Raw genomic sequence first — 224436 nt, forward strand, 5'->3', positions numbered from 1 at the left:
GCATTCATTCTTCAGTTCAAAACGCTGAATGCAGTGTCAACAACTGAATTGCTCATAGCATCAGAGCTGTTTCAACCAGCTGCTCAGCAGTGCGGTAGCGTATCAGTTCATTAGTGTTGGTTATTCGCACAGCTTGGCTTAAACAGTTGTCCAACATTCTTAACCTGCTTTATTTTCTTTCAACGTAAAAACTCCTAAAAACATCCAATGCATTCTCAATAAAATGTCCTCTGCGTTGCAGTGACCTGGGGGGCAAATCTATGGCCATATTTCAGTGTTGTGCTGTAACAAAAAAAAAGAAAAAGCTATTGTGCCAAAATGTTTCCAGGGGTATTTCCCTAGAACACCACACTGATTTAAACCACCTGTTGCCTATATACAACGTCATTTACTTTCCTAACTAGCCTTCGAAGATATTAACCATTATGATATGACTTACTAACACACACATAACACACATAGTAGGTAATTCATACTTGAAGAAATACCTGATAGAAATTCATTGCCTGAGACAGGCCTTCCTCGATTATGTTTTACAAAAAAAAAAAAAAAAAAAAAAAAAAGGTGAGGAAATATTTTCCATTTAGCTTTGTGAATTAATTGCAATTCTTCAGTTAGTTGCTATGTCGTTATTACTCTTAACTGCTCTTCCACTTAAAGATCTTCTGTGAAGGAAAAAAATGCTTGTATGCCCTTACTATATTGTAGCTGTTCCCTGTGTAGTAGCTGTACATCACCTACATTATCAAATCAATGAAAATATTAATTCTCTGCATGCACTTCACTATGAAGTGCAAAGTCATTAGCTCGTCACAGCAAGATTACAATGTTGATACAGTAACATTTTTTTTCTTTCCTTGTAATACACTTATTACAGCAATGTAGCAGGAATTTGGATGTAATCATCATTTTAGGCAGCTTCTCTGACATGGTGAAATGAGAGATGTGATAACTACTGAATGCTGTTATCTTTAAGAGAGAGCTCATTTCCTGAGCTGATGGAGTAGCGCCTAATAAATAAATACACTAGAGCTTAAAAACAAAAGATACAAACTGTATCAGTTGGCAAGAGGAATGTTTTATAAATGTTACAATGTTTGCTCTGTGTGGGAGCATCAGTTTCAATTGTATAGATCTAAAGGAAAGTTTAGCCTAAAGCAGTACTTAATTACAGTGGTCACGTGTGATTTCTTTGATCTTCAGTCTGCCACTCCTGACTGTTTCCACTGCTAAAGAAGTTGTTATAGAGATAAGCACTAATTAGTATTACGACAAGGTTGATCTCTCTATAGTTTGTTTGTACTGATGAGACCCCACCTGGAGTACTGCATCCAGCTGTGTAGACTTTAGCACAGGAAAGACGTGGACCTGTTGGACTGAGTCCAGAGGAGGCCACAAAGATGATCCGAGGGCTGGAGCACCTCTCCTATGAAGTCAGGCTGAGAGAGTTGGGGTTGTTCAGCCTGGAGAAGGCTCCGGGGAGACCTTATTGCAGCTTTTCAATATGTAAAGGGGGCTTGTAAGAAAAATGTGACAAACTTTTTAGTAGGGCCTGTTGTGCTAGGACAAGGGGTAATGGTTTAAAAATAAAAGAGGTAGATTTAGAGTAGATATAAGGAAGCAAATTTTATGATGAGGGCGTGAAACACTAGAACAGGTTGCCCAGAGATGTGGTACTTGCCTCATCCCTGAAAACATTCAAGGTCAGGTTGGACGAGGCTCTGATCTAGTTGAAGATGTCCCTGCTTATTCCAGAAAGGGGCTGGATTTAAAGGTCCCTTCCAACTCAAGCTATTCTATGTTTGTTCCTGGATAACAATGCAGATGTTACTACATCTTGCAATGCTACAGGCTTGGGGAAGAATGGCTGGAGAGCTACCCAGCAAAAAAGGACTTGGGGGTGTTAGTTGACAGCCAGCTGAATATGAGCCAGCAGTGTGCCCAGGTGTCCAAGAAGGCCAACAGCATCCTGACCTGTATCAGGAATAGTGTGGCCAGCAGGACTAGGGAAGTGATCACCCCCATGTACTCGTCACTGGTGAGGCTGCACCTTGAATACTGTGTTCAGTTTCGGGCCCCTCACTACAAAAAAGACACTGAGGTGCTGGAGCGGGTCCGGAGAAGGGCAACGAGGCTGGTGGAGAGTCCAGAGCACAAGTCTTATGAGGAGCGGCCAAAGGAGCTGGCGTTGTTTAGCCTGGAGAAAAGGAGGCTGAGGGGAGACCTTATCGCTCTCTACAACTACCTGAAAGGAGGTTGTAGTAAGGTGGGGGTCGGTCTCTTCTCCCAAGTAACAGGCGATAGGACAAGAGGAAATGGCCTCAAACTGCACCAGGGGAAGTTTAGACTGGATATTAGGAAAATTTTTTTCATGTAAAGGGTTGTCAAGCATTGGAATAGGCTGCCCAGGGAAGTGGTTGAGTCACCATCCCTGGAGGTATTGAAAAGATGTGTAGATGTGGCACTTAGGGACACGGTTTAGTGGTGGACTTGGCAACGTTAGGTTTATGGTTGGACTCAATGATCTTAAAGGTCTTTTCCAACCTAAATGATTCTATGATTCTTCATTACACACCACAGTGGTGTGTAAGACTTGTCAAAAGACTTGACAGATTCAGAGAACATGGCAGTCTCTTTTTAGGAAACAGTTACCATTACAGATGTGTAGTTATTTTTCTCCAGTTTCACCATGTGCCTTTCTTTTTTAAATATATACTACCTCAGTAAGTATAGGTGGAATGTCTGGAGAGAGCCCATATACCATCAGGGCAGAGTCCACTGAACAGGAGAGTCCTCAGAGAACAGGAAACAGAGATTAGCAACATCTTCCTGCTTGGGAATTGCTTTGTGTTAAATATAGTCATTTAACCAGAAAAAAGTTCTGCGCCGATTCGAGAACGTACTGTGGCAAGTCAGAAAGCTCCATCTGGTTTTTAATATTACCAGAAATGGAAGGAAGGCATATTTAAGTTATCGTTCAGACAACGCCTTTCTGTTAAAGTGGACATAAAAAGAAAAAAAGAAAGGTAGAGCAGAGATTTGCTGAAAAAAAACCTAACACAAAGCAATTTTTCAGCATGATAGTGGTGTCTGGTTGTGCTGCTCTCTGAAGGCTGAGCTATCTAAAGAGAAGAGAGCTCTGCTTACACAGCATGTCTATTTGGAAGAAGTTTTCACTATGTAATTTCAAGTTGACACAGACCAGACAAGGGAAATCGTAAAAGGTAATTACCTAAATTCTTTGTGGCCTTTTACTTCCCGGACTCCAAGCAGTTTTGAAGAGATTGATGGTGCCCAAATCTACCCAGCCCCTATTAGTTTAGCACCACAGTCATCTACCCCTCAATTCTGCTCATTTGACCATCTTTCTTGTCATCCCCTGTGCTACAGGGAGGGTGCCATTTACAAACATTAATACACAAAAATTATTGGAAACGAAGAAAAATTAACGAAAACTTACTGAAAATGTAGAATTATGCTTTGTCCAAGAAACACTCCAGACCATCAAGTGCTCCATGAACTGTCCAGGATCAGTCTGGCTGGAGAAGAAATGCAACAAGCAGATGATTTACAGGCCTTGATGCACGTTTTTGCCTTTAGGTGGCAATCTTCGCCTATATTGTGCGTTTTTCTTGCTAAAGGGAGCTGCGTCTGTACAGCTCCGCAATACCATATTCTGAGGAGTAAGATGAGTGCAATATTAACCTGAGATGAGGGATCTGATCTAACGCAGAGCAGAAGGCAGAATAATCATGGTTGCCTTCCTCCATCAGCTTAAAAAAAACCCTCTTTGCACCGCACACTCTCATTTTTAATTATTTTTTTTTCCTCCCCAGTTACTGGATGGTCCTGAGAACTGGTTGCAACACAGTGCAGACTTGGTATGGAATCACAGTCCCTCTGGATTCGGTGTTACATAACAGTGGCAGTGATTTTTTTGCAGTACATGTGAGTGTTTAATTTTGTCTCTGTGCTAACTGCTTAAAAAAACAATGCTGAAACCAACGGATAGCTTGGTTATCCTGTCAGTTTGCCCATGCTAGCAATTATGGCCAAAAAGGGAAATTAAAACTTCCTTCATATATTTTAGAAATCACAGGACACTATTGGCAAATGAATTATTTTAGCAATACATGCTGTAATTTTATTGCCATCTCCACTAACCCTATCTTGTGCTTGTGATAAAGTCAGAAAGTTAAAACTGATGAGTACAACTGTGCTGAAACCTGGCCAGCATTTTCCCACTGACTCACCTGCAGTTGCAGTGTTGTTCAAGGAGATATTACTTTTCTCCTTCTGGTGAATAAAAGATGAGAGGTCTGCACCAAAAATTAGTATTTTCCTTTATGCAGAGGATCACATTTCAGAAAGACATACATAAAAAATCTCAGAGGACGCCTGCTCTGAGAACACAGCTATGTATTCTGATCTGTTACATTGCATTAGCATTTTGAAGAAGAATTTGGACAACGTTCTGGCTCCTTGGTATTCTGAAATTCAGTGGTATTCAAACATGAGGTTTGATTCCTGGACTATTTCATATAATATTCATTGATTTTAAAACCAGAACTTCATCCTTCAGTCCACTCAGTTACGTGCTGGTCCATAGAGTTCTTCAAATTTTCCTGAAGAGAGCTTTTGTACATACTCTGAATTTATCTGTGTTCAAACCCTGTTAATTCTGGATGGCGGCTGACATTAAGAAAGAGTCTCCATTCCTCTGGGAACACCTACATCCACAAATCTTTCCCTGAAAGGCAGACTGCCCTCTGGAAAACAGGTGTGGAGGGGTCACACATTTAACAGCACCCTGTACTGACAAACCTCCAGGACTTTTATTTTTGCTATTAAATTACTTAGGGTAATTATTCATACAAAAAGGAAGAAAATCAAAATGTGAACACTTATTCTAGCTGTGATTTAGCATGCTGATGAGAACACTTAAAATATATCTTTTGCCACCTAAGACGATGCAACTGAACTGGAAAGGTAAGACTACTCCAAGAGCAGGAATATCATGTAGAGAATGCTGAGGACAAATCCAGCAAAGCATGGGCATAAATGTATCTCCCAAGACAAAAAAATCCAGAAGTAATCTTTTTGAACAGTTGTTGATCAAAAATCAAGACTTAAAAACGTTTTCATAGCATCTGCCATCAATTTCTTAATCACTAACAGCTTAATCTTGTAACATCAGACATGTCTTTACCTAGGCTAGGGTTAACAGCAGGAAGGGGACATTGTACAGCTTTTTACCTCATCCACACAATGAACCATTAATTGTTCTGGAAATTGGAAGGGTTATTTTGTTGCAGCAGCTACTGTGTAATTTCTGCCTCATGAGCTTTTAAGAATCAAAGATAACTCCCCTTACTCTCCAATGTTAAATGTGGAGTAGAGGTGGGAAGAATTTCACACATTTCAAACGTAGCCTAGAGAAACGTTAAATGCCCCCATTGTTAATTCCAGGCTTATGATGCAAGAAAGGCTAACATCTTCCAGACAGCACAGTCAGCCACTGCCTGTAATGGGACTTACTTAACAAAAGCGCCAGTCTATCCATTAAATAGACATATTCAGAAAGAGAGCTATTTTCTCGAGCACCCTAATTACTATTCCATATATAAGTGCTCCTGGAATGTGGGCAGAATATCATACAGAAATATCAGGAGACAAACAACGCTTACTCCTTCCCAGCAGTCAATTTCAAAATAAGACAAATACATTAGAAAATCAGTATTAATTTAACCAGCTAAACTTCCTCCCTGGCTCCTTACGCTATACTGATAATCGTGTTGGAGACACAGCAGATTTGCAATTCAGCTTCCAAGCTATGCCATCAGCAGAGGGTTTGGAAGAGCACGTTGAAAAGCAAGATAATCTCAGTCTGTATCTGTATGTACTTGAAGAGAGTCACAGCCACAGGGCAGTGCATGGAATTGTTGCTTTCTAAGCATTAGCACACACATAGAAACAGAGCCAAAACGGAACAGCCTCCAGCAGAGAGTTCCACAGGAGAAGTGAAACTTCAACTCTGACATCAAACGAGAAAGTGACTACCGCATGCAGATCACAACAGCCGTACATACTGCAAGGGGACTGTGAACTGGTCCCAGTGCATTTAAACGGGCCTCACAACACCATAGTGAATGTTCATCAGTTTGAGCACAAAGGTTGTTCACTAACCTTCATCCCATTCGTTTGCCTCAAGTGGCAAAGGAGGGGGAGTTTTGCAGAGGCGCGCCGATCTCCTTCCTTCAACTCTGCTTCAACAAAGATGACTCCATCGATTTGCTACAGCTCATCAGCATGCAACACGTGCTCCCCCTTCCCAAACAAGAGATGTTTAGGCCATCATGCAAGCTGACGGAAGAATTCCAAGGCTGGTCTGTTGCTACAAAAGTACTTCCATTGAGTACTAAGGAGCATTGTAGGAGATAGGCCCGTCCTGTTTAAATAGAACTTCAGATTTTCTGGAATTTAGGACTCTGGGTTATTTGAAGCTAAATCACAGGTACAGCTGGATTCAATGACGCGTAAATCCCTGAAATATGGTCATAAAAATTCTGAGTCCTGAAAAGGACAAACCTCTCAACAAAAAGATAAATCTTCAATTGTCTCAAAAGGTAAAACGTACCCAGTAAAAAAAAAAGCTGGTCCCTGTCCTTCCCATTTTGCAGTAAGAATCGCAAAGCCAAAATTCCCTAGCCATTGCAAATCAGAGGTTTTTATTATATATTGTAGCTTAGCCAATCTCTGCATATACAAACTAGGAGAAGACTAGACCTTGAAAAATCATCCTGATTTAGCAAGTCAGAGCAAGAGTACCAGCTCTGCACAGTAAGTTTGAAATGGCATTTAAGTACCAACAACTGTAAGATTTTCTTCCTTTACAGTGCTTACAAGGTGCTTTAATTAAATGTTTTCTATAGCTCCCCCCTTCAAATTGTTTGGACAGAAGGCTGAGATTTTTATTTTCATCTCTACGTATGATAAATTGAAACATAAAAATGTCCTTTGTGCATTCTCATTTGACTTGCTTGGAAATATAATGGGCACAGATAGCTTGTGCAAGAACTGAGGAAAACAGCAATGTTTTCCAAAAGGCAGCATCTCTCTCCTTTTTGTTCTTTTTTCACTTGGAGTGAAGTGCGTTCAACTTGGTGAAAAATCAGTCCCCAAATAGTAACTGCAGTTTCTATGGTGGTTGTGGGCTTGTTTGGTTTGGTTTTTTTATTGTTGGCTTGATTTTGTTTTACATTTTTAATGGGGGAAGAGATATGAGAGGGACTAGCTATTACTTGGCAGTTTTTCTTCATTCTGTCCAGTCATGTGGTCATTTTTTTCCTAATATTCTTAGGCAGTCAGCCAGAGGAATAAACTCTTAAGCTAATTAAAGACAAAAAGTCTAAGTCTCATATGCACTAAGATCCTGTAGCGCTGTAAATATTTCTTAAATGAATGGTGGTATAGAGGATTAAGCCTGTAAAGCACATCAGATATAGCACTAACCGGATTTTGTAATCCTGGCAACATCCACATGGTTACAGCTTTCTCTGCGTCCCCTAGCGAGGGCTGAAGGAAAAGAAACAAGAAGCCAGGAGAGCTGTACGACCATATTTCGTATCTTCTTCATTGATACCCTTCACACCATTCAAATAGGACTCCGGAATACACTATTTTAATTAGCAAAGCTTGTTTTAAAGTAAACAACACAAACACTCCTTATAGAACAGTCACAGTCTCCCCTGCTAGACATACAGACTTTTTGGCAAGATCACATTCAAACAGCATGAAATTCACCCCTGTGCATGGCCCCCCGGAAGGTCCTCGCACCGCTTTAACGTCCGCTTAGCTGCTCTGGATAAGCGCAAGTGGTTTGTGGGATAAGGACCGAGGTTCACTACAACTTTCCTCCAAAAAAAAGATGGTCCAAATCCACATCTGTAAAGATAATCAGTTTTACCACTATAAGGTCATAAAGGTGTAATATAGGCGTCATGCATAGAGTACATACCATATTTCAGTTGAGTCCTGTCCCTGCATGACTTTGAGCCCCTGTGAAAGTACAGATGCACAACACACATGTAATGAAGCCCTCAATCAATATGGTTTGCTGTGTTGTGCTGTTTATTGGGAACAGTGCAAAGTCATTCAAGCGACAGGAGTCAAGACAGCAGTGAGAAAAGTATCCTCATGAGGAAGCTCTGACAGGATTCCTTTTGACATATGGGAGAACACGAGATTCCCATCTTAGTTCAGTAATTGCTAAATGAACAGAAATGAGAAATCATTGATGCAACATTGACCCACAAAACACTGATGACTGAGGGCCTGTTCTGCCCTGTACTACGCACAGGGAACAAATGGTCAAAGGAAAACAGGGTAAGAACAAAACAATATGGAAATAAGGTTGGTTCCTTAACAAATGTCACTACTGCAGTCCATTTACGCTGACTGACACTGGTTGTTCTTTTCAGCTATAAGTGCGCAACAAAATCAGACATGTCTCATCTTCCAGTCTTGATACTGAACTGTTGCTGTTGTTGATTTTCTTTTGTTGGTCAAGTTTTTTCTTTTTTTCTTTCTTTTTTTTTTCTTTTTTTTTTTTTACATCTACATTTATCAGCACTGATACATTACAGGTCTTGTTAGTTATACTTTGAAGTCTGATCATGCAGAACTACAGGTAGGTGCAACTTAGATCTTATTACAAATGATGGACATGGCAAGGTGAACAGTTGTTTTTGCTAGTTAAAATCTGGAGCTTTGTTACTGTTGTGGCTTAACGTATACTGGCCCTAAGTCCCACTTACTCAATTTACTAAATATACATGATTCTGTATGTACACTGAAACCTTCAGCACCCTCCTTTTCAGCATATAACTGACTTAGGAAAAGGTCAGAGGTCAACCATATTTAGGCATACAGCGGCCTTATTGTGAAAGATTTAACAGAATTAGTGTGCTTGATTATTACATATTAGTTACAGAGGAAGGAAAAAAAATCAATACAACTATTTACATTATAAATATCTTGCTTCCCAGAAGACAAGCATGGCCCTGTTCAGTGAAAATTAGCAAAAGAGACAGGCTTACCTGTCTGAAATTATAAGCATGGTAGACATACATTTATTTCCCAAATTGACTGTGTCTTCCTTCAATACGTGCTTTTCAGCTTTTCGCTCTCAGGTAAAAAGGCACTAGTAGCCTCAGTTGAAGTTTTTCAACATTCTTTTGTCAAATCAAACCCTCTTTAAAACTCAAACTTGCCATGGGTCAATGAGCCTGAATACAAATGATTGAAACAGCTCACCTCTTGCAATCAATAGTGGGAAGGGAAGGAAAGGGGAAGGGGAAGAGGAAGGGAAAGGGGAAGGCCACACTGGCAAGTTCCTAATACACAAAGCAGATTCCACAAAATTCCACTGGACAGGTCTGTTTTCCAGCTCATTGGTGAAGATGACACATTCACCATTCCCCCACCTCCCTCAAGCATCTTACTAATTAAGACATTACATATTTGAGGAATAGTCAAACCTACGGCACAATGATTTTCTTTTTGTGTGTGTGTGAAAAAGATCACCTTGAGCTTGCAATTAGTTAACTGTGTCCTTTGTAAAGTGGTGGAAGTTCAAATAAGCACAGCCATCAGATTCTTGAAGATGTGTAATTATGTTACAATTACGCTTGTTATCCGCACTGGGAACTTGGATCAAATATGAATAGAACAGGCTCTAAAAATCACATCCATATGCAACTCCCTCTCTTTCCTACACATACATATGGAAGCAAAGAAAATAAAAGCCTAAACTCGAACCACTAACTCAGACTTTTTTTGCCAGGCTATTAAAAGAAAAGTCTAATTCTTCCCTGCAGGTTTTCTTTCATATTGCTGTCCCTGGAAGCACACAGAGTTTGTTGCAAAATGTCTTTCTTGTTTGTTTTTGCATGTTTGAATTCACACAAAATTTTAAAATCTCAATAAGCAAGAAGAAATAAATATAGATAGATCTGAAACTAAAATAATTTTTGATCCTTTGGAATACTGCAAAGCTTGTAATATAAATAAGCTAACATTGGCTATTAAAAATTATTTTGAATTGAAATGTTTCAATTATATTTTACAGTGATTTCAGGATACTCAAACCATATTTTTCCTTTTTTTTTAAATAAAAAATTTGTGATATTTGCTGAATTTGACTCAGGCAGTTCTAAAATTTACTATTAGCATATTTTTCATCAGAAAATATATTGGTGGAAAAGAAATCACCGGTGCTCACTGACAAACATTATAATACAATACTAATCAGTTAAGTAGAACTAATGTGGAAACCTTCCTAAAGGCACTGTGACAAGTCTAATTTCTTCAGTATTGTTATCCCAAAGCTTGAAGGTAAAGCAATATGTATGAAGATAAAACCATATATATGAATCTATTCTTAGTTAAGAATAGAAGATAAATTTAGAAGAGTGATACAGTGGCACAATCGTCTTTCTTGTGTAATCTTTGGAGGCCAATATCATGCAGGAACTGTTAACTTCCAGAGGAAAACTATCAGTGCCTTAGGGAAGTACCAGATCAGGCTTTCTGTCGCTTTTTCTTTTTTTTTTTTTTTTTTGACATTACCATACTTGCACTCCAATTTAAGCTCCACTTTATTTAATGCAAGCTTGCTAAGATTCCTGAATCTATCTGTGCCATGGAATTCTACATGGTATGGGAGGATTATCAACAACAATGCAATTCGCATAAATCAGCATGTGACCAACTCAAATATCTGAACTCTCTAAAGATCTATTACATTTTAATGGAAGATACTATTTCAGCTACCAAGTCAGTATCTGAAGATTGATTTCAAAAATTACAGAAAATTTTGGATTGAAAACATGCATAGCCTTGCATCAACTTGAAGTAAATCAATCTCTCATCCTCATTTAAACTCGATCAGTGAGAAGGAAAATGGAGGAAGGGTCTTTTAAGAGCAATTCTAACTTTTTTGTTATTTTTTAGTTTCTCATACTATCCAGAAGTATCAGTCATTATCAAACTGAACAGAACGTAGGAATAAAGCATCTGTCATTATCAAACTGAACAGAATTGTAGGAATAAAGGGGAACAGGCTCGAAGAGAAGGGGATCAAAACTTCTAGAATATGAAAGAAAAATTTTGTTTACCTTAAGACAGCTACAGAATGTCATCACTGCAACCTTTTATTCAAGAGTCCATGCATTCTTGTAAGGTATCAGCTGATAGCACCTACTTCCTGACACAAAGCAAAACAGAGGATACTATTCCTGTTTGATGGTTGCTACTTCAGTTTGGACATACAAGGACCAAAATTGTAACAAACTATTGCTTTTCTTCATTGATGGCTTTTTTCTAGTGTTCAATGTGGACAGCCCCAAGTTTCCTCCCCCAGACAGAGCTTCACATAAAGGAGACTAACTAATCTGAGGACAAAAAGAGATGCAGTAATTCTTTTAGGCCCCATTTCAGCAAGGCACTTAAGCACATGCTGATGTTGATCGCTGCTAAGCAAAAGACAAAAGCACACACTAGTTAAAATTATGTACGCATCCCTGTAGTCTCCGTTAAATGTTTGTAGGAGCACTGGTGCTTAGCAGAATCAGGGCTTCTGGGAATAAAGTTATGTAACTTCTATGTTGTGGGTTCATTTAGCGGCGATCGCTAGGACATCTTCTATGGCGACTGGTTCTCCAGCCCGCACTCATGAACCCAAGCAAGACTGAATTATACAATGGGACTAAGAGCATGTTTTTTGGCTTCGATGGACGAAACATGGGAGATCTGTAAGCATCTGTCTACTAGAAATGATTTCTCTGCTATTGCCGATGCCACATCTCCATAATATCACTGGCAATGAAGTATGATTATTTCCAGTTTCTATGGTTTACATTTGTGGTATTTTTGCAGTTTCTCTTACATACAGCATTGCCTCTTTGAGACACTTTTGTTTTGTTTTGTTTAAATAACACACCCAAATGGTGCACACTAAGGAATGTAAAGCAGATACTAGTTACCTGAATATTATTAATATATATCTATGGTGAATTAAATCTGGAGGTGATACATTTCATTATTGCTAAGAAGTCACCCTTGGTGTTATTGCCTTTGTACCTACAGAGCATTGCTGTTTACCTTTCAATACTTTTATGATCATTGGCTTTGAAGTGAGTTACATCACTCGACAATGACATGATGTTTCATGGCTTAAGAGAGAATATTGCTAAATATTTTTAGCAGAAGTAAATTATTGCTTCCACAATTACTGCTCTGAGTTTTTAGAACATTATCGACCTAATTTTATTCTCAAAAAAAAATCTATAAAAATCTACCAAAAATATACCTGGGGAAAAAAAATTCCTACAACAATTATAAGACAGCTCAGACCTACCAAGTGTGAAATTATTTCATACCCACTTAATTAACTGTGGAGAGTTTTTTTTCTTTACTTTCTTCCCTTTGAACAAAATCTGACTTGATACTTAATTATTTTTCCTACCACAGAATGGCAGGCTTGTAAGCCACCTAATGGAACATTCCTATTTTGGTAGAATTTTGAAAACATAAGAATTAGTGAATTTAAAATATCCAGTAATATATTCTAAACAGTTTCTCTCTTTGACATTTAGAAAAGCATTAGAGTATGATTTATCTCGTTTCAGTTTACGTGGCACACTTTGGTAAGAGGAGAGATGACTCAGATTTTAGTTAATTTCCAACCCAGGTAGTGATGACCTTGCAGTGGAAAATGCTAGTTGCTGTTTTGGCTGCAAAAATATTCAGTTGTTCTGAAATTCTGTGTGGAGTTTTGCCATTCTCTGGTAAAACCACTTACCACTGGGAATTCTACTTATTATCTGGTAAAATCAATGTGATATTCAGTCACTGTTGGGTTCTTTGGAACTTGTCAAAACTGCCTAAGATGCCTGATTGAGAGCCTAAGACCCCTGACTGGGATGGTTTCCGCCCAGCGCACTAGCTGACTGGTATCTTCTGCTATTACTTAGAATATAGGAATACTAGACCCATGCACTCGGTGGTTCTTTTCCATGTAACACAGCTGATAAAACTTCCTGGGGAGTCAGATGATTTGTCACGAGCAAATGAACAGCCAAAAGCACCTGGAGAAGGCCTGTTCTTTTAGTAGTGGAGAACCCTGCAAGGGAATGATTTAAAGGGAAAACGACCTCTAAGCCACATACATACACTGAGAGGGAGTGAGCTGCAAATATCCTTTCTCTATTTAACTTAATAAAGATCTAGACGTAAAATAAAACCAAGTTGTTGTATGTCCTATTGACCATAATCTGCCCATTCCTCAACCCTGTCATACTCCCTAACACACAAGCGTACATGTAACTCATTCATAGTGAGTCTGTCTATGAACTAAGATGATAACTAAATTAACATTGACAGGAAAAGTTGCCTACTGAGACAAATCTTTCTGGGCTTAGACATGCATAAAAACCCCTTCATTCTTGTTCCCTGTAGCTTGCAAATATATATGTGCTTCCATCTAACCTGGTCATAGCTTGGCATATCTGCTCTAAAAATTAGAACAACAAGTCTCAACATTCACGAATAAACATTTTTCTATGAAACTCTGTGGCATCTTCTTTCAATACAAATTTGCTTCTTATTTCAAAATATGTATACGACTCTCAGCAGAAATGTTGGTGCTACATCTTCAAGTGTCTGAGGGAGCCACAGTTCAATGTGGTTATTTACACTTCCACAAATCCTCATACAAGATATGCACCTCATCAATGAACAAACAAATAGGATATACACTAGTCATATCACACATGTAGTTATGCCGTTCACCTGAAATGGGCCATTTATAGTTGTGGAGTGCACACTAAGTACATATGCAGATGTGCATGTTCCTACAGGCACACGGCTGCATACACTGCCAGAATTCTACTGGCACGCGTGTATATGTGCTATTTGTATATGAAGAAAAATGCATGTATATCCCTATCTGCCTCACTGGGCAGAAGATGACAGAACAGAGGGTGAAGGCAGATACACACTTGTATGTTTGAGAGTGGCTACTGCACACCTTGTCATGCCAGTGTGAAAAGGACAGTTGCAGGTTGCTGGTTTTGCAGCCATTAATTTTACATCTTATGGGGAAGGGTTAAAAAAAAGGATTTTTCAGTTCCTTTTTTTTTTCCCCACTAAGCATCATTGGAAGAAGACCAAAGCAGAGCAACTATAAGTTAAATATACATTTGAGCTTAGCTGCATTACATAATTCTGTAGGAGAAGCAGGCTGAAAACATTTTTTGTTTGTTTTGTTTAAATCTTTGTATTTTATTTCTCTCCCTTTTCATCTCTTAACTCCTCTTAATTTTTACTCCTAAATTACATCATCCTCTGAAGAACGCTGGGTTTCGCAGGCAGGCGGCTAGTCACCTGCAACAACCGAGGGGTCCTGCAGAAGCTTCCAGGCTGCTGTCCGTGTCAGACGCCAGTGTTTGATCCGTGGACATGGATGAGATGTCATTGACAGATGAGGATGGAGGGAGGCTTTCACTGCTGTTCACTGCTGCACCTGTGCTACGAAAACGAACACCAACGTGATTAAACCTGAAACCCTCAAACTGCTCACATTTTAAAAAGCAAAGGATTCTTACCATGTGGCAACAGACATGTAAGTACACAGACCATTTTAAGCAGTGGCAAACCTTAGCAGAAAATGGGCCATGCAACTTTAGGCATTGGATAATATTTAATATTTTACCAGGAAATTCTCTCCCTCAATAGTCCGTTTTGAAGAGGTAGAGCTCATGTTGTGTCTATCACTCCACTTCTTTCTAACCTTCTTAGAGTTAGAAAACACCCAAAGATCAGACGTCTGCTAGGATCGCACAGGCACCAAAAAGATGATTAAAAAACCCAAGCCAATCCTCCATACTCTGTCATAAAATCCTAGTTTCCTTGTAGATAGTTTAGTAGAATGGGTGGCATCAAATCACTCAGTGGCAATGTAGAGAAGATGGCTGTGTGGGAGGCAAGGCTGGTTTCTTCCTCTTAGTTAAGGACTAGGTGGACTAAGCCCAGGATTTCGGTTCTGCCAGTATTTTTGTGCATCCTAGTTTACCTGCCCTCTGTAAAATGATGATAGTACAAGTATTATCCAAAAAAATCACTTTGACTTCGTGAAATGAAGAAGGTACCTTCATGAGATTGTCATTAACATGACTGAACATTTATCACATCCCTGAATATTATCAGGTATCATCTGTCACATAAATGCAGATAACTGTGATATATAATGTGACAGATAAATAGAGCCACATGAAGAATGTATTTACCATGCACCTGTGACTGCTGAACTGTCACTCTGCCCATTAACCTCAACTCATACTTAAGTTCTCAAAGTAGCAAACCACAGTTTGATTGGTATTTTTTTCCACTGAACTTTGAGGCAATGTTTTGTTGTCTTCTTTCCACCAAAATTAACACTGCCTGCAGTTTGGGAGGGATATGTTAATTTTCATTAAATATTCATGACAATAAAATATGTGTTTTTTATGATATTGCACATCTGGAAATTGTAGGTAATCACTCCGACACACAGATAGATGCCGTTTCATTCTATGGCCAAAACGTTTTCTCATCTGACTTTTACAGATTTTCATTTCCTCAAAATGAACAGAAATTAACATCCTATTGCCTAGGAAGAGAACGTACCTAAAAAACCACACCTAGTAAAATTACAAAATTAGTATATTCTTAATACAGAAATTAACAGCCATCTATACAGCCTAGGCAAAATATATGATGCTATGGACAAAAGGAGAGTATTTCTGTCACTTTCCAGTTTGCAATAAAACCAGTACTCTGAGAAAACAAGCCACCATACCATACACCTCCAACTCTCTTCTATTTTCCTCAACTTTTTCATCCCTTTATACACATCTACTATAAATATGCACATAACAGAGACAGATATGCTTATGTTCAGAGCTCTAGATGGGAACTGCTTTTTGCTGTTGTAGTAGCACAAAGATACTTTGTCATCAGAAGAACCCTTGAATTAGTTTACTCTCCTGATAACATTTGGAAAATAAAATAGTTAATTTTGTAAAGGCTGCAAAAAGACAGAGCAATCTCAGTGTCTCACTGGTGACTGCAGACAGCAATCATCCATCCATCCGTCCATCCATCCATCAACTTTTGATCAAACTGTTGCTGTGCAGCCTTCTTTGATAAACGTGCGATCAACTTAGCTAGGCAAAATAACTGAAGAAATGGCTGCAGAAATTGTATAGGTGAAGATTTTGTTACACTTTGTCTGATTCAGCACCACTGAATTCAATAAACCCTGCTATGTTCATTTCAGCAAGTATCAACTCGGCCCCTAAGTTTCTGGAAACTGCATTTTTATGGTTACTCCTAACTTTCAGCACAATTCCATGTGACATAACACAGACCTGATAGTTACTGTTGCAGCCCCAAAGCACCCAGACTCACAAAATACTCACAAAACCAAATGAAACTACACCAAATATAAATGAGAGAATTAAAGAATTCAGCAGCGCAAAGCAGCTCCTATGTAGCAACACTCAGAAGCCCAGGCAAAAGCTGTCCTGGTCAGTAAGTAATGCTTCATTTGCTATGCTCAGCACCTCTCTGGTGCTACAACAGCTTGTTCCTGGCGAGATGGGTGCCAGGTGAAACAGTGCAGAAATGACAGAGGTGCTTGTTGGTAGGAATATGCTTGTTGGTAAGAAGCTTCTCACTGGATGGAGGGTTGAGGAAAAGGGCAAAAGTTTAGAGCAGGTGAGAGACAGCTCCTGGGATCTGTTCTGGCTCTGCCGTTGACTTGACAGCTACTCTTCTAAGCCACGAATCAGCTTCCATGCTGTAAAGCAAGGATTCCTTCCTCAGAGGGCTCCTGTTGAAGCCCTATTTAATTAGCACCTATGGAAGTGCCTTTAGGAATACAGCTGCAACGTGGTACAGATGGGGGGGGGGAAGGAGTACTGCATCTGTTTCCAAAAAAAGCCTTGTTTCTGTCTTGGGGATTTGCTCAGCTGCTTATTTTTGGTTCTGCATGTGACAGAAGAGGGCTACTAAAGGTATCCAGTAGTTCTTGGGTGACAGCAACAAAATTGACCAAATCAGACAGCAATTAAAAGGCAGGAAGGGAATAATAAAAGAGCAATTTTCAGCAAGAAACGGGACTGCTAAGAATAATCTCCATGGAGAGCGGCTCTATTTACTATATTCAGTATCCAGAAATGACAAGATAGTTGGAAATGTTAGGTATGAAACTACAGCTGAGCAGTGAAGACTAGGAGAGTGTGAGAGGTGATTAGACAGTACGCAGTGTCAGAGCAGAGGAAATCTGCAAATAGCAGCAAGGTTATTTAATTTGGACAGAACTTAAGTTCCCGCTGACTGGAAAAGGGGAAACATAACGCCCATTTTTAAAAAGGGAAAAAAGGAAGACCCAGGGAACTAAAGGTCAGTCTCACCTCTGTGCCTGCCAAGGTCATGGAGCAGATCCTACTGAAAACTACACTAAGGCACATGGAAAATGACTGATTGGTGACAGCCGACATGGCTTCACCAAGGGCAAATCATGCCTGACAAATTTGGCGGCCTTCTATGACGGCGTTAGAGCGTTGGTGGATAAGGGAAGAGCAACTGACATCATCTGCCTGGAGCGTGCAAAGCATATGACACTGTCCCGCATGACATCCTTGTCTTTAAATTGGAGAGACATGGATTGGACAGATGGACCACTTGCTGGATAAGGAATTGGCTGGATGGCCGCACTCAAAGAGTTGCGGTCAATAGCCTGATGTCCAAGTGGCAACCAGTGACGAGTGGTGTTCCTCAGGGGTTGGTACTGGGACCAGTAGGTACTATTTAACGTGTTTGTTGGCGACATGGACAGTGGGATTGAGTGCACCCTCAGAAAGTTTGCCAGCATCACCAAGCTGTGTGGTGTGGTCAACATGCTGAAAGGAAGGGATGCCATCCAGAGGGACCTGGACAGGCTTGAGAGGTCACCCATGCAAATGTCATGAAGTTCAATGAGGCCAAGTACAAGATCCTACACTTGGGTCAGGACAACCCCAAGCACAAATACAGGCTGGGTGGAGAATGGATTGAGAGCAGCCCTGAGGAGAAGGACTTAGTGATGTTGGTTGATGAGAAGCTCAACACGAGCCAGCAATGTGTGCCTGCAGCCCAGAAAGCCAACCGCATCCTGGGCTGCATCAAAAGCAGCATGGCCAGCAGGTCAAGGGAGGTGATTCTGACCCCGTACTCTGCTTTTGCAAGACCCCACCTGGAGTACTACGTCCAGCTCTGGAGCCCCCAACATAAGAAGGACATGGACCTGTTAGAGCGAGTCCAGAGTAGGGCCACGAAGATGATGAGAGGGCTGGAGCTCCTCTCCTATGAAGACAGGCTGAGAGAGTTGGGGTTGTTCAGCTTGGAAAAAGAGAAGGCTGCAGAGAGACCTTACAGCAGCTTTCCAGTACTTAAAGGGGGCCTACAAGAAAGATGGGGAGGGATGTTTTATCCGGGAATGTAGCAATAGGATGAGGGGTAATGGTTTTAAACTGAAAGAGAGGGGATTTAGATTAGATATTAGGAAGGAATTCTTTCCTGTGAGGTGGTGAGGCACTGGAACATGACAAAAATCAACTAGATAAAGTGTAGAGAAAAGCTGTAAGTTTGAAAGATTGAAAGATGCAGGTAGTGAAGTCCAAAGGAAGGAAAACTAATTAGGGATGCGATAACGGAATTTACATGAGCTAAAAGCTGCCAGAAAGAAAAATGGAAAAATGGTTTTTGTTCATTGGACATGAGCACGAGGGGGACTTGAGGTTGCCCCCAGGCTGCACATTTCAAGCTTGTGTGTTGCTGTATTAACTAATTCTTCACAGGACTGACATGGTAATACACAGGCACTCTAAGTAGTCTGCACTGTCTGTGGGCAGCTATTACCCTTGATGCTGTCAATTGCAGCTGTCTTCCCAAAAGCTCTGATCGACAGATCACGGAAACTCATCTCCAGCTTGCTTGCTATGATTACAGGTAGAGCATCGAATCTGAGCCTTCTGAAACCTTGCCAAGAACACTGACCAATGAGCAATGTATGTGCAGAGTCTCCCTCATTTCCCTTATGCTCAGAACTGGTGACTTGTTTTACCTCATTCTTTCAGTATTTCATTCAGTTGAAAGAAACTAAGTCAGGTACATAAAGTGATGAAAACCAGGAAATGTACTGTTTTATGAAACAGCCTCATCTCAGAGCAATTTTTAAATAGTTGTTATACTTGTTGGTGCCTAAAATTCCAAAAACAGTCAAATGGGAACATCAAAAGAAAGACAGGTAAGAAATGGCAATTTTGTATGTTTGCAAGTGCTTTTACATAAACAATAAAAACCTTCCACATGGGAAAAACAGAACATGGAATACATGAAGAAATCCCTGGGTAGTTAATTCCCGAGACCAGCAACTACAATGTTTCTTGATCATAAACCAGTTGTCAGGGCCCCAGATTTCTTTTCAGTGGTACAGTAGTTTGGTAAATTAAATCTGCAAGTCTTATACTTTGTTTGCAACTCGGCAAGAACACAATGGATAGTTTTCAATATCTTACTTCAATACCAAAATTGAGATGCAGTGCTACTGCTCTAATTATTACCATCCAGCACTCTATTAACTTCCTCCGTTGTTGCCATGTTTCCTGTTGTCCTGTCAGTTACTAATGATGCATTCTTGTTCTAACCTTAAGTTAGCTCAGAAGCAAGTGAAAAATGAGAATGCAAAATAAAAAAACTCTCTGAAAATATGCAGGGAACACTGAATTAAATTATTTTACTTTAAGAAAAGGCTCTGCAAAAGGTAGGTGTTTTTACCCATAAATGCTACTGGAACACTGTGCTCAAAATCTGGGCTCTTCAAGTCTGCCAGTGAAAGCACACCTTCACAAATATATATTTCTGTGTACTCACAGTCCCACTTTGCATTTCTATGAGAAGACTGCTGATGTGAATTTTCCTCAGATAAAATTTAGTTGTGATTTTTTTGTGACAGGACTTTAAGAATCTGTGTTTGAAGACAACTTTCCCTTCTCATCAAAGTGTCAACCAAGCTTGTCAGCAAGCTGTTCTAATGTTATCAGACTTCTGAAAGGATAAACTACCAGAGTAGGTACCAGATGCTTACATGGGGGGTGTGTGTGTGTGCGTGCAGTGTCATGTGTCCGACAGATGGATAAATGCTGACATCACCAATTTTGCTTATATCAGCTGGCAGGGTATTAGTTCAGTTATCCATCCATAAGCAATATAATAATAATAGTGTGAGATAAACCTCCCCACTCACAGGAATATAATCTGTAACCACAGATCTTTCCACAGAAAAGACAAGGGCAACTATATCTCAAATAGCAAGCAGACCAATTTTTATGTATTAACATGACAGTGGAGGGCAATTAATCAAGGTCAACCCATTAGAAGCACTGGAGCCAACAATAAGCACACATGAGCCAACAATGTGCCCTTGTTGCCAAAAAGGCCAATGGAATCCTGGGCTGCACAGGGAAGACTGTGGCCAGTAGGTCGAAGGAGGTCATTCTCCCCCTCTGCTCTGCACTGGTGAGGCCACAACTGGAATACTGCATCCAGTTTTGGGCTCCCCAGTTCAAGAGGGACAGGGAACTGCTGGAGAGAGTCCAGCGTAGGGCAACTAAGATGATTGAGGGACTGGAGCATCTCCCTTATGAGGAAAGGCTGAGAGAGCTGGGACTCTCTAGCCTGGAGAAGAGAAGGCTGAGGGGAGACCTTATTATGGCATACAAGTATCTAAAGGGTGGGTTGAAGGAGGATGGAGCCAGACTCTTTTCATTGGTTCCCAGTGACAGGACGAGGGGCAATGGGCACAAGTTGGAACACAGGAAGTTCCGATCAAATATGAGAAAAAACTTCTTTACGGTGAGGGTGACAGAGCACTGGAACAGGCTGCCCAGGGAGGTTGTGGGGTCCCCTTCTCTGGAGACTTTCAAGACCCGCCTGGATGCAGTCCTGAGTGATGTGCTCTAGGCAATCCTGCTCTAGCAGGGGAGTTGGACTAGATGATCTCTAGAGGTCCCTTCCAACTCTGAAGATTCTGTGATTTCATAAAAACTTAACTTGGTCTACATAACTGCAAGCGTAGCCTAAGTGCTTCAGCTATCTCCATTCTCTTTTTGTCAGTACAGAAACCACATCAAAGTTATTCAATGGGTCTGAGTACCTGAAGGAGAAGGCTGTCCTTTTACTACGCCATTTTTAGTCTTTTCTTCAGAATTCATTACTTCTTTGTAGATGAGTTCTGGAAGAGAGAATTGCAACAGTTACAAAAAGGAACCAGTTGGTGTGATCAGGAACGAAACAACTATGAAAACACCATGTCATAGCCCTCCCATGGGCTTCCTTAGTCTGCCCTACCTTGTTTTCACAAGTCTGACAGCTCTACTCCCCTAAGACCTCTCTTACATTCCCCTCCTTTCCTATCATCTCTTTTTGTAGCTGAGTTGAGACAAAAAGGGCTAAACTAGAACATGTGAATTGTTTAATGCTGCACTATCTAGAAAGGAGGCAGCACACTAACACAATGCTTTTCACTGTGGGTAAAATTCTGATGCATCATCCTGCTGAACAGTATCATCTATCCACGATATCCTTAGATTTCAATGAAGCACTGGAACCCGCACCTCCTGTGTTAACATTAACCTGTGTACATAATGATAGTCCTCAGGACATTTCTTATATTTTCACTACGAAATCAGCAGTTTGTATGGCTAACGTCAATTCTTCAGGTCAAAGGAATTCTTTTGGTTTTACACAGGCGCAATTGGTGGTGGGACATGGCCGTTATGCCACTAAAATATCCCATCCCACATAATTCTAAAGTGCCATTACCTTTCCATTCCTCGATTGTATGTTCCCTTTCATCCAGCTGTTTATCATATATTTGAGGAGGAGGCTGCAGGAGAGAAACAAAGCTATTTAGTCGATTGTCTGTTATATTGTAAATAATAAGGAGTAATTATTTAAGTAAAGATAAATTCTCTTCTCCCTCTTTGTTATCTATCCCGTACACGCAGAACCACATGAAACACATTTGAATATTAAAGAGCTTAACACTTCTGGAATTCAACAATGTAAAAGAAATCAATATATTTCTCCCTTTTCCTCTTTTAAACAAGAAGCTTAGTTGCAGTTGAAATAGAACCCAGGTCAGCAATGCCACTGTGGTCAGAAACTCCACAGACAGGTTGTTTGTACTGGCAGAGAAGGTACTGTCAGAGTACCAGACAAATACCAATCCTGATTAATAATTAGTAATATTACTACAATCAGTTTTAAATTGCCCTTTAGACATCGTACTTGCTGCTATACAAACTTCTCAGAGTAACTGTAATTTTAAAGTAAATCTCCCTGCCAGAATTTCTGACCCTTGTTCCAAATTCTCAAGCTTTCCAGTATACATATTTTTAAGTAACTGCTTTTTGGGATTTTTTTGTTTTGCCTTTTTTTTTTTTTTAAACTGTATCTTTTAGTTGATGGGAACTCCACAGAAGCAGTAGATCCTGGAATTTACTGAGACAAAGGCAACTAGAGTTTCCAAGAGGCTGAATACCTGCTTTCATTAGGCAACTAAGCCGTGTGTTCATTGTCTGTCCTGATGTTAGCCGCCAAATACAGCAGCCAAGTAAGCAGAGGACGCTCTCCTCCTTCCTTCTACCAAGAAACTTCAGCATCTGAGGTAAAAGTGTCTAATGAAGATGGAAACAAGATCTATGAGACTTTTCTCACTCCTAAGTATTTCTTCTAACTTTCACGTTGGGTACTCAGCCATTGCATCCCTTTCAAAATACCTTACTATTAAATGCACATTTACTGAGCTGTTTTCTGATTCACTAAGAAGTTTAGAATTTGTTCTCGGGACTCTAAACGTGATCAGCCCATTAAGCTATTTGCATGCTACAGATATAACTGAGAAAGTAATACCTCAGTGAGGTAATATGGACCAGGACAATTGTATGATAGCTGAACTAGACAAGTCCACTGAAAACAAAGAGACGTTCCTGCAGAATGACACTTGTATCAGGGCTAAAGACAAGGGAATTAGGTGAAGTCCTGGACTGCCAAGTCTCATACCTGAGAAAGTGCCAAGACAGCACCTGAGACATGTGCCGTGAGTTAAAGTGAACGCCAGCCCTCAGCAGGGGTACCTGAGGTTTTGCTATGTCAGCAAGGTAAGACACAACCACATAAGAAGTCTGAGTCCCAAACCAATGCAGCTGTACTCTTATTCAGTATAACAGCCCTTATCAGTCCCTTCCGGTCAGTCCTGAAGCTTAAGATAGATTCAACCACAATCAGTGCAGTCTCCACGGGCACTCCATGTTTCTTCTGATCGTGATATCAGGGAGCTGAATGCTCCAGAAAAGCACTGGTGAACCTCACCATAGACCAGCAGGATGCAGTAAGCTGGCTCCACTACTCCAGCTGCACCTGCTGAACTACTGCTCAGCCACTCAGCCAGCCCTGCAGCATGCATTTCCTACCAGGGAAAAGCAGAGAAAGCTGGCAAAGACAAGGAAATCCTGGGGGTCTAAGAATTTACGGGAGACTTACAGGGGCTGTCAGCTCTGCTACGTAGCTGGCTCTTGGCTTTTATGGTAGCAGCAGAGGAGGCGTTTGGCTGAGCTGTAGTATGAATCACAGCAACAGACCCACCGCTTCTCTGTCAGATGGAAGGAAAGCAGCTAAACCAAGTTGGACAAGAATATCCTGCAAGAACCTTTCTTTCTAAAAGCTTCAGGGAGGGGCTTACAAAAAGCACAGGCTGTGGGTAAAATTGCTCCTACCAAGTGTAAACACTATTTTTACATTTTCCATAGAAAAACATGGGTATTTCTCCCCCAGCCAGAAATAAGAAGATAGATTCCTTCACTACTTCAATTCCCAAGCACAAATTACAGAATCAAAAGGAACGAGTGATCAGTTCATACAACCACAAAATCTTTGGCTTATGTCTCTTCTAATTTATTTCAGCTATGTCTTAAGCAGACATAATTGGCTAATAGGCAACAAGAGAAGCAGCAGTAATTACTTCCTAGATTAACACATTCTGGAAAGGAAGACATTTTCCAGGGAGAGAGCCCAGAGTAATCTCATTTGTTACCAAACTGCTATTTTGCTATGAAGACAAGACAACCAAACTGTACTTCACACACTGCAGGATGCCCGAAACTGCACCTGCACAGTGTTCTACTGCTATAGCAGAGTTTACACTGCAGACTTTTATTTGTGAGCTAGCAGAACCCAGAGCTATAAAACATGGCTGTCGGCAGGAACACAAGAGCCAATGGTAACAAATACTCAGTGTGATAATGACATGAATAAATCCCTCCTCTTCACACAGGCGGGAAGTATAACCTCTAAAATCTGTGCAGAACATAGGTGAGTGGCGCTCCACTGAGAGAGAAGGCCAGCGCTGTCGTGCTGAGATAAGCGAAGCTTTCCTATCTAAATTCCCTGATATAAGGAAATGAGCCCTTATGACATATTTTCATTGATTTGAGGCACAAAGCTGAGCTGAGAATACCACAACAGTTTCAGGAATGATTGTATTTTCCCACAATCCTCATTAATCTTAATGAGAGCCACAAAGTTTAACAATACATTGTTATCAATTTAGATAATCCCTTCCAGGCTGACTGCCCATTTTCTGCTAACTTGTTTGGTTTGGGTTTTTTTAAACAGTTTCTAAAATTAAGAGAGAGGAAGAGAGGTTTTTAACACAAGTATTGTCACAGCAATGGAGCAGACAGAGCAGCTGCCAAACCTGGGTCCTCCTGGGCACCCGATTTCAGTCTTGGTGCAAAGGTTTGCCTAAAAATGACTTCGCTGCCTAACTCAAACGCCTTAAAAAATGACTGAGTTTAACATTATTAATTTTCTATGTGGATGCGGCTGCAGTATCATATACATTCTTATAAATCCCTCATACAGCACATTCCAACTGAAAGTTATATGGTTTAGTTTGTACAAGTTTCAGAAGAAGAATAGTGAAACTAGCATTCAATCAAAGCAGGGTGTGAATCAAGCCGATGGGTGGCAGCATCTAGCTTCAGTTTAAGGTAGCCATTTTCTCCCCAAATTGCATTGATTTGTAAGCAATTGCATTGGCAGCAATAACAAAGAATAGAATCTATTTTTGGATGTGGAAGAAAATAAATGAACTGTATTTTTCTTGTATATATTAAAGTAAGTCCTTGTTGTTTCAGTGGTTCTTGGCTTTTAAATCTCACAAATGGATTTTTAAATATTTTTGCGTTTAATTTAACATTCATTGACTACAATAAAAATTACAACACACACACCCCACACCACCCCGAAAATATCCACACAGACCTTTTGCTAAAAAACGCAAACAAAACAAAACAAATCCAACAAAACTAACACTCAAAAAAGACAGGTTTTTTCATTTGTCAGATAAGCATCATGAGGCTACTAGATTTGTTAAATACCTTTCTAGTACACAGAGAGGAAAAGCTTTTCACTAGGGAAAAAGGGAAGACATGTTGAGGGTGATGTATTCTCACTTTCCCAAAGCAACATGGATTGGTTTGTGTGCTACTGCTAGAAAGGGAAGGAAGGCTGGAGCTCACACTTGGATAAATCCATCTCTGTCCCTGCCTCTGCAGAGCTAGCGCAGACCTTGGGATGAGCTGTTTTTAGAAAGCTTGGCAGAATCACAGGGTCTGGTGCAGTAGTTGTGGTGCAGCATATAAGGCAATAATAGAATTAGTGATATACAAATGCCAGAGGCAATGGAGGCTGTGAGAATTAATGGTGTGAGGTTAAACAATTTGCTAAATGGCTTAGATCCTCATAGTAAGTGAATATGAAAATTCCTTTGTGTTTTACTACAACCTGGATTGTGTTACTGATACAATTTATAAATTTATTTTTGCAGTGCAAGCCAAAGTACACCAGTGTGCTGTCACCAGAGGCCTGAAGTCTCTTCGTCTAGAGAGGAAAGTGTCAATGGCCTTGGATTTCACCCTGTATTGCCCAGGAACTCCACAGCAGGCTGGGCATGATCTCAACTATGGATATGGAAGAAGAGATCCTTCTGTGCCCATTCATTCCTTGCACTCTTTGCAGAGCCTTTTGGAAAACTCCATGCATAGCGTGCATCAAAGAAACTGAGGTCTGAGCTGTTTCTGAACAGCTGGACTGGTAAGGCTACCGTGCAGCAGGAGTCAAGATTACTTGGCTACACACAGAGGACTGAGTAGCTTGGAGATACGTACAACAGCAAACTGGAAAAAGCTTTAATTTGGTTTGGAAAAGAAAAAGAGAAGAAATGCCTCTTCTCTAACCACTACTTCTCAATGGCATTAACAAAGATTGCTGCAGAAGCATGTTCAGCTTCCATAATTAATCAGCTATAAATGGATAGATGTCGCTGACTAGAGGAAATATCTGTGCTTGTGTACAAAGCAGAGCTGCAAACTTCTTTTGTGAGACAACAGATGTGCACCATCGACCTCTAAGCAGAAAACCAAACCCTATAACTGATTGCTAAAAAAAATCCCTGTGGCAGATCACCAAAGAGTTTAGATACAACATCTATACACACAGGGCTGAGCAAGAGATAAGAACACCAGAACAGACGCACAATCTGACAGCCTTGATTTTGCCATGAAGTGTCACACGTAGTGAAGGTGACACCTTTGAAGAGTTGTTTGCCAAGGTCACAGAGCTCTCCAGAAGTGCTTGTCCAACATCATGGATGCTCAGCACTCACAGGTAAAATAAGACATAGGTGATTTTTTTTTTCTCATGACAAACTATGAAACTTGAAATTCATTCGAACAGATTGTATTTAACAGCTGTTCATAGATAGCTTATACAGGGCTAAGACGATACAGCAACAGTTTCTATCTTGGACAAGACCTCGGACTGAGAACTGCAAACCAACCTCTCTTCATAAGCATTGCAGGAAATAGCATCACATTAATAAAAGGTAACACATGGGTTGGCACACACACAAAAATGAATAATAAATCCCAACTCAGCCCCTTGTAGGTGGGTCCTAGATGCAGAGATAGCCCAGTGAAATGTAAATCCTATGAAAATAAAACCAATAACAAAAGCAGTGTGAGTTACAGTGAATAAAACCCCACAAAATCTATCACTATTATAAAATTCTGTCACTATAGAGAAATGCTTAAAAGGAACATTTTTAACATCTGATCTTTCAGTTTTCTAAGAAATCTCTCTTCTAATGGATGGCATATGTCAGATAACAAGCAATAACTACAGATACAGTAAAATCTAAGATGAATTTTGAAATCAGTTACCAGAAACAGAAAACATCAGATAATAATCTATGGCAAATCTACTAGATTTGTTCCCATGGAATGGAACAATACTGTTCCCAAGTAGTAACCAATACGAGATCCCGCAGATACTCAAAACGTTCCAAAACAAAGTGATTCCTAAGTCGTTTATAGGCAAAGAAAAAATGTGCAAAATTAAGTCCTAAACAATTGCCCCTAAACAGCAAAAATTCTTCTAAGCTAGCATCTTCCATAAATGTGCAAGCAAATCTTTTTGACCAAAAAATAATTGGTTAATTTTTTATGAAATAACTTAATCATTGAAAAATTAAGGAGAGGAATATACAGCAGCCACAGTCTTGCGTAAGAACGTGACTTTGATACTGATAAGTAGGTATTTCTTCCATTCAAAATAATTTCTAATGCAAACAGTACGGAAGGAATTAGACTGGAGACCAGGCAGCTCAAGCCAAAGCAGTCCTAGAGAACAGCCAGCACAAGTGTTCTGAAATTTTACTTCAGAGCCACCCAGGTGGCAATGCTAAAGGTATTCTAAAGCACATGTCTAGGAATCCATCTGTTCACAAACAATTTAAACATTTTGGGATAAAAACAGTGGCACGCGTATAGGCAGCATCGCACAAACATATGGGGAGCTACGAAAAATTAAATATCAGATTTCAGATGTATTCACAGATCATCTCAATGAAGGATAAGAATGTATAGCAACTTCAAAATAAGGCAGCTGTGTAAATGAAAACAAAGTCTGAAGAACAGACACAAAACCAGAGAAGCTAATTTGTCATCAGGGACATACTGAGATTATCTACAATAAAGAGGATAGTCTACCTATGGAGGCACGAGATGTTGGAAATGTCTTCTTTCCTACAAAAAGAACAAGAGGACTCTGAGGGAGAAAAGGTACCGTGTGTCTCATTTACTCATGCTAATAGCCCAAATGCTGTTATGTAGGAAAAGTAACTACCGTAACAGGAGGCTAATAAACGTAATATTTGTTTAAAAGTGGAACTGAGACAGTTTCTGCATATAACATACAGGAAGAAGGAACCTTTAACTGAAATATAAACCACAGAACTCAGGTGTCCTGGTCTGGGGTAGAGCGGGGCCGACCTGCTGTTCCGTGAGAGGCTCCGGCTCCCGCCTGTTGCCGTGGCAACCGGGGTCAGCTGACTTGGTTGGTTACCCCATGGAGGGGTGGCACCCGCGGGGAGGCGTGGACAGGTCAGGTGACCCAAACTGACCAATCGGGTGTTCCATCCCATCTGCCACGCGCGGGAGAAACGCTGAGGGGCCAAAGGGGTCGGGGTGGCTCTTCCTCAATGGCTGATGGCTGAGGGGGGCCCTGTCGGCTCCTCTGCCTTTTGATCCCGGTCACTGTGTTCCAGTTGTCACGGGGTCCGGTCTGGAACTTCCCCAGTGCCTGCCAGTGACATCCCCCTGGGAGCTTGATATGGTTTTGTGTATATTTATTTATATTGTATCTATTTCATTATTTCCTTTTTTATTTTATTGTTAATATTTCATTGAAGTGGTTTAGTTTTTTTCCAAACTCATAAATCTCCTTGTCTGTCCTCCTCCTTTCCTTGGAGCGAGAGGTGGGGGAGAGCATCCGTTGTCTTGTCATGGGCCAACCCGGCCTGAACCACAACAGAAGGTCTATAGGTTCCTATTCTGATTTTACAGTAGATTTCCTGTGTAATATTAGTAAATAATAATTTTCCCGTCTGAACTCTGGTTTCCCTACATATAAATTAGGTGATAGGTGATAACAGATTTCAACAGCTCCTAAAATCTCGGGAATTGCACACAATCATAAACACACATTATCTGGATGTTTTCGTATTTTTTAAAAGCACGTATTTTAGTTGTAATTGGTTGAATACAGAAATTATCTTAACTGTGAGTAATGCTATTCAAATTAATTTTAGAGCAATGATGGAGAACTGGAGAATTTAACTGTGATTTTATTATCAAGGATTCTGCAGCAAGCTGAGTGGGCACAAAAGAAGCTGGCTAACTAGGTTAGTATGTTAGATTTAAGAATTTCCTCTAATTCCAAAATGTAGCTTACCCCCTCACTCCACAGATAAGCTTAAAAACAGCAAGGCCTGTTTCTACGTGTAAATATGATGACTGCTTCAGAGCTACTGAGGGCTTTGGATGTGGTTTGTTATAATACAGAAGTCTGTGGAAGAGTCACAGCACTGCTGTGTAACCTCTTGCTGTTAGTGAATAGCAAATACTACACCTAGTAACGTATCCTCTTCCTCTCTGGATCAGGGAATCACAACATGGCATTTAAAGCCAACCAGAAGAGTTTAATGCTGTTACACACTGCGGGGGGTGGGGGAAGGGTACTGCATTCCTACCACTTCCTATTTGTGTTATAGGCTTTGCCCATTAGAATGGACATAACAGTTTTATTGCCCCCATACAGCCTCTGAAAGACTATAAACTTTTAATACACTTATAAAACGGGACTGTTAACTGTCTCACTAGTCTGCTTTTTAACTGGACAGGGCTATTTTTCTGTTCCCCTCATAAAGCTGTAAATCAGATGTAGAGGGTCATTACTTCCAGGTTAATCTTTGATACCAAATTCTCTACTTATTCCCTGAACTGTCTTTAGCGTTCTTCATGGTCTACTCCAGCACACACTGACACTTCACGACACTGTAACAGCTCACTTCAAAATTCCTGTCACATTAAATGCTTTCAGTTACCTGTCCTCCTAGGCCTCTGAACCAAACGAATACTGTACAACAGATGCCTCCCTGTCCCAGCTGCTTTTGATGAAGACATTTACTGGGGAGAAGGAGTAATCTAACTAGACAGCTAAGTTAACTAAATTCCCTACAATGCTATCCTGGTTGAAAATGCCATCTTGTTTAATACCTCTGTATCCTAATTTCTGTATTGTCCTTACTGTACAGGGTTATTGATAGTGAAAGGAATCCTGCCTCAAGTTATGCACTACGGGAGGAGGACTCAAAAAAGAAAAAAAAAAAACAACACCCCACTACCAAATCTTTAGTCACATGATGAAAGACCTCATCCTATAGAAAAGCGCTTACCAAGTGCTACAAAAGAGACAGTGCAGTGAACGTGGGCAGATGCATCACAGTGCAGGCTTCTAAGTCCCAGTAGAGCAATCAGGAAAAACAGTGGTAAATTAAGCACAACGCAAGTGACCAAAAGCATCTCCATCACTCATTTTCCTATTGTTCTCTTTTCAGGTTCCCTGGCCTGCACATTTGCAGGGTAGTCTGAAAAAGCAGGTTTGCTTCATAGAGCCTTGCCATGCTGTAAATTCTAAAGGAGAATTCATTAAGGTGCCAGCTGGTTCTCTACAAACTTTCCCTAAGGAAGTGGCAGAATATTCGTCTTTGCTAGTCCATCCTTTCTCTCACTCCTCCTTCCACCCCATCCTTGCCTGCCCACTTTGCAGTCAATAGCTAAGGCTCCTATTGTACCCTCTGGCATCTAGCCCATGAAATAGGTGCAAATCTCTGAACCTGTGAGCGAGTGCTCATCTAGGAAGACACAAGGCCTGCTTGCGGAAGGCAAAGCAAAAACTGCGGTTAGTGCCTGTTGTCTGTGATATAGAAAGACAGAACGTAAAGTCTGGCTCACAGCTTTTCTTCTCCCTTCACCAGGAATCAACAGAGCTATTACTTGAAATCTAATAGACAGGTACATCCCCAAATACAACGTACTTCCTTGTGTAAAGGAAGAGAGGAAAAGATGAAGAACGCTGCAGTACCTAGTAAGCTTCTGTAAAGTGCTCTTGATCCTTCTGCCTGACAGAGAAGTTCTGATCTGGCTGTTCATAACACCCAGAGCGATGTAATTCAGCTCATGTCAGAACCCAGACAACAAAGAATTGAAGTTTTGAGCTTTTATTGAGTCAAAGACAACTAGGCTTTTCTAAAATTTCTGTCTCTAAAGCTTTGTTCTCAGACAGGAAAAAGAAAGCTACGCACCTTGGATAGGACCAGTTGCAGAAGCCAGGTTCTGACACAAGAGAAGACTCATTGAATGCAATAGTAAAAACAAAACTAATAGGCTCCAAAACAGTATGTTTGTAAAATGCACAGGCAAGCAGTTGCAAACTAGTAAGGCTCATGATTACCTCAAGAAAAAATACACAAAAAGAGGGTGGTAAAAAAAGGACCAAATCTGATGCTGACTAACTGTGGCATTTCTAGTGAAATACAAAACACAGATGCCCACCTAAAACCCATTTTAACAAAAGAACATCCTGGGGTAAAGATACCAGGGGAAAAATGCTTCAAAATGGCCAACACAGTAAAAATAGCACTTCTGAATTTCAACATGAAATAAGCAAAAAAGGTAGAAAACAAGAGTAAAACTGAATACTCAGAGACCACAAATGCAAAACCCATTAGCAGGTTTATCAGTTAACTGAAGCAGTAAAGAGTTAGAATAGCCCCATCTCCTGATATGCAAAATATGAGATAATACATTTAAGAAACAGAGAAGTGTTGCAAAGGATATTGCTTTGAATGACTGTTGTGCTCCACATCGGCTCAGTCTCTTTCCATTGATTTATTATTACGTAAGTTTGCAATACTGTCATAGAAAGAGAAAATATCACCACCTCTTCCTTGGGTTGAAAATCTTCCAGGCAGGGAACACAAACAATTTCATGCAACTTATTACACACTAAGAATAGAAACTTTATAGTAGCAGACTTGCCTTAGGCTGATACATGTTTGCATAAACCTTTTGTCAGCCTGTTCCAATCATGAACACAGATGCTAAATCCGTACATGAATAATCATAAGGAAAAAGGGGGTTAAATGGTTTGAAAAAACTATTTAGACTGTAGTCTTTCATTTGCTTTTGTCCTTCATTTATAAAAGCTGGCTCCCAAACGCAGCTAAGATAGGTAGGCACAAAAAGTTGAGACCACACTGGGACAAACTCTTAAATGCATTCAGTGAAACAGTTAATGATCGGTACACATTTCTCTACCTTTTCCATGAGAAATTTTTATAAGCTTCACAAACTACAGCATAGGTTGTGGACAAAAAGACCTGGACTGAGCATGAGGATTTCAGCACATTTCAACAGTGCTGTGATCTATAATCTTCTTCTGGCTGACATCTAGAAACAGGTTCAGCTGCAGAACTGAGGTCCGGTGGCAGACGTAAATTCCATTTCCACCTTCCAAAATTCAGTGGGCTGGATCCAGAGATCCCTTAGAAAATTCACTGATGAAACATGCTAGTACTGTTGTTTCATAGCACACGTTAATGAAATAGCTTACCAAGACAGGGAAAAATGACTTGTTCCATCTAAAATGAAATGCGAAATTTAAGATGTACAGAACCTGGAAGAATAAGACTCAAATCTGTTCTTTGTACCGATATCCCTGAAGTTTGTTTTGGCAAAAACTAACGTTGATGAGCCAGAAAACCATTTTAGGTTTTAGGTCATTCAAATACTACTATCCATGCAATTGTACCCTATTATAACTTTTGTGGGTTAATTCAGTATAGACAAATTCAGTCAGATTATTAAATGAATCAGCAAAAGTACCTATCTTTCAAAGAGCTCATTTGTTGGACATTTTTAGATGAGTACCAACTCCTACCCCTGCTACGAAGTTGGCAAGATCTAACAAAAATACATAACACGATAGTCGTGTCACCATTTCCCATGACATGCTTAATGCATGGCGTTAGGAAATGTATATGCGATTTGATCCTAACTCTTCTGCAACTGTAACAAGGTGGATATTTCAGTGAAGTATGTATTTGAGAGGCACAAAAAACTCTTGTAATTCAATTCTTTATCCAGAACCCTTAATAATATAAAATTGCAACAAGTAACACAGAAGTAGAACAAGGGAGTTAACACAATGCAGAGCCTGGGGCTTACAGCATAAGCACAAAACTGAAATCATTCAAGACATCGGATGTCAGTGCAGTGTTACAAGATATGCCAAACAGTATTCTGGATTTTACAGGAGGTTCCCCTGGTTCATGCCTGAGGTCACAAACACATGGACGCAGCCTGTTGTGCACACCAACACAGCTTTTCCCAAGAGGAAACAAGTTACTTCATTCTTGAAGCACTAAATCAGTCAATCACTTGTGTTACCAACAAACAAGTTTATCACATACAGCTACCTTCACCTAATAGCCAATCAGACATCAAGCGTTCAGCCAGAAGTGGCTGGACACTGACACACAAGTAAAACTTTCTCTCCAGTGTTGCAATAACTACTCTTCGAAGAGGCACTGCCAGTTACTATCAGTCCCAGAACCTCAGGACACTCTTTTGAGAAAGAGCAGAAAGCCATGAATCTCCCATGAATCTGTTTGAGAAATTTATTCCATGCACTTCAACAGCTGAATCAAGAGACAAAGAAAATCCAACTGAGTTAAGTTTTCTCCAGAAAATAATTGGTAAATGATTCACAGCTAGCCACTGAAGGTGTGTCAGCATGAACAGATGGAAATTTAGAATTTAATAAGCAGTTAATTGCAAAAAGAAAGTCTTCCAGTTTAACTTTCCCTTTGAAAATGAGATTGGAAAAAATAATGAGTGTTAAGTGAAGCCAGTCTCTTTCTAGAATTCCTAGCACTCTGAAATAATACAATGAATATTTATTAATCCCATGCTCTTCTATTCAGGTTACACTGCACACAACCTGACTCTTCCCGGTTTTTAACCTGCTGCGATCCCAAGAGAAGAAGGGTCTCTGTGCCATAGACTGATTGATGTCAAACCAATTCAATAAAACTTCACGGTCACAGTACTCATGACAAAAGTATTAGTATGATTCTGTAGTATATTATTGACAAGATACAGCATGTTTTGAAGAGAAAACTCTGAAGCTAAGAGAGAGAGAAAGCTGGGGATGCTGATGTTCATCTCATGTTAACTAGACAATAACTGTGCAAAGTACAAGGTGGGTGAAGAGTAGAGAGGGTTATGGAGTACAGAGGGTTATGTAAAAATACGCAATTTACACAAAGATGAAAACTACAAATAACTGGGGCAACATTGAGCACTTGAAGTTGAACATTTAAAGGCACTGTTCCTTCCTCACAGGACATCCTCTGTTCTTTGAGCTACTATGGGAGCAATGACAGTTTGGTTTTCCACTGCCTTACACCTTCTGTAGTCATTTACTGAGCAATGAAATGCAGTCAACAGTGAAAATGCAAGGAATGTGATTTTATACCATGTGGCACAACATTTGTACAGGTATCTATGGTGATAGGAAGCACAAGTAAGAGACAAATGCCTCAATGAACTAGAATGTAATTACTACAGGCTTTGGAGAGCTAGTGGGCTCATTAGATTCCAGTCAATTCACCTGGCAGGCAAAACAAATAATTATTATTACTGTTTTACAGTCACAATCCAGAGAAAGGATGTGGTTTGTTCTAGATCATGTGAGGACTCTGTGGTACAATCAGAAATTAAACCATTGTCTCTTCTGCCATTGATGTACCCCGATGTAACTCTGGCTGCATAAGAGGACAGTAATACGATGTTCAAGATCAGCTGTAATTCTAGACGTGTGTGGCAAATTTTTCTTTCTAAAAGGGCAACCTCCGCTTCAATCTGAAATACAACTAAGAGCATACATTTGGAAATTGGGCAAATCATTACATCAAAATATGCACTGTACCAAATTCCTTTCCTGTTCTGCATCAGAAGTGGCTCTCCATGGTTAAATTCATGGGCAATGACATATAAAGAGGGACTCAAATCTGAGTTCTAAAATCAGAGCAGTTCCGTAAAATAGAGTTAAGAAATGCATGGAAATACAACAAAAGTATCTGACGATGGAATGAGATCTTCAAGAGGGAAGGCACTAAAATGTACATGCCAGGGGGTAAAATACTGTGAGGTATTAAATGTTTACGCTTCAGACTGATAAATATTTTTCTTGAAGAAAACTAAACAGGACACAAAACCTGAAGGCTCTCTAGATAGCAGAACCATCCCCATAAAGCACTCCTAAATAACATACTCTGCAAAAATCCCACGTGGGTGACATTTGATGGAGTTTTGTGCATTCTGGTTACTTTTGAAGTTTACTGCATTTTCAAGAATATCCACTGAATTGCAGCATACCGCCAAACAGCAGTGATTTAATTTTGCAAGGTTCATGGTCTTAGTTTCCTACTATGGTTAAGTAAGATTTCTAAATGTGTTGAAATACTGAGCTTTGTTCTCGTACATGGTTAGTATTACAGAAAACATCTCTGAATTTATACCTATACATATTATACCACGTCGCTGAAGTGCCTACAGATTGCACTTATTCCTGTTAACACCAGCCTCATCAAGGTATACATATACGAAAAGTTCCATTTCTGTTTGCACACAGTGTGCATGATACCGAACATTTAACTATGGCCCAGGAAAACACATGAGCCCGTGGTTCATTTTAATGAATAATTTATGTCCCACTAAGATTTTTCCGAATCCTGACTTCAGCATTTTGTATTGTTTTGTTTAATTCTCCTCCTCTCCACATATATCCTGAACACAAACATAGGAAGCAATGGAACATAGGAACAAACATAGGAAAGGTTTTAGAGAGTAAGTATCTTTTGCCAGACTGACTTATATAGGTAGAAAAACACGGTGAGCTACTGGGTTCAAAATCCTTTCTTCATGTTGTCTAGAAGAAAGCAAAAAATGATTTCATATATTTGAAGTGTTTATGCTTCTTCTATCTATTGTCAGTTAATCTAACAAAGAGATATATCCTGTCCCTACAGGTCTCATTTCACATAAACCCAAAGACCACCACAGTCTCAACAACTTGTTTCTTTAAAGCATGCTCGTTATGAAGCCGCTGTAAAGCAGTAGGAATCTATAAACGATATCTACATTTAGCTGTCTGAAGTAAGGAGTCACGCCTCACTTACCGCCTCCACTTCTGCTGGGTCATACCAGACGTTAATGTATGGATGCTGTAAGGCTTCATCTACTGATATTCGCTTGGCCGGATCAATGACTAGCATCTTTGATAAAAGGTCCCTGGCTTGGCTGGCTAGAACAAGGAAATCAGATAAACATAGTATTAGTACAAAACAATCACTGCCTCCAGAGGAGGGTTAATTGGGTTAGGAAAGTAACAATGAAACAACCCTTTTAGAGATTGTTTGTGTGTACTTCTGCCCCTTGCTTTGTTATAGCAAGAGTTCTTCAGTAATCATTTTAGGTCAGATTCATTAGGAAGGTGCCAACATCAGGGCTGCATACCTTAAATCCCCTAACAAGCTTTAATGAGATTTTACATGTTGTATGCAGATTCCATGTAGGGGGATGAATAATATACCCACGAAAAAAGTGCTTGAGGTATCTGCACTATTGCCAGGATCAGAAAACAAAAGCTCGCATACTGAAGTCTAAAATCACGGCACTACTAAATCAAAGCCTGGAACTTACAGGTACTCTTACGATGCACATACTTCCTGTATCCAAAAGATAACAGCACTGTCTGACAGTCATTTCTATTCATTAGCTCCAAATCCAAGAAAATTCTGTTATTCAATTTTATTGTAGTAGGAGTATACAATGTTGTGTATCCAAAAGCATCTACTCAGACCTTTCACTTTGATCCCAGAGCTGAGGAAGCAGCCTTGCTATGAAAGAGTTGTTAATTGGAAGAGTATTCTGTATAATGTAATGACATGCAAATCGCAAGCAACTGAAAACCATTACATGCCACTGTAGTAAGCAGGCCCAAGTACTCAAGTGGTGCAGAACTGATACACAGTACAAATTTGCAGGGTTTCCAGACCTGTGTCGAGAAATCCTTTCTAAACTAAACACACATTAATCACTTTCCAATTGAAGGTCAATGCCCTGTGTTCAAGTAAAACAAGACTTCAGTATATGATTAAAATCATTGCAATATATACTTTACAGGGGTACATCTAGGCACACTGTAATTGTTAGTGCTCTACTTCACATATCCAAATCAACTTGCAACATTTTTCAAAAGAAGAAATCCACCCATAGCAGATATTAAACCTCAGCTACATTGAGACCATTTTGGCTAACATTGCTAATATCTTTCTGTTGTCTACTAAAGGTAGAGCATCTGGCTGAACTGGTATTTTTCACCTAAAACAAAACAGTGCAAGTGCTGAGATTTCTGATGGAATTTCTACTGCTCCTTTGCGTTACAAGTTTAAGAATGAGAGTAAAGGAACACTGTAGCTCCTCATGGTACAGAAACATCACACAGAAAACCATGGGGATATGCTCAACACATCAGCTCAACACATATGTTCCCTTGGCTTCCCAAGCACCAGGGTCTCCAAAAATTATTTCCAACAGCTGCCTCTCAGCTGAATAAAACCCATGCAGTTATTCATCTCTGCAACTAACTGCATTAAAAGGGAGTGCAACTAGAGAGAAGAAAAATGGAAAACCCCTTCATTGCATTGTAGCTGTTGACACGCGAACCGTGTCGCTTTGTCAGACGTACCTTTGAGTTTGTTGTGTTCCGAGTCAGCTGGGAAGAGAGAGTCTGGAAAAAGTTTGGGGAAAGTGAGGCCAGCGTACTTGGGTCTGTTTTCAACATAGTTCCGTACCGTCGGCTGCAGCTTCTTCATGAATTCCGGACAGGGTGTTCCCAGCTGCTCAATAACTTTATTCCACTGATCAATATCTGAACATCAGTAGTTAAGGAAAATGAAATGCAAACACGTGTAGTCTCCTGACATTTCTGTTTGAGCGTTCTCTGAGAATCCTCAGAAGTGTTTCACTCCCTTCATAACATCTTTGCAGTCACTGTCTTTTTTTCATCATTATACCTCCAGGTCCTACAGCCTGCAAAGGGCAAAACTCTCTCAACTATACTTACTTGAGGGCACTGTGCCACCCTAAAACCACCAGCACCACAGGAAAATACACAGCTTCCTCTCTTTGGGTCAAGACTTTTTACCATCTTTATTTTTAACTTGCAATCCAGTGACTTGCACTCCCTTTTTTTACATGCAGGTAGTTTCCTCCATGACACCTTGGCTACACAGGTGCAGGAGAGAACGACGACACCTTCACCTGCCTTCTTTATTCAGTCTGTGGAGAGTGATCCAGCTGGCTAAAAGCAGTTCTGCGTGGGACAGAAGTCACTGTCAACTCATCTGCTTCACACTTGGAGGTTTACTCACTCCAATAACTTTATTGGTGCTAATTTTGCTAAAACCACCCAACCAGCAACCCCTCAAAAGTAATTTGTTTGATTTCATAAGAATGCACTGGGGCTCATTTTCTATAGACAAATGATGCCTCAGGTATAGACAGATGTTTCTCTTTAACTGCAAATGTGATGGCTACATTGCTAAACTGTTACTGACTAATAAGAAACAGGGCCTCCTGGTTAAAAAGAAATTGTGTTACAGGCAATTTGTACTGAGCTTTTTTTTTTTCCTTTTGGTGTTGATTTTTTTAGTTTTCTTGAGATAACAATTAGGCATCTGATAGGTGTTATGGAGCTCTTCCAGCCATCTTCAGAACAAGCCTTACTGTGCCAAAAAAAATATAATTATTAAGCAAATGTCTATAAAATCAGCACCATCTTTACATCACACTGTCTAATTCACAGAGAATATTCCCATAAGGATATGATGACAACATTAAAAAAAAAAAAAAGGAAGAGTACATGCAGCCATGGGTACCTTGATGCTAAGAAATGCGATGGAGTTTTGTTAAGAACACACTGGAAATAAAAAGCTTTTAGAAGACAAACATTCAAAGCATTTCAGCACAGATTTGTTGGGTTTTTTTTAATTATTCTTCTAAGCTATTATTGTCATGAGTGTCATAAGTGTGGAGGAGTTTCCCAAATACTAAAGACAGTTCCTCACAATCTAGGAGAGAAATCAAGTCAACAGAATAAAGATAAGGAAAAAAAAAAAAAAAGGTCAGGCAAAAAGCAGCTCTTTGGTGCAGTAGAAATTTCAGATTTTCAAAAAAATGTTTCAGTTTCAGGAGATAGAAACAGTATTTTCAGATACCTTGAAAATTCAAGACAGACTTAATTTGGGTTCACTTGAACTGTCTTATTTTCACAAAAATCAAATAATTCCTTTAAAAATTGCAGTTTTACTAATCAGAAGTGTTTAAAGGAATGAAAACAATTTAAACATGATTTAAGAATGCTGAAACAGGGTTTTGAATGGTTTTAATTTCAACTGAAAATGTTGCTAGAAATAGCAGTGGTCTGTAAACTTCTGAACAACTTTCATTTTTTAAACCAAATCAAAGATTTATGTAGAACAACACCTCACACACAAACACTCCACAGCCTGTATGGATCTTGTGCTGTCCATGAAAAATACCTTTTTCTTAAAAGAAAACTAAAGAATTGCAACAACAATTAAGTTATCCAAGACTATAGCTGCTCAAAGAGTAGCTTGAATATTTCATTAAACAATTTATTAGAAAATAAAGTGTTTTGACATTTTAAACTTGAATTCAAGTTAACACACCTCACTGTTTGCCGGCTGGACTATTTCAGAAGCAGGTCTTTCGGAGTAGCTTGAAAATACAGAGTATGTAAATGCTTTGCAGAGAACAGAGAACACAGAAATGAAGGTGCTGTTAGTTGTGGCAAGAGAAGCCAAGTGGGTGAGAAAGCCAAGGTATAAAAGCATCACTGGAAGCATTACCTGTGCAGATTGAGTGAAGGCCATTTGATAAAGAGGGAGGGCCAGATACAGGACTTGCTTCAAAGCAGACATCAGAAGCTTATGCTCTACTGTACAGAGCAGGTTAACCATCTCTCAAGGCATTTAATGAAGGCCAAAAAGAGACAGATCTTTGGGATTACAGAATGTTGCAGGACTTGGACATGTTGAGAGGGAAGATGTAGTAAGATGCTCTGGGTGTGTGTGATAAGGGGAAAGAGTAAAAAAATATCCCAAAATAGGGCCCACATGGCAGGAACCATTGTCAATGGTCATGGGAAGGGGAGAAGGAGAATCCTGACCTCCTCCAATGGTCAGTGCCCACTGCACACCCTTCTAAGCTGACAGAAACGCTCTCACTAAGAGACAACAGACAAGCAGGCTACCGCCCACAACTGGAAGATTTTTAAGAGATGGAAGAAGATTCATGAGTCATCAGTGCAAAGACAACAGCCAAAGCCAAGAAAGCTGGCAGAGCCACCATGTTCCACTCCCCAATTAGCCTTGATTTACAGGAGGACAGCACTGTAGCTTTTGCAGCCCTGGCTTGCACCAAGGTCCAAAAATGTCAGGCTTTACACCACCACAACTTCAGGGACTGGTTTTGAGTAACTGAATGATCCGAATGGGTAATTGTGCTTCTTTACTGTATTAGTTCTGACTTACGTTGCTCAAATACTGACAAAACCCTTTAATAAAATATATTGATTTGCTCTTTTTATGTATCTATACACACACACACAAATTGACACGATGGTGCACTCAGGACCTGTTTTTGTCCTAATAATAGCAATAGCAAAACTGTGCCCAGTGAGAGCAGGTGGAGACTGAACTTTTTTCAGTGAGATGGACACACACATTTTCTCTCTGGTATTGTTTCTCCACTTACCTAGGCCTTACTAGCACTGGATTATATTCTGAAGTCCAACACATGAAAACGTGCAAGAATGTAATAATGTTCTTGCTGAATACTGGTCCAGCTCCATTTCATTGTTATCTTTCATACAGTCACTGGTTGTAATGCATCTGTGGTGCCCCTGACAATAAGGTTGTACCCGTCATGGTACAAGATTAAAAAAAAACAAAATTTGCGAAAATTCTGAGGTCTACATGTCGAAGCAAAGAGAAGAAGCTTTCTGTAGCTGGCAGTCAGGATTAACTTTAGCAATTCTGGAGAAAACAAATGTTACTATAGAACAGTCCTAATGTAAATCAAAACCTACTGTAGGTTACGTTCACCAATGAGTGGTTGTGACTATAGATGTTATTTGCACACCAACTGAAAAAGTGTTAATGATTATGTATCTCTGACAGAAACTTCCCAGGCCAAAAAAGATTAACCTGTATCTGAGTGAAAAAAAAAAACTTAAAAGAAAAACTTCTGCTAACAGAAGACCCTCTTTTTCCCCTTGAAATTAAGCAAATGTTGGACAGACTGGAAGCTGGAAAGAATTACTACCCAAAGCTCTGGAAAGTGATGAAATGTCTGCTTTAAAGCTATTTGAATCATCTCAGCTGTCCCTTGCCCCAAACGGGAATAAGGAAACCTGTCAGCTATACACAATAGCTGTATGCCTTAAGACAGAAGAAAGGATCTAACCTGGATTTATTAGTTTGTCTCTGGCACTAACACTGCAGCATTTTTACTAACATTAAGATAGCCAAAGTTACAGCAAGTAAATTTATTTAAGAAAACAATTCTAAAATATGTATCTTCTGAATGAAGATTTATCTTTGAGTGAGGCTTCAGGTTGCCTCAAGTCCCAACCACTTTTTCTCTTTGCAGTCTAATACCATCTCCTCCTTTGCCTTCTAAATACTTGGTTATTTACTTGGAAAATAACTAGAATCTGAACTTCAGATTAAGAGGTGTATTTTTCTAAAGCAAATGCACAAAATTTCTAATGGGAAAGCATCTATTTAGAGATAGAGACTGAAAGTTTACCATTGCTTTTGTTTCTGTTCCCATTGATGCAATGTGTGTTTAGTATTTCAGAAGTGTGAATTAAGGACCACCGTTCTGTTCCTTCAGCTGGCCTGCAGACTTCAGTTGAATTACATTTCTGCAAACATTCAAACAATCCGGAAAATGGAGCTGGCTACAAGGGAAAACTTAGAATTCTTCTCTCTCAATCAGAAAATATTAAAAGCATTTCTACAGATGCACAAATAGCTTGTGATTAAGAAATGAAATTTAGACAACAAATTGTTGTCTTTATACTTAAGCTAGCTAGCCTCAAAATGGCAATAATTTTTCTTTTTCATTCTCACATAATGTCTGTGTAAATCATACTTCTTTTTCTGAGTGAAAGATTATATTTTCTTATGATCCAACGCAAGGTTTTGCAGGAGATACTGTTTGCAGTAGTATGCTCTACTGCAATACAAATAACAATACACTATGACGCACGTATAGTTAAGCCTATTCATTCTTCCCTAGTAGTCAGAAACTTGTCAGTGCTCAGCTGTTTAACCTTTATCAATAACTTACTGTAATCTTACTTTTTTCTTACTGTAATGTTTCTTTTCCTGAAAAAAGGGGGAGGAAAAAATCTCCTGTTGTAAATCTAACAGCCAACCAATCACCAGAGACCAATCATCCCTTTTCCATGCTGGTCTGAAGTGTGGCTGTGCTAGAAAAGCCTCTTCCCAAAATCCTCCTCAAGCAATATCTGTGGACTGTGATGTGAAAACCACAATTAGTTCTGACAAAAACCAGAACTTTTGGAACTGTGGAGGACAGTGGTGGTGATGGTGGGCAACGATGCTTCCCTGCCCAGCATACAGGACTCCACTTTCTTCACCTATGAAGCAGCACATCTACACCAGCTTTACTGCACCGGAGCAAGATTTGCTCTTTCTGGCTAAATGTGCTGCTTCTGGAGATGGTTAGGACTAGGGCACGTCAAATCTTGCTCTTATTAAGACAGGCACAATGAAAACAAAATGGACACGGACTTCTTCCTTCACAGCAGACAGACAGGGTAGCTTTGTCTCTTTTCAATCTCAAAATCTTAAAGGAACCAACTTGCTGAAAGTTTTATCCTTAAATACACGTTTCCACTGATGAAAACTGACTGCATTGCTTTGGGTACAAATTCTTGATGCTCCTAAATTGTCAAAATTAGAATAATTATTATGAGGAGCTCTGTATTGCCCTCCCCAACATCAAGTTGTCACACCAACAGTAAAGTTGATAGCTCAACCCATTTTCATTTTATTAAATTGGACCTTTTTTAAAAAAATAATCTGTTAATAAAAACCAAACTAACCAGCTTCACCGTGGGAGACATCAGCATCAGATACCTATTTTTTCCACAGTCAATTTACATACTGATGTCAACACAGTTTACAAAAAACACACAAAATAAATTGAAAACATTAGCATCTGACAAAACAGCAAGCGCAGAGCATTTTCTTTGCCGAGGTGAATGCTTTGAGAAGAATGTGTCACTTGCAAAAATTTGACTGTAACAGAAAATATTTTGCAACTTTAAGAATAGTAGTTGCTATTTATATGCCATAATAGAACATGTGGTGATAATAAAAATAACATGTAGCACATAAATAAAATTACTTCAAAAGATTACCATTGATCATTTGGAAGTTAGAAGACAGCAGTGTTGGTTGTGTAGCTGTCATTAACCCTTTGGAAGCATATCTATGATGACACCTCCACTAAAATTTTCAACTGCTATTTTCTTTTAGCCGGCACTTCATTCAGTTACTGAGCATCTTTGCTTACACAGCAGCAAGCAAATCAGTGCTTAGTGGATAGTCCAGATATTGCAGCAGAGGTTTGCAATCTTGCCCTCAGGTAAGCATTACCGTTTTCCTCACAGATGTCTCCTCACCATTGCAGTATCTACTCATACTCCTCCAGGCTGTTTCTAGCCTTCTAGAACCTTCTGTTGTGGTACACTTGTGCCTTTGTAACGTGCACAGCTGGATGCACAACCATCGTGTACCTTGCCTAGGAGGCAACCTATGAACATTAGCATTATTAAATACCTTTTAAATGAACTGTAAAACTGTGCGTAAAAGCCCGATATCCCAGTCGCTGTGACATGCATAACATGATTGCAGTTGTAGATAGCTTGTATGGCCATCTATGATTTATACTAAGAGAAACTGACATCATTCTAACCTAACATTTCTCTACTTGTCTCCTTGTAAGCAGTCCCAAATACAGAATTTAAAGGCACATTCTTCCTTGTGTGCCCAAAATGCATTCTGCAGTTGAAAAAAAACCCATAAAAAAATCCACGTATATCTACCACTTTCACAGCTCACCAGAGGACTAAGGTACCTTCTTAACTCCTTCAGATCATTTATGCAGTGGCGAGAAAAGAGTGACAGTCTCCCTCAAAATTTTGAGAACGCCACATGGAACAAGAGTCAACTCACAGGTACAGTCAGCTTTCCAAATAGCTCCTGAGGCAACACAACAAATCATGTTGTCATTTTCTCCTTCCTCGAGGCAAAAGTATATCCAAGCTTCATGATAATAGTTTCTCTGTAAGCAGAACTACTGCTGTCAACCTTGAAAAGAAGTTTCATGTAACATTAAAAAAAAGAAAAAAGCTTTAGAGCTTTAGCTAATATTAAAAAAAAGAAAAAAAGCTTTAGAGCTTTAGCTCACAATTAACTGCGTCACATGCACACACCAAAAATGGTAGAGAAATAGTAAAATTTGAAAGATAAGTAAAAAGACAGGGGATACTGGACACTGCAAAGCATTCACTCACAAAAAAAAGAATAGAGGTGGATTCTGTACTCGGCTCCACCCAAGCGATTTCAGTGAATTCAAATGGATTACAGGAGTGGAACAGAGCTGCAGCCTAGCTAAGCACTCTACTCTGCACTTACTCAAAGGCATTTCCTATTTTTCTGCTTGTGATTTTTCCATGACCATGTCAGATGGCTCTATTTTGTTACTGAAGTCGTTTCAGTTAGCTGAACAGACTGTTTAGTTCTGAAAAACAGGACAATATCAAATGACCTATACTGCTTAACTGCTGGAAAATGGCAAATAGTAAATTTTGCAGTCAAATATATGACTGACAATGCATTTCTCATGAATATTCCATCTTCCCATTTCAAAACTGCTTTTCACAGTTATTTATGCATAAAAATGGACACAAATTAGCATTGAACACTCTTCAAGTCACAGTGTGGTTGTGAAATGAAGTGCTGCCTGTGAAGAAAAAATTGCTGAAAACCAGTTCTGGTACGCTGCCAGTCTTAACCCATTTTACATCCATTTTATGTTGAAGAGGAAGCTTTTTTTTTTTTTTTTTTAAGAAATAGATTTCTGATTACTGTTGCTCCTTCTACACTTAAATACATCCTCAAGTATGCTGCCCTCAAGCTCTTAGAGCTCATTGCCCCTGCTGATGGAATTATACAGCTCCCCAACTCCATTACATGTCTGAAGAAATAATATTTTTTCCAGAAATGCTAAGCGTTTTCTATGCAGATTTAAGGAGTGTCACGAGGTCATCAATCTCAGCAGGCTTGGTCTGCTTTTTCAACGTTCTGACTGGTTTTCAGCTGTACAGACAGGCATAGGAATGAGAAGTGCCAAACCCCTGCCAGTGGCTGCTCAGCAACAGGGGAGAGGTGGGGGAGGACAGATTTGGAGACGAGGTGGCTTTAAGGAAGGGTGCTCAGCACCCTGAAAGAAACCAATGACATCGTCCTCTGTTCACAGAATAGACACTCATGGAACAGCAGAAGAAAAGCAGAGTAGTACATAAAACACAGTGCAAATTTAGCAACGTATTATAAATACAAATGAAGAACGTGAACTCAGTTACAGAACAATCCCAAACAAATCAGCGTCAAGTAATGCCAATTTCTGTGGGGTTATTGCAACAATAAAGAACACATAATGGTTTAATTATAGAGGCTTTCCTTGATTTCTTTTTAACAAGTATGAAGCTGTGTCAAAGAAACTAGTTTTTAAAGTGCTATATAGGACTTGTTCAGTTCTTTTTGTACTTACTTGTAGATTACACCTTGCAAAATGTAAGTCCATTAACATAAAAGCAGTACTGACTATAACACTGAACTAATCTAACCCCCACACTTAAATTTCTCACTCCACATTCACAGAAAACACAAGCCAGCCTGGGAGCACAAATAGGTGCTAATGAGTTCCATCAATACATAGAAGGGAAAGGTTTATTTTCACATATGCAGGTGAGATGCGCTCCAAATCCCATGAAAACTCATGGGAGTTTTAGCGTTCATTTCAGCATGCATATGATCATTCAATGTTTTGGACAAAAACAAATCCGAATCTTACTAGACAAAGCTGTGAGAATATTAATGATACTTGGTCTGTTTGGACGTCTTGTCTACTGATTTAATGCATTTATTATCTACAAATCACTTCTGCTGATGTCAAAAATACATTCTGCTTTCACATAATAGTTACACGTACTTAAATAAAGGATGACAGACTGAAGTCCACTACAACAGTTTCCAAGGAAATTCCCAGCCTTTTGAGTCATCAAATTGCTACAAAGTGATAATTTTAGTCTTGGGAAGCAGAAGTCATCCCCAAACTGAAGCCATTTCCAACTTTCCTATTTCAATACCACTTGCAGAGCAAACAAGCAAAGAAACAAGCATTTCTAAAAGTCATGTCCAAGTTAATTGTAGCTTCTTCCTAAAATGCAGAATCTCTCACACACCATCCTGAGGAAAACTGACTTGAGCCTACCATGCTACAACCTGAACTTAAAAAACCCTGTCATTTATGAAACACCACCCCCAATTAATGCCATTAATAAAGAGACGTTTTTAACAACAAAACTAAAAGCAAGTGGTCACTGGCTGCAGAAATGGATTCCGATGAACCACGTAGGATGCTGTTTTCCATCTCCTTACACTATACTCACTGTGGTTTCCACCTAAGACTTCTTTTACTGAGAGGCAGTAACGGTTTCTTGATATTTTGGCTTGCAAGGATTTTGCCATGGGACTTAACCCAGCTCTTTAGATACAGTACAAAGGTATGTCAGCACTAGTCTAGCAGGAAGGGGCTGGAGGGGAAAGGGTTGGAGGTACCTACTGAGGCTAAAACAGCTGCTAGGAAGGATACGATCAGTGCCAGGAAACAACACAGCACCTTTAATCATTTCTCCCATGATGCACCCTACTGACCACATGTCAACTGAAAATAAAAATGAAATGAAAGTAAACAAGAAAACAGGAACAGAGAAACAAATAAATGAGAAGACTTATCCAATCATGCCATAGCACAGAGCCTGCAGCCCACACCGCAGACACAGACCTGCCCGTCACTCTCTGCTGATGATTTTCTGCTTGAGCATGCAAGTTCCAGGACAACACAGCAGGTCTGAGAAAAAACAACTCCAACAGTTTTCTATAGCCCAATGTGGGTGAAAAACAACGCTATTAAAGAAAACCAAGTGAGACCCACGGCTGGCTCCTGTGTCATAATACAACTTTAAAATTTACTGATTAATTTTGTCTTTTTTAAGTTTTCATTTGCATTCATTACACAGGTTGATACTGCTTTGTATTGTAAATGAATGCTGATCTCTGTATTCAATGAGGATATGCAAATTGCTTTTCCTTTATCCTTTCAGTTACCAGAGATCCATGCGTATTTTCACAAGCTGAACTGCCAGAAGCCACAAAAGGAACTTGGGTCCTCGTGAAGACATATCCACCTCTTATTTAGTGGTATGAATAGAATTTGTTGAGATCATTTGACTCCAATAATGCTTGCTTTAGAGCCTGTTGGCTCACTTCCACTGAACCTCAGTGGTGCCAGCAGTCCATAATAAGAGTCTTGAGAATCTCATAGGATTTCCATTTGCTATGATAGGAAACTGTGATTTCTAAATAGGACGGTTGAGACACAGAAGCACTACGCTGTACCTTCTGCATTGAAATTCAGAGCAAACCTTCTGCATTGAAATTCAGGGACTATTTACCTTGTACAAAGAAGAACAGTTCAGCTGGGTCAAACAAAGCTAACCACAATCTACACTGGAACAGAGATGAAAATCAGACTCCCTGTATCCAGAGTAAGGGATTAAGGTGGCGTTTGCCCCCATATCAATAGCATGAAACCACATTACCTCTGCTGTCCTTGCTCTATGATAAGTCACAGGGCATGGAAGCAAGAAAAGGGAAAGACTGGTTTCTCAGGGCCAGAAACTGGGGAAAAAAATTAAAGTGTCATACTGCTTGGTTAAATTTATTCTTCTAATTTCATATTGAGCAACAGTTTAAAGTGGATTTGACTTCGAAGGCAAATGTCCTATCTGTGGAAATCTTTACATGCCTGGGTCTAAGGTTCCCTGTTGCTTTATTTGGCATATGAAAAGCTTCATCACTACACAATAAATAAATCAATAAACAAATGAAGATATAAATAAAAAGCTACTTGTTTGGAAGCAAGAAGCAAACCTAGAGATGCAAATTATTGCTGCTTTCATGACAAGCTAAATGGCATGCAAAAGATCAGGAAAGATAGAGCAAGTAGTTGTTTGTTCATCTGTTATTAATTCCTTTTTATTTTCAGAGGCTGTCTTCTGACATTACTGCTCTATGCTGTGCTCAAGAGCAAAACCACAAAAGCTGAAGTCATGACTTACTAAACTGCAAACTCTGTAAAGCTGAGATATTTCTCCTCTCCTGCTGAGTTTTAGGAAGGAAGCTCTTTGAAAATTTCCAAATCAGAAGAAGCAAAGATGAACATCTGAGTATAACTAATGTCCAAAGAGAAAAAAACTGTGCTTTCTTGACTGTTGCCTCTTTTTCCTCTCCTGAACCAATTAGAAATTAGACCAAATTAGAACCCAGAGTTTCACTGCATGTTTAAGAAAAGCAGTTAGTTGGAGGTTAGGAATTTCAGCATACACAGCAGCAGCTGTCAAAAGCCCCAGTTAAGGCACCCAGAGTCGTGCAAAGCTCCCTAAGGGACTGCAGAACAAAAACCTAAGCCTCAATCCTCAGTTTCATTTAGTCCAACATCAATACAGATGTACTCTGAGTAACTTCAGTCATATGAGCATCAGAAGCACCAACCAACCACAATCTCCAAACATTTGCACTCAACTCCAAAGCACCAAAAATTTACATTTTGTTAAAGATTTTTTCCAAATGCAAGATATTCACGAAGACTGGCAATGCTCCACCAACATGTGGAATATCCTGAAGCTATAATCAAATGCAGGCTAACTTATAGTCACAGAGACCTCTGAGTGACTCTAGGTAAAACTTCAGTTTAGCAACTAGGAGATTTTTAATTTGTTCAAAATCTCTACAAACCAGATTATTGCACAGAGCTGCTCTGAAATGTATTCCCGAGTGTGTACATATCCTTCAAAATATAAGTAAGTTTTACAAGGACACCAAATGCCTCCCTGGCGTAGCCACCTTGAATAAATGCCCACCACAAACTACATGCAAGTGTTTTCCTTAACAAAGGAAATATTTCACTCATACAGCAAATCTTAACCGCTGGGACACCTCCTTGTCCTGATTCCATGCCAAACAGTTAAAAAAATACCCTCTACAGTGATTGTGTCAGGGCTGTCTTGCAAAACATTTGGGGAATGAATATGTCCTCCATGGGAACCTCAAAAAATCTCCCTCGGGGCTTGAACAGAGTTTGGGAAGGCTGAGCAGAAGTTGTTCTGTTGCCACACATGCATGCCCCCTGCACCCCAAACCCTCCTGTATCCTGGGGAAGCAGTCTAGTCTGGCCACTTACGTGGCCCTTCACAGGGAAGGTGACCAGAAGAGATGGTGAGAAGAGAAGGGAGAGTTGGGATGGAAGAACATTAATAAGACATCTGTTCCTCTTTCTGCTTTAGTCTCATGTACTTCCTGATCCAAATGAGTGCTTGCTCATCCTTTCAGGTTTCAGATTCCCTTCAGCAAAGGTGCAGAAGGATCAGGAACTGCAGAACTAGCCAAAGATATTTCTATATGGAAGGGATCGAAGCTAGACTTCCATGGCTACCTCCCTTGTAACTCAGCTGTAGATGGAATTTCCTCGTCTGTTTTCCTTCTGTAGGCTGCTCCTACCATACTGGATGAATTGGAAAAAGCATGGGTGTCACTCTGACACTGAAGACACCATGGTTTCCTTCTTCATTCCTCCATAATGGCCCTGCATTCCCCTCCTGCCAAACTGCAGGTTCTCTGAGAATTGACAAAACACAATGAAAGGGAGCCTATAAGGAAAATCTGCAACTGTTCTTGTTAGAACTCCTACTGAAGTGGCTCTTCAGACCTGCACTCAGTCATCTCTGGTTTGCATTCCATGAAAGTCATGACATTCAAATTAAAATTCATGAAATGCATGCCACGGGATATTCTGGAGACCAGAGATGCGGGTGCAGCTGAATGAGCTTTGCTATCTTTCCCAACTTTGTGGGCTAGTTCACACTTCCTCTCTGCCCTGAGCATGAGAATGCCAACCATTCGCATTTGTTAATAACTCCCGTTTAAGTGATGCAGAAATCGCCCCTCTGCAAGCTGAAGAGAGATGATCATGTCCCCAAAATTGACTTGGGAAGACTATGTTAGACATATTTATGAAGCAAATCATGATACCTGATTTTATTTGTGTAACTGCAGTCCAAAATATTTAGCACACAATGCTGTTTCCCAATGGCTGAGGTACAAACTCTAGTAAAACTTCAAGGCGCCAGCATTCCTGTCACAACACAGTGAGCTTCTCTCTCCAAATCCTCCTAAAATGGAAAGACACCTTGCTGGGTAGGACCTCCCTTTACCTCCATCTCTGTTGTTGAGTGGTCCTGCAGATCTGCACTGAGGTCTGCTCTGAAGAACCAGAGGCCCTTAATTAGGCCCTTAATTACTTGAATTTTTAGGAATAAAAAATAGATCAATCTGTATTGGACACTGCAGCTTGTTTTTACAGGTTTTTCTGTTGTTTCCATGCAATAAAAAAAAGGACATGGTTTATAAAAATACTTGATAATTCTGGGTAATACATAGGCAAAGCTGCTTTTTTTCATGAGCTCCAGATAGCACAGCTACAAAGGCTTCAGACTGCTGATGTCAAGGGAAGTTTGTGATGTGCAGTACTCCTGGCAATTGTGAAGATAGCACAAACACTTGACAAAGATTAAAAGCCTCCCAAACCCACCAAACCCTTCCCTCTCTCAATTCTGTCTAAATCATGGCAACCTCCCAGTTTTGTGACATTCCAATCTCAGGACCTCACTGTGATACTAAAAGCCTTCCCTTGTATTTATTGTATGCATGGATTTCAACATGTTTTAACAAGTGCTCAGCACAGTATCAGCTCAATCCATTAAGATTTCTGGAGAAAGTCTTTCCTTTCTAATTTGAAACACCACTTTCCACATGATGTTATTAAAACCTTAATATTTCTCAATAACAATAATAAGGTTCCAAAGTGTTTGAACATTGCATTATTGACTTCTAATTTACTACCTGCAACTGAAGCTGCAAAACACTGTAGAGTACAGCTGCTCTCCTGAGAGATTCTACATGGACCGAAAGGGAGTTGCCACAATTTCATGTGTCAGACTTCAAACCAAAGTATGACTTTATCTTTTTTTCTTTTTTTTTTTTTTTTTTTTTTTTTTTTTTTTAACTCTGTTGAGTTCCAAACTGATATGCATCATGCCTTCTTATGACATAGCTGAGCTGTCACTCTCTGGGATTCAGACTAGCACATGCTCACCTTCATTTGTCACAGACAGAATTGATCTGCAGTAGACAGGCAGGTGCCAGAGCCTGGCCCACCTGGAAAAATGCAGAGGGAGGTTTGAATCACATGCAGATCTGTGCTCTCCCTCAGAGGCTGGCCCTTAGGCTGCAGTGCCAAACAAGTGCTGAAAAACTATTGTTTTTCCTTGGGAACTCATGCTTCACTGCCCCTTTCAGAACAGCAGAGCTTGCAGAGGGATTGGAAGTGATATCACAGGATATTAAGAGGCATGTGTATATTAAGAAAAGGCCGTGGGAATCCTGAAGATGCAAGCTCAAGAATGAGTGGAGGCATGAAGAATGACTCACGCCCTTCCCCGTCACCCATTTTCTTTTGAATATAACTATATAAAAAAATCATCACAGTAAGAGAGACCCATGGAGAATCTTGCCAAGGAATGTTGAACACATTACTCTGTATCTAACAGACAGTAACATTTAAAACATGTTGCAGATCCTGCAGTTGATAACTTCAGATCCTCTTTTTAGTTTAATTTAAATGTTGAAGTATCTCTTCCCAGGTCTCAAAGAGTATTCAAGTACACTCATTTTACCTCTTCCAGCAGGAATCCCACAGATTCCTGCTACAATACAAACAGATTAGCATATCATATAAGTATACCTATATTTTTTCATGTCTGATAAATGATATGTAATTTTGAGTGTGTTCTAGACCTCTACTTTGATCCCGACCAAATACCTACATGCTCTTGACAAAAGACACTTTAGTACTGTTTTGTCTACAAGTTCTAAATTCTCTGCTCAACTGTACCAGTGAAACTCAGCTAAAATTAGTACAGTTGCCATCAAGCAAAAGCTGATTAATGGCATAGAAAGAAGGAAGAAAAACCCAACATTTGAGACAATCCAATTTTCATAAGCGTCTGAAAAGGCAATTAACTTGCCTTGGCTGAAATTTATATGAGGCAGCAGTAGGTGTAGCACGTATCTACACCTCAACACTTGGCCACTTTTGAAACTGCATGTTCAGCCCCATGCTTTAAGGTGAATGTTGGTAAATGAAAAATCTTCCTTGTAGAAGCTGTGATCCACTCCAAACACCACACAGATAGCATGGAGCTCTTATACTAAGTGCAAATTGCACTAGAAACTGTTATTTTTTTATATATATATACACACACACAGACACACTAGAGTATACATATCTGAATTTAAAAGAAAGAGAAGAATGGCAACAGCCAAATCATTTTCACAGCTACACTGTAGTCTCTTTGAGACAGACCTTATGTCATATGAGCAAACTTCCCCCAATAACATCACCATAATTCAAACTCTTTCTATATTCTCAGAAAAGTCCCGAGTCCAAAACCAAATACCATATACCCAGGGAGGAATCATCCATCTGAACAAAATCCAAACTTAGCCATCGATGCCATCCTAGCTAACAGACAATTAAGGAGCAGGCTAACGCGTACCAGCTGATCCAACCTGGAGAGCCAGGACAGCCATTCTTAATAGTTTCTTTTAAATAAACCTGATGCTAATTGTTGGTTTTGATTTTTTTAAAAGACAAAACAAGCCTTAAGAAAATAATACTGGGAATACAAAAGACAACAGACTGCACTAAACAGAAGTGCAGATGTTTTATTATAGCAAAGTTTAAGAAAACCCCCAGCATGCTGTGAAAATAAAATAGAATACTCTCTGTCAGTTGTCAGAGAGCATCTCTTAATTCCACCATTCTCAAAGACAGCTGGTGGACAAAGGAATTTTTGAAAACTGGACACAGAAAACATTAACTTCATCTGTTAATGCTGACTTCTCACAATCCATTTTGGATGTTCACAGTTACATAAAATAAGTTCGTATTTTTTTCTCTCTTGCTATCTTAATGGTATTTTCTTTTTTGACTGTCTTAGACTCTAAACTATTTGCAGTAGGAATTCTGTTTTCCATATTCACCACTGTAATCCAGACCTAACCAAATTTAAGACACTTGGCTGTTATCACAATATATTTCTATGACTAAATCACTGTTTCCCCTTTGATCTGCTGAAAGACTCACACATGAACTTGCTAGAGTACCATCCTTATTTCTACCCAGTACTCTCCAGGAGGCTGGAAGGTGTTCCTGTTTTTCTGAAAACCAGCTGGCTCATTACAAACTGACAGCACTCGAATGGACCAATCCTCAAGCCCTGCTGTATCTCAAGTGTCCTACTAGGTCAATTAGATTAAACACCTCATCAATACTCACAGAGCCATTATTTTCAAGGACTGTTTGGCAGTTTTCTAATGAAAATAGCACTTGACTGAACACATGTTCAGAGAACATTTTAATAAAGTTAAGAAACACACACAATTTTTATAAAATGCGTAACTTAACATTTATACTAACCGGGACAGTTATCATACACTGGTACATGTAGTCTATAAAGAGTTCAGAGCTTTCTTATAGTAAATTAGAGAGAGATTCTTATTTATGTAGATGAAATGATCTGAAATTAATCTTCTCCGTGTTTTAATTTCCATGAATACTTTAAAAATGGAATTTCATTTAAAGTCAGCAGCACCTAAGTGCAATGGTAATTTAGTGCGATGGTTTAGCTAAGATTAACTTTTTTAAATTTTTCTTTCCATAAAACTTGGCAGTAGCTGTGAAATTTTTCTTAGATGTATACTGTGCTTTACATGACTCTTATTACACCCCAGGCTAGAAACGAGTAAGCTCCTTATATTGATAGCAAGTGCACACAGTAGGCGTTCTTCTGAATAATTAAAAAGAACTGAAAATTTTGGTCTCTATACAGACTTGCCTCTTTCAGCTAGAAAGTCCACTGCTGGAAGGCCTCAAGAAACCCAAGGGAAGCTTTATTGTAACGTTGTTCTGTGAAGTTTACCTGCAGCTGCATAACTGCGTCTCCAGCTATTCCTATACCTTGGAGGCAAACTAGATTGGCTCATCGACAGCCACAGAGGGAGGAGAAATAATATGGACCCATACACAAACTTGTCTTTCCAACACTGAACACTCTTATTCATGGGGCCAAAGTGGTTAACAAATGACTATTGACTTGGACATGAATGTAGAGATTCTATTTTTTTTCTTTTCTTTTAAAAAAAACAAAACCAAACAACCAACCAACTTCCAACTTGCCAGAATAAACCCACACTAAAATGTGGTAGCAGTTACGACTGGTACATATACACTGTATTTCAGGGTATGGGATTTCAAATTATTTTAAAAGTTGGACTATCCCACAATTTACACAATGTTTTCTGCATTGTTCAAAAATTCAGTTTTTGTTTTTAACAGATACTGAAATGTTAAAAGGTATTTTAAAAATATTCTGTCCCTGAATAAGACACTGTCATAAGAGATTATTGTCACAGCCAGACAGAAACCAATTAATTCTCATGTTTGAATGATTTTTTAAGAGCAATGTTGTTTAAATTATATAGCTTTCTGGAAACGGGCAGAAGAACATGAGTCTAAAATTTCACTTGTTGAGAAAGAAGAGCAACCCACTAACCACGGTGCTACACTTTTACACTGAAATAGCTTTTTTTCTGTATTCTGGTTGCTTATCAACTAAAAACTCAATTAGACTTCTCTCCACATAGATTAAATAGAAACTTCCTCACTATTTACAGCTGAACCTCAAGTATATTATAGATCATTTTCTTTGTACATTAAAAAAAAAAAAAGAAAAAGAGCACAGTATTTGGGGGAAAAGTTATGATGGTAATTCTGAGGTGTTGTTACCACTGAAACACAGCATAACTATCACTCTGAATTACAGGTCTCATGAATGCTGGGAGCTGCTCTGTACAGTCAGTTTCGAGCAGAAGGTGGGTGAGCAGCCTGCTCCACACGTTGCAGGAAAAGCTCAGCACCTATGGGGTGACATCTCAAAACTATCCACTAATAATAAAAAACACCATTCTTATTCCACTAATAATAAAAAATCACCATTCTTACTTCATTGTTTTGTATCCAATAACTTTCCAGTCCATATTCCTGTAAGACTGGAAGCCAGTACAATGCTGCTGTTTCCTCCTCAGCAAATAGGAGGTACCTGCACTTTCCCCATCTACCTGTTAGTAAAGTATAACTGCATCTTCACCTCGCTAATGGGCAGAGCTCCGTTTTCAGAGAAAGTTGACAGAACTGTGAAAATAGGACAGCAGGACCTAACTCTGACAAATGTACAGGAATCACTCAAGAGCCAGTGAAAAAAATAATTACTTCCATGACTACATATTTGTAAAAGCTGAGTTTTCTCCGCACCAACTGCCAGTGTCTGCTGATGCCAGATTTTTATAGTGTCTTTCTGCCAACCCGCTGAAAATAATATGCCTTTTTGTTTCTGAAATTTGAAAACATGTTATGTTGCTGCATTTTATTGATGGGCAAAATACACACTATTTACACTTCCCAGCCATTGTGGGCAGGTTGTCTGGCCTACCCTGTGATAAACTGAAGGGTAAGTAAACACCTTCTGAAAATAATATCAGCCAAGACAGAAGAACAAGATGGAAGGGAAATATAGTTTAATTAATGACATAGACCTCATGCAACTAAAGGAATGTCCATTTTTAAATCAAGAAAATCTGATTTCAGGCCAATTTGGAAACTACAGCAGATAAACGGTTGCCTTAAAATGGGTGAGTGAAATTCTTCATTTTGTTTTTAAAAGAAAAAAAATGTTGTATTTACTCAACTCTGAGCCCATACAGCATTGAGATGAATCCAAATCCACGATGCATTAGCAAGCAAAAGATTATGATGTCACCACAAATGTTATGAAGTCACTACTTCCGAAACATAATAGCAGAAAAACAGATTTACAGGAATCAGATGGGCCAAGTTAGAATTCTTTTCTTTTTTTCTTATTTTTCCTTTGAAGAAAAAGTAAAGCTATCCAATTTGCAGTCATAATGCTTGTTTTCTATAGTGCTTATTAGTATGACTACATAAAGTGGAATGATTACAGGTTTTAAAATAAAGTAACTTATTTGTCTGAAATAATTCTGTGCATCTGTTTTTCATTTTCAATTTTGTTCATATCAGTAGTGCGCTATTTTAATTTACTCATACCTCTGGGATTCAACTTTTTGCTTCTATCTTTACAGTCCTGGTATAGTCATTGTATGGTAAAAGGGATGGGGTGGAGGAGAGGAACAAATAATAGGTGAAGCTGCAGCAAATGGCACAAGGATACAGTCCCTTCCTGGAAAGAGGATTTTGTGGCGAACCATTTCTCCCATAATGCATCCCACAGACCATATATCCACTAGAACAGCAGAGACGGGGAAGTGAAGAAGGAGGAAAAAAAGCAAAGTTAACTACAACATTTCACTCCTAAAGGAGGGGGAAAAGAGCAGGTTGATCAGAACAGTACAGTTTGTTTTGTGGTTTTGTTAGGGTTTTTTTCATGTCTCACCAAAAGCTAAAACTAATAAGTAAAAGCTGTGTCAGTCAGCTCAATGGTAGTTAGAAACAATGGTGGAAAAAGTTTAAAATCAACATTTTTGGGAAAAGGCCCACAGCTAGCAAGTAAAGATCAAGTAACAACTGCACAGACCCATGGTATACACTGAATTTATGGTGAAAAACAATTTTTTTTTTTTGTTAAAAAACAAAAGCAAAAAAACCCCAAACCCAGACAATGATCATCTGGAATAAAACCTACTTGGGGCCAGGCAGTTTCTAGGCTTTGTACTGCAGGACTGAGTCTCTCTGCAGCAGTACACGAGAAGTTCCAAATGGAACTGCTGACACGAGTAATGGCCATGTAGATAAATACCCCCTTAAGGGTTATTTAAAACTCATGCTTCAGGATCTGTAACTATGTCCTATCTGTAGGTACCTATATATATGTATCTGTCCGTACCTACATACTGACTGGAAACAACTAGAGGGTGTGACCTGTGTGGACTCTGCTTTTTACTGCATACATACTCAAAATAAATGCTAAAACAAATGCTTCGCAGGACAAGTACCAACAAGAATAAGAGCATTTCTTATCTTCCTGATCCTGCCTTCAGCTTTTAGATGCAATTGCATAGCTATCTCCTTCACTTGGGGGGGGGATTTTTTTACCCTTTAAGTCTTACAAGAAAAAAGCAGATAGGTAGTTGCATAGTATGCACAGAAAGAAAAGACCTGTATTCCGTGTGAAGGGGAAAAAATTGTTTTCAAATACTTTAAAAGACTATGTTGTTTCTCAGCTTTGAATTCTCATTTTGTGGTCATGTTTGACATACACGACCAGTTTCTCCTCTTTTTCTTCCCCCTTTTTGTCCTTCAAAAGCAATCCAAAACAAACCAAAGAAACAAACAAACAACTCATTTCTTGGTAAAACAAAATAAAGGTGAAATGTTCCATTTGGGAAAAGGAGGGTACAGGTATCAGGGGCATAGGATAGCAAGAGCATGCCTGAGGCAGCGGCAGAGTTTTCTTCATAGTGACAGTTTTGGGACCTTCCACAGAAGTGCAGCAAACTGGTGATAATTATGCATCTTTAGCCAACCAAGTGCAGAAAGAAAATTAAAGCAGTGAACAGTCCTTATACAGGCAGTGTACATAGTAAAAGGAAAAAAAAGTAGGGGAGCTTCAGTAATGTGGCATCATAGGCCAGAGCAGGGAAGCAAAGAACAACCCTTTCTGTTGACTTCCTTGGGAGCTGGATCAGAGCCTCCAAGCCGACTGGCTCTTCACACATTCCTTTTCAAATATTTTGTTTTCTTTCTCTATTTACTTTATTTTCATTGTACAAGTAAGATGAGATTATTCATCTTGAGCCAGATTCATTGCCCAGGGAAGTCAAAGGAAGTCTCTATGTTAACTTCAATGGGCATTTGATCAGGGACCTTTGGATGTGGCAAACATTCTTAGTACCTTCCCAGCTGTGTACTTCATCGCAAAAGTGTGTCTAACTTTTTCTTGGTGCGATTTTAATCACGTGAAAAGCGAGTGCTTTCTCTGTCCTTTCAGGGACAATAACAACAACAATGGTAATCATCTACTAAATTTCTGGAGAGAAAAAAAAATAAACGCAAAATAATTCATTTCACAGTAGAAGGACCTCTGGAGATTGATTAAGGAACTATCTAAATCGTGCTGAGCCTAGTGCAAATTTCTAGTGGCACTATCAAAAATATCGATTACAAAATGCTTTAAAGAAGATTACTCCTTTTTCAGAAATTATTCTGTATTCTTAGACTCTGCTTAATAATTTTCTACTTTTTAGACTTTAATATTAAATTGTGTGCTGTAAACTCACAAACTTTACATGTAATTCATGCAGAGACTTACCGATTTTGGAAGAGGTTGTATAAGCATGCCTTTATTCTTGCTTAAGTCATGGAACCAGCTCCCAAAATCAGTTTCACTGCCTTTTACAGGATGCAGTTGGCTGTTAGTAAAAGTTTTCCCGCAGGTTAGCTAGCCTCTTCAATGTAAATTAAGTAGGATACTTTTTAAGAAATTCCTGGTTTTGATGTTTGCTATATTCGTCATCGAAAAGTCTCCTTGTCAAACAGACAAGTAGTAGCTTTTGACAGCAGAATCTGAGTCATAGCAGATTTTTCTCCACTATACGTTGTATACCCCCTCCTTTCCTGCCTGGGCTACCTGGCACTCAGATCCAGTTCTCAGTTTTGTTACAAAATGAGAACCACTCATAAAATTTTCCCTTCATCCCCTGCAAAATGTGAATTCTTCCTTACTTGCTTCTCTATAGCAAGCACCCCCTACTTGCTTTTCACAATCTTTCCAGGGACCAAGAGGTATCCAGATCCCTCACAGACTGTTCAGAGCAAAATCTTATTTACATCTAGGGAGATTACATACAAATTAGGTGCATGCTTTTTTAGCTTCAGCTTTTCCCCTTCTCTCCAACTCTACTTTCCATTAAAAAAAAAGACTCAAACTGCAAAATTTATTTCTAGATCTTGACCACATGAAAACTGCTAGCAAAACCTGGGACTTTAGTTAAACCTTCATAAAGACAGAAACCACTCCTGAAATTCAGATCTGGCTCTGGATTTGGAGAAATTCTGGAAGGGCAAGGATTCCCTATTTTGGCTTGTACCTCCTCTTCTTCCATCAAACAATTCAGAGACCCAGACTCAAATTTAGAACACATCACTCGTTCAGCGATTCCAGTGGTTCCCACACTGTTTCAAAGCCCCAGAAGCCAAAGACATTCTGGTCAGAAAAAGCTAATTTTATTTGTTAAGTTTAACCATAACTAAGAACAAGTTTTTCAATACTCTGTAATCCCACACTGATAAGTTCGTCGGCATTGCATCCCAAATACATTCTGTAGCTGCAGTAGGCAACGGCAAGAAACAGCTCTAAATGACCTGCCTTTTAAATTCAAGATGTCATTTCCCATTACATTTTCTTTTTTATCTTTTTGGTGTCCCTTACAATTGTAGAGGCAGACCTTAAACTTCAGGTCGCACTGTGCTATGAAATTGCAGCCCTACCGTTCTCCTTGTAGCCCATTCCCAAGATGACCTCTGGTGCTCTGTAGTAACGTGTCACCACATACGGAGTCATCATGAAACTAGTGCCTGCAGTCCTGGCCAGTCCAAAATCCAAAATCTTCAACGTGCAGTCAGATTTTACCACAATATTACTTGGTTTCAAATCCTGCAAAAGACAGTGAAAAGACATATGACTGTCCATCATAAAGCCAGGCACAGCTGTGATAGGGACTGATATTTTAGGTCACCCTCCAAATATTCTTTTACTCTTCTGACACTTACAGTTACTATCAGAAATACTTGTAAATACACAGCAAAACTTTGCTACTGTTTCTCTAGCAAACTCTTCTGGAAGATGTTCCAACTTGGCATACTGTGGGGCTTTACCTGGATAGTAAGAGCCTACTGGTGTTAAATTAATTGCATTTGGCAGTTCAAGAAACTAGGATTAGTATTAGAGTGCTGTTTTGACTATATTTTTTTTTAATGTTGTGAGGCTAATAGATAAATTCTAACTGAACATGTGGAGATACCTTAATGCTTCATTTGTAACAATTCAGCTCACCCTTTGCTGTATGACTATCCGGAAGACAAATCTATCATCCTTTGCTAAACATACAACATGCCAAGAAAGGAGACGTTTGTATACTGTAAAGCAACATCCACTTTGTAATCCATTTTATGAACCCTTCTTTTCTTCCTCTCATAACAGAATGGAAACATTTTTGGATTTGTTTTTTCAGCTGGAAATCCCAAATGAGTAAAAGCACATTTCAATAAAGAAGTTAACTTGGGATATTTTCAATGCCTTCAGAATTGCCTCCTGCTCACGGTCACATGAACCATTCCCTCTGTTGTCAACAATCATACATAGCGCTACCTCTGGCATTCACAGCCAGGTACCGCGTTTGTACTAGACACAGCACTCTAACATGGAAAAGCAAAATGAGAGGATGCATTTAATTAGACTTAGCAGTCTTTTTATTTGTTTTAGCACATGTAAATGATGGCAAATGACAATTCTATATGCCTTGACCTCTGCAGATCCTCATCAAGCGATACTTGGACCACACTACAACATGAATTCAAAGTGTCTCAATGTCATGCGTGGTAGCTGTACCAGCTGCATTTTAAGAAGAAATAACATTTATCTACACATTTCATAAATCATAATTACTTTGATGATTTCCAGTACTTATTATTTGGTTATTATTTATTTTTAATAATCATATTACATTGTTGTCTGATTTAAATTCACAAATAATCTCATTCCTAATACAAGCACAGAGCTACTCTGCTAAGGGGATAGACTATGACTTGTAACTTTATAGTCATTTTAATGGGAGATAGGCCTTTGACCCACAGTACACAAGAAACTCAAGTGGTTTCTAACGTCTTTACGAAGATGTCATATGCTGCCTTAAGTTTCAAACCAAAGGCACCTTACCCTGTGAATAATTCCTGCAGAGTGAAGATGCTTGATACCACAGAGCATTTGGTACAGTAGATAAGACATTCGCTCATGGTCTAGCTCCATCTGAATGACTTGGCACAGATTGGCATCCATTAACTCCATTACCAGGTAACTGAATGAAAAAGCAAAGTCACAGGTTTATTATTTGTGAAGAGGAACCACAGCATCATCTCAAAATGCCTTTTCTTGTTTCAAAATTCACTTTATCTTTGATGACTGGGAGTAACACCGTTGGAGACCGGGCCCATTCATAATGGTACCATTGTGGTGTTTGTTTCTCACTGCAGAGACATCATTCTTTTAGTGTCCCAGGAAAACAGGTGGGTTGCCGGCCCTTTCTTGGTGCGTTCCCCATGACAGAGACTGTACCCTACATGGGCAAACAGGCAGCATGACACCGAAATGTGCAGAAAACAGAAGAGCCACAAGCACCAAATGACACGACTGCTTGGCTTTTGACCATTACAAGGAATGGCTAGCACAGCACATGTAGGAATCGGAGAGTACTAAAGATGTCTGACAGGCTAAAATATGCATCCCCCTGTGAAACGTCTCCAAAACTCCTCCTAAGATTGCAAGACTTCGCACAACTCTCATTACAACTAGTTGGTCTTTTGCTTCTGATAAATAAGCTTCACTGACAATCTCAGCAGGACATTAACCCAATCCCCTTTATGGTAAGTTAATGTGTTAAACACATCAGCTCATTTCTTAGGAAACATCTCACAAGCACAGCTGATTCACAACTACAATATTACATGAAAACACTCTCAAACTTCGAGGAAAACACTAGCTCTATTCCAATGTGAGCTGCATGCCTTGTCTTCTCTCCAGCACTAGTCACCTCCTCTGCTCTGCACAAGTCTGCAGTGACAATACTATGTGGAAATTCCATATACCAAAATCAGAAAAGTAGCTGTTTGACTTAGCCATTGCTATCTGTCTGTTATCACTACTGATATTAGAGCACAGAATGGGAATACGTTTCCATACAATGTATACAGAATATGGGAAAGACTGAAAGATAAAAGGAGTACAACTATATAAAACACTCAGTATTTAAAATTTCACTCAGTGCAGGTTCATACTACACATAGTACTGCTTGTGCAATAGGGCAACGTTCAGCGGAGATGCTGGTTGTCCTCTGCACACAGCATTAGTTCCCCAATATTTTTACGCAGCCAAAGGTTATATCAAAACAAATACGGAATGAGAAAAAGTTTCACATCGGTCTCTTTTACAGGAAGTTATTTCAGAATGAAGTGCCACAATTCACACACGTCAGGGAGTCACGTAATGACCATCATTTCCCAAGCAAACTAATAATACAAAAGCAGGCCCTTTTAAGTACTCATACCCCTTTCCTCTGCATGTGAAGGCAAGTGCAAAAACACTAGAAGAGCCACCAGCAGGCTTTGCACACTGTTACAGCACTTAGGAAACCCAGTATTTGGCACCTTTTAAGTGTCAAAAGTGCTCTCAATATGGGAATGCAGAATATCAATAAGGGAATGCAGCAATACCCACAGCATAGACTACACATGATCTTTTTTAGAGGGGCTTATAACCTTTGTATTTTGCTGAGTTATTGCATTCAAGGTACACTATAATGCCCCACACGTCTCTAAAGCTTTAGGTTAATTACTGCCTGTGTTACTTACACATCCTGGAACTCCTCCAGAGATTTCTGTGGTGTGAAGACATTTAATAAACTGATAATCTGAAAAGCAAAGTAAGACAAAAGGATAAAGAGAAGTGATAAATGTAAGCAGCTAAGCCCATTTTGAAGTGTCTGTTAAAGGATAAACTCTGTTATTTCACTGCTCAATTTATACTAACATTTCTCACTTTATGGATCAGTCAGCAACATTCAAAATAAAATACCGCAGATCTCCAAGATTTCTTCTTTCATCACTTGAAATGGTTTCTGAGAGAAGGGTTAGCGATCAGTGACAAACCAAAATACTAAGGGTGAGACAGTCCTCTGAATTTTGAAGTCACACATTCAAAGACCAAATTCAGCCTCAATCTAGCATAGCAGTCCTCGTGCCAGAAATTTCTTATATATGAAGAATTCTCATCTGAGGGAGCAAATAATAAAGGACCATTTTATTAAAAATACACAGAAGATTTTCCTTCTCTCTGACATGGCCTAAATTCCTTTGAGGGCACATACGCACACAAGGTGACACAAGTTCCATCATGAGAGGTACTGCTTTTTAATAGAAGGCACATTCTGGGGAATTTTTTACTTGTATTTTTAAAATGCGCTGGGCTGTTGAAAGACACTGATAAGAATGTGTGAAACAGCACAAAGGAAAAAAGCAACCTTAAGAATTTCCCGTGCTTTCCTTCTGTCTGGGCAAAAGAGGTAGAAGATATCAGCACAGCCGCCATGAAGACAATATCTGAATGTCTCCCTCCATCATCACTCTAGGCTTTCTAACAGGAATCATTCAATATTCTTTCTGTCTACCCCACAGATTCTGACTGATTCTTGCCTCCGCACAGGTGCCTTTGCAATCATCTTCTTCCTTTGCTGTTCTCTGTATAGACAGATTAAAACTCCGACCCAACCAACGTGGTGCTGTTATCAGCTCTTAGGCAACATTTTTAAAATTATATACTTAAAATTAATAATGCTGCTGCCGCCCTCTGCTCTTTCCAGTCCATTAAAAACATGAAGTGAGAATGTACCATTCTCTTGCCTACAGGGTTAACTACTCACTCATCCCTGCATTTCAAAGCCCCATAGATTGGTCTGACTGACAGTAGTTTCCACCCAAGTCAACAGGGAGGAGACAGGTATAGTTCTGATCAACCAGTGGAAACATAAGGACAAGTCAATGCCCAGACATGGGGCAGAGGACACTATAGGTGAAAAGTTCTGCTGCTTGCCATTTTAAGGTCAGTTCTTTTTCTTTCCATGTGAATTTGTGATTGAGAACAAGTGTCACATCTCACCTCACATCATGCTTTTCAAGCTTATTTATGCTTTGCATAAGGAGAGCCATTGCAGGATCTGAGACAAGAGTATATGTGTAGGAAACTGAAAAATTCACTCCTAATGAAAAGGAAAGGGCACACAGGCATGGCACCATGCCACAGCAGAAATCAAGGAATTGTACAAAAATTAAATCGTTGGGAGATCCCTTGACAATGCAATGGGGCAATCCTACATATCTCACGACAAAAAGCCAAGCTTATACAGCGTCAGGCAGACAGTTCTAACTAATAGATAGATGGTTACAATGAACATACAGCCCTGAAATAACTCTTTTGCTGCAGTGTAGGAATATTTTCGTTCATTATGGATACTAAATGTTATACAATACGTAGTGGGTGTAAGAAGCAAGAAAGTCTAGAACCTGCTAGTGCTGTTTATTTTAACAAGAACACTGCATAGAAGGAATGGCATAACGTCTTGAGGCTTCAGAGTCCCTGGCTCCACAACATTAACTTACACATGAATATGTGAGAATGGAAAAGTGCTTTGGTTCTTGTCTTCAGCAGTTTTGCAGCAACCTTCACCACGATGACCCCTCACCTTGTACAATCTATACAATGCATCTATATGACTAGGTTTTAGATGAAATCCTGAACAAGGAGTGATGCTTGTGCATGGGTACTCCAACTTAAGAGACACTGCTTTTGAGTCACAGATCCCAGTGACAGGAAAATGGAGCCAGGATTCCAACAACCACTTACGCATTTCTGGATAAGGAGTTCACAAGAACGTATTCTGCTCTCTCCCCTTCTATCACCCCAGCCCTTAGTAGCAGCACCCCATTTGGCATAGCCTATAAATAAGCACATGGAAGATCCTCACTCTCTCATGTGGGCATACAGTACTGGAAAGCCTGTAGCCCTTGAGCATAATTTACTTTTCATTTCTTCTATTTTAAAAATGCACCAAACAAAACCATTTTCTTTCTAACAAACCAATATGCATACCACTTCTCAGGTTACCGACTGAAAACTTACATTTTTATGATTCACACACTTCATGAGGACCAGCTCCCTGTAAGCTCGCTTGGCATGAGTTTGGTTCTGAAATGGTCTGCTGAGCTTCTTAATGGCCACGTTTCTGTCAAGGACGGCATCATATGCAGCACTGCAGTAATTACAAACACAGGGGTTATGCATCTTAGCAGATGTCCTCCATTTCTCATGGCAAATTTCTGAGCCTCACTTGTACTACCGCCTTTTTTTCCACTGAGAAAAATACTGGGGCAAAAGGAGGAGGGAGTTTCTAGTGAGAATAAGAAGACATCAAAAGGAAACATGTACCACCACATCAGCAGAAGACAGCATGCACCACTACTTCTGAACTTCAGTTCTATACGAAATTAATGCTTATTATCAAGGGGTGGAAAAAAAATAATTAAGTAACTTCAAATAAAAATACAATAAAAACTAAATGAGACAAAAAGTTGTTTCATAAAGCAACTCTCTGTGCATTGGGTACAGCGGAGAGGCTTTTGCTTTTTCTGTCGTGATTAAGGACACCTTCATGAAGTGGCTCAATGAACAATTGCCCACTTTTATCTAGAATGAAGTTTGTACTGTCCTTATGTTGCTAATGGAATCAAGTCATTTAATCATTCTTCAAGAGCATATCATCCAATTCCAATAACATACTTAGAAACAGAACCATTTCACAACGATCATTTCCTTGTCATTTGTCATTTCCTTCTGATAATGAAAAAATTTGTTACATATGCTTAGTTAAAAATTTTGAAAACGTGAAGAAATACAGGCTCTGGTTTGCAGAGTGGGCTTTTAAAGCTGGGCTCCTAAAATTCTCCTTATGGTTTGAAATGTTTTGTACAATCTTCAGTTATTTTAATAACCTTCACCTCCTATTAATTTGAACCACTTATTTTGGTGGTTCAAATCTGACTAAACAAATTTTGACTTCTACATTTCACAAAACATGCTAATTCTTGCAAACATTCCCAAACGTACAGTCCTCAGACCCTCTTCCTGATTCTCCCTTTTACCAAGAACCAGGAAAGGCATGACACAAGTTTTCTGCTACTCCAAGAACAACAACAGTACATTTCCCAAAAGATACATCAACCAAACCACTAGTTGTTCTAAAAATAATTACTTTTTTAAGCATCAAAGCAAATATTCAAAATCCTATATTTTTTTTTTCTTTTTAATTCCTGATTATTGTAGACATTCACTGACATTCACTTACAGAGCCTTACTGACCAAGTACAGAGCAGAAAGCATGCAAGCATCAGTAGCTTAGTCACAAAGCCAACAAAACCATACAACTGCTCTAAGTAAAAAAGTGTTGGCAATGTATGTCTTCGAAACCACACAGGTGGAGAAGAAGAAATAGTGTAATTACACTACTCCTGCATAAATAACACACTGAATACATACCATAAAGAATAATAATTGTTTGCTAAAAGTAACAAGGAGTTTTGTGAAAAATGCTTTAGTCTACTGTTGACATTTGGGGCAGGATTTCCCCTGAAAATATGTTCAAAGGGAAAAAAAAAAAAATCTCATGACTGCTTTTGCAGTTATTCTGAAACTATCAGGAAGTACCATTTTCACAGTTAAACTATTTCAGATCAAAATGTTAATTTACAGAAAAAAAGTAAAAATATATACTGAATCTGCCCAAATTATCAACGCTGTGAAATGCCAAGTCCTGCACCTGGGGAGGAATAGCCCCAGAAGCCATTACACGCTTGGGGGCCAACAGTCTGGAAAGCAGCTTTGCAGAGGAGGACCCAGAGGATGTGGTGGACAAGCCAGCAATGTGCCCTCATAGCAAAGAAGGACAACAGCATTCTTACCACTGTTCTTAAGTATCTGCTGGGAGGAGTAAAGATGATGAAGCCAGACTCTTCCAGTGGTCCTGAGCAACCTGCTTTAGTTGACTCTGCTTTGAACAGGTGGGTTGGATGAGATGCTCTCCAGCGTCATCCATTCTGTCACTTGGTAGCAATTCTTTTTTCTCTTATTCATTAATAAGGCATATAAATTTTATGACCCAGCTAACATCATGCTAGGCACATGCAGAAAAAAAGATGTTCACTCACTACTATGAAGCAACATATATGAAGCAGCTCAGGTGATAAGGCTATGAAAGATCCTGTCTGACTTGACTTCATTTTGGCCAGAGAATTGCACTCAACTAAACCTTAAATTAGGAGGAACATGATGTGTGATTCAGCCTAACAGTACATAGCAGAAAGCAAACCTCCTGTAGCAACCGTCCAGAATTGTGTCTTTCATTCTCATTTAATTCAGCCACAACAGGGCATCATAAAGGCCACAATTAAAATATCCCTTAATTCCATTAAGAAAATATTAAAGAAATAAAATGCAAAGCCAAAGGATTTAAAACCCATGATCCTTCAACAGTTAAATATTTTGTCTGTGCCATCATGGACATATATTGCAAATGCACTTCAGCAGACAAATCTCTCAACTAATCCATATTACTTGATAACCCTACTTCTTTTAAGAAGAAGAGCCTACATGAGACTCATCTGAGCTATGTAAGAGTACTTTGAATCATTTTAATAATCTTTTCTCACATTTTAATCTCATTAGATACATCATAAAAATCACTCACTAGGAGATAGAAAACAGTAATACCAAAAGTTTGTCTGGGCAACCATTTTCTCCAGTTTCTGATCTCCGTTTGCTCCTCTGAATTTTCTCTCTCCATCAAAGCAAGAGATAAAAAAGCATCAATCTAAAATCAGAAAACCAAAGGCTTCTTAACTCTGGCTTTTATGATCCATTCCCAGTCCTTTACATGGCATGGAGGAAAATAAAACAACTAAAGTAATCGTTTGTAAAGGGATATTTACTTTGAGATACAGGGATCTTGACTGCAGTTCTATCATTGTCTTCTATCAAACGGAAGGTGTCCAACTACTTCAAGAGGTCAATACGTAAATTCATTGCACTGAGTAAATGAATAGCACTGATGGTTTTTTTTTCTATTCACCAGAGAGAAGCTTTTGTTTACAGACAGCCAACTATGCATTTTACTACAAATAAATTACAGATACCACATGTAGGTCCTCTCTCTGGTGCTTGCTACACAAAATCCTTACCTTGGAACACCAAGGTTAGTATTGATGATATATCAGCCGCCTTAAGACAAACTTCAATCACTGCCAGAAGAGTGGCTGTATAAACAGGTGACTCAAGGGAGCAGGAATAAGAGAGAGAGAGTAATGAGTGTCTGCAAACTCGGAAAAGGCTGAGTGTGAAAGTCAATTTCAAGATCTCTAATGAGACTGGACTTGCATCTAAAAGCCTGCGATTCTTTCTCTGGAAACTCTATCATAACATCTCTTGCTCGACTATGAATTTATTTTTTAATTTATACAGTTGCCCTATTTTTTTTTAACAAAGACTATAACTCACCCCTGGTCTTGTAATAAAATGAGCTCAGAAAAATCCTCCAAGTTTACTACCATATCTCTGGCAGCTGTACAGACAGAATTTGCTATAAATTCTGTTTACAGCTAGTTTGGCAAGGTAAATGTTAGTGTTAAATATGCCTTTTTAAACTGTAAATAATTTGAAACAAATCTATTTAGCAAAAAAAATTATCCAGATGTGACTATAAATTCATGACTATCAAGAGATACATGTAATTACAGCTATTCAACAAGACTCTTTGCTGACTTCAGCAGGAAAAAAAAAAAAAAGAAATGAAACGAAACTCATTCTAGTCAGATATACACAAACCCAGATCATCATTTACCACTGATATTGTCTGTGAGTTCAGACTGTAATGCTCAATGAGCAACGCTCTGTTATCATAGACTTGAAGAACCAGCCATTCATTTTTATACCTGTTTCAAAAAGCAAAAGAAAAGCATTCTAGTTTCATGTACAAGTTTCTATTTCAATAGACACTTACCGAGTAAATACTTAAAATTATTCTTTCCATACAGGAATAACCCTTCTAATCAACAATGAAACTGAACATTTATCACTTCCATTAAATTCAACCCTAGAATAGACTACCAAACCCACAGAAAACATATTTTTTAAATCAACTTTGAGAGATGGGTTCCTAGGATAACAAATGTCAATTTTGATAGTTTCAAAATTCTTCAGATGGGGCACACACATCCTTTTCAAGATGCTTACCCTTTCTCAAGGCATTACTTCATTAAAGTACTATTATTAGCTCTCAGATGACAGAACGGAAGCCTGAAACAGGAAGGGAAGCTCCCAGACTCCAGCCTCCCAGGGCAGGCTGTGAAACGGAGACTCTCCTTAATCTCAGCAAACAGCTCTCTATATTAAGAAAGTGTCTTCACTGAATGTTGTAAAAATCCAAGGGACACTAAACATTCCTCTGACCTATCACTACATATATATAATGCAACAAATATAGTATTAAAATCTTTCTGAAAAGCTACTTAATATTACACTCACTTTCTAAAGCGACAAACTGGTCATTTTTGCCTTCCTCCAGAAAGACTCCATCTGCAGCTCTGTTTATTACGAATCACTGCTATTTATATCTGCATTACTTGATCTTTCTAAGTAAGGTAGTTTTGCCACTGACATTAGCATTTTGCCTTATTTCCTTCATCCCAGCACAGCAAGAGGGAAGAAAGCTGAAACTGAATTTGTTAAACAAAGCACTGATCTGTGTATTTGAAATACCCTGGTTATTTAGTGCTGAGATCTCCCATCAGTGGAGAGAACTGGTAACCTTGAAAATCACAGTTAACAAGAATGTTAATGATAGCTCATCCTCAACAATCAACACAGATATACTGAGTGGAACACATTCTGTATACACACACAGATACACATCTAAATATATATACACATATACATAAAAAGAAAAGCACAGATGTATGTATACATAAATCCTTTTCACAGCAATTTCTCTGACTTCAAACTCCCTGCCCTTGGTTTCAGATAACTATCACTACTGCACTTTCGGAAGACATCATTTTGAGGAACGACAAGAGCCAAGTCTCTTTTTTCTTTATCAAGAAAAATTTCTGTAAAAGTGGTTTATGAAACTGTAACCATAAAATATTTTAAGTGATTTTCCCCTGTCTACTTCAGGTCCCATTTCAGGCAAGCACTCTCTAACAAACAGTGAAAAAGTTATTTTGCTTTAAGCAAATTTTAAAGTGTATTCGGGTAGGGTTTTTTGCAGGTTTTGTTTGTTTGCTTTTTATGTTGAGCTCACTTATCAGTCCAAATTTTAGAATGAAATTAGACCTTCTCATTCTTACCTTTTTTTACCCTCTTTTGACATGTAACTTCCGAGTTTCTAGAGGCAGACATCGACACATTTCTATTTACAAACTGTGCATAATCCTCTCTTCAATAAATACTTTTAAGCAGAAAAAAAAAAAATCATTATTTTTAGAGTGAAAACTTCTCTCCAGGAAGTATCTTTAAAAACAGTGAATGTTTTCCTTGAAAATGGTGTAAAAGAAAAGAATTCCATACATGCACCAACACGCAGAAACAGCTTCTCCCTAACAGTATAAGTTAAAGGCCACTGACATGAACAAGAGTGTTTAAATGTCCTTATTAGGTTCGGAATCAAGTCTGTGTGCTGAAAACCCAGAAAATTACCAGTATGACCCTAAAGAAGAGTTGCAGACCTGTTGTCAGGAATGGCTACTCTACACTCCGGATCAGGTCTATTTCTTCTCAAAACGCAGAGAAATTCAGTGGCCTCTGAGACTATATTCAGAGCTGATGCTTAAGACCACCAATACAGTTTCATAACGGATGACTGCTGCACTTTTTCTGTTACAGTATACAGTTCCAGCTATTTGTTTTGATTTTCCATCAGCTCACAGCTTCTTGCAATCAGCTGGTAACAGCTGGACTAGGAAATACAATCAAGCTGCCTCCCCAACTGCAACACAAGTCATCATCTACTTTTTTTTACTATAGCCATGAATGTTTCACAGAATAAACAAATCGGTCTCCAAGACCTTCCGTGAGCTTCCTCATCATGGCCAAGATAACTGATTGATCTCAAAATGCTCCTTCCTGCACTGCATGGGGCAGCAAAGATTGTGCATGCTGAACTGCAGCAGAGGAGAAAAACACAGGCATCCTGCCACAGCAAATACCTTGCCAGCAAGGTGCTCCAGCTGGTGCCCTTTGGAGCCCCTTCACATGCCAAGACGACATGAAACCTAAGCAGCAAAGATAAAAAAAAAGGTCAAGCCTAGCTGTCACCTCAGTGCATTTTAAATGGTGGCAGGTCCCCTCTTTGGGCCTTTGGGAACATTGCAGCCAAAACAAGGTAACTCCCTGACAAATGTTCAACATGTGATCTCTTATCCTGTGTTAGAATGAAGTAATGTGAGAGAGGACAGAAATGCTTGAATCATTTGGGATTATCATCCTAGTCCTTGAACGGGAGTTCAATATTGGTGTCAAGATCATATAATGAATTCTGTAGCAGTTAAACTTCAAAGATGCACCATTAAACTTGGATGATTTTAAGACAAAAGTTCAAAATGTGTGGCTCTATTTTACATTTCAGTGTTTAATCAGGAAAGATAGGTTTGTTTTCAAAGAAAACTCTTAGAGAATCACGCCCGCTGTTCAGCGTGCACATGCTTTCATATATTTACTAAATTTATGGTAGGCAAAATCCAGTTAAAACCAGAAAAGACACGTCTTGTTCTCTGCTTTTACAATACTCTTCATTTAGTGTACTGCACTAGAAAATGCTTGGTCTCAAACTTTGCTTGTAAGACTTATGGTTCTGATACTGAAATAAAGCCCTCTGAAAATGAAGAACTTTATTGTCTAATTCATATTATGGATTTTACATTTAGATATTTAATATTTTAGAACAAAGAAGAGCATACGTGGCACATTTTGACTAAAAAATGTCCACATCTCCTGTATCCTTTCCCTATAGTGTCACTGAAATTATTAGGCCCTGGTTAAATGGAAATATGTTTTAGTTGAGCTACATGTTTTTTCAGAAATCAGAACGAAGCTCTCTGGTTATCCATACATTAAACAAGAAAAGGTGATTTAAAGAGCTCTACACATATTTCTGTATGAAAATGTATGGAAATGACAAAAAGAAGAAAGAAAGAACTGCTCATGTGTCCAGTCGTAACTGTGCTTATTGAAATGGGAGTCAAACAAACAAGTCTTTGCCACAGCTAGAAGAAAGTACTTCAACAGGAATCCTTCCCCAGTCAGATCTGCGGCAGTGTATGCCTAGATATTTATGATCTTAAAGAACTTGTTCAGAGGTCCAAATGCACTCAGGCCTATTCTTAAAAAAGCGAACACAAAGTCCAAGCCCACAACTCATCCAGTCCCTTTACTGTCACCCATAAAGGACTAGAACAGTATCATTTTCATATCCATGACATCTGCAGTCCAATTTTGAATTCATATTACTCATTCTGTTTAAAGTACTACAGTCGTTGCCTGATATGTCAAAGCCAAGCAGCCCTTTCCAGCAAAGATAAACTGGGAAGCACAATGAATTTGTATTTCTAAGGGCAACTAGATTTAAAAACTCTGCTGTGAAATCTATTTTACAATTCAGTCATGCTGAGACAGCTCTTATCTGCCAAACTTTCAGATGTGTGTTCTGAAGGAAGATGATCGAGCCATCATACGTAAAACAATGTAAAAGAAGTTGCACAGAAAAAAGGGCTGGAATGCTTATTTTTAGTACACATATTTACAGTAAAAGTTCATTCAACATCTCTCACTGGTGGCTCCAAATGTGCTATATTATAACTTTATCAATTATACTACCGGGTAAAACTGTAAAATAAAATATTTCACTATGTGGCAAAAGAAGCTACATACAAGAAGCTACATACTTGGAGAACTGCTGGGAAAAAGAGGAATCACAGGCTGGAATCTATTAAGAAAAAGGAGGGTCTGCAGTAAAATTTGCCCTCTATTTCTTGCTGACAAATTCTTCTGTTACTAGAGTAAACCTGCTCTGCTGATATCTTCTTTTAAAACACCAAGGCAGATTCTGTGCACCTGGCTGAAGTTGAGTACCTAGCACATTAAAACTGTCAGTCACATGAAAAATCTTTTTGGATCTACAAACTGAAATAGACAACAGCTACTATCTTCCATGGCCACCTCACAGTCATAATTTAAAAGACTTGCTGGCTTGCCTGACAAACAGAACAAAAGCTGTCAGTTTGGAGAAAAAGAAACATTATTTCACAGCATTTCTTGCTGCATTTCTCAACTGATTAAAAATCAAAATTCAACCAAGCACTAAAAACATATCGTCAGCAAATCATCATCTGAAATGTGATAATCATGGAAGGAAAACAAGTTAACGTAAAAAAAGGTTAACCCTAAAAGGCTACTCAAATTCTAGTTTCCTAAAATTAACCCTGCAATCTCTGCAAGGCTATTCTAAGCGGACAGAAACAGAAGATCGGAGACACCAAAATGTCGGTGCTATTCTGGGAAGGAAGAAAGCCAATGCTGCCACATACATCACCTTTGTGCTCCCAGCCAAAGGGCCAGTAAACAGCCTGCCCCTATGCTGACACTAACTCAATAAACCCAGGTTGCTCTAACTCATTCATCACTCTCTTGTACAACTGGGGTAATTCTGTATCTACAGTCTCTCATACTGAAGGACATCTCTGATGCTAGCAGGTAGAACTGATGATTTATAAGGACACCAAATGTTTTACCTGCTGCATAACAAGCCAAAATGCCTTTGTTAACAGCAACAACATTTAAAATTACTTAGGTTTTTGGGTTGCCCTGTTACACCAGAAACTTCAAGATGTGATGCTCTGACACAATTTTAAAGCCAGATTTTTCTTTGAATTAGAAACTCTACCCCCTTCTGTGACTCATGGTGAATTAGCGACCCCAGAGCTACTAAATTTATTTCCAGTTTGTAAATGAGCACCAATGAATTTTGGATGGAAAAGTATAACATCATGAATCCAGAAAAGAACAAAAGCAAAAAAAACAACCCAAAACCCCCTCGATGTCCTGTTTGCCACTTGCTTTCACTCCTGCCTTTGAGTCTTCCTCCTTTCTGCTTCCCTTCCTAACTGCCTCTTTCTTTATTGCAACTCTTGCCCATTTTGGTGAGTTTTCCCCACTCATGTCATGCCAGACATGTCTCACCTTGTTCACAAACTTCACCTAGGCTTCATACACAATCTCTTGTTTCATATTCTCCTTCTATTTTGCACAACACCCATTATACTAAAATTTTTTTTTTGGCTGTCTCTGTTTTTTATGATTATCTAAGGATAGCAGGTCTTGGGAAAAAGGACAACTTTTTGCTTTCTGTAAACCACTGTGAAAATCTGTAGACCATATAAATATCAGAGAATAAATATCAGCAATACATGCTGGCAAAGAAAATGTGATTATCTGAGCTGCATTTCCTCCCAGACGGGGTCTAGTTTTTCTATTTCTGGTTTCATTGCTTCTTTTATTTGGGCTCTGTCCTATAGCCCTACCTCTCAGATTCTATATGGTCACAGCTATTCTTCTATCATGGGAGAAAACCCATGTCCCTAAGAGGGAACAGAAGTGTTTAGTGCAATTGCTCTCATATTAAACAAATGATAATCAGTGATGATGATGCAACAGTCTTCATTTCAGTAGTGACAGGATTTCAAGTGAATGAAATAAAAGAATAAGTCTGAACTCAGTTAAGGAATGGCTCAATGCACTAACAGTAGTTAGTTCTAACCTGGATTTCCTCCTTGAACTGAAATTTGTCTGCGACTGAATTCCAGGCAGACAACCTGACACAACAGGAGAAGCAAGGAGAATCTTGAAAAAAAATCTGTCTGATATGTTGAAGTGTAGGAGTGAGATAGAACAAATGTGAGAAAAGGCAGATCTGGCAGTGACCAAAAGGAAGTTTTTGGTGGGGCAGGAGCAGATAGGTGCCTGAAATCCATAAAAGGAGTTATAAAATGTTACTGCCTGATAGTGAAAAGTATACATTAAATAGCAGTTTTAATCAGCCAACACAGAAAGAGCTTAAGTTACACAAACAATAGTTACCTCTCTGCAGTCACAAAATTTACGAGCACCTGATAAATTTTTTAATGGCTCTAACACGATCATAGGTGCTTATCCAGTCATGGCTATGAACAAAACTGCTCTATAATCTAAGAACGGTACTGATCCAGCTGAAAATCCTTGGTGTCAATGCTCTCGCATGAGCCTGACAGTGCCTTTATAGGACTGTACTTTATGACCAAGTAAAGTGAGTATTGCTGTCAGGGGTCACAAAAACAGGTTGTGCTGAGATAGTTTCTACATCAGCTTATTTACTTTTTATTTTCCCCCATAAATTTGCAGAGAGAAAATTTGGAACAGATTTTGCCTGCTTAACTACTGTAGTCATGGAAACTATACAGGTTCTTTAAGGAGAAAAGAAGAAAAAAAGGACAGAGTCAGAAATATAGGCAGTCTGAGTATTTTAGAGAGAGAGACCCTGATCTCTTTGCCAGCAGAGCATAGTATGGCATGTTTTCTTATATACAGTTTGCAATTACCAGAACCTAAATTACATTTTAGATTTCTGTGTACTGGTAAAGGGAAATGAAAGACGAGAAGACAAACATGAAATACGTGTTGACTTCCTATCTACCAGGAATCTCGGCAGTTAGGCAGAAAAAGGACATTACCAAAAAACATTTGATAAATACTGTTTGTAATGTAACTACATGTCAGACATCTAAAAACGACAAAAAAGATACAACAATAATCCTTGCTCAAACATTACATCTCGGGTACCCCTGGCGCATAAAAATGGGTCTTCATCCTGCCTCAGACGCCTTCATGCACTGCTACTTGATATATACCTTTTTTTTGCTTCTTTCTCACTTATATTACATATTAGTAGTTTGACACATGGGAGCTGTTCCTTGTGATGCTAATGGTGGTTTCCTCCACACCCAAGCTAAGTTCTTTGTTGGTCATTAGCAAGAGCATTGTGAGACATTGCCTCTCTTCTCACCCTGTATCCAAGCAAACTGTCTCCAAATATGTGTTACTACGTAAATTCTAACATCACCTTAAGAAACATAAATCTGACAAACTTAGATAAGCACCCTCACTCAAAATTCTGGAGCTCAAGTCCGCAGATATACTCAGTCTTTGCTGTTCCCACTGGGAGTCTCTCAGCACCTTAAAATTCATGTGACGCTGCTACAGATTGCAAATACAACTGGGAAGCTTGCTCTTCTTCTGAAGAATGAAGGCATAGATACATCAGAACCACAAATCAGAATGTGCTGTTCTAGATGTTCATCAGACAGTGATCAGTGGTTAACTGAATACCTGCAATTAAATTTTGGAGCAACGACACGCTAGAAAATCCAAAGAATACTACAAGGTGAACACAAATTGGTAGTTGGAGAAAAATCCTGCAATGCACAAAAGAATGAGTGAGGCTTGAAGACTGCTGTGAGTTTACTTACGGTATTTCAACATTTAAGAACTTACCAAAGTGGAAAAAAAAATTCTGGCAATAGTTTAAACCACCTTTTCTCAGGAGAAAAAAAAATACCTCATCAGGTGCTGCCATTGTATTAGATGACATTAGCATTGGGAAACATCAGATAATTTACTTAAATTGACATGGTTATTTCACTAACAGTACAGTTATAGTTCACAGTACAAACTGACAGCTGTTTTCTACATCACTCTCACACTCAACACTTGTAATACTCTTTAAAGGTTGTCTTGAAAAACCTCTTCAGGAGCGGAGTGCCAAAGCGCATCAGCAAAGCACACAACAGCATGAGAAAGAGTACACAAGCTGAACTAATGGACATAATTTGGAGAATCTTTAACAGAACAGGATAAATCCGCAGTGCCAGCCAACAGAATGTTAAGCACAAAAAGTCTGCTCTTTCTGAGATGTGACTGTCTAACTGAAATGCAAGTAACTGAACTCACGACATATGCTCAGTACTGATTCACAGGAGAGACTGTAACTGACAAAATTAACACTGCTATTCCCTTCAGAGCCACGGAAATTCTAGGCATATCTGGGTACATGGTTCACTTCATTGTCCCTCTGAATGACATAGAATCATAGAATTGACTAAGTTGGAAGGGACCTTTCAGATCATCTAGTGCAACCATCAACCTAACTCTGACAACAACCGTCACTAAACCATATCTCCAAGCACTATGTCTACCCGTCTTTTAAATACCTCCAGAGATGGTGCCTCAACCACTTCCCTGGGCAGTCTGTTCCAATACTTAATAACGCTTTCAGTGTAAAAAATTTTCCTAATTAATTTAGACTGGATAGTCTAAACCTCCCCTGGCGCAACTTGAGGCTGTTGCCTCTTGTCCTATTGCCTGTTACTTGGGAGAAGAGACCGATCCCCATCTCTCTACAGCCTCCTTTCAGGTAGTTGTAGACAGCAATCAGGTCTCCCCTCAGCCTCCTTTTCTCTAGGCTAAATAACCCCAGCTCCTTCAGCCGCTCCTCATAAGACTTACTCTCCAGACCCCTCACCAGTTTTGTTGCCCTTCTTTGGACACACTCCAGCACCTCAATGTCTTTTTTGTAGTGAGGGGCCCAAAACTGGACACAGTGCTTGAGGCGGGGCCTCACCAGTGCCAAGTACAGGGGGGTGATCACTTCCCTAGTCATACTCACCACACGCATTCTTTGTTCTCCTCTTCTGAGGAAAATTAGTGATCTATCCCGTGGTGAGAATACCTCTGAACTTCAATTGAACTATGCCAGTTTATACAAGTGGAAATGTTGAATTCTGTCAAGGAATACAGTATTTCAATTCAGTGGCACAAAGAAACCAAAACATTACTGGGATAGCAGAGTCACGATGGAGAAATATATTGATCTCTCAAGAACTTTAATACATGACATCCAGCTAAACAATACAAATAAGGTTCTGCAATAACTGTAAGACACTGAGATGTCCCACTATTCTCTGTCTCTTTTCCAATTCACCATAGCAAAAGCATAGACAACTTCTTTGGCCAGTGTGGACTCAGAATCGATTATGCTCAGAAGTGTCAGCTCCTCTTTTCTACGGCTTTTACCATTATTCCCATTGCAATATCACTTTAGAACCTTATACTCAGACGAGGTATCAATTGTGTTACACAAAACCAGAACTGAAGGATAACCATCACACAAAAGAGCTCAAGTGTTTTTGCAAACTCAAAGATCTGTTCCTCTTCATTTACAGGAACTTTCCATGCAGATAGTAGTAAAATTAAAATCTATTTTTAAGTGGTTCTATTGATTGATTATGTTCATATCCTCACAGACCTCCACCAGAGCTCTCTAGGATGGAACAGGTTTCCCTCTAACAATTGTCTTAGTATATATAATACATGAATATATGGAGAATTGGAGGAAGTTTTAGCCAACTCCATCTTAACAAATCTTCCATTACCAGTATCGTGACACAACAGGACACTTCCTTATGATAGTTCCAAGGGGAACAGCAACAAAAACCCCTTCATACTGGGCATCTTGTAGTGGACATATTAGTCACGTTCCTCCTCCGGCCTTTGAACACTATGGGAAGTGGCTGAGTCAACATCCCTGAAGGTATTTAAAAGACATGTAGATGTGGCACTTAAGGACATGGTTTAGTGGTGGACTTGGTAGTGTTATGTTAATGGTTGGACTCAATGATCTTAAGTGTTTTTTCCAACTTAAATGGTTCTATGGTTCTATGACTACTTTAGGAAAGAATATAAGCCACAACAAGCACCACCATCATAATATGCTGATTTTAAAGAACTCTCACTCTGGTCAGATTCAACCAGCAAATTACAATTAAATCAGCAAAAGAGAACGTACAGTAACCTTAGGCAATATTGCAAGCTGTCAGTTGACTTGCTGACTCTTACCTGTTACAGGGAACACAAAGACACTCTGCAATCTCCTTCATATTCAAGGCTCAAAGATATAATCAAATTGGTAATTCCAAGAAAAAACCCCACACAACAAATTGCCCAATTTACTACTTCAAGAATATATTTATAGTCTCCTGTATATCTGCAGATGAGATAATTTCTACACTTATAATGCATTCACTGAAGAGCTACCAGGACTCTTCAAAACTATCCTCAAACCATCATTCCTGCTCCCATACTCCCCTCCCCACCACACCCCTAACATTACTCCAAGACACAAAAACTTCTTGCATAAAGTAGATAGCATAATGCACTTCCCAGCTAGCACTCCCCTGGTCCAGCTTGACATGTCATTAGACCTCATCCCAACATCATGCAGCATGAAAGCCTGTCTTCACTCTTCAGAAAACAGCGAGATAAACATTCAGGATTTCAGCTGAAAGACATCATCAGGCTCATCTATTTGATACTCACACAGACAGCTTTGTCTTCAAAGCTAACACTTTCTCTTGATAATGCACACAGGTATAGGCACCAATGTGGTCATAAACAAGGCCAAATGTCTACATAAGCTGCTTCTAAGATTTTAATTATTTATATCCTCAAGCCTGTAAGTGATGTCTTCACTGCCTGTCATGGAAAACTAGACTTCACCTTTGCTTCCATCATAAATTCAAAAACTATTACAGCCCCTTCAAATTGCTTTTGAAATATTTCTAGACATCACAGGAAGTATAAAAAATATCACAGGCAATATAAAAAAATGATAGCTTGCAAAGCACAGCAGAAGACCTACAGATCAATTGCCTTGCTTCCAGGCAAAAAGCATTCATTTAAAACCCAAAGAAACACCCACTCCAACATCAGCATATTTCTGCTGATTTTATGTGTCCTGGTCTGGGGTAGAGCGGGGCCGACCTTCTGCTCCGTGAGAGGCTCCGGCTCCCGCCTGTTGCCGTGGCAACCGGGGTCAGCTGACTTGGTTGGTTACCCCATGGAGGGGTGGCACCCGCGGGGAGGCGTGGACAGGTCAGGTGACCCAAACTGACCAATCGGGTGTTCCATCCCATCTGCCACGCGCGGGAGAAACGCTGAGGGGCCAAAGGGGTCGGGGTGGCTCTTCCTCAATGGCTGATGGCTGAGGGGGGCCCTGTCGGCTCCTCTGCCTTTTGATCCCGGTCACTGTGTTCCAGTTGTCATGGGGTCCAGTCTGGAACTTCCCCAGTGCCTGCCAGTGACATCCCCCTGGGAGCTTGATATGGTTTTGTGTATATTTATTTATATTGTATCTATTTCATTATTTCCTTTTTAATTTATTATTAATATTTCATTGAAGTGGTTTAGTTTTTTTCCAAACTCATAAATCTCCTTGTCTGTCTTCCTCCTTTCCTTGGAGCGAGAGGTGGGGGAGAGCATCTGTTGTCTTGCCATGGGCCAACCTGTCCCAAACCATGACATTATGGAACCTGAGAATTTCTCTCCTTCCACCCTCATCTAAACCACCCATACACGCAGGTTGAAGGGACCTGGCTGTGTCTCTCTCTCCCTTGTAAAATAAGGTAGTTTTCAACTGCCTTCTAACATTGCAGAGGGGTATCAACTGCTTCTTCTCTCAGTGGTTTTAAGTGGGATATATCGAATTAAACTCAGAAAATTGTTCTCAACTCATTTTACCTTTGACATCTTCTGTTTCTATCACAGACTTAAAGATCAACTCATGTGGTTAAAAGCCTATGTAGTTATTACAACTACAGCTTGGTCTAATAAAATACAAGCTCTGTTTCAGCCATCTCCCATTGTCATCATGCCTATAACAACATGAAAATTTTATGCAAACACACCCTATATAGTCTTTCTCTCAGATGTCAGTGTGATGTACAGTGAGCAGACAGCCTACGCTTGCACTAAGAGTAGTTTTTGCAGAGTGAAGAGGAACTTCCCTGCTCAAGAAACTCCAAGCAGCTTGCATTGTTCCTGTCGGCAAAAGTCATTTTGTGAATATAGTTAATACAAATCCCATTGATTCCCAATTAATTTCCGAAGATACTGAATGCAATACATCTACAACCAATACCACTTTCTCACTGAGTTTATAATTATTTCACATGGGTCCAATGACAATTACGACTAACACTCACAGCATATGGTTTTCTCTTTTTCGCATAATTTAATAAATTATCATCCCCTGAAGACCTTAATATCTTTACTTTAATGCTTCCATAGCAAGAAAATTATTTTGTCTTTGATATAATTTTCAGAATAATCAAGTGAAATCAAGTCCCAACTTCTTTTATGACCACAGTCCCTGCTTCCCATGCCTGCTTCTGTTCCACAACATGAATTATTTTCCACTAAGATTCTCCTGGTTTTGACATCTATTTATAGAATCATATGAGAAAGATTTCAGTACTCTGTGGCTTTGCCTAGGAACAACACCAGCTTCCAGAGCAGTCTGAAAAACATCATGTCTCCTCCAACTCCCTCTGCCTCTACAGTTACCTCTTGGCCTGCAGACAGCTTGCCTGTCTAAGCATATCTAGCAAGGTGCTATGGCAGCCAGCATGCTGGGCACGTGGGGTCCCACATCCCAGAGGGAAGCTGTTGTTGGCAGGTGGAGTTCAGTCCTGAAGTTAGTGCTGAGGCTGTCCTTAGCATAGAATATCTTGCACCTGATCAGTGCTGAGAGATTTAATGTCAAATAATGAAAAATCTATTATTAAATAGGCCCCTTTTTCTCAAGATGTGGGAATTACAGTTGTGTGGCCAAGTACTAGACAAAGCAAAAAAAGTCAGCAGCAGCTCAGCTCTTCCAGCCTCGGGAAGACAGCATGGACTCCACTTGCCAAGCTGCAAAAATTTAAACTAGTCAAGAAGCAGGCCACCAGCTGCAACTACTGGCAGCAGCTCAGTCCTGAAAGGGTAGTTGCTATACACTAAAGCTGTCTCCAGTAGCTGGGTAGCCCGTCACTCCAGCCAGACAACAGGTAGTGTCCTTTTACCTACAATTATCTAGAAGGAAAATCCAGAAATAGTGCATGCTATGAGAAGTCTGAGCCTAAAACCCCCTGAGTTATATCCTACCTGTTCTGCCCTTGGTAGAGGGAATAATCAGAAATCACCCATTCAGCTCCTATGCTTCTGCTAATTCTGGCACTAAGAGACAGAGTTGCATCTCAGATCTGTTAGGCTACTTGAACAAGTCATTAAGTATAAACAGAGCCACTGGATCTAAAAGAAACTAAGACATAGGCTTTTCCTACTGTTTTCATAGAGGCACGGTTCATGCCTGTTCTTTGCAAAAGAACAAGATGAGCAGGGCAAAATACCTCTTCCACCAGAGCCAGCAGCACTACATAAATAGGCAGCTTTTCAGTATATTTTTTCCCTTAAACTAATCTGCTTTTTCTACATGTAACCCTATATGGAACAAAATACGTATAGTTTCTAAATAGTTTCTAACTTACAATACGTATAGTTTCTAAATAGTTTCTAACTTACACTATTTAAGTTTACTATGTAAACTTATTATTATTACTATTATACAAGTAGAAACTTACACAACTGAAGATGTTTTTTATCATGCATTGTCTTTCCTTAGCTAAAATATATATCTTTATCTCACATTTTTTTTTCATATCTATCACTTCACCATTGATTCTTCTTGTTTCACTCATAGCTTGCTAATGTATTTCTGGTAAATTATAGCTCAAGACAGGTAGATTACAACATAACACATACTAAGCAAAAATGTTCATTATCTTCCCCATCTATCATGTAGTACTTCTACATCTGTTATCATCAAACCATAAAAGGCCTTTTATGGCCTCTCCACAATGCTCAGCCATTTCAGGGGATTTGTGTTAACTTTCACTTGAACTTACTTGTTTTCTCATTTGATTTTCTTTCCTAAGGCATTCTTAATTTTTGCCTGTTAACTGTATGAAAGACAAATTCACAGGATGTTACTGATTTTATTTATCTTAACTTCTATGGTTTTTTGCTGCTCATAGTTGATCATGACAGCAATTCAGTTGCAGAGACAAACAAAATCTGATTTTTCTCTAAAACTAATAGAGGATAGTAAGTAGGAAGAAAAAGCATTTATTGCTATATATGGAAGTGGACAAATAGTGCAAAATGAACATTAATAGTACTCAACACAAAGTATGTTTCTTTCCCAAAGCTGATTTTAAACTAACCTTTAGCCATTTTGTGTTTAAGATATGAAATGAAGTACTTAATCATTTAGATCAGTCTTTGGACTCATGTGGCCTTAAAGTATATTAAACACTGGAAATGACAGGTTGAGACCTAAGGTTGTGTTGCTACTTGCTGTTACACTGTCAATTATAGTGCCAATGCCAACAATCCACGGAAGCCGACTTGCCCCTTGATTAAAGGAACCTGTTGCCTTACCATTCCTCCAACTGTAAGGTAACACACACTACATCAAAGTCAGAAAAGAGCAGTGATCAAGATGACAGATGGAATTAGACTTCATCTCTGATCAAGTTACAGGTAAAAGATCGTGTTAGTTACCCTACTGCCTCATAATTAAGCAGGTAACAAATGCCTGCACAGAGACATTTAAATACAAGCCACTTAAATTTAAGAGCCATCTCTAAAAATGCAGATGCAAAAGCGAATCAGTATATCAGACCTTTTGAACACAATGATTTCGAATTCCATAAGCCTTTTGTATTATGTAGGAGAGCTACTGAATTTGTGTCTTTTGTTCATATTAGTTCACATCATTGCATCGTCTCCTTTAAGAAATAAAGGAAGCATTAGCAGTTACCTCGATTCAAAAGGCTTCCATTCTGAATACTTGAGAATGTTATGGGATGTGACAAGTTTCTACTTTTACAGTACAAAGACTAAAACTACAGAGTTTACTTTGGATCTTATTTGCACTGCCTCTGGAAATAGTGCCACAGTTGTCAATCATGGTAAGATCTTTCTCCCGCTTTCTTGCTAGTTACATTTTGCTATTTGGAGAAACAAACTTAGTGCTATCATTCGCACCAGCAGGAGAATTTACTAGTGAACGACTAGGCTCCTTCTGCCTCAGGATGTCCATTGTCTGACTGTTATTTTTGCAATTTTAGACAATGTCTGTAGCTAGCAAACTGTGAAGAAATGCAAAAGGCAAATCCTATTTAAAAGCATAAGAAAAACTGCTGATACTTACCAAACTATTCCCTGAGCCCCAGAGCCAATAGGTTTCAAGTTCTGGTAGCGTTTGAGAACTGTGAAGGTCGAGTCACCTACTTCCACGCTGTAGAACTGGTTGTCAACTTTGCTTTTGCTCATGTTGTAATGTTTGGCAATATATGACACATCCACTTGTTTCCCAAATCCCTGTTGTACAGAAGGAGGTAAGGGGGGAGGGAGTGGAAAAAACACAGAAACCAAGGCTGGTAAAACATCAGAATACTGATAAAAAACAGTCAGCCTAATTTTCCAATATAAATTCTTGCCATTTTATGTTCTTTATCATAGATCTACATGAATCCTCAAATGCTCTCAAAGACTGTATCAAACCCTCTTTCACCCAGGAAGTAACCATAAAAAAAACACTGATTAAAGAAAGCTAGTGAATTCTCCAGATGATGTTTGTGACACAGTTACTCTCAACTACTGCTCTCTGCTTGCTGTTACTGCTGCTTTATGCTGCTTATGCGTTCATGTTGATTCTGCCCTCATTTATATTGCAATAAATATCTTATTTTAACATGAGATGACTTACATCAGTGTAGAAGTGCGTCAAGAGACATAGGAATTAGGCTCTTCATCATCGGTCAAATAGACCAAATAAGTCTATTCACATGAGCGCTAAGGCTTTCCCTGAACATATGATAAAGGTCTCAAGAAACTTTTAACAGGAGTTGCAAAAGAAACTCCAGTCTATGAGACTAACTGTGACCTGACATGGCTCAGTATCATGGAGAGGTATTTGGTAGCTCAGGAGATCTTCTGAAGTTCTGGGTTCCTAAGGATAGAAGAGTTGCTCTCGTGACCTGACAAATACATTAGTCCTAAGCAAAGGCGAATTTTCATGATACAAAGACAAGTTACTGTAAACATTCTATGCTTGCACTGAAGCTAGCACTGCAGAGCTGTAACCTCAACCAAATTTGTAGAATTACTATGCAGAAAGTTACGTTACAACTGTTTTACGACTACTACTGATTTCTGTTCCCTGAAGACTATGGAGCAAAGTATATAATAATTTGAGATAAAAATCAGAATGTAGTGTTTGTAATTTAGGATTCAATACTACGTGATGCTAAGTACAGGATGCAAAAGTTCAACATACTACAACAGATTGGTCCTCAAGCAATCGACAATTCACTTATGGAAGTGAATACTTTTCCAAATGCTTTCTGTAAGAAGAAGCAAAAACCAAACGTGCCCCTCTCTACCTGTGCATTTATTTTCTGTGCTCGCAAATGCAGCTTTTAAATTTTCTTATTTGCTCTTCTATACATTGCTTTCCTCAAAAACCCTGAATAATCAACTGTGTTATGTGACTATGGACTACTAAGTTGAATTTTGATGGAGCAAAGAAAAATGTGAAGTCAATTTGGAGAATGTTATTTTTTCAATTTAAAAGGACATAATTTCATTGTTCCACGAAGCTGATCATTAAAACCAGGTAACAGACCGTGCTGAGAACTTGGATTCTCAGGTTTGCCTTAGGACGATTAATATTCTTTTTCTGTTCGTTATCTCACTGGAAGGCCCACTGTCGCTGGACAACATAGGTTAATCCTAACCACCTCATTTAGAGACTTTGAAACATTTTAATAAATGTAGTTGTTGATTCAAACAGAAAACCACATTTCAGAAAAACAATTAGAAACATTACATTTACTTGTTAATCAGACACAGGGAAAGGCTTTTTTTATTCTTTTTTTTCTTTTCCTCCCCAAACGCAGAGAGGTTTATGGACACCAACACAGTGCTAAATGCAAGCTTACAGAGAGTGAAATGACTCTGAAAGAGATTTGAATTTTTCTTATCTGAAGACAGACAGACTGCATCTGATTTGCACTGTGTAGCCTTAGTCTTAAGACTCCTTCCTTTACATGAAGAGAGATGCATAAATTTGGCTAGCTCAGCTATTCATACCAGACCTGGAATTGAGAGGCTTCATTTTAATAATATGCTCCTGATAGCCAGGAAATAATCCCAGATCCCTCTGGCTAGACAAACACATTTGCAGCATGTCTTTTTCTGATGTTATTATCAGAACAATGCAGATGATATTCAGCATTAACACCCATTACTCTGAAACCAATGTTATATAAAGCGTCAGCATAAAAATCGCATTCCTTAGTGAGTCTGACTCGTAGGCTGCTCCTCTGGAAGTACAGATACAGTGACTTCTTTAAACAAGCCAGATGACTGTGTTAAGGCTTGGGTGAGCCAGGCCTGCCATAACTTGTTTGCATCCTCACTCCCAAGCTACCCGGCAGTTTGTCATGTGCTACAGAGCTACATGGGAAAAGATACTTTGTCACTCTACATTTAGAATCCTGCGCACATCAAATCTACTTGCTTTTAAGTTAGACTGACCCTGTGAACTGCTGGCCTCAGAAATCCCATGATGCCTACAGTGGGATTTCTGAACTACTGCAGTTCCAGCAGGTGGTTATTTTAAATCCAGGAATGTCTTCAAAATCAAATAAAACAGCTCAGAACCACCACTCTGTAGTACCTCAGTTATATGGATAGTTAATGTGTGCAGCCACTTCAGTCATTTCAACAGCAATTAAAGTGATGTTGATCAATGGGATGCAGAAGACACAACCAGTCAGAACACACAAGTATCCTGATGAGCAACTCTCCTCTGCATAACATAGACCGTTCTTATGACAATCTGCTCCTAACTATGTGTGAATAGGAAAGGTAAAGACCTTTCTATTTTTCATGTATTTTTTTTTCTTTTTAGATTAATATTTTTCTCAAAGTCTGTCTACTTAAACATCTGTGAGCCATAAGAAGCTTTGATAGAAAATATCGACACCGAGAATTACTTATAAAATTCCAGACAGGCTGATATAATTTGAAGTTCACTCCAAGCAAAATGCCTCCTCTGAGTGACAAACACTTCAGCTTTGTGGCCAGGCCAAACAGTCTCCAGCTGATCTACTAATTTGCCTCCTCCCTTTAAACCCACACTGCTAAAAAAAATAAATACAGAAAACCTCTACTCTTTACATTTTGCTGATTTTTACGAAAGTCTAAATAAGCAAAATTAAAACACAGTAAGTCTACTGCTTAAGCCCAATGTACTGCTTACTTTTATAAGAATCAGGAGGGGAATCATAGAATCGTCGTGGTTGGAAAGCACCTTTGAGATCATCGAGTCCAACCATACACACACACACACAAAAAAACCAACCCAACAAAAAAAAAATTCACCTATCCTTGTCATGACTGTAATTTAAATCAAATCCCTAAATCAATGAATTAACAGCATTATTGGATTAATCACATTTGATCAAATCCTCAAACCAAGATGACATAATCAAATAATGAACCATCTCCAAGTTGACACAACATCCACTGCCTAAATGAGGAAATGGCACTTTTGTTTCGCTCTAAAATTAAGCTAAAAAAGCTTTTCCCATTAGCAAGGAAATTCATACTCTTAATAGAGCACATTAATGTTAGGTTTAGTTTCAAACCCCAATTAAAAGGTTTTTCTCAAGGTCTTCAAATGCACATTGCTGATCCTAAAGAAACCTATACAATACGCTTTGGTCTCGTTCTGTTACATTATCAGTGCTCACTCAAACACCTTCCAGAAGCCTTGGTGATGGTATAGCAGTTAATATCTCCTTTCCCTACCCACCCCCATCTACACTATTTCAGATTTAGGTTTCACTGCATAATGCTTACAAGTTCTGCACTGGCACTTAAGCTAAAGCTTTAATTATCTGACAGCAGAAAGGAACACAGGGCTAGGAATTTCCAGTATACACACCTAAAACAAAATTTCTTTAAAAGTTGATTGATACTGACATTTTAAAAAAATAGGAATTAGCACTTCATTAAGAACTAGCTGGGCAAAAGGAGGGTACGCCTACACATGGTGATACAGTTTACTTCTTGGGATATCATAGTAAAGATGCATAGGTCTTATATAGAAAAGTGAATTTCACTGAATTAATAAATTTTTCCTGGCTTTCCAGGGGCCCCCACCATCTCCGCCTCATCACAGACAAAAAGACTGGTATGGAGGACAGCGTGTTTCAGAGATGGATGCCTTCGATTCCCTCAGGATCTGAAAGGATATCGTAAAGGTACAAATTGACCTTACAAGTCAGATGCTGAGATTATACAAATTGAAATTCTGAAGCATGGTAAAATCCCAGAATGACCGGTGTTGGAAGGGACCTCTGGAGATCATCTAGTCCAACCCCCCTGGCAGAGCAGGGTCACCCAGAGCAGGTTGCACAGGAACACGTCCAGGTGGGTTTTGAATGTCTCCAGAGACGGAGACTCCACCACCTCTCTGGGCAGCCTGTTCCAGTGCTCTGACACCCTCAAAGTCTTCTTGCCAGCTCTGAAAATGTGCATACAGGCAAGCCCTGCTCACCTGTGTGCATCTGCTAAGTCAACACTATTAATTTAATGGCTGCCCTCTCACTTGTACAGCTGTAATTTTCTCAGAAGATTCAAGTGCCAGAATTCTGGGATGAACAGACATTTACTGAACCCTCTGCTTCAATTTAACAGTCACAGGTTTTGCTTTGTAAATCTGGATGGCCACAGAAGCCACCACTTGTGAAATACAAAGAATCTTTGCACAGAAAGGCCTACTAAATTATTTTTCATTGTGTATTCTGTATCTGCCACATTTATGGCAGAAATATTATCTATTTTTCTTATCATAAAGCCAGACTTCTCACTTATTCTGGCTCTCCCTGAACTCAAAAGTCCATAGATAGTGATCAAGTCTCCTACAAAAAATAGGTTTTTCATCTATGTGTGTGTTTGGGTGTAGTATTACAGATTTTTATCTTATCAGCCACAGCACACCACAGTTCCCCATTCTTCTATCTCATTCCCACCCTGTAGGGATTGTATTAGTCACACAGTCTTCCTGGTTTTAGTGTGTTTTGAGTGTTGGTTGGTTGCTTTTTTTTCACAGGTTAATTCTCTGCCTTCTTTTAATCCCTCTGCAGCAGTCTTGTCCTAGCCCCCAGACACAATCTACTCTCCTTTATGAAGTCAACCTTTCAAGTAGCCAACTGACCCTTACAAACAACTCAATCTTGATTGACTAATCATTGATCTTTTTACTGTATTTGCTTTGTTTACTCTATTTCTCTATTTTAAAATAGATCTTATTAGATGGAGTACAATATTCATAAGTATTGGTTGGTTTTGGGGGGGTTGGTTTTGGTGTTTTTTCTGTTTTTTAAACACACTGTACTTGTTTAACCTGTTCTAACTGAGATACCAAAAACCAGGCAGCTTCAGAACTGGCTCTTACCTAGCTCTGATTACACAAGAAGCAGCAGGATTGGCTTCTGTTTCCTTTTCATTGATAGGTACTCAAAACACATATTCTTCACTTGTCCTCCACATGTTCACTGAGCTTTAACTACTTTTAATTGCTTCTTTCTTACAGGCAGAAATTTTCTGTAGTAATTACAAATTACAATTTTTTTTACAAATTTTTAATTTTTATTTATTGTAAAATAATTTTTACAAAAATTACAATTACAAATTACAATTTGTAATTGTGGTATCATGTCTTGCTCAGACCAAAGGTGTCTGCTTCATTCCAAGCCAGACTTCTAAGAGATAAGCAATATGCAAGTATCTGCACAACAGAACAACTACTTCAAAATGATTCCTTATTCCCTTGATGCCTGAAGAATTTAACACTGACACACAGGTACAGCCAACCAAAGACGGTAAGGATGAGAAGACTGATGAAGAAACACTAAGAGAAAAGATTCCTTGACAGGGAGGTCTCTTCATGGACAGGAGCTTCAACAGTGATCCAAATGGAAAATGTGGCCAAAAATACAAGAAAGATTGATTTAAGAGTACGTGAGAAAGCTATGGTAAAGATGTTCAGAATCAGCTTGTTCTGTGGCCCTAGATTTGAAAAAGAAGCAATAACATGGGAAGTAGCAAGATACAATTAAGATTAGGAAAGAGAAATGGGATCACTAAAAGGATCACCAAAACATTGTAACACTAAGAAATGAAAAGTGCACTCAATTTATCAACAGTAGTGAAGGGAACATAGAAGCACAGAGCATAGGAGAACCAAAATGGGATTACCAGCTCTTCTTTATTTATTGCATGTATTGATAATACAGGATGTTTCAAATGTCTTACACTTCTCAGGAAACTGGAATTACACTGAAATACTGGGTATTGTTTAAGAAGCTTTCTTCTAGTACACAGGCAGAGCAGCAAGAAGACTGACTACACGAAATACTATGCCCCAATGCGTATCATGGCTTCCTTTAAAAACAAGGGTAAAGAAGAGGCACATAACGACAGTATTCAAAAAATTAACTTTTTCAATACAATTATATAATCACAGTATTCACTGTGAAGACGCTAATCGCTAATGAAAATATTCTCTCTTTTATAAGTGAAGACTATAGGGAGCTGAATATTTTAATCACACCTTTTCTTAGAAATAGGCAGCTCTTGATACTATAAAGTACCGTTTTAGTCCTAGAAGTCTAAGATCTAGGTCACTGTTCGTTGATGGCTTATGAATACCAATTAATTTCCCATTGGATAGAAGGCATAACTATAGTACACGCTGCATCAAGACAGTTTCTTTAATGGTCAAAGTAGTAACTCCATCCAGTCTGATGAAAGCATAAGTTGTCATTAAAGTGGTTTATCAAAGTTAGGATAAAATTAAAAAACAGTCCAGATGAATCAACCAATCAATGGAGAGCAATGCAATTAATAAAGATGGTCTTTTCTGTGTGTAAAATTAAAACTTTTCTAAAATCATGTGATTTTTAAATAGTCATTGATGTAATATTGCATCTAGGAAGTCTATACAAGTTTTGTTCAAGACAGGTAAGCATGACTGAAAATAAAGCAAGTTAGCAGAATACAGGGGGAAAAAAAGACGTCAAGAGAAATTAAAGCTTTTAAAATCTTTTTGGTTTTGTTTTTTCTTAAAAGCACAAATTGAGTAGAAGTTCGCAAAAATATCCTCAACATGCAAACTAAAATTTCATTCTAAGGTTTTCTTTCAGTGGCACCAGTATAGCATCAATTCCAAATTCAGTATGCAGAAGTGCCGACATACTCTATCTGGGACGTGAAAGTGTATAAACCGGGCAATAAACTAAGGTCAAAGAACTAGCATGTGAATTTATGTTCCTGATTCATATGAAACATTTTCTTAACGTGCATGGCCAGGTCCCCAGCATCTCATCTCAGTAATCCCATGTCCTGTTTTTCTGTTAAAAAAAACTAATTGTTGCACTACTATGGAAATATTGTGACAAACAAATTCTAATAATAAAGATGTACTTTCCAAAGACAAGAAAATTCAGAACTATTTTCCAAGTAAAAAAATCATAGACTTGTATTCCAAATAAAGGTATCCTATGCAGCTACGGTTTAGAAAACTTGAAAATTCTGATAGGCCATACATGTCTTGATTTGACAAAAAAAATAAAAATTGAAAAACTAAATGAAGGAAAACATGGATGAGGCATTCAGTATCCTTTAGACATTGTTAGTTATTATTCAGCACTTAAAATTTAATGTCCTATCATATTCAGAATATACCACTATGCTTTATGCTGTACTTCAGTAAGAATGTATACGGTCCTACAGATAAAACTTGTTGGTGATATCAGCCTTACAAAAGTCTAATGAAATTCTGTAGGTCTAAAGAAGAAATCTTCTTGTCCTACCTTTCTGTTACAACAGAAAAGCAGATGCCTTTTTCCTTTAGCCTTAAAAAAGATGTCTGTTTCAAGACATGATTTGGCTGGAAATGTACAGTAATGCCAGACTTAGGTATTTTTATACTGCAAATGGGGGGGAGGAAGGTGGAAAAAGGCATATTTACCCCACTCATGCTACTGAATATTTCCCAAGAAGGGCTTTTCTTTTTTCCTTAAGTTGGAAATCCTTCAGATTCTATTCCTGATGAATTAGCATTTCATCATATACAACTAGTATACTCAATGACATAAGCTCTGCATCAAGAGCAACAGCCTACAGTCAGGTATATGTCACTTTCTTTCATAGCAGAAAAAGCTATGCCTTTTAGGCCAGGAGAGAAAAATCATCACAAAATATTTATTACAGGAAAAATAAGTCCACAGTATTAACAATCATTGGAGTACTCTCCAGTATCATACCTTTATAAAAGGCACTTCAACACAACTCTATATTTTGTTATGCACAAATTCAAATGGGAACAGGACTTCTATTCTACATGGTAAACAAAACTGCAATAGACCATTGGATAAATTGTATATTCTAGTACACCATCACTAGAGGCTCTCATCTTAATAGGTCAACAGGGCAGGATCGAACCACACCACACTGATGTTTTCTGATGTTGGTTGCATGCTTATATAGTAGAAATAATTTTTGCATTTGCTGAACCACATGAAAAGAATATTGAGTTGAATTACGTTCACTGTAAACTACATTTTTGTGGTCTCTTGTCTAGATACTGATGGGATCCTTGTCAGTTGTAGACACCTCAAGATCTGAGTGGCGGTATGTACCTCTTGCTGATGATAACCTTTCTGCTGTCACATCATCATCTTTTGGTAACAATAGTTCCTCAACATCTTAGATTTATTGTTTCCCAAAAGCACAAACAAACTTCATATTTAGAGTAGAAGAACTACTAGTAAATCACAGGGTGTTTGATTTCCACATTAGTATTATGAATAAGCATGGAATAAACAATATTACTACCTGGAGACTTGAGTAGTCTCTAAATAAAGATCTGGATGTTTGGACCAAGCATTACCAGGATACAGATAGAACCCACATCCCACCCTATGCAATACAAATGAACAGCATCCTTGACAGCCGAGGTCTTAATGCAACAAAACACTTAATTTAGAGACTGTTCTTGTACTTAATGCTAACTATGTGCTTCACTGTTATTTAGATCAGGACCTATCTTTATAGAGAGAATAAATTAACATGAAGCCTGAACCAGCTTTTATCCTCAGGAGAATAAGTTCAAAGATCTGAAGACCCTGAAGAGGTATTTGTACATTAAATGCTTGAAGGACAGAATCCCATTTCCTTCAATGTCAGGATAGTATCTCTTGTATGTATTTATTGGATGACTTCTCTTTGCGTACTTGCTGTAGGTATTAAACATGAATAATTTTCATTCAGTGATAAAAATTAATCCAAAATGCTGTTATTTCATCATATGTGCTTTAACAAAAGCATTGTAAATACGTTTGGTTCTTTTTGTGTCTCTGAACACCTTTAATTAAGTTAGGGTAACAGCAAAGGAATAATTACAGTGGTGTTTTTCCACTAAATCAAGAACACAGAGTGCTATGACAGAAAGCATTGGCTATACATGGTCATGCACTGATTGGTGCCACGACTAAAGAGGCACTGAACATAAAAGAAGTGATTAAGAGTACCTTTCCTCTGCATGAGTAAAATAGAAATGTTTCTGTACAGCTCTGCTTTGGTGTAAGTAAGTGGGAGAGGAAAGCTGGCAAGCAGAGCTATGCAAAAAAACTCTATTCTGCATAGTTGAAGTGCCTTTTTCATCAATAATGTCTTTTTCAAACAACCTGAGGAAAAATTTTTTTCCAATTTTTTGCAAATTTTTTTGAATTTTTTTTTCAAGCAAGCTCTGACACACAAAAAAAAAAAATCACAAAAATACTATGTTTGACAAAGTCCTTTCTTCTCTCAAAAACCGTGGAAGAATTAAGCCAGTTAGATAAACATACGCACGTGAAGAACAGGAGACAAAAAAGGACAGAGAAGACAAACAGATTATCAAACTGAATAGCTGAGATTTATCCTAGAGTACAGAGATTTACCTAGTACAGAGCCAACCTTCTCAGCAGAACAAATATGTACTACTCCTGAGTTAAAAAATACAAAATAAACCTTCCAACACCAGTCATTGTTTTGTGTTAAATGCTCAGATATAAGTAATAGCTGTTTCTTTTCTAGAATTATACTTTCACTTACTTGGACCCCATAAGTAATATAAAGGGGAAAAATCCCAGTGTTTACCATAATTCCATTTCTAAGAATGCAGCATTATACTTACCCCTCAAAAAAATGAAGACTGTCCCTAATGTCCCTCCAGCTAGTTAGATTACTGGTGTCACATCTCACCAAAAAAAAAAATAAAATATGAAGAGACAGAATTCAAACACAAAACACTGTTCAGAAGCGAGAAAAAAAATCATCTTTCATTCATGATGGAAAAATATGCACACAGGTTTGTGACTAATATATACATATGTGTTAACTAACTTAATCTAACCGAGACAACCAAAAATTGGACAAATCAATATGCTTTTTTCTTCATATCACAAAATTAGTTTCAGCCCCATAGACTTCCAAGCTTTGTGGCCAAGCAATTTCAAGGGTAATTTAGAAATACAAAATTGGCTATAGTGCCGTCTCATGACTCCAGAGCCTGCATAGCACATGCTGTTCAACTGGAGACAAGACAAACTCCACAATTTTAATTACCTTCACTTCTAGTAAAGGTAGACAAAGGGACAGGAAATTGTAGTCACAGACTGCAATGTAAAAGGCTCCAACTCACAAAACCAAAAGCTAAGATAAAATAGTTTTAATTTGCATATTTCTGTGAAAGCATCTGTGTATGTACAGTTATGTTGTTTGATTCATCATTAAGTTTATTGGAAGTGCAGCCAACATTTCTTCTGTTTAAGAACTCAGATATTTTTTTACCTTTAAAAAAATCTCAGAACATTATCTGACATTTTAGCAAAACAAAATTAAAAACATTAATAGAAAAATACAAAATAAATTCAAAATAAATAGAAAAGTAATTTTTGTGATGCATTCTCTATTTTTTATATTTACTCTCATTCTTATAACTCGCAGTAAGCTGCTGAAATTCACTTCTATTTTTTCTTTTATTATGGCATGAACTGCAAAAATGAAGTACAAGTATATACTGTACCTTGTTTTACCTGTAAGGAACACACACCTGACAAAAGGCAATCTTCACATCCAGAGTAGGTTCACCACAATAATACAAGAAATGGCGGCTCATAAATACCTGCAATTAAAGAAAAGTAAACATAGAAATTTTGTTTGTCTGCTGATGTGCAAGTACAATGCAGGTCCATCTACATTTGGATTATAAAACTAATCCAAGTTGCTACCCAGATCATGAACAACAGAAATCAGTTAGAACATTGAACACTTTAAATAGGCTCTAAATTCTTTCTGATGCATGTCAAGGTTATGGGCTCAAATATGACTTGGTTACATCTGCAAAATTTTATAGTAACTGATGCCATTACCTCAAAGTTTATTGTGTCACTTGCATATTCCTACATCAACAAAAATAAAAATCAGGTCAAGAATGTTCTAAACAATGTGGGAATGAGAGACAGTTATTATTATGAGGAGAAAAAAAAAAAAAGTCCTAAGGAAAGTTAGAGAAATTGAAAGACTAATTATGTCTCTTTATAAATTCATGGCACAACAACTTTATGAATATTACATGTAATTCTAGTTCTCATCTTAATATCTTACAACTATAAAAGGTACAGAAAAGGGCAGTAAGAAGGGTCCAAAGCACACACAGACTCCTTGCATGAAACAACTGCACAGACTGAGAATTTTTTTAGCCTAGAGAAGAGCTGAGTGGAGATATGCTGGATATCCATCAAGTGGCGTACGGAAAAGTGAAAAGGAAAACACTCTTCTCTGTTTTTCTTTTTAAACAGAAGAAGTATGTGGCATTAAACTAAGTTATCAAACAACAGATTCAGAATCAGCAATAAGAGAGAATTCTTGTATGAAGAATTATGTTTTGTCGGCCTGTGAAACTCCCTGCCTCACATTGCTGTGGACATCAGAAGTACGATTAGGCAAATTCATATAAGAAGGAATCTGCTGAAGGCTATTAATCTCAATAATATCACCTCTGACTCAACATAACCCTGAGTCACAGTCTGCCACTATATGCTCACCCTATTTTTAGATTCTTTCACAGGCATCTGATACTGGCAAAGGGACCCATACACTAGACTAGACAGCTGTTTTAACTTAATTCCATAGTACTACATTCAGCTCTGACTAACCAGTCCTTTCCTAGCTGCATTCCATCAATGTAAAAAAATCCACAGAAAAGCTATCAAACTGAAATAGGTAGCTACGTCAAGAGACTTTGGAGCATATTGATTTTGCTGCATAACTCCATTTAAAAAAAAAAAGAAAAGAAAAAAAAATTTTAAAAGTACAATTAAAAAACCAGCAACTTCTAGTTAAAAAGGAATAAATAATACAGAACTTCGTGTTTTTCTTTTAAATATAAGCTCATTCCAAAGACTTAACAACCAAAAAAGCACAAGCATCCCTCCATTAAGATATAGCCATGATTCTGAAACACTATGTGCGTCTGCGCCGCTTGTTTTCAAGAGGAACAATTAAATTACTTCAGGGGTAAATGCCACTAATAAGACAAGACTTAATTTGGAGTAACTTTCATCTCATACAGATTGATCAGGATTTAAGAAACTACAAGAAAGTATTCACTAATACTTACCAACTTGAATGCATCATGTGCTTGCACGTGTTTAATTTTTAATGAATGAATGAATAATCCTGTTATAAAGGCAAGTGCATGACCTTTTCTGCCTCACATTACAGTGTCTCAGATTGCTGCCTCATTGCCCAGTGAGTCATTACTAGAGCATCACATTCCACAGAAGATTTATATTAAAACAAGAAGGAGAAAGAAAGAAATAAAAAAAGCTTTTAACATTAGTCATATTGCCAGCGATTTCTGGAAAGCTAGCAGATAATTACACTCTCGTGTTGCAGATATATACACTATGAAATCCTATTGGCTGAATACATCATATTGCTATAATAATCAATGATTGAAATGTCATTAGTCATAACATATGACATTCAAGACAAAGTTTAATAGTGGAAAGTGAAGAAAGGAAGGGAAGGAAATTGGGGAAATTTGATTCTTCACTGAATTTGATGCAACGGTTTACTGAGAAGACACACTTTGTATTATATATGCATTATTACATAGCTCCTACATATGCATTCATACACAGCTCCTCCACTTTCCACAGGAGTGACTGTAACTGTTAATAGTCACCCTGGGCAGAGCAACAGACTGGTGAATTTTATGAACTGGAACACATTTTATAATTTATTATGTTGTCCTTGTATGCAGTTACTGCTTATAAAATAATAGAAGTATGATATGTTTTAATGGCCTAGATCAATACTCATATTTGTCTGTACATGAGATATATCAAATGAATCACTACAGAGCTGAGCTCCTCCAATTGTACACCAGGAATGAGAACACCTTGCTGTAGCACAGAGGTCTGTAAGACTGTATACCCAGGGTAAAATAGATTTGAGTTCATGTTTTACATCGTGCGTGTCTTCCTATATTGAATTCATACAAGACTCTCTTCAGTGCCCTCTAAGTAATCACACATGTATGTAACTTCTAATTTCTTCATGCAGGAAATACATTCACACTCAACTGCGTAAATACCTTTGATCATACCTCCTCTGGTGCTAGCTGACACCACGTCACTAGAGACGTTGTAGAAGTGTCAGTGTAAAGCAAATAAAGAACCTGCCTGATGCTGAGATAATTGTGTCACAACATAAAACAGTTATAAAACAAGAAGCTACAGACAAATGGCATCACTCACTAGGGATCTGAGTTTTGGGTGAGAGCATAAGCATCCGATATTTCTTTACCCTACTTCTGACGCCTTCTCTTTTCAACCTTGAGCAAAATCGCCCAGGGTGGGAAGAACTGGGAGAACGGAACAGTGCTGATACAACAAAACACCTCGTAATAACCCAGGCTGGCATCCCTCTGGGAAGCCAGAGATTACAGTAGCATCACAGGGAGAAAACCTGTCTACAGAACAAAATTTTCATCAGGATCAAGGCATCGGTATGCCAGAACCTGTAAAAACATACAAGTCTCAGCCTACTTTCAGGCAAGAAAAAACTAGGAGGTGCTAAAATAGGAGGAGGAAAGTAGACATGAAGGCAAGAATAAGAAAATCCTGAAAATCCTCTGAGCTGTACAGTGGCATAGCCCCAAAGTGAACTGCTGCCTGGGACTCTGAAGATACCACCAAAGGCGTGGCCTCTGCCTGGCCTGCTGCTTTGCCATCCTCTTCTTCACTCCACTCCTCCTCCCTTATCAACAGCTACTCTTCCAAACAGAACGTGGGCTAATGACTGCCCCAGTTTCAGGCCTGATCTTCCCCTTCCCTTCAGTGCTGCCCCCAAATCTGCCTTTTCTAGAGAAGGACTGTTTATTTTTAATAATGCTTATCTTTCTCTCCAGGAGTCAGGAGGATTATCTCATTATTATTCAAACAGCTCTTTGAAGACTGAAAGGATTAAATCAATACTATTAGTATAATTACTGAGAGCAGAGAGGAAATCACGCAATGACAGTAGACAAAGCAAACTAGAAAACAATAGTAACTGTAGTTCTCAAATATAACCTCCTGCAGTAAATCTTTCAGCTCATCCTTGAATTCTTTCCTCACCCTCAAAGCTATACTATGTTGGTACCCAGTGAATGTCTGGACAATTTGGCAACCAGTCTTTTGACCTAGAGAGCCTTGTTTTTCTTCCCAGACTGCACTATTGTTCACATAATTGGCTTCTGAATTATGAATGGAGAGCCTGTGTTTGCCTTTGGCCCAACAGATGCAAACTTTGAGCCTGAGGGGCCTGAGCCGTTGCTGTACTGGTCCAAGGAGAGTCTCAGCACTTGCACCCACCATATTGCCTCTAAGCTGCTTCTCTAGCTGCAACTGAACAAGCTCTCTTGTCTGGAGAAAGCATCACAGTCACTTTCTTTTCAGAAAATATTGCCATGATGGTTTCTCATGCCCATGTCTCCTAATCAACAGGCAAATCCCTCATGCCCAATGGATACTGCCTTGGCCTGTCAAAGCATATTTAAACTTTTTTTTGTGACAATTCAGAAAACAAATGTGGAGCCTCGGGAAAGTTCCATATAACTTTTTAATTCAGAGAGATGAAGGAGCCAACTGCCCTCCTGCGATACTGCTTTCTTCATCACAGCCTAGGCAGGTAGGACTCTTCACCTCACCCCACAGCAAAATCATCTATGTCACATACACCGATCCAGGGTTGAAACAAGGTTCTTGATGAGAAAAGCTGCAGCAGCTGTTTGACATGTATTTAAACAAGTGTTGCTGCCACTGAAATCAATCAAGTCCCAAACTAGCCCTGGTGGTGTTCTTACCACCTCCCACACTCCTGAGGCTGTACTCTGAGAGGTATTTACATGTCCTACCACAAAAAAAAAAATTGGAAACTAATTCTTCAAATCCTAATTTGAAAAATATCCCTGTGTAGAAAAAAAATAATTATTAAACAGTATGAGTTCCAATTTTAAGAGAAATCAAATAGCAGCTGAAGATACCATAAACAGTATGGCTACAAACTAGAAAGTTTTAACAGAATCATAGTATATCCCCAAATAATATGCTATAATCTATTCCCAGTCCCATCAACTCAATAGTAACTCAATAACTCTCTATATATTCATATTAAGAGCCAAATCCAGAATTTCTGCTTATTTGATATTACCATCCAAATACACCAGATATGCACAACAGGTACAGTGAATGTGCTCTCTATCTTCACAGGCATGTAGTTCTATACTTGTGCTACAAAAGGCTAGTTAAAGTATTTATTGCTGCCTCATTATATTTCATTCATGAGCAGAAAGACCCAGAGCATGAAAAAAATGAATGAAATAGCACAACAATTTAAAGTTATTTAAAAAAAAAATCCTGCCCCACTTCAGTGAGAGGGGGCAATTTATCAATTCAGCTGTCACTTAAAAACCTTCTTAAAAAACACTAATGTTCAAAGATTAACATTTATGAATTATTAATGCTTCCTGTTTTGAAAATGTCTTTGAATCTTTTCATGCATTTCCAGTGCTGGAATTCCTCTCTCCTTCATCTGAAAAGATATACTCTCATCACAGTGGCTTATCACTTCTCTGAAGCTTTAAGTAATGCTCTCACTCCTGTAACTGTATTTTTCCTTTACCAAAATTTGGCTACTCTGCCATATATATATATATATATGGCAGAGTATATATATATTTATTTATATATATATACACACACGGGTATAAATAACAAAGAGAAAAATAAAGAAGTTACATAATATTATCAGTATACTGCATCCTTCCGTTTCACATCTTTGTATCCTGAATGTATGAAAGAATGAAGTCCTGACCAATGTCACATAGCGTGAGAAAACACACTGGGAGAAAACAGTAATTTCTGACCCCCAGACTCCTATAGATAGGGGCTCTCTCTTCTTTAACAGGCTGGATCAAGAAAGAAGGGCTGCTATCTGCCCAAATTTTTCATATAATTGCTGCCAGTTATGATTGGATGTTGTGTCCAAATACCCTATCAAATTGGTCTTCAAAGACCAGATCTTCCGGCTTTTCAGTAATATTTATAGAGCTTAGTTTTTTTCCACATCTAATTTAGAGCACTGCAACAACACAACATTTTCTGTATCAGCTTCAATGAGACCCGCTGCTTGGCAAGAAGGTTTAAGACCAGATAGAGGATACATATGAACTGAAATTTGCAAGTGGATTAACAATAGACAAAGAAAGTGCCTCTACTGAGAAATAGTGTTTTTCTGTTGTGTCTATGCTCTCATTTTAATTATTTTTTGAATAACTGGGGAAAGCAATTGTGTGAATAGGGTAATTATTAAGGTTAAATCCCACCAGAAACAGATTATCTTCCACTAGGATGAGAAGTGATGACATGTAAAAATTCACAAGAGTCATGCAAGCAGCTTTAAAACTGAACTGCTGGAAGAGAAAAAGAGAGCGGTAAAGAAATAATTTAGGAAAAGGCTTTCGGAGGAAATACATATGAAAGGAAAAAAAAGCATACAAACGGAAAGGATAGGGGACTAATAAGTAGGTTGCCCTAATGGTCACAGCTCACATGCAGAGGACAGAAACAGATAAGCTCCAAGTCTGGCCTTGCTACCAGCTTCTTGTGTATTCTCAAGTCAATTACTATGAGTCAGATTTCTGTACTTAACAATACCTGGTGTAAATGCCCAAGTTATAACAGCCCAAGATATCACGTACCTAAGTAATATGTACATTTACAAACAGGTACTATCAAAGAAACTGCTCTTGTGAGATGCTGCAGCAGATTAATTAGTCAAAGTTTATGAGTCAAAGATTATGAGTTGTCACAATCATATAATCTTTTCATTTGTAGCTGAATATCTTCATTCTCTGATGCAAATTCAAAGAGAAAAGAAAATCTAGCCACTTCCTAGAGGCATTAGGTTAGACTTTTATGTTGTAAGCAGCTCTGAATTTGCACAGGATGAACCTCCACTGCTAAGTGTGCAAGACCATGGCTACTATTGTCACCAAAAAATGAAGAAAAACCAATTGGAAAGAGCTGAGCACAGTAAAACGCTTACTACTTGTCTACAATAAAATAACAACCTTTACTACAACCTTTACCACAATGGTAAAAACAAGATTATTTTTTTCCCCTGCGTTTTTTCTATTCCGGCATTTGATTTTCATCTGCTTTCTCTTTCTGGTAAAAAAAACCAAAACCAACAAAACCCAACAAACAAAAAGAACCAAAAAAACCCCAAACCACCAAAAAAACTCCCAAACAAAACAAACAAACAAAATCCCAAACAAACAGACAAAAAATTGAGGTAACGATCTCACAGAAACAAGCCGGACAATTTACACTTCATAGTTATTCAGAAATAGAATCACAGTACCACTCACACTGGAAGGGATCTTTATCCAACCTCTCTGCTCAAAGCAAGGACAGTTGCTTCAGTTGTTTGCAAAGTCAGGATGCTCAATCCCCACCTTTGTTTTGTATTTACATGTTAATACAGTAGCTACACAACTAAAAATACTATTACTCTAAAAAATGTAAGAGGCTTAGTTCTGGAGTACAAGCCTGTGGCCATGAGCAGATTACACTGTAAATTCTGCAGCTACAAAACAGCTTATTTCTCAAACAACTACAATCCAGATTCCTTCCCTTCTGCAAAGCTTTTCCCCCTCCTAAGCTTTAGCATTTGTAAATTTTAATTATTCCCGTAACAAAAATGCTACTAGAACTACTCATCTCAGGGATGCAAGTGGGATTTATTGCAAAATCAATGCAAACTGTTAATATCAAATGGCAATTGCATCTTGTTTAAGAAAACACAGAAAATATTTTGATACCTTCTGGGTTGTGTTGATTAAAACTCTAAATATATGAGAAAAAAATTCTCAATGGAGTAAGAAGAGGCCCCGTGTTTCTGATGATCAATAATTAAATTTAATATGATGCAAGACTGGAAATAACAGCTTGCTGCTGGACTATATGCATTTACCTATTCTGCTGTTATTTAGAATGTATATCACGCTAGCACAGAAAGGCTAAAGAAACCAAGACTCCCTTTGAGTCAGCCAGGGTACAAACCCAGCAAAAGTGGGTGTTTCCTTGCTCCAAACTAGTTGTAGTTAATGCTGGGTAAAAGTTTTTCAAAGGATAATTAGCTTTGTGATAAAATACTAATACAGAATGATTTTCAGCCTAGAAGCTGATGCACAAACCTGCACAATGTTTTCTCCTTTAGCTTCCGTGGCTGTCTGCATACATTAGATGTAGCACATGTACACTGATACTACAATCACTGTGTTCTACTTATCCCATGTAGGTTTGTTTTCCCTCCTCCAAGCAGGCACTTCTCCTTAAGGGCTACATCAGATTTGGCCATGAAGTTCCTGCATTAATCGAGCCCTTAACTACGCAAGAACTGAAGTGCAGCACCTACGCTTTCACCAATGCCCAACTTCCCCATGCCTGCCACACGATTTGGAAAAAACTTAGCTTACTATATTTAGCAGCAGGACCAAAAACAAAACAAAAAGAAATAATATCTATTACTACAAGGAATAATAATGATAATTATATATCCAGTGAATACAACTAAAGTTCTAGGGTCTGATGAATCAATGAGAGGAGAACTATTTAAAGAAAACATACCTTGTGCTGCTGAGTGGTATTGCTGCAGCAGTGTCATTTGTTTTCCCATAAGCAAAACCAGAAATACAGTATCTGATTAATGCAAAGATACAGAATCGTGAAGGTTATTGTTAGTTAACTGTTATACAGACGACCACAAACTAACACATTAGAAAAAAAATTTATAAATTTGTGAACTTCCACTTGACAGGTAAGGAGTGATAAAAACCAAGTCATGTTCCTGTTAGGTACTTGTATACAAGTGAAACAAGGAACGGCACATTAAAACGTAAAGGTTAACTGCCACAAGAAAGTAAAAAAAAATTTGTTTTCTTTGTTCTGTAGCATTGGAACAAAGCGACTTTGATGAAGTCAGAGGGTGAGAATTTCAAAGATGGTAAGTAAATGTAAATTTCCTTTTAGACCAAGCAACTGATTTATTGTTGCAGAAAGTGCAGCAAGGCCAGAAATTGAAGAGAAGAATTTGAGCCTTACATGAAAAGCAAAGCTATCCAGATTTATAATAGCTAATGGTTACGGCAAATAAGATGTTCTAGTTTAGGACTTCAAGTAGGGTCCTCCTATTTGAGACCTACTGTGCAGATAATATCCTATATGGTTATTTGCGGATTCTTATACTTAGCTGTGAATCTTCTGTGAGAGACCATGAGAAGCAGATACAAACAGGACAGCCAGAGCACTCCCATATTCTAGCTTTGCTGTAACGGAAACTTTGCATCTCTGTTGTATGTAGCCTTTTCAAGCCTCTGCCATTTCAGGAGATGTATTTAGAATCTCTCTCTGTTTCAAAGTTCTTCCATTTTTAATAGGCTGTCAAGGATTAAATAAAGGAACTGGGACCAGAGATAGTGGGGAAGAGTGTGGACCCCATGGCCAGTCTCCATTAGCCTGGGATGCTGGCTTACTTCAAATATTACCCCACAGAACACTGACCATCGCAGAGGGCCTAGCAGTCTATTTCAATGGGCATGGAATTCAGGGAGCTGGGATGTGGCACACTCAGAATTGTGCATGAAAATAAACCTAGCTTTGGTTCTTTTCCCAAGTGTGAAATTGCCACCAGGAATTATACGTGACAAATTTAGCCTACTTTCCTGTACCATGTGGCACAAAACAACTCAGGTGAAGCTAAAATAGCAACACTGAAAAAAAGATAACTCTGCTGCAAAATACTTTCCTGAAGTTGTTATCTTTTTGTAGTAAATAGAAACATTACAGCATGAAAGACATTGCATTTTCATGGGCCATCACGTTCTTCTCTAGTTGCAATTGCAGACCTATTTTTCTACTTACATTTCCCAATTTCACTTCCTGAAAGGAAATTGTTCCCTCTCTCTTTTTGAGTGTCCATCACATCAGATCCTTGGAGATACACAACAGAACATGGAGAGGGTGTAAAGACATGTTGGGTCCTACTTGGCTAAGAGGCAAAAGATTCACTGATTTAAGGGAGTCAGGGATTAAACTTTTACATCAGACACTATCAATTCAGAAAAGTGTGTTATTCATTCCAAATGGAAAATTTTAAATGCAGTTTTTCATAAGCTGTTTGTTAAAAGAAGCAAAGAGAGAGGAAGAGAGAAAGTGATTCATGGAGGTGAACTGATACAGCAACATGAAATTTTCTACAGTACTGAAATGGAAGGCATCATATAAAGATTCCAGTAACACTGTAAAAACCGTTCTTCACATGACTGCAAACTAAGCTGAAGGTGTAAGGGCAGAGGTGCCTTTACATGCATGCTCCTTTTAACCAAAAAGAGGCATACTCCTTTTAGCCAAAGAGCTTCTCCTAGAGCTTTGGTAAGAAGAAAGGAACCAAAGATGCCAACTCGGCAATTTTCCACACAAACAGTTTGGGAAAAGAGAAAATGGAAAGCAAAACAGGCTGGTTTGTAATTTTGTCCTCCTCATCACCATGAAGACACAGAGACACTAGCCCACACATCTTTCTGGCCATAGGGAAATGTGGTGGGTTGACCCTGGCTGGATGCCAGGTGCCCACGAAACCGCTCTATCACTCCCCTCCTCAGCTGGACAGGGGAGAGAAAATATAACGAAAGGCTCATGTGTCGAAATAAGGACAGGGAGTTCAGTCAGCAATTACCATCATGGGCAAAAACAGGCTTGACTTGGGGAAAATTAATTTAATTTATTACCTATCTAATCAGAGCGGGATAATGAGAAATAAAAGCTAAATCTTAAAACACCTTCCCCCCACCCCTCCCTTATTCATGGGGCTTAACTTTACTCCCCGTTTTCTCTACCTCCTCCCCCCGAGCGGCACAGGCGGATGGAGAATGGGGGTTGCGGTCAGTTCATCACATGTTGTCTCTGCCACCCCCTCCTCAGAGGGAGGACTCCTCACACTCTTCCCCTGCTCCAGCGTGGGGTCCCTCCCAAGGGAGACAGTCCTCCACAAACTTCTCCAACGTTCTTCATGAACCGCTCCAGCACGGGTCCCCCACAGGGTCACAAGGCCTGCCTGCAAACCTGCTCCAGTGTGGGCTCCTTTCCACAGGTCACAGGTCCTTCAGGAGCCTGCTCCAGTGCTGGCTTCCCACGGGGTCACAGTCTCCTTCGGACTCATCCACCTGCTCCAGCGCAGGGTCCTCATGCTGCAGGTGGATATCCGCTCCACCGCTAACCTCCACGGGCTGCAGAAGGACAGCCTGCCTCACCATGGTCTTCACCATGGGCTGCAGGGGCATCTCTGCTCTGGTGCCTGAAGCACCTCCTCTCCTTCACCGACCTTGGTGTCTGCAGAGTTGTTTCTCTCACATATTCTCACTCCTCTCTCTTCTGAGTGTTGCTGGTGTTGCACAGGTTTTTTTCCCCACTTCTTTAATACGCTGTCCCAGAGGCGCTACCGCTGTTGCTGATTGGCTTGGCCTTGGCCAGCAGTGGGTCTATCTTGGAGCCGCCTGGCATTGGCTCTATTGGACACAGGGGAAGTTTCTAGCAGCTTCTCACGGAAGCCACCCCTGCAGCCCCCCGCTACCAAAACTTCACCATGCAAACACAATACTCCCTGTTATGGTTAAACAGCAATTTGGAATTGATTCTGCCAGGCAGAGGCACACAGCACCATTTAAAAGCATGGGCACCCACACAGTCATAGGGAAATGCTATAAGTGCATTAAAGCAGAGATACAGCGTAGATATTTCAGACAAACAGGTAATTGTCTGCCTCTCCTATTGTCATGTAGCTGACAGAAATACTCGACTCTGCTGATGAACCAGAGAGTCCAGAGACAAGGATAAAAGTCTTTCAAAATCAATGTAAACACACGAGGTCTAATACCTCATATGAAATCAAGACTTTCACAGGTACTGAATGTAATTCAAATGTGAAAAGACATCAGGAATGGTATTCTTTCTTGTATCTCAGCTCCCCTCAAAGCTGGGCAAAGGGGTGAACAGCAGCAAGTATGTATGTCTGATCCAGTGAGCCAAGGACAGTACAGGAACAGTTTAATTTACCCGGGTACACCAGATGGATCGAGGACTTTTCTCCTCTCCCCAAAACACTGCCATTAATAAGGTATGGTATATCCCAGCAAGAGCAAGCTGAGCATCCTTCAGAAAGTCTTTGCCACCAGGAGAGCTCTGCAGTGAGTAATGACAGGAAGCAAGAGTGAGCAAAAAAACTAAAGAATAATTTAAATGATAAAGCTTTGTATTACTTTGAAAGAGTTTGGACTGTAAGATCCAAGATGGGTACCACAAAGTGATACATTACCATGATCAGGGCAAACACATATTTTACGTGAGTTACTTTTACTAAAGAATTTAAGAAGTTCAAGAACACAACTTTATTCTACTTTTGACTGCCTAATTGTAAGAGCAAGAGTAATGCTCAAGCTCTTCCATGTAGCACCTTCTTACGTATTTATCCAGATATGCTGCAATCCATAGCTTGCTCTTCTAATGTTTTTGGCTTCTTCTTCAGCTGTGACTCAATTAGCTGAGCTTCCCCACAGCTAAAACACCTTCTGATGTCCATAGTGCCAAGCTTTCTTTAGGCTCACAACAAAATAGAGATGTAAATACTCATTATTTTGCCCAGCCCTTCACACTTGATTAATTCTGCTCCCTATAAATCATTAACCCATTTGCCTAATACTCATCCCAGTTAGACTATAAGCTTGGAAAGTATAAACACTACACATTTAGTAGAGCTTCATGCGCTTATGCCATCAGATCAGTATTACACAGCAGTAATAATAATCACATCTCTTACATGTGTGGATAATGCACATGGTCATCCAAAGAACAGAAAGCTCTTAAGGGAGGTATTAAACCCACATGCCCTTTTTGTTTGAGGAAAATCTCAGTGATTTAGTGTGGGCCCAAGGCATAAATGCTTCCTAGAACTCCCATGAGGACAGTGCAGCTTCCCATTAGCCTCAGTGGAAGTCTGTGCTCATAAAGCATAACACAGCCCTTGCACAATTCCACTGGAGCACTGGCATTCACTCTGCTAAACTAGAAATGTAAACATGAATGAAAAATTTAGAACTTGGTCATATGCCAGGGCTCCAGAGTTTTAGATTAAGTTTTCAGGGTTCTAATGTTTTTCAGGTGGCTGCCTTTATCAAGGGCTCAACAGGGGACAGCAGTTGGCCAGTAAAGTCACACTTGTCTCTTTTCTTGCAGCAGGCAAAGAATATATACCACAAGAAAGCAATTGCCATTTGAATGAGCAACAGACCAGCAAACATAAGGGTTTCTGTGTTCACTTCCTAGTGCTTTTACTTCAGCTACAAATGTAAACCTTTCCAGAACTGGGCAGAAGCCAGAAGCTCCTTGTGTAATTTTGCTCTTACTCAGTTCCTAGCTTCTAGACTTTTCAACAGGTATGAATATTATAAAAAACATATGAAAATATGTATTTATAAAATATATGAATATTTTTCTTACACACTACCAGACAAACGTCTCAAGCCTGATGTACTGTGACTCTTTCTAGTACATTCAAGTTCCCACACTACTAACAGAGCCATGGGAACTGCATTTTCCGATCTGCAGTATTTCCAAAACTTTAAAAAATATTTCTAAACTAGAAAAAAAACCTTAAAAGTCAAAATTTCAAGCAAAAAAAAAATATTCCTTAGACTACAGGAAAACACAAATGAATTGAAATTTTTAGTCTTTGATTGATTTTCTTTAATTTCTGCCCCCCCAAGCAAATGTTTCTATTTTGTTAAAAGCACTTTTTACAATGAAAAGTCTTCTACCAACATTTTCTTCAACAAGCTGTAATTAATAATATCTCCTAAACATACTTCTGAGTCTCAACCCTCAAAGTCCAAAAAATACATGCTCACGTGTAGCCTGCTTTGGAAAAAAAAAAAAAAAAATGACGGAGAGGTCTGTGAGGTGCTTGTGCCATCTGAATGTTGCCAGTCTGTTCACTGCCTTTCACTCCAAAGCTATGCTGTCTGGCAGAAAGAGCTGGTACTGTTTATCAGAAATGGTAAAAGAAAAAAGAGTAGCCATTTAGAAGGTAATTGGAAATACATTAGAAAAAGAATACAGCAACATTTCCAGCATGTGAACATAGCAAAATGGACAGGACAAAAATGACCGCTTGACAGGCTGTGGCTTGATCACCATCTTGTAAATGCTATAATAGGCTTCCTCTTCCCAAGGTTAGGTGTAGTATTTTTGCTGAAGTTATACAAAAACAGTTTACCAAAGTGGGGCAGGGGGAGAGGAAATCCATATTAACTTTTTATCCACAGAACAACTCTATTCCATGTGAATTCTTTAAGATCATTTATTTCAGCGCCAAGATGAACAAAAGATGCATGTTCATAAATTCCCTCAAACTCTTTCCCCTAGTCTATGAATAAAATCATTATTTTTCTTCTTAGAAAGGCAACAAATATCATGGATGTTTTTCTGAAAGAGACTGCTGTTTCAGGCAATTTTAGGAAAGTAACCAGCCGTTGAGAAAAAGAAACTAATAGAAATTTGTAAAGACATATGATATGCCAGAAGAGGAGCAGCTTCTAGGTCACTTCATAAAATGCAATAATCGCTTCCAAAAGAACTTATCTGAAGAGAAGACAGATTGAAGAAATATTGAAACATGAATTGAGAAATAAGCTAACGAGAACTTCCAGAAATGACTACTCCCAATTTATATTGGACATGAATACATGAAACAGTGAATGAAGTTTAAAGTTCCAGATAACTGTTATAAAAGCATCCATCACTGACAGTTTCTTTTATTGCTGCTAATTACACAGAGCTGGCAGCTGAGATTATGTCAACACTACTAATAACATGCACCAATCCTAATTCATTCATATTTATCATATTCTTGCCATTGTCCCCTCATTTTACCCTCATCTTGTCATTTACCCTCATATTGGGTTATTTCTACACTGCAATCCAGATAGGAAGTGCCAATAACAACCTTTCAGTACCTACCTGGAAAATACTGGGCCTAGTAGCTCAACCTATCAACATTTTTTGTAAATATTCAGGAAAAAAAATTCATGTATAAATGCCTGGTCAGTTGGCCTGCAGAAAGCTCTATGCTTTGTCCCTAATTTGCAATTGGAATTTGAACTAGATACTTTGAAGTCAGTTAAACCATGTTTCCTCTGGAGCGACTGTCTACTGTGTTTACTACATCATCTACTGAGTGAACCAGCTGGCATTCTGTGACCCCCAATCTTGTCCATGGGCTGCTGACATTGAGACACCTGCCCTTATCTACGGCAAGTGGCCACTGCTCCCACGATGACACAGGTGGAGTAAAAGAAAGACACTCTTTTGTGCCTGCACAAAAATCACTACCATTACTGCCTTCATAGAGCATTTTAAGACAGACCACCTTTCTCTGTTCCTATTTCCAGAAGGTTAGGAAATACCATTATTTCTTGTTCTCTTGAACCTCACAAAGGCCATGAGTTCAGAATATAAGCACAAGCTTTGCTGTCTACTTTTCAATGCCAAGCTGAAAAAATGCACTGAAGGACACAAATTTCCTGTATCATAAATAAGTTTGAGCCCTGCTTCTTAAACAAAATCAGATGCCCAGAGAATCAGATATGACTGTCCCTACATATTTTCTGATATCATTTCCAGCTTCCATAGAAGATGCATATAAGATAAATCAACTTAAATCCAACTGACCCGACATCATTTGTAAGGAATTACCCTGCTATGAGACAGCTGACTGATTTCTCTTCTCCAATTCAGAGTGGTAGCATGAACTACTGCAACACACCAATGAATGTCATGAAGCTGCTTCACACAAAAATGACTCACTGTCCACAAAAAACACCTGAATTTAGACTAGAAATTTGCTTCACATGGTTTCCAGCCTCCTGTAGACTACAGATCAGAGCATACTTTCCATAAACCCTTTGCAACAATGTGCATAGTTCATGTATTTCCTAGGTAATTGACTGGTTACTGCTTTTTCAGCAAAATCAGTAAGAGACAGGTTCAGTGATACTCCACAAGGAGGAAACCCGATGATAAAAAAAAACTTTTAGACTTCCCTCCCCAACAAAGTACAGTGTGCTAAGCAAAAGTAGGAGCTAAATGTTTTACAAAAACAGGTAAACAAGTTTACAACACTCCTCAAGAGCTCTTTCACACACATTTACAGATAATAAAACCAAGGCACCATCAAAATAAATGACATGTCCCCTCAGTCAGGAATAGTGGCCTGTGTGCCTGGTTTTAATCCACCTACTGAAAGCACCACTGAAAGCTAATATAAGATATGTCAAATTCCTAAAACAAAAGTTAAGAAAGAATAGGTTTCACTGAAAACCATACTTCTGACAGCTGCCTCAGAAACAAAGGATCAAAGTCCAATTTTGCTTGCATAGCCAAGTGCTTTCTTTTTTGTATTTCATTTTTGAATCTAAACATTTTGGAGTGTAGAATTGAGCAGCTGAATAAACTGATCTATTTATCTGTAACCCCTAGTATTTTTTCATCATCTTTTGGATTTTTGGTTTGTTTTGTTTTGTTTTTTTTTGTTTTTTTTTTTTTTACTTTCTAACATCTATTTTTTTCTAGGACATCTTTCTGGATTTTGGCCTGAAATCATATGGATGCATGAATAATAACAGACTCCATATTCTTTTGAGTAGCGGGGAGTTTTAAGTTGGCCTGAGCAGAAATTTGTGAATGATGTTGGGAAACAGGAAAAGGAATATGACATTTCTGAAGCACAAGGAGCCTTTAAAGCACTTGTAAGTGTGGCTATAAAAGTAACCTTCCCCCCTCTCCCACATCAGTAGAAACACCTTTTATCAATCATTCCATGTCTCCCTTGACCCTCTTTGTCATCACTACTCCGTTCTCCAGGGCATGGCAAAGAGGAAGGCCTAAATTTTCAGAGAATCACAGAATGGTAGGGGTTGGAAGGAACCTCTAGAGATCATCTAGTCCAACCCCCTGCCAAATCAGGTTCACCTACAGCAGGTTGCACACGAACACGTCCAGGTGGGTTTTGAATATCTACAGAGAAGGTGACTCCACAACCTCTCTGGGCAGCCTTTCCAGTCCTCTGGCACCCTCAAAGATGTTCTTCCTTATGTTCAGACAGAATTTCCTGTGTTCCAGTTTGTGCCCATTGTCTCTTATCCTGTTGCTGGGCACCACTGAAAAGAGTCTGGCCCCATCCTCTTGACACCCGCCCTTTAGATATTTATAAGCATTGATGAGATCCCCCTTCAGTCTTCTCTTCTCCAGGCTAAACAGACCCAGGCGTCTCAGCCTTTTCTCCTAAGAGAGGTGCTACAGTTCCCTGATCATCTTCATACTCATCTGGACTCTCTCCTCCTGTAGTTCCTTGTCTTTCTTGAACTGGGGGGGCCCAGAACTGGACACAGGACTCCAGATGTGGCCTCACCAGGGCAGAACAGAGGGGGAGGATGACCGTTCTCGACCTGCTGACCATGATCTTTTTTTAATGCACCCCAGGAGACCATTGGCCTTCTTGGCCACAAGGGTGCATAGATGGCTCATGGTCATCCTGTTGTCCACCAGGACTCCCAGGTCCCTCTCTGCAGAGCTGGTCTCCAGCAGGTCAGTCCCTAACCTGTACTGGTGTGTGGGGTTATTTCTGCCTGGTGCAGGACCCTGTGTTATTTAAGTACCTACAACTACCAATATACAAGCTGTAACCTTAAAACCAAACAAAAGGTAAAATCTTACACCAGATCCTGACATCACAAGAAGTATTTTACAATACTGGATTTTTTTAAATTTTATTTTTAACCCAGATCAACAGCTTGAATAACAATTTTCCAGAGCGCACTGTTTACCAAACCAGTTGCTACTTTCACAAGTTTAGTTCTGTTTGTTTGTTTTCTCTCCTTTGTTTTTGGTTTGTTTGGTGTCTGGGGTTTTTGTTCTGTTTTTAGTTGGGGCTAATAGTAAAAGGGTCTTTTGCTTTTTTTTGGCCTGAGCTAACTACCACTAATAATTCTGATTATTTTAAAAGTAGAGTTGTAACTCTACACCACAGCTTTTTAAAATGGTAACACTTACACTGAAGTAAAATTCCCCGTATATTAAAGCACAACTGTATTATCACAAGATCTTTAATATAATACTATTTCACGATATTTACAACAGCAAATAAGAACTATCCACAATGGTTACCATAAGATGCTTGAAATCTGGCTAACCATCACTGCTGTTTTCTTGTTCCAAACTTTGCCTTCAGCTGCCATTTGTTCTTACCTAACAAGCCCTTATGTGAGTTGTACAAGTGCAGTTTTCACCCTTCCTGTGTTACAACAGAGCACACCTGAAAGATGCCACATTGAACCACTGCAACTCCAGTGAAGGCTACCTGTAGGTGCCCGCTAACACACTGTAAACTGGACAGACTGAGACAGCTCTTGTCCTGCAGCAACTCAGGGCAAACGGGCATTTTTGCAGACACTGCGGAGCAGAATACCAATCATTGCTACACAGATTGAAAGTTTTAGCTTGTTTTCTTACTGGAATAAAGCTTGCCTGTTCATCCTTCAGCTTGAAATAACTTTTGAAGTGGAATCAGTCAGGAGATGGAAATGCAGATGAAATCAAGTTTTAGTAGTTTAAGTATTCATTAATTAATTTGAGTTTACAGACATTTTGTCCTCTAGGATGTTTAATGAGTCCAACAAATTCACTGCAGTAGACAACTGGCAAGACACATTCTTATAAAAACATTTCACTTTCCCAAAAGACACTTTCCCAAACAAACTCAAACAGCAGAAATGCCACGTATTGACCACAACAGAATAACAGGAAAAATGTTGTCCTGTTCTTCTCATGACTCTAGCCTATTTCTCTAACTTACAGGGCTGTATCTCTGCAATAAAAAAGCATCAGAATTAATCCTTTGTGCCAGCTGCCTTTACTTTGTTCACACAGGGGCTAGTACCCCATGTTACATAACTGAAATGAAACATATTCTATGAAGTAACAAGAGAGAATTATTTCATCAGATTACTCTGAGTTGTGGTATACTAGACTGATCCTACCTCAGTCCTACCCAAAAACTTTCAGATTTCAGTTCCCTCTCACAATCTCTCAGGCTTTCTTATTTACATCAACATTTTATCTGCAGGGAGCATGTCTTTGTAATTTACAGCTGAAGCTACTATCTTTGGAAAAAAAAAAAAAAAAGGAGATTTGGTGTTACATTCTGCCTATGTAATTTTACACCTCAAGAAACACTGAAAAATTATAAACTGAATGCAATGGGATTGGCAGAAAAGTATGCAACACAGCATACTGGAGATGTTCCTGTGCTGAACCATACTGTTTATCCTCATATGTAAAGCATAAAGAATTTGCACACATTCAGCATGTTTAAAAATATTCACGTGCGTGTTGAGAACAAGTGTTCTTTCTTGTACCTAAACTATGCAAATAATGACTTCAATGGAAATTTGAGCTCTGTACAACTAGTTAACAGAGACTATGCTATCAGAGAGGAGATCTATTTTTGTTTTATATTAAGCATATACATGCTACGAAAAACATACAAAAAATGGCTTATGGGGAGGTATGGAGCCTGCATGCTTCAGCCTAGATTCTTCCTCCATTAGCCATTAACTGTCAACTCCACCATTTCAGTGACTCTTGTTACTTGTTGATTTGCTGCTGGAGCTGTTAGAGAACCCTGATACTGAGTGATGTTTCACTAGACACAAAGCGCAAAGTGAACTAAGGATTCTTCTCACACTCACCTAGACAGGACAGGAACCTCAACACCACAGGTTGAGTCTGTCTTGTATTTTGGGCTGCCATCAACTCTTCTATGACAGATTCATGGGAATTTGTGTCACTTCTCTAACCTTCCATAGATGGATATGAACAGACCTGAGCATTATTATTACAATGTTGCTTCCAACAAAATAAATTTCTGGTACAGGCTCTGCACCAGTGTTCCCAGGCTCACCCTGGGAGTGATGCCAGGGAGAACAGCATTAGCACCTCCTCTCTAGCCTCACCCAAGCGTTATTTAGAATTGCCTAGGTTGGAAGGGATCTTTCAGATCATCTAATGCAACCACCAACCTAACTCTGACAAAAACCATCACTAAACCATATCTCCAAGCACTATCTCTACCCATCTTTTAAATACCTCCAGAGATGGTGCCTCAACCACTTCCCTGGGCAGTCTGTTCCAATGCTTAATAATCCTTTCAGTGTAAAAAAATTTTTGTAATATCCAATCTAAATCTCCGCTGGCACAACTTGAGGCCGTTTCCTCTTGTCCTACTGCCTGTTACTTGGGAGAAGAGGCTGACCCCCACCTCTCTACAACCTCCTTTCAGGTAGTTGTAAACAGCAATAAGGTTCCCCTTCAGTCTCCTTTTCTCTAGACTAAAGAACCCCAGTTTCCTCAGCCTCTCCTCATAAGACTTATTCTCCAGACCCCTCACCAGCTTTGTTGCCCTTCTTCAGACATGCTCCAGCACCTCAATGTCTTTTTTGTAGTGAGGGGTCCAAAACTGGACACAGGACTTGAGGCGGGGCCTTACCAGTACCAAGTACAAGCGGATGATCACTTCCCTAGTCCCACTCACCACACTATTCCTGATACAGGCTGTTGGCCTTCTTGGCCACCTGGGCACACTGCTGGCTCATATTCAGCTGGCAGTTGACCAACATCCCCAGGTCACAGAATGGTAGGGGTTGGAAGGGACCTCTGGAGATCATCTAGTCCAACCCCCCTGCCAGAGCAGGGTCACCCAGAGCAGGTTGCACAGGAATGTGTCCAGGCGGGTTTTGAATGTCTCCAGAGACGGAGACTCCACCACCTCTCTGGGCAGCCTGTTCCAGTGCTCTGCCACCCTCAAAGTAAAGATGTTCCTCCTCACGTTGAGATGGAACTTCCTATGCTCAAGTTTGTGCCCGTTACCCCTTGTACTGTTGCTGGGCACCACTGCAAAGAGCCTGGCCCCATCCTCCTGACACCCACCCTTTAGGTATTTGTAAGCACTGGTAAGATTCCCCCTCAATTGTCTCTTTTCCACACTAAAAAGACCCAAATCCTTCAGCCTTTCTTCATAACAGAGGTGCTCCAGTCCCCTAATTGTCTCGATAGCCCCTTTGCTGTAGCCTCTCCAATAGCTCCCTGTCTTTCTTGAACTAGGGAGCCCAGAACTGGACACAGTACTCCAGATGTGGCCTCACCAGGGCAGAGTAGAGGGGGAGGACGACCTCCCTCAATCTGCTTGCCACACTCTTCTTGATGCACCAGGATGCCATTGGCCTTCTTGGCCCCAAGGGCACATTGCTGGCTCATGGTCATCCTGTTGTCCCCCAGGATTCCCAGGTCTCTTTCAGCTGAGCTGCTCTCCAGCAGGTCAGCCCCCAACCTTGTACTGGTGCATGGGGTTATTCCTCCCCAGGTGCAGCACCCTACACTTGCCCTTATTGAATTTCATAAGGTTTCTCTCCGCCCAACTCTCCAGCCTGTCCAGGTCTCTCTGTATGGCAGCATGGCCTTCTGGTGTGTCAGCCACCCCTCCCAGCTTTGTGTCATCAGCAAACTTGCTGAGGGTGCACTCTATCCTTTCATCCAGGTCATTGATGAATATATTGAAGAGGACCGGACCCAGTACTGACCCCTGGGGAACACGACTCGTCACTGACCTCCAACTAGACTCTGTGCCACTAATCATGACCCTCTGAGCTCTACCTTTCAACCAGTTTTCAATCCATGCCACTGTCCATTGATTTAACCAACACTTCCTAAGCTTCCCTATGAGGATGCTGTGGGAGACCATGTCGAAAGCCCTGCTGAAGTCGAGGCAGACAACATCCACTGCCCTCCCCTCATCTATCCATCCAGTCATGTCATCATAGAAGGCTATCAGTTTAGTCAGACACCATTTCCCCTTGATCAATTCGTGTTGACTACTTCCGATAGCTTTCTTTTCCTCCACATGCCTTTAGATGACACCCAGAACGAGCTGTTCCATCATCTTTCCAGGGATGGAGGTGAGGCTGACTGGCCTGTAGTTTCCTGGGTCCTCTTTCTTGCCCTTTTTGAAGACTGGTGTGACATTGGCTTTCCTCCAGTCTTCAGGCACCTCACCTCTTCTCCAGGACCTTTCAAAGATGATGGAGAGCGGCCCAGCAGTGACTTCCGCAAGCTCCCTCAGCACTCTCGGGTGCATCCCATCAGGACCCATGGACTTGTGGATATCCAGTTTACTTAATTGATCTCTAACTTGATCCTCCTCAACCAAGGGGAAGTCTTCCTTCGTCCAGACTTTCCCTGTTACTTTCTCCAAAGTCTGGGAACTCCTGAGGGCTGACCTGAGCAGTGAAGACCAAAGCAAAGATGACATTCAAGTAACTCCGCCTTCTTCACGTCCTCTGTTACCATGGCTTCTGTCTCATTCAACAGTGGGCCCACATTTTCTCTAGTTTTCCTTTTGCTTCCAATATACTTGAAGAAGCCCTTCCTGTTGACCTTGACATCCCTTGACAGGTTTAATTCCAAGGAGTCCTTGGCTTTCCTCGTTTCATCCCTGCACGCTCTGACAGCATTCTTGTAGTCTTTCCAAGTGGTCAGTCCCTTCTTCCACGTGCTGTAAACTTCCTTCTTCCACTTGAGCTTTTTCAGAAGCTCCCTGCTCAGCCACGCAGGTCTCCTGTGTCCCTTGCCTGATTTCTTGCTCTTAGGGATGCACCAATCCTGAGCTTGGAGAAAGTGAAATCTGAATATCAACCAGCTCTCTTGGGCCCCCTACCTTCCAGAGCCCTAGCCCATGGGATTTCTCCAAGCAGTTTCTTGAAGAGGTCAAAGTTAGCCCTCCTGAAGTCCAAGGCTGCAATCCTACTTGTTGTTGTTTTGTGCATACTACCCATGATCCTGAACTCTATCTTCTGATGATCACTACAGCCAAGGCTGCCCTCAACCTTAACGTCCTCCACCAGTCCCTCTGTGTTTGTCAGTACTAGGTCCAGTAGTACTCCTCTCCTTGTTGGCTCCTGCACCACCTGTGTCAAAAAGTTGTCATCAATACACTAGAGGTCTTTTTCTGCCAGGCAGCTCTCCAGCCACTCTTCCCCAAGCCTGTAGTGCTGCATGGGGTTGTTGTGACCCAAGTGCAGGACCCAGCACTTGGCCTTGTTGAACCTCATACCATTGGTCTCGGCCCATCAATCTAGCCTGCCCAGGATCCATTTAGTGGCAGATCATCTTAAAATGATGTACTGGGGACACAAGAATGGAAGTGTCTCATTTATTCCTATTTCCCATGCATTTGCTTAACATGCAGCCAACAGTTACAACTCCAGTAGGGCTAGCACCTAGGAAGCTAAGTTTACCTGGTCTTGCTGTATTATGAACTTATTTGGCTATGTTTATCAAAGTTAAACAAAAAAACCCAACCAAACAAGTTAAAACAAAAAAAAACCCACAATCACCAAGTTAAAAAAAAAATAAAGCTACATAAGATACAAGAATGCCTTGTGATTTTCTGCAGCGCTTCTTGGCATTACTTGGCAAATGAATTTAACACAGAATGTCATTCAGAACTATCTTTAGTCCTTGTTAGTGTGTTAGCACATTATCGTGATTAATCATTGTTATATTAATGTAAAGGCACTTCAAGATGAACTAAGAATAGTCACATTGTACCAGGTACTGCTAAATCATCTTTTATATTACCATTTACACTATTATTATATTATTTTTGTATTATAATACTACACATCTGTGCTACACAGAGAAGAATATTACAAGTGCATCGAGATCTTGATTTTGCAAAAATTTAAATACAGGCCTAAAGGAAATCCCAGCATGTGCAATGTCCTCTAGCCCACTGAGGTAAATGTGTGTAAGGCTTTGCATACGATCCACAGCTGCAGAGTCACACTCACAGAATCGAAGTAATACTGGACTTAGATTTAGAAGTGAAACTTCACAGTAAGATACACAGCTAAATAGGTCATGTCTACAGAATACAGCCTACCTCACGCACACCCTGTCCATGCTTAGAGTTATCATGCAAAACATCATACTCATTCAATGTTTTTTCAAAGGTTCATTGACTGGTCAAATCAAAATTAGTTCTGTCTGTAACGCTCACAGGCATTTTTCATAAATGAAGGCTTTGGTCACAATCGTTCTCCCTCACAGGGAGCAGACTACAAACTATAGCTGCAAAAAACAAATTACAAAACACCCCTAAGAAAGTGTTTCTTTTCCTGAACTGATTCTCCTCCTATTTGTCTGCGTTTTTACAGTACACTCATCGCAGTGCAATACGAACATTTCACAAACATGTAACATCTATAGTAGTTCACTTCTTTTGCATGGATTTTCCTTTTTAACTAAGCTTGTTTTCATCAGTAATTAGGTGGCCCCAGATGCCTTACCAGGGATAGGATAGTCTGACAGCAAAGTTTTACATTTTATCCAGGTGACGCACTTGCAATTGTTCTGAGGTCTTCCCCAGGAGAGCTGCAAATCTGGGGACCACTGCTTAACAGATGTGGCCTCGCCAAGTTTCCCCCTCTGTTCCAGTAGAAGACAGCTGTCAAAGAAGTTAAAGACACGGAGGGTTAAGGAAGCCTGGGTCTGAGTTGGGACAGTTAGCGCATTTTGTGACCATTTGTTCCATTTTAGCATGCTCCAATTCAAAACAGCACAGATAACTTGAGCAAGGGACACTGAGTGGTCCATTTTCTCTCATTAAACTAGCTGGTTTCCTTCAAACCCCCTGCGGCCTCTCTAATGTCAGTATTGTCACACACTGGTATACTCTGTTGGATTAAAAAAGCCTAGAGGTCACTACCATGCATTGCGATAGTTAATGAATGCAATGTCTTGTTCATCTCCAGGTAGAGAACATTTCTGTAGCTGTGGACTTTTGGGTACAGAGAACAGTTCAAAGGGCAAATAAACAAGCAATACGTTATTCCTTAAACGTGCCATTATACAAGAATAAGAAGTCCACATCCTGAATCATCTTCCTGCACAGTACTGAAGGCTTACAGGAAAGGGAAAATTCCTTATTTGGAGAAATAAAGAAACATGAGGAAAGGTAAAGTAAAACCCCCAGAACATCAGTGTTGAAATACTCAAGAGTAGAAATTTAACAGAGGCAATCAATGAAATCTTATCAACTGTGTATCAGTGAGGAAAGGGTACATTAGAAAGATGTATTGTTGTCTGCTCTTTAAAAATAATACTGACACTTAAATTCCTACAAAATCCATGAAATTACAATAGCTGTTTACAAACCTACCTTTTTTTGGTTCTGCAAACTATACATTTCGTCTTTCTTTTTGCCTTGCTGCCCTGAACAATTGTAACGTTTTATAATCTAGGGAACAGGGGAGCAGAGGGCAATGGCAACCAACAGCTTTGCAACTTCTCCCATTAACTTAGTCTGCAGCCTGCTTAAAAGTCACTCTTACAGACAACTTGGCAAAATATGCACTTCAGACAACCATACGGCATATTTACCTCCATATACCCTTAGTCTTCTACAAAGGGTTGAACTGTATGCCACATCTGATTTAAGGTATAAACCTTAAAAGGAACAAACAGCTGTTTGAGGTCTTTAAGACATCCTTAGGTGTTAGTGAAAAAACAGGGAAACACTTGTACATTCAAAAGCCCCCAAATCTTCAAAAACAGTATCCATGAGCATAGTCTGCTTTCTGCATAGTCATGGAAGAATAAGTCCCTGTCACAAACCACTGTGCAAAGCCAAGAATACAAGATTATTAACTTTTCCTTTCCCTGTTTTTTCCTTACACGTGCTTTTAGGCTTTTCTGACTGTTTTGAGTTAAATTCTGGTATGACTAGTAACAGAGCTATAGAAAATATTGCTGAAGGTGACACCACTAAATTATCCAGTCTATATTCCTACCCAACAGCAGGATCAACTGTAATTATTTCTGACAGATATTTTTATAACTTGTTTTTCACAATGGAACATGCCCTTGCGATTTGCATTACATTCAGTGGAGAAGTTCCTGTTTATAAACAATAAAATCTATAGCTTCAGAAGAACAGTGCTCAACAGAACACTAGGCTTACAAAGACATAAATGAATTCACAGAAAATTTATATTCTCTGGGTCAAATTAACTGCTGGCAGAAAGGTTAATCAGGGTCATGCCCACCTCCATTATGAACTAGTTTAAGCCCTCTATAAAACTTTGAGAGTTTTATCTGTTAACCAAGAGCCTGTATGTTTACTATACTCTTCTGTCAGTTGCTTTACAAATATCAAATATCATTTTAAACAGCCACTGCATTTGAATTACTGTAATCTGATTAAATAGGTCTAATAAGCCCGATCAGAAGAGCTCAATGTTTCATTTAAGTCAAGGAGTTTTCTTATCTACTTCACAACAAGTAAAAAAGCTACAGCCAACAAGACTTGATCTTCTGGCTACAAAACACTTTTCCACCACATTTGCATCGAGTTACTGAGAGTAAATGCCTTTGTATTGTCATTTACCCCTGGATTTTGAAAGCCTGCCAGACGTGGACTATTAACCAGTAACTACTTATGGTTAAATTATCAGTGTCACTTCATGAGTGACCACAGTAACTATCAGTTTCTGCTCAACATGGCATGAGTGCCTACTTTGTGAGCTCACAAAACATCTCTAGAAGACATACAGAATCACATGGCAGCTGAGAAAGCATCTGACTGCAGCACATTTCCTCTATATGGGCATGGCCCTTAACAGTCCCCCACAGCATTTTCAAGGCCCAGCTTCCATGAAGTGACTCCAGGGTTCCCCAGTGCACATCTCATGAGGGACTGGGGGAAGATTTGGAAATAGAATACCACTGGCTTAGGTTCACCAGAGATGAATCACATATCTGGAACAAGATGAGTGAAACCACCAATGGACACTGTAAAGCTCAACAGGAGTGAAAACTCATAGCAGTATTTCAGATCCACCATATAAGAAACTTCCGGTTTATTTTAGACTGGCTATTTACCCCTCCCTGGGAACTTGTGATGTCATACTTGTAGGAAAACTCCGACACAAGAATTATTTTATTTTGCAGCTAGTACAAGGGATGTACAATTCAAGCAAACCTCGGTCACAGAGATAATCTTCCTGGCTTTGCACTTCTACTGCTGACTTGTATAATCATTTTAACGTTATAGCACCCTTACTAAATAGATGCATGCATGCAAAAGAAATCACTAAGTCCATTAATATCTCGTAGGCTTTAGGAAAGCCACACAGGCAGCAATGAAGCATGCCACAATGAGCAACACCTTACAACACCCTTCTCCTTCAGAGGCAGAATGCTTTCATCAAAAATGTGTCAGTGTATTTCACTACTTAGCAATTTCATTAATTCAGAGATGTGTTTCAGAGTAATTACTCTCCCCTTCACTTCTGTGGGGATTTTTCTTTTAAGAGAGGTTACTCTCTCTAAACCAGAGACTACCTTTTGAAACAAAGTTTTATTTTTATTACTTACCTCTGTCTCATTTAAAGCATGTATTATTATAATTGTATCTCCTTTTTCTCTGTATAATCCAAATAATGTCCAAAAGCTGTTCAATGAGAATGCTCTTGCTTTATTTTAAACAGAAGCTTCTATCTCAAAGATATATTGAAAAAAAAAATGAATACACATTTGTGGGATACTATTCCCGCATGATTGCAGAACAACCCAGTCAGTCACAGAAGGGTGGGTGACAAGCAACCATTCTTCTATAACAAATACATCCATTCTGTTCTATAGTAGCACATAATTTTGCCCAAATTAACAGCCATATACTACCAGTGAAACAATTTTACTGGATATCAGAAAGGGCATTAGTTCAATGAAGTTTACAAATTAAGCCTATTAAATTTAGCAGAATGGCTTCATACTTAAAGAATCAGGCAGCATGTGCTGTCAAACTGACATTTGAAGGTGAAACACTAAGCACATAGTGCAATGTTTGGGGTTTGGGGCGGGGGGTTGAGGTTTTTTGGTAGACAGAACTTAGCTGCAATACTTTAATAGTTAGAGAAGAATATCAGATCCTTTTCTAGATTAGCCAGCATGTGCTGTTCAATTGTTAATCAGTCCTGAAGAACATTCAGCCATGATGTAAAAAAGAAGTCTCTATCCTACTGTTAAGCAGGATGCGGTTTATCAGTCCATATGTTGAAAAAGATGTTGTACAAATGAAATTCACAGCATCAGCAATAATGAATAGGCTGTTTAAAAACCTTGTCAAAGCAAGATGGATGCCTCCAATTCTCAATCAGAAAGGCGCATTAAACCAGCCACAGAAAGATATTTCCATTTCCAAGACATTTTGGTGGATTCATGCCTAGTCCTGGCTGCATTTCAGTGAAGATAAAAATAAAATGACACGTACACTATACCAGCTCCACAGTAGGAGCACTTCCATGACTGGGAATGGAAGAAAATTTCTGAAGCAGAACTTCTCAAAGACATGCAGAGTCAGCAAAACACAAAAGCAGCTGTCTCTGCTGACAGGATGGAAACTGAATTTGCAAGAAGTCTACTTCTAGTTGGAAGGGGAGAAGGGGAAAAGGGGAAAAGAAATGTGACCACCGCAAGTCCACAAAATTTACCACAAATCTTTCCTGGACAAATTTCAAAGCTGGAATGGAAGGGCAATTTTAAAACCAAACACCACCAGTAGAGAAGCACAGTTTTGTTGTGGTTATAAATAATCCTCAGCAACAGAAATGTTTTACTCATTTGCATAAATCCATAGCACAGTGTAGCCCCTTCAACTTCAGGTATGCTATCCTCAAAAGTATATGAGCCTCTGCCCAACACGCCCAGTCTTTGCTCACTTTTCCTATCACTATTATTGCTAGTGTTGACAACTGTTATTATGGTATCACAAAGTCCAATGGTATTTGTTGCTCTTCTCAAAGCTTCAGGTTAAGAATTTTAACTTCCATTTAAAATAAGTTTCTGTCCCTAAAAGTTGCAGAAAGACAACTGAGAACACATTCAATAAGCCTCAAAAGATTAAAAAAAAGAACACACAAAGATTCTCCATTTAAAAAAAAAAAAAAAAAAGACCCAATAATGTTTTGAAGCTTCAACTCATGATTTATGAGTACACAGAGACAAAAATTCACTTTGGAAATGAGAGGCTGTGGGCAGGGACATCTTTCATTATATGAGGTTGCTCAAAGCCCCATCCAAGAGTATATACATTTCATTTAACTACAGTTCAATGTGAAAGCAGACCCTCTTTCACAATGATAGTTTCAATGGTTTATTCAGTTCATCTTTACACTGTCCTCTTCTACTGAGGCTACAAGAGGAGCTTTCACCAAGATGAGATTTTATCAGCTTTGTCTGTACAACGGGTATTATCCAACCCCTCTTTGAGTGTAAATTCCCAATGTCTATGGGAACGTAAGTTATATTTCAAACTGGAATGCCAAGAGAGACAAAAGAGTCCCTCCCTAGCCGACATATTTCTTATCAGACGAAGCATGTGGATGGAAAACAAACTAGCGGGATGAGCCACATGGATTTTAACTATGGATTATGCATAATTTTACCACCACCAAGGGAAATACTTTTGTTACACTTTTACTGTTTAATTATCATTTATTTTCATCATTACCTTGTAGGTATGAATCCATGCTGCCATACTTAAATCTATTCTCTCTCAGTTGTACAATAACGTAAACCTTCTGCACAAAGTTACCTCTAATGAATCCCAGTTACTGGTAGTGAATGCTCACTGAGGAAACACTGAATGGCAGTTACTTAAGATGAAGACTGGAACAGTTTAAGCAGCTTATAGCTTGGGGAGGAAGGCAAAAGGGAGAGAGAGAGAGAGACTGACTCTTTTTGTTTTCTTTCTATTACGTTGACTAAGCAAGCCTATTTTGAAACACACCACCATGAAGCTGTTAAGTACTGCTCTCACTACGCGGTGGCCTGTTTCACAGTAAAACACAGAATTCTTTCTGTCACAGACATTAAATCTGGTAAAATTACTACAAAGTGGGTAAGTGTAAGATAACATGTTGAATTGCCCTGACCTACAGAAACTGTGAAGCACCTGTCAGTGCAGGTTATAAAATAGCTATTAAAGATTGGACAAAATGTTTAGGAGACATCCTTTACAACATCAGTAGGTCATGTTTATAAACCAATAAAAGATTTGAATGCAGCAAAACATGGAGCTGTAAAAGCTCATGAAAAGATTATATCTGGTTTGATCACCAAGAGGAAATCACACACCCTTGCTTTGGGCTGAGACTATGTGGTCTGGTTTTGGACAAGTAAGTCTTTTTTTAAAAATAATTCAATTACTCTGTAGGTCTTCACCCAGGAGATAATGTCCGCACTCCAGGCTCCCTTATTTTAAGTGCTTAAGATTGTATTTTTTCACCTACTTTTGTTTATTTGTTGTGTTTTTTTTAATAAACTTCAACCAAACAGTATAAACCTTGGATTTCTACATGTCATTTTCAAAATAAGGGCCTGGCAGACTGAAGGAACTAATCAAAAGTGAGGAGAAAAAAAAAGAATTATTTTTGTTACTGCCTATCTGATTCAGAGGGAAGGAAGGAAACCAAAGGCTAAGTACAAAGGGCTTAATCTCAGAAAAAACATACATAATTGAAAAACATAAAACAGCTTAAGTGATCAAGCTGCCTAAAGTCCTATGGATTAGGATATGTCATTGTGATGGCATAAACGACAAAGGTGCCAAAAGCTTATCAGTTTTCCTCACACATCTGCAAGGCATGCAACTGTCTACTGCAGAAGGAACATGTTTCCTTCCCAAGTATCAACATTCGCCTAGCTTCACTAATGAGCCTCTACTTTTGGGCCTGCAGCTGTGTTCATAGTCCTAATGAAACACCAAATTGAGTATGGACCACCGCATCTGTGCATTTTGTGAGTATTCCTCCTTATATTTATGCAGACCCTACACATGTCAGAATTCGCAAGTATACGATCTAGGATAAGCTGCAATTCTCTCTAGTTTCTTCAGGATTTTCCTCTTACAACATGCAAAGCCAAATCACTGATGAAAAAATCTAAAGCTGGTCTTACCTTAGAGGAAAACATCGGTTTAAGTATCCTTGACTGTACTGAGATTCCTTCATTTCTGTTCACATTAAATGAGCCATGAATAGAGAAATTACTCCTGTGTTCAAGCTCATGTTGGAAAACACTGTGAAAATACCTTTTCCTTCAAGACAATGACTCAATTAGAAGATAGCCACCTGATGCTGAGCAGTATTTAATCACAAACGTGAATGCAACTGTAGATCACAGAAATACCATGCTAATACCCTGTGTTTCTCATTTCTTGTCAACTCTAGCTCAATATCTACAACCACTGTGACAAACTTCACTGACTGGCTCAGCCCCTACTCACAAAGAGAATAAAACTACTAATTGCATACTATGATGGAACGAAGTTCATACTCTGGCATCAGCACGTTTTATTATATGTTCCTACATATCCCATGGAAACCACAGGTAAATACCTAATTCACAAATAACAATCTCAATTGATAAGTTCAAACTATATGTATTTGAAATGTATATAAATGAAACTTATCAGAGGAATTCTTTCAGAAACACCACCCCACAACCCACTAGGTTTCACTGCCAAACAGATACATATTCTCTCTACTTAAAGCACGCAGAGCCCCCTTATGTCCTTTATCTGAAAAGATTTCAGCTGTATTGATTACTTGTCATTCCTCAAAACCATACAGGTACAATGAAGCAACACTGCTTGCCAGCAGAGTTACATCTGGGATTCCCCAGGCCCACAAAAAGAGCGTGCACTACCTGGCCCTCAAAGAAATAAACCATTAAGGAAAAAATAACCACAATTACATTGTCTTGAATAACAGTTTCTGTTCATGTCTGCAAGCAACATGAACAGCAACAGCAATGTACAACAGAAACAGAAGACAATCCTATAAATAAAACATCAGAGCACATGGTACCATATTCTAGGAAGTAACAGTGAATTTACCATGATACACCTGATAAAGGTAAAAAAAGAAAAACAAACAAAAAAACCAACAAAAAACCCACAATAAACTTGCTTCTTCATCAAATGTAAAAACTTGCCTACTGTATTCTATGCAATACGCACCACATATTCTAAGTGTACCTCATGTAAAGATAAGCTCAGATTAGCAGGTGTTCATGAACATATTAACACGCAGAAGTCCTCACAAGCATGGGTCTTTGTACAGTTACTCAAATAAATTCATGTAATTGTGGCAAATTTATACAATCTAATGTTTGATTTCATCAACCTTTTGTGAAGTGCCGTTCAGCACTGGTTTTCAGACAATGTATGTTCAAGGAGCTCACAGAATGAATAACCAAGAGATACTGATGTCTTTGCAAGAAAGGCTGATACCCAGTTATCCCCGGTCACAGAGAAGGAAAGTTAAAAATTACTGTCTTCAGAGACTAGACACATATGCAACTGCTGCCTGAAGCAAAGTATAGAAACACTACTACCTCTGAAAGGACGATCATGCTTGACAACATGGAGACAGTAAATACTGTAATTGGCTCAATGTCTTTTCCATAAATAAATGGATTACAAAGGAACTCTTTGCAAATTTATTAAGGTACACAGGAAGAGTTCAGTTAACATTTTTCTCAAATTCAAAGGGATAGCTACTTTAATACCTTTCCTGGATTTATTAAAGCTACTTCTCTCTGCATACTGCTAGGTCACTCATGCTAGAAAAGAATCTACAGCTTTTCCAGCTCTAGAGTGGAATGAAGTACATCAAATGGCAAGATATTTAAAAACCTCTCTGATGGAGAGCAAGCACGGGTCTTTGTCCTTTACCTCTTTGTACTGTCAGATATGCACATCCTTGATGCATTTGAGCTCATCAAAAAGTTCAAAACAAACAAAAAAACCCCTTCATTAATATTCTGGCTGCACATTGCTGTTGCTACAATCACGTGTCACACAGGAGGACATTGTGAAGTCTAGGGAATAAGGACATGAGATCCAGCTGCCTTTGAAAAGGAAAGGGTTTGATAGCTTGGATCTTTTCTCTGTTTTGTACTGGACCAGGACACTAAAAGCAAATGCCTTCAGGTCTCAGGGGAACACAAACTCATGTTATGAATCCAACATCTAAGTTCAGGTCTCGTACTATGTGTTGCAATATTGAAAGCAAGCCTGACTTCCGAAACAAGTTTAGCATTCTCGTATTAAATTATCAGTAAATTCAGAGTGCTGTGGTTTCAGCCTGAGTATATAGAGCACACAAGCTTTGAACAAGCCATCCTGGGCACTACTAATAAAATAGCCACAGTAGCATGCAGATGAGCAGCAACAGCTGGGCATCAACCCATTTTTGCTGTAGTTCATAGTGAGTTCCATGCTGCTGGAACTCCACTCTTCTCAGCACTCAAGTTAGCTAATTTAAAACCAGTTGCATGTGCACTATAATCTTGCACTGACTACAGCATAGACATACATTTAACAAAAACTAAATAAAGGAAAGAGCCAGTTCTGAACATCACACACTATCTATATGCCTAAAGCATATAGATACTTCAAAAAAATTTGGGTTTCCCTGCACTTTATGTATGGATGAATCGTCTACATAACTGGCAATTGTGTTAAAAATAGGAAAAGATAAATATTAAGATAGTAACTAGTAAAAATGATAACAGAAAAGAAAATGAAAATAGGCAAGGTAAGACGCACAAATAGCAATATACCTACAAATGTGGGCAATTAAATGATATCTGCAAAGACTACACACAGAAGAAAATGGGGAAAAGAGATAAGTGTTTTAATATTTTACTCTTAATAATACCAAAAAGGTTGTCTAGTCAACAGAAATGGACAGTAATGCTGCAACATTACAACATTAAACATTACGTAATGATATAAAATATTGGTATGATCAGTGCACTTGATGGAATGCGTATGGATACAAATGTACCTGTAAGACTACATTTATTTTCTATCAAAACAAAAGATACTTCAGACAAAAACACCAAGACAACTGAGTCTAACAGGATGAAAAGACTGCAACTAAACATATACAAAGGGAAGCAGCAGAAGTATCAGGCTAGTCCCAACTCATCTCAAGATAGCCAAAAGGAATAGACTGTACAATTACTTCAGGTTTTAATAGAGGCTACAGTTTAACAAGCTTAGTATAGAAAGTACAAAATGTTTCACTGTGAAACTAAATTTTCAAAGAAACAAACAAGAGCCAGAAGGTAGTAAATAAAAGGCAAGAAATTAACATCCACACTCTCAGCCTGGAGAAAACATACATTTATCTCCCAAAAGGCATTCACACTCAGCAAGAATAAGCTAACAGTGGGGCAAAGACACGATAAATCTTCCTGTACAGTCAGATACTGACAGCAATTATTGACATCCATTCCCTGAGTATCCGTGGCATCCTGGTTTTGGATTACATAATTTATATAAAATACAAGATTTCTTAATCTTATAACAGAGAACCTTTCTATGATTGATACAGGCGTTTCAACCTTAGGAATTATTTTTTTGTGCCAGTTCAGTAACTTCATTTCTGATTATACAACACATTCACAATCTCAAAAAAATGACTGCAGGTCACTCTGCCTGGTACTGAGTGTCCTGGTTTGAGGTAAAACAGAACCAACTTTCTGTTCAATAATTTTCCTTCTTAGCTAGGCCTCTTCTAACTCTCTAAAATTAACAGCATGTGCAAAAACTGTTTGTTCTTAGAGCGGTAAGACCAATGTTTATCGTTCATGCCAAGGAATGGTATGCAGAGAGGCTCTTGCTTATACCTATTGCTATAACAACCAAGGTCAGCTAATTTCATTACTTGCCCCATTAGAGGGTCAGAAGCGGAAAAGCGTAGAGGGGTCCCACCTGTGGGGAGGAGTGGACAGGACAGGTGACCCAAAATTGACAAACAGGGGTATTCCATCCCATCTGCCCCATGCTCAGTATAAAAGCTGAGGGATCAAAGGGTCAACCCTCTTTCTTTAATGGCTGATGTCCAAGGAGGACCCTGTCTGTTCATCTGCCTTTGATCCCGATCTGCGTATTCCTGACTCCAGCTCTGGAATCCAGTTCCCACCTGTTGCTGAGTCCAGTCTAGGACTTCCTCAGTGCCTGCCAGTGACATCATCCTGGGAACCTGATATGGTTTTGTATATATTGTATCTATTTCATTATTTTATTTTTATTTTAATATTTCATTAAAGTAGCTTAGTTCCTTCTAAGCTTGAATATCTCTTTATCTGTCCTCCTCCTCTCTGTGTATGAGAGTTGGGGGGAGAGTATCTGTCTCGTCATTGGCTAATTTGGCCAAAAAGACAACACCGAGTTAGTGTATTCAATAGATAACTTTCTACTGATTTCACTGGACTTTGGATTATTTCATTAAATGGTGTTCTAGTTTGCAATAAAGACCTCATATATACAGCGTCAACCTAATACTTTTCAGTCACGTTTTACAGTCCAGATTCAGCAAAGTAATTAGCCTAGAGCATTCCACTTCCCTGATGAATGTGCTTAAGGACGTTGTGTAACAAATCTAAAAATCAAAACTAAAAAATTGCATAACTGATAAGCTGAATTTTAAGCTAAAGCATCCTTATTTCACTAGCTCTCTTCTCCCTTCTGATCAGTTTTATGCCTGTAAGAAAATGTTGTAATTCTAATAGAAAGTTATCACCACTTAAATATTCTCTAATATCCAAGATCAACCAGACGCATTTTAGTCAAAGCTGTATAATACAAAGCAAAATAAATTAGAAACTTCTAGTTATTAACATCTTAACATAAATCAGTGTGACGCTACTGACAGAGCTGCAGCACTAGGCCTTTGTCCTAGTTAATGACCAGAGAAAAGAAGCAAGGTCATAGAGGAATGGGTAATGTTATTCAAGCCTGGCACTCACAGTTCCTCTTGTGATACAGTGAATAGATGGAGACTAAGTCCTACTACTGTGGGAGCAGTTGGCACACTTCCTGGGGCAGTAAGAACAATGGCAAAGCCACCTGGTGAGTCTCTGTCCTCCTTCACTGATTATATGCTGCCACCAAACGCAGGTAGCTAATACTCACATTTTTATGGTGAACTGTTTGTTATTTGGTAATTTTTTAAATTTTTTTTTTAAGCCCTTAAGTCTCAAGTCATGTAAGGATCACGAACTCATCTTTCATTAAATATAAACACAGAAAATAAATTTGCATACTTTAATGAAATATATTACATAATCTTATTTATTATATGATATATATCTTTAACTATATCACGGATATAGGTGATTATTTTTTCTTTATATATACACGTCTTTTTTGCCACCAGGGTTTTAGAGTTTAAAATGCAAAATGAAATGGCGTAAAAAGTTTAAAAAAATTACTGAGAGCAGATGCTGCACAAAACAAGTGTGGAAAAGCACAGCAGCTATGTAGATGAGATTATAAGAAACAGCATCATATATACGTACCTTTGATGTCCCCAAAATAATACACTAAGTTAGATTAACCAAGCAAGTTTTTTGCTGCTGAACATCTGAAGCAAAGCCCACTCCACATCACTCACCTAGCATCTCCAAAAACCCTCACCACAAACCAACCACATACAAGTCAGATAAAAAGGTCTGCTGCTGATGATTTTCAAACTTGCATTTCTAAGCCACTTTCAGAATCTCAAAGGAGTCTTTCTTAAGATTATTTTTAATAACTTGAGAGGATAATTGCAGGCCTGTTGCAGGCCTCACACTGTTGCAGGCCTCACACTATCAGACGTAGTTAAATACTGGCTCACCCTCTTGGTGCCAAGGTCTGCATGAAGCATAGGTAGAGGAATGTGAATGAACGATAGTGCTCCTGAAGCTCTGCTTCCTCTTCCACCCTTTGAAAAGTTATTTTGCATAAGAAAAGCAGCAGAATATCTAAAAGCTGAAATATCAAAGTGAAATTACTAGTTCATATTTCATTTAGCTGGGGCCATAATTGTATTCTCCTCTGAGATCATTTCACTGTCTGGTTCTTATCTTCTCTTGATGTGGTTACTCTTTATGTCTTTGTGATCTGTGGTAACGTGAATACTGACTGATTTGGAGGCTGCTTTTGTAGGCACACTGTGACCTTTTACATGCTAAACAAGATTTGATTCTTACTATTTGGAACAAGGAGTGAGGCTTCAAGTATAATCAGAAGCAAAGCACTACAGGGCAAGGTTGTATTTCCATTTGGCTGCTCTTTGTTTGAGGGCCTCTCTAAGTCACTACATCAACTGCCTCAGAAATAACAACTCTCAATTAAAGTATGTTTGGAAGTCCTCTATGCTTTTTTCAAGAGAGAAAACAAAAAACCACCAAAAAACACCTAAGCTACTTGCTCATCTGCTATGAGTCTTTTCAAAAGACTCTAAATTTAAAGTATGCATTATAGATACTATATTAGTAAGGAAATCAAACCAATTACTACATTACATGGTCTAGAAAGTTAAAAAAGCAAGTAAATGAGATAGCACTGCACTGGAGTTGTAAAACCGGCGATTCAGCTACAGGATTTACCTCTTGACACACTCACTGCTCATGCAGCTAGCTCATACTTCCCAAGGGAGAGTCGTGTCTTACTAACTGCTACTGCATAGCACATCAGCTCATTAAAACTACATAGGAAACATTAGGTTGGACAGACATAGACAAGCCCCATCATGCCACTGATGCCATTTCCTCATCTAATTCTCATCCAGCCAGGACTTGCAGGCAGGAAAAACACAATGATATTAGTATTAGTTACCTGCATCACTTTAAACACTGCCAAAGGCCCCTCCCACCACATTCAACTGTGACACTTGAATATGGCCTCTCAATACATACCAGCATAATTCAGAGCAGAACAAATGAAGGAATGGCCTGAAGGACAAGGTTGCCAACTTGTGATTTTGCAACTCTAAATCGACTTTAGCAACAAGTCCTACAGTAATGCTGAGCAGGTGATGTATGGTATGATGGCTTGATAAAATCCAAACAGTTCCTTGCTGCATCCCATTCCATGACTTCCCATAAGCCAAGAAACCACACTAGCACAGCAATGAGCCCCAAATAGCAAATGCTGCTGAGAAATGTGGTAATAGCAAACACTGAAGTTCCAACTTCAAATAATCCATTGGATTGTTTTCTTCAGCCAACAAGTAAGAAAAGGCAGGTCAATCAGAAATGTAACTGGTTGACCTAGATACTGTGCACCTTAGTTAAACATTAGTCAGTTACTTTTTACATCTTTTTTTCATGGGTTTGTCTAACTGGACAAAAATTCATTCATAAGTTTTCTTGCAGTTTTTGGACAAATATCCCTCTGTATGCAATATTTGAAGGGTGGTATTTATAGTATTTTTAGCATGTTTTGCCTCGAAGTACCTAAAGATCCATTTTTGCTGGCTTTAAGAAGAATGCTTTTCAGTTCAGAAATCACAGGTTACAGTGATTGAAGAGAGTTCTGTCTCAGTAATTCCAGTTGGCTCCTCCATCAGTACAACATAACATGACAGCTTTCACAATGCATCACCTTCCTTAAACATAAATGCTCTCTTTCTGAAGTACCACCAAGATGTTTGGCACAGTTGCCAGTCTGGTTTACAAGGAGCAGACCACTACAGCAGTGACTTGCTCACAGCAGAATGCTGTTTGGGCAAATATATCTACCCTTTTGCAAAAATCAAAGACAACAGGTAAAGTAACAGTCACAACCATGGTAGTCATCTACCTATGATATGTCCAGCAGGTAACTTTCGGTGATAAAACTATGAGCATCAGCTGTTAATGCTCTAACCTTACTACCATCAGTGGAGTTCAGGGGGTCTGCCTGGTCATAATCAATTTTAAGAAAAGACAGCCAGAACTGAGCTATTGCAGAATACATTCATCACCCACACTGCTGATGTTATGATTTCTAGGACTGATTATAATATTCCACTCTATTGCATACAATATATTCAGCTTGCCATCTAAAGCTACCTGTGGGTTAACTGGAGTTATTGACCTTTATGGATTTTAGCAGTAAAACCTGTTACTTGGCTGGATAACTAGCTGTATCTTCCACTGAATTTATTGTTAACAATACAACACAACAGTTGAACATGATGTAAGCTACTGCCATGGCACAGCACCACACACTTTCACAGCTTTCATATCAAGTACTAAATGCTTTAGCAGATAAGCTCAGTTACTGCTTCATTGTAGCTGAAGGCATAGCTTTTTGTGGCAATTGCTGTATGAGCAGTTCTTTGTAGAGCAGTCACATCCAAAAAGACAGGATCTGTGCCCTATACAGTTGTTTATCCAAAATGGCAATAAGTAGTGAAACAATAAAGAACAAATATGAACGGCAATGACAACTAGAAAGCTGAAAATATATATTATTTGCATCAACAAGGGTTGATATATTTTAGTTTTCAATGCTTTATTATTGTGTTATTATTATTGCTGTTAATGATATTAAGACTCCTACTTTTGCTGCAATGACCAAAAGGGCAGGTCAGTGCTTTGTTGAGAAAAAAATGAGGCATCTTTCAGATGTTGTTTGGGGCTATGTGTCTGACTCCCATTTCTCCTCAACCTACGAGCCTGTAAAAATTAACTGCCAGAGTTCCCAACTCACTAAACCAAATGGTTTAACAAGCTGAAAGTCACTATAAGCAAGTCCCTCTCAACCCTGAGTATTTACCAAACCCTGAGAAAACTTTTGTCTCCATTCCTTTCAAGTTTGCTGAATGTACTAACCTACCACATCCTACTAGTATCTCTTTATTTTCTCGTCACAAGAAATGGATATGCTGTCAGACTACTGAAGGCTTTCTGTGGTTTCCATTTCTTTCCCCTTCGCTCTCTCTAAACAGCATACATCCTCTCTGAACAGCAACCTCCATATCCAGCTTGCTTCTGTTACCGCAACTGTTGTGCCCAATACAGCCAATCACTGTCCGCTCTTGACATGCTGTCCAAGAACACTCCTCCTCTCCAGACTTTTATCTTCACTATTATAGCCTCACCCACTTTTGAAGGTCAAGTAAAGAAAGCATACGCATTGGGTTTGTTTTTTTAAACAGCATCTTTCTTTATAGTATAGGCACATTTTACAGAAATGACACCTTTGTGTTGCCTACATCTCCAGTCCTCAAATTATTTGGTTTTTTTACAATATTTCTTATTGTGCTTCTTTTCACATATTTTTTGTGTGTTTCTATTAAAGCTCAAACATAGCATGTCATATTTTAAGCATTTTTCCACCCTTTTGTTTGTGTTTCTATGAACTATATAAGAACTTTTGGCATTATACAGTGTGAAGCCGTTCAAAATTACCTATTTTGGGCATGCTGATGTGTCAACAAATTTATTATACACACCAGAAAACTTCATGGAAAATGTCTCTGTAATCTTTGGAAGAAAAAGTACTATCCCTTTACTAACTACTGTATACTTTGGTGTCTTGGATATACGTACATAAATCTATAACCTTCTCTCTGAAAAAAGTTTTTTTGTCCTTAATTCTCCTTAGAGATCACTTTCTATTTCCTCATGGGCTGCAGCTTTCCCTAGCCTGTTAGATCTTTTCAGAGCACCTAACTTCTACTGCAGTACCGAAGAGTAAGGAATATCCATTCAAATTACAAGTAAGGCCCTACTGTTCCCATGTGGGCTTTGTTTTTAAATACTATCTCATCTCCTCTATGATTAGAAACTTCCAGCAACAATCAAACTCAACAAGCACAGATTTTCTCACTGATGAGCCCATTGGTGGGCCCCCTTGAGATCCTGAGTCCTTCATATATGAAACATAAAATAATTAAGACTTTATTTAGTGGCTCATTTCAAGATTGTCAACTTTATCATGTAGATTTTAACTTAGTAAGTCTGTTTTAATAATTTCACAGACAATAAAAACCTTAGAGAAAAAATAATTTGTACTGACTCTTCCTATCCATCCCTCTCCAGGGTGGCTCAGTATGCCCATATCACAGGCTTTTTTTAAAGAGTTCCTTTTTATGAAGCTGTATTAATTTTTACCAGCAATCTAGATAGATAGCCAACGTCCATTTCAGGCTGTGAGTTACACATCTTTGTCCTTCGTGCTTATATTTATCTCCCATTGTTCCTACCACAAACCCTCCAGCAAACAAACAGTAGTCACAAGCCTGCAGTTGTCACTACAGGATTATCTGTCAAAAGCAGTAACAGCACAATTCCATACAAGTAGAAAAAAGGAACTTGACTTCTTTCAATGAACTGTTTGTCCTTCAACTTTCAGAGAATCTGGGCACCATATTGCAAGATGTCCTTAACATCTGAAGTTTTATAACAGATACGACAGTAAAAAACTCTAAGAAGAGTCTCTATAGGGCAGATTTAAAAATCATCAGGCAAGGAAATCCTCATTGATTTCAATGTGACCGTTAGAAGTAAGAAAATATCAAAGTAAGAAGCTATAACTTATTCCAGAAAAAATGAGCTCTTTTCTGCTCCCTGAGGTTACCAAAAACACTTTGAAAAGCCCGCAGACACTGCCAAATATTTTGTGAATTGCAGTTGCCAACCAAAATCACTAAAAACTGAAAGCACAAAGGGAAGCCTTTCAGAAATTATTTAATGACATGAAATTATATCTACAGTCACTTCCTTTCTCTGGGATGTACAGCAAGTCGAGCCATTCTTTGTGTCTGCTTTCTGGGATGAGAGTTCACTGGAGCAGAAATTCCCTTTATAGTTGTGTCCTGTGCAGCACAGATAATGTTGCCAGTATTCTGCAAATGCAGCAATGCAGCAGAGCATCAGCACTAAGGAGCTGATTGTTGAAGTGACTTTATAAATTTAAAACTTTTTTTCTAGAACATGGATGTGCTCGGGACTTTTTTCAGTGCTTTAAGCCTATAAAAAAAACACTTCTGCAGACTTAAATAAAAATTAAAGGGAAAATACTGCCTGTTATTTCGGTTTCCAAACTACAATTTGCTATATCAATCCCTGTAACTTTACATTTTAACCCAAATAACACAGGAGGAAACTTAAGATAGTACTTCACCTCTTCTCGTTTAAGGGAAAGAATACACCTTAGCATAGACAGGCTTTTTCTTGGCTCTCTTCTCACTGCTTGGGAATGTTAGGACAGTTCAAGGCTAGCCAATTTGTTCCCCCACTCTTTTACAACATTATGTACAGCTATTAGAAAGAAATCTAATTAGGAGAAAAATAAAAGAAGTAAGTCCACTTTACTCCAAACTTTTCTCCACACATCACACATGCTAGAAAACCAATGGGTTTTGCTAGCATGCCAAACAATGTATGACCCAGGACTTCATTAATGAGATTAATCTTTCAGGTTCCCTAAGATGAAAAAAGAACACTTGGTATGACAAACATTATTGTGAATGCAGAAGTTTTAAAATCTTTGTCTATAATTCCCCTTATACTACGATTGCAATTTAATGGAGGTGAGGATAGTAAAGGGGGGACATTCCCTTGCTAAACAAAGAGCCAAAGACCCTGTTTTACACAAATTTACCAGTTTCATAAGAGGGTTGGACAACTTTTTGCATGATACATTGTTCTACATGAACTCTACTGGGTGTCATAACCTGTTAGTTAATATTGGAAGTAACCGGAAGGCCCCATAACAAATGTAACCTTCAAAAACAGCAACTCAAACAGTCTAAATGCACATCAGACCAACTGAAATGGTCATAATTCAGTAACCCCTTAAAGCTGAGGTCCACTTGACACAGAACAAATGACTACTGCAAGTCCTGTGTCATATTCTTAAACATGGACTTTCCGGTTTCCTCCTTCTTTGAGATGGTTATTACCCATCAGTCAAAGCATTTAATAAGCGATGTTTTAGGGAATCGACTGTGAACTACAGATACTGTTATACCAGAAATCAGACCATAGATGCAACACACAAATATATTTTGCTATTTTTATATATCATACTCTGGTCTACAAAAGCCCACTGTGAGCTTATCAGTGTCCCGTACCAGCGAGTCAGATATATTACTGTAGCTCAATTACTGGACAGACAACAGTGAATTGTAGACAATTATAAGAAGACAACAGGAACAACTTTCCATAGCAGTAAAGCAGTCTGATCCATTGAGAAAAAATATGTGTGAAAAGCCAAAACAAGAAGGGAGTAGAGATGGAAGGAGAAGGCCATTATCTTGCAGCATATTGCAACTGAAACTGTGTCTCATCATCCTGATATACGCATATATCAAAAACCATGTCAAATGTCCAAAGTGTAGAATAAATGAGAAATGCACAAATAGTGGGTCTTCCTTTAAAAAAGTTGTTGTTTGTGTGTTTTTTTTCTCATCATTCAATGTGTTTACATATAGGTTAGGCTTTAAAGTATTAAAAATGAAATGGCAATATATTTTCCTTTTCTCAATCTACTGCCCATCTTGTAATCACCTTCAGGTCAGCCTTCATGGTTGTTCTAAAGAATTAATTCAACCTACTTTATTACAGAGCTGCGTTGCTGTAGCTGAGTCTCCTCGTGCAACGCAGCTCCTGCTCCCTGACATTCTCCCTAGATTCTCTTAAGTCCATGACAAATGTGCACAGATATACTTCCTTGCTGACATTTCTACTTGCATAGAAAAATTGAAAGTTTGTCAACCTGTCTCCTAGATCCACATTATGATATCTAATAATGTCCTTAATGATTCTATCTTTATTGTAATGAGTTTACAGGAGTTGCTGGTTCTTTCTCTTTAATTGAATTACAGAAATGAGCTTTCATACTCAAACAACAGGGAGTCATAATACTGATTTTTCACTAGGGTGAAAGTGCAAGGATGTTTTCAATGTATCAAGAAGTAAATTGCTTCTTTGTTAACAGGAATATAAGCAGAAATTGACTGTTCTTCAAGTTATTGAAGGAATGCAAAGGATACTAATTATTTTCAGAATGTCCTTTCAAAATGGCCCTTTCATTATTTCAGTGGTTGTTGTAAGATGCCAAGTTCTAGTCTGAAAAAAAGTTCTTCGTACAAGGACATTTTATTCAATTGTAAATAAAAACAAAATTCTGTTTCTATTTCTCTGCCACTTCACCGCTATTCTTCCTTTCCTATTTCCCAATTTTTGTTACCATTTTTTTGTCACAAGGAAATTTCCACTATCCCAAAATATGGAATCTTACTGAATGGTTGTCATCATTTTAAGGACTGACTTAAGTTCACACAAGATGAGTTTATACATCTCACGTTTCAGCAAAAGCTGATCAAATGAAATTTGGGGTGTTAATTTCAGGCAAAATAAGCAACTACTTACAATAGCATGGTTCCAGGCACAGCACAGGCCTGTGACTCCTCTGCCTAATACATTTTGGACTGAGCCATAGAGAGACAGATTTCCCATTGCTACTTGATAAAAGTTAGCGTATGTGGAATTTGAGACTACTATAGAAGCAATTTCTCTAGTCCCTGCTCTCTATGCCCACCTTCCTCAGCACTCTATCAGCTGCAAGAACATCAAACCTCGTTTTCCAGAGATCTTGTCCCATCAGCTAGGTCCCATACTTCATCATTTTGGTGACAAAACATGCTGATAACGCACCTTCAGCTACCTTTGACTGAGTATTTTGAGTAACTCAACTTTGAGACATTCTTTAGGTCTCCTTCCAAGTGTATCGACCAGAGGAACACGCCTTAAGTCCTCTCACACCGAGTCCTGTGCAAGCAACGCAGACTGTTGCAGAGTGAAGCGCTTCCCCACTGAAGCTAGTACCTGTAGTTTTTTAATAAAGTTAGAATCCTATTTTGGTAGTATCTTTTCTGAAGCTCAGACCCTGCACTCACTAAACCAAAACATTACAACAGTTTAAGAAAACTACCTCACAGAATACAAAAGGAAAAGTTTTGAATTAAACTGTTTCAGCCTCTGATCATACAGTGCGAAGTTTTCTGGTGTTTTCCAAATAGACCAAAAATACTTACAGTAATAGAATCCTGATGAGACATGAAAATGTAATTATTACCAGAGTACTTTAAGTATTAAAAACAACGACACCATAAAATACATTTGATAAAGTTTCTAAAAGACTAGATGTATCATCAGAATACCTAAAGTTAAGTAGAAACACATGCAACAAGTAACTTGGCAATGCTGGCACAAGTTATGTTTACCTTCTCCTTACAAAAAGGCCAGTATCTATTCCAGTCATTTCGGTTTCTATAGCCAAAATTCACGCTACTACTACTACAAGAAATTCTCTGCTTCCTAATAAGAAACTATCCAAGGTACCTGTTGAATGCTATTAACATCTATAGTGTAATACCCACAAAAGAAAATGTACTCCCTATTCCAAAGGCACTTTTCTTTGTCTGCATCATCCTGAATCAGCAAAATAATTGAATATGTGCCTAACTGCAAAGATAACATTTATTACACTCATTTCCATGGCATTTCTTACATACTTAGGAACTTGCTAGTGTGCACTAATCAAGGACAGCAGTGGACTAAAACCAGTGCAACAGATTGCATTCCTGACCTGAAATTACTCCCCTCATACAGAGATTTAAATTTATGATTAGTTAAAATGTAAAGGCAGAAACCACATTACAGGAGAGGAGATTCACTGTATAATCTGAAAGAGTCACTGAATTTGACAGACTGTGGTGTGATTTCAGGATGAAGTCCTGCCATTTCGAACATGCGACTATCTAGAAGAATTTCACTGAAAACAATTGATCACAGAATCACAGAATTTCAGAGCTGGAAGGGACCTCTAGAGATCATCTAGTCCAACTCCCCTGCTAAAGCAGGATTGCCTAGAGCACATCACTCAGGACTGCATCCAGGCGGGTCTTGAAAGTCTCCAGAGAAGGGAACTCCACAACCTCCCTGGGCAGCCTGTTCCAGTGCTCTGTCACCCTCACCGTAAAGAAGTTTTTCCGTGTATTTGAACTGAAGTTCCTATGTTCCAACTTGTGCCCGTTGCCCCTCGTCCTGTCACTGGGAACCAATGAAAAGAGTCTGGCTCCATCCTCCTTCAACCCACCCTTTAGATACTTGTAAACATTAATAAGGTCTCCCCTCAGCCTTCTCTTCTCCAGGCTAAAGAGTCCCAGCTCTCTCAGCCTTTCCTCATAAGGGAGATGCTCCAGTCCCTCAATCATCTTTGTTGCCCTACGCTGGACTCTCTCCAGTAGTTCCCTGTCCCTCTTGAACTGGGGAGCCACAAACTGGATGCAGTATTCCAGTTGTGGCCTCACCAGTGCAGAGTAGAGGGGGAGAATGACCTCCCTTGAACTGCTGGCCACACTCTTCCCTATGCAGCCCAGATTTCTGTTGGCCTTCTTGTCAACAAGGGAACATTGCTTGCTCATGGATAATTTATTGTCTACCAAGATCCCCAGATCCTTTTCTTCAGAGCTGCTTTCCAGCAGGTCCACACCTAACCTATATTGGTGCCTGACATTCTTCCTCCCCAGGTGCAGGACCCTACACTTGTCCTTGTTGAACCTCATTAGGTTCTTCTCTGCCCAGCTCTCCAGCCTGTCCAGGTCACGCTGGATGGCAGCATGGCACTCAGCCACCCCACCCAGTTTGGTATCATCAGCGAACGTGCTGAGCATACACTCTGTCCCCTTGTCCAGGTTGTTGATGAATATGTTAAACAATACTGGTCCGAGTTTTGACCCCTGGGGGACACCACTGGTTACAGGCCTCCAACTCAACCCTGCTCCATTAATCACAACACTCTGAGTCCTGTCACACAGCCAGCTCTCAATCCACCTCACTGTCCCCTCATCTAGTTCACATTTCCTCAGTTTCCTAAGGAGGATGTTATGAGAGACAGCGTCAAAAGCCTTGCTGAAGTCAAGGTAGGTGACATCTGCTGCTCTGCCCTCATCCAGCCAAACAGTTATAACATCATAGAAGGCTATGAGATTGGTCAAGCATGATTTACCCTTGGTAAATCCATGTTGACCACTTCTAATAACTTCCTGCTCCTGAACGTGCTTGGATATGACATGACATCCAGAACAAGTCACTCCATTACCTTCCCAGGGACAGAGGTGAGACTAACTGGTCTGTAGTTCCCTGGGTCCTCCTTCTTGCCATTTTTGAAAACTGGAGTGATATTGGCCTTCCTCCAGTCCTCAGGCACCTCTCCTCTTCTCCATGACCTTTCAAAGATGACGGAGAGTGGCCAAGCAATAACATCTGCCACCTCTCTCGGCATTCGCGGGTTCATCTTGTCTGGGCCCATGGACTTATGGATGTCCAGTTCGGCCAAGTGGTCTCTAACCTGATCTTCCTCTACTGGGGAAAACTCTTCCTCTCTCCAGGCCTTCCCCCTTGCCTCCAGGGCCTGGGATTCATGAAGGACAGCTCATTAATCTATGTGGTAAAATTACAGGCACAGCATACCCTGGCTAGTAGAGTCCAGTCTGTATTCATTGTGTGACACCTTGTCAATCTTTATGTGGAAAGCTATGTTTTACTTGCAGTAATGATGCCTCCATGACCACCTTGTTTATTTTACTAATTGCTCTTCCTTTTGGGAGTAATTTCTTAACAACCAGTGAAAACTTTCTTCCTCTCTTAGCTTCAGGCCACACTTCTTGCCCTAGAATCAACACAAGCATTTGCAAAAGCAAATGGGGAACAAGCATCCCAGGCTGGTCTTGTTTCATTATTCTTCTGTTTGTTTTCTGTACAATAAATAGCATTACTTTGTTGGTACAACACAGAAAGCATCATTTGGAAGGGCTGTAGGCAACCACAGTTCTGTCTGTCTTTAAAATATCATCAGCTATTCCAATAAACAAATAATATTCATATCTAACAGCATGCTGCATATCTGAATGTTATCCAGGAAAAATCAATCTATATGAAAACATTTAACCAAGTCAACTGCCAAAAAGTTTTTATTACAATACCTGTAGCCTTCCTCCTTCCTGCTGCTGACAAAAGCAAAATGTCTATTCTCAGTACTAAATATAAGCTATCATCCATGGAATTTTGGAATTGTACACAAGTCACTTTTAAGTGGTATTTTAAGTTTTCCCACACTACAGCAAACCTATTCTGAACCAAAGCCATTGACAATAAAAGTAGGTGTGAATGTGCTTATTTGACTAACATATGATATCTTTGTATTGCCAAGATGGCATAAGATGAACAAAGCATAGCCTTAATCTGGATAAAGAAAGATACAGCCATTGCAAATATAGAAAAGTCTCTAAATAATTAAAGGCCAGTTTGTAGATGAATGGGCACATTAAGACCTACTGTAAATTAATAGCAATTTATCTTAGTAAGCTGCCCTACAGATTCCACTTGTATTAAAGAAAATGAGAAGCACTAATAGTAAAATAAACCAAAATTAATGTAGACCCTAAGACGTTATCCATTTCATCTTCCTATGTGACAATGGGCACTACCTTGCAAAACATTATTTCCAAAACATTAACTAAGGTACAAACAAGCTGCATCCAGAACTGAGAAAGGAAAGTTAGAAATTATTTCTCACCATAGGAGCATATTAATATGCAGAATTCAGAAGAGGTAGAACTGCCATGTACAATATGGGTGCTGTACCATGCACCATGTACTGTTAAAACACAAATGGGACTTCAAAAAGCAATGACACCTTCAATCATTTCTTATGTGTGAAATATAGCCTAGGACAAAGACTTTCTACAAACAGATGCTTTTTGAAAGGTGACATAATGGTGGAAATAAAGAGCAATAACATAAGGAGCAGTAAAACAAACTGCTTGAAATATAATTGACCCAACCAGTACCTTTTTTAACAGAACTCAACACATTTGGAGACTAAATGATCTGACAATCCAGGTGAGGCTGCTTTTACCTGCACATGCAATGCAAAAATTCTAGTTATTTGGATTATTGCAAAATATCATTGTAAGTACATTTCTCAACCAGGCTATTCTACACATAGTAAATGAGTCTGAAAAAACCAAACATAAATCACAATATCCACATGGATATTAAGAACAGTCAGATAATATAGTTAAAGTAAAATCCAATAAGCCATAACCAACTACAGGAAACACACAGAAAATGGCACAGGATAGATATCTGCTTACTGAGCTGGCTAACATTGATGCCATCCTGTGCCTAACTGCTCAAGTCTTACCGGGCCAAGAGGTTTCATGACACCTTAAATTCCAGACAACAATACCATTTGTGTTGTTGCCACAGCATTTCTAACGGTATAAAAATGGAAAACTGCTTACAGTTCACAGGGGGCAGCTAATTTCAGTAATTCTCTTTAGTTCAAACATCCTATGTCAAGCTCTGACTATATGAACTGTTTGTGAGAGCAGAAATCTAGGACTAGTAGAAAACTCACAAATCCAGAAACTTTCCATAGGAGTCTCGGCACAATCAGCTTCAAAGTATTCTTTCATTAAGAACTCAAAAGTGAGAAGTACCCCAAATCAGTGGAATCCTTCAGAATCTTGCTTTAATTTCTGCATATCTGTTCTAAAATAAAGGCAGTTTTATATGTCTCTCATTAAATTGCTATGAGGCTTCCTAAACACCTGCAGGCAACTAGTGTCTTTTACAAAAGATAGGAAAAAGAAAAATTATTTGCCCTAAAAAAAAAAAAAAAAAAGTGCTTTAAACATTGTGTATAAAAGTAGAAAACAAAGATCATTCTCCTTCTTCTTTTTTCCCCACCCAAAACCCAAACTATTCAGTGACCTGAAGCTGATGGAAAAAAAAAACTGGACTATATAAAAAAAAAAAAAATATCCAGGGATAATTCTTACCTCATTTCCTCAAAGAATAACTCCATAAAGTCTTAGCTTTCATAACAGTAATTAATGTCAGATATACAAAGGTATAAAAGAAACCAGAATACGGACCATATGTCTTTTTCCCTTTAGTATCACAATTGTGCAGTGAAGTAGTGTCGTGGTTTGGCCTCAGACTGCAACAAAGAACCACGTGCCGCTTTCTCGAGCTTCCCCAATACAGGGATTACAGTATAACATTTTGTGCCCATTTATTGCTAAGTACTTCATAAAACTGGTGTCTCACTCATCATTTTACAAACTGAAAATACGGGAAAATAATCTAAAGTAAGAAATACCTTGGGCAACTAAACAAACACCATCCCAGTTCCTTGTACAAAAAAAAAAAAAATCATACCTTATCACTGTCTGATTCAAAGCCTTCTACACACGCCCATACCCCAAAGAGTTGAAAAAGGATCTCACATTCGACAGCACAAACAGAGCCCTGTTCATACTAGCATTATTCACATTTCTTAACTCAAGAGCATTTCTTTCTAAAGCCTGCATTATACTGCAGTGTCTAGCACATATACCAGCTCTAAATTTATCTAGCCATACTCATTGAATGTATGTGGTGCTTTAAGCATGGAAGTCTACATAAAACTAGCCTTTTAATTTGGCAGCAAAAGCAACGTTTCTTGCCTCTTCTCCTGTCCCTCACAGCGAGCAGTTAACTCAACTTACTGCAAACTGGCCAGTGTACATTTCTCACAGAATGTTTCACAAGAAATTACTTCTATTTACTCATTGATCTATCAGCAGACCATAATTTTACTTTGTTATAAAAGAAGTGAACCCTAGCAACTCTGTATGCAATCTAGCCATATCCCTAGTATTACTGTTTTTAAACTGATATTAAACATAATCTTAATTTAAGGAGTAACAGCTGCTCGGTTTTGGATGCCTTTGGGAAGAGAAGATAAATCCAAAATTCTTCATATCTTTTGGTCTTGTTTATCTTTTATAATAACTTCAGACTATTCTTTCTTCTTTATTTTTTGGTCTTGAGACATTGAATTCAGAAAAAATATACCACACACAATAACTTTTTTTCTATTACTTACATATTTAGTTTCATTGACTCCTGTCTCTGGAGCCAAGAATTAAACAAACATGCATGACAGCAGGTGTTAATTACATAAAACACAGGTGTATGTCTAGCTACTTCATCTTCTGCTCATTACTAAACATTGCAGAGGCAAACCATACTTAAATACACCATATCGAGCATAACATCAGCATCAGGCCATGAGGTCAGGTCTCACTCAGAGGCATTTCACAACATTTGAACATTACAGCAGTGACAAGAATATGAATGAGGTCTTTGCAACAAACACACCCTTTCAGAGACAGGCAAAACACGTTCCTGTCACCTGTGCTGTCAGCTACTGCCTCAAAGAAGCATGCCTTCTGATAAATACCAAAAAAGGGGTGAAAAAGTACAAAGAAAAAAAGGGACATAAAGCAGGATTTTAGACTGCCCGGTTTTAGTGTGTTTACCTTTACAAAAGCCAAATATAAAATCATTCCTGTGGACTGTTCTCATAAAGCTATCTTTCTCCAATGGCAAGTCATGACTGCCTTGGGAGCTATAAAAGTAGTGAGCAGCAGCTCACTTCTACCCTAATGAACAGTGGTTTAATTCTTGCAAAGTAGAAGGTGAAAACCCAAAAAACAACTCATACAAAGCAACCCCTAATTCTTGTCAATCGCTGGCAACAGCTTCCTTTCTTCTAGAGCTTGAGAGGCACTGTAAACAACCGAAGTGAGGAATTAGTGCATGGAATACAAACTGAGGCTGACTGAAGATGTCACAGGAAGACAGAAGAGACAAAGGGTATGATACTTCCAAAACGCTTGAAGAAAATGGACCTGTGCGAAGCACACAATTCAGACAGGGGATGGCATCCTCCTCCACCAATTTCACTCCCGCTTAATTCCATTCCTAAACTTGCTTGCTGCCTTCACAATTCAATGCATTCCTTCTTTCAAGTATCTTTTTTCCTCTGCACCTCATTTTCTCTGTTTCTTTACTACACCTTTTACCCCTTAGTTTTCTGCTTATTCTACCCATACTGCCTCCTTCTTTTCTATTCTGTCCACTACTGTTTTTCAGTTCACATCACTTTTTTTTTTTTCTTTCTACTGCCCAGAATGTCCTCTTCTCATTTCTTCATTCAGTATGTCTCTTCCTGAGCCCATCCTTCTCACTTCTACACTTTCTTCTTCTCCTCAAGGAGAAGCATCAATCAAAACAGGAGAGGCGGTTATTGGCTTTACTGAGCAAAGAAAGTGAAATGGACAGATAAGAAACAAAATCAATATAGTCAAGAACAGTACTTTGATCACATTGATGCTACATCTCTAGTTGTAGTTTGGAGATCACTAAGCCTTACTGCTAGACACCAATATTTTCTGTTGTTCTGCCTGCACACTCTTTAACCTCAAGAGCTCTCACTTCATCTGGGGCGAGTTGAATAAGATTTTTGAAGAGGAGACACGATTCACATCAGACTGAGCAAGGGAAAGAGACCGAGCAGACAGAATGGTGTTTTTTTCATGCAACCCTTGGATACCCATGCCACCTATAGACAGGCAACCAGCACGAAGTTTGTTGCACAATTAAAGACCTGTTTTGGATCATTCTGGGAGCAAAGAAATGGTAGGAAGCGAGTGACAGTTTTCCCAGTGATATGCCCCATGGCTAAGTTATCCTGGAGATAGGGAACTGGAGTTGTAAATTACATGACAACTCTACCTGAAGCTCCTAATATTGCCGAATGCATCGGTGAACTCCACACATGAGTTGAGGCACAGCCTCAGCAGACAAATAAACCAAAAAGCACACTAAAAAAAGTCACTTTTCATACATTGCTAAAATCAACACATGGTCAAGTCACACTGAACTTAATTTGTGCATCTAAACCCAAAATAACTCCACATAATTATTTTCAGGAACCCCAAGACCCGGCTATTTCTGTTTGTTTAATTATAACACTGATTAAGCTATCATCAGTATCGCTGATTCTCCAAGCTTAACAATGAAAAACAGCCTCTAAAAATTTAATCCAATGGAGCACCCAGCTGCCAGAAAACACGGAGCGGCTCTCAGTGTAGAAGGAAAATGTGCTGCCTGGGAAACAGTAGCCTTACTCAGCTGTACTTTCACAGATTTCCGAGGAAATGTGTAAGGACAAAAATGCACAAGCCCCTGAACTCAGAATATCCATATTAACAGACTTTCTTATTGCCAGGATAAACTTCATTAAAATCCCTTCATACACAGCAGGTTAAGTGCAATTGATCACATACAGATCCAGATGGAACTGGAAAATTAGCTGGTTTAGATATGCAGTCAGCAGTTAAAAGCAGCTATTATTTTGCATTTAATTTTCTTAATAAAGAGCACCAGTAACTAAATTTAGTATTACTTCTCAGTTGGAAGCAGGGGCAGGGAGGGGTGGGGATGGGGAGGAGCAGCTGTAAAATCAATTAAGACCTGCTAACATTCTGCTAGTTTCAGAAGTTATCATATGACAGTCAGTCTGGTAACAGTCCCATTTTGGTCCGGAACATGCAGGACTTTAAAACCTGCAACATGTGACAGTTTTCCTTCCAAGTCCTTCTATAGCAACTGACCCGTTCCTCACTTGACTCCCCTAAGAAAGTCCAATTCTACATCTCCAACTGTCCATGATGGGAAGCAAAATATTTCTGAATGCCTTGGTGTCCATCTTCTCCACCTTCGCCTATCTAACAGACAAGGAAAAGAACAGTGCAGAATTCAGCTTCCCACCAGACTCCTAGCGCTGCAGGAATAAGCATGGTCCGCCTCTGCCGTTCACTCTTCAGTCCCCAAGCTTCCAGTTTAGCATGAAGGGAAGACAAGCCAAAGGGAGGCGTAAAATGAACCGGATCACACGAAAAGCTATAAAGGAGGTGATATGGAACAGAATGCTGATAGAACAAGACCATGTAAAGTTATGCATTACAAGCCAAAAAAAGAGATACTGAGAGGGTTGAGACTTTGGAAAGCTGTTGTAGATAGGAAATATTTTAGATCATAGCAAAGAGTAAGCATTTTCCTCTTTCAATGCAGAGACAGTCAAAATATGTTCCTGTAGCCTATACCTGAAAACAAAATGGAAAGAAAAAGTATTGATTTCTTCTCTGCCTTTCTGATCTCTTCTTTGGAAATATTTGGTTCAAAATTTAAAATAGTTTAAGCTAGCGATAAGGTAGAGTGAAAAGCAAAATATTTCCTATTGTTAGAAAGCGCCTCTTCCTTTTCAGAGATTTTGCTTCATTATGGCAAAAGCAGTTAATATATACTAAAAGGAAAACATCCTGAAGAACAGTAATCTCTTAACATTGTAGAGCAGAAAGATGCTGTTGACTGTGCATGGAAACAAAAATGAAGTTTCTTATTTAACCTCCTGAGAGCAACTCCTACTGACAAGGACTTTAAAGAAAAAAGAAAAGAAAGAGAAAATAAAAAAACCAAGACAACAAAAACATGAATACCAAAACGCATAAAAGAAGTGTTAATTAAATAATAAACACATAGTATACAGGGCATAGTCATCAGACAGAACTGTTTGACAGGGCCTATGGAGAGTTACAGAAGTGCAGGTGTAAAAGGATGATGCCCAGTACTGTCACCAGTAATTAATTATTGCTAAATTTTGCTCTAACAACTCTACACAGGCAATGGTGACCTTATTATTTTGTAACAGGCAAGATTATTTTGTTATTCATCAGTAAGGTACCTGTTACCTGAGCTAAAGTCAGGGAGGTTTCTGCACAAAAATAGGGGAGAAGGTACTGATGCACTGTTTAATTTAGCAACTGTTGCCATGGAAATATCTTTTTTACTGACTGATGATGATTATCTCATGTTTGAAATGTGATTTATGCACATTCTACACAAGAGCAGAGAAGCATATTTATAGATGGCTAAACCAAACATTAAAATGCAGCACACTCCATGTACTTTTCAGAAATACATAGTTTGTCAAAATAGACTGTTAATCATGCAAATATATTGGCCTCCTGCAGTATATAACCCAATTACCAGAGTAAAGCAGAAGCCCTTCCCAGATCTGAAATAAACAGGAACAGGAAACATAATGCAATTCCCATTTTCTTCCTCTTATCCTCTCACAGGAAAGGAGAGGGACAGAACCAGAGAGATTAGCTGGTCTAGCAGCTGTTATTGTTATGAATTTACAAATGCACAGGCTGCATGAAGACATATTCAGTCTACTGCCGCAGGATCTTTGTCAGTTTCCTTCATTATCATTTCTTCATTGTCAGTTTTTCTTCTTTAGCTTTTGTTCCTAAAACTCATTTTTAGAATCAACAAACCTTTAAATGCATAGTTTTATCTGCTTTGTCCTGATATTTGCCTGCTGATCAATCATCTCTCGTTCCACACACCTGATCCAGCTACAACAAACAGAGAAACTATGGGGATAATACACTTTGTGTGTGTGTGTAAAGCAATAGATGCCAAAAATTTAGCATCTCCGTTCCTTCTGACAACCCCTTGAAATAGTAAGGCCAGAAAGTGAGGTTTTCTTTACTACTTGCAAGGAAAGACAATGAATGAACCCAGCAAGGATGAAAACAAAACAGATGGGGGTGACTAGAGTAGCTTCAAATGCAGGAAAAAAAGGTTCTTACTGCAGACTGGCAGAACAAAACACACAGTCCTGTGAGGAAGTCCCAGCAGCCAAAAGAAGGACCTATCTGAGAAATGAGACCTTAATGATAACTTCAGTGCAAAGTGACTTACACTACTGAGAGGCAGTATGAGCATCTAAGAATCAAGGAAAGAAGGACCGTATCTTTATACTTAAATATAGCTTGTTCGTGTTATCACGTACAGCTCGTAGTGCAACTCCTGAGTAGCAGGGGTAAGGAGATGTTTCTGTTGCATGGAGGGACACACATTTGTGGGCAGCAGTAGGCATGATCATCTCTTCTATCAATGAACTAGTCTAGATGTACTGTAACTTTATACTTAGGCCTGACTTTTGTGCTGAATACAAAGGTACAGGAAGAATAGACTAGAAACTGCCATCCTGGTCGAGCAACAGATAGAACAATCACAGTACATTACTGCTGGAACTAAGGCGTCCACCATTATCAGGTGTATACAATATAGAAATATTTAAATTTACTCAGAATATTTCTCTTATGTAAAATTTGTCTTTGCTATTATCTGTAAAATTATCAAGAGGAAGCCTGATGCTGGAAGGCACACCAGTACAGACAGATTTCTTTTCTTCAGGAAATAAAGGTACTTAATGTGCGTTTTTAACTAGTTCTGGGCATGCCTACATCTAAGAGCTTAGACAGATAAAAATAAAAACTCTTCAGAATTAAGAAGAATTACAGTTATGGAGCAATGCATAACTAGATAAAAAGAAGAATATTGAAAGTCACTGCTATAAGGTGCAAAAAGCAATGTATAATTGCATAGCCTCCCTTAAGTCACAAGAACCCAAAGGTCTCATATTGACCAGCCTGTGTAGCCAACTGCACAAAAGCAATTTCAAGGTAAAGGAAGGAGGAACTGGACCAGAGAAAGTAAACATAGAACAGCAGGTCACACAAATTGAAAAGACTCTGTAATTGTACGGAGCCCCCCAGAATATGCTCAGTATTTGAAGCAGCAGCAAAAATGCAGAGAATTAAATGTTGCTCTCCCACATAAACAGCCAAAAATTTAGCCACAAGACACCTATAAATTGTTTGCTGAACTCAGATGTGATCAAGTTGTTCTTATGTATAAGGTATCACAGGTTAAGAGTAATTACACGGTACAGTGGTTTCCAAACTACTATTTAAGAGGGCAAACAGACCACAAGCCATCCGTTGATCCCTTAAGCCTCACACCGACAGAGGCACACTCCTAGTACATGGAAAATCTCTGCGTGAAAATACCCGAACTGCAGAAATGCTTCTCCTAGGCAATGCAAGCTATTAGCCCGACTCTTTGGGTACACTCCTGGGTATTGGTTCTCATTTCTGAAGCACACAGCTAGGAAAGGAAACCTGCTAGTGGAGTGAAAGACTAGCATTCAACTGTACTTTGTTCACGATTAAAGTAATATACCTATGTGTTTCAAGTTTGGTTCTGCAGCTAAAATTCATCCATTGCCCTACATTTGAAAAGGGTATCAAAGATATGGAGAATAAGGAAGAGTTGCTAGTGAAATCCTCCATTGGAAATGACAGTCAAGAACAAGGCCGCTCTTCAGTTCTCCCCCACTTATATTTTAACGTCAACTGGATAAATGTATAAAGTTAAAACTAGCATGCATTATAGTCTTACTATAAACAAAGACGCACAACACAAAAAAAAAAGAGCTGATTACACAATATCCAGAAATTTTAATGAAGTACAAGAGTTCGAGTCACCACCGTTATATATGGATGCAAAAATAGGTTCTTTGCAATGACAGATGTAGGGAGATGGATGCACAGAGTTGGTAAAAGGAGGGACTCGCAGCTGAAGCGAACAAGCCTACACGATGATAGCCTGGCAAAAACTTGAGAGACATAGCAAGAATAGGATCCACCTCTATTTCAGACAACTTAACAAGGCTATCCCAAAACAGCATTCCTCAGTCTCCATACCAGACATTCGGTACAGCCCAATTGCTAAAAACATACTTCGTAATCTATGACACTAACAAATCAGATAATCTACTGTCTGAACTACATACTTTGAAGGGGTGGGAAGGAAGGAAGAAAAAAAAAAAAAAAAGAACATTATTTTTGGCAATCAAATCAGCTGACAGAGTATTTTTGCTAATGAAAAACCTGGAGGTGCTGCCAGAATTTGTATAGTAGCTGATGACATGATAAGAGCATCAGTTCAGAGAGAGACTGAAGGTAGAGATGGCAAAGGCCCAAGCAGAAAATTTTAAGGTCAGTCCAGGTAAAATCTAGTTTGTGATGAAAGAAGACAAATGCCTAGGACACCTACTCTTATCTGATGGAATACAGCCAATGAATCTGAAGCCACTTTTAAATCTGAAATTACAAAGAGTGTTTCAGAAGACCCATTTGCACAATATGCCAGATGAAACCTATTTTGACCACCACGGCAACTGCTACATGAAAATAGCTTAGCAACCAACAGGACAAATACTTCTGACAGGAGAGTGAGGTCACCTTCTATAGTCAAGACTGTGCCTACACATAATGACCACTGGTGCCCAGCACTGCAGTCACAGCAAATTGAGACATAAGTAGAGAATCAAGGCAACACGAACAGGAAACACCTAACACTGTGTTAGGATACATAGCACACAAAGAATAGCACAAGCAACAACCGACATTTGCACCAACAATTAGAACTGCCACTACCGTCTTTAGAGATACACTTTATATAAGAAGTTTCAGTAAACAAATTAACAAACGTAAATAGGTTATGCATTCTGTCTTGACAGTATGACACGTATGACAGTTTCATTCAGGCACTGCATGACAAAACAGACTCAGAGAGTAGTAAAGATTGAGCTCTGACCAGTTAAGTTTTAATATACCTGACACACATGGATAAGGATTAATCATGGACTTATAAGGACCATTATAATAATGCCTGCTTGAAATGCTGTTCAGTGGGAGAGATTCTAAAAATGAGAATACATTCACTTAGCAGTATATTGCAGTGCTCACTTTAAAATTAATCATGAATAATCATTAGAGGGCTTCTGGTTGGAAGGAGGGAGTAATTCACATGACCCAAATCCTGGCTGTAAATCTACACAGATGGCATTATAGCTGCCTGGTATCTCATAATGAGAGCTCTGTTTCAGACTTACACCTTTTATTTCACTCTTGGTCTCTAATACTGGGAAGCAATGACAGAAAGTTCAGCAGCTTTAGCCAACAAACATGCTGATATTGCTAGGGTTGAAGAAAACTATGATGTAAATACAACCATGCATGTGGGAGGTTGTCAAAGATGTGTACTGGAGAGAAAACTGTGATTTCTCCCTGCAGAAACCTTTTTTTTGCTGTGTTGCAATTATGTTTTTATGCATTCAAACCTAACGTACTAATGTTTTTAACACTGTGCTTAATTTTAAGTACCTGAATAGTCTGATTAAGGCACTGTTAAACTGCTTGTAGTTAGATGTCAGGAAGATACAGTTGCTTAAAATTAAGTATGCATACTACTATACTGGTAAATTGGGGTGATTTTTTTCAGTCCTGTGGGTAGTACTGGATCCAGCAATACTGTTGACAGTAATAATAAAGCAGATAGGACAGAATTTAGCTGAATACTTTTTTTCCATATCAAGAATTCAATGGTCGATGGATGCTGTTGTTTCTCATGTCAAATTTAAAAAATTAACTGCAGACTAATAATGCAGATGAGTATCCCAGATTTTGAATTTCTTCCATTCCAACTCCAGTACCCTGATTACATTGCCAACCTTGCTTCCTTCACTTTGAGGTTGTCTTACTAGTCCTCCTAGAGACAGACTAGAGTTATTTCTAGTCTACTACTAATACCAGCAATGCAGCAAAAGGATTATATTCTTTCCTATTAGAAAAAATTCTCCCCTATCATAGTTGTTCACTCCTAAAAATGAACTGAGAGCACTATTTTAATTTCTTTCTCCTTCTGTTGTAGTCAGGTAACAAACACTGTCTCATTCCCCCATTAATCTGTGGGTCAAATATTAAGATCTTTGAATGCAAATTCTATTTAATAATTAATTTAGGGCCAAATACTGCTTAGATATGATAAGTACCTGAAGTTCTAATGTGCACAAAGGTTAAATACTTGTCAAAAAATCTTATGTTCTCACATCTAAATTACCTCTCAGGCAAAAACAGATTTCTCATTCATGCCAAAATGGGTTTGCTATAAATTTGTAGTCTTGAATTTATAATACAGATAGACAAGATTCATACATACTATACAACAAAACGTATATTCTGTTATATGGGGAAGCGCCTTTTCAGCCATAGGGATGCAAGCTGTTGATCAATGGGAATGGTATTGACTTCTGTATTTGTGAACTTTATACATACTACATAAATGCTGTGATGACATTAGTGAAGGACATTGGTAAGCAACACCAACATGTAATTTAAGAAGACATCATCAGTCTTCATCCACATCAAAATTCTCCCTCTCCCCAAAAGGTGGGCTTTTAATTTCCAGGTGAGGTGGCTTCATCACTATTTATGATAGTTTGCTTCCATTTTTTTCTTTTTTCCCTTTTATTTTTTTTTCTCCCTAGTTTCTCACTGTGTGATTTAATTTTTTTCTTCTGAAGGAAGGAAGGTTTTCTATTCTTTGCCTGCTGTGGTATGCCTTTCATCAAGGCATCTGTAATTATTTATTCTGCATTTCCTGCTGTGGTGCAGGTGAGGATATATTTCTGGAAGTGGCTAGTTATATATGTTTCCGTGAATTTATGCTAAAAAAAAAAAAAAAAAAGCAAGGTCAGCTTTTATTTAGTCCCGTAATTTTACTCTGTTAGGTTTCTTATTCATTGAATGCATCTTGATGAGGTCCACCTACCTACTTCCCAACAGAAAGGAAAGTTTTCCCCATGTTAACATGCAACTGATGTTAGACTGCTTTGTTTTCCTGCTTACACCCTTCTCAGCAACATACACCTTGAGCACAGAAAAACATTGTGGAAAGGTTACGTACAAAGTCTTTGCTCAGCAGAAACTGGAAATACTTTGAGGAGCTGAGAGAACACATGAAGTCCTTCAAATCCAGCTTGGGCTGGGCATTTTGTCAAGGGCTGGAGCAAAGTGCTGTATATCCCAGACAAGATTCAGGGTCTTCCTGCCGGAACAGGTGAGCTGTGAAATAACAGATTGACCATGATGCTTTGCCCAGCAAAGTCTCATGGACTGCTTTTGCTGCCATCCACTACAGAACATGCTCCTTGGCTCTTTATCTCCACAGGAGCAGAGAGTGCAGGGAGACTCTCCTCACAAAGGGTGATGCAGTGCAGATCTGCAGGCCTGTCTTGGGCCTTGACACAGCTGAAGTTCAAGGGTCTACATTTACATGTCAGAAAGGCACAAAAGCCTACTCAGAAGAAAAACTACTATTTTTATGGAAAAAGATGAGCAGACGACCTCAGAAGAAAAGACAGATCAACCAAAACACCAAGTCCTTGTCTTTACCCCAAAAATCTCAGACCCACGCTTTCTGTCACAATGTATGGTATTTACACAAAGTTTTTTCATCTACATTAAGTATTGTTGAGCTCATTTTTTGTTATTAAAACTTAATATTTAAGGATCTACACAGCTAGCTGCACTTTAACACTGTGGAGGAGTGTCCAGGAGCTGCCCCCAGTATTTGTCACTTCAGAGCAAATCACTTACCCTCAATTATGTTTACCCAACTGTAAAATAGGGGCAATAAGCCACATATCAATGTTGAAAAATAAGTATTATTAATGCTTGTTTAAGTGCTTAGTTATGCTTGAATGGAAAAGGAAATTATAATTTTAAGTGAAGCTTAATTATAAAACTGTTAACATAAGCATATTAGAAAAATGAACTCTGAATCGCAAGCCAGCAATTGCTCACTTACTCTTAGAACAGTACAAATTATTTCATATACATCTTGCTATCACTAATCTCCACTTTTCTAAATCCTACATTTGTTTTCCACATTAAAGCGAAGAAGCAGCAACATACAAATTAAATTTAGTGTCTAATCCATCAAGAAACAACACCCACTACCTTACTTTGTGGCATGCCAACACTGGAATCTTGATTTAAAAAACAGCCTCCATCCAAAACTATTTTGGTTGCTATTGTAATGGGTTTGCATAGCAAGGTTTTCGTAGCAGGGGGGCTACAGGGGTGGCTTCCGTGAGAAGCTGCTAGAAACTTCCCCTGTGTCCAATAGAGCCAATGCCAGGCAGCTCCAAGATACACCCACTGCTGGCCAAGGCCAAGCCAATCAGCAACAGCGGTAGCGCCTCTGGGACAGCGCATTAAAGAAGTGGGGAAAAAAACCTGTGCAACACCAGCAACACTCAGAAGAGAGAGGAGTGAGAATATGTGAGAGAAACAACTCTGCAGACACCAAGGTCGGTGAAGGAGAGGAGGTGCTTCAGGCACCAGAGCAGAGATGCCCCTGCAGCCCATGGTGAAGACCATGGTGAGGCAGGCTGTCCTTCTGCAGCCCGTGGAGGTTAGCGGTGGAGCAGATATCCACCTGCAGCATGAGGACCCTGCGCTGGAGCAGGTGGATGAGTCCGAAGCAGACTGTGACCCCGTGGGAAGCCAGCACTGGAGCAGGCTCCTGAAGGACCTGTGACCTGTGGAAAGGAGCCCACACTGGAGCAGGTTTGCAGGCAGGCCTTGTGACCCTGTGGGGGACCCGTGCTGGAGCGGTTCATGAAGAACGTTGGAGAAGTTTGTGGAGGACTGTCTCCCTTGGGAGGGACCCCACGCTGGAGCAGGGGAAGAGTGTGAGGAGTCCTCCCTCTGAGGAGGGGGTGGCAGAGACAACATGTGATGAACTGACCGCAACCCCCATTCTCCATCCGTCTGTGCCGCTCGGGGGGAGGAGGTAGAGAAAACTGGGAGTAAAGTTAAGCCCCATGAATAAGGGAGGGGTGGGGGGAAGGTGTTTTAAGATTTAGCTTTTATTTCTCATTATCCTGCTCTGATTAGATAGGTAATAAATTAAATTAATTTTCCCCAAGTCAAGCCTGTTTTTGCCCATGACGGTAATTGCTGACTGAACTCCCTGTCCTTATTTCGACACATGAGCCTTTCGTTATATTTTCTCTCCCCTGTTCAGCTGAGGAGGGGAGTGATAGAGCGGTTTCGTGGGCACCTGGCATGCAGCCAGGGTCAACCCACCGCAGGTATATACTAATTTAAGCTAGGCATGTGATGTCACTGGCACAACTCCTAACCTGGAAAACAGGATAATTTACCAAGATCAATGTACCAAGTTACCAAGACAACTTAAAATTTGTAATAAGATTCTCTTGCAATGTTATACACAAATCCTAGAGAGCACAGCTCTTCCTTTAATCAAACAAAATAAAATCCTTTAAATGGCTTGCTCAGAAGACAACTTAGGACTTAGAAAAGTATATGATGCTGAAGATAGTACAGTTTTTGTAAGGAAGAGTTACGCAAAATAACTTGCTTTTACCTGACATAGCTTATTTGTCAAAACAAGTATCACTTCAAACCCTCACTTCCAAATCTTCTACAAGTATGTTCTATGAGCTTAATTTATGCAAATAAACACAGAACTCCAGGCTCATTTTCAGACAATAAACAGAAAGAAAAGGCCACTATCTCACTCCATTTCCCCCTAGCTGTACTTACCACCTACTTGTACTTCAGAGGCTTATCAGAAGAGGTAAATAACCATAAAATCTGTTTAAATGAGGCACTGCTCACAAACCTTTTATAAGAAGATACGTATTTGACACTAAAACAATGTGTCTTCAAAAAGGCTCCTCTATAGTTGTGTGTTAGTGCTACTCCCTGCACAGAATTGGTATCTCTTTGAGGAGGCAACAGTAGTTTTCAGAAAGTCACATGAAAAGAAAATAAACACTTCATGCTGGGGAGGAGTGTGGGGAGGTGGTGTGTGAAGCAACAAAAAAACCCAAACCTACATTGGTATCCAGCAAATCCCCTGGTCTTGAGACAAAGAGGTGCATGAACAATTGTTGTCCAATATTACCCCAAAGCAAGTGTCTGTGTCTGTATCAGCAAACAGGCTTTGAGCAGAACTGAAGGAGACATTCATTCTTCACTGAATGCCAATAGGAATATTTCATCTAAACTAAATGTTGTAAGCTTAAAGACCAAGACTTAAAAGGAGACACAGCTTTCTAGATTTACCACAGCAGTAAGAAAACTGCCAGTAAAATCAGGAGATTTCTGTCAATCGTGGTCATGAGATGAACAGCACTCAGGTGTCATTGGACCTTGCCCCGAAACAAGGGAACGCACAGCAGATTGTCACCACTATTCCCCTCCCATCTGTATTGCTCTTGGAGCATCATCTCACATGCCACCCCCAGTACCCTTCCCCAAGGACAAGATGGGAGAGGGACAAATAGAAAAATGGGAGAGTAAATTCACCAAAATTATTTGACAGAACAGCCTTGATGCCTTCTACACAAAGGGAAAATACAGACAGTTGCAACAGTAAAGCCTTAGTACTAACAGGTCTCTGACAGACTAGTGTCACAGAGTTATAGCAGAGTGCTGCTACAGGAGTTACCAGGAAAACTTATAGTTAAGAACCAGAATGTGCCTGGTTCTTTCTGCAGCTGTACCTCATTTCCTCCCCGCCGTTATATTCCAACAAGAACTAATTCAGAGAGCCACAAGGTTATCCACTGGGTTGGTTGCTCTTCCTTCCTGCATGCAACCATTATGTCTTTATGGCAATTTCCCCATCTTCCAGACAACTTAGTTGAAGGCAAAGGTTTTGCTAATTTTGAACTACCAGCAGTGTCAGACACTTACTTCTACTCTCCTACTAAAACTTTAATAACAGATCAAAATCATAATTTGAATAGATATTTCAAATGCTGGTAACTAATTGTACTTTTTTTCCTTGGCAGATTTTCTCTTCCCTGCCTGTCCTACCAGACAACTTCAATGACAAAGGCTTAATATCATATTAGCAGGAGATGACTTCTGCCCTCTTACACAAACACCCTTCACGTTGTCCTCCATGTTTCTACACCACTGGTTTTGCAAGCATAGCACAGTTGTCAGCTAGACTTATCGAATGTTTAACAAACACTCACTGACTATGTGAAAGTCTCCTGTAAATAAATTGCAGTTTGTCACGTACAGCATCAAAACTGCTTTGCCCTGGACTCCAAGAACAATCATGTAAAAGTTGCCACCATTTGCCCTGCATCATCTTCCCTTTCTCTTCTCCTTGCTTTTACTCATGGGGTTACATTACATTTCAATACCAAACATGGTACTTTGCAAACAAACACACACTTATTTATCGTACGCAAGAACAAATCAATTTATTCACTGACTTAATTTAAGTCTCAAAAGCCAGCTATGATTTACTATATATTCCATTCATTTAAAAAAGCAAAACTGACAGGTCAATGCAAATAACCAATGCTGAAGATGAACTGTGATAGAGAATTAAGCCATACAATTCTATAGATGGAAAAGAGTGCAAAATAGCACATGCACAAAGAGGCCAAGTTCTGTGTCCACAAATTTACTGCATTTTATATCTCACAAAAGGAAATTACAATAAACCCCTGAATAGCTTGCTTTTTTGTTTTTTTTTTTTTTTTAACTCCCCATTGTACGTGTTGTGGGAAAGCCATCATTAAAAGGCTGACATTTAACATGAAAAAAATAACTGAGTATAAGGACTAAGTGCCAAAAAAGAAGTGTAATACCAAAGCAACACCATTTTCTGATGGTAAATTTGAGCAATGTAATGGCAGCATCTGTTCTTTTTGATAAGCAGGCAGATGTATTTTGGGCCTCACACTAAGTGAAAGAAAATGCTTGTATCACTTACTAAAGAGCAATATTTAACATAATCTCCTAATACCAAAACTATAATGAAAATCTTATTTATTCTGATGACTTACTAGCCTAGAAAAAGCTTTGAGCCCAAATATTTCTTTTTGCTATAGAAACAAATTGACTCTGGTGATGAATTTCACATTAACTGTCTGCAGTATTACTCAGTATTGAAAATGGAATGATGGCTTAGATCTCTCTTGACACCATTTTTTATTTTCATCCATGCTAATAAAGAGCAGAAAGTTTTATTAATGCACAACCGTAAAACCTACCAGGAGATACACCAATACTATTCACCATTAATATAAATTAAAATTTGGGGGTTTATAGCTAGTTACTTATTCATTAAAGCTCCTGTAAACAATATCAGGTGGAGGTATGATCAACATGGGTTTAGGTGTAATCAACATTACAAAGCTCTTCACGTGCCATAAGCAAAATGATATAAATCCAACATAAGGGCACAGTTAAATTTAAGTCTTACTACGTTTAAAACTAATTCTTCCTCTACCTTTCCATGTCTATTCCCATTCTGCCTCCATCTAGCTGCAGAGCCTGCTAATTATCTTTACATATGCTCGTCCTTTGGAGCAGTGATACACAGTCTTTCCAAACTGCATCTTGGTGCTACAACACAAAATTCCCAGAGAAGAGACATTCCCTTTCATGGCCAAACAGAAGGCATTCATGGTGCACTCTCCCTCAGATAACTCTCAATGCAAGTTGAAGCTTGCATTAGAACATAAGGATTGCAAATAACAAAATAGGTTTGAAGTGTGAAAAGCAAGTGCCTCATATGGGAAAAAAAAATCAGCAAGAGAAATCTTGCAAAACAAAGGTAGGCTGGTTTTTTGTTGTCTGTTCTGTCTTTTCCCCAGCCAGAGACATGGCACGCAGTGAACTAACTGAAACAGTTACTGATTTCTGAACGGGAGAGCAGCAAGAAAATTTTGAGAATCTTTCAGAGATTAGGATTAAATACTGATTCAATAAAGGAGCATCCTACACAAGGAAGTCTGCTTCATTTCCAGCATGGCTACTAAACAGTCTCATTACAACCAAGTTTTTTAAGGTACAGACTTGTAGTTTGAACTTGCTCTACATCTTGACTCTGAATTTTTCTCATAGATGTGAATTTTCATGGTATTGTGTCAAGGAAGTCATTTAACTTTCTTTGAAGTTTTTAACATCATGCTAATTTACCGCCTTGAGCTAGCTGCACTAGACACAAAATGAGCCTGCAGATCTAACCTAAAATCATGCTCTTCTGGGCATTCCACATGGTATTACTTTGAGCATCTGTTTTTGGAAATATCCACCAAACCTTTTCAAGGACAGTTTCTAACACAGAACCAGCAAAGGATGAAACTAAAAAGCAACTCATTCTGAAAGGAAATGGCAGACACTGCAAAGGAATACAGGTGATGGATGCAAGACAGCAACACTGGATGAGTAACAGTTTTGTGGGTAAGGCACAGCAATAAGAATAACTTGATTCTGGAATCTGTTTTTATTTCAGAAGCAAGTTCTAAGGCAAAATACTGGTAATCCTGAGGGCTGAAATAAAAAAAGAAAGCTTCCTCCTCTTCACCTCTCCAAAGAATTCTGAATGGGATCAAAACCAGAGTTTTGCTGACATCTGCACAAAGCAGAAGAGAGAAATTTAGGGAACTAGTGGAAAGGCCACATGTTCTCTGTTTTGGTTTGGTTTTTTGGTTTTGATTGGTTTTTTTTTTTTTATTGATATCTCCAAAGTATATTTGTAAGACATTTCTGTTAAAAAGAAGTAAGTGGAAAAAAGTTTATAGCTACAATAATGTATGGAAGGCTGCTGTCTAGCATTTGTGCTTCACCATTATCTAAGGTTCTAACTTTCACCTTTAATGTGCAAAAAGAGCATCTTGGAAAAAAATACAAAAAGCATGAGACTGAAAGTTCTTGTAAATGATCATGTAGCAGAATCCCTTCAGAATACGCCTGCATGCAAGAGAACTGTGTTAGTTGTGAAAATGACACATATTTTAATAAAAGTGCTTAAATTGCAGACAAAGATGGCAAAGCAGTAGCGTACATCTAGAGCAGCAAGAAATGGAGTAGGCGGAACAGAAGTAGCTCATATCACAAGATCAGGAGAAGCTTCAACAGATTTGTGTAACCCAGCAGGACAGGTAACAAAAACCTGAGGCTTGACGCCACCAAGCTCTATGTGAGGCATTACTGGAGAAGGCAATAAGCATGCAACTGCTAAGTCAGGTTGCTCAACAAAGACAACTATTGTGAAATAGCATTAGCCCTGCTTCAGGGGTATTGGTTTGTATTCTATTTGTCTATTTAGCCAAGTTTTTCTTTACATAGAATCACAGAATGGTTTGGGTTGGAAGGGACCTTTAAAGGTCATCTAGCCCAACCTCCCCTGCAATGAGCAGGGACACCTTGAACTAGGTCATGTTGCTCAAAACCCCATCCAGCCTGACTTTGAATGCTTCCAGGGCTGCAGCATCTACACCTTCTCTGCACAACCTGTTCCAGTGTTTCACTACCCACATTGTAAAAAGTTTCTTCCTTCTATCTAGTCTGAATCTACCCACCTTTAGTTTTAAACCATTAGCCCTTGCTACAGGCCCTACTAAAAAAGTTTGTCCGCATCTTTCTTTTAAGTCCCATTTAAGTATCGAAAGGATGCAATAAAGTCTCTCCTGAGCACCCTCTTCAGGCTAAACAATCACAGGTCTCTCAGCCTTTCTTCATAGGAAAGGTGTTCCAACCCTCTGATAATTTTGTGGCCCTCCTCTGGACCTGCTCCAACAGATCCATGCCTTTCTTGTACTGAGGGCTCCAGAGCTGGATGCAGTACTCCTGGTGCGGGCTTCACCAGAGTGGAGTAGACTTGCTAATTAAACTGATTTATGTTTACAGATGATTAAAATTAGCTCAGTGAGCACTAGAAAGTTTCTCTACAATATTTCCAAGTGTGAGGTCAGAGGCTAAACTTATTTTAGTGATCACCACTTATATCCCCAATTTGGACTTGGCTGCTGACAGCCAAATCCTGACAGAAGATTTAAAATTTATTACTTAGTTTTTTTCTGTCTTTCCTATTAAAATAAAAATTATTGTTATGTATGATGGACTGCTGTTTGATTTACAGGCCCTAGGGTCCGTAAGGAAGTAGTTTTAGGTTTTTTTAAACTTATTTTAAAAGTTGACACTATTGCTCTCACTGTGTTAGTTAAAGCATCTACCTTCACCAATCGATCGTGTTGTCTCCTGTCACAATTCAACATTGCTCCTCTGAAAACACCCAAGCAATTCCAGTTTGAACCAGCTCGAAGTCTGCTTTGATCTATTCTGATCTCTTACCAGTTGTGTAATACAGAGCTTACACATAAATTAATCATTAATCCAGAAGTACTCTTACAGTGGGGGAAAAAAAAAACAGTAGTACTTGCACAAGGATTAGCAGTTCAAGTGCACTTGATATACATTTACTCTGAAATCTTGGATATCATGACTCAGCTATGATTTTCAAGGCCACTAAAACCTAATTTGATTAGAGTTCTCTTCTTTGCAGTTCTCTCCAGTTACTGGAGAGCCATGAAGAAGAGCATCTGGTCCTGTATACTAGCTAAACCCTTAAGAAAAGCTGCAGCATAACTAGCTCAGATAACAGTTTCACTGACAATTATTTAGAACAGTACAAGATGTTCCTCGCTACTACAAAAGACATTTGAGAAAGAGAGAGAAAGGTACATGTGGCTTTATTTTCTTTTCATTAACACCACCAGAATCTAGTGTCAAAATGCTTATGTCCTGATATCATCCAGAATTTGATCCAAGTTTTAATTTTTTCTTTCCTTCATTGAGAAAAAGACCAAAGAACTAATGAGAGATTAGCATGATAGCCACAGAACTATAAAAATAGACTTCATGGCACAAGGGATACATCTAGATTGTCTTTGTCGGTACTGTTTCCATGACCCCACAAAGTTCTGCTTCATTCGTTAATTGGTATGAATTATCTGGTGTCCAGACCATTCAGATGAACAAACTCTTGAGCCAATTAGCCAAGTCCTTACTAAGTTACTAAGTTTCAGGTGGAAAATTATTTGGGGCAATGTGCTCCTAAAGTGATCATGGGAGATGCAACATAGGGCAAATTCTCTTTCCAACTGCCCACCTTCAAGATACAATAAAATATGTCAGAAACTTTCCTTATGTATAAGGAACTATATTTCATTTTATAATTTTAACATTTGATAGCCATTTGGGGGGATCTTGAAAATTATTTTAAAAAAATCTAATCTTACCAGGTCAGATTCTACCTGGTAAGGATGCTGGGCAGTTGGTACATGCATAACTGCACTTCCAAGAAAATTTGCTGTAAAATTTATCCCACCATTACAGCAAAAGTTTTTGGTGTCAGCAATTTTCCTGGAGCCTGTCTTAGGTTTTTATACCCTTTTGGTTTTCAGAGAAAACCTTAACAATGAAATCCAAAGGTAGCCTACAAGGTCACAAAATGAAAATCAAACAGCCTCTGAGTCTGAATATTTTACTCGAGGTTTTCAAAAAACACTTTTGGTAATACTGCTTCACAGGTGACAGTTTCAGCCGCATGTAATGTTGACAGTCAGAGATTTTTCTACATTAATGACATATAAAAGCTCAGAAACAAATTGGAGAAAAAGTCTGCAGTCCAGAAACTCAATCTCCATTGAATGAGAGAAGAAATTTTCTGCAACAAACCTAGTGCCACTTAAAAATCATTAAATCAAATCTACAGAATGCAAATCTCAACTGGTGTAAATCGTTCCATTCTTACTGCAATCAATGTAATTATATAAAGGATTTGAGGCCACACACATAAGCTCAACCAACAATTGCCACAGCTGCCTGAAACAGCCCAAACCAAGTAGATATCCTTGTCTTTATTTTTTCAAATCCTCAAAAGAAAAGCAGAGAATTGCACTACAGGTTTGTTAGATTGAGGAATATACACAACTGTGAAATCACTGTTTTTATGAAAGGCTTTATAGATCATTGCCATTTGTGCAAACACGTAGGTATTTTTTTCTACACTCTTCTGTCATGGAAGATATGCACAAGATTCTCTTCATGCAGCTTGACAGATAATAAAATTAATTTTAAGTACAACAGCAAATCAAGCATTCATGATGCCATAAAAACATCCATCTACACAATGATGACTGAAATCTAACATAAAATTAATGAAGGCATTTAAGTGGCATTATGATTCACTATTAAGCCATGCAGATCTTTCTTTCAGAAACAGATCAGGGTGGATTTTGGGTGTGGTTTTTTTTGTTTGTTTCAAGAAAAGCAGCATTAAAATGTATTTTTCTTGCTTTTTTTTTTTTTTATGTTCCTATTTATGGATATGACCCAATCTATAAATACTATCTCTGAATTTTCTGGGGTAAATTATATACACAGTTTTGGGAATAGGCATGAAGTAGTGAACTTAAACAGTGAAAACCCAACAACAGGAATGACTTCAGGGAAAAATTTGCTTTGAAAGTAAGGGATAGGAACATCTGGATACCATTGTAGGTCATTACATCATCTGGTTCTGATGTGCAACCAAGAAAAACTTTAACATCCACTCTGTGATACACAGGGTAATTAATTCCTCCATGCTTTCTCTTGTGTGCTCTATTTCAATCCTAACAGCTTATAAAGCAAGAAAATCCTGCCATCCTTCTCCCCTCTCATGCAAGATGAGGTAGTGTTGGCAGGCCAGAAACAGAGAGCACTGATACCTGCTCAGCCCACCCTACGCGCTACTCCAAGGAAAGTAACCCTACTAGCTGGATACCTAACCGGAGTTACATTTTTCCAGAAACAAAGGCAGTAAGGAAGCACATTGGGAAGTCTCTGTATCATATGCTGCATTGTTCTAGACAAACTACCTTGGGATAGTAGCCATGTTAACACTAAGCTACATACATAATAAATTACTCCAGAGTCTGCTGTATAAATATTACCTTTAGCAATGATTTCACATCCGCTATGAATCAGAACTTCTTATCAGGATGCTATTAGATCTTCATAGTACTTTCAAAGACCCTGCAGTCTTACAGTGCATTCATACAAGAATAAAAAAAAAAAATTCTGGGATAGGACTAATATCTACACTTGACATCACCTTAAAACAAACAAAAAACCCCCAGCATTTGCAATGCAGCCAGAACTTGTTCTGTATATTGAGCACCTAGAAAAGAGGTCATAAAACATGAACTGGGCAGAAAATGTTAAATCAGGAAACAGAATTTTTAATACAAAGAAACAATTTCCATCTCAAAAAAAAAAATCAGACTTCTGAAATATGGGAGGACACAGCAAGAGAAAGATTAATGATTGTTTATCTTGTTCTCACTTTTCTTCACCAAATACTTAGCTAATGACCACTGAGGACAGAAGCCTTTGCTAGATGGATTTTTCCTGTGAGATTTCTGGCTGTTCTTATATTCTTAATCTCCTTCAAAATGACTAAAAACTGTAACCCCGAACAATTATGGTTTTTTATAAAACAAAGCCAGAGCTATTCAACATCCAGCAGCTCAAGAATGCCTCAAACCCATGGCAGGTGAATTGCTCTTATTAATTTTGCCAGGAATTTAGGGCATATTATGAAGGCAGAAGCACTGCACCGTGTCTGCATTGTTCACTCTCTTCTTGCCAACCTGCTACCGCACAGCAATCTGCATCCAACGCAATAAGGACACTTCAGGTACTATAGATGAGGCTGTGGATGTACAATGAGTTTAAATAACCTCACCCTTCTGGATAGTCCACCATCATGCATATTCACCTTTGTCTTTTCACTTGTCTGCTACATTCCCTACCAACGCATAATAGTTAAGAAAGAAGGATCATGACATTAACATCATACTTGCTGCATTGCACTGATAACCTTGTACATATCTCTTTCACTTTTGTTTTACTCCTGTTTTATAGTTGAGAAATGACTGTCCCAAGACCCTTAAAGCAGCTAACTTGATGCCTACAGTACAGCATACTGCTGCCTTAAGCCAACTTGACCTAAACCCTAGGTGCAGCGAGCAGGAACATCCAGGAACAGCCTGGTCTAGTGGGAGGTGTCCCTGCCCGCAGCAGGGGGGTTGGAACGAGGTGATCTTTAAGGTCCCTTCCAACCCGAACCAGTCTGTGATTCTGTAACTGATGGTGCCAGTACTGCAGATGTTTCTCTCTACAAGAGCTATACTCTCCACTCGCAATCAATGCTCCTAATTCTTTCTGATACACACAACAGCAGAGGGAAGGTGAGCAGAGGAAAAGCTGATAGTATCACACGGTATTTCTGCTTAGAAAAGGCTCTTTTGCTAAGAACAGTACACAAAGAAACAGGCATGCAGTCAACACACCACACTGAGAAGTCTAGAAGAGGAAGCAGGCAAAATATTTCGCCATGTGGTTACAAAATACTTAACTTACCACCACTTTATATAATATGGGGTCATATGCCATACCCATTAACATAGCTGAATTTACTGCTGTCTTGGTCTCTTTTCCACCCTTCCGCTGGCACCATTCTCTGTGTTTTGTTATTGGCATTCTTCTACAGGCTATTCAAATTATTTTAATACTACTCATAAGGATCGCACTGAAAAAGCTACTCAAAGGTTCAGAAGGTATTTGTCTGGTGTTCTACTCCCATATTCTACAGCAATAGTCCTGTATATTTTCCATAAGGTTGGGAGGGGAGCCTGCCAAATACTGAACTAGCCTGCCAGGTGGCACAGAATTATTTTTTCCATCAGCAACACAAAAAATACAGCAGACACACAAATATTTCATCAGATATGTTCACAGGTCACACCTGGCACAGGGAAGTATTAAGCTTCTAAAGTAAGTTCACTCCTTTTCAATAAGCAGAGACTGACATTTGGCAGAATAAAAACATTTGATCCATCAGTATTTCACAGTGAAATTAAACAACTACAGATCCCCCAAAGACAGACATCTGCACTTGAATCTTTTAGAAGAATTTCATTTACATTTTTTAAATGCACAAATAGCTTGACTTTTCCTAGGCCAGTCCAGACTATTGGAGAAATGCAGACAAAGATACAGAACAGAGGTATGTCTATGTCTTTACAAGCATTCAGAAGGATAGCAAATCTTCATTTTCCAACTAACTCTAAAAAGAATTTTTGAGACTGTCATTCCCAAAAGCCTAAGAAGCATGTCACATGCCCCCCAAATTCTGAGATACCTCTAGGGAATAATCTTGGTGGAAGCGTTATCCATTTTTGAAGCCTCAAGCTTTCACATACTCAAGCTTCATTTTTTTCTGGAATAGGACGAAAAGTGTACTTTTTATTAAAAGAAAGATCATAGTTTCTCATATATATGTGACACTGAGCCTAGAGCATTATAAAACCCAAATACCACAAGAGTCAACAACACTACATTTCAATATCATTTAATTAAAATACTAATCTTACAGGCTGCAGGGATCACGAATATCAGAAGACAAACCAAGGATGGAGGGAAAAGCGATGCGAGTCTGAATGAGAAGTAACAGCACTAAAAAAGAATGCTATTTGAGTTTAAAAGAGAATGAAAACATCCTACAAAACAATATCCTGAGGAGGCAAAAAAAAAAAAAAATCCCAACAAACCACAAATAAAGAGAAAGAAAACCTGAAAAATTGCAAAGGAAGGAAAATTCCCTTTTATAGGCTCTTCTCGTGAAGTTTATTAAAATAAAAGGTGATCAAGTGGTTCCACTGAAAAGTCTGTAATTCAAAGTGAAGATTGTAAGAAAAATTTAAGTATCGTTTTTGCAGAAGAACAACTTTGCCAGTCTGCAATGATGTAGCTAGAGAATGATTAACAACACAAAGGCTGATCAAGAGACATGCAAGAATGCTCATCCCTTGGACAAAGGAGAAACCAGTCTATGCTGGATTGGTAGTTTAACAGGAGGATGAATGTTTAACTGAGATGAGCTACCGTGGCAATAATACCAAAAAAGGGAAGAAATAAACAGGTGAAGTAAGGGCTTTAGGAGAGGTGATGGGGAGAAATAAACAGAGGTGGAGCAAACACAAGTAGTTTTAAGCAAATTAGATGGGCTGTAAACCCTGAAGTACCTATCCAATGGGGAAAACAGGGGAGGGAAATTTCAGGCGGGCATAAGAAATAAAAATAAATTATTTCCGGAACTCAGGTTTGCCTACCTGATAGGTCACCTGTTCTTGCAAGAATGTTTAAATAAAATGGGCTTCGTATCGATCACTGCCTGAGCCATGGTTGTTGGATAAGGAGCATTTCTCACAAAGATCTCAGGACTTTCTGGAAAAAAATTCAGCCTCCTTGAAGAGTAGGGAAGGTGAACAGTTAAAGTGTTGACAATTACAGGTCACTTCTGGAAAACCTTTGTTTGTATGTAGTTGATCACATGACAAATAGATTCTGGAAATATGCTAAGGCAACAGTTCTCAAATGGGAAAAATGTTGCTCATTACATCGCCACCATCAATAACAGGTAAGAAGGTTTTACACTTAACCATATGCATCAAATTTAATATAAATAGGCTTTTCCTATCAATGAAGACAGAGGAGCAGAACACAGGTTTCTCAGAACAGTAGTGCTCTGAGCTCTTCGGATTCAAGTCTGGTATAACTGTATTAAACACACTGGAGCTATTTTACATTTACTTGGCTAGATGGAGTTCAGAATTTTTCTTTGTGCACTTAGCACTTACACGGGGATGAACATAAGAGAAACTAACACAATATTTCATAAAAACATGCAACTCTAGTTGCAAGATACCAAGCCAAAACTTTATAAAACAGGAAGATCCTCAAATGTTTCTTCAAGTGCTTAAAAAAACCATAAATTACTTTATCCCAGGTACTTTGTTCATCTGCACAGATATATCAAAGCTTCCCTCTCACACATGATTCTACCAAAATTACTAACTCAGTTTTACAAAACTCCCATCACCCATAACACTACCCTTATTTTCATGTTAAAAAAAATATCCTAAGTTTTTTCATTACCTGCTCTTTTTTCTGATGAGTATTGGTAAGTATTATTGGTCTCCAGATGCTACTTTTCCTGGCCATTTTTTAAAAGTTATTTGGCAGTTAATTTGATGGTTATGTGCTAAGTTTTAGACTTTTTTCTGATTTCACACACTTGTTCCACAGTTATAAAGCTTGCATTTTCATAAATAAAAGTTGCTGAATGCAAAATACAATTATACATTCAAACTGATTTGTATGCTTTAATGATCAATATTACCTGGAGAGAACCCGCACAGAAAGCATAAGCATTTGCACATCAAGGCCCCAGATTTCAAATTGTATTTGCTTCTTGCATGGTTACAGGACTGTATCCCTATTCATACAAAACTTTAAATACATGCTAAAGGATTGTATTATATACCTGAAGACACCTACAGACATTTTCTGAGGAGTTCTAGCTTCAGAACAAGACCTCAAATTCCTTAATTTCTGTTAAAAATGTTTAACTATTTTTGTCTGTTAAAATCATGTACATTGGGAGGAAAACTTCTCAAGCAACTCTCTACCTATGACATCTCTGATTTCTTTTGATTCATATCATATACTGTTTCTGAAAGCCTGCTGTCTATTCGTACTGATTACCAATCCTAAAATCTAAATTTGAAAGAATGAAGCCAGAGGAGGTGACTCAGATGTGCATTGAACTTGGAGAGAAAATACACTGAACAGACCCATTGGTGCATGCTTCAAATGCCACACAGCAATATCAATAGCTACAAAATTTAGACAAAGACACTTTGGTGACCAGAGGGACAAATGATCAAGCCACTGCTTGTAGACAGCAGTATTATTGAATCTCAAAATTAGCATTGCATATACTACTAAATGTAAAATTGCTAAGAGTGGGGATTATCACCACCTGGCTTCTTCAAAAAGATCTTTCTACATATACAGCAATTTCTAAAATGTTAATGGTGAGAGGAACTAAACTGCCATGATTATGGGCTAACCATATTAACATGTACATAACACCATAAAAATTCCATGCAACTGCTCTGTAGCTACTGTTCATTACAGACATGTTAACAAAATCCTTTATTTGTGATATAATATTGCACAACACTATCAACTACCATAAATGATATATACTTTGCTGTTGACACTTTATTTAAAACTCTCATTATCTACAGATAGCAGGTTTCCTACGTGCTCTTAAAACACAGGAAATTAAAATAATTTTTAAAAAATCATATGGTTTTGGGCTTCATTGTGAATTTAAAACCCACCCAGACCCATTCATATAAGAAAGGTTAAGCGTCACATTTAGAGTGCACATATTAAACCAAGATAAAGGCTGTCTTGCTAACAAGAATTGCCTTAGGACAAATGCAATAGGCCTTAAAAATATAAAAAGTTAAAAATAGCATACTAGTAATACAAGGAGATTTTTAAATTCTACATAAATGTTTTGCTTCCACTGGGTGTCCACAAGTCAAGGATGTGAGCATCCAGACTGGGACTCCTCATGCCACAAATCACTATTCATGACTGATGTATAGTTTCTCCCCTCGGGAAACCTCTTAGGTTTCAACGGAACACAGATTCTTTCAATGGACTAGTAGGCACTGTTTTCTGATCAATTTTTTTCAGCAGCTCTACCAAGGATGAAAATGATATGCCATCAGAGCACTCATTTCATCACTATTATATTAGCCACTTATCACTACTACTCACCGGTTAGTATGTACTCTATGTTTCCATCTCTGCCTGAACTACAAATAATAACAGAGTTCTATCTCCTAACAAAACAGTAGAAACATTTTATCAACTTGGATCTCCACCTTATTTGTGTTACAGCACCAGGAATAAGATGTCACACTGGCCACTGCTAAAGGCCAAATTACACAAGATCTGCTTGAAGTCTACAGATCAACTTTTATCTGTGGTTTCTTTTTAAAACTATTGGCTGTCAGTTTATGCTGGTTATGGTGACTGCAGCTGTAAATATCTAGCTACTATTAGGGGAAAAAGAATTAATGTAAGCTTGTTTTGAACAGAAAATTGATTACCTTCATGAGTTACAAGATTTCACAATAATTCTATTGTGATTACATGGGACATCTAAAAACAATTCCTCATCTCCCAGAGGTATACCAAAGCCATCTTAAAGAAAGGATCAGGATCAAAATTACTTACTATGTAAGAAATATGCATTGAAATTATTAGCAGACTTACAGGTAGTTAAAGCCACAGAGTGTTTTTTAAAAGGCTATTTCGTTTTCATCACTATTCTCACAATTTATTTTCCTGTCCAAGGCTAAAGAGATACATGTTGAAAAATTCTGTCAGGATTCCTCAAAGTCTTCATCAGTCATCTCAAAGAGAAACAAAACAACCTTTCCTCTTCTCCACCCCAAATCAAAGCAATGCAAAACATGAATTACAAAAATTGGTGTAAAACAGTGGATATATCAAGCCCAGAACACTGCATACGTAGAATTTTTTTATTATTTTGCTGTCTTCACACTTTCACCAGAACCATATTCCAAATGCACTCCATGTGATAACTACGTGCACAACGTAGAAGTGATACACTTGAAAAAGGCATTTATAAGAGGGAAGCATTATGCTCACACACGCTAAAAATTACTAGAAGTTGTAATTTTAATGTTCCACACCACACCCCATCCACCCCCACCCTGGAAAAAAAAAACCAAACCACCACACACCACACCAAAAAGCCAGCATGCACTTTGGCATTGAGTACTATTTTATTTTGCCAGGGAATATGATTTAATAAAATAATACATTGTTGACTCACCACAGCGCGTGCTATGTCTCATCTATAGGAAATAGTTCAAAGGCATCAACTTCATGCATGGGTTGCCATAGCTGATACTTGAGTCCGGCCTGCTGCTGGTACAGGTTTCTATACTAGCCCTAAGCCCAAAAAAAGAGAAAGAAATAGTTGGGGTATATTTTTCAAGTCTGATAGACACAGAAAAAGTTAACCTGGAATGTCAGTATTTGTACATCACATATAAAAATTTAAGATTTCCCTCTGATAATACCATAACACATCCAGTATCTGTACCATAAATTTCCCTTCTTCCATGCAAAGAAGAAAGGCTAGAGATAGAAAATCATATAGAATGAAGTGTTGTTTAAATGGAGAAGGTGTCACGGTTCTCGCTCTCAGAAAAAAATGGAAAAAAAAGATAAAATCAAGGCAGGCAGAGCCTAGTGTTCAAGAACTCAAGTTCAAGACTGTTCAAATTGCAACAGATGGCACTAAAAATCATAAAACTGTTCTAAAATAAATATTTTAGTTTCTATCCTATAGCTCTCACTATAATAAGTTGAGATTTGTACACAGTCATCTGTCAGTAATACCTGGGGACTGAAGTTAAATTTGACTTGGGACATTATGAACAGCTTTAAAATCTGTGTGATGAGGATACACATAGGCATAAGAAAAGGCCTGTGAATTACTGCTGTTTATCAAATTGGCATCCTCTTAAAAAACAAACGGCAAAATATATGAAAAAAAATATGTTCAAATGAAAAAGTGCTTTCAGTGAATAAACTTACAGACAATCTCAAGGTATTGCGTAAAAAGCAAATGTTATGGTGTTAAGATCACGAATGAGAGGAGCAACAACCAAACATGTACCACTCTGGTGTCTAACCACTGAACAAAATTAGGTGACTAATATTAAGTGGGAGGTTTGGGCAACATTTTCTTAACATTGTTTCACAACATGTTTTCAAATACCTCAGAAGAGAACTAAAACTTTGTACTTAGAAAATTACAAATCCTTATGAGAAAACAACTGCTTAACCAGATAGGGCCCACGACACTTCACTGAACTGGTACAAGAGTTGCGCATACTAAGGCTCCCTGAAATCCCACTTCAAATAGCAATTCCCTAATTTCCTGGGTTGTCTGACCTCTTAGTGTAGAATCCCGGTGAAGCACCTATTGACTTGACTTGGAAGGCTCTTCTGGGCTTCCAACTTTTACTGTTTATTACAATGTGAAAAGCTGACAGTAGTCCTTGGAGACTAACACATCCAAAATTTCCCATGTCACCACTGTGATGCAACAAGGATCTGCATTCATGTGGTCATCAACCTCTTCTTTTCCTTGGACAGGAGAAAAACCTGGAAGCCTAAAAATACAACAGCTGCTTTTTATTTTTCTTGCTGTAACAAGGGCTCTGACTCTGTCCAGGTATAGTCTGGGATATCATAAAATACAAGAATTCACATCCCTTCTGTAGAGATGAAGCTGAGGAGAGCATTCCACTGTCACTAGTGAGTTCATGTGCCAAATCCTCTATTAAAAATATCACAATATATCACACAAATAAGACTGAAAAGTATCAGGACTTGAATTTCCTGCCCTTCTCTTCTAACAACTAGCCAATACTGATTCTAAAGCTTGCTAACAAAGCTATGGCTATCAGGCTAAAACACAGTATAGCAGCTCAAGGAAAGCTGTGTAACTTTTGAAAACGGTGGACAGGAGACCATTAAATTCTGTCCCATCCCCTGTACTGTTTGTGATCTATACTTTAATCTCACTATCACAGCGTAAGAGAAAGGAAACATAGCTATGACACCTGATATTTCACTCTAATTAAAGTTGTACGTTGCTTTCAGCTTCAGATGGTTACTTAACTACAAAAGATTTTTTGTTTCTGTGAAAGACCATTTTTCTTATGTCTGCCTCCTCAGATGGTGCTGTAAGAAAGAAAGAAAAAAAGAACTCACAGCAAATGCTGCAATTTTAATTTTAACTGGTGCCCTTTTATGAGGGTTAATTTCTCTTGCAGGTGGCCTTCAAAGCAATAAGCATGCAAGAATCATAGAAAAGGGTAGCAGAATACGAGTGTTGGAAGCCATATTTATACCCAGTATTGTGGTCCAGTGAAGTGTCTCTCCTTTTCTCCTGATGACATAACAGGGCAGCAACTGTGGTAATCTGCAATCACTAGGCTTTTAGGTTATAATTTCTAGTAGGGCTATTATAAATTCAAAATGTAATAAGTGGAATGGGAGGGGCTATTAGTATAGAATGCTTGCCATAAAAAAAAAAAAAATTAAAGAAATTCCTTTGTTTTGAAAATTTATCAACAAGCTGGTGATATTTTCTGTTATTTGGGAATTGTCCAAAGAACGGGTTAGCTTTGACTGAACAACAGTTTAAGAGATAACCAATTCTAAAGCTGTGGACCTTTCTCTAAATGCAGCTTTTCTGCATTCCAAATCTTAATAAAACTATGATGTCGTCTGCAAAAGCAATGCTAAAACCCTCCTCCTTTGGGCCTGCTTTAGCTCTCACTTAAATTGCACGAGTTTTGCAGTGGACTGCAAACTAAAAGCGAGCTTTATGACATTCTTCAATACCATGGTAGGGAAATTTTGATAGCTGTCCTTTTGCTTTCACAAGCCAGATCTGGTACCGTAACGCTGCTGGAAGATATTTTGTCTTACAATTATTGATCCAGTACAATTTAATCTCTAAATAATGGCTGCAAACATGCCAACCACTGACAGCGGAAAAAAAAAAAACCTACAAGAAAACACTCATCCCCAAGGTCTGCTCATAAAAATCCCCTCCAGTGCACACACATATTTGTAACAATGAGAGGGACATTTTCTAATATCAAACAGGCAGGCAGGCAGCTGAAGGCAACTTATTTTTCATGTTAAGCAATTTTTGCCCTTACCCTATTTAGGAACATCCCTGTAATCCTAATACTCCTCAAAAAAATCATAATGACAACAGGACCCTGACAAATTATGCATAATCTGAAACAGCAGGAGAGTGCAATGCACAAGAGTGCAGTTTCCTAGGAGTCAGGGAGAAAGAGTATTGTTAAATCACCTTTGTCATTCACATCTGTGTCCCCTTAAGACAAAGTCATTAGTTGAGCCAATTGAAAAGATAATTCTATGCCACCTTTCCTAGCAGGAAGACTGAGCATACAGCAGAAGCACCACAGAAGAAAATACTACTCCAGACTGTTCCTGGGTAATAACTACAGAGCAATGCTCTGAAAGAGGGTTAAAATACCAGCAGTTTGGTGCACTCCACTTTCCCCAAGGCATGGGAACCAAATATAGTTCACATGTGGGCAAAGACAAACAGCCCATGCAGTACCAACACCATCCTAGTCTATCTTAACCTTTCTCTTTTTCTGATGCTGGCCTTGCATGACCAGCTCTCTGTTCTGTAGCAAGCTGATTTCAGGCTTCTCCTGATTATTTACAATATACACATTCACATTTTCCTCCTAAAAATTTCTACTCTATGCCCTCATTTTCTTCAAAATCCGTATTTTCATATAGAGTTGGTTAGTCTTTAAACAAGTCTCTGGCAAAACTCACAGTGAACATATTAGAGGAAGGAAAGGCTGCATTGAGGATATCGTGAAGCTACGCAGCAAAAAGAACCCATGTAAACAAGCTTACAATCACTCAGTACACAAATGGTGTGAAATATGTCCATCATGGTTCATGGGGAGCAGCACCTGCTTATTAAACAATGCTGTAACACTTAATTATCCAAGTGAAATTTGGATTATTTCTAATAAGGCCTCTCTGCATTAAAAACACAAACAACATTTCTTCCTGTAGCAACAGCTTTTCTGCCAGAGGATTTCCCTGCAAAGCAACATTGATTTCACTGCAGTATCTACAGATTGTTAATTGTCTTTTGCAAAATAACTGGCCTGTACCATGCTGTAAACACTTCTCCCAAAAGCTCTTGGTGGTTCTGTAAGACCCAATAGGCTGGGTTGTTCACTTCCATCTGACAGCAATGCAGAAGAGTGATGACTACCTTAAAAAACCACTTGCTTAGAAACAACCCCCACTACCACATCCAACACAGTTTGTCAAACACTTGCTTCTCCCCACGCATGTTTTTTTTTATTATTCAGCCACTTTGCAAATGGCAAAGGACTTCTGTCCTCTGGATCTTCTAGTTGCTTATCATTATCCTCTCTTCTTTTTTATTATTACAAACTCAAATTTTATATGGCTCTGTATGGACCATTTAACTCACATAATGTAATCATTTCTACTTAACTGCAAGCCAAGACACCTCCTTCCCCCAAAAGCCCCCAAGCAGTGCTAGAGGTGATGAGGCTGAGTAAAACACTACTGTTTACATGAGCCAGCTGGTAAAGCACTATCACACTCATGTCCATGATCTGCTTCTGCACTGCTCTCACAACCACCGGTCACCTAACGCGCCCAAACAGAAAAGCTCATACACACCCGAACACAGGAAAATGATGCTTCTCTGGTCACAAAATATAAAGCTGCAGCCTTCTTGCTTCGGTTAGCAGTTTACTTCATTAACCTGTCTCTCTCTCCCTCTCCCCCATTTTTTTTTTTTTAAACAGAAATCAATATTCATCACCCCACCCTGCAAAAGCAGTCTGTCATAGAATATTAGCATCAACCACCTACCATTCCGTGCTTGCGAGCTATTCTCCTCGTCCAGAAACCTTTTCCCCAAACTGCGACATTAGGTGGTATTTTTAAAATCACATTCCAAACAGCGCCACAGAAAAGATGAGATATTTATAATAATAAAAACCAAAAAGATGGGCAGTTGGAGTCAAAGTAAATCAATGTTTTCATCTAAAGAACAAAATTAAAGCCTGGGGGAGAGGGTAGAGCAGAACAGAAAAAGGGAGGCAAAATGTCTGATAATAATGAAATAAAAAGGGGGGGGGGAAGAGTGGCTTGCTGAATCACGCTCTTTCACTGCCTGGAAACCATTGTGCAGCGTGATGCTGGCTGTACCATTGTGGAACCTACCAGAGGAGACAAGCAGGGAGCTTGGGGAATGGGGCTGCTATGGCAACTGAAAGGAGCACACATGACGTCAAAGCACACAGAGGTCTCGCAGGGGGAGGGAGAGAAAAGTCTAATCTGCAGCCACAGCTACCGCATCTCCTGGTGAATCAGGGCACAGAGCAGACTGCAAAGGGAAGCTGAGTGGTGTTCTGTAGCATTTACCAGCAGCAGCAGCAGCTCAGGCATCTGCAGCATCAGGGAGCTAGTCAGTACAGAGAGGAGGTACTAACAGCAGCGTAGATCTGCTCTTTTGTTTGCATTAGCTGTTATATGAAGTCATAAACACCCATTATCCTAAAAAAAAAATCCAAATATTTGAAATTCATGTAAGTTTCATGCTGGAAGAGGTGGTGGTGGTGGGGAATGGGATAAAAAATAAAATAATAAAAAAAAAAAAATCACAACACATCTCCTTCACAGCTATTGAATACAGCTATTCACGAAGCTATTTTACTTGCATGAACAAGGAACGCAACTCTGAGAATAGAGTCCCTTAGAAGTCCAAGGAACTACAAGTGATTTCCCCATTAGCATTATGTTGTGCACACTCTTAGAATGCCCCAAATCTGCGAACTGAAAACTTGCCACTTCTAAAAGGTCCCATTGCACAGAGGTACTATTGCATTTTGAGCTCGCAGAACCAGCAGAGTTGGCAATGGCTTCTGATGTCCTCAAGTTGAAAAATTAAGCAGACCACATTTCTGCTGCATACATTAAACTGCAGGATGTTTCCTCTCTTCTGACATTAAACAGTAAAGAAACTACACTGGTGAGATTGAACAGGACTTCCATGAGATTTAGGCTGGGATAAGAGCTGGCTGAGAACATTATGGTGAAATGCAATCTTGCTGGAATACATATCTTCTTTGAAAAACAAACCAATTCTTTCAGTATATCAATTACCTTGGTCAAGAAGAGCTCCAGGGAACTCACTGCAGCTTTCCTGCCAGTGGTCTGAATATTCCAAAGGCTTTACCCCAGCCAGAATCAAACACAGCCCTGTGTAACCTGGAACTCTTAACACAGATGTTATCTAACTAAGGTTGGGTAACTGTTGCCTTTCTGAGGGCCATCCAAATGCCTTCGACAGGCCATATGCTGACATATGACATGATTGTGGCCAACAGGTTGAGGGAGATGATTCTCCGCCTCTACTCCGCTCTCATGAGACCCGACCTGGAGTACTGCATCCCTCATATTCCATACTGGAACCCTCAGCACAGGAAAGGCATGGACCTCTTGGAGCGGGTCCAGCAGAGGGCCACAAAAATGATCAGAGGGCTGGAGCACCTCTCCTATTAGGACAGGCTGAGAGTTGGGGTTGTTCATCCTGGAGAAGAGAAGGCTCCGGGGAGACCATATTGCAGCCCTACAGTACTTAGAGCGGGCTGACAGGAAAGATGGGACAAACTTTTTAGTGGGGTCTGTTGCGATAAGACAAGGGGTAATGGCTTTAAAGTAAAAGAGGGCAGATTTAGACTAGGGTTGTGGTTTAAATCCAGCTGGCAACAAGGAACCACACACTACTCGCTCACCGCCCCACAGCTGTGGGTTGGGGGGGGAGGATTGGAAGAAAAAGGCAAAACTCATGGGTTGAGATAAAGGCAGTTTAACAGAAAAGCGAAGGAAAGAAGAAAACAACAACAATAATACTGACAGAAGAATGTACAAACACGATTAATGTACCACCACTCACCAACCAGACCTGGGAAGCCCCCAGCCCACTCCAAGCCGCTCCCATTCCTGCTCCCTCCCCCAGCCAGCTCCCCAGCTATATACTGGGCATGGCTGTCACATGGTATGGAATAACTGTGTCCAGTGACAGCTCCTTGTGAAAACCCCATCCCCACTGGAACCAGGACAACTACATATAAGGAAGAAATTTTTAGAATGAGGGTGGTGAAACACTGAAACAGGTTGCCCAGAGAGGTGCTGGATGCCCCATCCCTGGAAACATTCAAGGTTAGGTTTGACAGGGCTCTGAGCAACCTGATCTAGTTGAAGATGTCCCTGATTGTTGCTGGGGAGGTTGGACTAGATGACCTTTTAAGGTCCCTTCCAACCCAAACTATTCTATGATTCTATCCACAAACAGTTAAAATGTTTAACGTAACTACAGATGAAGTGAAGTCATTGGCTGTGTCTGGCGCCTGTGCTATAGGTTACCTGTTCTTGTCTTAATCTACCGTGTTCCTCCACCCTCCTTTCTTTAGCCTGTTTCTCATGCGTGTTCTGTTATTGGTGCTTATTTTTTAGAAGTAAAGGTTTTCATCTTGATCTGTGTATCATTCCTGCATGCATATATACATGCAGGAAGGTCTGAACACATTTATTTACGGTGAGAAAAAATTCTATAGTTCCAACTTTACCATGCTGTTGTCTTTTTTTTTTTTTTTTTTGAAATTTGCTTAACCGCTTTATCACAAGCTAGCAATCACCACAGAAAGTTCTCCCCACGCTCTACCTTATACTGAGAAGACTGAATGGGGCACAGTGAAGAAGTATGCGTAGGTACATTGCGTGCCCAGAAAATGTCCTGCCATTGTCACCAGGGTCCTGCCAGTGTCACCAATGTCCTAAGGAGGCATGAAGGGCAGCAGGGCACAACCTCCATCACAGTTTGCAAACACCTGCACAGTAGACATAAGAAATAAGCCAGATAGTTTCAGTGTGTCAAGTAACTGATCTCAGTAACCACAGCATATTTGACTGGTTAAACTTCAGAAATCTACAGTTTAATACACTTCTTTCTTTGAGTGATGAGGGGAGGAGGGGCAAGTAAAGGAGCTGCAAGATGTGCAGCAAAAGCCACAATTAGCAGTAACTACAAGGTATTGAAACAGAAAACCCCAACCCAAACCCTCATCACAAAACTGGCAAAACAGAAAAGATCTTAAACAGGAAGTTTTCATATTGTCATTAAAAACACCAAAACCTTCATTCCCTTTTTGTCTCTGTAACCATATTCTTGTTTCTCCCATACCATATCACATCTACTCTCTTAAGGCATCTAGATGTGAGAAATAAGTTCTGGTCTGAATGAAATAGGCTCAGGCAGAATCCTCTGTGAAGCACATTTTTATTCACATTCTTGCAAGTGCAGGTGACCTAGCAAGTAGGTGCACTTTCAGTTCTTGAAACGCACCTTTTTATTTCCTAATCCCAGCCGAATTTTTCCCTCCCCTGTTTCCCATTGGTTAGGTACTCCAGGGTTCACAGTCTGTCCGAAGCACCTAAAATTCTTCCTGGATGTCCTGCCTCTGTTTACTTGTCTTTATGCTACACTTAAAGGGATTATCTGACTAGTTTATTTCTTTCCTTTTTGGTAAAAAATTGCTCAATGTCATTAGCCCTGGTTAAATGTTTGACTACCCTTCTAGACACTAATCCAGTATGAATCAGTTTGTCCCTTTGTGTGATAAGAGATATTATACAAGCCTTTGCTGGAGCGTCTTTGTCTTAGTCATTCCCTTATCATGTCACCTCTGATGGAAATGGCTTTTCTCCTCTGCAAAAGCAATACCTGCCTTTCTTACATAGGACATCATTTTTTGCTACCATCTAACTGTCATGTTTGCACAAGAAGTACCATTTCTGCTTCTAACATGGAGGGGCAATAAAACACTCTAAGAAAGGTTTCATCCCTTCTAGACCCTACAGAATACCACAACAGAATACCCTGAAAATTTTTTTCTTTTATGCTTACAGTCTTATTGAACAAGATTTTAGAAATACACTATTGTTAGGCAAAATACCAGAATGAAATTACCTCTGAATAAAGTCTACATATTAGCCTCTTTTGGTGGGGATGGGGGGGTCTGTTTATTGCAAAAAAACTATTAAAGACTTTGCTCATTTGCCAAAAGATTCCACTACAGCAACGATATACAAATATGAGTTTATTACTAATCTGGAGCTAAGGGTTTTGTGGTTTTTTCTTAAAAATATGTCAATACACCTGTTTTATCTGTATTACCTAAAATGCTTGGGATACATTGAAAAATACGTTTCCTGGAAAAAATTAGATTTCTTGGAAAACAGCCAACACTATTGTGTGAGTCAGTAGAAAAGACAATACTTTGAAAATAGCATTCACTGACCGTTCATTGGTGCAGAACAGATAGGAGGTGGTTGCTTTTGACACAAAAAGATTGGAGCTGGGGGAAGGGAGAAGAAACCAAAGAGCCTAAGCCTTACAGAGGTGACAGGAGCTTTGTAGTGTAATTAGGGTATTTGTCCTTGGAGGAACAACAAGTTTAATGGAAAATAGCACCTTTTCAGATGCTGCTTTTTCTAACAACGGGAACCTGCTTCCTGGAGCGACAGCCAAACCAGCATTTCACTTCACACTCATTTTGAGCGATTACAGCTCACTCTTTACGGTGTCCTGCTGAGATGGCTTACTGGCTGGGCCAAGGTATACAAAGACGCCATAAAATGCATTCCAGCCTGGAATCAGGCCTCAGATAAACACTGTAATGGCCTGACACAGTGCAGAAAATTTGAGTCAAGCAATTTAAACAAAAAATTTTAGGCATCTATTTCCCAGAATAACTGCCCCAATCTTAAGGAGCAGACATTCTCCGAACGATAGGCAAGACTAGAGGTGGCTATGTCTAAATTTAAGAACAACTGGACTGAAGCAGATGTTTACAACACGAAGACAGCTACAAAGGTCACCATGAGCCAATTGAATTAATTTCAGCTAAGCGCTTGTACCCCGCGCTCCCCCACCTTTGTGCCTCTGAAGCACTCATTAGTGTTGGTCTTTTTTAGCACAAAACTTGATGTCGTTTTACTTTAAATGTGAATTACAAAAAAAGTACATTCAATTTGTAGACCACAGGATGAACACTAGACTGTACCTCTGTCATCGATTTTCATGAGACAGACTGGGAGCACTGACATTAGAACAATTATGTCAGGAGTTGCTCACATTCAGCCCTGTATTTACACAAACAAAGAGAGATCACTCTTAAAACAAAAAATAACACTGTCAAATTGAAATTCTGGTCCATCTGCATGATGCTATTTAATTAACAAAAAAAAAAAGAAAACAGAAAAATAGACGTAGGTAAATAAGGCACTTTTAAAAAGAATTAAGCACTGCTTTTAACAGATGGAGAAAAGCAGTTGTGACTGAGCTCAGCATTAAGAGTTTTGATATGAATCTTCTGAAATTGTCCTACCAGGGGACCAGTAACTATAGAAATACTAGCTCTGCTTACCGTGGAAGCACCCAGTGACTCATTGTTAGTCCTGGACCTCATGTGGATTAAACTGGAATTGCTCAAGCACTTTATGCCATTCCACCCAGTGCCTACCGTATGGGCGTCTGAATGTAGCAGCTCCTGAATTGCCACAGTTCACAATCCAGCATATTAAACTAATCTCAAATTGGCGATGGCTTAATGCACTGGATTGCAAACCATGATGGTTTAGGAGCTGCTACACACTCTGTTCATCTCTATCTGCCTTACAGAGGTGATATGCTTCTCAATGGCTAAGTGAATCACATTAAATTAAGGCCGCTTAAATAAAATCCTAGCGAGCAAGTGTCTTCATGTTTTAAGGCATAAAGCAACAGACCAATCTCTAAACAAATTTTCCTACCCAACTCAGCATTAAAGCTAGAACTAAGTGATTTCTCAACATCACTATCAGCCATAGTTTTCTATGATTCCAGTCTGGTGTAATATTGCACTGTCAAGTGGAACACTGAAGAGATGTGATAGGCTATCTATGGATGCTGGAACCCAGACTCGCTATGCCACTGCCATTCTCCCCAGGTATATGCTCACCATACATCAAATCCAAGAGTTGCTTTGTTCCAAAGTTGTTTTTCAAGCTTGAGAACTCACTAGATGAATGGGTTTTTCTGCAGCTCTCATTTGTCTGCAGTACAACCCTCCATTGCACTGAATTTCTTGGCTACTTTTAATAAAATCCAAAAATTTGCAATGCCTTCATTGATTTTATTCAATCTCATTCTGAAGAATAATTACTGACGAAGGTTGACCTGGACTTTATCTCAGGCAAAAGAAAGAATGATCTTGGATTTTGTGCTCATCTCCATCAAAAGGCCTTTAAAGCTATTGCATTTTCCACATGATCATTATATGCTAACAGCTGGGAGAGACTTTTGGAAAAGTTAAGGAAGCTGCACATACTCCTATCACCCCCGTTTCACCGCCCTTCCTTCTACTACCTCTTCACCATCATACCATAAAGAAGAGTACATTTTAAACTCAAGATTTCTTTAACTTTATTATACAGATGGACAAACAGAACTAAACCGAAGTGGAGAAATAACCATGACTGGCATCATGTCCACTTTCCGGCTGACTCTGCCATTGAAAAGCACAATCTAAACAGTAACTTCATATGGCCTGACCGATACAGAGCTACTGCGATTATAAGGTCTAACTAACTGGAGATAAAGCCTGGTAACTGAGAACAGGCAAGAATATCACAGGGCAGGGCATGGCAGTTGGACAAGTTCACTTGATTCATTTTTTCACAAGGAAGGTTTTAAGTGAAAGAGACAGTGAATCAGCATAATAGACGCAGCAGAAGAATTCATAAAAGACAGAGACTGACTAGTAGTAACTGACCTAAGGAGTTACATCGATCACCTGCTTGTACATCACACAAACAACTGCAAAATCAGGCGACTACCCTGGTATTTTACAGAAAGGTATTATTTTAGAAATTGGAAACCTGGCTTACATGTGGTAGAGGAAAAGAGTAGTTTCTGAAAAAAAATGGTTCTTCAAGTCAAGAGTGCTATTCATTACCCATACATTTCTAAATCAAGACCTTACAGAGGATAAAACAAATCTTAGTAGATTTACATTAAGCAGCAATAAGACAGGCACTAACACAGCAGAAATGTGCACATGCATGCATGCATACAAATATGCAAATTAGAAGGGTTCAATTCTTTATGCTCATCATAATTACAAAAAGGAAGTCCTGATCCAAAGCCCATAAATACCAAACAGAAGGATGCACATACACCTCACTAGGCAGTGAATTAAATGTAAAAAACTGGACTGCTAAGTACTTACTTCAACAAAGGGAAGGAATTTATTGAATAACTTAAAGAATACATGTATTGGAGAAACAGGACCTTCTTACTGCACATAAAACTATTTACCTGTAACTTCAATTACTGCTTCTTTAGTGAAAAATATTTTAGTACTTATTTGACAACACACATACCAAGAAAATTATTTCAGCACACAATACTACTGTCGTCTTTGAAATCTCACACTCACTGGTCTGTCTACTACCAAGGGCTATATGTCCTGTTAAACTCTAGCAAATGTATATATCCTAAAATGCACTAATATAGTTTTGAATAAGTTTATTTTATTATCCTAATGACATAAAACATTACATAAAGTGCTAAAGGTGTCATAAACTGAATGCTTACTATGGAAAAGAAAACAAACGTAACTTTAAATTGCCATCTGAAGGTAAAAACAAAAGCTGCTCAAGTCTTATTTAAGTTTTTAAAAGTACCATTTCCTGTATTCAATAATTCCTCCAGAGCGAATGATTTCATGTTCAATTTTCCCTGCAGAAGCTACATAAGGCATGTATCAAGAATTCAATTACAATTCACTCTAGTACAATAGAGCACCAAACAGAATTTAAACTTGTTTCAGGATGCAAACAAACAGAAATCAACCCCTTTCCTAAATGAGTACTTTCTCCATTTACATAACATGAATGCACAACCACCATTTACAACATTTCACAGGTTTACCTGTAAACCATTACATACTCCCAGCTGACTTCAGTGAAAATTTCTATACTGTCAGTTCACTTTGCTCCAATCATAAAATGAAATCATACTGTGACAGATGGTGTCCGGTCTATCTGAAGATATTATCTGCTGTATAAATATTGCTGATTTTAAATAAGTTGTACTCCAAATATATATTTTGAAAGAATATAGTTTTCTATCCTGAGTGTGACTAACAGTAAAAGCTTTGATCGTGTTACCATGGCAATAATATGTTCCCTAAGGTAGGATTTAGAAGAGTTGGGCCAAGTAATCCTCTTGGCTAAACACTACTGTATTCAAAAGGTGCTGAGACTACTGAAATGGGAAAAGAATGAATGTCTAGATTTGGTGAACCTACATAGATTTCAGCACTCTGCTAACAGGTAGCTAAACCTCCTCTGCTACTGAAAACTCTGGTTCCTGAGTAACTTTACAGCTTTCCATATATTGCCTTTTCTTAGAAAGTATTTGTTGGTAGATTACTTTCTTGGGAGTTGTTTTCTTAAATTTAATTCTTATAACAGCTTTTTCCTCAAGTTCACTAGATGATGCTCTGCACTTACTAAGTCCTGATTCCATGTTCCTTGCACATAAGAGGAAGGCAAACAGTTCCAACTAAAACTGGGATTATAGGGTATCAGAATTAGCAGTACATGATCCATTTATTTTAATGTAATTGGGTTGACTATCCCCACGCATTTCGTTCCCCATGTATTTTTTCCAAATACATGATTTCAAAGGTGTGCTTGTTCCACTTTGGGAGTAGTATGATCAGCATTTTTGAATGTTTTATTTTATCTCAGCCCTGACCCAAGAAATAGGTCAAAAAGGGTTTGCTTAAGCTAGGAGGTTGTAAAGACTGCAGCTCGTAAAGACAGAAACTAGTATTGAGGATTCCAGCATTGCCTGCAAGTTAAAATGAAGTAGAACAGCTAAATTTTCGTTTGATTTGTAGAAAATTAAGTCACAGCAAAACACAGTAAGATAGGTATGTCAGCTACCCAGTGCACTATATATGGGATGCGTGTTCTCAGTACATAAAAATTCTCTTCACCATACTCACTTTCTGCACTTGATGCCTAAGGAGTAGTTGCGACGCTCTCAAATGCTGGGTGAGGGGACGAGAATGTGTATTACATGTGACGCTGTACCAGAATAAGACCCTTGGAGTTGTTATTTCCATGGTGTACTCAGCTGCTTCTATTACACAGCATTACTCACATCTGGCAGAGCTACATTATTAACCACCATATTTTAATTATCGATTCTGGAACAAAACAACAGCTAAGTGAGGATGACACGCAAACTGGCCGTGAAAAGATACAAGCCAACATAATTTAATTTCAGAATTGAAGCAATAGCTCAGATACAACAGAGATCACATTCTCCAGGCATTCTCATTCCACTAATTTAGATACTGTTTGTGCTTCTAGCCCTTCCCCCTTCTTCACTGCCTCAGCATACTTCTCTTCCATTTCATCCTGCCATATTGGAAAGGATGTCATAGAAACAGCAAGAAAAAAAAAAGAAGAAGAAAAAAAGACACACTCATGAAAATCCTGCCTTAGCTAGAGAAACATAAGGATCCCAATCTGTTTACCTCACCGAAAAAATAAATTGAGAGACAGTGTTATCAGTGTCTGTGAGTACCTATACTGGAAAAAGGTATCTGATCTAGACACTCATGTAATCTAGTAAATCAGGACAAATCTACAGCCAGCGATTGGAATATGAGTCTAGGCAAAGCCAGAAAATTCAAGAAGAAAAACAAATTCTTCAAGTTATGCCAGAAGCACATGGCATGCATCAATTTAATATTGCATTATTTCTGCTGACAGAAAAGTCAAGACCATAACCTGCCTCAATGGAAATAAAGGCTTAGAGAACCACTTCTGTTGGCTCAGAATAGTTTGCAGAGGCAAATTTCAGGGATTATTCTTATAACTTGCGTATTTACTTCACTGAAGAGGGACTGCAGCATCATACTATGCTTTCATCAGGAAAAGAAAAAGAAAAAAAGAAAAATGTATTTCAGGAAGAAATTGTTATTCCTGCTTATTAAGTCAAAAGAAAGTTCAAAAGTTAAGGATTAATAACTACCAAAATAGGTAACTGATGGAAACAAAAAACTGAAAACAAAGTCAGGATCTGCAGAAAACTATGATGTGCCTTCAAAAGAGAAAGGGAGGCTCTAAATCAACTAGTCATTTTAGAGAGAAAAATAATACTGGATCTCTGTATTTCAGTCCTAAGGATTAAAATACCATGGAGACTGATTTATCTACAGTGATTTTTGTTGAGGGCCATTGCAAACTTCCACAATACCTTGTGTTTATTTTATTTGAGCCAAAATGCAGGACCAAACCCAGAAAACACTGCTTATTGACACACACCTGGCAGGTCTATCTCCTACATCTTCCCCTTGATGACTTAAGCAAAAGAAACACAGGATGGAAATTGTACGCTTTTTATCCAAACACTACTCTCGGGTGAGCCACACTTCTTGCAAGCATCTTATGAGGCACAATTAGGTCATCTCATCATAAGCACCTGGTGCTACTTGAGATACCCCATGAAGTCCAAGATAATCTACACAGACTTGGGGAGTACGTCACTGGACGTTCAGGAGAACCACGCTCTTCTTGAATCAGCAACTATATAACAGATAATATTCTCTGTGGCGTTTCATATCACACTGATATCTATGTTTATGCAATTGAATCGGGCCCCTAATGTCCTTAGACATTAACTCTACACTAGCCAGCTGTCAGTTGTCCTCTCCAAGTCAAGCTGCAATTTATGACTCACTCAAATTTATCTTTCATTGCTATCACAGACAGATAAGGCAAGACTACAACATGCAACCACAACTTGGAAGATGCTCATGAAACATCTTGTGTTTCTTCTCTTGATCACAGATGCTAGGTGAAATCTTGGACATGGATTCCTTTCAAGCACAGTGCTTTTCCTTCCAAAACAAAGCACCAAGTGCCCCAACCAATCCCTGTCAATCTTTCATTTGCATGCAGTATGTCATTTAGAGATATCACCAAAGCATTAAACCATCTAGTCATCATGGCTGACGCACACATTTTGTAAAGCGGCTTTGAGTTGAAAGACACTATATGTGTTAAAAATATTAATTTAAATACTATAATATAATAATTGTTAATATTATCACTTCTGAACAGGTACCACCTTCATATGAAGAATACCACACTCACCTTTTTCTCATAATGCAAGGTTTACAGGAAAAGAACACTTTTCTTTCTTCATTACTTCCTGCAATCAAGCAAAGTACTCAAAATTCCTATCAAAATACAGAATTTATAAGAAATTAGTGAGAAAGCTTCTTGAAGGAAACAAAGGCATAAACAACAGAACAAAGCTATCTACCCCAGACCTCAACAATCAGTGCACAAATTCAATAGATCAAGTGTACACAAACAGAAATTATAGAGTGCTTGCATATCTTCTTTTTCAAAAGTCACTTTTCTTAAATAAATTTTAATAATTTCAAATAGCAAGCATATTTATTAACTGGACCACAGAAAAAGCTGTGTTGTCTTTGAGTGTTTATATAGGTAAAATCCTCTCACAATCCTGGGTGCCTACAGCTGTTCTACGAATGGCCAGAGAAGGACTGCTATTTATTTTTGTAGCACAGCTGGAAAAAGTAGTAGCACTTTTAGATAATAACTCAGTGTCATAACCTTTTTTCCAGGCAGTGACAGGCTTGGATTCGCTGTGCAGAAGTGAACGTGAATTCTAAAGTCAGAAACAGAAAGCAAGGGAGAAATAACTCATTTTGGCAATTTTTCACTAGATGACCCTAATAAGGGGTTCTTGGGTTTGTTCCTACACCTATTTAAGCAAGCAGAAGCAGTTTTGGAGCACAAAATATAACCCAAGCCTGTGCTGAAACTGCAAAGCCACTCAGGTGGCAGGCACTATCCTTCACGTCTTTCTCTCTCTGGCTGCCTTTTCTAAACAAAGTAGTCACAGTTGCATTCATGAAGAGCCCAATTTAACCAATATGGATGTTTTCAGCTTTGCAATAGTTACAGCTCTACTCAATCTCCACACTTAAGAGAGATGTAGGTGATTACCTCATCAGATATGTACAGAAGGGCATAGAATTGCAGGTGCCAAGATAAGGAAACAGTAAGACTTTATGGCTTTATGTATTAAAAAAATACATAGCTTGTGAATGCTTGCCCCTGTCGCAACTGCTCCTAACAGCGAAGCAGAGATCACACTGATGAGGGATAAGACACGAACAAGTCTCAGCATTTCAAACTTTTTTTTTTTCCCCACTCAACTCCTAACAGCTGAAGATGAATCATTTCTCAAACATATTAGTCAGACATTAGATACATAGATACATTAGATACTTATTAGATATCATAAATCTGGTGACATGAATTTTAGTCTTCAAGGTAGATTAGAGTAAGGCTAAGGAGCTTTTCAACAAGAAGAAGCTGCAATCAAAATAGGCCTCTTCTCTCTTCCCCAAGAACCCCCAGATCATCACCAGTGCCTATATAAAGCTTTTCACAGGTTGAGACTGGTCTGGTCCAAAAGCTTACTGCTACTACTTATTGCTGAAAATTGGTTTATCCTGGCTCATCCACACATGCATTACCTCCTAGGTGCCACCCTACTTAGACCTATTTGCACACCATGTGCCAGCAATCTGATTTTTTCTAATTGCTGCAGACTGGATACCAGTTTCCTAGTTTTGTTGGTTTTATGAACTATATGAGCTAGCAGATATTACCAAATAATTTACTTCCTGCCCTAGAAGACATAGTCTTGTGCTATGCCTGAATGCAATTAAAAAAAAAAAAAAACAAACCAAAAAAAACCCCAAACCACCAACAGTCCTTCATCCTACAGCCCCCTTCTGTAATGTTTTCACTTTTTCCTCTCTTCTGCATTTTGCTTGCTTCCTTCATTTAGCAGCTTCATTACTTCTGAAAGAGGCAAACCTTGTATAACTCTCTAGTCCTTTCCAGGCTGCAAAAGTGCAAAACCTAGCAAGACAGAAATCTCAGTGCCTAAAGAAAATGCTGGGAATGCAGATTCCAGAAGTCACTTGCTGCGACATTTAACATTTCTCTAACCAGAGATGTTATTTTTATTCAGTAATGCTTACTGTTCTTGTTTGACAATAATAACCTACCACAAGACTAGTTGGTCCATTTTTACATCTTCACAGAAAAGATGACACCACAGTGAAGTGCAGCCACCAAATCTTCTTTATGCAGTTGTACCTCTTCTTGAAAAGACAGAATTCAGCAGTAACACTTCAAGTCCTTTGGCAGACCATTCGTCAAGTGTTATGCAAATCTGTGCCTTATAAAACAAAGTTGCTCTTACTGCTACAGTATCTTAGAAGATGCAGCAGGTTATTTTAAACTTGCTGTCTTTCTATGAGAGAAGAAGAAACACAAGAGGAACAATAGCTACAGAAATTAATCAGACAAAAACAGAGGGTGGGGAAGAGTTAACAAAACCTCAGTAACTACACCAAAACATGGCAAAATCAATAGTTGAAACAAAGACAAGATTTTAGCAAATAAATGCAGAAGGAGGTGTTTTTAAACTGCCTCTCTCTTCCTGACCCAAATTAATGGTCTTAGACTGGGCATTCACAGAAGAAATAACACTTACTGATGTTTGTGTAAGTACAATAGAATCCCAATTATGATCACAGCCTACAGCTACAATAGCATGAAGAATTAAGCATAGGCAGTTCCTGAATGTGATGAAAATATCAAGGCATCTGTTTTAAAGAATTTGAGCTATTTAAAAAAGACACCTCCCTTCGTATAGGCTGGAGTCTGCATTTCTAGACTAAGTGAGGCTTTATCATTTCTTTTCATTTCTATATGATCAACAGAGTGGGGTACAGACTACAAGCAGCGTTCCACAGATTCACTGGCATTAGCACCTGCGCGTGTGTCAACACCGTCATGCAAAGAAAAAAGCCTGCTTCACAACACCTACAGTAGGCTTATTTAATTAAACCCTTCCCATCCACAGGCTGAGTTCAAACAGTTCAAGATCCTAGGATAAAAAGTGTCAGGAAAGATAGACCCATTATTTAGTACTCAGCAACCAAGACCAAATATAAATGACTAACCAATAGCCTTTCCAATCCCACACTGCCAGCTGGCATTAAATGATAAGTGAAAGCACTGCAAAGTGCTTTCTTCCTTGCTTTTATAACACTGCAATTTTAATATGTAGTATACGGCACATTGCCATTTCCATTTTTTGAGTGCAAAAGAGTACAGGGAACAGTGAGTACAGCCAATAGAACAAGATCTACCAATAACTTTGATTTAAAATTCATTGTTTCACGGGTGAACAGCAAACATTTTTTTTCTTGGTTTACCTTTCATGTTGAACACTATTTATTTATTTGAATGAACTGTTAAGATAAACTTGAAATAAAAGCATTATCATCAAGGGGCAAATTCTTCAGCTCTGCTTAAGTTCATTTTTGCCAGAGGGATTTACATCCACCTATATGTGAACCAGCATTCTTGTAGGAGCAGCAGAATGCGTCACATGACAGTCTGTAGTGGGCAAAGGCCTAGCACTGTCAGATCTCAAAACATATGGATGACGTGGGAGTCACTGCATCTAGCCCTACTGCATACCTGCAGAATTTGACAGGCTCTAGAGGAAGCTCTGACGGACTTGTCCTCAATGTGCCGAGCATGAAATCATTGAAGATGATTATCCAACTCTACATCTATAACCATCCCATTTCAGAGAGACCAGACTCAAGACCAAAGTGTCCCAGTGTTACAGACACTGCAGAAGGCTACATCTTTCTTTGTCTGATAAGTGTGCATAACATATGCAATGTAAGTGAAAACAAGTAACTACTGATATGATGTATTCACATTTATTTTCTAATGCACATAGAAGGCATAGTTTATCCTGAAAAGAATAATAAAAAACAAAAAAAAACCCAAACAAAACAAAAAAAACCCAAAAAACCCAAAAAAAAACCCACAAAAGAAAAGTAGTGTTTACAGACCTACCCAAATAGCAGAGATGCAAGATTCTAGGTGGATTTTACTTGCATATAATTATCTGGGGTTTTTTCTGCTGTTTGATGTAAAAGCCAAGGTACTCCTCAAGGAAGTAAATATTTTTTTTAAAGTAAAAACAGAACACAAGCTCACAAAGACCAGGACTGGTCACAAAGGAGAGAACAGACACTATGTAATACAAATCATGGTTTCACAGTGTAACCCTTTAAGCCAAGGGCCTCCGTTTCTAGATTGCAAATAATCAGTATCCTTCGTTAAATTTCTACCCCAACTATAAAGCAGCAAAACTTCAGAATATCCCAGTCACGTTTTCAGGATGCTTCTTTCATAGTTTTCTCAGATTAATAGCTTATTTTTGTCCGTATTACCTACTAAATTATATTTGTGGTGCCTTGCTGTAAGCATCGCCTCGTTATTCATTTGAATTGATACTGAGCAGGATAAAAAGGCACATTATAAAAGACAGACTTCTTTCAAAATGTGGAGACTCCCAAAACCATCCTAAGGAAAATAGTAAGTGGGCTAGAAACCTGAAAATTTGAGGATAATAGCAACAGGATTAAAAATAAACACATCTCAGAATAATAGTAATGCTATAGCATGTCAACATTGCAGTATTACACAGGCATAACAAAACCCTATTATATGGGCTGGCTAAATTAACTTCTGTACTGCCTCTACAACAAGAATACAATTTAATTTAAAAAGCCACAGCACACAAACAGAAATTTTTTACAGAAAATACCGTTTTGTGAACATCTGCCTCTCAGTAAAACCGGAGAGCCCTTTAATATTCTTCCATCTGTGGTGCCTGAATTGCCCCCTAAATGACATAGCTTAACTAAGTCTCCTGAAATAAGTCTACTTTTTTTTGTCAGAAGATAACTCATTTGCATTCAAGATGCACCTGCATTTCATCACCTGTCACTCACTGTCAAAAATATCTATTTAGCATAGTCAGTGTATGGACTAGAACTTAAAGCATTCCATCACATATTAGCTTGCCTTGTGAGAGCTCTGGAAAAGCTAGTTGAAGGCAAAACAACTGCAGACATTTGTTTTCCTTATGCACAAATGACAATCATTCAAAAAAACCCCATTTGTTTTGAAAATGAACCATTAAAGCCAGTCTGGGAAAATCTGATCACTGGCTAAAGTGAATCTACAATGACTACTGCAAAAACAAATGCTGAGACTGAGTAGAGCTTATTTCTGACAACTTCATAGGGAAAATACAGGTTCAGATTGTTTAAAATGGAAAACCATAACTCTGAATCTGGGGGTTTATGCAATGCCAAGCCTTCACTTTCAGCGACATACTCATGAAATTCAGATACTGACTTTATCAGTTTGAAAATGAGAACAGAAACTAAGCCTTTGAAAATTATACAAATTTTGTTCAACAGGAATGAGATACTGCTGGCTGTTTCCTTCAGTATTTTTTTATTACCCTCATGGAACTTATTTTGAAATAAGAACACCTGTTTGAAAAACCGTACACTTATATACGAGTATTCTGGCTTCAACTAGAACCATCTAACTCACTTCATATGGAGAAAAGGAGGGGTAAAAAAAAAGGTTTTAGTCTGGTCTTCACTTAAATGATTATTTAAATTACCTCCAACAATAAGAACAGAAAGAATTATTTTCAAAATGATACTGATGTTACCATTAGAAGTGCCTCCGATAATCTGGAAACCTTTAAGAGGAAAGGATTTTCATATCTATACTGAGTATACTTTTTAAAAAAAAAATGGTGTGGGCTGTCAGACTCTTATGTTATAGTGGGTTTTTGTGTCAAGTACCTCAAAACACATTGTAAGTGTTATTCCAGTAAAGCAAGTGGTTTTTTAAGATTGTTTAGAATAAGCACACAAGATGTAAGAAAACAGGGGTTTTGAGTGAAGATTAAACAACAATAAATCTTACCAACTCCAAGTAGAAATACTTCATGAGAGAATTCTTAATAGCTTTGCAAAAGTCCAGGACTCAAACAGTTGAAATAAGACTCAAAAAAAAGTTTATAACAGCCTTCTCTATCTAAAATAGAGAGCAGTGGACACCTATCTTAATTAGAATGCATCAGGACTATGGATGCAATAAACAAGAAGATTCCACAAACAGAAGACATAACAATTTGCCAAAAGAAGGACCAAAAACATGCCTAAAAACTTCAAAACCAGGAAATAAATAATTTATCTTTTATATGATCAGGAATGTGATTTGATTGTGGAAGGCATATAGACAAAGACTACAAAAAAGTATCCATAAAAGAAGGCTAAATTAAATGCTTCATGGCTGGCATGAACTCACAATGCCCCAAAAAAAGCAGCTTGGTGCTCCCCTGAAGAGGCGGTGTGACATAGAAATGCAACATCATGGAAACAGATTTTGAAAACAAATTGATGGAACAGGATCTCAGAAGCACCCTCCCCCAGACACTGTATTTCCTGAAATGGCTTCAGAAAGCAACTTACTCTGGTATAGTAGCCCTCAAGTTATCCTTGACATCTTCTCTGTTCATAGCCTTTAGTTTCACTGCCGAGCGTCTTTTCCATTAAGCCTTTATCTGAAGTTCGTAGGTCAGTAACACTTTTTCCATTCCTAAGGTGGTTTGAATGCAAAAAATCATATTAAAGAAAAAAAAAAAAAGGATGAAGGAGCTGAAAAGTATATTACACAGTGTTGACAACTCGATATGGCCATAGTTATAGAGGAAGTTTAAAAAAGGCTGCACCAGCTTCCTAGAGGCTAGAAGAGCCGGCCTTCAATTTAGGCAAATTCAGAATGAAGCATCTATTGAACCAACCACCTGAAAAAGGGGTACAAATAGACTGCAGCCATTTACAAACATGCTACCCTCTACAGAGAACGAAGGGCATTACAAAGCGATGCTGAAGCACGCTGTGAAGTTTGCATTACCTTTGCAAAAAGAGCGTGCAGCAAGGAATTCATAAGGACATTTAAGAAATTTCTGTTTGTAGGTATCCAGCACATGGATAGCACTGGACCCCAAAGAATGCCATCAGCTAATATTGCTGCAGAAACAAAGTTAACAGCCAATTCTGTTTCTAAGTGTATTTGTAACACTTAGCAAAACCACAGTCATCGTTCACAGTGCAGTCAGTGCCTAAAGAAAGTCAAGCTTTTGGTTTATTCCTGAGAAACCGGTCATAACAAAAGATAACTGCAAATTTGTTGTGTTTCCAGTATGAAATGACAAGTCCTTTGGAATGCAAATGTTTTCTCACCCACAACCGTATGGTTTAATATGACACTACGAACAAGGAAAATTAGTGAAAACTCTCAGAAGTATCTGACATAATACAGAAGGGGTGGGAAGCATGCTCCTTCTCAAAGCCTCCTGCCTCACTCAGGCTATGGGATGCCATGGTCTCAACAGCATGTACCATGCTGGCAAAGCCACACATGAATATTTTTACAGCATCATAAACTGCTTGCAGTAGAGAACCTAACATTTAAAAAAAAAACAACACCCAACAAAAAAAAACCAAAAACAACAAACAAAAAACAAAGACAAAAACAAAACGTGTATTTATTGTAACCAAGAGGCACAATTACCACAAAAATTAGTATGCCAGAGGAGCACCATGGAACAGATCAAAACAACCCATTTTAATATGTGATACAAACACAAATTTGCTTTTTTGAAACATCTGACAAAAAAAAGGGGGGGGGGGCAAAGAAATGGAAGAAACAAAACAAAACACATATGTATTTTACCTGGTTGACACTGACAGAAACAACCTGAAAAACCCCCCATCTCTTTCCAAACCGAAAACTGAGACACCACCCCCCCACACACACTTTGTGACGTAACCAGCAGCCTACGGGAGGCACAGACCAGGAAAGGATGCACAGAAAAAGCCGCATTTTAGGCCCAGAGAAGTAAAACGGCGGGGCCTGGAGCGGTTAGTGCGCACCCTGTACCCTCCTCCCGCCGAGGCTCCCTCAGGAGCGGCTCAGGCGCTGATGGCGGTGGAGGGGGGCCTGGCTCGCGGCTGGGGGGCGAGAAGCTCGTGCGGCCGCCGCCCCCGCTGCGCCCGGCCCCCGCGCTTCCAGCCCCTGACGGGCACGAGCCGCCTCCTCGAGGCACCTGCGCCTGAGGGGCCCCGGCGGGTCTCCGGCGCTGGGGACCGTCTCCTCGCGGGCCGCACGAAGCTCCTCGTAATGGCTCCTCAGGCCCTTCTCTGGACGGGCTTGGATTTTAACGCCAGGTACCAAAATGCTGGAAGTCAGAATATGAAAAGGCCAGGGCCTAAAACTTCCTTCCCTTCCCCTCAGCAGCCATCATGCCTGTTATGTTGCTGGACTCAGATGGAGACATCACACTCTGCAAGCCTCCAAAAAGTCGTTGGGGACTGGGCCCTTTTCAGGCCTTTTCCTTCCTAAAACAGTGAAATCTGGTGGCATGTTTAGCTGCTGTTCCCTGAGGAAGGTACAGAGCTGGAGCTCCCTGCGGAGGGGATGGGGAGGCAGTGGTGTCCCTCCCTAGATGGAAAAAGTGGGAAAGTACTGTGTGCGTATGCCCATGTTTCACAAAGTAATTTCAACCTGCAAATAATAAAAATGTAATGCGTGTCTGAGCGCAAAGTCCCTGGGAAGTTCATTATGTTCATTCACCATAGGGAACAATACAAGGAAATAACCTTTTCATGCAATGCCAGCATGGCTATGGTGACTTCAGTACCGTGAATACTTTTATGTTTGGTTGGGTTTTTTTTGATCTATCTATATTGTATATGCTTTGCCCATGCTGAGCCTGTACACAAACGCTTGAGGAGGTGATTTTCAGACTGCTTCTTGTTTTGACTTCCACACTGAACTGAAATCTAAAAAATGGTGATGCCAAACTAATAATGACAAATGGTTAAAATTCCATTTTCTACTCACAGTGCATGAAGCCAGTAAAACATTTTTGGACTCAATTTGAAGGTCAACAGAACTGGGCAATGTATCATCATACAGGACGTGCACATAAGCATTGTCTGCTACAGCAGGCTGAGAAGTAAGCTACTGGCAAGAAGCACTTAAAAGAGCTGAGTCTGTGAAGAAAGTAACCACTGTTTTGCCACCTTCTTCCAGATGCAGGAATTGTAATGCTGTCCAAGAAGGTACTGGCTTTGTGAAAGAGTAAGAAGCAAGAAACAAGGAGCTTGTGAGTTAAACTTGTTATCTGAATTACATAATACTTGATAAAGTTGAAAATGTAATATTATAAGGTGCTGCTAGTAGCCTGTTTCTGTTACAGTTAATCTATATGACACACAATGAATTCGTACAGACTCCACTACATGTTAAAAGTGGTCTCCTAAGAGTCTGCAAGTAGTCTGGGTCATACCTGTGGCTTTCTAGTATGTGTTTCTTTACCATCCACTGATTTACATAGTTCAAATCCTGCATGTGCCACCAGCAGTTCCGTAGTTTATGTTGATCTTTAGTTAACAGAACATGTTATACTGGACTACAACTATCACAGATGTGTAAGAAGTAGGTCGGGACGTGTATGTTTGTAGTCGCTTAAAAATACAATTTTTTTTTCCTTACTATTGTATTCCTGCTTGTACAAAATCATTGTAAGGATGTAGTTTTACTAGAATCCTTTGTCTACAATGTTATGTACTTCAATGCGAGAAAGAACAATGCAAATACCAAGGTGTTCTATACCTTTGTTAGTTTTTAACTTGGGAAATCACTTATAGTGCTGTAACTTCATATTTCAAAAGGAGCCTGAAAAAAACTTGCAACATTTTTAAAACTAAGTTTGTACATTCATTTTGAAAGATGAAGTGAGAGTTACGGAGACTACTCCTTTTTCTTTAAATTTATTGTGACTGATAACACCTACCACCCTCAAATTTCCAGAGTATACTTTAAACAAGCCAAAATTCAGCTACTACATATCAAACATGGATAGATAAGTTTTCAAAGCAGAAATAATAATTCAACTTCCTTATAATTTGTCTGTCCTAACATAGCTGAAAATTCCCAGCATGAATATTGTAACTTTCTGCAGCTCTGTCATTTTAAAATTTTCCTTGGTAATTAATTTGTTAGATAAAATATCTTTAGGAAAATAAGGGAATTAAAGTAATTTCCATCTCAGGTGACTTATTTTAGTAGACTGAAACTAAGTCACTAAGTTAATACCTGTACTTTTAATAATGGAAACTTCTGCTATGATCCCATGACGCGAACCCAGAAAGCTAGCTATAACTGTAACCAAGCAGTTGTGTTTCTTAAAAATATATTTAAAGGATAAGCTGGAACACCTCTAAAATGGAGATTATGATGGTAAAGCTGGCAGTTACAATGCAAGGGGTTTTGGTATTGATGGATCTAACCAGAGAGAGCCAAAGCCAAGCTCTCTCTCTATGCCATCTTCAGTGGTTTGTTGGATGCTCGAAACTAGATCCGGTTATTCAAATGCTGTTTCTCAGTTTGCATTACCAGTGACTTTTTTGGAATTACTGGGTATTTAAGGAGTATTTAAAAATTAAGAAAAATATTTGCTGTCCACAGTACCGAAGAAAATCGAGTTGTTTGTAAATACCCTCAGCTCAATGGAAAACACTGTTATCCTAAACCATCTCTGGACAAATATAAAAAAAAACTGCAGTCACAGTACAGAGTTGGAATAATAAATGACAATTTAAATTCAATGTGCCGTATAATGAACTTACTGGAAACTATCCAGTGTTAAAGAATTCAAACTAGTAAGAACCACTTTTCTCATAAAACTAACTACAGCCTAGTGGGTTAAGCTTTCTGCTCCTTCAATTTGTGGACTTAACAATAGTAAATCTATACCAGCAGTAAGTTATAACAAGCAAAAAGGTTATGAGTAGCAACTGAGTTGTGCAATTTGTATGTTGGGTAAAAGTTAGACACATGATCTTTTCTATACTGTCTCGTACTGTTTCTTGTCAAGTTTGCATTTTAGAATCATAGAATCTTCATGGTTGGAAAGGACCTTTGAGACCACCAAGTCCAACCATACACACACACAAAAAAAACCACAAGAAAAAACCAACCAAACAAAAAACCCCAACAACCTACAATCTCTGCCCTTCAGAGCATGCCCTGAAGTGCCAAATCTAGACATTTCTTAAATACCTCTAGGGATGGTGACTCAACCACCTCCCTGGGCAGGATGTTCCAGTGCCTGACCACTCTTTGAGTAAAGTAATTCTTCCTAATATCTAATCTAAACCTCCCCTGCCACAACTTCAGACCATTTCCCCTGGTCCTGTCATTATTCACTTGGGAGAAGAGGCCAACACCCACCTCTCCAACCTCCTTTCAGGTAGTTGTAGAGGGCAATGAGGTCTCCCCTCAGCCTCCTCTTCTCCAAGCTAAACGTGCCCAGCTCCCTCAGCCTCTCCTCATAGACTTGGTCTCCAGACCCCTCACCAGCCTGGTAGCTCTCCTCTGGACACGCTCCAGCACTTCTATGTCTCTGTTGTACAGCAGGGCCCAGAACTGAACACAGCACTCGAGGTGAGGCCTCACCAGTGCCGAGTACAGAGGTGCGATCACTTCCCTGCTCCTGCTGGCCACGCTATTCCTGATACAAGCCAGAATGCTGTTGGCCTTCTTGGCCACCTGGGCACACTGTTGGCTCATGTTAAGCTGGCCGTCCACCAGCACCCCCAGGTCCTTTTCTGCTGGGCAGCTTAAGTACCTGTTTGCCCAGCACCCTAAACCAGATGATCATTCCCAGAAAGCTGTTGCCTAAATGATGGCAATAGAAACCAACAGCTCTTCTCACAAGCATTAAAAGATACAGTCATTTTTCTTTACATAACTCAGCAAGTCCAGACCTAAGCACAAAGCAGGTTATACATGTCATTAATAAATACAATTAGCAAAAGAACATTAAACGTCTGAATTTGAACCAGATGCTTCCAGAAATCCTAACATCATCAATCCAGGCACCCTGCTCACAAAATAAGTAGCATCCATGGGGTCTCTGCCCCAAACACCACAAAAATTGCCTGGCATGACTAATATGAAAACCAATGATGACAAAATGTTAATCTGTACATTCCCTTTTCCCCAACATGAAAAAATCCAGAACACACAAGTGCCTAGTGATGCTTGATGGCATATAAAATTGTACAGCAGAAAGTTGACTAAAGGAGCAGCAGAAGACATAAGCAAAAAGAAAAACAAATCAAAAAGAGCTTCAACAGGGAAAAGTCCTTGTTTCCTATGCCAGGAGTCCCTGTGACTCGTGCTGGCTGCCTAACACCTCGAGTATTGCTGCAGAACCGGATTGACTTATTCATGTTGGGCCCAAGCCAAGATCACCTCGCTTCAGGGCAGCAAGACACACCAATCATATCTGTCTTTCTCAAAGTCTTCTCATATCTTGGGTCTGCTTAATACATAACAAACAGTCGTTATAACAGACACCAGATTTCCCCCCCCCCCTATTATAGGCCAGAATATTGCCAGCTGCTTACATTTTTTCCAGAAGGGGATCATCCACATCCTGAGCACTTTAACATAAGTATACAGGATAATGTAATTAATGTACGTATATTCAGAAGGAACTTGCTGCCCATAGCCAACTCCTCTGTGGTGGAACCTGCTTGCCATGGATTCTAAAATAAGGCAATTGTTTATCTTAATAAGGATTAAAGGAGAAATTGTGCCAAATGCATCACTGTAATACAGAAAGTTTTCATGGGCTTCATAGGATTATTTCTGTTGAGCTAGTCTAACCACAATTTATGAGACAAAGTCTCATTTTGCTTTGGTGCACCAAAGGGTGCAAATTATGCTTATAACAAGCACACTCTGCAAGTATAGACTTGCAGTCATAAAATAAATTTCTAGGTTCATAGCAAACAAACAAAGTTTTATTAAAATAAGGACATAAAAAAATAAATAATCTCAGAATTTCTCCCATTATTAAAATTTTCTGTAAAGAAACTCTCTCTCAAAATGAGATTACCACTTTTATTCTCTGCCAACTCAATTTATGCTAATTTTAAAAGTAATTTCTTATTGTTATGACTGCTATTTGCATTAATTAGGATGTGTTTCTTTCCATACATTACTTTGTGATTTATTTCAAGAGATTGCAATTTGAAGAGAAAATGCAGTGAGGCATTCATAGGCAGCATTTGAAGTGGGGCAGCATGCAGTGACATGCCATACCAGCATTTGCGTTCTTTGTTTTGAGGTTCTTTCTTGAGTATTGAGGGGAGGCTATCACCACAGCTGGGCAGAAGGTGCTCCAACTTTAGAAGTCTCTAAGACTACGACAACTCTAAGTCGTCTCAGTACTTAACCAAAATAGGATGAAGCCTATGCTTCAGCACAGTTCTGTGATCCTAAAGCTTCTGACAGATAGAAAAGCAGGACCTTTTAAAAGTGTGAGGCAGCTGCTTTGCGTCCTCCATCCTGGTGATTTTCAAGCTCCCCAGCACACCTACCACCCACATAGGAAGGTGGTTCACAATTTACATGTTGCATCTCAATTACCAACAAACCACAAGCCTTTCTCAGCTTCCAAGGCTCAGTGCATCTCTTAGGCATGCTCCTAACTGCGTGGTTGCACTAGTCTCTCCTGTGTGCCCTGGTTTCTGCATATACTGGAACAAGTGCCAAATGTATATTGACTGCTTTCTGAATGCACTCATGGGTCAGCTGAGAACTAACTATAAAGGCAGGATTTCCTACCTCCTAGCTTCCTGACTTTGTAAGAAAATAAAATGCTGGTTTCTCACAGATGAAGAATATTCTTTCTGAGACAGACAGGTGTTTCTGGCCCCCACATCCCACAAGTACTGCCCCATAAACCCAGATACTGCACTCCCTTTGAGCACTGATTATATAACAGGAATAGCATCAATCTTAACTGAAATGGTTCTTTCCAAGTAGTTTAAACAGATTGTGAAGGACTAATTCTGCCCTTGGCTTACGTGATCAAGAGAAGGAGAAAATAAAAGACTTTCTGCTGTCCTAATGGTAGTATAGATATTATGGTCTGTGGATAAGCAAAAGAAAAAAAGCAATAGAAATATTCAGTGGTCAGGATTGTCTCATAATGTGAGGGAGTCTGAAGACAGCATATGAGAAAAGACAGAAAGATTCTATCAGAATCATTGCTTTTCTTTTCCTGTTTCTAAAGAATTTCCATGTAATGATGGGTGACACAGTCTATCCTACAAGATAATACTGAGTTACAGTGTCTATCCTACAAGGTAATACTGAATTGTTTCTCCCCCACTCCCCTCCCCAATGACTTATTATATAATAGCTTAGTACATTCCTCCTCAGTCTCTTAAGAAAACCAGAGTAAGTTTGATTACTTTCAGGGATGTCCTGGTAAGTGTATTGTAAGAAACCCGAATAAAGTGGAGATTGAGTGCTTCAATGGGTCAGATCAATGCGTATTGATGTTCATCTAATTCAGGTTTATTAAAAAAAGATAATTACATTTTCTTATTTACTTTAAGAAAATGGCTTGTGTAAGTAGATTGGTGAATAGCTCTGTATTAATTCTTCCTTAGTGGATCTTGTATGTTCGTTTTCAGAGCATTCTGCTCAGAGCTTAAACAAACTCCTCACAGGGCAGTAGACCCCTGTTTCTCTTCTGGGAGCTTGGAATTACAAGGACACACCACTGTCTGATTTAGGATCGAGTTGTTGGCATTAGACTACTATAATTCCTAAGTAACATAGTGTTACTTGGTGGGCAGAAATTGCAGAACCTAACTTATTTCCTGTGAGATTTGTAGCTTGGTGGAGAAAAAAGGCACTCCAAATGCAGCCTTTAAGCTCTGGAGAGGTTATCCACAGCATTACAAGCATATTGTGTCTGGAATATAATTAGCCTACTGAAATAATTTTGGAGGACAAATACATCAATGTGTATTTGCGTGTATTTAACCAAAGTTTAAGTTAATGAATAATACTCTGCACAAGAATATCACCTTCAAAAATTCTTAACAGTCATGCAGATAGTTGGCTTTTTCTAAGTTGGATTTTAGCCATGTGTGTTTGTTTAAATGAGTGCCAACTCTGTTCTCGGGCATGACCTTATGTGGTCAATAGCTGCACTGTCAGTAACCATAGCGCTTCAGGTCTGGTACAGCCTCTCTCTTACAGCCTTGCTTATCTTCTGCTTACCATTACAGCCTCTGTTCTTCTCTCTCATTTTACTTATGTTACAGCCCCTGTTCCCATGTAACCTTCAAAAATAACTATCAATTTAAACAAAAAAAAAAAATTACAGTTCTGCATATAGGAGTGAAATTGCATTCTTGGATCTGCATGGAAATGCACACTTTGGCTTTATTGGTCTGTTCAGCATGAACTACATTACTTGGTTTCAAGTAATGAAACTAGCAAAAATTGTGTGATTTTTTTTCTGTTCAATTTGTGCTCAAGAGAAAAAAAAACCCACCACACTTCAATTCATAGTGGAGAATTTGTCTACATCTGTCATTGACTACCAATGTATTACCAGTCTTTTCTAAGATTAACTTCACTTCCAATTTCTAATATACATCTGTAGACAAATCTGCAAAAGCACCTATCATACTCTCTGAGTTTAATTTACACCTTAATTAATTGTGTGTCTATCCATAGCCTAGCTCAGTGTAGTCATGCTCCGTGACAGAGCTTCAGGTGCTACGGTGTTAGCAATAAATAGTATGGTCTTCTGCAGACTAATATACAAAGCCAGCTATGGCTTACAAGACCTCCAAAAATATTTTTAAATCATCAGTTGCATCATTGTGCACGGTGTTCTCATGAAGTCACGGTGAGCAAAGGACTTAATCAGAGCTTAAGGACAAGAGAATCCAAGTTCTGGTGCTCTTTTTTGTTTTCTTTTTGTTTTTCCTTCTCATCTTTTGTACTGTTACAGTCTTCGTTAATTGAAAACTTAGGATGTGGGATGTTTTTCCCTGCTGGTGGCTTTGGCCTTTCTTAGCATTCACTCTGCTCTCACTCCCCATAATACTCCACACTGTATCCCCAACAGGCTACAGTAAATAAGACTGAGGGAATCTTTAAAAATACTCCAGTCATGGCACTGTACCTTAAATTAACCTTCCACTTTAAGGAGACTTCTTTTAGCTTAAGTGATCAACATAGCATCTGAATATAGCATTTCCAGCAATGTGCATTACAGGTCTGTTTCTGGTACTCAAGATAACTTAGAATAGAACAAATTTGGAAGGAAGATGCCACCTGCTGGTCAGCCTGAGATGGTAGCCACCCGCACATGCCTACTTGGCTGCAGGGCTTGTCTTGGGAGCTTGATAATTATGTGCCTTTAACAAGACTGCGCTAGTTGTAAACCAGCATACTTTCTGAGAGCAAGTAGTGTATGTCAGCAGAGCTTTTCCAGGGAAACATCTGTTGGTTTACATGGAAGCATTTATTGTTTTCATTTCATAAGGACTGAATTTTCACAATTAACACAATTATCAACTCCACTGTAGCCTCAAAGCTGTTGTTTTACATTGCAAACAAACCATTTTAGTAAGATCATTGTAATTTTTATCCTGTGAACACAGTTGAAAACTTGTGTTGAACTGATTAAATTCTTTCTTTCTATGGGTATTAAGGTTGTATTAGTTTTGAAGTCACACAGTCTTTCTGCACAGTTTATGTAGGCAGTCAGCTCCACCTGAACATAATTCCTTCTTTTAGAGGAAGGAATTCTTCCTAATCTTGGAGACATTCACATGTGTATGGATCCCTTTTGCAACAACCAACAGTAATAATTGTTTTTCATATACCAACGGTAATAATGGCTTTCTACATTCAAAGTATTTTTTAAAGTTGTAATCCCTACTTAAACAAGATGTCATTTAAAGTACTTGAAGGATCTGGCAGGGGAGGAGGGGGACACACAGACAAAACCAACAACCACATGCAAGAGGAAAGAGAGATTAACACTGCAGACTCTATTAAGCATAGCGTGGGTCAAAGCAGAAAGACAGAACTAGCACTCCACAACTGTATTTGGTTGCCATTGTTGTATCATCCCACCTTCAGGCTTAAAATGTCATCTGCACCATACGGAACAGCCTTTTAAGCTTCACGACCATGCAGACGAAGTACAATGTGATGTAACCAGGCAATGGATTCTGTAGCAAAGAAGTAAGCCTCTTCAATTTGCAGGCAGAAAAAACGAACTATAGGATTTCCCAGAGAATAACAGGGCGCTACTCTGAAAGGCTGCCATCCTGTGGCACTTTAGGAATGGTGTAGTAGCTCACTGCCCTGAGTTAATGGTTTCTACGCTCTGGAGTGGAAAACGCATCCAAGACAACTAATACATAGATAAAATATATACTTCCTTCCCCCCCTCCTCTTTTTTAGTATTTAGGTAGTTTCAAGAGTCTTTTATCAGTCAACTGTATTATAGTGCAGCTCAGTTAAGGTTTTTTTTATTTCCATCAAAAGAACTAGTTAACATAACTTTGAAATATATTAAACTTCATGTTCATTCTATGGTATTGCTGCCACATTCAGCCATAAATTGCTGTACTGCATCTCAGGAGTGCTTTACTTAGTATGGTAAACAATCCTATATAGCTCACTCCTTGACTAAGTAATGCAAGTTTCCAGGTAAATCAACAGGACCTTTAGAACCAAGATTCCAGGATTTGACCCTGAAACTGACTAACTGCTTTAACCTCAGTTCTTACTGTATTTCATTTGCTGTTCGTAGCATATTATGCATTAGTACCATGGAGTACATATTTCTTCTAACACAAAAAAAAGTTTTCATTATGGGCCAGGTAGAGAAAATTAATTTTACTTGCATTATCATTAGTATCTTGTCAGTAAGTTGTGCATAACAGTTAGAAACAAGCCCTTCGTATTTTCATTCCCCTACAAATCCTAAATCAAGATGAGCTTGCAATTACTGTAATAACTCCATAGCAAATAAACATAGCAAAAAAACCCACTTCTTCAGAGAACCTTTGTTAAAAAGGCTAGCAAAAAATGGGTATGCTCTATTAGTATAGACATGATGAAGAAGTAACACACAGCTCTTAGAAATACATACGAAGTTTAACCTTCAGTTCCTTGAAATACATATTCTCAGTTACTTGAGCAAGGCTTATATCTTTACTTAAGAAGATATAAGCTGTGTATATATATTATATCCTTAAAAATCTTTATTCAGATCCCAGTCAGTTAGTTCAGCTTTCTTATGTCCACACTCCATTATCTGCAAGGATAAAGTAGCTCATCTGCAGCCCTGGTCTCAGTTTCTTCTGCCTGTGCTGGCTTTTTGACTTAGTATCTGCTTTCAGGTAGCATTACTTCACTGGAGATGTATTTCTCAGTACTATCTTTCTATTCTTTTGACTCACCCCTGAGCTATGATTTCTTTCAAACAGTGAACTGTCAAAGCTTTCATGAACTAACCATAATTCTCCCCTCTAGCATCTCTTGAAGCACCAAACACCTTTAAAACTGCACAGAACAAGAGCCCTGCAGAACTACCAATGTACGCGTGCTTGTGTATGTAGTGCCATTGGACCATTAATCTGCTCTTCAGCAAGAGCCAGCACATATTCCAGTCCACATCTTTCTTCAGTCTACACTTGCCTTTCCACAACCAGGGAAGCATGAATTCCCACTCAGCCTACAGCCTTTGCTCCTCTCACATCCTAGTTGATGCAATCTTCTTTAGGAACTAATCTCAAACCATTTAGTATTCATTAGCCTTTGGAGTCTTTTTAGTTGCTGAAGCCTTCACTCCAAATGGGAAGTTAAGTCTTCTCATGAAAAATACTAAACCACACCCTAAATTCTAATTCCAGTAGTCTCAGAATTCTAGTCAAATATTTACTACATCTTTTCGTGCTACCAGGAAACACTCTGGAACTTCTTTCTGTTTAATCCTACCTTGCAGGATTCACCTCTGGAAAGTTCATGAGTCACAGCACATTTCTAACCTTGCAGGAAGCATTTCACTCTTGCAGGAATCAGGAAGATAGTCTTTTCTCTGTCTGACTTTCAAGTAAACACACTCCTACTTTCATTACTGAATTAACCTCAGGACATAAGGAAATACAGTGTTGCCAGAGACAAGGAAGAAAAAAGCCTGTATCAGATCAAGACTGCTTACCTGTTGTACTACTTCTCTAACCCACTTTTCTGATTTCCTTAATTTCCTTTAGCTTGTAAATTAGTAGCCACTCCCCTGGACCATTAAGACTCAGGAAAAAAGAGTCTGAAATGCCCACAGCTGAAGTGAAGGTAATTCAGGTGAATTCAATAATTGCAAGGACCAACACCATTCATTTAGAAGAGAGGGTAGAGTAAGTGGAATCTGTACCTTATGCATGTATACATACATTGAAGACCATCTTTAATGAATCATACAGCTTAATGAACTAGCTTCCTATCCCACAGTGTTGAAACCTGATTTTTATAGGTTTTGATTGATTGCTTGGTTGATTGATTGAAGCCTCCTGATTTGGAACCCAGTGTGATTATTCAGAGATAGAGGAGCTGGATTGTAACATCTAACCACCTTAGTGACTCCAGATGTCTAGTGTCTAGACTTCTTTTATAATATTGGTTACTAAGGGAGTTGAACCTGCCTGACCTGCTTTATGTTTCACCCTCAGATTTACTCTGATTTAATTACATTCACTTTGTTTGTCTGAACACTGACAGTATGTGATTACTCTGATACATATATATATATACACACACATATATAAAAGATTTATCCCTTTGTTTTCATGATCATGCTGTCTGACTGCGCTGTACTTCCACATGTGCTTTGCACATCTGCCGTCTCCTCTATTCATTACTACTTGCTTATCTTGAACAGGAAGACTAAAGCCATTCACGATTAAAAAAACCATATCTGTCTGCAACTTCACCACAAGTTTCCTTTGCTTAATCTTCTTTCCTTTGGGAAAATTAAAATATTATAAGAAAAGGATCAGTTGTGGGGGTTTTACTGTAATCCTTCTTTCCTTTGTATATTTCTGCTTCACCTGCAGTTACCAGAAATTACTATATCCCAGATGAAAATATTAATATCTTAATTACTTTGTAAAGAAAGATGAACCTATATTCTAGTGTCATCCCAAATTCTTACAGTCCTCTTCCATGAATCTAAGACACTGTAGTTACATGGCTACTATGCCGGTTCTTTACTAACATCCTACTTTTGAGGCATACAACTTTATTTGGTGAATGTATTTTTTGATGTTTCAGAGACTGGTAGTTAAGCTGAGGTTCTTTTTTTTGTTTCCTTCACTCATATACTTCTGATGTTTATCTGCTTCAAGTTGCTTTCTTTGTCTTTCCCTGAATCATTAATTCTGTGGGGCCATCTTCCAGGTCTTCTCCCTGTCCTTTCCTTTTTCTTTCCATGCAGATGATGCTTTGTGAAGAGAGCTAGCGGCATGATATATAGAAAAGGATGTTCAGGTTGGACATTAGGAAACACTGATTTACTAGGAAGGCAGCACAGAAGTGAAGTGTTGTCTACATGATTGGGAAATCCCCATCTTTGAGGGCTGTCAAGACTTTGCTACACAGAGCCACGGGCTGATCAGAGGTCCCATCCAGCTAACACTTCTGTGATTCTGGGAAATTTAGTACAAACAGGATAAGTAATAATCTATCAATACAACAACCAGCCCAGCTTCTGCTAGAAGCTTGGGGACTGCACCTGGTTGCATGGGTTGTAGAGAGATTTGACTTTAAGGGACATTTCCTTATTGTCTTTCAGACTTAAGTTAGATGCATCGTAACAGCTTTACAGATCCAGAATCTCCAGAAGGAAAGACAAGCTCCAGGGCTTCTCTTAGTCTCCCTAAAGGTTCAGTTCTGACTTTCCACCCCAACCCTGCAAAAGTACTACTGTCTATAAATGAATTCCAGGAGGCTGTACTGAATCAGCTGTGTTAGCACGTTTTGAATGGCACAATTCACATACATCTGAGACCACAACACTTCAAGAACTAGAATTCTAGTGAAACTAAAGCTTCATTAGAATTGCTGGTGAAACTTTCCTAGGAGCAAGACCTTAATAAATTGGCCTTGACTTTTACAGCTATTTTTGTTGTCTAATAAAGCAGTTTCCTTTGTATATTCATCAGCTTTGAACTCTGTTCTGATCTTCTTCAGCTATGGATAATTAATTACTTATTCATCAAATAGATTTAGCCGGGGGGGGGCTCACTTTAGCATTACAATTCTCATTTCTGTTTGAGAAGTTCCAGATTTTAGCTCAGATAGTAGTCACTGCTAGATATTGTAATAGGAAACACAATTTCCTTTATTCCAAACGAAACCAGTAGTATTTCCTCCTCACAATCGAGTAGATGAATTTCTGAGCTCAGCAGTAAACACCTTCCCTAATATTTGTGAAAGGTATTTGCAGCAAGTCTGGGAAGGTGCTCTGCATGCCATTTTGCACAGTACTGTTCCTTTGTCTTATTAACACTGTATGAAGACTGTTGTCACCAGTATAGAGCTCTCAAAATGCTTTTGACAATAGGACCTGTAATGTGACTTAATGGAAAATTTCCTGCAAAGATGAAGTAAAAGAATCTGCAAAGTGCGGTGTCTTACAGTGATATTGTTCCAATCCAGTAAGTTTTTGCATAGAAAAAGTGTATCAGATTGCCAAGTGTAGAAACAACAGGAAGGAGTACACACTTCACCTTAACTCAAATTAGAATTTAAATTTATATTAGAAATAATGTAACATGGTAAGCCATGTCCTTAAAACAACACAGTAATAATGCCCTGAACACGTACAGTTCAATTATAATTAGGCAATTCCAGATTTTGGGTCCTGTCAGTAGTTTAAAAATGGGAGTCTGATGGAAAGTACACTCTGAGTCCTAACACAGTTTAACAAACTCTCTTTAATTCGAACTCCTTTGGAACTTGTAACTCAGTGTATCCATTCTCACCTTCCTCTGATGCTCTCTATCAGTTATGACCAATTTTTTATTTATCCCTTGAATCAAACAGGATTGATATCTTCTCTAGAAGGAAAGGTAGAAAGTTAATAGGGCCATAAAAAGTAGCAGTCAATAAAAACACTCACATGGAGTGTTGCCTCTAGAAATGTCAAACTTTACTCGTGACTTGACTGTCCAGTTCATGATGGAAACCTGGAAGTTTACAATGTGGCATGCTTTTTAAATGCCAAATGTTAACACGTGCTTGTGATTATCGATGTGTTTGGTAAACGTGATGGTTGTTGAGCAGTACACTCTGAAATGCTTCATGTAAGTGAAACACTTTATGGATGCAAGTATAATCAGACGTCACTTTTTTAATAACAAAACAAGACATTTTTTTTACTTTTTTTTTTTACAAAGGGGTTACATGTATTTGAAAAACCAGTATTTTCTCCGTTCCTGGCCCTCATTAAAAAATTCCAACAGATTAAGCTGGAAAATCTTCAACAAGTGCGAACAATAATCCTTCTCTGTGTGCTCAGCAGATCCCAAATGCTGCCCAGGATATATTGGAATTATTTCAAAATAACAATATGCTTCCTAAACTCTTATGTCAACATGGCAATCTTTAAGTTTCTGTGATCAGCACCCATCAAGTCAAGAAGATTACATATAGTCCTTACCAGATGTGTTTACATGCACTCATATAAGCCATCACTCAGCAGCACTCTTAAGTATGTACTTAACGACTGTTTATGGGCACATACTCTATGTTGTGCTAAACGGGACCTGTGTTGAGAGAACACTGTAGCCTCAGGAAGCTATACATTGTGGTAGCTGTGGTTTCCCTTTACTGATACTGGTACCCAGGTTAAGGACCTGTATTACAACATGCTTCCTAACCTTAGCCAAGATTAATCAGTTGGTTTGCACCAAGTGGTTGTGGTGGTTCCTTAGGGTCCCAGTAAGAAGGGCACTCACGCTCTGTATATTGCTTAAAGCGCCATTTATCAGAGCTAACTTCCTTTTCTGGATCCAAAACAATTAGAAGGTTTGGAGTCTACCTTGAAGATGGAATTTGTTCTTGCCAGGCCTTTTTCATCAAGAAGAAGAAAGTTCTGCTGTATGGTTGAGTGCAATGTACATTCCCAAGGTAGGAAGAAAGCTTCCCTGACATTCAGTTGCTCAGTGTCTCTGCACAACTTCTGGACAAAGAGAAACAGTCCATGGTTCAATGGATTTTTTTCCCATCTGCATTTCTGGGCACTACCAAGCAATTACCTGTGTTTTGTTTTCGTGGGACAGCCCTGTATGCACCTACAACTGGAATAGCTATCTTGCAAGTAGCAGTTAAATGGCCTTTTTTACCAGACCATACAACTCACTACACAGAAATTTAGCAATACTGTGTCACCTCAGATACTCAAGTCTTAATACAGTTAACTTTTTATCTTTCTTTCACTTTATTGCCTTTCAGTTGCCCCCCACCTCCACAAAGAAAAAAAAATGGGAGTGAGAGAGAGGTTTCAGTTATCACTGATTACAAAGCACAAGCTGGTATTATCTTTATTTTTTTTCACAGCTAACTCATTTCCTATATACATAGACATAAAAATCTAGAAGATTTCTGGCTTGTCTTCCAGAGGAGCCAGAAAATGATTTGGTTTCATAGTGTAGAAGGCTTGAAGTTTGTGTTTCCATTTCTGATGACTTGGATTACAATTAATAGTAGAACATTTCTTACGCTGAAGAGAAGTAAGAAGAAATCTTCTGTATTTTCTATATAGCTGCCACCCCTATGAACATCAATTTATCAAAGAAAGACACTTTAAACAATTAAATAGCTAGCCTGATGATGTAGTAAATAATTTAAATCGCATTAATCTTTCAAGTAATGCAAACAGTTAAGGCTGCTGTGTGGGCAACTGCAGACTTTGGTAGGCAGATATGCAATGATCATAGAAGCACAGAATCATAGAATACGAGGTTGTAGGGGACCTCAGGGATCATCTGGTACAACCTTTCTTGGCAAAAGCATGATCTAGCCAAGATGGCCCAGCACCCTGTCCAGCTGAATCTTACAAGTGTCCAATGTTGGGGAATCCACCGCTTCCCTGGGAGATTATTCCAATGGCTGATTGTTCTCCCTGTGAAAAATCTTCCTCTTGTGTCCAATCGGAATCTCCCCAGGAATAACTTGTACCCATTACCCCTCATCTTTTCCATGTGACTCCTTGTAAAAAGGGAGTCTCCATCTTCTATGTAGCCACCCTTTAAATTCTGGAATGTGGTGATAAGGTCTCCCCTAAGCCTTGTTTTCTCAAGGCTGAATAAACCCAGTTCTCTCAGCCTTTCCTCATATGGCAGGCTTTGATCACCTTGTTGGCTCTCCTCTGGACCCTGTCCAGCCTGTCCACATCTTTTTTGTACAGCAGGGACCAAAACTGAACACAGTATTCCAGGTGTGGCCTGACAAGCCCTGAGTAAAGTGGGATAATGACTTCTTTGTCTCTGCTGGTGATGCCCTTGGTGATGCAATCCAGCATCCTGTTGGCTTTCTTTGCCACAGCAGCACACTGATCACTCATATTGAGCTTGTTGTCCAGCAGCACCCCTAGCTCCCTTTCCACAGAGCTGCTCCCCAGCCAGGTAGGTCCCAGCCTGTGCTACACTCCTGGATTGTGTTTTCTCATGTTCAAGACCTTGCCTTTGTCCTTGTTGAACTTCATAAGGTTCTTGTTAGCCCACTCTTTCAGCCTATCCAGGTCTTTCTGCAGAGTGGCTCTCCCTTCCAAAGTGTTCACTACCCCGCTCAGTTTGGTGTCATTGGTAAACTTTGTCAGAGTACACTTGATCCCATCATCCAGATCACTTATGAAGATACTAAACAGTGTTGGGCCCAGTATCAGTCCCTGGGGACCCCACTTGTGACAGGTTGCCAGTTTGAAAAAGGAGCTATTTACCACCGCCCTCTGGGTGCAGCCTGTCAGACAGTTCCCCATCCACCGCACAGACCGCTTGTCTAGACCGCACCACATCAGTTTCTCTAGGCAGAGGCTGTGGGGAACTGTATCAAAAGCCTTCGGCAAATCCAGGTAGACAATGTACACCGCTCGCCCCACATCAACTGAGCAGGTTACTTTGTCATAGAAGGCAATCAGGTTTGTCAGGTACGATTTGCGCTTGGTGAATCCATGCCAGCTTTTCGTAGTCATTCCTTCATTTGACCTGTGATAGCCCCCCAGCAGGATTTGTCCCATAACTTTCCCAGGGAAAGTAAGACTGATGGGCCTGTAATTTCCTGGATCCTCCTTTTAAGCCCTTCCTGTAGATGAGGGTGACACTAGTCTTCTCCCAGTCTTCTGGGATGTCCCCTGGTCTCCATGACTTCTCAATAATTATGGAGAGCAGCCTCGCAAAAACATCAGCCAGCTCTCAAAACACCCTTGCGTGGATATTGTCAGGGTCCATGGATTTGTAGGGGTGAAGTTCCTGTAATAGATCATATACCAACTCTTCCTTTACTGGTGGTGGGTCTGTGTGTTTGCGTCAACCTGGATTTTTTTTCCCCAACACCAACAGAAGTGAAGAAAGTGTTGAGAACCTCTGCCCTTTCAGCATTGTTGGTGACTAATTCACCTCTCCTGTTTAACAGCAGGCCAGTATTTTCCTTCTGTTTCTGCTTGTTGTTAGTGTATCTGAAGAACCCTTTCTTGTAGTTTTTGACATCTCTGGCCAGTTTCAATTTGAGCTGAGCTTTTGCTTTTCTAACTGCATCTCTTCAAGCCCTGGCAATGCCATTGTAGTTCTCCGCAGGTATTGGTCCGCTTTTCCATCTCTGGTACGCTTCTCTTTTGGTTTTGAGCAGACTCAGAAGCCAAGAGGGTCTCTTGCTCTGTCTACTTCCCTTACCTTTAAAGGGGATGAACTGGTTTTGTGCTTCTAGCAGAGTGTTCTTGAAAAACTCCCAGCACTCACTAGCTCCTTTATCCTGCATGGAAGCTTCCCATGGAATCCCTCCCAGCTGAGCTCTGAGCTAGCTGAAGTTTGTTCTTCTTAAATCTAAAGCCTTTGTCTTTGTACTAACCTTTAGCATGCACAGCAGGATCCCAAACTCCACACTATTGTGATCACTGCAGCCAACACTATCACTAACTAAGACATTACAAAGCAGGTTTTCTTGGTTTGTGAGTAGCAAGGCCAGCAGTGCCTCATTCCTGGTTGGCACATCTAACATTTGTATGAGGAAGCAGTCATCTACGCATTCCAGGAACTTGATGGATGATATGTGGGCTACTGTATTTTCTTCCAACAAATGTCTGGGTAGTTGAAGTCACCCATAAGAACCCGGTTCTGTTGACACAAAGCTTGCTTAAGTGACGCACATAATGCTTTTTTGGCCTTTTTGTCTTGATTTGGAGGTCAGTAGCAGATGCCTGTTGTATGATCCCCCTTGGAGATGACCCCCCCGATCTTGACCCAGAGGCATTTGATAGCACTTCCACCATCACTGTAGTTGACTTCTATACATTCAAGGTTCTCCTTAACATAGAGTGCAACGCCGACTCCTCTTCTTCCCTGCCTGTCTTTATGAAACAGCCTAGAGACATCTGTTGCAATCCTCCAGTCATGTGAGTTGTGCCACCATGTTCCAGTTATTCCTATCATATCATAACTTTCTGACTTCCTGACATGATGGCCACTTGGAAAAAAAAAAAAGTCTGTTCATTTCTAAGCACTATACTATATTTTAGAAACAAATTAAATACACTGTAGCATATGATAAGTACTTGCATGGTGTTTTTTTCATCATATTGAAGCAAGAAGGTCATAGCCAGTATTGCAACTGGAAGCATATCTGATATTTGCAAGGATAGGTTGTTGGTTTGTGGTGTTTCGTTTTGTTTTTTCCTGTGTGTGTGTGTGTATGGTTGGACTTGATGACTTGATGATCTCAAAGGTCCTTTCCAACCGTGAAGATTCTATGATTCTATGCTAGTGTCTCTCTCAATTTTTTCATTTTCTTTTCTGAGACCTTTATCAAGATTTGTGCTTTGAAAAGAAGGCTTACATTTTGTTTGGTTTTATTTCCACAATACGAGCATGTCTACACAAGCTCCAGGTAGCTCAATGAAACATAGACAAAACTACAATAAAGCAGTGGGAACAATGTCTATAGCAAAGTCCACTTGAGGATCCCATGCAGATCTTTCAGCTCTGTCCTTGCTCTATGTATTTTCTACTCTTCTGCTTCCTAGGGAGCACTTAATCTAGGCACTGTACAAATTACTAGTAAAAAGAGTTTAGCATTTAAGCCTATATTCCTGGACAATTCCCTGATGAATTAGTGAGCTCTTGGTTTGACTATTTGAACTACATTGTGACGCACTGGCACCTCCTGCTTCACCACACCAGTCAATTCAGCATTGAATGGTCTGCAAAAAATAAGACATGCTGCCGGCACAGCACTGTCATGGTTGTGACAGTGTGTTTGTACACACAAGAGTGCACAGATAATCCACCTGAAAGCTTTTGCAGCGCTAATAATAGGGTTTCATGGCTACATCACTTCTAGAAGGATAACATCTCTCTTGCCATTGTACTGTTTCACCATCTCACACAACCCACACATTGTCACATCTGCCCTATTGCTTATCTTACTCTTCTCAGGTTTTTCAGTTTTGGATGGCCAAAAGACAAATTACCATACCAAGAGCAGACTGAAATAGACTGTGCTGATCTTCTTGCTGCCATAGCTGGATTTATAGTCTAAAGCGTCCCTGGATATCTGTATGCTATATTGCAGTCACTTAATACTACACAACTGTTACAGACATAAAATGTAGTAAAACCAGGAAGATTTTGGGATAATTATTAAGTCTACCTTTGTTTCTTTCAGTGGAGCTCCACACAGTGTTGGGAGCAGTGTCTGCCATGTTGGTTTCATAGGCTGTTGGTGTTACATGGAGGCAAGCTTCTCAACAGTGTCCCTGTGTTTGTCTCATTGCACTCCCCTGTGATCGAACTCGCATTCCCACAGTTTGTTGTTATAGTTGAGTAACTAAGGATCCTCAAAACTGCAAATATAGTCTGCACAATTACAGGAAGGCCAATTAACAGTGGCCATGCTGTGTTGAACAAACTATAACAGCAGTGAGGGATTTGGAAAGCAAAAAACTAAACTCTATTTCCTGGGCTAGTGCAGTTACCATCTGGTCAGCAGTTGCTAGTGGCTAGCTGTTCAGATCTGAAAGGCTGCATTGGCAACCACGTGGATTAAATCCTTTCTTGGTAGCTATTTTTGTTCTGGATGGTGTAACACTTCTTTACTAACCCCTTTAAAATTGTATCTTTAAACAGGATTTATAAGAAATGCTGTACCCTTTTTTGAGAAATTTCATTAAATTTTCTCACTGCCAGTGTGCCAGTTGATACACTGCTGCACTTTGTTGTTATTATAAAAAGCTGTTGGCTGTATCACTCCCCTCCCACCTCAGTATAGTATAATGTAAATTACATGTTTTCCAGTATCAGGCCCAATAGGATGCTGGTATTGAAAAAATATTTCTATCATCGCGAGTAATAATGCATTTATGTAAAGTTGATGCTGAAATTATAATATTAATAATATGAAAATCAATACATTTTATTTATCACTACTGGGAGATAATATGTGAGAGACATTTGAAGACAAACAGGACTATGGATTATGAATTGCACTAAACATGGCAGGGCTTGTACTGCCTCTCGTGTATCTCACTGGCTCCCTCACATCGTGGCAACCTGGTGTTTACTACTAAGAATGTAGTAAAAGTGCAACCTCTCTCACTCCTGACTCTCATGGTGAGAAATAAAAAAGATTTCAGAAAGGAGAAATTTTATTTTCAAACAGTCTTAATCTGAAGTTAGGGAATATTCATTGTAAAATGATACTTCAGTGTTAGAGTTCGGCAAAAGTGTATTCAGCAAAGTTAAAAAAAAAACAAACAAAACAACAAAAAAAGTAAAAAACCCAACTGCGATAGCTACCTGTAGTCTGTATTTCCATCTGTGCACAAGGAGATGTAAATTTGTAAATAGCCCTTATCCTTTCCTAATAGGTAATGTTTTAATCAGCAGTAGAATAAAATACTTGATGTCTTGATAGCAAAAATAAGTAATTACAAAAAACATAAGCTATACCTCCCTCCTAGGATGGCTGTGCAGTCCTGAAGGCTTTCTTGAAGCACCTTGCCTTGCCTCAGAGCACCTATACTCCACATATCATGCATCTTACGTCAACCCCCTATGCTGTATGATGCCTGCTGCCCCAACATATGGAACACTAAAGCAAACTAACCTTCCCCTAAATAATCAGTGTCAAGAATCAGGAAGAAGGAAATAAACCCAATATAGTAGATGCTCTGAGATTAATTACTGAACAACCAGTAAATTGTCAAGATTATGGCAAGATGATGTTTTCTGGGTCTTGCCTGAGAAGGTAGAAAGTTTAACAACAGAAAGAAAAGAAGGGAGAAGGAGGACTATCTGTAAGAGAGTTAGGATCAGTAAGTTATCCATGTAAACTGTTCGTAATCTGTTGAAGAAAAGCGAGAGTGTTATCTCTTGGCTTGATATGAGGCCTGTGTAAATGTAAAAGACTTACATAAATTGCTGCATATAAAATGGCACAGAAGTGGGCTGCATGGATCGGTTTTTTGCTTTCTCTCATCTACCACAGGAGTGTGTGCTGGGCTTTCACAGGTGCTCTCTAGGCTAAATCTATGTAACCCCTTCTTTAAAATCCCTCTTCTTAGGAGTTGGACTGTTTGGTTTTTTTAATGATGTATAATTGTCAGTACTCATCTGGTGACTATATGAGTCACATTGGTTAGACTGAATTAATTAAATTTGGTTTGCAGGCAACGAAACAGAAATACAATCCTCTTGCACGCGTTCATGCTGGTTCTTCGTATGAAGGAAAGTTTTCTGTTGACTGAAGGCCACATTTGACCCCAAATAAAGTCTTTAAGAATTGGATCAGGCCCTGCATGAGTTAGGGGAGACTCTGTGTTTTCCTTTAGTCTCACATCTTCTCTTTCATTTCGAAAGCTCACCACAAATTTATTAGCAAATATTTGCTGCTTGAGCAAAACCTTGCTCTTGGTTATACCAGTTGTGCCATTCTGAAGCAATGCCATTTAGTGTATTAGAATTGTTCCAGATTATGCTTGCATACCTGTCAGGGAGACTTTGATCTCCTTCAAATGAGCAGATAATTTATCCTTTTCTGACATGCAGGGTCAAAAGTGTCCATTGTTTATGTTTAAGCCACTGCAGCCAAGGATGGAAGACAATAGCAGATTTGTATTGCTGTAGTATCATGGACTTCCAGTTAAACGTTACCACTCTCAGTGTTAGCCATCATATGAACATGATACACTATTGCTGTCCTTAGAAGGGTTACTGGTTTGACTCCAGCTTCTCAGTACAAATCAAAGTCATCCTGCTGACTTGTTTTTCTGTGTTCAGTATACACCTATTTACTATCTATCCCCCTTCTGTTGGTGAATATTTTATTTCAAAATCAATGCAAAATTTATACCTAGTGTTCACAACTGAATCTTTCCTTATTTTTTAATTCTTAAGTAGGACATCAATGTTTGCAACAAGTATTTGTGTTCATCAGCATGGACATTAATCTCCTGCCAACCTACTATTTTTTTATTGTATTTGCTGAGTTGCCGTGTATTTGGATCCCCACAGTAACAACGAGGTTAACTGAAGAATTGCAAAACACGACTAAAGTATCAGAAAGCATGGCTTGCCTGAGGTGTGTTTCAGTGTGTAATTATGGTACTACTATAGCGTATTGGAATTATGAGTTTACAAAGAATAGAATAAATATAGGCCCACTAAGATGATAAGGTTTGAACAAAGAAACAGATACTATAAGTGTAGCTGGGTTTTCCTTCCCCCCCCCTTTTTTCCTGATTGCCTTGACAGTAGAACTTGAAGAACAGAGAAGCAGAATACGAGTAATTTGTTTAAATTTTCTTTAAAATTGCCCAGAAACTATTTGTCAGGAAACAAAAACCTGTCACATCATAAATCCACAGCACCACACACCACCTACCTCCAATGTGTATGTAATCAAGATTAAAGTTCTTCTAAACAACTATTCCTAAAATATATAGTAAAAAAATGGAGAAGGATTTCTCCTCACTTCCCCCATTGTAATGACAACAATAGTTTCTGATCTGTGGTAGCAATATAGTTATAATTCTCACATAAATTATTTTGACCTAGCCTAGTCCGTCTTCCTGCTATGATCGCAAAAATTGCTTTGACTTCAATATTAAGATGATTAAGCCCCACATTTTAAAAATGTTAAGTCTCAGAAAGAACAAGTAAATTGCTAATCTCGACCAATGCCTTTTACTGTTTACCTGCAGAGCATGGGCTCAAATTCAACAGCACTTAAAAACAAATCTGAAAGTGATCCCCCAGGTACCACACAGTCCTGACTAAGGAAGCAAGGATAGCTGTGTGACATCCACTCAATTGATTTAAATCACAGCTGTGTGGGCAGAATGAACAAAAAGCGTGCAGTCACTATGGGCAAGCGTAGGTCACTTTTATCTGCAGTGGTTCCAGAAAAGATTGAAATGCCCTGTTGTGCTGCACAGGGAGTAGTTTTATGACTGCCACATGCCATGTACTCACTGCCTGAACAAACAGAAGACACATCTTTAGCTCTGCCAACCCAGCTCCTTTCATCAATGTAAGATTCAGACTCAAAATGCAGACTTCAATAGCAAAAGCTCTGTTCTCAATATTAAATTTGTTTGGAGTTTGTGCTGTGTTTCTACCAGTCTACACACACAAACACACCTCATAGCTGACTTCTGCAGTTGCTTCCCGTCCAACTTCAATTACAGGCCATTGTGTCATTATAGCTCAGAAGTGAACTTCAGCTATGATCTCTCTCTCCCACTCTCCCTTGTGGGCACACTTCCCAAAGGACGAGCTCTCACTAAATGTTTCCCAGCATAGAACTAAATGGGGCTGCCAATCTACCACGAACCTGTTCTCATCTGCCAACCACAGTCATAAGGAAGGGATTCTCCTTAGCCATTACCTTCATTTTTGTCTGAGTGAAACCTGAAGCTGTAGCTGTTAGTGTGGATCCCAAGGTTGTGAGTTGGCAGTCCTTTCCAATTGCATTAACATAGCAGGCCCTACTACAGCTGACAACTGCCAGGGACTCATCTCTCGGTGCCTGTGGCAAGCTGCTTAAACAGCTACGTAAAACTGTGTCTTCCAAACTTCATTTACCCATAGGTATAAGCTGAGCAGGTGGATTGCTCCCTTCTCCACTCACCACCTCTTTCAAAGGATGCTTGGGCCCAGCTGCCTCCACTTTTCTTCTATGGCCATAGAACTAAGGAGAGAGACATAGACGAGGAGAAGCACCACCTGTAGCTGTACAGTTTGAGGAATATCTACATTGTAAATGAAATGACACCCCAGCTTGAAATGCTGACGAGCTTGATGATGGTTCTGGAGCTGGTTCCGCATGGACTGATCCACCTCCAGAATTAGCATAGCAATACTTGTACGCTGCTGCATGTCCAAGCCAATAAAGCCTGCTTTGCAACATGGCATATTGGCTGGGCTGCAGCAGTACAGGAACACCGAACAGACTGAGAACCTAAGCTGGTAAGTGTGCCTGGTCCTGCAAAGTACTGTAAATTTACCCAGCCCTTGCTGGCTTCAGTGCATCAAAAGCTGTCTATCTTTACTCAGCATGTCCTCCTGAGCTGAATCTAGCAGCTCTCCACCTCTTTCCTTGTTAGGCAAGGTTTTTGATAGCTTAGTTGTGCTTTTGATCTTAGGTTCTGGCCTTGGGAAAATAAGGCCTGGCTGGCAGCACAGAAATAATAGATTAATAGTTCATGAACGGTTCTCTTAATGGCCTTTGGAATTGCCTCCAGAGATGCTTCATTTCTGTTGTGGTTCATACCCTGCTTACTTTCCATTACAGCCTCCTTTGATGTAGGTCCCTTCAGTCAGACAGAAGAATATCAATTAAGTCAATTGTGATGCACTCACTGTTAATACTAAATTATACAAATATCTCCATTATTCACGTACACTATTAGTATTAGAGCATGTCCACACATGGGAACTATGGAATTAGGTAGGTGTGAATTTTTAACTTTTTCACACAACTCCCCGAATAAGTGCTCACTATTATATAAAGCACACATCTGCAAGAATGAATTAAGCAAAACATCACCAAAGTGCTCAGTCTAGGTTAAAAGTGGCTACAGGAAGAGCTAGCACTACATTAGTCATCTTACTCTGCCAAAATCAGGTGCTGTAGTTCAGCCCAATATAAAGCATGGGCAATTAAAAATTCCAGCTACTGGCATAGCTTAGCAGTGATGAAGACTGGGAGAGCACTTTCTCTTACAAAGTGTGGGGAACTGATTTGCAAGTAGGGCTACATCCAACAATCACTATCATTTTGACTGAACTGTAGACACATTTCAGCAATCTAAGCCTTAAAAAAAAATTCAAACTAAGAAATACCCTTTTGTACAATTGTTAAGGTTAACTTTTACGGTCAGAAAATAAAGAGCGCACCTTTGTGACTTTAACAACAGAGAAAATATTGGTGCTCAAAACTACCTGTTTTGGTCTCAAGCCATGTCACTTTCTAATACTGTACAGTTAAAAAATTACAGCCATGCTCATAATAGTACTTTAAACAACTTACAATAGTATTTTAAACATCACAGTAAAGCCCTGCTGAACATGAATCGTTTTAAACCTCTTGCATGAATAGAGTAATACACACAGAGGTAGAAAGGATTTTCCATTCTTGCGTTGAGATTCAAAAATTCAGAGATTCAGTATTGCATATAAAGCTCATTATCCTGGATCCCTTAGGGAAAAAGGGGGGAATATATTTGCATCAAGCTCATTTTTATGGCCTCATACATGTTTTGCACTCTCCATTATTACTGGCATGCTAAAGAAACCTGTTTTATTGCTGACAAGCATTTCTCCAGCAAAACTAGACCACAAATGCTGATTGTAAACACACACGTTATGACAGCTTCTAAAAGCCTAGTAGGGAAAGCTTTTCAGCTATGGCAATTTATATCAGCAGGGCATTTGCCGTATATAATTTTATTTCCTGAGAAGCACTGCTCCAGAGATGCTGAACGACAGTCCAGGGGCCGTTAGCGGTTCCTAGAGCGAGTGCTGGTAATCCACCGAGAACCGTCTGACCTTTTGGGGCTCCCTGCCTTGCATTCAGCTCTTACAGCAACAGCTTTGCTAGGTATTTCTCCACGTGAATTCTCCCTGTTAGCACATAGGACTGATAAAAAAGCAAGAAGATAGCCCGTGAAACAGCCGACCTAGGCCCAGAAAGTAATTTAGAGCCGAAAAAGCTCTGAAAGAATAGGACAACATTAACTCTAGTAATCGTTTTGTAGAGTCAAGCTTTCAGAAAGAATGCTCTTAACTGAGGGCAAATTACTACCACCTACACATGGCAATTTCCAATTTCAAGTATATTCATTTCCTTGTTCTCCTCATCTCTCCCATCTGTTTCCTCTATTTTTGCATGCCCACAAGTACGTGTTAATTTCTTTCCTCCTATGCCCCTTTTCCCTCCCGCCCCCCCCACCCCCCGCCGCTTCCTTGCAGATTTGCCAGGGGCATGGAGACTCTGCAGACACTCTCCAGAGGGAGAGTCTGTCTCCAGACAGACTCCAGAGGGAATTCAG

At 39.1% G+C, this 224436-nt stretch overlaps 1 protein-coding gene across 8 annotated transcripts; it reads right to left on the bottom strand.

The window, feature by feature from the left end:
- Positions 1 to 7665: 7665 nt before the first annotated feature.
- On the bottom strand, positions 7666 to 178802 carry MAPK10 (mitogen-activated protein kinase 10). Of its 8 annotated transcripts, none has more exons than XM_063335101.1 (15): positions 178440 to 178802; positions 173776 to 173894; positions 119940 to 120097; positions 95928 to 95999; positions 84906 to 85075; positions 65804 to 65933; positions 63481 to 63539; positions 61792 to 61930; positions 60345 to 60510; positions 47238 to 47309; positions 37924 to 38106; positions 36353 to 36477; positions 21967 to 22030; positions 21299 to 21376; positions 7666 to 14584 (listed from the first exon to the last, which is right to left on the bottom strand). In XM_063335101.1, exons 4-15 carry the CDS (start codon positions 95991 to 95993, stop codon positions 14442 to 14444), a joined length of 1395 nt encoding a protein of 464 aa, XP_063191171.1. In that variant the 5' UTR covers positions 95994 to 95999; positions 119940 to 120097; positions 173776 to 173894; positions 178440 to 178802; the 3' UTR covers positions 7666 to 14441. The 8 variants fall into 8 exon arrangements, with proteins under 8 accessions (XP_063191171.1, XP_063191165.1, XP_063191163.1 ...); XM_063335095.1 differs by lacking the exon at positions 47238 to 47309 and adding an exon at positions 57070 to 57141 and having other exon boundaries at positions 119993 to 120097; positions 178440 to 178800; XM_063335093.1 differs by lacking the exon at positions 47238 to 47309 and adding an exon at positions 57070 to 57141 and having other exon boundaries at positions 178440 to 178800.
- Positions 178803 to 224436: the final 45634 nt, after the last annotated feature.

The sequence above is a fragment of the Chroicocephalus ridibundus genome, chromosome 5, assembly GCF_963924245.1.
Source record: "Chroicocephalus ridibundus chromosome 5, bChrRid1.1, whole genome shotgun sequence".
Lineage (NCBI taxonomy): Eukaryota > Metazoa > Chordata > Aves > Charadriiformes > Laridae > Chroicocephalus > Chroicocephalus ridibundus.

Coding starts and splice junctions, on each gene's coding strand:
- MAPK10 (XM_063335101.1), bottom strand. CDS start 95,993: ATGAGCCGCCATTTCTTGTATTATTGTGGTGAACCTACTCTGGATGTG. Junction 38,107..47,237: donor GTTGTTTCCTGGCACTGATC/GTATCCTTCCTA, acceptor ACTGATGTTCAG/ATATTGATCAGTGGAATAAA. Junction 21,377..21,966: donor TACAATCGAGGAATGGAAAG/GTAATGGCACTT, acceptor TCTCTCTTCCAG/AACTCATCTACAAAGAAGTA.